General features: G+C 35.6%; 1 protein-coding gene across 1 annotated transcript; it reads left to right on the top strand.

Annotated features, from left to right (window-relative positions):
- Window positions 1–61,255: 61,255 nt before the first annotated feature.
- Window positions 61,256–186,479, top strand: grn (GATA binding protein grain). Its single transcript, XM_023173061.2, has 7 exons — window positions 61,256–61,416; window positions 63,873–64,264; window positions 96,485–97,042; window positions 113,165–113,310; window positions 167,532–167,666; window positions 184,408–184,791; window positions 185,471–186,479. Exons 2-7 carry the CDS (start codon window positions 64,051–64,053, stop codon window positions 185,495–185,497), a joined length of 1,464 nt encoding a protein of 487 aa, XP_023028829.1. The 5' UTR covers window positions 61,256–61,416; window positions 63,873–64,050; the 3' UTR covers window positions 185,498–186,479.
- The last annotated feature ends 101,879 nt before the right edge of the window (window positions 186,480–288,358 follow it).

Here is a 288,358-nt window from a genome sequence, read left to right as displayed (position 1 = left end):
ATTTTGTATTGTTCTATAAATGAGTAACTGTTGAACAATGAAGCTATTATTATTATTATGAAGGAAACTGATATGTCAATGTTGTTAGTTGATTTCTGAACATTTTGATCTCTGATGGAAGTCTGTTACAATTTTGCCACTATCCTGACGGGTAGCCGAGTACGTTTTATTTCAAAGTAGCTTTAAAAAAATATACGCTTATTCTTCAGGGATACGTCTCTTAGAGTGAGATTCATTGACAATGGTCCTAGTCTTGATTCATTCAACTCAATGTTCACCGTTTGCTTTCAGAATGTGTTCTGATCCTGTCAAGTGTCCGGATGTAGACTCGATTATCATTCTTCTGCACTTTCAAAGTTTCATCTATACAACTTTCACCACAAGAACAAGGTATCACATAAATGCATTTTTTTGGTAATTGTTCAAATTATGGAAGATGAAAATACCCAAAGACGACTTTCGCTCAATAGCCCTATTCACTTAAGGTATCCTCTAAATAGTCTGAACAGAAAATGTCCAGTTAAGTAGTTCTGTAACTATTTCAATCCGATCCAAGCTATATCCTATCGACCCTATCCTATCTTATCGACCCATTTACTTATATGGTCCAATATCATATGCTTCAAAACCGACTAAGAATATTTTTCCCATTTTCATAAATTATATAGTGTTAGTCTGGTGTGAAATTACATACCACACAGTTAGTTAATAGCGAGGGTATGCATACCTAAAGTGGGTTGCACAGAACCACACTTCAAATCGGTAAGACAAAGTGGCCCAACATCTTTCCTACTGAAAAAACCTGATAGGCTACCAGAGGAACACATGAGGAGGGTCGCTTTATATCCATTTCACATGAACGATCACCAGTATATCTATCTACTTCCATTACATTTCCATCTAGAGAAATCCACCTGATTCCTCAACAATGAAAATTTGGCGATGGTCATATTTATCGATATCGAAGGAGTTGTATCTATACGATCAGCCTTGGACGTAAAAGGCATAGAATCGACCAAACAGACTAAATCTATGTCATGGTCGTAAACAGAACAGAAATTATGACTACAAGATGCTCTCAAGGCTGAGTACTGTTCCCCCTTCTGTGGTTATTATTGATGGATACTTTGCTCGATGACCTTGATGGAAAATGAGTATAGTTGCATGTTGTTTCTTCATCGCAGCAAATACTACTTTTCCTCAATGGTGAGGTTCTAAGATGAAGACAGAGTCACCAGGGGCTTCTTACAGGGTGGAATTCTGTTCCCCTTCTGCGGTACTTATTGATGGATACTCTGCTTGATGACCTTGATGGAAAATGAATATATTTGCATGTTGTTTCTTCATCGCAGCAAGTACAACTTTTCCTCAATGGTGAGGTTCTAACTTTTGTAACGAAGGTTAAATATTTGAGTATCTACATGAAAAACTCATCTGGAACGCTCACTTGAAAGAGCTGCCACTACGGAAAGTCTTGGGGTCTGAGCCAGAAACAAATTGATTGGCAGATCAATGATCAGATACGGAGTAATTGTCTGGTGACCGATAGCTTTACGGAACGGCTCTGGGAATCCTCTCTGGGGTACAGAGACAGGCTTGCATAGCGGCATTAGCAGCACACCGTCAGCGGCCATGGAAAACCTTCTATGTATATCCACATCTTCCTGGAAAGAGATACTAGATGAACAGCATAAAGAATTGTGCATGTCGCCAATTGCAGAAAACAGGTTTATGCGAAAGAGGGAAGCAGACTACTTGCTGACGCTGTAGTTATCAACATGTAAATTAGGCATCAAGATCCAATAAAAACTAACACAATAACCAATACTGTAATTCATTTGATGACACCCATCTTCACCAAGGTTATGGCTTGTCCCGATGTACATAAAAGGCTCTAGCTCAGTTGCAAGATTCAGATAAAATCCCATCCTGATGCTGCTAACTTGGTGAGCAAAACGCATACATAGAAAGTGCCTTAGTTCTGGTTTTGGAAAAGTTTTCAATTCATCCTTGTTTGTTTTTATCGATGACACTTTTACATACATATAACATACCGATAATTAAAACCACATCCAACGAAATGTCGCGGAATTCTTTCTCCGCCAATAGATGAAACAAAGTAAAGCCGAACAAGTTTCGATCCAGGCGTTTTTTCGCGACGACAAAAACCGTCCGTCGATGACGTCGCTAATGCAACCGCAATTAAAAGTAGATCATCTGAATTGCAACGATGGGAACGAGAGACATAAAGGTAAGAACACAAAGGGGAAAGAAGATAATAAATAACTGGAATGGGACAGGATGAGGCGCGTGTCTTATTCACTGGCGGCAATAAAATTATCAACGCTTCGCCTCTGGAATACGAATAGCTCATCGCTAATATAGCGCGTACGAGAGGTGGTGGAACTGGAACGCTTCTACAAGGGGGTATTCATCCTGTCAAATTAGATACAAAATAGGATTGAAGGTATATACATTCGCACCCAGCTCAAAATTGGTAGGATTGTTCAAAACACTATCATGAACGAAATCTAAAAAATCCTCATCGATCCGATACCTGGAAAAAAATTACACAGAGGTCACAAAAAGACGACCAGTTTTATCGTAAAATTAGTTCAGATAAAATTTGTTGATTAAGTAATCATCTATCTGATTTTTTTTATTGAGAGCCACCGTTTCTGAAATATATTGATTAAAAAAGTTGAAAGAGTTATTTGTTATCGTCATAATATGTACACATTTCAATGCTACCTTCAAGGTAGTAGTTCAAGCAAACGATATACTGCCAGCTACCTACTAACAGCTCCCCTTTAATAATATATTTGGGGAGCTAACTAATATATAGAAATATGGAATATTGTTGGGGATGAAGTCAAAATTACTGGGCTGTTGTTTAAAGGATACTCTTTGTTATATGGTCGAGTGAATGGTTTTTTGACAGACTCAGCACTGCGCCCAAGCCAAACACTATCTGTTGCTTTGGGAACCTGGAGGAATTAGTTCAAATTTCAAGATGTAATTTTAAATATTGCTGAGATTGTTGAGCTCAGTTTTTTTGTTCATGTTATTGGTATTCCTTTTGATAAAGAACACTTCTGTGTGACGTTAAGCATCAAGATAAAATTCTCGATGTTTGTCCAATATATGTCTTGTCACATGTATGACAAGGAATTTCATATACTACATTTGACTTTTCTGAAGTTTTCAACGGAGTTTCAATTCTGGAAAAAAGACTATTAGCTGTGGTAACAATGCATTGGGCAAATTTAATATGTTCAATCTTGAAAACTACCATATTTTCAGTCTTTAACCTAAACTCCTTAACGTTACGTTACAATCGCTTCAAAAACACTTCACTAACTTTTTTCGAAAGCTTCTGATAATTTCTCTTCCATATTCTCTGTTTCACTATCACTGTCTCATTTAAATCAATAATGAATTTATTTCCACCATTAATATGGAGAAGTCCAATCTCCATATAGTCTTTTTCAACTAAAATTACTTTTTAGTTCCTTTTCTGCCAGTCTTCTTCGGTAATATTGGATACTTCTTCAATTAGCTCTATTACCTTCTTATCAAATTTTGGAAAATTATTTTTTCGCCTGATGCTTTGTTTCAATTTTTCCCAAATCAACTTGATGGGATTGAAAACACAAAAGTAGGGGGGAAGTCTCAGTATGGTGTGTCCATACTTTTCAGCAATACTCTCGAGGGCATATACTTTCTCAAATGTTTCTGTCTGTAAAACTTCAAGTAGTTGGTGTTTGGTATAGTAATCTTCAAAATACAAAATGTTATCCATTAAAAAACTTTGTTTCATCTTTCCTCGAATTTTTATTCGGTACTTTGATGAGCTGTCGCGAATGATAGGAAGCATTATCAAGAACTATTTCACTACTTGCACAATGATTAGTCGCGATCCTTCATTTGCAGGCATGTTAGGTGTACACATTCTCGAACCAACAGTCCACCCTCTCGTAACTGTCATGAGTGTCATACCAAGTTTCGTCCAAATAGAAAATTTGCCGTTGTTCTTGTCTTTATTTAGTTATTCGTTCTAAGTATTTGTTACGCAATGCTGAAAATCGCGAAAAACCCATTTTGATGACCCGTGACCCTGGGGAAATTTTTTCCAGGTATCTGGTTTTTAGATTTCCTTCATGATGGTGTTCTGAATAATCTAACAAACGTTGAGATGGGTGCAAACTTTTGTGCTCTCGGATGTCTGAATTCACCAAAAAATGTGGTACCGAAGTGCAGATGGACCACATATTCTTTTCTATTGTTTGTTTCTTTTCTTCAAATTTCTATGTAAATCTCAAAATTTTGGGTTGGAAGTCAAAATTTCGAGTTTAAAGTCCACTGTGGTAGATAGGATCCATCTATGAGATGAAGGGAGAAATCAATCTTGGCGTATCAAAGATTAATGAGGCTCCTCAAGGCGGTCAGCTATAAAGCCAAGCTTCAACATCGATCGCCGAGACGAGATTCTTCTTTGACTTTCACTGCAGCTTTCGCTGCCAGACAACTAGTCTCCGAAAAATACTGCAGCTTCATTGCTTTTCTCGCCCATCTTCTCTATGACACCCATTCCAACAATCGTGTGCCGTGTACTAGGTTGTATAGCTCTCTTGCTGAATGTATGTGATTCAATGCCTTCGGAAACAGTGGTCAGTATATAATTCAGTGTTCGGTAATTGCTGGGTAAGTTGACAGCAATAATTATGCAGTGCTTCGGTTTTGTTGTTATGGAAACGCCGACAATGGGCTACTTGGATATTGCACGCGAATCTACGGCATAGCGTTGTCAACATGGAGAACGTGTCATATCAATCTGACAGGTAACAATTCATGACTGACTTGGGTTATCGTCATAACAGTGAGAAATTATTTCTCACTGTAATGCCGGATATTTCTCACTGCGTGAGAAATCTTTCGTTTTGAACGTATGAAAGCGATGAGAGAAGTGGCACATCGTATAGCATCCGTAGAAAAAGGTATTTTCTTTATTCTATATTCAACTTCATGCCTTTCACCAACAATCTAATCACGTAAAACAGCTTAAACTGTGAGCATATGCTCGAGACTACTGTACAACATAAGAAATAAAAAAAATTGCTAATTGAATGTAAGTAGTCCGCGAAATTTGAATATTCACCTCATTTTTTGAATATTCTACATGAGTAACAGTAATATTTTTGAAGTATTGAAAAAAGTAGCTAGAATGAAAACAGAATTGGCTATTTGACATTCATAGAATTATTGTAAAATGTTCATCCCTCATGATTCCGATATATCTAATTGAGGAATTGTCAAGATAAACTGACGTATTCCTCAGCGATAGACATTTTCCTGCCGGTGAATACCGTCAACGAGAAAATAGGATTTCTATGGCGCTTTTCCTCCGAACTTTCCGCCGAAATAATTATTTCGTCAGTTCGTCTCGATTGGCCGGGGATCGGTCCGCATTCTCTTCTGACAGCCAATTAATGTTGTAAAAGAAGTTAATTTTTTCCTTCTCGCTCAACCCTCATCTTCATTGACGTTTTAAAAACTCGTTATTGAAACGTCAATTAATCTAAGATTCGATGTGACAATCCGACCGCGTGATGGATATTCAGAGTAGATCGTAATTCTGTTTTGTTTCTGCCGGACGTTCGATCTGATAGTTTATTTAAATCTCCTGATAGATTGTTATAATCTTCGGATTGCGGACTACTGAGGATTATTGCTCGTGGAATGTTTGATAGGCATTATGAGTCTGACACGATTCCTCAGGACTGTACTTGAAATTATGCTGGACAGTAAGGATTTCTTTATTTGTCTTTTAGTCTACATACGTTCATACAAAACATAGTATGGGTCATATCAAAGGTCAGCAAACAAAGACCAAGGCACCAGAAGAAGCTATTGTATAGCTTTTACAGTCATATAATAGCTATTGTATAACTTCTTCAGCTAAACAATAGCTATTGGACAGCTTCTTCAGCTAGACAATATATATTGCACAGCTTCTTCAGCTATACAATAGCAATTGTAGAGCTGAATAGCTATAAAATAGCTATTGTGTAACTTCTCCAGTTATACGATAGCTTTTTTAGGTGTGTATTTATTTACACGCCAATTTGTATAGCTTCTTCAATTTCACGATAGATATTGTACAGGGTTTTCAGCTATACAATAACTATTGCTATACAATAACTATTATATAGCGTTTTCAGCTTTACAATCACTATTGTACAGCTTCTTCTGCTCTACAATAGCTATTGTACAACTCCTTCAGCTGTAAATACCTATTGTATAATTGCTTCAGTTATACAATAGCTAATTTATAGCTTCTTAAGCAACACGATCGCTATTGAACAGCTTCTTCAGCTATGAATTAGCTATTTAACAGCGTATCCAACTATACAACATATATTGCACAGCTCCTTCAGCTATACAATAGCAAAGGTATATCTTCTTCAGTTATACGATAGCTGATTTAGGTGTGTATTTACTCGCACGCCAATTTGTATAGCTTCTTCAGATATACAATTGTTATTGTACATGTTTTTTAGCTATACAATAACTATCGTACAGCTTCTTCTGCTCTCCACAATAGTTATTGCTAATAACATTAGCTATTCAACAACTTCAGCTAAACAATATATATTGCACAGCTAGCTATACAATAGTAATTGTAGAGCTGAACAGCTATACAATAACTACTGTATAGCTTCCCTAGTTATACAATAGCTTCTCTAGGTGTTTATTTACTTACACGCCAATTTGTATAGCTTCTTCAACTATACAAACAATAACTTTTGTATAGCGTCTTCAGCTCTACACTAACTATTGTACAGCTTATTCTGCTCTACAATAGCTATTGTACAACTCTTTCCGCTATAAATATCAATTGTATAAATGCTTCAGTTATTCGATAGCTATACATTAGCTATTTAACAGCTCCTTCAGCTATACAATAGCTGTTGTATAGCTCCTTCAGTTATGCACTAGCTATTGCATATCTTTTCCAGCAAGACAGTTCTTATTATGAAAACGGTGTCGAGCTTATTGAACGTCGTTGAAAAAAGTGTATTATGTTAAAAAATAAATGAATTTTCGAGTTTTTTTTGTTGTGTCTGGTACTGGGATTAAAATAACAGACATTTACAATTGAGGACTTTTGTTATTGGGCTTGTAACTGAATTTTTCTTTCCGAAAAATAATGTTTCAAAAAACAAAATCAATGAATATGACATTTACTTAACTAATGATTGATTTATGAATCTTGTTTTGATTTCTACTACTATACGAAATTGATAAGCTTTAAACTGAAGCATAATTTCATCTATGAAGTCCTGTATCTGAAAGATTGACGAGACAAATGTGAAAAATGGCCCAGATTGGTTTCTCCTCAAAAAAATATAGCAGCTTCACCGATTTTGACATTCATGCTTTATTCCAGGAGGGTGGCAGGCGAATTTTTATGAGCCATATTTTTCAATGCTTCTGTCAAGCAAAACCAAATAAAGTGCTTTGTCCGAATTGCTTGCAAAAATTCAACGTTCTTATCATGTCTGCACAGATCATTACCTGAATAAGTTATGGATGTAACCATAAACCAAAGTCCCCGAAATAGACATACTCGACAGAAAATGTAACAATTACTCTTCAAGAGCCCACAACAAATGGTGCAAATACTCGAAAATAAAGACCATAAATACTCCAAATAAAGACTAAACCAATATGCCACAAAGAAGTAGTCACAATGCTCGACAATGGATGCAAGTAAGCTAACACTGTACCCATAAAAGACGAAATTCCACCGAAGCCAGCCTACATTTCACAGTTCGACTGTATTATGATCGCACAATACTAATCCCGAGTTTTGACAGCAGCACAATATCCATAATTATGTGTTTGCTAAGAAATATCCACAAACAATGGCGAATCTACCTGCCGCCTGGCGCCTGGGGTGTTTCTTTTTATACCCTCGAGAAGTGACCAACAAATGAAAACATTATCACAAATGGTGCAAATAACAAAAATAATATTTGTTCCATCATTATGATCTCTAGAGGTGCTTCAAATTATAGGTTAGGGGTCGATTCGTAAATGGATAATTGCTTATTCAACGTCGTGATTGTGATAAAAGGGGATTCTGATCGGTTCCGTCATCGTGTGTAATGAAATGAACATTTCTATCAAAGGGTGGTTTGGTTTTCCTAGACTTTTATAACGGTGGTTGAATTCCAGTAGCTAGTTAGAGGTATAACTGTAATTTTAGGTACTTCAGTGGCAAAAGTATTTTTTTCCCGTTTGAAGTTTTTCTTTACTAAACTCTGTCCATCCAACAAACAAAGCAACTCAAACAACGAGAGAGGGGTGATCAAAGAATAGAATAGTTTGTAGCAAGTCAAAACAAAAAATTTAAATATATCCTCATACATACAAATAATATACAAATATCACAATGCGTTTATAACAGAACAATGTTCACAATAACAAATACAATCAAACATCAAATAACTAATGTTAAAAATGAGAACAATCGTTACTCGAACTCACACGAATTATATATGTTACTTATATTCATGTGTGGAATAAAAACAGTGATTCAAAAAAATGACTTCAGTTTCTGCTTGAAACAGTAAAAACCGTTTGCAATGTCCCCCAGTTAATAATAATAATAAAATCAAACTAATATCTTATTTCCATCATACATTCCTTCTCTCTCCTACTAATGCAAATGAAATTGAGGATTATATTGAGAAAACCAACAAGAAAGTAGTTGAAGGTATTGATTTTTGAAATTTCAGGAAGACCGTTGAGATATTTAGAGAACATATAAAAGAGACACCACCACACTTAATCAATGAATTTATAATCCAAAAAAAAAATCATTAGAAGCATGGTTGGAGTCAAGCCTTATATATCTTGTAAATCAATTTTTCCAAAGATAGGTATTATCATACTGTATTCACTATATATATATATATATATATATATATATATATATATATATATATATATATATATATATATATATATATATATATATATATTTTAATAATAAATTCTACAAAAAGGATTTGAAGCTTTATATCTTCTATTAATTATCTGCTAGCGCTTTCGACAGTTGGTAGTACTGTCATCATCTGGCACTCCTCAAACTGCTGTTGAGGAGTGCAGACATCTGCACTATATCTTCTATTAATTATCTGCGAGCGCTTTCGACAGTTGGTAGTACTATCATCATCTGGCACTCCTCAAACTGCTGTTGAGGAGTGCAGTTTGAGGAGTGCCAGATGATGACAGTACTACCAACTGTCGTATTGAATTTTGCAATTGGATGCTGGAAATGATTAGAAAAAATTGTGACTTTCTGAAAACCCTCTCGTTATTGTCGAAACTAACCATCAAGAACAGTTTTGTCTTAACGTGTGGCTCGGAGTTATTGGGGATGATTTAATTGGGCCTAATTTTCAACCTCCTTGATTGAATGGTGAGGCATACGTTCAGTTTTTAAGAGAAGTGCATTCAGTACTGCTGGAGGTACTTCCTTAGGGCGTCAGAAGAGATATGTTTTTTATGCATGATGGGGCTCCCGCCCATTTTAGTCAAGGAGCACGTCAGCATTTAACTGAAACATTTGCAAATCAGTGGGTAGGTCGAGAAGGACCACAGAACTGGCTCGCTCTATCCCCGGATCTCAATCCTCTCGATTTCTCTATTTGGGGCTATTCACCACACTTGGTTTATCGTACTCCTCTTCGCGATTTAGAAGACTTAAGAAACCGCATCATCGATGCGTGCAGGGTAATCAGAGATACTCCAGGAATATTTAGGCGAATATGTAGCTCAAGGTAGACATATTGAACATTTACTATGACTTCTACATGTTGTGTGTTCTGTTATTAATAAATTAGTTTTGTTCATTACCCTTTAATCTTTTAATGCAGGTACTAACTACAAAATAACAAAAAATCCAGTTCGCATTTATGACGATGTATCTCTGTAGTTGTTCGTAAAATAATTTTTGGCTGCGAACTAGTTTATTTTGGGCAAAAAACCCAGGAGACATTTTTTGTTTAGAATGAAACAGGCTATCGGAAATAAATTTTTGAATGGTAAACAAATAATAAGACAAAAATTTTAGGGGTTGTGTTTTCCACCCCTTACAACCATGGGGTAAACCAAATAAACTACTGGCTAAGTGTCTTTTTGGTAGTACAAAACGTCAAGTTAATTTCAATATTGTAACTTTTTCAGTGCTTGTGAAAAAAATGGTTATACAAATTTTATGTATATGAAGTTTCTTTGTATGAAAGATCCTATCTGTTTTTCGATGAGGAATCACCTTTTAAATGTTTTACACTTATTCAGTTACACCCTGTATAGGTCATTTATATATAGAATGAAGAAAATTGGCCCCAGTACAGAACCTTGGGGTACACTATGTTTGACATGGTGATCACAAGCCTTCTACTGCATCTTGATTAATATTAATACAAAAATTGTGATTATGAACATTCACTGAAATCAAATTGAAGAAAATCCTTCATTGTCCGTTGATGAAATTGTGAGAAAAGTAGGAAACATTGCTGGAGTGTCTATGCTGGAGTTATGAGAGAATAGGTACGAAAGCTTTCTATTTCGGCTCCAAAACCGGATCCCTAACGAAAGAAAATTATTGATAAAGGAGACATTTTGATTTAAACGCTATTATAAGGGAAGTACGACATTTTTTTCGAAACGAAATGCCAACAATAGATTCAGTTCTAAAAGTTGTAAACGATGATCCTGATCTACCAAATTTGAACAAGTAATTTTTCGTGGAGATCATCACAAATTTTTGTTGTCTATTTTTGGTCACACACTTTACATACTCTGTAATCCTTCTCTATCATGTGTCTATGTATCTATTGACCTCATCAATAGCCGGAAGAGCTTTCTGAAAATTATATATCGTAACCGCAATGTTCTAGATAAACAAAATCAATGAAATAACACTAAGCGAATACAATAGTTATTTTTGTATTATGTGCGTGAATTTACATCGTCTGAAATATATTAAAAACAAATACCTCCAATACATCTTGACGTGGTTTTTTGTCCCTATAAGTTATCTACTTGCATTTCTTCAGTATTTAATTGAAAGGTATTTTTTAACCGTCCGCAAACCCCAATGAGATATAAATTTCCAGAAAGAAAGCATTCTCCTTTTGATGTAAATTAAGTGCCCTTCAACAAATTATTTTGTTCTATTCATAATAGTATGACAAAAGCGTTTATCTCCGCAACACTTGTTCTTTCGTTCTTCTAACAATAGAAACTCTTGACAAAAAACTCCAGAGCCCGTCTCATCTTCTTCTACAGATATTCTCCTGCAGTATAACTATAATCCCTCGGGTGTTCATGACTGCACAACATAATGAGACACTTCGAAAGATGATTTTCGTAGATAATGACGTCTCACATCGAATCTGTGTAAATAAAACCCATTTAGTTAACGTTAGAGTTCAGATGTATCTAAGACCACGATGGGAATTGCATATTTCATTAGGTTTTGCGATGTTATCGTCACTGATTCCTTGTTGAATGCTCTTTCCATGATTTTATCGATTGAGATGATGTTCTTAGCTTGTAAGGAAGTTTTGGATGAAAAAGTTTACTTTCGAAGAAGGTACTTATCTTTTTATTTGTCAAATTTAAAAATGAACCATTAGTTTATTGAAACCTCTTTACAATACTAAAATTGGAGAGTGTACCAAGTCAAAACAACATTTTTTTTCTGATTGATTCGACCGTTACTTGATGAAGATCCAAAGAATAAAAAAACAACAATTTTATCATACTGTTTATCCATTTTAAAAATTGCCATATTTCGGAAATAGAAGAGATATTAATAAATGCGGAGTCCCAAAAAACCTGTTAGCCAACTGCCTTCTTACGAAAGAAGAAGTCAAAACTAGTTCCAGCTGAGAACTAACGAGGTCTAACTTTTCAACATACGATTGCTAGCACAGGTCGGATGATATGCTGGGAACACCGATCTTCTCAGAGTTAAGTGGAAATTGACCTTGTTAAAAAGCAGTGGTTTAATTTGATTGAGTCTATTCAACGAAACTATATCGAATTTAATAGAATTCAACTTCATAAAAGATAGTTTGAGCAGTCTGAGAAGTCATGAAGTCCCATGAAGTGATCAGGGATAATTTAAAATATGGTTTATCACATTCCACAAGTTTTTTAAAATTAACAAAATGAACAGACTTTCATTTATATATTTTATCGTTTCACTATTATCTCTACAGTCCGCATAAAGGGGCACAACGATATAGACTGCACAGAATATACAGTGCTTTTCAGATAAAAGTATCCACCTTTAATAACTTTTGTAATACTCGTATTTAGGAAAAATCCAAAAACACGTAAATTCATGTTGGAAGGGGCAAGCATTATGGCTTATTTAAACTTACTGGAAAAGCCACCCCCTCACCCCTAGCATCACCCCTTTCTTTTTAAATTACTTCTCATATTTTTTATGTAAAATTTGGATACTCCTCTTTGAGCTGATTTCAAAAATGTATAATACTTGTAGGTTAAAGTGGTTAGTTTATGAGATAAACAATTTTTCTTTTAATAGCACAAATTTTACTTATTTTTTACTTTCACCTTATTTGCCTGTACTACCTGTTGTACAACAGTTCAAACTCTTTAATCTGTTTAACTGTGCTATTTATTCTACTTCAAAAATCCAAACAACAAAAAACTCTACTTTTTATTAAAGTTTGACATTGTCAACTAGAATTTGTAGTCACTATTGATAATGTACTTTGATAGATTATTTATTTTGTTTCGCTGAAATGGTTTACTCTTTGCAAGAAAGAATTGAAATTGTAGGTTTATACTACCAAAATAATAATTGTGCAAGAGCTGCTGCTAGAATATTTAACGAATTACATGACGGAAGACATGCAACTCATAAGTATGTAATTCAACTGATGGATAAATTTACCACAACAGGGTCTGTTTGCAATAAAGTGCATAAGCGAGAGGGACTCGTAAATAACGAAGCAATCCAAGTGGCAATTTTAGGGCAAGTCAGCTTAGAGGCTCAACAACCCCAATCGTTGTCAACAATAAGTAGAGCGATCGGTGTTTCATCTTCTACAGTTTTCCGAGTTCTACATAAATTCAAGTACCACCCATACAAAGTTAAGTTGGTGCACAAGTTGAATGAAGATGATTTTGATCGTCGTCTAGAGTTTTGCGAATCAATGACGCAATTTATCAATAACAATCCACAATTGTTAAACAATATTTGCTTTTCTGATGAATGCTCATTTTCATTAAATGGCTTAGTAAATAGGCATAATTGTAGATATTGGGCTGAAAGTGATCCACATATTATGCGTGAATTCCATACACAACATCCCCAAAAGTTAAACGTTTGGTGTGGTATCCTAGGTGACCACATTGTCGGACCTTTCTTCATCAACGGAAATTTAAATGGTGAATCATATCTTGAGTTACTCAGGGAAGGGGTTGACCCTCGTATTACAACAATAATAGAAAATGATGATAACCTTTCCGAAAATTTACTGGTATTTCAACAAGACGGAGCTCCCCCACACTATGCTATGCCTGTCCGACAATTTTTAAACGAAACATTCCCCGCTCGTTGGATAGGTAGAAGAGGGCAGATGATGGAGTGGCCACCTAGGTCACCGGATTTAACACCCCTAGACTTCTTTTTCTGGAGGTATTTAAAAACAAAAGTTTATGCTACCCAACCAGAATCTCTGGATGATTTACGAGAGAGGATAGAAAATGAATGTCGACAATTAAATCCAGCCGTATTAGGCAATGTCAGAGAGGCATTTCAAAATAGATTATACCATTGTATGGAAGTGAATGGTACTCATGTTGAACACTTATTGTAACTTCATAATAAATAGCACAGTTAAAAAGATTAAAGAGTTTGAACTGTTGTACAACCCATTTTATTACAGGCAAATAAGGTGAAAGTAAAAAATAAGTGAAATTTGTTCTATTAAAAGAAAAATTGTTTATCTCATAAACTAACCACTTTAACCTACAAGTATTATACATTTTTGAAATCAGCTCAAATTTTACATAAAAAATATGAGAAGTAATTAAAAAAAAGGGATGATGCTAGGGGTGAGGGGGTGGCTTTTCCAGTAAGTTTAAATAAGCCATAATGCTTGCCCCTTCCAACATAAATTGACGTGTTTTTGGATTTTTCCTAAATACCAGTATTACAAAAGTTATTAAAGGTGGATACTTTTATCTGAAAAGCACTGTATAATTTTACAATTCATTTGATACAATATTGAATTCTCTCTTCAAGGATATAACACAAGTATACATTTCTATTCAAAATAGCGATGTAGGAGCCATTTCCTCTCAATTCAATATGGCAGGACTAGGTTATGTTAGGTTAGGTCCAAAGTGAGTGGGCAACCCGCAAGACTTTATTGTGACTCACACCTATTTACACTCGACTGAATAAACCCAGCTTCTTAACGAAGCCGATTAGTTTGTATGGCGAATGGTCTTCTAGGTCAGATGGGTACGACTCTAAAAATCTGATTCGGTGCCCAGCGGGGCAGGCACAAAGTATATGCTCTGCTGTTTCATCATTTTCAAAACAGAGGCGACTGTCTTCCGACAGTCCGAGTCTCTGCATATGATGATCCAAATGACAGTAACCTGTAAGAAGGCCTGTTAGACATCGTAGTTCATCCCTGCTGTAGTCCAACAACTGTTTGGTATCAAGCTTCGAAGGGTGAATAAATGCCTTGGAGTGAGCCAATCCTGGAAGATTTTCCCAGATGTCCATAAATCTTCTTGCCATCAATGTGGTCCATCTTTGTTTGGCATATCCTGAAGCTATGCCAATGACAGGTTCTGGTCCGATGAAGCTGCTTGTAGCACCTCCCTTTGCAAAGGAGTCGGCAATATGGCCAGGAATCCAGACCAGAGACAATCTGTTAAGTCTTCCTATCGAAGAAAGTCATTTTTGGCAATTTGCTACCAATTTAGACGTTGCTCGGTAGGAGCCAAGAGCTGCTAACATCGCTTGACTGTCGGAGAATATTTTTATTTGCTTGTGTATGAGGTTGGAGTCTTCCAATCTCCCCGCACACAATTCAGTAACGTAAATTTCCGCTTGAAATACAGTCGCATAGTTCCCTAGGCAGGTTGATTTATCTGTCCTAGGTCTGCGACTGAAAACACCTGCACCAGAACCGGAAGGTGTTTTTGATCCACCTTTGAACCAACAACTATCTTCTCCTAATATTTCCTTCTTCCGGAGGATCCAGTCTTCTCTACTCGGGAACAGTACTTTATAAGGCAGTTCGTAGTTGACAGTTGGAGGTCATTTCTAGAATGCTGGAAAATAGCAGGACTATGACGTCATTTGTAAAAATATTGTCAAACATTTTTGCGAACTGGAATTTTCCACCAATTCAAGTACATTTTTGTTTGAAATGCCATTCTGTACTTCTTTCTGTGGTGTTTGAATCGGATTCATATATGCCTGAAGTTCCAGTTCTATCTTCAACCCGTAAATATGAATAAATAAAATAATGAAGTTGTTAAAGTGGGCACTGTTGGATTATGGAAATAAGAATGAGTAGCAGACCACGTATATACAACAAACAACCAACCAGACAAAATTAGGGATATGGTTAACAGCTTCAAGAGCCTAGGCCATATTTACTGCCTGTGACCCTGTGACAGTTGTGACAAGACACCGGATAGATGAGAAGATCACTGTCCTCTTTCAAGCTCTCAGTTAATTCCCAACTCGTATTGGGTTCAACAACAATCGGACAGTTCAGTGACGGTCTAAAAATCCATAAAGAAGTATCGAGTTGAACTCAATTAGTTTCGACATCCTCGAAAAGTTTTCTCAATACTCTCAATCCAAACAACGCATTAAACATAATCTCGGCTTCGGTAGGAGCATCCTAGATCTCTCTCACAGAGGGCGCTGCGGTCTATCCGTCCGCAGCTGGCGCGCCTGTAGCAAACGACGCGCGGTGACGCCGCGTCGAGATAAAATCTCGGCCGCCCTTATGCATTCACCGAGATTTGAAAGAGATCTCCGATAACATTCTGGGCCCGTGTTTTGGCATGACAGTCCGCACGATAACGAGCCGGAGCCCTACAATGACACACAGGGCATACCCTGCTACAGAGGGCCCAAAAGGGCTCTTCATCCTTCCCATTCATCCGACCGATGGATATGTTTGATGCGACAAAGCGCTCCGTTCAATCTATTTACACGAATGACATAAGAAGAAGTTGTTTAGGCAAATGAATTTCGACAGGGAAGGGTGCGAAGGGGTGTACTAAGCGTAAAGGGGATGGGAGAAGTCCTTGAAGTTACTGAGATTTCTTTTGTCACTTCACGATTAGAGAATAATTCAGTAATGAACTTTGAAAACTAAAAAGGCATGCCTTCAGTGTCAGATAGATGAAGAGTAACTTAACTTGTGGTTCTTTCTCAAAACTTTATATTGGGCAAACGGGTAGAACATTTTCCCAAAGTTCAGAAGAACATTTGCCTGTATGATATAAGTGGATTATTTTTAACTTGACAAGTTCCTGGATGGTAATTTCAACCCAATTGTGAATGGGCCAGCCCCATATCTACTTAAGTGTAGCTACATTTGGCTTCAACAACAACGTTCGTTACCAACTGGCCGGATAGCCTTAGTTGCTGAGGTCATTGAATCGAAAAGAAGAAGAAGAAGAGGAAATTCACAAGCTTTCATTTAAGAGTGCTGCTATCTTCATGTTGAGATCGGAAACCTTTCAGACCACTTTCGTAGTGTTATCATGATAAGTTACGTCTTTAATAATGTTAACTAATTGATATGTATTATTTACACTGAAACGCAGCTTGAAATTAGAATAGGTTTGAATTTATTTCATAAAGATTTCTGAGATTTTTACGGATACAGTCATTATACTATCACGAATGGCACTTGGAACAGTTCATTTTCATCTGAATAGAATATCACATAATACATGTCCGTTAGGAGTTATTACATTTAGTACATATATCGTTCATTTGCGAATACAAAAACCTAACAATCATTGTGTTCCTTCGATCAATAAGAATACAAACTAAGCAAAGGATGCTTGTGTTTTGCACTTCTTAATGATCATCCAGAAAATATGCCCAGAGTTTATACAGTTTATGAATCAGACGAGTCAGACGAGTGATCAGTAAATATTGATTTCAGATAAAAAGCAAAGAGGTACAGGAATTTTCATGAGGTAAGTATTTGATAGTAATTTAAAATTATAGGTATCTCAGTTCAACATTATTTTCAGAATTTCATCAATTTCATTTGACTCTATGAGTTCTTTTACTTTAGTTTTGAAATATTTCTCCCTTCTCAATTCTTTCACATATAAAGGTGTGAATTATATAATTTAGGGCCAATGAAGGAAACAAATCTTTGTAAGTGACTTTTCTTGAAAATCGGCAAGTCAATAGATTTGTTTTCTATGAATAGGGTAACATAATGTTTAAGCGGATTAACAATGGGCTTTGTTTTACGATAGGTATATATTAGGCAATAATATGCAAATAAGTTTTTGAAGTTTAGTTGCTTGGATTCCTTATACAAACTTTTTGTAATATACAATCTGTCCTTTTTGAAGAGTATTCTTCGCAAACAATTTTGAGTAGTTTGCATTTTTTTTTGTGTTGCGGTAAAGACCTCCCCATATTACTATGCAATATCTTAAAATTGACTCAGCTGATGAGTTATAAATTATGGAAAGGTTCTTCCTGCTGAGAATATCACGTAGCAAATAAAACGTATGTATTAGTTGCATGTTGCATACATATAATGCATGTTCATCCCACCTTAGGTGTTGATCCACTATCACACCAAGATACTTTAGTTTATTAATTTTTTCAATCTGTGGACAACCTCTGAGGCATATTTCATCGCAAGAATTACTATGTACTGAAATATATCTTTCTGTAGGTTGGTCTTCACTAGTTAGAGAGAAGGTAATAAAATAACCTTTCTGAAAATTTACTGTTAATAGGCTGTGATTCAACCAACTGTGGATATGAGAGAGACTTGATTTAGTACATTCATATACCTGTTTCCATGTATCATTTATGAAAACAATAGCAGTATCATCTGCATATGATACTATGTGGCCATGAAAGTTATTTAGATCAGCAATGTCGTTAATATACACGAATAACAATATTGGACCCAGCACTGAACCCTGTGGAACACCTATTGTGATTTTCAGTGAATCACTGAGACACTCTTCAATTTTTACTTGCTGTGTCCTGTTTTGTAAATAATGTTTTAATAGATTCAGTGCTGTGCCACGTATGCCAACTTTTTTGAGACGTTCAAGTGAAATATTGTGCGACACAGTGTCGAAAGCTTCGGCCAAGTCAAGAAATACTGCAAGACATTTTCTTGACTTATCCAAGCCTTCGACAATATTTTTAGTTAGATCCATAATTGCATCTTCTGTAGTCATATTTTTCTGAAATCCATACTGTTTCTCTGTGATACACTTATGCTTGGTAAAAAATTTCATCAGACGATGTTTCAAACACTTTTCGAATATTTTTGCAAAGTTGTTTATAACTGAGATGGGTCTATAATTGCTAGGGGTTTTGTAATCACCAGATTTATGAATGGGTGTGATAATTGCATTCTTCCACTGGGAAGGTATTATAGGTACCTGTTTCGAAAGACAAATTTATTAAATGTTTCAAGGGGGCAGTAATACTAGAGTGTACTGATTTTATTAATGTCGTGGATATTTCATATTCTCCAGCGGCACACTCATTTTTCAATGTTGAGATGGTTTCAATTAGGTCATTATCTGACACTTGGTCTAGAAATATCGATTCATTCAGAGTTTTATCCGAAGTTATGAAATTTCTATGTGGATCCTTTCTATTTTTTTGTCTAATCTTTTCTGCTAAGTTATGCCCTATATTTATGAAGTATGTGTTGAAGATATTTGATTTTTCTGTGTTATCTGTAATCTCCTTTCCATTTGTTCCTAGTATGTTTATCGTTCCTAATTCCTTTTTCGACGAAGTTGAATTGGATGCACAATTGATCACTTCCCAAACTTTTTAATAGTTATTTCCTGCTTCTTTTAGTTGGTTTTTATAAAAATCATTTCATGTTTGTCTTATTACATTATTCAACATATTTCTATAGTTTTTGAATTCTATTTTGAGTTGTCCAGAGAAATCTTTTTTTATTTTATTTTTCAAATAATCCCGGTGTTTTATTGATTGTATTAGACCTACTGAAATCCACGGTTTTATTTCCTTTTGATTATTTTTGACCTTCAACTGTTTAGTACATGAAGTTGAGTGTTCTTTAAATGTCATCATGAAGTTACTATAGCTTTCTTGTACACTATCTATATCTACTACCCCTTTCCAGGTTTCCTGTTTGAGCAATGATTCAAATTTCTTATAATCAATTTTTTTGAAATATTTAGTTTTCTCCATGTTTAGTTTTTCATTAGTGATAAGTGATAAGTAGCATAGTGGTCGATTAAATGTGTCTCTATCACTATGGGTATTAAGTTTATGGATTTGGTGATAGTGTTTTTTTTTTACGAACAAATATATGATCTAAATTACTTTGAGTTTCCTTTAGTAACTCTTGTGGCTGCGTTCATACAGCGTGACTCACGGTCGATGGTAGGTTAGACGTTTCTGGAAAACGCAAAGCATGATTTTTCTGAAAATTTCATCTCTCACATTTCCTCACCTGTTCTATCGATCTAAAATATTTTCAGCATTGCGGCGTTGCCACTTCCATCAAAAAGTCCTAGCAACTTTATTTTTTTAAATGGAATACCCCGTATATTAATACATTTTTGGAATCGCTCTGGTATTTCAACACTTTTTTGTTAATAATGTCCTATACCTATCTCTATCTGTTTTCGAGATGAAAATAAATTGTGCTAAATATGGTCCAAAACTTTTATAAGTAATTTACAAAGAGTTATCGACGGTGTTTCGAATCATCTTCCAAAATGAATGCAAATATCGATTATTCAAACGAAGTTCTTATGAAATAATTTCTTATACACATGAACAAAGTGATCAAATCATTGTCAGAACGTATGAAAAATTCAACCAAATGTATCCTGAATTAACACCAATGAACGAGAGGAAGTTTGTAAGGTTACAAAATAATTTCCCTAACTATGGCTCAAAGTTTCCAGGGAACAACTGTACCAAAAATCAGTCATTTCTAGGTAAAAAGTAAGATTTTGTGGGCTAAAACATGTGAAAGAACAGACAATAACAGAATAGGATGATTCAAAATAACAAAATTGTAAACAAAATATCACATTTTCACAATAAATGCTGAAAATGTTGTCCATTACATTCTGAATACTTTAAAATGTTTTTTTGTACGCGACTTGTGGTTGCTTTTTCAATTTCCTGGGGATCCAAATCTTCAATAATCCGCACTATTCGCCGTCGCACTTCTTCTTTGGTAGGAACTAGAGTACTGTATACCCTTTCTTTTGAAACACCCGATAAAAAAAGTCAAGTGGCGTAAGATCGGGTGATCTCGGTGGCCAATCCTATGGCCCTAAACGCCTAAACCAAAGAGCGTCGAAGAGTTCGTCAAGTTTCCTGGAAACTTCTTGAGTGGAATGAGCTGGCGCTCCGTCCAGTTGAAACCACGAATTCCTATATTCCTCTAAGTGCATATTTTCAAGAAAATCGGTTACAGTCGTCCTTAATATTTGGAGATATCTCTCTGCATTCAGTGTGTCTTCATAAATAAAAAAGGTAATTTTATTGTTCTTCAGAATACAGAAAACATTCAGGTCAATTTTTTTTTGAAAACCCATTTCTTTTGTAATATGAGGATTATGATCAGCCCAAAAATGTTTATTCCTTCTATTGAAAATACCATCCCTCGTAAATTTTGATTCGTCGCTCCAAATTATTTTTGACAAAAATTCCCGATATTCCTGTGTATGAATCAAAAGGGATTCACAAAAATGCATTCTACGTTCGAAGTCTTCTGCTTTTAGAGCTTGAACTTTGGTAAATTTATACGGATGCAATCCGTGATTTTTCAAAATTCGTTGTACTGAAGCATGTGATACACCTAATTTTTTTTCTGCACTGCGAATGGAAGCTTCTGGATATGCATAAAAATATGCCAAAACTTTAACAGTATTGTCCTCATTTGAAGTAACATGTTGGTAATGTTGAAGGCGCTTTTAACATGGAGCCATAGTTAAGGAAATTATTTTGTAATCTTACAAACTTCCTCTCGTTCATTGGTGTTAATTCAGGATACATTTGGTTGAATTTTCTACAAGTTCTGGCAATGATTTGATCACACTGTCCGTGTATAATAAATAATTTCATAAGAACTTCGTTTGAATAATCGATATTTGCATTCATTTTGGAAGATGATTCGAAACACCGTCGATAACTCTTTGTGAATTACTTATAAAAGTAATCGAACTGCCATAAGCTTGATAATTCCACTACTACCTAAATCCAAATTCTAAAAAAAAATAATGTTTCTAGAAGAAGCGACTTTATTGAGAAAACTTGACGATTAAGGTATAGGGACATGATATATCATCTTGAAGCATTTTTCACCATTTTCAATTTACCGAGTAATATACAGGGGTTTCATTTGAAAAAATGAACTTTTGACTACTTTTATGCACAATGCACGTCCTGTATAATATGGAGTCGATTTCTTGATGTTATTTGAATATTTTGAGTTTGTTCAAACTATCATCAAAGTATCAACTTTTCATGAATTGAGAGTACTGATGTACTTAATTTTAATTAAGGCAATGTTTGGGATCATATTTAGCACAATTTATTTTTTATCTCGAAAACATTTAGAGATAGGTATAGGACATTATCAACAAAAAAATATTAAAATACTAGAGCAATTCCAAAAATGTATTAATATACGGGGTGTTCTATTTAAAAAAATAAAGTTGCTAGGACTTTTTGATGGAAGTGGCAACGCCGCAATGCTGAAAATATTTTAGATCGATAGAACAGGTAAAGAAATGTGAGAGGTGAAATTTTCAGAAAAATCATGCTTTGCGTTATCCAGAAACGTCTAACCTACCATCGACCGTGAGTCACGCTGTATAAGGAAAAAAGCCATGTTTATTGAACATGTTCAGGTAGTTAATTACTTCAATGGAATTTCTTGCAAATAAGTTAATATTTATGTCCCCTAGAAAAATTTCAATATTACATTTTTGTAGGTTGGTGAAATACGTATTGATGTCTATAGTATAGTTTTCAGCATTTATTGAAGGAGGACGATAGGACGCAGTGAATCCAATTTAGATTCTTCAATTTCAAACGAGAATCTCAGGAGATTAGTTTCTGTCAATGAAATGATTTCTACAGTAGCACTGCGGCTCTAATCGGGAAATTGGTTTTATGTAATTTCACGAGAGGATAAAGTTTTGACGGTTGTGTACAAAGACAAAAAAACTTTGAGCTTTTCACCTCTGTGAAATAAATATTTTATTCATACCAGGTACACTCATCCTGCGCGTTATTTCCCGAATTGCCTGTTGAAAACGAGCTCAACGTCATGGCCCTTTGCCGAGCCCATAATAAACATTATGCAGGCCCTTTGTACCAACAAATTTGTGGCATTGTAAGCCGAGCAGAGTTGACATGAAAGAACACTACAGTACGTTTAGTATGCGCGTATGGAATGCCGGCTGCACACTCAGTTCTTATCAGAACATCGGCACTACCTTATCTCTCAGATACATCTCTTTATGCCTCAGATAGAAGGTCTGTGGATGGAGATGTCAAACACACGGATTTCGGTTTCGAGAGAGTATGAGATCCGAGATTTCATCTCTAGAATCGCTCGAGATGTTTGGAAACAGTTGCTGATTTTATAGGTATGGCGAGATGGTATCTGAGCGATTGTGTGGCAAGTTTTTTGCAAAGCTATGACCTTGTGCCAGCTGTTCATTAGTGGGGCAGAAATAGTATCTAGTTACCTGAGAAAGGACCCAGTTTATGTGGAAAATTTTCTCACTTTTAGTATCAGTTTCGACATTGCTAGCTCTTCAACTATTTGCAACGAATCAGGATTTCAACAAGAAAGTTTCATTGAAATTATATTCTATTTCATCAGTTCGGACTTCCATTGTTTAATATGATATAAATTGATTTGAAAACCCTGAAAAATTTGAAAAAATTAAAAGATCAACCGATAATAACAATGTTATTATCTGTGACTGATATTTAAGTGGTTGGCAAAAATAGCACTATTCATCTTTCTGAAGTTACGAAATTTCTTGGAACTTATACAGATAGTAGAATGAGTTGGGAAAATAATATTGATGCCATAAGCAAAAAAGTGAACACTATGCTATACTGCAATTAAAAAATATGTTCAATACCAATCAACTCATCAATGTATATTATGTTCTAATCTACTGCAACATATCATATAACATCAACATCTGGGAATGCTCCAGTAACTCAAACAGAATATTTGTTTCCCAAAACAGAATTATTCGACTCATTTTCAATCTAAAACCAGATGAATCGTGTCGACCATATTTTCAAAAATATAAAATTTCAACAGTTCCATGTATTTATGTTTTCAAATGTATAATGTTATTTATGCAACATGTTGGGATGTATCAAACAGTTTCTCATTGCCATGGTTACCCAACTATAGTCCGTTCATAATTTGTTGATAGCTCACTGCAAGTTTGACCCTCATTAGAGAACTGAAATACAGAGAGGACAGCTAATATGATATAATAACAAAAACCAAACTAAAACTGGCAGTTTAAGATGTTTTCGACTAACCCACCTTGTATCTGAAGAAATACAATACAGCTATAAAACTTTTAATCCGATTATGTAGGTATTTTGAGTGGAAATGAGTGACCAGTGTCGTAGAGTATATGATTAAAACATTAGTTACTTTAAATAAATAAATATATTAATATTCTTAAACTGTAGGTACTGTAAACTGTATTTTTATTTTAAAAAAATTTCTTTATTTTATTCAAAAATAATAAGTTACTTGCAATTTGTAAAAGATACATTTATTTAATTAATACCTATTTTTAAATGATATAAACTACGATTACTTACAAAACTATTCAAATTCAAAATAAACAGGATCATCTTCGGAATCCGAGTCGTCTTGCAGGTTAATAATTAGCGGTTGTGTCTCTACAGTCGCATCAATTATATTGTCAAGATCCCACATTTTTTGTTCTTCTTCTATTGCATGCATGTCTTACTGCATCTCGCCAATTTTGTTCTGTAATATGTTGTAAAGACTCATATAACAATTCACGTACAGCCTGTATTTTATATGACGTATTTTTTCTAGCCACATAGCTCTTCATTTGTGCCCAAATGAGTTCAATTGGATTTAATTCGCAGTGGTAGGGTGGAAGTCTAAGGACTGTGATGTTTCGTCTTTCCGCCATTTTGTCAACTACGTATTTCTTGAACTTAGATTTGTGTTGCCGGGCAATTTTTAAAAGTTCTGCTTTAACCATTCCATTTTCGTAAGGCAGGGACTTATTCCGCAGCCAGTCAATGATATCCTGTTTCTTCCACGCAGTTGTTGGAAGTCTTTCAACTAGTCATGAATGATAAGGTGCATTATCTAATACTATAATTGAGTTTGGTGGTATATGTTCAATCATCTGCTCAAAATACTCTTCGAAAACATCAGCTGTCATCTCCTCGTGATAGTCTTTTGTGCTTTTGGATTCAAATTCCAACAAACCATGCTTAGTAAATCCTTTTTCACTGCCAATGTGAGAAACTATTAATCTACTGCCTTTACCGGAGGGTGGGGAAATACCAGTAGACCAACCTTCCATAAAGGCTTGCCTGGAGCTTGATATATTTTTATCTGTCCAAATTTTTGTGAGAGTATGACCTGCGTTTACCCACGTTTCGTCCTGATAGTAAATTGGCCTTCCTTCAGTCCGAAATTTTCGTATAGATCTTAGATACTTTCTTCTCCAACATATTATCTCTTCCCGGTCAATCAAAAGTGATTTTCGGTCTGATTTCTCCCACCGGAAATTTAATTCTTTTAAAACTTGCCACAATTTGGTTCGTCCGACATGAGGCAAATCCGGGTCGTCTCTAACTTCTTGTAAAATTTTGTTTAAGTTGGGTATTTCTTTTTTGTAAAAAAATTCGTTAATTTTCCTTCGAATACCATTTTTGGCAAATTCATCAATTTCAATAGGTTTTCTCCCCCTCTTTAAGTATTCGTTTGTATTTGGGTTAGCTATACCTTTTTTTTTTCTTTCTGATCGGAACCTATATATTGTTGACTCCCCTACGCCCGTCATGTTGGCACAACTCTTGATTATGTTCTGAACAGTGTTTGTGGGATTCTGAGAAACCAGAGCATCGTGAACGTTCAAAACAATAGTCTTCTCTCTTGGTGAATAGACAGACTTACTGACTGTACGCAACAGTACCGGTGTAAAACTTGATGATGTTGATGATGATGACGAAGCCATCGCAAGCAATCAAACAAAACAAGCAGGAACGAAAGGTACGTATATGTTTGTAGGAATATGAAAAAAAGTTACTCACGCACTGCACAAAATTCGCAAAATAAATATTAGAGACGTTAATTACTGCCGTAAACGCCGAAACACCAACGAGCCGTAAATTAAATGCGATTAAAAATGTACTAAACCAAAAATTATTTTCGTTCGTAACAACTTCACCCTTTCAAGGCAAGTTTCGAATATAAACTGAAGCTTTATATTTAATGAATAAACACCTCAGGAACCTCCGCCTATGATTTCACGAGTTTTACGACCGTTTTATGACTTGGGCCCTCATTTTGTGCTATCGACAAATTATGAACGGACTATAGAAACGGAGACCTCATCAGAATTCTTGCACACAGCTCATCATTCTATGAAAAAAGCCCCTCATATAGAGGTATAAAGTTTTTCCATCATCTTCCCGCAATCCTGAGAGAGCAACGGAATGAAAATTTCTTCAAATCAAAATTGAAAGTGTATTTGCAAGACAAATGTTACTACAGTATCAAAGAATTTCTTGATGCAAAATGAAAATGTGTTTGCTCATATGTACGAATATCAATGTTATATATGTTGTCATGTATATGTGAACAAATCTATTAAACTGTGATATTTTAATATTGTTGATTGTAAATTTGTCTATTAGCATACGGTTTATTTATTTGTGACGTATCCTATATCATGCTGTATGTGATCTGTAAGGATCGAATAAAGATTATTATTATTATTAAACAAAAAACTGAAATTACAAAGAAATAACACACAAGCAACAACCAAACAAATAAAATTGAAATATTAATGAAAGCAGTAATAATTTTTTCTCGATTTTCAAGGAAACAAGTTCAATAATGGTGATCTATTCAAATCCAGTTGGTCATTCATTAGAATGTTTGAATTTTTAAGTTTATTGATTTCCATTGCTTCAAAATGATTCAGTTTCAAACTTTTATTTTCTATGTGCAAAATTTCGAACTCTTCATTAAAGATGTGATTTTCTTCTAGAAGATGATTTGAATATGTTGAATTTTTCTTATTCACATAGCTCGTATGATGGTCCTGGATTCGATTCCTAAATGTTCTGCCGGTTTGACCAATATATACCTAAGTGTTAGGCATCACACGTTAAAAGGTAAGACCTCGTCAGTCCTTAGCTTGCACAAGTTTCCCAACTTCTGAGAGTTGTCGTTCATATGGGGGCGACAGCTGATTAACGGAAAAACAGAGTTTAAACAGATTTTTTAAACAGGGCACGTTCAATTTATATACTTCTGATTTCTCGAATTTGGATGTTTTGTCTTTATTATTTTTAACAAACTTTCACAAAGTGTTACTTGTTTTATATGCAATTTTAATATCTAGTTTCCTCAAAAATGAAGCCACTTTTTTCGTTTGTTGTCCAAAATACGTTGAAGCTCTATAATTTTGATTATCTACCTTAGCAATAGAAAAAACGTTTCGAATCGCTTTTGCGTAGACTTTGTTGGCAAGTATTTTGATTATTAATTCGGCTTTAACCCCATTGTTTACCACAATTTGCTTGATGATATTAAGTTCTTCGTCGAAATTACCTATTGAAAGAGTTACATTGACTAATCTGTGAATCATGCTATAATAAGCTGCTACTTTGTGTTGACAAGGGTGGGTAGAATCGTAATGTATAGTAATATCCGTATAGGACGGTTTCTGATAAATCGAAAAATCATGTTTGTTGTTCATTCTACTAATTGTTAAGTCCAATGCTATGTTATTGAAAAAATTTTATTATTTGTAAACGCTGTGTCCAATTGATTATTAATTCACCTATCATCTGTCCCGACAACGTAAAATCTTGGTTGATACCAGTGACTTTCTTGAAGCAAAAACTTTTTGTTACATTTTTGTTGGAAAAACTACCTTATACTTCAGTTTTATGGATGAAACATAACTTTTGTGCGATTTCTTTTCTATATTTCGATTGAAAATCATTTGGAATTTCAGCACACTGAAAGCACCAGTAGAAGGCCAAGCAACAACGCGCTTTCTCGTCAAAAAATATTAAAAATGGGAAGGTCTACGTGTTGGCATAGGGGCGGGCATAGTCGCAGTCGACACATCAACCAGATCCGTAATATTTTCGTTACACAGAGGCACGCTTCACATTATCATCATCAGATTAGATGAGGTCGACGATAAACCTGTACAGGTAAAAGTCCCGGTCAACCAAAATCTGCCAAAATACGACAATCCATCCTCGAAACACAATGCAAAGCCAACTATTGTTGTCTAACAATTGTCTTACTTATCGTCGACATCATCGACATGGTTTTCTTTTATTGATCAAGGTATTACATTTTATATTCCACTTTCTGCATTGAATTTCGTCGAGGACAGTTTTCGGATATTGGTTACTTTTGTGGTCGATTTTAACGACAAAAGACCTTTGTTGGTGATTGCTGAGAAACAGAAACGTTCTTGGAAAGTTTTGAAAGAAATTACTGAAGCTGTAGCTAGCTCGAGTATAATTATTTATGCAACTAGAATGAACATAACGATGAAAATATTTTTCATGCGATTCAGTGAGTGGGAAAACAGGGATTCAAATAACAGGGTGATAATTGAAAATACTTCTGAATACTACTTATTCACATATATCAACAATCGATCACTTCACAAACACGTCACTAACTTTCTTCGAAAGCTTCTGATAATTCCTCTTCCATATTCTCTGTTTCACTATCACTATCTTCATTTAAATCAATAATGAATTTATTTCCGCCATTAATATGTTTAATCTCCAAATAGTCTTTTTTAACTAAAATTCCTTTTCAATCCGTTTCTGCCAGTCTTCTTCGGCATTATTAAATACTTCTTCTTCAATTAGCTTTATTACCTCTTTATCAAATTTTGTAAAATTATTTTTACGCCTGATGCTTTTTTTCAATTTTTCTCAAATCAACTCGATGGGATTGAAAACAAAAAAAAAATAGGGGGGAAGTCTCAGTGTGGTGTGTCAACACTTTTCAAATGTTTTTGTCTGTAAAACTTCAGATAGCTAGTTTTTGATATAGTAATCTTCAAAATAAAAATTGTTATCTATTAAAAAACTTTGTATTTCATCTTTCCTCGAATTTTCATTCGGTACTTTGATGAGCTGTCGCGAATGATACGAAACGTTGTCAAGAACTATTACACTATTCACGTCCAAATTTGGGATCAGTGTGCTTCCAAACCATTCCTCAAAAATATTAGCTCCCATGTTCTTATGATAGTCAACTTTGCAAGTCAAGTTTTTTTCCATATAATTTCAAAGAAATCGGAACCCATCCTTTACTTCCTTCGCAATGCACAATGATTGGTGGCGATTCTTTGTTTGCAGGCATATTAGGCGTACACATTCTCGAACCATCAGTCCACCCTTTCGTAACTGTGTCGTGAGTGTCATACCAAGTTTCGTCCAAATAGAAAATTTGCCGTTGTTCTTGTCTATATTGAGTTATTTGTTCTGAGTATTTGTTACGCAATTCCACTATTCTTCTGCTTTCCATAACTGATTGACGTCTGTTTATTATTTTAAATCTAAATACTAGTTTCTTTATCCAAACCTGAAGAGTTTTGTCACTGCAGTTCATGTTATGGCCGGAAGTATTCAGTTTTTTTCTATTCGTCACAGTAACATGATTTTAAATTTTATTTTATGACCCTTCAGCCAATCATAAAACTCTGTTAGTGAAAATTATCCAATACGAACCGTCAATTCTGCTCCCACGTGGACTATTTCGCAGCTGGTTCATTTCTATGTATTGGTTTTTTTGCTTTTTGAGGGTGCCGCCAACTTCAAATGTTCACAATATCGTTTACATCGACAATACTTGTGTTTACTTGTATACGGTGGTTCTATGTTGTAGATGTGTAGTAAGAACTGATTTTTCAATATTCCAATATTCCAAACAGAACTATTTTTTCAATACTGTTTCTCCATGCCCTTAAAATTCCGTTGGGTGAATTTATATTTACTATTAGCATTGCACCCGTGCGGAGCCGGGGTGGCGCGCTAGTTCAGTATAAACGAAAATAGAAGTCGGGGTTGCAAAATCTGAACTACCGGTTTCAATTCATAATAATAATAATGCAGTATCTACTTTACTTTTGATCAGTATTTCAATGCGCTGATTGTTATACCATTAAAATGATTTTGTGGAGAATAGATATACAGGGTATCCCTGGACTTCCTCTTTTCCTCTCGGGAATGTATAGATGGGGTCAAAATATCACCAGTACTTCATATAACTTTTTTTCCTAAAAGTCTTCGTAACCAAGTTACAGGCCCTCGAAGTTACAAAATGAAAAATGTTTTTCTTTGATAACTTTTCAAGTGAATATTCAAAATCATCCAAATTTTGGTAATTGACTAAATAAATGAATTCCGTCGATGAGCTTTCATGCAGGAGTCAGTTGTTTTGCTACAAAGTCAGGAACGGACTACCCCCGATGGTCCACACCCCAAAACTTTGAAATGACAGATATTTTTCAATATTTTTCAACAAAATAAGGTTACTTGGACAATTTTATGAATAAAAGTACTCGTGTGGAAAGTCGATCGGAGCAACGAGTCTTGATAAAAATGTAGTTCTACTCGAAGACATCAAACCCGCTCGTCCACCATTATTTGAAATGAATAATTATCAAAGCAGAAATAATAATGATAACGTTAATTCAACAACATTTATAACAGGAATAATACAAAGTATGCTAAAATGAAGTCGTAAACAAAAAGTACAGTACCTATATGGAAGTTTAAGTCACAATTGTGATAGCAGATATTTTTTTAAAAGAAATATCAAGTTCTGTAGATTCGTGGTGTTTTTCAACTAACAAGCTACTCTACTATGAAATATCGAATTCATTCCATATTTTGTATGTACATAATACGTGTGGAATAATCACGTTTCGTGTTGATCAGTTATCTGAATCTCATGAAACTCAACATTCGAATGTTTCAAATTCTTCTTCACAGCTAAACTGTTGAGGAGTTTCACTGATAATTATAATTTTATGGGAGAAATTCTTTAACACGAATCTAAATTTAGCTGAAAAAACGCACATCGGAAAAAATATTTACTATACTAATAAAAAGCAAACGAATGAACTACAAAAACGGCTGCACATGATCAGGTGAAAAATATCCAGGAATAATATTTCTTTCACAGATGTTGACAAAAAAACCTTTTAGAAAGTTTTGATAAAAAATGAGAAACTGGAATGCGATTTTGTTTTGTTGAGTGGTGCGTTGTCATATGACTATCATTGTATTGTCAATATTCTATAGGATATTTTGAATTTTTTTGATATGGCCGAACAGTTTACATTCAATGAATATGCAGATATGCATGTATTTTATGGACGAGCTCGTCGTCTGTATTCCGAGCATTTTCCCAATCGAACGGTACCGTCAAGAGAAACATTCGAGCGTGTCGATCGCAGCTTGAGGGAGACAGGTATGTAATAATTGATAATTAATTTGAGCACGTTGTTTAATTTCGATATTATTGTAGGTACAGTTTTGCCAAAACGAGGTGGTGAGGGCGCTCCTAGGACTGTACGTACCGTTGTATTGGAGGAAAATATTTTGGAAGCCGTCGCTGATGATCCTTCAATGAGCATCAGAAATCTATCAGAACAGTTCCATACATCCAAGTCCACTATTCATAGAATAATTAGGGAACAACTGCTCCACCCATTTCACATCCAGAAGGTACATGCCATGACACCTCAAGATTTTCCAGCAGTAGAGATGGAGTTATCAACTCTCATAATCTCCATATATGGGCCGAAGAAAATCCCCATGGGGATTTTAGTTTGATTGTGCGTGACCATCTGAACCATATTTTCCACAATAGATGGATTGGTAGAGGTGGGCCATATTCATGGCCATCGCGGTCTCCGGATTTAAATCCATTGGATTTCTTTCTGTGGGGGCATCTAAAAAGCCTTGTTTACGCTACACCTATTCACACAAGAGATGCATTGTTGAATAGAATAACATTACATTGTGAAGCCATACGAAACGACCCTGGAATGCTATTTCAAGTACAGAGAGGGTGTCTTCGCAGACTAAGAAAATGTATAGAGAGAGAAGGTGGTCATATCGAGCAGTTTCTGTAGCGGATTTTTCATTTCTGTTTGCTCTTGAGGCTCTTGAGTTTCGTTAGTTAAACGTGTTTGCATTATAAAAATTCGTTATGAACATTTTACCTATCAATTCCATTTTCCTTAAAAACTAATATTTTCGAATAATGGTAGACATCTCAGGATGAATGTTGTTGAATTAACGTTATCATTACTATTTCTGCTTTGATAATTATTCATTTCAAATAATGGTGGACGAGCGGGTTTGATGTCGTCAAGTGAAACTACATTTTTATCAAGACTCGTTGCTCCGATCGACTTTCCACACGAGTACTTTTATAATTATTCATTTCAAATAATGGTGGACGAGCGGGTTTGATGTCGTCGAGTGAAACTACATTTTTATCAAGACTCGTTGCTCCGATCGACTTTCCACACGAGTACTTTTATTCATATAATTGTCCAAGTAACCTTAATTTGTTGAAAAATATTGAAAAATATCTGTCATTTCAAAGTTTTGGGGTGTGGACTATCGGAGGTAGTCCGTTCCTGACTTTGTAGCAAAACAACTGACTCCTGCATGAAAGCTCATCGAAGGAATTCACTTGTTTAGTCAATTACCAAAATTTGGATGATTTTGAATATTCACTTGAAAAGTTATCAAAGAAATACATTTTTCATTTTGTAACTTCGAGGGCCCGTTACTTGGTAACGAAGGATTTTAGGAAAAAAAGTTATATGAAGTACTGGTGAAATTTTGACCCCATCTATACATTCCCGAGAGGAAAAGAGGAAGTCCAGGGACACCCTGTATATTGTCGAATTTTCACATCTGTGTTTTTTTGACATTTGTGAATTAATGAAAATGTTTGGCTTGCATGATGTTTTCATTAACCTTGTATATGAAAAGTTTTTTTATTGGTTAATGTTTTTTAATTAAAAAAGAAACTAGTGTAGGGAGATTTTTCGTAGTAATCTTCAAATAATGATATATTTATACAGTTTGTTTTGTAAAATTCGAACACATCAATCACTAGCCAAAAATAATAGCCACTTAAAAATTCAGCGTCGAAACTGGAGAACATTAAGGATATTTATAAGTGCTCAATTCCCGAAACTTCGTCCTCGAGGAAATTATTCCAGTTAAAAAGTTTGCGGCAGTTAATAATGGAATTTCCTTTAAGGGTCCGCTAATATTCGCGAGAAAAGTTTTTAGGTAAGTGTTCAAGTTTGAAATTAATTTTTATAATGAGCATCCCTGATTTCTGCGGCCTGGCAAGCTAGTCTCACGAGGGTAGCGGCAATTTATCAAGGAAAGTCTCATGAAAATGATTCCAGATATCGGAATTTGAATCTAGTGAATAATTCGTTTCCAGAGATGAATACTGAAAGTGAATGGATGACTGGAAAAAATACACACGAAAATAAATTATCATCGATAAGAACATACGTAGGGCTGAAGGGTAGCAGAGTATTTTATTTCATATTCGATAGTTCAAACTGTCGATTATCTATCAAATTCAACTATCGATTATTTATAATTGTCAGTTCAAACTAGCAATTGGCCATAATTGACTAATGAAAGTGTCGATTATTTATTTTTAACAGTACAAACTGTCGAGCAGTTATAATCGATAATTGGTGTCGATTATCTATAATTGAAAATTAGTGAAGATTATCTATAATCTACAGTTGATTAGCTATAACTGACAGTTCAACTGTCGATTAGCTATGATAGACAGTTCAAAGCCTCGGTTATCTATAATTAACTATCGAATAATTATATCTTACAGTTGAAACTGTTGTTAGCTATGATCAACAGTTCAAAGTGTCGATTATCTATGATCTATTGTCGATTAGCTATTACTGACAGTTCAAACTGTTGATTAGCTATGATAGATAGTTCGAAGTGTCTATTATCTATGATGTCTAATAGACACTTCAAGCTGTCGATTGGTCATAATCGACAGTTCGAAGTATTCATTATCTGTAATCGACAGTTCAAACTGTTGGTCATCCATGATCGACAAGTGTCAATTATATATAATAAATAGTTCAAACTGTCGATCAGTTAAAGTGGATAATTAGAGTCGATTATCTATAATTTACAGTCAATTAGCTATAACTGGCAGTTCAAACCGTCGATTAGCTATGATAGACATTTCAAAGTTTCAAAATGTCGAATATCTATAATGGTTAATAGACACTTCAAACTGTCGATCAGTTGTAATCGATAATTGGTTTCGATTATCTATTATTGATAATTAGTGAAGATTATCTATAACCCACAGTTGACTAGCTATAGCTATAGCTATGATTAGCTGTGATAGATAGTTCGAAGCCTCGGTTGTGTATAATTTACTGTCGAATAACTATATCTAACAGTTCAAACTGTTGATTAGCTATGATCAACAATTCAAAGTGTCGATTATCTATGATCCATTGTCGATTAGACACTTCAAACTGTCGATCAGTTGTAATCGATAATTGGTTTCGATTATCTATTATTGATAATTAGTGAAGATTATCTATAACCCACAGTTGACTAGCTATAGCTATGATTAGCTGTGATAGATAGTTCGAAGCCTCGGTTGTGTATAATTTACTGTCGAATAACTATATCTAACAGTTCAAACTGTTGATTAGCTATGATCAACAGTTCAAAGTGTCGATTATCTATGATCCATTGTCGATTAGCTATTACTGACAGTCCAAACTGTCGAATAGCTATGATAGATAAGTGTCTATTATCTATGATGTCTAATAGACACTTCAAGCTGTCGATTGGTCATAATCGACAGTTTGAAGTATTGATTATCTGTAATCGATAGTTCAAACTGTCTGTCATCCATGATCGGCAATTGAAAGTGTCAATTATATATAATAGATAGTTCAAACTGTCGATCAGTTAAAGTGGATATTTAGAGTCGATTATCTATAATCTACAGTCAATTAGCTATAACTGGCAGTTCAAACTGTCGATTAGCTATGATAGACATTTCAAAGTTTCAGTTAGAGACACTTCAAACTGTCGATGGGTCATAATCGATAATTCAAAGTATTGATTATCTATTAGTCATGATCGATTATCGATTGTACATGTACATTCGATTAGGTATAACTCGATTCTTTATGATGGATAGTCGAATATAGATAATCAACACTTTAATCTGTCGATTACGGTAATCGGCAGTTTTAACTGTCGATAATAAAATAAAAATGCTATGTTGCCATTCAGAGCCTTCTTAGGAATGAGGGAATTTCATTAATTATCAATTCTTGCTAAAATAATTCACTAACTGATACTTCAGGCACTAACTGGTACAATTTGTTGTAAAATTTTCACATAAGTGTTTTACAAAAACCGTAACACGTATTTCGCTTCACAATAGCTTCAGTTCAAACTATCGTTTAACCATAACCTACAGATCATAGTTTTAATCATCTCAATCGAATATAAAAACTGTCGATATTCAAAACTATCGTTTAGCTTCAATCGAAAGTTTAAAGTGTCGATTATCTATAATGCATAATCGACACTTCAAACTATATACCTATAATTTATAATCGACAGTTGTCGACAATTCGAATGATATATTATCTATAACTGATAGTTTAAACTATCGATCAGTTATAATCGATAAATCACTAATTATTCATTATATACAACCTATTAGTTATAACTGACAGTTTAAAATCGAGTATCTATAATCGACAGTCGAATATAGATATAGATAATTGGCAGTAGATTGTCGCCAATGAACAGCGATTCTAATGCACATAATCTTGTTTTTCCATCTAGTTTCCTTCTCTCGTCAGATGAATGTTATGAAGTTTTGCCTTTTTATTTGAGTCAACTTTTCCTTTCCCTTGCTTTCCAAAGTCAAGAGATAGTTCACTACTGAATTTATATTCTGGTAACAAGAGTTTTAGGATTTATGTCCACTTTAGGTAAGGTTCAATAGTTCATACTTGTATTTTGGGAATTGAAATCCTCAATCCACCCATACCCTTTATCAACAAGATGGTACTGGGATTTGATTTTTGCCGAGGTCATTTTCTAATACATTATATTAGTTTGGCATATTTTTATGAGATAAATATCGTTAAATTCGAAGATAATATCAATTTGAATAGACACCACCCCACCATCTTATAAGCAATAATTATCCATTCTGGTAAAATAACTGTATAGTTCAACTGACTCTCCCTAGATTCTTCTGTATGAAAGAGAGGACAATTTCGAGGAAACGACTCTCTCATCAATGTTCACTGTGATTTTTCGGTGCAAATGCACTATATGGAAACTGATTACATGACTGTATCGTTCCTTGAAAAACTGAAAAACTATGGACAGCATTGGAAATAATGTTTCAAAAGCAAAGAATTGGACTACTTGTTGCAGTCTGTTTACAAAGTGTTCAATATGGTTGAAAATTGACGATGATCCACAAAATATTCTGATAAAAGTAAAACTGAAACCTCCGGTGCAGAACAAATCCAAAAACAAGCACCAGAGGATATGAAGAAAACTTTCTGAAGAGAAATGCGTGTTTTGGATACAAAATATTCATTTTGAAAGCCTTGTTCATTTCTAAAGAATCAAGCATATACCAATATATATATTTACCAGAATCTTCTTTGCTGCGCCTATCAACAAGGTAAAAATCATTACCCTTTAGAGTGAATGCAAAACATCCAAGTCCGGTATCCTCTTCCAGCTATCCATCAGACCGATATCGAGCCCTGTCTGATCCCTTGAGTGACTCCGCATAAATCATCCTGCAATAATAAATTAGATTGATTCGCTCGATCCTAATTAATTAATAATTAATTAATGATATGTTAGGTGGTCGATTAGATAATGCAGTTATTACTAACGTATGCTAATTCCTTGTAAATCATTCGATACGATTTTATCTGCGCTATGAATAGTAATTGTTTGTCCTATTGCCATTAACCTCATGTATGAACGGCTGTATTAGTCATAGCGACATGTAAAAAGATCAGCGGGTATTGTTATCTTCGTATATTGCTGCTAAGCAGAGGTGAAGGAAAACTTATTGGAAAGTACCTACTTCATAAGTGTTGGAAGATTTGGGTTTGAAATGTGTATGAGATGAACTTTTTGAAAGAATTCTTTCTGTGGAGCAGTCAGTTTTATTTTTGCTGATAATCTGATGATGAGGAGCAAATTGAAAAGTTCATTTCGGAAAGTTACTACTGACAGAAGCCAAAAAAAAATATAGGGACATATTCCCAATCGAAGCGTTTTTAACGAACACTGACCAACAAATAACAAGAATGCGACTAATATTATAATAGCTGTACATAAGAGTTTGAAGCATCCTGACTGCGACTTCAACATAAAACATTTTCCATCACGTAGAAATTTTGAGTTACTTATAGTCATTTTTATTTTATACAAAAAATTTCACATATTATAGAGAAATATAGGATTAAAACAAGAAAAAAAAACAATACATTTTGAGAATAACACTGTATTTACAATACACATGAAAACACATTCAAATGAAGTTTTTTGTGCATAACCTTTTTGCAAATATAGATTTTCGTTTATATGTTTCATCGTTTTCCTCATAAAGAACAATAATCCTCCATCATTGCTGCATCCAATCTGCCTTGGTAGCGTTGGTCCATTGTCAGTATGCCTTGGTGGAACCTTTTCCCTTGTTCGTCACTGACAGCACCCAAATTTTCTGAGAAAAAATTCAAAAGGAGGTGCAAGAAATGAATTTTGAGAGGCATGCGACATTCCATCATGCAGTAGTTCTCAACTAGTTCTTCTACAAGTGTTTCGTAATTTTATACTTTCTTGTTCCCTTAAAACCCAAAAAAAATATTTTGAAAAAACTCCACGCAGCTAACTAAACATTACTTAATTTTTGATCAAACTTCCATGAGCTTTGCATCACTTAATTTCGGAAAAACGTGTTTAAGATATTCAAAAGCATCACCTTCTTTGTCTAATGCTTTTACAAATTTTTCCATTTACCCCAGTTTATTGTGTAATGGAGGTAACAAAACGTTTTTTGGATTAACAAGAGGTATTTTCTTCACGTTAGTTTGACCTGAAATATATTTATTTCTCGGCCATTCTCTTACTTGATAATGGCTCTGTGTTGCCCTACTGTTCCAAAGGCAAAGAAAACAGCAAAACTTCGTAAATCCACCCTGAAGACCTAGTAATAGTCCTATGACTTTTAGGTCATCTCATATTTGCCACTTATACGTATTATAACTTATTCAATTTAGAATAAGTGATATACTTTCGTGTGTTTCCTGCATGACAACTGCATGTGCAAGAGGAATAGTGGGTCTTTTGTTACCATTATGGAGCAGAACGGCCTTCAAACTTGTTTTAGACGAATCTATAAATAAACGCCATTCATCCGGGTTATGTATATATATATATATATATATATATATATATATATATATATATATATATATATATAAATCCTTTATTTAGTCAAAGACTAATAAATTATACATATAAGTGAATAACAATTTTAAAGAAATCGATACAATCTAAAAATTATAGTATTTTTTTTTGTAACTTTTACAATGTCATTAAGCTGTAATATACTTATATTAAAAATAATTAATTACTAATTTACATCTCACCTCAAATATATTGTAAAAAAAATGTTACTACAATATAATTCCATCCGTTAATAGGTGCTTCTTGAGTTTGACTTTAAATATACTCAGACTTTCAGAATTTTTTACATAAACCGGAATATTGTTGTACATGGTTACACCTTTAACAAAAATAGAGTTTTGGCTATATGTTCTGCTAACCAGAGAAACACGAAGATTACCTCTACATCTAGTATCGTGCTGATGAACATCCTGATTGAGAACTAAGATATTCTGCAAGTATTCAGGTGCTATACCTCTTTTAATTTTATGAATGAATATAAGGGAGTGATATAATAGATAAGTCTTAACCGGTAACCAATGAAGAGTATCGAGCATAGAATTTATTGACGTGTCACGTGCACAACAAAGAATAATTCGCATAGCTCGATTTTGCAATTTTTGCAAACGGCTTAGCACATTTTGATTTACCAGATAAAGCACTGTTGCACAGTAGTTGAAATGAGGAAGAATTAGTGTATTATAAATTATAAGTTTACTCCACTGAGTGAGATGCGGAGAACATCTCCTCAAATAATAAATTTTCATGGCAATTGTTCTTATAACATTTTTTGCATGGTCATTAAAATACAGTTGACGATCAACCAAAACCCCTAAATATTTAAATGTCTCAACCATTTCTATCTGGACACCATCGATTGAAAGTTTTGGCTCTGTTTTCATTACTTCCCTATACATTTTATCTCTACTGATTAACATCCATTTTGTTTTGTTTGTATTTATTTTCAATAAGTTTCCACAGCAATAATTTTGAATGGCTTCTAAACTTTCGTTGATTGCATTGAAGCATGTTGAATGATTATTCCCAGTGTAATAAATAACAGCGTCGTCAGCAAAGAGGTGTATACAACATTCTTTCACCACCTCAACCATATCATTTATATAAACTAGAAACAATAAAGGACCCAGAACACTACCTTGAGGTACTCCTATATTATTATCGAGTGTGCCAGATGTAACATGGTTAAGTCTTAATTTTTGCTTCCGGTTATTCAAATAGTCTGCAATCCATTGTAATGCTGCATCTACAATTCCAACTGACTCCAATTTCTTCAATAATCTGGTTCTGTCAATAGTTTCGAAAGCCCTTTGCAAATCCAGAAAAACGGTCACTGTTATTTGATTTTTTTCTAAAGTGTTCTTCCAATCGTGGAGCACACATTGCAGAGCAGTTTCACAACTGTGTTTATTACGAAACCCTGACTGAACACATGTAAGGGCCTTATTACCTTCCAAGTGATCCACAATTTGATTGCAGACCGCTTTTTCTAGTACTTTTCCTATAATTGGTATCATATTTATTGGTCTCAATTCACAAGCTTTATTCGTATTTGGGACTTTAGGAATTGGGATAATTGTTGCAATTTTCATTTCATCAGGCACTTTATGAGTTTCGAAAGAATAATTTATCATATTCAAAAGTGGTTTAGAGATGGTTGAGAAGCATTCTTTCAACAATTTTGTAGATATTTCATCTGTACTATTTTTATTTGTCATTGAAAATATTATTTCCTTGAGATTCACAATGGTAATCATCTTGAAATATCTCAATTTATGTGAAACAGGACTAACTATAAGAGGAATTTCGTCTTGAGGTATATTAATTGAATCAGTGATATCGTTAATACTTTTGACATAGTACTCATTAAGACTATTTGACATTTTGATATTATCATTTTCAATAATAACATCATCGAATTCAATACTTGCATATGTGCTAGAAACACTATTCTTTGGTATATATTTCTTCAAAGTCTGCCACATTTTAGTAGGATTACCGATATTACTATTTATTTTATTTTCTAAATATTTCTTTTTTTCTTGTCTTATAACCTTCACAGCAGTGTTTCGTTTTTGTCGGTAGGTTTCCCAGTTCTCTGCTATACGATTATTGACATATATCCGATAGCTTTCATCTCTCTCTGCAGTCGCATTTTTGACTATAATATTCCACCATTCTTGATAGTGAGGTAATATTTTTATCTGCCTCACAGGGGCAACTGTATCAACAGCTTCTAAAATTGTGGTAACCAAATACTTATATTTACGATTAATATCATAGGTTCTATAATCCCATTCTATACTCTCTAGTCTTTCATTGATTGCATGATAATCCAAAGTCCTACCTCTACTCTCGATTAATTTTACTTCATTTTTTGAAACAACTTCATCGAGATTTACTATTATATTTCTGTGGTTACCAAATCCAAATGCAAATGCAAGTGCAAATCCAAATTGTTCCGTCACACCATTTGGATTTACACAAACACACATTTTATCCAGCATAGTAAAAAACGAGGATAGCTCACGGTTACGGTTCCTAAATATTGTAACTTTGGTTTTGGGGGCTAGTAAATTCCATTGTTGTAATCTAGACCCTAATAGTTCAGCATTCTCTTTGGAGAAGTGGAGGTCCCGAACTAGATCATTTAATTCAGGTTGTTCGATTAAATGGGGTGTTCTTCCTTTACTCTTGGGAAAATAAGGACCGTCTTTTTCCGGCACATCATGAGAATCTGCCTGGTCATCATACATTTCCAAATCTTCCTCCCAAGTTGCCGGAGGTGTTGGAACTGGTAAACCTTCTTCATGAAGAACCGGTGTTCTTGCAGAAGGAATATCCGAATATACAATTTTATGTTTGGTCTTTCTTGAAAAACCAGACACGTTTGTCATGCAAAAGTAACAGCCGTTGTAAAGATTTGTAGTTTCTCGCCAAATGATTGAAACTGCAAAAGGCATAGAAGAGCGTCTGCCATTTAACCAGTTATGTAGAATATCATGAAATTTCAACAGCTTCCTTTTGATAATAAGTACTAACTGAAAAAGCGGTGAATGCAATGAGATTAGCGCCATTTATGTGTTAGACCCGAACATTTCCAGCCCATGTAGTATTTGACTGCAAGCTCAGTCACTTCACTTGCTCCTCCTATAAGTTGTACAAAAATTTCTCCGGTGGTTCTCGAACCCATTAAAAAGTGATTTCCCCTTCACGCGTCTAAAGAAAAAGCGAACAGCCCCGTTAACGATATTCTCTCGGATATTTTGATGCCCTCGACAGCATCCTATTGATTTCCACTGAACGCTAAGCTGAAGGGGTGCTATTGTATCTGTTGATTGGCGATACGACACGATTCCAGACAGAGGTGACGATGAAATGCTGACCTGCACGCTTCGAATTCAACGACTGTTCTGTTCGGAACCCCCGCGAAATGTTTTATTTCTCTCATTTCGAGAAGAAAAATGCTAAAAGATTATTCGAGGCAGAATATTGAGGAAGTTTAGTAGCTTCACAGCCACATTATAATAATAATATTGATTTACCTTGATCACAGGGTAGCAGCAGGGGAGTAGTTGCAAAAGTGAACACTTTTTCAACTCAATCGAATTAATAGGGTGGTCCCAGAAGTACCCGGCCTGACCTAGAGAGGCCGGTTTGAAAAATATCACGGAAAGTGTTAGGAATCACACGTTAAAAGGTGAGACCTTGTTAGTCCTTAGCTCGAAAAAGTTTATCAGCTTCTGACAGTTGTTGTTCGTATGGGGGGGACAGCTGATTAACGAAAAAACAGATTTTAAACAGATTTTTTTCACTGAAGCATATGTTTCAAGTTTGAAGATGCTGCGTTGTTTATTACTTGTTTGGCAGCCATATTCACAGGTAGTAGTTGAAAGGAGGCATTTGATAAATCAGAAAAGGGGCTGAAAGATATCCAAATATGGCTTGATCACAACCTTCTGAGTCTGAATGTGAAAAAAACTATAATAATTAGATTCACCCTATTGCAGAACGATCAACCTGGAAATAACATAATCCATATTTTTGTTCAATAGTTCACTTGATAGAAATTTCAAATTGAAAAACAGTGCACTTTGTTTCAGCTCTCTAAGTACCGTAGCTTTCCCGTAATTAATTATTAATAATCGAATGTGGTAGGCCTGTGACGTCACGGGCCTATTCCCGCTTCTTGTTCGATTGACCAATAGGAACAATAGAAATAATGAAAATGGACAATAACATTTGCCTTGATAACTTATATAGTACAAGTTATGTCTAAATATGAGTCTAAATAGAATTTAACGAGCTGTATTTTCAAATGGTTTTCGAATGCTCATGAACCCTAATAAAATAAATCAATTATGCATTCATGCCACCCACCAAAATAAGAAATTCAACGTTACTGGTATATTAGCCATATTGTCATCCAGTCAGCCAGCACCCTCTGTAGTGTATGTGACAATGTGCTCTTTTTAATGTCAATGGTTTCCACACATAACTTTGCATTTTTGTTAAAATAATTCCAAAATGAATGTTTAGCCCAGTTTTAGTTGAAAAATTTGCAATACTTTGGTAAGGAAACGAAGAATGAAAAACTGAAACGGTGGATGGTATATTTAGTAGGTCCCTTTTATTCATATGACATTCATTTCAAACTTTGTCTTTTATTGAAGGATGAAAAGTTTTGATTTCATTTTTATTTTAGCTCGGCCAACTGAAGAAAACCATAGATCTCTTAGAGTTTCGTTTTTTGGTGGTAGTAATCGTAAAATTCAATTCAAAAATAACCTGAAAAAATGTATTTGGAATGTAAACTAATGACACGGAATATGCAGCAAAATAGGCACTCGCCGAGACCTACCTTCTACAAAAAAAACAGTTCTTCAATTAGATAATTTTAACAGTTGTATTCATACCGAGTTGACAACAATAACAACAAAAATGGCGTCTGTCAAATTGGATCATCAGATCTGTGGTTGGATATTAAAAACCAATACACCTGGCAACTCCGCTCTAGATACGATCAATTTTATTGGTCAACAGATACGCGGCCAATTTAAATTCTTGCGTTTTGAATTGTTTTTTTTTTCTGCAAATATAAAGAGATCTTGGGACCGACTAGGCTTGATAAGTATAAAATATCCCTAACTCGATCAATAAGCAAACCAGTATCATTTTCCATATCATGAAACAAGCCCATCGTGGTGTTATAGAAAAAACGAAAATGATAAAGTATCTGGGAGTTATTGTGGATCGGCATATGAGATGGGATGATCACATAAACTAGATTGTAAAACGGCTAAGACTTTTATCTAAAAAATTATATGAATTGAGAAATATTCTGGAGTACAAAAATTTCATTACCCTATACCAGTATCTAGCAGAATCTGTAATAAGATATTGTTTTGCTGCCTGGGGTGGTACTTTTAACAATTCCCTCAATATCCTCCAAATATCTCAAAATACAAAATATTATTCAAAAAACCTTAACTGTACTCTACCGAATGTCTGTATAAGGAAAGGCAATTACGAGGGAACTCTATATCCACCAATGTTTGACTTAGGTGTACACAAACAAATTTACACTTCCATCAACAAACAAAGAAAAACCAACAAGATTCGTGACTAGTTCATCCACAAACATACCAGCGTTTAATAAAAGTCACATACAGAGATGTATTTTGTATCATGGTCCAAAATTATTCAATCTTCTGATGTCAGTTAGCATAAGAAACGATTCCCATCTCAATACATTCAAAAAATCAATCAAAACATTCATTATATGACACGTTTTTGGAAATTCTGATTTCTTCTCTAGTGAGTTTGGTAACATTTCTACCTATTTCTTACATTCCCAAAGGAAATATATAAAGTAATTTCAAACTGAGTAGGGTTACCCTATACTCAGGAAACAAATTGAATATACCCTACTAGGATATATTTAATTTGTTCCCAATAAATAAAAACTTTTCTGAAGTAATTACAGAAAGTAAAGACATTTCGGAATTCAACAAACATTTACATGTTGAAATCAGAAAGTGGCTGTCATATGTAGGTGCTTTTTATACCTACTGGTGCCTATTTTGGTATTTTTTGTCGAAACTATAAGTACCTCTCTCGTTCAATTAAAAATGAATTCGGTCTAAGGGAAAATCAAATTTTATTAAGAGAAAATGCACTTATTTGAAACAAGATAACAGTTATGTTCAAAACAAGAGATTGGTGAATTTGAATCAACGTGGAGGATTTTCTAGTTCAAATTAATATACACTTGCAGAGCTCGGCAAATGTAATAATGCATGTGTGAAAAATTATGAAGCATTGATACTATTTTCGCCAAATGAGGGCTAAATTAAGAGTTGCAGTCAAAGTTTACCACTTTCTCTTCGGTACTAGGTATGCAACGCAGTACTTACTGATATAGCGGAGTTTCATTCTCAAGTAACCCAAACACCTCAATTGTATCCAATCATAATACTCACCCATGAAAATAACTGTGTAAGATTTCAGTCTTGTAACATCTGTTCCATTATGGTAGATACAAAATAATCGGAAAATAATTGCACTACCTACAGACACATAAAACACTTCCTCCTTAAAATCACAACACACCAACGTCACTTTCCAACACATACTGGCGCGTACGCGAACACTGTTCTACATTATTAGTTTCTCATAATACTAAATTCAAATTCTTTTCAATAACATCTTTTTTCAAATAAAACATTTTTTTTTAACTGAAATGAATGAAATACTTCTTTGAAAGAAATCCTGTTCATGTTCATTCTATAAAAAATTCCTGTTATGTTCAGTCGATCATAATATAGTTTTTTCACTACTAACCTGAGAAATTGCTATTATTTACTCCATTCCCCTAACGAGAAGTAATATTTCTCACCCTTGGTAGATAATGATAATAAATGAGAAAACAATAAATAATGAGAACAATTCTATAATTTTAAAGATATTCACAGAAACTTTTGTTAACTTAATTATCAACCAGAAGTAGGAAATTGAACATTGGAAATACGCTAGAAAATTATTTGAAATTATAATTAATTGTACAATTGTAACAAATCATGTGTACTCCAGCATTTCCTGTATTAATGGAACTAACACTTGGACCAGGTAAATTCACTTCTGTTTTACAAACAGTCCTCGTATTTTGAACGCATTCATTACCTTTTTCCACTAAATTATCTTCAACATGGAAGTTTTCTAAGACAGCATCTTAACTTGCAGAAGAAGTTATATTTGAAGCTTCATTTGGTAAATTACATTTTTGCACTAATTCGGGGATTTTCTTCTTATCAGCTATTAATTTCCCAATATATCCTTCAGCCACTGCAGCCGACTTCCACCCACCGTGCCGTTTCAGGCTTAGTAACTCTCCTCCGTTTTCTGCGAGAAGTGTTGCCGAGCTACGTCTTAGAGAATGACCAGTATAACACTCAGGATTTTCTAATTTGAGATAATTAGCCACGACGTATGGTACTTTACTAATAGTATTGTGCCCAATATTTTGTTTAATATATTTACCTTTACGGTATAAAATGAATAGTTTTGTAATGTCAGTTGGCCTATTAGCTAAGTATTTTTTAATAACATTAACCCATTGTAGCTCAACAACAATAAACTTCCTTGATGTTCTGTTCTTTGAATTAAGAATCTTTATTATGATAATCGCAAAAATTTAAATCGTCTAGGAGCATATTGCATAATTCATCTGTTCTACAGGCACCGGCAACACCAATTACCATAACAGCCTAAATATCATTCCATAAAAAAATTAAACACAATCTAATAATAAAAAAGTATACCTTTTTTGATAAATATTCGTCATCAGGAGCTTCAGCTATAAATTTGTCAATTTCTTCCTTATGATGCACTGTTTGGAACCTTTGGTGTAATAATGAATATTACTGGAGTTTTTTTCCTACACCAAATCGTTATTTTTAACACCTCGACACGTGTTTCGATCACCAAGTGATTATCTTCAAAGAGGAAGATTAAAACTGTTTAAAACTGTTTTAATCTTCCTCTTTGAAGATGATCACTTGGTGATCGAAACACGTGTCGAGGTGTTAAAAATAACACCTCGATTTAGTGTTGGGAAAAACCTCCAGTAATATTTATTTCTTTCTTTGTAAATACTTTTGATTTCTTAGGTTTTAGCATGGAATAATTTGCCTACAATGTCGATACCTTTTTGCCTTCAGATTTCTCTTTGAAATACGCTAATAAAACATTTTCTGTTACTTCAGTAACTTTCCTTTCTTCACATCATGTTTTCAGTTGGTTACATGCATTCATGTACAGTCTCTTTCATTTTTCTGGCAATAAATCACTACTTGTACCACCACTCTAACTTCAGGCGGGGTACACATCATCTCTAAATCATCGTCACCCATTTTTCAATTAATTATATTGACGTTTTACTTATATAGATCTCTTAACTTCTTCAAAATTACATCTAAATTTGAATTAAAACCGCATTTGGCAAACTGACAGCAATAATAATCATTGTACAGTGTTTGGTTGTCATGGAAACGCCGGCAAACGTTTTCATGGCCTAAGTAGATGTTGCGCGCTTATCATCAACACCGCGTATTCAACATGGAAACTGTACCGTTTCAATTTGACATGCAACAATTCATAGCTGCCTTGGTTAGAAATTTTTTTTCTAACTATAATGCAGAATTGAGAAATTCTAAGTTCTGAACATACAGAAGCGATGAGAGAAGTGGAAAATTAAAATATATAAAAAATGCAATGAGATATTTCCTAGATTCATATAAAAAATTGACACATACAAAATTTTTACATAAATAAAGCCAGTCCGTTTAGAAACACGCTCGACTCTACTTGATATTTCGATATATTCAACAAATTGTTAGAAAATTACTAAGGCTAAAATTAAAATTGTTAATATATCAATGTTAGTAGTGAAAAAATTCGGCGCTACGCGCCTCAGGATATAAAAATGCTCGGTAAATAATAGCTCACTTCTCACCCTAGGTATATAATATACTATTTGTATATAGATTCACAAAACTCTTGTTATAAACGAATGGAGTTATTTGAAGGCATACAGTTTTGAATTCAAACAAACAATATCTTTTCAAATCAAGTTAATATTGCTCTACATTTGAAACAGTTTATTTTTTTCTTTAAATAGGCGGTAGATTTTGAGATGATTATATTTTCTTGATTCAAAATAGTTCATCTTCACAATAAACTAATCAAATGAATGATGTCGTTGAAAGGCCAAGAAATTTGATTTCTTCGTTAAAAAAATTGTGTTTCTCTTGTGTAACATGGCGTTGTTTGCATGAAGTAATAATTTCTCCAATAGAGATAAAAATTTCAAAGCCACCTACGATCTTCTTTGAAAGAAATGCTTTTTACTGTGCAGCGCTTCAAATCCAAAGTGAATCGCTACTTTCGCACAGGCACCGCTCTTAGATCGCCTTGAGGATTTTCCTGTAGTGCTTGTGTTTTGCCCTCAAAAAAAAAACCAACCGTTTCCGGCTGCAGGTCATTAAGGAATCCATTTTCTGGCATTCACCAAAAAATAAAAATATCGCTGCAAATAAATCAAAAACACATTTACACAGAGAGAATTTATTGCAGTCGAAGAGAGCCAAAGTTGTCGCAGTGGCTTGGGAGAGCACAATAGAAACAGGGAGTCTGGCATTCTTCGGAAAAGTTCAGCTATTTTCCACGGAGGGCAATTTATTTTTCCAACCCCGGCCGGTCTTATCTAAACAGCGGCGAAAATAATATCTCGCTGATAAAACTCCGCTGTGGTGGCATCGGTACACTCGGGAGTCGAAATTGCTCAGATAATTCATGTGTGCTCCAGGAATTTATGGGACAAATAAAAAAATGCACGCTGGTATGTATGGTAATGAGGAAATTAACTGGGAGTCGATCAGGATTAGAGACCCTAAGCGGGATTTTATATTCAATACATTATCAGATCTGTTGGGACTGGCGCTTGTTTATTGATACAGTCGTTGAATAAATTTTTTCGAGATCAATTGCCCTACACCAAACTGATATTTTTGCACTCGACGCGCGTTTCGCCAACAAAGTTAGCATCCTCAGGAGAAGAAAATTGATACCTGGTCTAGTCTGGTTAGTCCTTATGTACTAAAATTTGTTACCTGTGGTTGTATACCTGAAGTCCAATATGGAATTTCTCGGTAATTAACTACCTGCAAGTTCTTAGTAATTATTCTCTTCCTAACAGAAGATTAAAAAACGGGCTAAACGGGATGGGTCCCTTATCGCCATTCATGCTGTTTTTACATTTTGCTATTTCTAGACTCTTACATGCATCGAGTAGCCTGGTGTCATGCACATGCTCAATCAGTTTCAGATTGTTTTTACCAATTCTGTGGTCCTTGTCTAAAGCATGTTGGGCGTCACTGGATTTTTCTATCCTTCCGTATTTCATGTGTGCACAATGCTCCTTGAAGCGGGTTTTGATCGCTCGTCGGCTCTGGCCGATGTATTTGCTGTTGCAATCTTGACAACGGATTTCGTAAATCCCCGACCTTTCTGTGTTTTCTAGTCTATCTTTTGGATTACCAAGAAGCTGTTGCAATTTATGAGAAGTTTTATATGCAACTTTCATATTTACTTTATCGAATATTTGTTGAAGCCCTCTCGTGTATTGTGAGCCCCTAAACTTCCCTAAACTTGGATTTTCTAATTATCTTGTCAACTATATCTGGGTTAAAACCGTTTGCTTCAGCTACATACCGAATCATTCTCTTTTCATTGTCGTACTTATCTTTCTTTAAAGGAAAAGTTATTAACCTGTGTACTAGAAATTGCAGTGCTGCCATTTTGTGTTATGGACAATGATTCGAGTCATGGGGAATGTATCTGAAAGTGCCCGTGTCTTTCCTGTAAATGTCAAATTCTATTTCGTTCTGTTCGTTCCTTATGACCAATACATCTAAAAACGGCAAGTTTTGTTCTTTTTCTACTTCATATGTGAATTTTATACTCTCACACCTGTTGTTTAGTGCTGAAACGACATTCTCGATTCTGGTTATCCTTGTATCCACTACAGCGAATATGTCATCAACATACCTAATCCAGACCCTAGGGAAGTAACTGAGTTCTTTCCCAGCTTCCGTCTCAGACCTACCCATGAATAGGTTCGCTATAAATGGAGACAATGGGTTACCCATAGCCGTTCCTTCACGCTGTTCATAATATGAGCCATTATATTGAAAACAATTTTGATCCATGCAAAGCTTGGTGTGTTGAATGTATTCTTCAACAGCTTCATTAGCTAAGTTGTTCGATTTCAGAAGATCCCTCAAACACTATAGAGCTCGTGATATTGGTATCGTTCGATGTGAGTTCCTTATTTCCAAGTTCAAGTTCCAGCTTTCTCAATAAACAAAACTGAAATTAGTTCAATCATTGATTTATCCAGATATTGAGTATTGCTGCTCAGTGTATTACAACTTCTTGTCAGACTATAATAAACACAAACTTCAACGCATACAAAATGCTTGTATGAGATTTGTGTGCTGCATAAACTACCGTGATCATGTAACTCCATATTTATTGAAATTAGATCAATTGAATATTTGGTTTAGAATTCGTTATCTCATTTCTGTATTCTTATATAAACTATTGGAAAGCAAAACTCCTAATTACTTGTTCAGATTAATTAGTAAGGGATCTGATAATCATTCTACCAATTTAAGAAAGGATACACTTACCATTCCATATCATGTTACCACCAAATTTGAGGGATGTTTTTCTTACTTTGGACCGAAGTATCTAAATAATTTATTACCGTATATTCATTTATCTACATACCAATTCAAAAAAACTTTGAAAATTCATTTATTAGATGTTCAAATATGTTTGTAATCTTTTATATTATCTCAATAATAGTTTTTTTATGTTATTTTTGTGTCTTTTGTAACTGTTACTTATAGTCTTACTGTATGCTTTTTTTTCTTAATTATGGGACGGGTGGAAGATAGCCTCCGGCTAACCCTTTTCCCTTTGTGTATAAAACTTGTTTTTGCACAATAAACGTTATTATTATTATAAAAAAAAATAAATTTTAAAATTAATTCTTTTGTATTGATTTTTGCCTAATATCAACTGTTTGAACTGTCCTTCTCCTTCAAATCCCAATCCAGTGGATTTTTATGCAGCTCTAACGTTTCCATCTTTGTTCTTAAATAATAATTTCATTGTACTATGGTTGTAGAGAATCTGTCATGGAGCCACAGCAATGCTTGGCCGGGTCTGCTATTATAATATATAGAAGAGTATCGATATGAAGTTTCACCTACTCGGAATACTGTCATTCTCAATGGTATACTTCGAAGTATACCATAGTATAATAGTAAAAAATGAATAAAGATTATGTAGGGACTTTTCCTACAACTGCTTAGTATAAAAACATGTAAATTCTTTATTGTCAAGCAGTCATTGAAAGTCGAACACAGTAATCGAACACTCGAAAATCGAGTAGTCGAATTCTCGAAATGTGCGTTGGCTAACCTGAACTTCCGGGTCGACACCTGAGGAGAAATCCAGAGACAGGAGTTCCTTTTTCTGATCCCGACTGTGGAGTGAGTAACATCGAATCCATTCACTGAGGGCTAGGCCTGCAAACACGTGGTCTCCGTTCTGCAAACCACGTGGTCCCTCAAATTCTTCTTGCTATTTTGCTGTAGTGTTTTGTAGTGGTGTTGTGTTAATAAATATTATCGTTGAACACGTGTAAATAATAATTTACCTATCACCGTCCCGACAATTATAAAAATAAAAACGAGAGAAAAGAGAAGGAGAGGTAATAAGAAAAGAGAAAGAAGGTTGGGATTCCCCAACATGCATAACTTGAAGAGAATTCTGAGTCGTTTGAAATCTTCCAAAAAGTTTAATTTCTCCCAAGTAAGAAAACAGTCCTGAACAGTCCACAAATTTTGAAGTGACAATTTTACAAAATTCCCAACTTTTCGCTGTTTTTCCGACTTGGAAAAGTTGGGAAATTTCGGGCCGTGAAGATAGAAAAAATAATAGTAGAAAACAATAAGCACAATATTATTTAAGTGTTGTTTCCTTTCATTTGTATTGAATATTCCTAGACATGGTGGATATGGTGGAAGAACCAAGGACCTTGGTTCAAAGTACAACTAATTCCCATTATTATTTTTATAATCACCAAAATTTATTTTTGTTTGTGCATACCCATAAGCATTCAGCCAATCTTTGGAAAGCTAAGTAAGAAAATTAATATATTATAACCAACTCCTCGGCCTTCATTTCTTCTAAAGTTGGGAAATTTTGCTGGTGGAGTTGGGAAAATTTGGATTCCCTCCCCCCCTGGTTTTTCTTTCCGCTACGGCCCTGCTACCACCTCATCAGCACCTTTTAGAATGTCATCACAAAAACTCTTAAGACAACCATAGATATGCTGAAAAAGGAAGATGAAAAAACTGCAACAACTTTTTATCAGACGACTGAGGTAGTAGATACATGGTTGCTCCTGCGAAGATGTCACACTTCATTATTTTTCCATTTTTTTTGAGATTGTGAAAAAAAATGATGCGTACTTGTAGGTAGATGATTTAATACCATCCTCATCCCACGTAAATTCAAACGGATGATAAATAACATCTCGAATCTCTAGCGAATATCAATTTACTTTTCACATAATTCTCCATCCAACTTTAGCCGTAAAACCTTCATCTTATCGTCACGGGAATTTAAGGAGTAGTTAAAAACATTTAAAGTTTCTGGACTGCCGCTCCCCCGACTGTACCGAACGTAATATACACCGCCCCCGGAGTGTGTTTTAAAAGTTGCCGCTATAAATTGTCCTGGAGCGATTCCCTGATCTCGCTCTTATCAGTCCCAAAGCCTCTCCTTGAGTTTCTCCTCCCCCTTTCTTCCCGTCCCTCCGAAGTCTTCGTCCGCCTTTCTGCTCGACATCAAAACTTTAATGTTGTCTACATCCCTATGGCCAAGTTGAACAATGAGGGATGCATCCAGTTAGAGAGTATTATCGCCGAGTTGTAAGAGGAAAGGGGTCGTTTTAATACTTTCGGCAAATTTGTTCTGTTCTGTCTGTAGACGATTCTCGATTAACATAAACGGAGGTACTTTCTCTGTAGCAAGAAATTACTTTATTTCACAAAATGTAATCTCATTCAGATATGTAGGAATGAGCAGTTCAAAAAATAATAGTTTTCAGAGGCGTGTATACATTTGTAACAAATCATCTGTAATGTAACCGCGAAGAGGTTACGTTACGGTTAGTGAAGCTGAAATATTCTTGCATTTTACGTGCATTCAACATGCTTGTGTTTACGTTACAGGTCAGTTGTTACAAATGATTAGGCAACTTCAAAGTTGTGTATCCATTTGTAACAACCAATCTGTAACGTAACCGCAAACAGGTTACGTTATGGTGAGTAAAGCTGAAGTATTGTTGCATTTAACACCATTTTCTTCACACATAACGTAACATGTTCGTGGTTACGTTACGAATCAGTTGTTGCAAATGATTACGAACCTTCGAAGGAATGTATACATTTAAAACAACTCGTCTGTAATGTAACCGCGTACAGGTTACGTAACAGTTAGTAACATATTACCACGTTTTGTTTAGCCATAAAGTAAAATGATCGTGGTTCCGTTACGAATCAATTGTCACAAATGATAAGGCGCCTTCAAAGGCGTGTATCTACTTGCAACAACTCATCTGTGAAGTAACCGCTAACAGGTTACATTAAGGTTTGTACAGCTGAAATACCGTTGCATTTTACCCCGTTATCTTCGGCCATAAGGTAACATGTCTGTGGTTACGTTACGGATCAGTTGTTACAAAGGATTACACACCTTCACATGCATGTATCCACCCGTAGCAACTCATTTGTAACGTAACCGCGAACATGTTACGTTACGGTGAGTAGAACAGGAGTACTGTTATATTTTACTACGTTTTTTCAGCCGTAACATAACTCGTCCTTGGTTATGTTACGGATCAGTTCTTATAAATGATTGGGCACCTTGGGACCAAATCAAAAAATGAAGCTAACTAGTACTAGGTGGATTTTTTAATGTAGTGCGCCTTTTTTCGTTTGAATTACTTATGTAATCAATCTATTTTCTATAGTTTCAGTTGCATCTGGATCCAGTTTCATCAAAAATACTACAATTCAATTACAAATAACCATCGTCTCCTTTAGAAACCGGTTCTTTTCAAAAATTAACTTTAAGTTTATTCAAACTCAGAAATTCATTTCACTACACTTCAAGTTACACCTTGTATTTTTGTTCATTTACATGGGTTTATTTCGCGACAAGATTTAATATCTCAAAAACCATGATTGTGTTTTTATTTTCACTATTAATTCATATTTATTTGTTAGTTATCGCTGAATAAGCTTTTTCGTCTGTTCATTGAGGGTTGTGGAGAATGGTATGACTGTAAAGATAAATATTGTCTATACAACAGTAGGTTTTCTTGTCCAATTACAAAAAAAAGTACTCTCTACATGTGTTTTAGAATCTAGTATATTTTTCTTGTCGTTTATTAGATCAATTAACATTTTAGTTAGTTTTCCCGTCTACACACACTGGCTAATGCAATAATCGTTGCTACGTGAAGAGAAAGCAAATTAATTTGATACTTTCATAACCTACAATTGTAATATTTTGTTAAAATTACCTTCAGCATTAGATATGTTTCATTATTTGTTTCCCCAACGAATTTGTTGGCCTGCTCGCTGTTGAAGATGATTTCTTCTCTCTCCAACCAACATTCTTCATTTCAAGAAATGCGATAACCTTTGGAGAAGTGGGTAAGTTGAAATTTTTCTTCTCTAAATTAGTATTTTTCAACATACAGTAGGCACATACCCATCAAGGCAGAAGATTTGACAGTTTCAGATGATTGCGAAAAATAAGCCAAAATTACATCCTCTGCAATTCTTTATAGTCATCCATTCCGAGAACAAATCAAGAATTAACTTATCAAATCTCAATTTCAATGTGGTTCTCGACAAATGTTTCTTGATACTTACATAATACCTATATCGTAAAGTGCATTCCACATCATGTGAAATGCAAGTCTTTCGAAGTGCGATGTGAATATTGTAACGAATCTGAAGCCGTCCCTGACCGATATGCCGGCCAGCGAACAAACACATGACATCACCGCAAAAGGAATTCAGTCGGCAACCGCCGGTAAAACTCTAGTCGAGTGTCGAACTGACTATAGATTTCGAGAGAGAACCGTTACACTATTTAGGCCCGGCTTCTCGACCCAAGAGGGCAGTTGAGTTCACATAGTTAGAGCGGTTAAACAAGGAATTCAAATAGTGGAAATACATTAATAGTTAGTTGCTAAGTGTAGTAATTAAATTACTTTGTGATTAGTGGAATATTGTTTGAAATAAATTTGTTCAAGACAGTTAATTCTTCAAATTGTTACAATATTAACGACTATTATATTTGTTTATATAATACAACATTCAAACTTGCAAATACATCACTTGATTATTGTTAATTACCAGATGCACTCACTTCAACAACAATTTTGTAAATACATTTTCAGACTTCCATTCACTTATAATATTTTTGATGAGTTCATTTGAAAATATAACAAACTGGTGTTTCAACTTCCATTCACCAAAGAGCGGAAGAAAATGATTCAGCATTTATCAAAGTAAGCTTTTCAAAGATGAAACCCCTGGCTCGCTAAAAGTCTAATGGACTGCAAGACCGAAAACTTGAAATGCACTGCCCGATTTTTTTATTTAATAACATATAATTTGGCTTTTGAAATGTTACAAGAGTGTTGCCCGTGGCTTCTGCTCCATATATTGTTTGGAATTTGGGAGGGATCCATTGTTCTATAATTATAACCTTCTGCAAGAAGCAATAAACATGGTGACTTTTTTGTTTCCTTTATCAAAATGTATCGGGTCTCACAAGAAGTCTACTTCATCGACAAACTATTGAACAGAAACGAAATTAGATGTTTCTCGAGTGTACATACAAAGAGGTATTTCCCGACTCTTTCTCTCTGACGTAACGAAAATATTCTTTCACCACAATAATTGATCAGTATTGAACTATAATTATTGTGTGTTCATGAATTTGTTCAATATATCATTTGAATTAACAAAGTTGATACAGACATGTAGTGAAAATGAATATTATAGTCCGTTCATAATTTGTCGATAGCACAAAATGAGGGCCCAAGTCATAAAACGGTCGTAAAACTCGTAAAATCATAGGCGGAGGTTCCTGAGGTGTTTATTCATTAAATATAAAGCTTCAGTTTATATTCGAAACTTGCCTTGAAAGGGTGAAGTTGTTACGAACGAAAATAATTTTTCGTTTAGTACATTTTTTAATCGCATTTAATTTACGGCTCGTTGGTGTTTCGGCGTCTACGGCAGTAATTAACGTCTCTAATATTTATTTTGCGAATTTTGTGCAGTGCGTGAGTAACTTTTTTTCATATTCCTACAAACATATACGTACCTTTCGTTCTTGCTTGTTTTGTTTGATTGCTTGCGATGGCTTCGTCATCATCATCAACATCATCAAGTTTTACAACGGTAGGTACTGTTGCGTACAGTCAGTAAGTCTGTCTATTCACCAAGAGAGAAGACTATTGTTTTGAACGTTCACGATGCTCTGGTTTCTCAGAATCCCACAAACACTGTTCAGAACATAATCAAGAGTTGTGCCAACATGACGGGCGTAGGGGAGTCAACAATATATAGGTTCCTATCAGAAAGAAAAAAAAAGGTATAGCTAACCCAAATACAAACGAATACTTAAAGAGGGGGAGAAAACCTATTGAAATTGATGAATTTGCCAAAAATGGTATTCGAAGGAAAATTCACGATTTTTTTTACAAAAAAGAAATACCCAACTTAAACAAAATTTTACAAGAAGTTAGAGACGACCCGGATTTGCCTCATGTCGGACGAACCAAATTGTGGCAAGTTTTAAAAGAATTAAATTTCCGGTGGGAGAAATCAGACCGAAAATCACTTTTGATTGACCGGGAAGAGATAATATGTTGGAGAAGAAAGTATCTAAGATCTATACGAAAATTTCGGGCTGAAGGAAGGCCAATTTACCATCAGGACGAAACGTGGGTAAACGCAGGTCATAGGTACTCTCACAAAAATTTGGACAGATAAAAATATATCAAGCTCCAGGCAAGCCTTTATGGAAGGTTGGTCTACTGGTATTTCCCCACCCTCTGGTAAAGGCAGTAGATTAATAGTTTCTCACATTGGCAGTGAAAAAGGATTTGCTAAGCATGGTTTGTTGGAATTTGAATCCAAAAGCACAAAAGACTATCATGAGAAGATGACAGCTGATGTTTTCGAAGAGTATTTTGAGCAGATGATTGAACATATACCACCAAACTCAATTATAGTATTAGATAATGCACCTTATCATTCACGACTATTTGAAAGACTTCCAACGACTGCGTGGAAGAAACAGGATATCATTGACTGGCTGTGGAATAAGTCCCTGCCTTACGAAGATGGAATGGTTAAAGCAGAACTTTTAAAAATTGCCCGGCAACACAAATCTAAGTTCAAGAAATACGTAGTTGACAAAATGGCGGAAAGACGAAACATCACAGTCCTTAGACTTCCACCCTACCACTGCGAATTAAATCCAATTGAACTCATTTGGGCACAAATGAAAAGCTATGTGGCTAGAAAAAATACGTCATATAAAATACAAGCTGTACGTGAATTGTTATATGAGTCTGTAGAGACACAACCGCTAATTATTAACCTGCAAGACGACTCGGATTCCGAAGATGATCCTGTTTATTTTGAATTTGAATAGTTTTGTAAGTAATCGTAGTTTATATCATTTAAAAATAGGTATTAATTAAATAAATGTATCTTTTACAAATTGCAAGTAACTTATTATTTTTGAATAAAATAAAGAAATTTTTTAAAAATAAAAATACAGTTTACAGTACCTACAGTTTAAGAATATTAATATATTTATTTATTTAAAGTAACTAATGTTTTAATCATATACTCTACGACACTGGTCACTCATTTCCACTCAAAATACCTACATAATCGGATTAAAAGTTTAATAGCTGTATTGTATTTCTTCAGATACAAGGTGGGTTAGTTGAAAACATCTTAAACTGCCAGTTTTAGTTTGGTTTTTGTTATTATATCATATTAGCTGTCCTCTCTGTATTTCAGTTCATTTTTTCAAATCCAACAAGCTCAACGAGTTCGAAATATCGATTGTTTAGAAAATATACTTATGAAGATTGTCTGTAGTAGGTATAACAACTGCAATTTTGTAATTAGCTTTCGTTGATACCTAATAGACAAGTCCTTTTTTATTACGTACCTCAGAAATGGTATTTTTCAACTTAAATAGACTCTCAGTTGCTTCGAAGAAACTGATCCTTACTAAAAAAATGTTATTCGTTTGAAAATAAAATAAATAAGTTCGAAATATGAGAACGGGAAATTGGCGTACATAATTGAGTTGGTTGAAAAGTAAAGAAATGTAGTATTCAATTCAAAGATTCAATGTTGTTCTGTGATCCAATTTAGAAAATATTTTTTATAGTTGTAGGTATACAGTGAGTAACAAAAATATGGAACACTCGCATTGATAGGTGTTTAATATCTAGGTGTTTTTTAATGAAAACCAATGATAGTTTTTCTCTCGAATTTCGATAAAAATTCTTGATGAATTCAATGAAAAGCGCTTTTTAATAGATCACATACCTGTACAGAGTGTACTGATTGAACCAGGCATTGAAAATATCTCAGATATTGTCTGAGATATTTTCAATTCTTGTAGAACATGACGATGACGATAATCTAATAGTGCTTCAATTAGGTAGGTATATACCTCGTCATCACCCGGAGAATAATATGAATTGATAATAAAGCCCTTTGAGTCTTAATCAGTGTTGTTGTTTGTGACTTATACTTAGTGCCTGGATTATAATGGCTGTTCAATTCAGTTTACTCTGCAGTAAAGCGAATTATTAAATGTGCTTTTTCTGTTAACAAGAAGATTATTATTTCTCATAGGTATATATGACATTATCATGTAGGTATACTAAAATCTTTCCTATCTTACAGCTGATTTTCTAGTGGAACTCTATTTGCAAATAACAGGTGTTTCATATAAAAATATATGTTTCCGAAAAATAGCGAAAATGTGTATTAAACAGCATGTGGAAATTTAGACCATTTAGTTGAGGAGTTTGTAGAACTTCAAATCATAACATTCCACGAAGATTCATCGGATCTATCTGATGATAACACAGGATAATCGTTGATCATCTTCTTGAATAAGCATATTATCATGTAAATGTTTTGAATTGAAATATTATAACGATAATAATTGTTTATGAATAAATGAACATAGTTATTATTACTTTTAACGAATATTTTTGAATACATACCCAAACACACGCCGCTGTAGGTGGTACAATGACTTGGAAGCGTATATAAAATTTTTTGTTTGCGATAAAAAAAAGGTGAACCTCGCAAAGAATTATAAATCCGCCTATATACCAGTTGTGGCGAATCATAACTAATTAAAAAAATTTTAATTGAGTAGGTATCTATTTACTGTTGGCTTTTTGCATTTATAGTAGACTGATATTTTGGAAGTTCTGAGTAGAATAGACAAATGCATTCATGTGACTGATTACATTTCATAAATAAAACGATTAGATATTTAATTGGAAGAAATCAATTTATTGAATTTAAAACAAATATCTCATGTTGAAATAAATATTACTCGGACAACGAAAATGTATTTCAAATAAATTGAGTTATTATGGCATAAGAGGCACTGCTCTCGATTTGGTAGGGTCTTAAATATCTTCAAAATAGGTATCAGTACGCCGACGTCAACGATATCAAGTCAGATTCAAAGTCAGTTTGTTATGGCGTTTCTCAGGGTTCTGTCCTCGGCCCGTTATTATTCATCATTCATAAATATGAATAACTTATATAGCTTCATTTCACCAAAAAAAAATCTGTTTTGTTGGCCGACGACACAACCCTCATATGCTCAGACAAATCACATACCAGTTTACCTCAAATGATGGACAGAAATTAAAACTTAGCAACTTGGTTCACAGCAAATAAACTGAAACTGAACGATAAAATATCCCAGAATATTGTGATATCCTCAAACACCATTATTACTCTAACTCTAGGAGACTGTTAAGTTTCTAGGTGTTCCTATTGATGCTAGACTTAGTTGGTTCAGCCATATTGAAGCAACTACTCGTTGCTTCAATATGGCAAAAAGATCCGCATGTTTATTGAATAATACAAGACATAGGTTAGCAGTTAGTCAAAAAAACTCTCTAAATTTGAATTTATACAACTGTCTCCATCCCTCAGTTAAATCTTTGGAATTCAGAAATTTCAAACATATTTAATATCAAGAGATATCTTCTCAACCACTGTTTCTACACAATCGAAGAATATGCTGCTGTAGCTGGTCAATTCATAGTACCGGAAAAATGATTCATATTGTAAAGCTGTGATAAAGCCTGTTCTTATATTTGTTGACCTTTTTATATTGATATATTTATTTTATTACTATTCATTTGACACTGATCATTTTAAGGAATTTTGATATGCCAGTTCTATTTAGGTATTTCTAAACTTTATACTTTGATCTAGAAACTTTGTTGCTCATTTTAAATGTCTGACATAGTAACCATAGTACCTATATAGTATATATGACTTGCCATAAATATAACTTTGTATATAAAGTGGTCAAGTAAATTACTCTACTCTATATATAAATTACTCTGCATCAAAATAGGTATGTATCAAATTCAAATAATCCTCTTGTTTCGTTTGTTCTGAGCACACTATATATTTGGCGAATGATCTAGTTTTCATACCTTGAACATTAGTATTTGTATATTATTCACCTTATTATGTTTTTTAAAGTATCTTTTTTAGTGGGAGAACTGACCTACATTCAGCAGTAAGAATAGGTAATAGACTGTTTACAGAGAGTGGCATAAATGCCCACCGTTCATTATTAAATACTATCAAGTTGGTTCCAAATGTTTCAATTCACATAAAATACAATGAAAAAATGTCGCATACCTGTCATAAGGTAATGAACACAAATAATCTAAATTCACAATCTGTAACTCAACATCAGTATCTAATAATCTATTACCTACTGCAGTTTATTATCCTCCATAGATCTAGTATAGGCTCACGGCATTTCATGAATATTCATACGACAACCTAACATTCCCGATGCAAAATTCCACTCTGTATACACATATAATGTATTCGGCGAATCAGTAGAATTAGCAGCAGCTCTCAATATTTTACAGACAAGTGATATAAAACAAAAGAATTACAAGACGGGATCAGCTTGAATCCGATGCAAAAAGAAGAAAGAATTGAAGAGAGAACCAATGCCAGACATGAGCATGAAAAAGGGGCAGACAATCGTTAAAGAGGCGTGGCCATTTGATTTGTGGTCGCCATTTTGTCAAATAGTAGTGTTTTGTTAGAAGCTTTATCGTATTGGAGGATCTCCCACCTCTCTGATAGCTCTCCGTGGATACTATTCCAATATATTATTGAACATCACTGAGAAGCTATTATAGCAAACAATGATATTCGATATCTATTGCGTAACGTAAAAAAACATCTGAGATTATACTTGCAACGCAGCCGTGCTGGTTTCAACTTTCGGGAGAGGAAAGATCCATAAGGAAACCGGCATCTTTCACAAGAGTGAAACATTTGTGTAGCTACAGCTTCCAAGTCGTGAAACATTCGGATGACTGAATTTTAATATACACTAAACAATACAAAATTAAAACGTCTTTCTCGTTTATCGACCCGCCTCAACTTGTAGGCCCCGCCTCCGCGTCAACTGTCCGCCAATCGCGTGTGGGATTTCGCGGAATGCACCGAACTTTACCGAATTTCGTTGCCAAGGGAGACCGATGAAAGCAGCTATCCCAACATTTAGTGTGCTCGTGTTGTTTGTCGTGTTAGTATCGATATCTACTGTGTAGTATTTTGTTTTGATAATGAGGCCGATTTGATATCAGTGATGTGCATTTAGATTATTTTAACTGTGATTAGTGAATTAGTTCCGAATGATCTCTTTAGGATATCTCATTTGATCTTGTGAGTTGTTTTTTTTTTATTCTTCCTGCTTGTGTCGACTACTTTTTTCCACAATATCGGATTTTTTATTAATATGGCAACATAATCATTCAAAACTTCTCAATATAACCTTTCAAAATATTTAGGAACCCTTTATTTATATACCTAAGTACCTATTAACTATCTTGGGATGATTATATACCCTCCCTTATTCACCAGAGCAAAACTTTCATTATAAGAATTTATTCGCAGGTGTAAAATCAGTAAATTATTTGAATCAAGGTAAATTTTATGGAGTTTATAGAATCGAATAGAGATGCATTCTGCGCCCAAAATACCACCTCAGTTGAAAAATAAAAATTATAATAACATCCCTTGTTGTATTTATGAAAATTTAAAAAAATCCTTATGCTTCATTTGATAAAACTGACAATGAAAAAACCAGATTAACTTAAAATCAACAAGACTATTTTGCATGCAAATTAATGAAGTATAATTCTGTAAATTTTAATTGAAATTAATGGTTATATATATGATGACAAACTGGTTTAGCTCGATATGCAAAAAACTATAGTATTCCAGTTTTTGTTCGTTATTATAAGTAGGTATATCCTAGACACTTATAAAGAAACATCGGTCGTGAAATCATTAAAATTTATATATTCTAATATCGATGATGTAATTTAACGATTCATTGAACTAAGAATATTTCAATGTATAATTTATTGCTGTAAACATTTCCTTTTCTATAAATATGTTCATAGGAATTTATATTCTTTTGTTTTACATGACAGGTTGATGGTATTTTTATTGATAATTTCTACGGAATTATTGTTGAATAATTCAACTGGCATCTGATGGTATACTCTGAATTGGAACACATTTTATAACATTTCTAACAGCTGAATTGCCAATTTAAATAAATACCTATATGAAAATATTCAAAAAAAAATCATAAACAGTCTGCAAAGGAAATGGAGTGAAAAAAATGTCACCTCAATTGCTTGGATAGAACTTGAATTGAGATTTTCCTGATATGCTCAACATATCTTCAATTTATTCAAATTCATATAGTATCTAATATTTTCTTTCGTAAATAGGTTCTGTCTTTTATAAATATTCATCGAATTTTTTGGTCTTCATCATTTTCATTGTAAATTTAAAAAATAATTTTAATTTCGACTTTGACTGAAACTGAAAAAATGGATCTTATAGCAGTGCAATATATATTTTCAAAATCAAGTGAGTGCATAGGATGCATGCAAATTTTATTTCTTAGTAGGTAGATACTAATACTATTCTCTAATAAATTTATTGTTGAATGATAGATACTCCAACATTCCCAAAATATGTTTAAATTAACATATTGTTGTTCAAATAGGCATAAAAAAATAACATTTTATAATTTTCAGAATCTTTTTGTAAACAGATATCGAATAGAAGGTAGGTACGTACTCCTTTAAAAAAAATATATTCCAATCATATCTAACATATTTGAACAAATCATACATTCGAAAAAGCCGAATCCCACATTGAAAAATAATTTAGTGTAATTTTCGTTTCAAAGTTCAACTTTATTTGAAAAACATGTCATTACGTATATTACAAGGTATTACATGATAATGTAATACCTACCTGATAATACCTGATTACATGATAATGTGATTCTTTGTTCTTTTTGCCCGTTGAGTTTGTTTTCCAAAACGAAAATCTCTTCAAAATATGTTCTTGGTAGATATTTAGAAGTTAAGAATGTCTCCATAATTGCATCAAATTCATTTTTAATTATTTGCAAACTATTTCTATATCGATATGAATTATTCCATGTATTGAACATATGTATCATTGATATATTTCAGATGAAAATCTACTCTTCACCTTCGGAGAAATGATATAATTCCATGATCACATCATAATCTATTTTTATCAAACTCAGAATTCATATCAAAGTACATATCAGTGAAAAAATCCATAAACAGATCCATCGGTATGTTGAGTTTATCGAGAATTTCAATTTATGAGCTGGTTTGAAAATGCTTTCAATTCAAAAAAAGTCATTTGCTTAGCAAAATTCCGATGATTATGGAATTCCACACATTTGTACTGATTAAACTTGGTGCACTCCTATTTATTATCGTTGAACAAGAATATGAAATAATCATAATATATCATGTTCACTATATTCAATAAAATCATCTGACACCCCATTGATTCCAGTATTTTCATCAAAATCGCCTATAGTTTATTTCGAATGTTTATTAAACAAAAACAAGATTAAAAATTTCATTCACTTCTATAATCGATCCGATAAACCTCAAAAGTATTCGATATCGTACGTCAAATATTTACTCTCCACTTAAAATTATTAAATTAAAAGAGAAATTGATAAAATCACTGCAAAAATTTGATAACATTCAAATTTCTAGATAACAAAAAACTCGCAACAACCGTTGATAACAAAGACTTTTTATTTTCAGATCGTCCTCGACCATAAATCTAGCGGCCGTCGACCGTCGCATCGAAACAAATGCTCGCTACACCTGCCTACTATGATCAGAGAAACAATTGGTGATTAGCAGTGTACCGCAATTGCAAGCCCTTTGGGATTTTCGACATTTTTTTCGTGTGTGTAGTGTGAAACGAACTCAGTAACCCATGATTATGGAGATGACGAACGAATCGGTGGTGGGACGTTGGTATGAGTCCCCCAGAACCGGGACGACCGGGAGTCCCGGACAGGGGTTGGACGGAGGAAATTCGGACATTAACGTTGCCGAACATATGGGCACTTTCTTCCTGGACCATACAGGCAGCCAACGGGCAGCGAGGTACTACCACCAGACGATGCATTCGCCTTACGGAAGCCACAGTAAGTTAAAAAAAATTATACTGACAGGGAAGGGAGCTCGAGATATTTAGGATTCATTAGACAGTGTTAGTTTTTTCTATGAGTTTTTTCAAGAGAAAAAAAGGCAACAACAAAATATGCCGAAATTTTGCTAGAAGTGAAATAAAATCAAGAGAAAAAATCCCGATACAAACACTTTTGTTGTTTGTTTTTGGGAAAAATAAGGAAAATGAATCAAATTCAAACTATTTGAAACTGTCAGTCGAAAAACAAACCGTTTTATATAATTAAGAGAAAAGACACGAACATTAGTGAAAGCAATAATAGCACCTGAACGAAAAAATATACTTAAGCGACCATTCGAAATAGGAGGCTGCTCTAACTGCGTATCATGCTTACATACAATCTCGCGTTAGATATGGAATTATTTTCTGGACAAATTCTACAGATGCCCACAGAATTTTGGTAATCTAAAAAAGATGCTTGAGGAGCATACTGAGTATGAAACAAAGCGAGAGCTGCAAAAATGTATTTCAAAAGTTGAATGTGCTCACCTTTGTGGGACTGCATATATATGAAGCAGTACTATTTGTTAGGGGAAAAAATGAACTTTTCAAAACACTAGTACATGACTACAATACTAGATTCAAACAACATTTAACTACAGATTTAAAAAATATACTTATATTCAAAGAAATGTGGAATTTACAGTTATAAACATTTTCAATCATTTGTCTGATAATCTAAAAAAATGCCAATTAATGAAATGAAGCATCAACTTAAGCAGTTAATAATACAAAAGACTTACTATAAATTAGAAGAATACTTTGAAGACAGTCCTATATAATTGTACAACTTATAAAATGTTATGCTCCATAGGTAAAAACATCCTTTCAACATGTAATTTTAGTTTATAAGCTATTATATTTCTCCCTACGGGTTTTCTCTTCCACTCTTTTATTTCATTTTAAAACTTATTTTTATTATTGACGTGTTCTACACCCGTTTGGGTATTATGTATTGTACACATGAACGAATAAAGAATATCTATCTATCTACCATTCTCCACTTTAAAAATGGCAATGAATTGAACATGGAAAAATACCGTCCTTGATGGCGAATTCATTAGAGGAAAGTTTTGAAAAATACTGGAAATTCAACAAATATTAGTTATATCTAAAAATTAGTTCGGATTTAAAAAGATTGATTTGCTGAAATAACACCAGAAATCAGTTGAACGCCGAACAATATTATTTACAACCGGCACTCTGTTTCAAGTATGGAGAGAAAGATTTGTATTCGAGGTATTCCACTTATTAATTTTTTCATAACTTGAGTAAAAAATAAATATTACTGGAGTTTTTTCCCAACACCAAATCGTTATTTTCAACACCTCGACACATGTTTCGATCACCAAGTGATCGTCTTCAAAGAGGAAGATTAAAAACTGATCTTCCTTGTTATTTTCAACACCTCGACACGTGTTTCGATCACCAAGTGATCATCTTCAAAGAGGAAGATCAGTTTTTAATCTTCCTTTTTGAAGATGATCACTTGGTGATCGAAACACGTGTCGAGGTGTTAAAAATAACGACTTGGTGTTGGGAAAGAACTCCAGTAATATTCATTACTACACCAAAGGTTCCAAACAGTGCATCATAAGTACTTGAGTAAAAGACAACAATGTGTGTGAAAAAAAAAAGAAAATACTAGGGTCTTCAGAAATTCTAAATATGGAGTAGTTACTTCAAGGCACAGTTTTAAACCCGATACTCTTTAACTTATATATGCCACTTCATTTACAAAGAGACACTACAGTTTAATAAACACTACACGTATTATTTTTCGAATAATAACTTGATGGATTTCAAATTCGAAGTTGAAATGCATCTATACAAGATATATTCATAAATATGGTTCAACATACTTATGACATCTCATTTAGAAAAGCCCCATTTCTATTCACCTACTGGTAATAAATTTGAGAGACCAATTTTCAAACCTCGTCGGTTTTTAAAGACGGTTCCAATATCACTATATAAACACTATAGAGCATTATTACATATTGGATAGTCATATGAAGTGGGATAAGAAAATAATGTTTGTCTTTAGAAAATAATATCTACTCTGCCAATAAATAAAATATTTAGATTACTCGGGATAATCATCTTGAAACAGTCTATCATATTTTTGTGTCAAATAACCTAACATATGGCATGATAGAATGGAGTTGGATCTGCGAATATCCCTTCAAGAAATATATAGAAGTGCTACAAAAGTATTTCCTGAAAACAAGAACCAAAAACTCAACCATTGAGTCTTTGGAAGAAACACAAAATATCGAATATCATATCATTACCTATTTGGGGCAGTCGGTAGCCAAGCGGTTCGGCGTGGGTGCTTTGTTCACTCACTCGAATTGACTGCCGTGTTGGTCGGTGGTTCAAGCCCTAGTCTGAACGATCGATCTTCACTTGCTACCGTCCAACCCGTGTTAGGAATCACACGTTAAAAGGTAAGCCCTCGTTAATCCTTAGCTCGCACAAGTTTCGACTTCTGAGGGTTGTCGTTCGTAGGGGTGACACAGCTGGTTAACGGAAAAACATATTTTAAACATATTTAAACATATTTTGGAACCCAAAATATATAATATATTGCCAACCGAAATCCATTAACCCAAATGCACTGAAAATCATAGACTCAAAACAAATGTTATTAATAATAAATAAAACAATCAAATTGTAAGAATGGTGATAAAATATTTTATACTGAGTCACTTATGAGGTTTTCTTTGTTAGTATTCATCTAAGTCTTTAGATGATGACTGGCTTATTCCGATTCAACATTACATGTAGTAAGATTCTGTTTTTTTTTGTAATTGACGGTTTCCACACTTTGCTAATTTTAATACGTTGATTCGACTACTATTTCAGTAGTTATTCGGTATGTATGCCGCTTCTTTGCATTTCCTTTTGAATCAGAGTGTTCCTTTGGTGAATGGTCTCAGCATTATCATATGAACATTATCATATTTTGCATATGAACAATTTTGAAAAACCTGCCGGGTAATTGTACTTAAAAGTTGCAAATGTGATAACAGCTGTATTTGTATGTAGGTACAATTTTTGTAGTCACAGCTTCTGTTGGAATAATTTGAACGAGCCTAATGTTACCCCATCCTGTGTGATGTTTTTTGGCACTAACTTAATAAAAATATTATTAAAAAACTTCAACCCGCATGAAAATGTGTCACTTTGAATGGAGAACTTGTAATGTTCTCCATTCAAAGTTTGTTAACTGTTATGAATCATTAAGGGTCAAAATAGTTAGTGTTGGTCCAATCATTGTTCATTTTGTATGAAAAAAGACGGAGAAGAAATCTAAAAAATTTGAGGTTTATCCAATCGATTAGAAAGTGGATGAAATTTTTAATTTTGTTCTCTTTAATGATCATTTGAAATGTACAATAGGCGTTAATTAATCCATGCACAGGCACCGCTCTCAGAGCGCCTTAAGGATGTTTCTGTAGAGCTTGTGTTTTGTCCTTAAAAAAAGGCAATCACATGAATTGAACGTGTAGGTAGATTCTGCTATATACCTTCAGTATTGGTTAAATTTGACATTTTCAACCGATTTTTAAACTGGAATTAGATGAAAAGTAGTATGACACATCTCTTCATGATTACCAGATTCCACAATTATACTTTAGTCGTATTATAAGGATGAGAGACTTCAATTTTTTTAATAAAACCATAAGATATGTCCTGTAAATCATGGAATACATGTTGAGTTGAGTTTGAAAGCACTAAAAAATAGCAAATATATATTTTTCTATTGCAAGGTACCTTTCCACTTAATTGAATCAGAGAGGGGCCTAGCCAACAGTAACATATGATTAAAATGAAAAGCAATTATGACAAAAAAAAATAAATGACCTCCATTCTCGGTGAATTGTTTTGCTTATTGAAGATGACTTTCTCTAAACAGTTTGTATATCGATTGAAAGTTACGAATAAGCAATTATTTCAAATATCTCATCAAAATAATTATAGCCTGTTAAAGGTCTTCATTATCGACGGAAAAGCTGCAATAGAATAACTTTTAAAAGTATTAGATATGAAATACGAACAGCAAGAAGCATTATACCTCTGTATAATCAATCAATTATATGTTCTTTCAACACAGCATTGAAATAAAAAAATGTGGGTACAAAATACTAATTTAACATCACTGATCGATCAATAAATTTGAATTATTTTCCTGGTTTCGGAAACACAAGCTCTCTTGATATAATATCCAACTGGTCATGTGCATTTAATTTAGTTTATTATCGAATTTTCCTGTCATTATTCCTGGCTATTGATTACATAACTCCGACTTTGGACTTTATGCATGCCGAGCATTCCTTTGGGTTTCCTAGAAACTATCCAACTACGGTAGGCGATAAATTTGTTGTTATGTGGGTATAAAATACATGTTAAATAATATATTAAAAGTCATAAAGCTGCATAATTAATTGAATAGAAAGAAACACTTTCTGAATTCGAATAGGAAATGCTATGCTTATAGTTGAGGCGTATTATTGAAAAACGTAGTGAATTATCCTCCTAAATGAGTTTGACATAACGGTGTGACAGTGCGACAGAAGGCAGTGCGATCGATCATATGCAGGAACAATTGATACAGTTAAAGTTCACCTTTTCAGAAAGGAATAATCTATTCTCTTTCCTACCGACTGCGCCATGTTATGGTAGTGACTTAATAAAAACGACACTTGGCATAAACGGGTTTATTGTGCTTTTTCCAAATTTGTAATGAGGTGTGCTTGCGTATTACTCATGACAACAGAAAACTAACTTCACAGGAAATAGTTTGAATATTTTTTCAGAACGAAATTAGGTGAAACATCCCTCTACATAATTTCGAAAAAACTTACTTCAAATTCTACACTAATAATAATTAAAAGAGGAATGTCGATTAGATTAGATAGAGACACTCTTGGTAGATACGTTTCTGCTCAATTTGCAGTGGCGAAAAAATAAATGAATGAATGAATTATTGACAGCTATTTTTTATTCGTTTTGGAAGACCTATTGACGCCATTATGTGAGAAATATAATTGAAACTAAGACATATTTTTCTTTCTTCTCTAGCGTGGATCTCTTTCTGCATTAGTCTATGTTTAGGAAGAATAAAATTAGAATTCTGCCTATATATGAAAGTACTCGTGGTTATTTTTATGAATAATGATTTTCATATTGTCATACGCGAAAATGACATAAACATAAATGTAAAACCAACAGATACTTATAGTAAGAGTCTGCATAGTTCAACAATGGTCATAGTGCACTTCCTTGTGGAACACTTACAGCCATATCATAATAAAAATCAACTGCTTACCGTTTAAAACAAACTTTTTATTCTCTGTTACATGATATCTTTCATTAGGTAGTACCTATATAGCACTTTAGTATTTCTGACATCTGCACAAAGTTGAAGTCCAAATAAATTTTGTCTACTGGTTGCATAAATACAACATATACAAATTTTGACGAGAAATGTTCATGTCAATTTTCCACAGTATAATGGAAGTATAATGAAACGAGTTTCAAAATTGGTCTATCCTCAAGATATAACGCTACGTTTCTAGCCCTGAAAATGTATTTCTCCACCTGAGCAAGCAATGAAAATGATATATTAAAAGTGAAAAATTGATTTTACGCAAGCAATTTGGATTCATTTCAAATCAAGAATATGAAACTATTCTTTGAAAGTAAGAAATGTTCGATTGAAGCAACTGGTATTGTTAAAGAGAGAAAACCAACATATTGTCATGTACAATTCAGTTTTTTATATCAAGAATATCATTTTTTCTGATCGAAAGTGAATGAATCCAATTCTCACTGTGAGTAATTCATAATTTCAGATCAAGAAAATTATGTTATATAATAGAGTAAATTGATTTTAAACTCAAAACCGTGATTATGTCATAGTGAATATATTAATTTCTCAAAATGAAAAAAATTGATTTTTTTTTAAATGAACAAATCATCTCTTTCGTTATATACAAACAAATCATTTTCTTGAGTCAATGCAGTCATGCTTGATCGAAGATTTTTTTTGTGTGTGATGAGGGAGCTTTTGCACTGAAAAATACTTGTTCACACTGTCAAAATATTTACTCTGATCCAGAATTATTCAGTTTGAATACGAAATGTGATCCATGCAAAATCCCCACTCCTCGCTTAATCATTAATAATGGAAGGTACGCCACTGTGGGTGTCACGTACGTCCATGGTCTGATTCCACGAATATTTGTCTGTGATATCCCGCCCGCACTCAGCCTGAATTTAAATCAAATGGACAACGATGACCCGCAGAGGCCCGTCAAATTTTGTACCTCGTCACTCGTTTTTTTTCTCTTCTATTTTTTTATACTCGTGTGAAAGTTGAAAAATTCGTAAAATGTCACTTCTCGGATTCATGTACCGGTTGAAAACGAAGGAATGCAACCCGACCACGGGTTGAATCGTTAGAATTAAGAATATATTTTATTAGCAGCGGTGGGATGAAATTGGGAAGGTGTTATTTTCTGATTTTGGTTTGATAATTACGTTAAATTTATTTCATTACTGACGTATTAGTGTTCGAATATCGAAAATTAGAGAACGAAACCTGGTAGGTGATTTGTCAAACAGTTTTGAAAAGGGATTCCGCAAGGTTGTATGCTTGGCCTGAGTATTCTAATGTAGCTGTTCACTTTATTCATAGTTAAAACTATTTTATTCATTATTATTATTTTCGAATCACAGGAGAGCAACCAAAATCCAAGCTTCTATTTGCTAATTGAAATTGAGCAAAATCAGTCGGATATTCACACATAATATAATACCAGGCATGCCGATGAAATTTGAATGAATTATTTTCATTTGAGTGGACCTCAAAAGAAGTTGATGATACGCTAAGCAGATAATAGAAAATCTTAGTTTGTCCAACTTCAATAAAACCTCTGAAAAAATATTTTTTTGTGACTTTTACATTTACGAATTTACTATTATTGTTTGTTATTTTTAACTATTGGAAATATCGAAAAATATTCAATCAATTCTTGATATTTAAGATAAATATTCGTGGAAATATTAAAGGAAAATATTTTTACTTTTCACATATAAAAAGATGAAACTTTGAACGTCTTTCGATTTTTTCCCTGTTGAATATTTGATGTTTTTTCCAAATGACCCATTGAAGTACATTGAAAAATATTTCCATAGTTTCCGACGCTTTTTCATTTATTTTAATTCGAACTGATGTCTAAGAAGAAATTTCAACTTAAGCGGCCGTGTATTTCTCTAGAAATACACCGTTCAGAAAGATGTTTCGATCGTTGCCACATCGCTTTCAATAACATCTACCGCAGTAGTAGAAGAAACGTCAGTCATAAAAACTTGCAGACCAAGGCCCGGAGAATAGCTTTGACACATTCACAAAAGTTGTTTATGATGCAAATATTATGACAAAGACGTTACAGTTTCTATGTAACTTCATTTTCCTTTGTCACTTTATTACCATTCAGTTTTCTCAATGTCGAGAGTAAAAAGTTGGTTTTCGGATGCCGAAAGGAAAAATACATTTTTCAAAGCAAATAACAGATAATTTGTGAATATTTTCAAATTCTTTTATCAAAATTAAAAGGACAATATCTTATAGTGATCACAACTCTTATTCTTGTGAACAAATTGATAATACAGGGCTTTTCATGATGAGCGCTAATTAGCCGTTTCTGGCAAACTATTCAACGGATCAACCTGAAAATTCCACAGTATGCATAAGTCAATATGACCTACACGCCTAAAATATTTTAGACGAAGCGGCGTTGTCGCTTCTACTATAAAGTAGCGGCTTCTTCGATTTTTCAAATGGAACACCCCGTATATAATATCATATTATGATTCATTATCACTTTGTCACCAAATCCATATACTATTTACCTATACCTATCTATTACCGTTTAGAAGATATAAATTAATTTCGATATTTTTTTACCAAACATGAACTTTTATAAATGCTGATAATCTTGAACTCTCTTGCACTAAAACGATCAAATTTGAAATGGAGTGGAGTGATACTATGAGGATCTTCAGTCCGAGTCATATTTTCATTTGCCTCATACAGGGTCTTCAAAAAATGCGAATTTAAAGAACATCGATTTTTGAAGAATGAAAAAGGAAGGAATCACGATTTTTCGTTATTTCTTAGAGGACTCAAATTTTCAAGTCAGATTCACAAAATTATCAACATTATGATGAGAAATGAGCTAACAAGACCTTCGCTTTCTCATTTGTCCATCCAATTTACGTCCTGATTAGATTCAAGGACAGGAGCTCATCTTACATGCGGTACCTACTCAACTAGGTACCGAATCCTCAAAAAAAACCTCTCTTGTGATCTTAGGGTAGGCATTAAATCGGGTTCACCGTACTCAGGCACTTCAAATTAATACCGAGGTACCCCAGATGTAATATTAAAAGCTAATAACGTAGATTATCGAATTAATAAAAAAAGAATCGCCATGTAAGTGGGACCCTAATAAGTAGCTTCGATCCAATCGATGACTATAATTTGCTTTTATCTGCGTCCACATATGTCTAGATAACCCAGCTATTAACTCAGATTATCCATCCATATTGTTATTTTAGTGTGGATATATGTTAATTCAACATGGTTTATATCTCAAGGAGGTCGACTGGTGATTAAGATGTTATTTGGACAATATGGAGGTGTTTATTGCAGTGTTCAGATGCTATCACTTTCATTGCTGAAATAGGCCTAAATTTTCAAAGACTAATGAAGTTACATTTTAACAATATTTTCCTCAATGTATGAATACTCTGACCTCTTGCTGAATAAAAATCAATAACGCTACGTCTACTTTTCTCTCCTTTTTATATTCGTATTTGTATTCAAGTATATTGTTCTGTAATTGTAGATATTTCTCGGGAAAATTAACGTGTATCATCATTATTAACACCATTTCGGTACTGAATAATGATTTATTACAGACTCATACAAACTGAAGTATTCAAAATACAAATAGTTCATCTACTTTTTATTTTAGATATCACCTTGATACTCTGAATTGGTCATACCACATCGAAGAATAAGGCTCGAAACTTTCCATATATCTATTTCTACTCGGGCAATTGAAGAATTTTGTCAACTTGAACACTCTTTTTCATCAGCATATTATGCTTTTTTTCATTCACATGTTAGCTACTGAACTTTACTTTGGGGAAATTAGCCCAATGTTGAGAAAATATTCTTAGTACAAAAGCTAGCTATTAGAATAATGTCAAATGCCGATTTCAGAAATACCTGCTGACTCCTTTTCAAAAAACTAAACATAATGGGTACCCTCTTTCTTTATCTGTCACTTTAATTGTGGCCATATTATGTGGCCATATTATTTTTTTTTAATTTGAATAACCATATTATTTACATCATGTTTGTATCTCTCGTATACACGTGCATCACCACTGGTGATAGTTGTTTTTTTTAATTTACTTGTAATCTATTTGAAATGTTTGTTGGTTTTTCATGTTTGTAAAGCTCTAACATTATTGTTTTAACTTGCTATAAATGTAATTTTTTTCACATAACGTGGCTAAGTAAACTGTCTCTCTATCTGTTCAAGAAAAAAACAGAGAAAATGATTTAATATAATTTTCAGAGCATTTTAAGTGCTGAATAAGAAACCCGAGGATCAATATCAGCCACATTGAGCTATTGATGGAGTGTTCAAATTTAACAGTGTTGTCCAACAAGACAACATAAAATCCTAAATATGGAAAACTGGTAGGACATTCGATTTATTATTATCTTTGATCTGATCCAATCGCTTGTAGAAAACATCAGGAGATGAGACATTGGCATGTTTTTATATAACAATTGAGTGAAGTTTCTTATTTTTTAGCGGGGAAGAATCACTACCCAGTTCAAGTTTCCTTGAGGATGTTTTAACAAACTGAAACCGAAATCAGTCGTAACAAATAAAAAACTGGGTAGATATCCTATATTCAATATGGATTTCTAGTAAATGTATAGGTCATCAATCGAACAAGTTGGCAAGTTGGTTAACAAATACTTATAAGAGAAGAATCCATTGTTTCTCGGATATTCTATACACGTAACTTATTTTGGAGGACTGAGTGGTGGGGTTATTGGGGATTTCAGATTTTCAATGTTTTCAGTGCAAAAAAAATACCAACTTCCGAACAATGATGAAAATAAATATAAAAACAATTACTAACAGAAATGTCACTACCATGGACAGTCAAGCGGCGTTAGAAGCTGTTGGCTCCTACCAAGCAACATCTAAATTGGTGGCAAATTGCCAAGAACGATTCTCCTCAATAGAAAGACTTAACAAATTGTCTCCGGTCTGGATTCCTGGCCATACTGGCCAGCTGCAGATTCTCTTGCAAAGGAGGGTGCAGCAAGTGGCTTCATTGGACCAGAACCTGTCATTGGCATTGCTTTAGGCTTTGCCAAACAAAGATTGAACACCTGGATGGCAAAAAGATTTATGGACTTCTGACATAATCTTCCAGGATCGGCTCACTCCAAAGCGTTTATTCACCCTTCAAAGGTTGATACCAAACAGTTGTTGGACTACAGTAGGGATGAACTACGATGTCCAACAGGCCTTCTTGCAGGTCACTGTCATTTGAATCATCATATTCAGAGACTCGGCTGTCGGAAGACAGTTTGTGTCGCCTCTGTTTGGAAAATGATGAAACAGCAGAGCACATACTTTGTGCCTGCCCCGCTGGGGACAGAATCTGGTTTTTAGAGTTAGGCAGAGCCGTACTCTTACGATGTGACCTGAAAGACCACTCACCATACAAACTAATCGATTTCGATAAGAAGCTAGGTTTATTTGGTCGAGTGTGAATAGGTGTGAGCCACAATAAAACCTTGCGGGTTGCGGTGGATGGTCGAATAGACCCACTCATTCTTGACCTAACCTAACCAACTACCATCGGAGCAATTTATCTAGATAGATACATCATGAAGTTGGCCATTCCGGTTCGGTAAATAATCAAAACGATGCGATGTTTATATTAAATAAGAACGAATTGAATAATAACACATATTATTGAGTAATGAAACATTTATCCGCGGAAGAAAAACAGTAGCCGCGCAGTTTTCCAATTATAAATTATTCATATAATTTAAAAAAAAATCATTACACTGGCACAGTCTGCAATTTCAGGCTCATTATTACATGTGAGTAGATATTAAACCAAGATATTTTTTTAATGAATGGTTGTAGATCCCGACTATAATTAAAAGCGAGTTTCTAAAAAGGAAAACACGATGAGTTTCCTCACATACTTGAAAATTACCCAGTTACTCTACAACAAAGTAATTTCAGCAGAGCTTAGGATAAATGTGCAGAAGGTAATTTTTAGAGATACAAGAAATGTTCACTTTGGACATACCTTGAGAACAACAAGGGATTACTTTCCAAACTCTTGACTTTTTTGAAAATGCACAGTATTGAAGTTTGGGAATCACACGTTAAAAGGAAAGACCTCGTTAGTCCTTAGCTCGCACAAATTTCGACTTCTGAGAGTTGTCGTTCGTAGGGGTGCGATAGCTGGTTAACGGAAAAACATATTTCAAACAGACATATATTTATGTTTTTCATTTGTGAAGTTTGTGAATACAAGTAACTTTCTGGGGTGAACATTTCGATTTGCCCTGTATTATACTCCAGCAGATTATGGTGGTGGTATGAATAAAACACTTCAGAAGAGTTGAGAGATTGACACGGAATACTAGAATACCTAAGATACCTAAGATGAATAGAACGAAAATTATAGAAAACTAAGGACAATGATAACTAACATGACGTTTTTTTGACGAATTGAAACTAGTCTCAAAGAATGATCCTTGAGGATAATGGAGCAAAGTATTCTAATATCTGCCTTCAAGTATTCATTGTAATGTTAAAATAAAAATGTTTGAATCAAACGATGGAACTTGCGTTATCAAATTACAAATAATATTTGGAATATCAAAGACAAAAAATCGCAAACGATGAAAAATGTATGTCTGAATCAATCACTTGAGTTGCAGATTAGATAAACTTGTTTTTTCACTTCATAACATCGTGGACACACTGTTGAGATTACGTGTATTTGTTCTTTCAAGATAAAAAAAATATCGGGTCACGTATAGATATTTCAAAAAATTTTCCTGTACCTTCTCACTACTATATGGAATTTATTTTTCGTCTGTAGTAAAATTTGTTATTGTCAGTATGAAGAGTTACGATTATATTTCATGATAATACCTACTTCGAGACCTACTTCTGTCCAATACAGGGGATATATCGATAAAGGCGCCCCGTTTATTTCAATACGGATAGTCGCAAATTTTGTCAAAAAATTCACTTTTAACCAATTTGAGACGGGGTTACATAATATATTTTGAAGAATATTCGACACACATTTGACTGATTCCAGATGGCGTTTATATTAGGAAGGGTTAGTTGGGTATCAGGATCGATATTTTATGATCATAGATATAACCATACGCGTTTGTTTTATTTCTTTTTGTAGTAGTGTTTTTGTCTAGAGAATGATATTATTTCAGTGGTTTTACTTTTTATTTGTCTCATTTTTAAAAATAGTTATATTTTCAACACGAAGAAACTCCTTTTTGAGCCCTGAAGAAGAAATTATTCAAATTCGAAGTTGGCAAGAAAATATGTTTTTTAAGAAAAATTGAAAGCGTTACCAAAGTAACGCTTCAATCAAACGCAGCATGGGTTTTTCTTCTGTTTGCGCCCATTAAACCTCATTAATTCAATAATATGATGATTTTGAGATATTTCTTAATGACAAATTGATTTTCCATGAACACATTCACATTAATAGATATTCTTCATCATGACTTTTGTCAAAACATGTCTATTGTTTTGATATCCGATTAAAAATCTGTTTGCTGTGTACTGGTTATTATTTTATTTGGTTGGCTCAGTCAGTTGTTCGGCACATAACAATATATTCTGTTAACGATATAAAAATTAATTCAACTATCTATCCTTTACAAATGATGAACATCGTGAGTATGGACTGTTTTCAACCGTGTTGTGAAAAATCTGTTAGTGCTAAATCAGGAGATCTCGGAGCCCAAAGCTGCTCCAAATATATATCAGAGAAGCATTTCTATTAGTAATATTCAGTTGAAACCATCACTATTTGGAACGAAGTATCTCCTACTGAGATATTACCACCTGAATCCATTCATTTTGTTTTCACTTTACCCGTTATGAAAGCACCAAAACAAATAACCGATGCAAACAATATCGCATCTGACAATAAAACTGTTTTGGATCCGAGGAAAAAGTAACAATTTCAAATTGAGTGACACTTGTATAAGTCGACCTGAAATACGATCCGTTTTGTTTTCAACGTATAAAGTTGGTAAGCTGATAGCGCTATATTTCAGCCGACGCGATCATAAAAATGTCCTGTGGATGCGAGTTTAGCCCTTGTGGCCAGGAGCGTCGCATAAATTCGAATCAGGTACCATCACTGTACCCACTGTAAACGACAACAACTCTCATATACCTTTAAATAATTGGAATAAACATAAAATGTCGTTAGATCGTTAGTAATGGCAGCCGTGAGTATGTTTGTTTATCGGCAGGTACACTGAAAAAAATATAATTGGCTTTTTTCAAGGACCGAAAAAAATTACTTGACTTACAACTTGTTCGGGTTCAAATTTCGCCAACAAATAAAGATAATTTTTCAGATCGCGACTATAAGGAGTTATTTTTTAAAATATTCGAAAAAAACTAGAATTGCCGTATAATGAGAAACAAACTTTTTGTGCTGTTTTATGTTGATCATTGCGTAGCCCATGCTCAGTTTTTATTTTCGATGTAAAGATCATGTTTTATCATCAATTTCATTGGACACAGTATCCACAAATTGTCGTTTCTCTTCACTGGAACATCACCAGGGTCAAGTCATACTATTACACGTGAGAGGTGTCTCGAAACAGTAGAGACAGACTAATATTACTTTATTTAGAACTAGAAAACATACATTACTCAACTTCAAATATTTGGAGGTAGATGTTTTTGTAAAAAGAAACGTGAAAATCAATTATTACTACAAATTCGATCATTTATCAAGACACATGTATTCGACGTTTCTTCTTAAAAAAAGGTCTTCAGGGTTGAGTCGAGTTAAGATTTTAAGGCACAAATTCACACGTATGATATACTATGTACTGGACATTGAATTTGACCTTTATAACTGGCTTTTTTTTTCCTGTAAAAATTATTTATCGTGTAGTACATGTATACTATAAGCAAAAGTAGAATTTTTAAAATTCTTTTCGAATACTTATAACAAAAAAGTAAATTCAGAAATATAATTTTACTTTTCAGTGAATTTGTGTTCTGTATATGTTTATTGTAGAAAAAAACTAACAGGACTATCAGCTAGTTTATAAGTCGCGTTTTGTCACGTTCCAAACGAATATAAATTCGTTTGTATAGTGTAATGTTAAAATGAGAAAAATAGAAAAATGGAAAAAAGAAAAAAAAGAAAAGAAAAAATTTAAAACAATAAAAAAGAAAGGAAATAAAAAATTATAAAAAAGGAAAACAAATATGGAAAAACGAATGAAATAGTAAAAGAAAATGAAAAACAACTTATCTGGACTAACCAAATACTAACCTTCAGAAATAACGAAGAGTGCATTTTGCATCTTGAAAATATAAAAATATTCTAGAAATTTCACATATTAAAAAAGACTGGCAAATTGTTTTATTCAATAATTCATATAATGCAATAATTTTTAGTTTTTAAGTAGTCGTGTTCTGTGACGTTCCGAACGAATGTGAATCCGTTCGTATAGTGTAATGTAAATATGGTAAAAACAGAAAAAAATAAAAAAAAATAAAGAAAAAAAATAAAGAAAAAAGAAAAGAAAAGAAAGAGAAAAAAACCAACAGAAAAGTGTATATATGTAAACTCTCAGATAATCAAACAAAAAAAATATAAAAATTATGAAATCCAGTATTGAAAAATGAATAAAATAGTTAGAGAAAAAAACCTTATCAGAACTAACCAAATACTAACCTTTAGAAATAAGAAAGAAAGCATTTTGCGTCTTGAAAATAATGCAGAAATTTTCCATGTTAAAATAGACTGTCAAATTGGTTATTCCAACGCCATTTGAACATATCACACAGACACAAACAAAGGCATTGGTATTCACATCTAATACAAATTTTCAAGAAATATTTGAAGCTATTATATGCGTTCGTCTTCTAGAAACAAAAAGGGTATTGAATCTACTTTTATGAGACATTTCTGACGAAAAATTATATGATCTAACTCTAATAATATTTCTGGAAGCGAAACGTGATGTATAATTTACAAAAAATTACATACAACCTGAAATATTTCTTCAATAATTCATATAATGCAATAATTTTTAGTTTTGTAATTCGCGTTCTGTCACGTTCCAAACGATTGTACATCCGTTCGTATAATGTAATGTAGAGATGAGAAAAATAGAAAAAAGGAAAAAAAAATGGAGGAAAAAATAAAAAGAATTGAAAAAAACAAGAGAAAAAAAATGTGTTTTATATGTAAATTCTTAGATAACTCATTACAAAAAATTGTATAAAAAAGAAAACAAATATTGTAAAACGAATAGAATAGTAAGAGAAATAGAAAAAAAAACTCATCAGGACTAACCAAATACTAACCTTTAGAAATAAGGGAGAGTTCATAATGCATCTTTAAAATATTGTAGAAATTTTACATGTTGAAAGAAACTGGCAAATTGGTTATACCAACGCCATTTGAACATACACAAATGCATTGGTATTCACATCTGATAAAAATTTTCAAGGAATACTTGAAGTTATTGTATGCGTTCGTCTTCTATAAACAAGAAGGATATTGATATCTACTTTTATGAGACATTTCTGACGAAAATTGTATGGTCTAACCCTGATGATGTTTTTGGAAGCAAAACGTGTTGTATAATTTTTTGAAAATTACATACGACCTGAAAGTTTTCTTCAATAATTCATATAATGCAATAATTTTTTAGTTTTTCATCGACTTTTCAGATATTTTAAGTATCCAAAATCTGAAAAATAGAAAAAATTCAAGGTGAAGATAGGTACCAAAAAAATGCGATAAATAAATTTTGGTTTTCTTCACAAATATAACTTTGATAATTTTGTAATTATTGAAAAATACTCTTCAGTAATATGCTTATTATCCGATTTAATGAATGATTTGTTTCAGTATACACAATATATTTCTATTTCTATTATGAATTCACAAATGAATATAATTTTTTCTTCTGTTATGATGAAATAGAAACTGTTCCCAAAATTCTGTAATATTAAAATCAAAATTCAAAATTTTAATATTTGTAGGTGATCTTCTGAGAGAATTTTCATATAAAATAAATGATTATTGACATACATAAAATGAGGAATGTTCAATTCCTCATTTCAATGTAAAAATAACATAATTTCAATTCAAACTCACCGCCATTTTTCTCAGTGTACCACCGTAAACGACAACATATACCTTAAAATAATTGGAATAAAAATAAACTGTCTGTTTTTAGTAATGGCAGCCGGGAGTATGTTTGTTTATTGGAAGGTATTTTTTCTGCTCGTTTTCTCGGGGATCCTCGAAATGGCCGCTATAATTGAGCAATAAAAACGAACATTCAAATCATCAAGCCAACCATGTTCTTTGTCCGGATAAACCGAAACTTACGTGTGACGAGTTGTTTGCTTTGTTATTTTGAATGAACGCCCACATACTGAATAGTTCTCTTGAGAAATCTGCTGAAATTGTTTTGTTTCAGAGAACTCCATATTCATATTTTTTTTACTTTATTTCCAACTGACGTACTTTGAAAAAAAATCGTTTATACCCAGCTAAAAAGCATTCATAATATTTTTTAGCTATAAATTTCGTATTTTTATTTTCACAAAATAGTATGTTTCAAAGGAGAAGTTTTCGTATACGATCAATCAAGTGATTGGATCAGGATCATGATTCTCTGCTCTACAATAATCAAGCTGTTACAGTTATTTGCATATCCAGTTTAACTTGTTGGTTGTATTTTGGTAATTGTAATCAGAAATATTACCAAAAATGCCACCAAGAGTGAGATTGCGAAGAAATCATAATGGTTGATCAGAAATGAGCTTCTTTCGTTTATATTTCATATATGCCCGTGGTTTCTTTCTCAAATAATGACTTTCTTTCAATTAATAGTGATAAATAATAGATGGGGTTGAAGACAATATAGATTTTTGGTGAACACCAGCGTTGACAGTAAAGGTATCCGAAAGGGGACCATCGAAGGCTACTTGAAAAGATCTTTGATGAAGCTGAAGATCTACCAACGAAGACAATCCAACCCAAAGCTATTTGGATTAATATAAGTGTTTATGCATAATATATGTCTGTCAACCATGTGATTCAATCCAGCACTTATTGTGTAGTTATATTCAAATTTCAGATGCAGTATTGGCATTAACCAGATGGAATTTTATTCACGACGGTATCCAGGCCGGATAAACTAGATATTAGAGAAAGAGGGCGACACGGTCAAATGCACCTTGAAGAAAGCAACGATCTATAGAAAGAGACAAATAGGAGCTTAGTTCTGATGTTTCAAACACTAGACATCGTTGACGTTTTTGGGAAAGAACAAGTTGATAACTTGGTCAAAGAAATGATGGATGTCAAAGGAAAAGACAAGGCTATCTGCATTTGATGAAACAGAGTCATATGATGAAATCAATATCAAAATTTTTCCCTTTCCAGAGTTATTTTCCTCCACGACGGTATCCAGGCCGGAGAAACTAGATATTAGAGAAAGAGGCGACACGGTCAAATGCACCTCAAAAAAACAATGGTGTATGAAAAGAGAGAAATGGGAGCTGAGTTCTGATGTTTCAAACACTAGACATCGTTGACGTTTTTGGGAAAGAACAAATTGATAACCTGGTAGAAGAAATGTTGGACGTCAAAGGAAAAGATGAGGCTATCAAGTATTCTAGGCATTTGATGAAACCGAGTCATATGATGAAATCAATTTAAATTTTCCGTTTCTAGAGTTATTTTCCTATCCCACAAAAAAGGAGATATTTTTGTGCTTGTATTCCTCCCGTTTGAGACAAAACGTTCCACAATATTTTGCAATATGCAATCTAAATGTGACTTATTGAGTTTCATCAAAAGTTTGGCAACACTTTGTTTTACTGGTCACTGTTGTATTGCTTTGTATTCAGCGTCACGAACGCGGACTACAGTATATAGAAAAAATCGTCGAACGCCCCCTACCAACAGATTCACGAATCAACGAACTTCAGCATCCGAACAGGCAGAGTATCATTAACTTCTAAACAAACAAATATGCGCCCCAAAATCCAAAAATAATTACAGCACCGAGCTCGGATACCATTGGCCCAGCGCTAATTATGGTTTCGGCTATTTATTTAGCAAGCCGTGCATTTTGTTTTCGATTGTTTCGACATGCGCGCGAGGTTACGCGATCTGATCAGATTTTATCGGGACTTCCTTCCTGTTTTCGAAGCTTTTGTGCTCGCGTATTACTGAAAATCTGTTATTATAAGAGCATTATTGGCAATAAAGAAACTATCATAACTGGGACGTGATTTGCATTGTTTATATTATAGTCGTGAATGAATAATTTGTTGGGCAATCGCTCCAAATAAGTAGTGATAGATATTTGCATCTGTGGGAAAGCAAAAACGAAAGATATACTTTCGAAAATATAGATTGAGCGTCATAAATTCATGAAGAGTTTTTTCACAGATATATCCATACAACAACAATTGAAATAAATTATTGTTAGGTCATTAGAAAACAAAGGCGAACGAACGTATTTGGTACGTGTTGTTAAAATTCTTTGGTCCATATAATTTTGGATTTTGAATAGCATTTACGAGTGAAAGTATTAGAAACTGAAAATACTTTCTTTTTGGAGCAAACACGGCAATTACTAGATACAAATACCTAAGTATAAATATAATAATTCTTTCCAGACGCCTCATTTTCCAATAACGGCGTTGGCGCCGCTTTCACCACATATAAATTATAATATTAATAATAATACGAGGTGACCACAACTCTGTCACCGAGTTGGAACCCGTTCAGCAAAAAGCTCAGAAAAAAGCCGCAGTGATCACCTTACTTCTGTGGAAACACAAGGATAAGCCAATGCATGGGGTCTTCTTCAATAACATTGGAGACCTTGGCTTATCAAAGCGCCTGACGTTCGCTTTTCTCAGGTCGAGTGGGCTGAAGTCGGAAACTGAGGGGTTCATCATGGCTTGCCATGATGGTGTCTTCAACACCTTAGTCTACCGCAGTCGCGTGATGGGTATAGAGGTTCCTGACACAAGGTGCAGGGCCTGCCGCGAGGCGCCCGAGACCCTAATGTACTTGCTATCAGCATGTCCAGCATATGCGGTCTCGGCCTATATCCATCGACATAACGCGGCATAACAAAATTACAAAATATACTTATGATTAATTAATTTTTTATCGATCCAGTGATGCCTGGAGTTTGTTTTAACCATTTTTTAATTCTAGATTTGAAGAAAGTAAGAGAGTTCATATCTTTGATAGGGGCGGGTATAACATTATATAACCTAGGATAAAGATAGGTACAGCTGAGTTGTCCAATAGTTTTCGGTACTTCAATCGAATGTATTCTATAACGTGTATGATGTAAGTGTTCAACAGTTTTAGCATCTTTGAGATTTTTTCGTTGGTAGGTTATACCAGTAACGTTAGAGCAAATATTTGTAGTATGTCCATCAGTTCGGCTTCAGTGTATAGATCGTCGCTTGGGTAAGTATAGGGTCTATTTGAAGGGATCTTAGTAATCCACCTGTGGAGTGGAGTTCTTAAGGTAATAATTAGTGACCCCTCCCATGCGTCAATACCATATAACAGATGTGTTTTTACTAATGCATGATAGGCAATTTCAAGATGTTTCAGGCCAAGGATTTTTTTAGGTATTTAAATTTATATACCATATATCTCAGTTTTTTGTCAGATTATTTATATGCGTGTCCACTTCAAGTTACTGTCAAGCGTAATACCTAAATATTTAACTGTGTTGGTTGATTTGAGTTGTACTATATCATCTGATATTCGAACATCTATGGATGAATAGTTGGGTAGATTTGATTCGTAGCTTGTGAAAGGTGTGTACACGGTTTTCTTTAGATTTACAGTGAGTAGTTTACTACTGAAATATTCCATGATTACGGGGAATGAAGATGTCACTTGTTCTTTCAAGATCTCCCAATTCTTTTCTTTGAAGAAGAACATAGTATCATCAGCAAAATAGGTTATCTCAGCAGGAATAGGTAGGTTGAATAAATAATTGATATAAATAATGGACAAAATTGGACCGGGCACTGTTCCCTGGGGGACCCCATGTCTTATAGTTTAGTTAGTGCTTATTTCATCATTAATACTTACGCATTGTTTTCGGTTTTTAAGATAGCTTTTCATCAATCGAAGTGTAATCCCTCTGAATCCGATATTCTCCAGGGTTTCTAGTAAATTTGGATAACTGACAGTATTAAACGATTTTGCGAGATCAACGAATAGACAAATGGTGGGCTCCTTCGAATCTAAAGCGTTGTACAGTTTTTTAATTAAATCCGCTATAGCTTCCTGAGTTGATCTCCCATTCATAAACCCATATTGCATCTCGGAAATCAAGCTGTTTCGTTTGGTATAGTCTACTATTCGTGCTTTAATAATTTTCTCGAAGATTTTAGAGATATTTGAGAGAATCGTTATGGGCCTGCAAAATTTAAACAACTATCGCCAACCCGTATGTATACTGCAGAATCGACAGCAATTCTTGAAGCGTTACATTACATTGCTCTTCATAACATTCCTCAATGTCTGATAATAACAGCAGAAACCTCAACTCCAGTCGAGCCATCCGGTTGTGAGGGGCAATGAAAAGGGCAATGAGAGTGCAATGAGAAGGCCGATAGTTTAGCCAAGGATGCCAGAGAACTTCAAGACTGCAAAATCACCCACCCCAACTGGAGTTGTGGATTTTGTAAAGTTCTGATAAACAGCTTCAGCTGTTCATCTACTGACCAAAAAGATCTAGACCCATTGGGATTGGAAATCAGTTTATCCCTAACTATCTGATTGTGAAGTTCTTTGCTTTCATTTATTCTAAGTTTGTGGTTGTTGCGAGCATTAACAAACTTAGTTCGGTTCTCGGCTCTGGGATTTTTGCGCCACTACGGGTAGGCAAAATTTTTGAAGGCGACAGCTTACTAGCAAATTTTGTTGAACCAAGGTTCAACCGTTAGAAGTTCATTTCATTGAAAAATAAATATATGAATCCATGGATGATAGAATAACTTCCGTGACACACGAGTTGATGGATCATTGGAGCTGTAACAAACATCTAGACAGGGGAAATTTCGGAAATGATCTTGAAGATCCTCTCACTCAGCAGATTTGTAATGTCATTCACTCAATACTGAAGTGACTGTGTAAATTTCTGGATTGGTTGTTAGGTATAGATCCAAAAGACTAGCATATTCTCCATCTCGGTAAGGAATCCTGTTTGGCTCATTTATAATCTCAGTAAGTCCGCTGCTTATTGCCTCAGCTTGGCGACCTTGTTCTTCGTTGATATTTGAAAATTTGAGCTATTCGATATTGTGGACAGGAAATTTCGGCAACAGGATTGAAGACTAGTTGAAATTGATCATGGATCCGAAAACGGCAATTGTTTGTATGTTTTATTCTTCATGTAGGAAATTTATGTAAGAAATTTGATGGAATCTGGATATGGAAAGCAGTTAACGTCGAGGCCAATCGAAGAACAATTAGATAATTGCAACACGACAATATTCAACTTCTGCTGTATCATGGACTCAACGCCAGATTGTATGATTGAAAATTCCAGTATTTGTTTACTCAATTCCTGGAAATAATACGAATGGAACAACCATGCAAAACTCTGTTTCTGAGCAAAAATTTTCATTATTGTGATCTTTATTTTTTAGTCTGGACTCTGTTCCGCAAAAATAATTGCAAAACAAATAAAGCACTGCATATAAATGTCAATTCAAAAAATGGACAAGAACTTGAATCAAGGGCGTATAGCATATCGTCCATTATCCAAACAACAGCGAATTAACTCGTCAAAGCCCCGGTTGAATCAGAAGTACCGGCAGATTCTGAAAGCAACACAATGACGCAAAACAATCGATGATTATTGTAGGAGATTTTGTCTCGGAGCCTTTTTGTCCCCCATGTCAGTGAATAATTTTCACACGCAGGAAGCTCATTTTACAGAGAGCCAGTATGCTGCTGGGTACCCTTTTTCTGGCTGCCATCTGCGGAAGTCCGTTAGAATCCCGGCTAATCTCTACGATATCTGCGATCGGATCGGGAGATAATCCTTGCCGCGGCAGCCATTGTGGTCGCCATTCAATATGGCCGCCGCAGCCAGGTGAGGGGTTAAACGACGCGCCGCCACCCTGCATGTGTCAAGTTCTATGTTTGGCAAATAGGAAGAGGGTAAGCGAAAACGCAGATGTGAATCGCGGAGGGAAAGAAGGACGCTCCCAGGGAACGGATATCATGCGGGTAGGAATTTTCAATGGGCTCGCCAGATTGGCACTCTGACTTGATTGGAAAGATGACTCTGGCGATTTTTAGTTTCGATAGGGTCCGCTACATATGTGCGATTTTATTTAGTAGCTCCAGGTTTGAGGGATGGGAAAATTTGTCGGTAATTTTATAAACAGTTTGTTCCACTTTCCATGAAACCATATATCTGTTGTTTATACAATTACAATCGATTGTGATTAAGAGTTAGTTTAGGTTAGGTTCGGTAACTATATAATTTGGTCGAAGAAAATAATAATCGAATTGAATAGAACTAGTCGATACTTGATGAAAATCCATATTAAAATTACTAATCAATACAGTTAATTGTATGATTTTCACTATAAAAGGGTTTTACAAAAACCGCGACACGTGTTTCGCTATACAATAGCTTCTTCAAGCATATGCTTGTTTATGCATAAAAATACATAGCATAAATATGCCATACAATAGCTTCTTCAAGCATATGCTTGTTTATGCATAAATATATATAGCATACATATGCTATACATTAGCTTCTTCAAGCATATGCTTGTTTATGCATATGCTTTTTTATGCTTATGCTTGTTTATGCTTGAAGAAGCTATTGTATAGCGAAACACGTGTCGCGGTTTTTGTAAAACCCTTTTATAGTGAAAATCATACAATAAACTGTATTGATTAGTTTAATAATCGAATTATATTTCACATTGAGATTCAGCATTCCCGAAAAACCTCCATGGACCTGGACCTTACCTAACCTAACCATATAACGATCACCAATTTCCTCAATTTTTACAAATTCACCAAACGTTCGCTATTTATGGCTGCCAAATAAATAATAAATAACTCAGCATCTTCAAACTTGAAACATATGTTTTATATATTATGTACTTTATAATACTGTGATATTTGAATTTCACTTGTTCGGACTTCCATTGTCTAATATATAAAATGATTTGAAATCCCTGAAACAACTAAAAAAGAAAAATTAAAAATAAATAGCTATAAATAACATATTAAACAAAAAAACCTGAAATGAAATAATAGTGAAATAAAATACAAGTAAAAATAAAACAATTGAACAAAAAATAAAAATAAAGAAATACAACATGAAAATAAAGATAAAAATAAAAAAGTTAAGAGATTTTAAGGCAAGTTAGTTCACGACGTTTCGATTGTTAGTATCCACAATCGTCTTCGGGTGATGTCTGGACTGATTCCTCCGAGAGATTACTATTTATGGGTTGTTCGAGTACTTTTACTTATCCCTGCTTTCCATTTTTTCCGCTTCACTGGTTCAGTGGGAGATGACCGTTTGGCGGGAGTTGGCCATTTTTCCCTTGATGATGGGTTTCCATATGTTGCGTATTTCTACGCTGGCTTGGCTCAATATGTTGTTGGACAACATGTATGCGGCTTCCTTGAGTTTTCTCCTAAACCAATGTTCCTCTCTCTGTAAGATCTCAGCTTAGGATCACTCGATGTTGTGGACCCATCAACAAAACATTTTATTTCACTATTATTTCATGTCAGATTTTTTTGCTTAATATAATTGTTATTAATTGTTATTTACAGCTATTTATTTTTAATTTTTTTTTAGTTGTTTCAGGGATTTCAAATCATTTTATATATTAGACAATGGAAGTCCGAACTAGTGAAATTCATCATGAAACATTGTCAATCACCTTCAAACACACCGTGATATTTTTCAAACAACCACCGCCATCTCTAGGCCAGAAGAACATTTTTATTTGTGAAAAATACTTTGATTTTACGCAGTAACTCATCGGGGTAAACTAAAAAGTTTGCCCTTTCTACACTTGAATAAAGTTCTCCATTATAATTTTTATATTTTTCAGATTGTGGAAGGTAAAAAATACCCAAAAAAGTCGATGAAAAACTGATTTTCCTCCACAAAAAATGACTTTCGTTTAATAAAGTGAATAGGTTATGGATTTTTATCAAGTCTCACCCAATTCCATTACATATTGTTTGAATAATTCAGAGAATTGTCATGAGAATACGAATTCATTGCTGAAAAAAATAATTTTTTTGTTAACAAAATTTATGCTTCAATCAAAATGGTTTAGTGCGATTGTAATGAATTGTCTATCGTAATGCCCAAAAAGTGTTCAACATTCCGCCTGGCACAAATTCATTAATTACTGTATCCAGCGTATCGAAACCAGATACAGACCAAGTGCATCTTTTCTTCCGCGCTATGATAGAGCCGATAGATGGATTCATGACTGTGGAAATTCTTCTTCATTGATTTGCTGCAATCTAAGTCGAATGAAAACGATTGTTCATATTTTTTAACCAATATATTCCTGGCAAAGGTCCCAAAGCAGAAGCAGAGCGGTACATCGAGTCCTACAATAATTTGAGAGTCACTGTAAAATTGAAAAATAACCAATTGCCAGTCGTTGCAGACGCTTCTGGATCGTTTCCAGAACGTCCGCTCTTAATTGAATTCCCATGTAGACATTCGGTCGGAAAAGTAGTGATTTATGACTTTTTCAAATGAATAACAATTTCCATAATCGCTGGCAAAAAGTTCGCTTTGGGCGTCGCGGCCGATCTAGAACGGTCTGCAATTTAATTTGAATATAACCATAGCATTATTCCTCGAAGAGAGACCTATGCAAGAGCAACATGTGCTTCAAATCATACAGCACGCCGGTCGAAAACAGCAAAGCTCTTTCTTGTTTATGTTAACCACGCCGACGTGAAGTGCATTTTGCAGAATTGGCGTGCAATATAATATAGCGTGATGTATACTTTGACGAAATAAATAGTAATACTGAAGCCGCCACCGCTACGCAGGGGCGGATCCAAAGATTTTCTTATCCTCTTTACTATGCATCGATTCGTAGTTTTTTTTTCTCATGCTATCCGCTGCTGGAGAAACTCAACAGACTAGTATCACTTTGAAAAAATGTGAATTCTGACTGTATTTAATATTTATAGACTGCGTTGCTCATTACATGTATACCAAAATATGAAATTTGCTTCTCACCTTGTGGGCAGGTGAATCTATACCTGACAAGACAGTATAATGAATTGTTTGTTCCTAGATTTTTATCGTCTCAAGTAAAAAAACAGCTCCAAAATAACCAGTATTATAAATGTCACTTACTTAACACTTATTCATCTCTGTTTCTCCGAACTGGTAAGTCCTAGGAAGCTAAAATTTCTTATAAAGGTGATTTTCAGGTCTGGAGCGCCCCCGTGGGGTTAAAAGGGGCGCATTTACATGTGAATATATGAATCAAAGAGGTTTTGTATGAAAGTATATAATTAAAAAATTATTGCACATAGAAGTGGAGTCTATGAGCTCGACTGCTCTGATTGTTCTGCATCTTACATTGGTAGAACCTGTAGACCTCTCTTCACTGGCATTAATGAACATTAAAAAAAACCTGAAAAATTTTCATTTGGCCACCACATTAAATTTCACAATCATAACTTTAGCCCCAATAAAAATTCCAACTTGTTTGAAGAGCTAGAGATTTCCAAAGAACTGTTTGAATACTCAAGTAAACTTAAACAGAGATTTCCTTTCCTTTTATAAAAGAAATCATATAAGTAAAATATTACAAATGTGCTATATCCTCGTTTTTGATACTTTCTGTTGCCTGACAAGTAAGTAATCATAAACAGTTTCCTAAATTTCGTAAACTCAAAAATTATTTTTAAAATTCTAATTTTCACAAAACTTTCTTTTCAATTAGATCACTTACTTTCAGGTAAGCACTCCGCTATATTTTTGGAGGCTGAAATTTTGTATGTAGTTTTGTTTTATATCGTAGATGTACAATATAAAAAAGGACTTTGTGGCAAAATTGCCACATTTTTTATTCATTTTTTAATTAGCATTTTATATATCTATATGTACCTATACCTTTGTATATGCAAATATTAATTTTTATTCAAGCTTTGATTCCATACTTTTATTCATAAGTGACGTACTGCTTTTTGTAAATAATCATTGACCTACCATATATACGCTATGTATCACAAATGGAGAATAAATATTATTATTATTATTATTATTTAAATAGGGGCGCCAGCGGCGGGAAAAATGGCGCGTCCATAAAAGAAAATAATATTTTATTTACTGTTTTTTATGCCCTTAAATTTCCGATGAGTTTATATTCAGTGTCAACATTGCACCCGTGCGGAGCCGGGACGGGTTGCTAGTACTATATAACCACATCCCATTTGAGTTTGAACATAAAACCACTATTGAACATTATTATTTAAAAAAAAATACTTATTTTTGAAACAAAAAACCCTTTTTATTCAATAGAAGAAATTTTCTATAATAATTCATTGTGTACGGTAAAATCTACAAGTTTGAATAAATTAGACAAAAGTTTTCTATTCTGAGGAACTAGAACAATCTCTTCGCGAATCAAAAATATCAGTAGTTGCTTTTGAAATATTCGTCAAGAACTAGAATATTCGGATTTTATTTTTCGACACTATACCGCCGCCATTTTGAATGTTGTAAAAAAAGGTCAGAAAAATTTTCGATACTGTTTCATATTTGTTATAATCTAATATGAACCAATTTGCAATGCGACGTTTCTTCCGTTATATTTCATCATCAACTTTTTGTGGCCACTGTAAAAACAAATTCAGTTTTGTATTACAGTACAGGTGGTCTGTATTTTTTTAATGATAGCTTCTTTTCGGAATTGATTTCCACTATTCATTTCTTTCACAAGCACTACAGGAAAATTCTTGAGGCGCTCTGAGAGCGGTGTCTGAGCGAAAGTAACGATTCACTACCCATTCAGAAATTGTAATAGTTCATAGTTTGAAGAATATTTTCGATTCATTTATAATCTTTTTAGATTCATAGTATTATATTCCTACTGTTCATCAATTTTCATTCGCTGGATAGGTAAAAAATTGGAAGCAGTTACGAATAGTTTGTTTGAAGCTGCTGTCTTCTAGCCAAAGACAGCAGGAGCCTCGCAAGGAAGAGAAGCCGTCACAACCAGTGCTTGCACTTCCCTGCATCAGAGGATTATCGGAGAGGATAAGAAGAATTGGTTCCAAGTACAACATCAGAACCTGCTTCAGATCCGGTAACACTATCCGTAGCAGCCTCACGAAAACCAGGCCACCAAACGCGGACTGCGATTCCAAGAATTGCATTTACCGGATACCCTGTGAGTGCGGAAAATCCTATATTGGTGAAACTAAGAGGCCATTGAATGCTCGCATTGCCGAGCACAAGAAACACACACAGCGAGGAGAAACCAGCAAATCAAGAATAGCAGATCATGTTTGGACCCATCAACACAACATCGAGTGGTCCCAAGCTGAGATCTTGCACAGAGAGGAACATTGGTTCAGGAGGAAATTCAAGGAAGCCCATCAACACAACATCGAGTGGTCCCAAGCTGAGATCTTGCACAGAGAGGAACATTGGTTTAGGAGAAAATTCAAGGAAGCCGCATACATGTTGTCCAATAACGTATTCAGCCAAGCCAGCGTAGAAATACGCAACATATGGAAACCCATCATCAAGCGAAAAATGGCCAACTACCGCCAAAACGCTCATCTCCCACGGAACCAGTGAAGCGGAAAATAGAAAGCGGGGATAAGTGAAAGTACTCGAACGACCTATAAATAGTCATCTCTCGGAGGAATCAGTCCAGTCATCACCCGAAGACGATTGTAGATACTAACAATCGAAACGTCGTGAACTAACGTGACTTGGAATCGCTCCACTTTTTATTTGTATTTTCTTTTTATTTTCTTTCTATTTTTACTTGTATTTTATTTCACTATTATTTCATTTCAGGTTTATTTTGGGTAATATAATTCTTATTTTCAGCTATTCATTTTTAATTCTTCTTTTTTAGTTGTTTTAGGGATTTCAAATCATTTTATATAGTAGACAATGGAAGTCCGAACTAGTGAAATTTAGTTAAGAATAGTACTCAAGTACTTTGAGTACCTGAGTACTTTTGCTCTGGTGTGGCAGAACTCTCGACAGTTTTAGTCATATCCTGATGATGCAAACTTAGTTGACACTTATGTAACGCACGTCTAAACACAGTACTTTTGTTCTGGCGCGAAAAATATATTTTCAATAGATCAATTCTATCTATCATATCCTACACGATGTCAGAATTTCCTTCATTTTTGTTGTGAACAAAATTACAGTGTTTTTTGCGTCCTGTTTAAATTCGTTCCTCGATTCGCCTCTGCTACTGCAGCGATTTTGTTACGGCCATTTTGCAAATAGAGTTGTGTGCATGTTTGTTCGGCTGAAAAAAACCTCGAATACCTACTCGTTCTCATGAAAATTATTACTACAGCCTTTGCGAAATTATCTGTTCGACTCGATCGTTGGTAGACGCCTCGTAATCACGAAGAACGATTTTGGATTCACGGATTCGGCGGTGACGAGATATCTATAATGTTTCCTTAAAGTGACTGTGACTTCGATTCGTGACGATATAAGAGTATTTTGTAAGGTTTCAAGTAAATTATAAGGCTGAATGGTATGTTTTGAACAGAGCAATAGTTTTTTTGTCCGTTGTGAATATTACCGATTGTACTACATGAGATGAAAAGTTTCGGGACAAAGATCGCACTTTTCTTATTACATTCACTGCTTTTTCAGTTAGTACCAACCTTCAAAAGGGAGCTGTTGAAATTTCATGATGTTCTACTCATTAGTTTGGAAATTCTATTTGACTGCAGTCTATCCCAACTGATTGACGCTTCCACAAGGTATGGAACAAACTTAACCCTTTCACTAATGGACATAATTACTAACGATCCCAACTTATTCTGTAAAAACTTGGGTGTACCTCTTCTATGAGTATTTTTTCATAAGTCTCTAGCCTGACCTGATGTGTTCAAGGCTATTGATACAAATTTTGCTGAAACTCACTGAAAATGTTATTGCTACTTGAGATCAAGTCAATTAGTTGATACTGAATTTTCATAGAGTTTAGTATTGTCTGTGATTTGTCAATTTTACTATCCTTAGGACAGGGAACACTAAATATAAGTTACTAGAACTTTTCTTATGTGAGCCAGGTTTCCACCAGTCCACAAATATGAAGAGAAGAAACATTACGCTTTTTAATGTTGATGTGGTCAAAGACCAGAATAGAATTTCAAGGGCAAAATTGATGAGCAATTCATTAAAACAGAACACTGTGAGTTTTGAATCTAATTCAACTTCACCGCCAGGTATGACCAATATATAGTATTCATAACAGATTCACCCTCAACATGTTTTTATTATTTCGCCGAAACTTGTGCATCAATTCGATTATTTTGTTGAAATCTTCAGTGGGTACTTTTATAATCGAATGAATAATCAATCTGTATTAAAATAAATCCGCACACACCTATCTACAGCCCATAGAATGACTATGTATATTTGTTGGCGTAAAAGCGAAAAAAATCGTCTTCGGAAACATGTTAATGTAATGGGTTTATTATACAATATCGATTTGGACCTTATTGATCTGCATTTTCAACGAACACGCCGGACAATGTGCGCAACACGGCAAGTCGTTATATGCTATGTTTACATTCGTAATCAAGAATATTGCTTCATTTCAGATACTATAGAAGTTGTTTTAATTTTTCTTGTTTTGGCTTTCTACTAGTTATTAAGAAAAACTATAATGAAAACTCCTCACAAATATGTATAGAAGTTTCTTTTACATACAAACTGGAAGAAGATACCCTTTTCAAACAACTACTTTCACATAAACATTGAATTATGCGAAAAGAAAAAGTCATATCGATGTGGGATGATCATTATCACATGTGTAATAAAAAAACTCCAAACAATAACTTAAATTAAAATCAATTTAAAAATCTTAAAAGATTACTGGATTATTATCATTCAAAGACATTATATCATGCCTTGGTCGAAAGCCATTTATGTAACGGGGTCTCAAATCGAAAGAAATTATTCATAAAACGTTCTAATATAATCGAAAAACTATAGATATCCATCTGAAACTCTTTTCAGTGATATCAATGTTCTCGACTTGACCGTTGGATTACCTGAAAGTCAGCAGATCATTCAATAAAAGATCTGGAACACGTATCAACTCATTGTAATGATACCCGTCAAAAAAAACATTTACCTTTCATGTCAATATTTTTTTGACCAAGTTTTTTCCCTATATTGCACCAAAATCCTATTAGATTTTTTTCAAAAAACACCTAGAAGTTCAACTAGTGACATCAAGGAAAACATCAATAAATTTATGAAATGTAATCTGGTTTGTACAGGTTATTGCACTGTTATGTATTCCCCGTGGCTTTGCCAATAATTGACTACACTTAACAATAATCTAACTTAACTTTATTTTACTTTCAAATACAACAAACACTTCAACTATCATTCGAATGTCTATCGCCTCACTAGATCGCTCCGCGTAACGCACTGTAACTTCCCCTTGACTGTGTCGATGGTCGAGTTCATGTCGCTTATGTTCGGCAATCGAAGGCGCTGGAAAATTCCTCGGGATTCCATCGAAGCCGGTAGCATTATTATCGCCACATCTCGTACGGCAGCGAACATCGAACATCCGCGCGCTCCTAGTTACGTCACAATTGGTTTATGGCTGCCAGTGGCGGCTGGCGTCATTTTCTTTAGGGCACGACTTACAAGTGTTATGTACTCGTATATATCCAATTATGTATGTGTGCGTCTAGGTATGTAAGCAAATGTGTGAAGTGTATAAATGTTTTTAAAAAATCAGGAAATTGTTCAAACTTTTGTCAAATTGTTCATTTCTTATTTATATTTTTTTGTATTTCTATTTTTGTTTTAACACTTCGAAACAGGTTTTAAGTTACTTTTCGATTATCAGTTCATTCGCTTATAATTTTTTCAAGGACAAAACACATGCACTGCAGGAAAATCATTAAGGCGCTCTGAGAGCGGTGCCTGTGCGAAATAAGCGATTCACGTTGGATTTGAATCGCTAGAGATAAAATTCATTTGAAGAAACGTTCTCAGGAATTTTATTTCACATTAATACAGTTCTCCATATACAAGAGTTCTCAAACAGTGAAATTCAAGGTGTACTGAGTTGAACCTCAAAACGATGAGCAGCCACAGTCTGTCATTTATCATTTGTACTTGTATTGTCGTTATTTTTAATCATGAGTGAATGGCATACTTATTATTATCATTATTATCAATAAATACTTCCATATTAAAATAGAATCACATGAAAATCACTTGAATGTGTATTCTAGTTAGTCGTTATGGAATTGAAACGGATATCATTCATAGGAACGCTACACAACGCAATGTATGAAAGACTACTGATATACGTTTTTACATACATGAAGAAGTACCACCAAGTTTCGAGACGGAACACTTGTCATATCTCCTTATCAACAACGAAAACACTGGAAAGGAATAAATGCCAGCATAATATCAATCGTCTTTGAATCAATTCTAACAAATGTCTTTTTGTTTCAGCGTCGAGGATGTCATCCGGACAAGTCTGCAGGCCGCACTTCCACGCCCCTCTTCACCCCTGGCTCTCCGATGGGGCGAAGCCTCTCACCCACTCGAGCCCGTGGGTCCCGTTCGGCGGGGGCGACCCTGACAAGTCGCAGTCGCCCAGTTCGGCGCCCGCGCAAGCGCACAACATCTTCTCGTTCCCCCCGACGCCTCCCAAGGACAGCACGCCCGATTCCGTGGCCCCCTCGGCTGGGGCGGAGTACCAGAGCGCTGTGGCGGCGGCGATGGGAGCCTTCATGCACGAGAACCCCCAGAGCTGTGCCCTCGACATCAAGCCTAGCGGGGTGGGGGGATCGTCGAGTTCGAGCAACAAGCAGCGAGAAGGTAGTGAATATGAAGGGGGCTCCTCGGGCATGTTTAATGGTAACTTTGATGGCGCGTACGGGTCTACGTATGCCCACGGTATTCACGGGGCGGCATATTCGCCGCAGAACAAGCAGCATCTGGGCGGCATAGGCGGGCAGGGCGCCCAGTCGCCCAACAAGCCGCGAAACAAATCGAGAACGAGCGCCGGTAAGAGAAATGATAAGGTGCTTGGGCGGTGAAGGGTTTCTTTTCGACTAATGAGTTCACGAAGAAAGGTATACATGTATTTGTTTCGAAATCCCATTATCCAGTTAACGACAATTCATTTGAGTCAACTAAAGTTATTAATTGTGAATCAGTCAACTAAAATATAACTGAGTCAATGACTCAGTTATATTTGAGCTTCAATCAGCTTAAATCGAATTCATTCGAATTGAAATGAGATCAATTGCGACATCTCAATTATAGTGGGGGAGTGCGTAATGTTAACACGAGTCACCTCATATATAAATGAGTTGACTCGCTCAAATCAGATTTATGTGAGTCGTCTGAGATCCATTCGAGTCAGACGAAGTTTTCTATACATTACAACAGATCCAATTGTTTTTGTGTTGTAATCAAATGACGGAATGTGGCTGATGTTCAAATGAGTCATGGGAGTTAATAATGAGTGAATTTATTTCAATATGAAGCCTAAATCTAATTTATATGAGTCATCTTAAAATAATTTGAATCTAATGAGATGAGTCACTGAAGCATATCTATCGATAGGTTCAGTTGTACAAAGTACCAACCAAAATATGGAAGAAGGTCGTAATATTTACATGAGTCAAGTGAAATATAAATGAGCCGATGAAACAAATTCTACACTTCAGTGGAATGTATATGAGGCATCTAATATTTATTCGAATCGAATGATATTATCTGAGTCACTGAAACATATATTTCGATATTAGGTTCAATTGTACAAAATATCAACCAAAATATAGAAGAAGGCCTTAATATTTAGATGAGTCAACTGAAATATAACTGAGTCGATGAATTTGAATTCAATACTTCAATCTCATTAAAGTTGAAATAGATCGTCTGCTAAATGTGCCTTATGTTCACATTAGACCACTTAGATATAACTGAATTTATGAATTTCAATTTGAAGCTCAAATCTAGTTTATATGAGTCGTCCAATATCCATTTGAGTTAGACGAGCTTTTTTATACATTACAACAGTTTGAATTGCTTTTGTGTTGTAATCAAAAGACAGAGAGTGGGAAATAATCAAATGAGTCATGGGCGATATAAACCAGTAATTTTATTTCAATATGAAGCCTAAATCTAATTTATGTGAGTCATCTTATATTTATCTGAATGGAATGGGATAAACTGATTCACTAAAACATATATATCCATACCTACAAGGTTCAGTTGTACAAAGTGCGAACCAAAATATGGAAGAAGGTCGTCGTAATATTTAGATGAGTCAAGTGAAATATAAATGAGCCCATAAAACAAATTTTACACTTCAATTAAATTGAATCATTCTGAAAATCTATAAAAACTTTCCTTTGTTTTATCAATAAGGTCGGCTTCAATAATCATTTGATAGATACGAGTATATCTTTAATTCTATTCTGTTTAATGTGTTATATTTAACGAAATGAGATTTATCTCAATAAATTTATTATTCTGCAACAAATCAAAATAAATGAATTTGTCTGGATTCCGGAACAACTATATGTGTAGCAGAATAAATTTGTTGTGCGAAACTTTCCACATGGTGATGATTACTCTAACAAAAATTGATCAAAATGAATGGAGAGACATTTTAGTAACGTCCGATATTCAACAAATGGTTTTGATTTTTTTTTAATTCGAAATTACTTTTCTCTAATAGGTTTGTTGACAATTAAAATTTCAAGTTTATGTGACCAAAAAATATTATTATATGTAACTTCAGAACTTTTTTTATAAGGAATCAAAATCATCAATATCATCACTAAGTGGTATGATTTCTTCAAATATTTGTCTGCCCTTTCATTATCTGACATGGCGCTGTCTTTATTTGTGAAGCAGTGCGATGTTAGACGAGATATAATCTAATAACATGACTAACTGAGATAAAGAATGTCAACATTGAATAAAATCTCTATTTTCGAAATATTTGTGTACAGCTAAATCTGATCGAAATTGATCCTCATAAAAATAATGATCCAGGCTGTATAAATGGAACACTAATTTTTAATTTGAAATAACATTAATACGTTCAAGCGACTGTGTTAACTATACACATATATTTACCAATAAAACCATCCGAGAGCCGTAAAAGAAACTTTTTCAGTAATTCCATTGAAATGTTGACATTCTTTTCCAACTTAACGTTTTAACGACTGGTTTTGCAGATTCACAACCGATTTTTATTGTTTCACTCCTTTACGTTTTATTTCTGCCTTCGAATTTGGTTTTGTTGCTTTCGTTTACTTCTGACTTGTTTTTCATTATTTTCCCTGAGTATGTCAGTGTAAAATGAATAATTCATTACCTACTTAGAATGATAACTTAACAACTTAATTGAGAATAATTAGCCGTGATAAATCACGTTGAGTTTTTTGAAAAATGAATGTATAGCGATTATCGATCACTGGTAATTTAATAACTTCAATTTATCAGTCAAGATTCTTTATCTCCGATTCAGTTTATCGATTACTTAATGAAAAAAAGTCCAGATAAGATATGTGAATTCCTGTTTTGAATGGTGTAAGACAGCGGCATCTTATGTTAGATTAAGGGGAAAGGTGGGGAAATTAACTCTTCATCAACTAGCGTACATGGGTACCTATATACATATTTCAAATTGATTATGACAATACAAAAGGCCGAAATTTTTTGAAATGTAGGTATTTTACGAAAATTCCTTTGTCCATGTGATTTGATGTGATTCGTATCTACGAATTTGATTAATTATATGTATTATACAGTACATTTCTTTAATGTCCCCCCCCCTATTTATTTTTTCAACGGGTCAACTCAAAAAATTGAAATTTGGGATAATGAAGAAATGCACTGTATGTAAATTCCTTTGATATAACCAAATAATAGATAATAAGTACCTGTCAAGATTGAAGATTTCTACTATACAGAACTGTCGCTGATTTTATACCATTACCAACATAATTTCGCATTTGAAACTGAATACATTCATCTAAATAGGGAGGTTGGTCCCAGAAGTATGAGGCCCAACAAAGAAAACACATAAAATTTGGAAAAAATATATTTTTTTCAACAATCTTCTTGCAGCTCTAGACACTTTCCAACAGCGATGTTCAGTAAGTTAGATACTGTGTTGCTCCTCAAAATAACTATTAATTGTCGACATCATTTCTTTATCTTTGGAAAATCTATGACAAGTGAACAATTTTTTCAAGTTTGCGAACTGAAAATGATCCGAAGGAAGGGGATAAATACATAAGGTAGTAATTCAAACTTGAATTGGTTGATTTTGGTCATATTAGTAACGGATTTGTGGGCTGGCGCATTGTCTTGATGAAACAACACTTTTTTCTTAGCCAAATGCAGCGGTTTTTGTTTGATTTCTTCATTCAAACGTTGCAAAACATTCGCTATTGATGGCTGCCACACAAATACTGAACAACGCAGTGTCTTCAAACTTGAAACAAATGCTTTATACATTGTGTACTTTGTAATACAATATCTTTCGAACAGCTACCGCCATCTCTAGGTTAGACCTGGTACTTCTGGGACCACCCTTCGTCATTACTGTCTGTTCTGGGCAAGAATCAAGCCATTAGTGACACCATTTTATCAACCATTAATTTTTATAAAACTATGTGACACTAAAAGGTATTTTACACTGACACATTTTACATTTTTATCTACCTATTTAGTTTTATTTCCATTTAAATTTGATTTTTCGCGATGCAAAATATGTTTTTCGCAAGCTTTTTCGTCACACAGTCAATTTTTGGTGTGCAAATTCACGCACACGTTTTTAGTGGAGCTACAAGATAGGATGTTTTTCACATTTTCATATGTGTTGCACAAACCGTGTAAGTACACAAAAATATATTAATTGGTTCGAACATTTTCAAATAGAAACCACCTTCTCCGTGATTTATGTTACTGAAGTAGACATTTTTATACTGTTTCCTTATAGTGAACAGAACAAACATTACCTGTTGTAAAATATCTGTTGAAATCTGTTTTTGCAGCCTACAAACAACAAGCCTCAGAAGGATTTACGATGTCTTACCTTGTAACGTGCGATTCGCTTACGTGCGTTTTGCACGATTATTCGTGTCATTTTTCATTTGAAGTTTGTTATTTCAAATATTACAACAACATTGAATGTTCAAAATAAATACTATATTTTCAACTACTGTATCGCAAAAGTGAAAGCAGCATCTATCTATATTAGAAGAATCATTGTGTTCATTTTTCATTGTCATCCGCGTAGTGTCATTTTGACTTCTTACAAAGAAATCTACACCAGAAGATTATTGTATGAGCCTCAGTAACGAACCTTCGGGCACTCCAGAAAAACGTTGTGGTCAATAGTATGAGCCCCAGTAATGAACCTTTGGGCACTCCAGAAAACACGTTGTGTTCGATCAAATATAACAGCCTGCGGCTACAGTCAAATACTTGTGATACATTTAGTGAACGTTTGTTTCTGTCAGACCGACCATATTAGCAATAATTTCACCAACAAAGCACTAGCGTGGTGTTGCGCATCAGTATCCGCCATTTTATTGTTGGGATGCGTGAAGCAAGCTAATTAAAAAATTGCATGAAAGAAACCAAAAGTGACTACGTAATGAGGATAGACTTCTTTTGTTTCTCGGCCTTCGCGATGCGTGGGAATCGGCGTCTATCACGCCACCCCCAGTCCTAATTAGCAATATCCTAGCCGATCGGCTATTGTTTGCGTATTGCCCGCATACTTTGACGTTGTCGAGCATTTCTACATGCTCATATTGCTAATTCGAGTGCGATAGTGGTACGTCTTGATGGAAGAAGATCGTTTATGTTCAGTCTTGCTGCCGCATAAATATTAATTAGGTATTATCGTGGATGAGATTGTTTCGTCGTGTTGTAGGCAACATCTATATCGTAATTTCGATGTATATTCATGAAGGGGGAATTGAATCATATGGGGGAAAAAGTGATGTATAGTTGAGCTTATTCTCATTCAATCATTATTATTATCAATATGTATGCAGTGGTTTGATTAACTCTTTAAAATGAATCCAATAGACTTCACATTTAACAGATTTCATACCCACAGGACTAATTCTCAGGATATTATATATTTTGCCATAGTTTTCAGGATTCTCAATTTAGATCTTCCTGTAAAAATAGGAATCGAAAGTTTACGAACCCTACTATTTTACGTGCCATTTCTTCGACTTGAAATATTTATGACATTTTGAACTACCTATTTCTTGTGACGACTTCTTAAATTAATTTCAAGTAACACCTCAGCCTTTCAAAAACTATCCTTAGAACAAAAAATGATGAAACCTTTTAACCTTGAATATTACTGGAGTTCCAATCACCTAGTGAGCATCTTCAAGAGGGAGATTGAACTACATTTAACTACAGTTCAATCTTCCTTTTGAAGATTATCATTTGGTGATTGAAACACTACATTATGAAACATCTTGTAGATGATCTTTGGATGATTGAAACATTACATTAAACTATAGTTCAATCTTCCTTTCGAAGATGAGCATTTGGTGATTGAAACACTACATTAAATTACAGTTCAATCTTCCTCTTAAATATTATCATTTAGCGATTGAAACACTACATTATGAAACATTACACTGAATTACAGTTCAATCTTCCTCTTGTAGATGATCATTTAGTGATTAAAACACTACATCAAACTTCAGTTCAATCTTCCTCTTGAATATGATCATTTGGTGATTGAAACACTACATTAAACCACAGTTCAATCGTCCTTTTAAAAATTATCATTTGGTGATTGAATCACTACATTATGAAACATCTTGTAGATGATCATTTGATGATTGAAACATTACATTAAACTACAGTTCAACCTTCCTTTCGAAGACGAGCATTTGGTGATTGAAACACTACATTAAACTACAGTTCAATCTTCCTCTTGTAGATGATCATTGGTGATTGAAACACTACATCAAACTACAGTTCAATCTTCCTCTTGAAGATGATCATTTGGTGATTGAAACACTACATTAAATTACAGTTCAATCTTTCTTTTGAAGATGATGACTTGGTGATTGAAACTCGTGTCGAGGTTTTAAAAATAATAGTTTGGTGTTAGGATTGAACTCCAGTAATATTCATTAGTACATCAAAAGTTCCAAACAGTGCATAACAAGTACACTTTGAACCTTGTCCATCAAAGTGCTATTAGGAATAGATCATTTTTCAGTAACCGAAATACAAAATGCCAAGTTAGGTCTCTTCATTTATCCAACCCCATTATCGTCATTCTATATTCTTCATACTGAAGGTAGGCAATATACAAAAAATTAATTGTATACATTTTCATTTGAAAGAACGAAGTGCTTCTGCAATGAACATTCTGAGGTCGTCTTCCCAAGTGGATATAATCTGCAGCGATTTGAATCTACCACATTCGCATAGGCATCGCTCTCAGAATGTGGTGTGGACTTTTTACAGGACTTATACATCACTATAAACCAGCTTATGAAAATAACTCATGTTATTATCATGATCAAATACTTATACCACACTTTGTATGTTGAGTGGGTTACATGAAAGCTGGAAATAAATGGCTCCAGAATTATACCCTGAAGTAGTCAGCTGTTATTTTCTGAAGTCCAGTCATCACTGTTTCTACTTTCCAATGAGCTGTTGGTGAAGAAATCCAGCTCGTCAAAGTATATGTTTCAGCAAAATATCGTATTAGAAAAATAGGTAATGCTGAGAAATAATTCCTCATAATTTGTAATCGGTTTAACACTTTAGGTAAAAGTTCGGAAATGTTCTCCATGTGGTTCATCACAATTCATTTACTCATGAGTATACAGGACGTTTTTCTTAGCTGACCCTATGACAAAGGGTAGAAAACTATAAAATCAGATTTTTTTGCAATAGAAAAATATTGAATTCAAATAATGCCAATTGAAAATTTCAATTTAATTTAGAATCAATTGAAAGTCATACATGTGATCAAATCTGTTTTTTGTCAATTTATAAATTATTTGCAGATCAAATTCTACATATTTTGAGTCACGTGAGAAAATACCTTTTCGTACCCTGCAATTCTTAAAACGGCTCGTCCGACTATTCTTCAATTGTACCATCAAATTGCTTCAGCAAACCAATTATTTTCGAAAACCGTAATATGTTTATATAAGGATTCAGAAGATTATCCTAGCATGAATATATTGTCGAAAAAATTGGTTTCGAAACGCTTCACTAGTTCGAGAAATAGTTTAAAATTAGTTCAACCAGGTGCTGCGTAGATCCGAATGATAAATTCCAAAACGCAACATTGTCCCCTTAATCGGCTTACGGTTCCATTGAAAAATAAGAGAAAAATAAACCGAACCAAAATTGCATACAGGGATTTGAGAATTCTGAGGTAAAGTGGTTACTTTATACTTTTAAGTGCTCCCTTGACGTTATTTTTGTGCCATTTACCAAATATAATGGCTTTCATAGGCGTTTTTAACTATCGAAATAGGGCTTGAGGTGGAATTATTTTTATATGATGAACTGAACATCCGCTTCCTGAACATGTCAGCTCAGTTGGAGAAACGTGCACTCAAAATATTTAACACAACCCTCCGCCCCCCCCCCCCGTCTGTCTGTCTGTCTGAACATGATAAACTAAAAAACTACCGAACGGACCTTTATACGGTTTTCATCAATTCAAAAAATGAATTCAGAGGTAAAATTCAATAATTTTTCTTATAAATTGGTTGAAATATGAGGATGTTATCTACTCGTGCGAAGCCGCGGAGTTTTCATCGAAAACGCTTCCTAATTCCTTCGAGATACAACACAATGATTCAGTACATATCGTTCTCTTTGAGTCGGCAAAAACCTCCGCAATGGCATTTGTCTTTCTTTCAAGGATAACTCATTATACCCATTTTAAGCGGGTCGATGCGACACGCGTGATGAAGAAAGATTGTCATTGCGTCAGTGTTATTTCACGTAGCGAGTCACTTTGAAGTTTGGCGTTACATTTTTGTTCAATGTTGTCTTCAGGTAGATAGGTACTTATTTTGAAATTAAAAATGATAGTTGTTTGACTGAACTTCATCAAAGGTCATCATTATTAGTTAGAAGCTGGTCATACAGTATGTCAAAAAATGTAGTGTAAATAAAATGAAATGGAGTTTATTAAAAAAACTGATAGAACGGATCTTTCAAAATATGAAATAACAGATTTGGAAGTTTTCTAATAAAAGTCGAAAACCTCCAAAACGATATGAGTTCAAAGTATGAAACGCGTTAATCGAAATATGAAGATGTAGAAATTCTACTCCAAAATCGGATATGTCCTCAAACGAATTTCAATGGTTTGTTCAGTCTGACCAACATACTTGCTGTCACAATCGTCATAGCTGAAGTAATAAGTCACAAACTATTCTGCTTCCATCATCTTACCTTTAGGATGGCTTGACAATTATTGAAAAGTATACACTTGATTGTGAAAGCTACTTCGGTTTTTGGAAAATTCGATACAGCCCAGTAGTGTATCTTGAGTCATTTGGAACAACAATGAACTTTGACTTGTTGTTTTTTTCAAAAGTCGAGGATTTACGAAGAGATGCTTGAAGAATACTCACTATTTTCAGCTTAGTTGATATTATATATTTTCATGCCGAAGGAGAACAAAGGCCTATGTGGGGAAGAATGTAATTCCAACATTTTTTTGGCTATGTTCGGGTAGTTTTATCAGGCACATCAAATTATAGACCCTTCCGGCAAGCCTTTCAATAAAGAATATAAAAATGATAGCTTCTCGTGGTTTTCAATTTCATATATATATATTCGGGGACCTATTTTCAAGACTGGTGGTGTACGAATATGTTTTTTATGTGTTTTCTTGTAATGGGCGTACTTGTCACTCCGACAAAATATTAAAAATTTGTAAGTCTAACCTGATATTGAAAAAATATGGGTGGTGCGACAGATTTGTGATGAGTGGAAAATTGTTGTTTTCTATCTTTGAAGCCAAGATATGTTTTTACTCTAAAACCACAAAAGAACAATACAGCGCATTTGTTAAAATAGATTTTTACATATCCAGAGCTGATAAAAATTAGGTACGTAATTCACCTTTATTTGGTGATGGTAAATGAAATATGATGCTGGATTTCTAGATTAGGTAACGTGAACGTAACGCGAACGCAAGTGAAAACATAAATTAGCAGATGAACATGATAAAAGTCTCTACGAACGTATCTTACGAGCACGGAACTCTCATTTTTGACAAATGACAGTTAAGAATTCTATGTCACTTTATGACTTTGAGGTTAGCTTACCTAGTTTTTCAATCACTGCTTTTCAAATAACATTTCCGGTATTTAAACAATTCATTTATTAATATCAACATTTATAAAACTGAAATATTCTTGAAAATTTCGTTGTTTTGGTTAAGGTGCGTGATATATGAAATGAAAATTTCAAATTTTGCCCTACTGCTTGCGTAAAGGTGCGTCTTACGTTGCATTACTCAATCTATAAATCCAGCTTTATACTCTCATCTCACTGAACGAAATCAATAGAAAAACAAACTCATCGACTAGTACCAACCTCAAAGTTTTTAAATAACCCCAACGCCATAACGTACTCGTCTGATAGAAAAAATATGTCGCGATTAATGAAAGCGTTCGGGTTTGCGGTTCGAATATGCTTGAAAGCTAGACCAATGTTCTGTGAAATTGATCGGTTTCGGGCATTTACTTGCGGTTAGGGCGGCAAGGCGAAGGAATCGGTGAAATCGATTGTTTGCGTTTCAGTTTAGCCGGTTAATCTGTTGGGAAGAACGGAAGTTTAAACTGAACTTATGCCGGGAGAATAGATACAAACATACACACGAAATTCGAACGACGGGAGAGTAAATAGGGCGTATCGAATCGAATGTAGTTTGTTTGAGGGTCTAGTGAAAGTCTGAACTGTATTTATCACGAGACAATTTTTGTAGAGGGAGTCTCTGTTGCTTGATTTTTTTTTGGGTTTTTAACATTTCACGAGCTGGGAAAATGAATAAATCTAGATCTCAGAATTCGCCTACGTGTAATAAAAAATCACTCCGAAAAGTTGAAGACACTCGGAAGGGTATAATTATTCAGAAACCTGCCTAGCTAACTAATCTCTCATCTGTTTCCGACCTTGACAATACAAAAAAAACTACAGCGATCTCAACTCGAACTATTCAATTCAGGAAAGGCGTTGAAGCCTGATAGAACTACAAACGTTTCAGTACATCCATCCAATTTGTTCTTCAGGAGAATCTCCGATTCGTGTTTCGGTATGTCCTATAATGACGCAATTAGAACAGTTTTTATCGATTCACTGAATAGAAACCTCAAGGCTCAATACTGGGCCCGCTATTCTTCTTGGTGTACATCAATATTTTGTCAAATGTCAAAAAAACTGAACATTTTACAGTGTATGCCGATGGAACCACCATAATGCGACATTTCGAATTTACAGTCCTTGAACAAATTAATTCATAATGATGTCAACGTAGTTAGAAAATGGTTTAACTCAAATAAGCTTTCCTTCCAATGTCTCAAAGACCAACGTTGTCGCTTTCAGGAGGTAGATTCAAAATATTTCATTGGGAGAAGAGTCAATTGAGAGCAAACGTCATAAAAAATTCCTGGGGTTACAAATTGATTGCCGACGGAATTTCGGTAATTACATTGAGGCTCTCAAAAGCAAACTAGCATCACGAGACAATTATTACAATCAATTGTTACATCCAATGAACTCGGACTGTCCAACGCAAAGCTGGTTTATCATTCATTAATCGAATCTGCGTTATGACATTGCCTTCTGGGGGGTTAGTAACAACTACATACCAGCCATTTTAATCCAACAGAAACGTGCAATACGGTATATGTGTTAAGCAAAAATCGAGATTCTTCTCGACCATTATTTATTAAGCGTAAAAGTCTGACAATTACGCATTTTGGAAACTGCATGCCTGAAAGAAAACACATTAACGGCTTCGAAGCCATCCAAACGAAATATAGGAGTCGGCAGGCAGAAAATATAGTTGTGAAATACAGGGTGTTCTTTAAACACATGCTAATATTTAAGGAGGTAATTCTTAGACCCATTTTAAGAAAAAAACTTCCTATGGAGGTATGTCCTAAACGCCTTAACTTTTGAGATACAGGTTGGCAAAGTTTTCAAAAATAATCAGTTTTTTAATAATTACTGAGATAATTTTGTAGACATCTTTGGCATATTTGGTACATATGTTCCATGCCTCAAGGCGCATTTTCTGATGTACACAAATTTGTATTTTTTCAAACAGTGGCATCCCTACGGGTTTCGCATTGAATATTTTTGGGGAAAAAGCACTACGCCAATACTTTCTTTTCAAAATAAAATCATTTTTAAAATCCTCATTTATTTTTGAGAAAATTTGATCTTCTGGTATTTCTTTGTCCGACGCATGATTTTCACTCAAAAAAATAAAAATCGACAGAAATCAAATTAAGAAATTAGATCAATTCTAAAACGAATGAGAATCTGAAAATTGCTTCATAACGCATTACCAATTCCCTAATAATATTTGAAAACATAATCTGCAAAAAAATAAATTTTTCACAAAAACGAGTTTTATTTTATTTTGTGACAGTAAGTCTAAACGAATAGCACAAATTTGTTGATTAGTAATAATACCAAAACTGATTATAAAAATTGTTGGAAGTGGCCACCTGCACTTAGTATGCATGCTACCGCCCTTCTACGCATAGAATTACGCACCCGTTCAAATATTCCCGGCGTATTTCGTATAGTTTCACACGAGGCAACTATTCGCTCTATTAAATCTTCTAAAGTATTAACGGGAGTTTTATAAACAAGAGTTTTAAGGTGACCCCATAAAAAAAAACCTAATCTGTTGAGATCGGGGATCTTGCTGGCCATTGCTGAGGTCCTCCAAGTTTCCCTTCCAGTTTCCCCAAGTCGACGATGAATATTTGAAAAGGTTCGGCTATCTGGTAAGGCACGATTAGGATATCTTTCCTGATAAATGCGCCTGGCTTCTGTTGCATTACCATCGGCAAGGCCATATACGTAATGCATTTGCGCCGTTTCCGCATTAGTATAATTTACCATATTTACTGATATTCAGAAAAACAGCGGACTACCAAAATAACTTCAATAACACTTCTAAATCAATCAAAACGCGCTTTGACAGTTTTTAACACCAACACCTTACTTTAAACCAACATCAATATTAGCTACTGACGTTTGTACATACCTAGAATTCGTTTTTTATTGCTATGGTGGGTACGCTGTTTTTTCTGCTTTTAATCTTTAAAAGAAATCACATATCGACAAACTCCATATTTCCAAGAGGTGCAGTAAATAAATTCTGCTACACGTCATTTATTCCAGGATAACTAAATTTATGTTTTCAAAAATTAGGCGGTGCTGCGTTATGACGTAATTTTAATTGAGAACAGTGCATCTGACAACAAACAAATACCTTTTAGATCCTCAATTATTTTGCAACAAATCTGATCTCTTAGTTTGCTTTCAGTCGATGCACGATACCGCATCAGATTTTTAAGGAATTTATCCTTAAGTAAAGCGATTTTTAATTTTTTGAGCGAAAACCATGCGTCGGACAAAGAAAACCCAGCAAATCAAATGTGCTCAAAAATGTATGGAGATTTTAAAAATGATTTTTAATTCGAGATAAAGCAGTGGCGTAGTATTTTTTTCGCCAAAAATATACATTTCAAAACTCGTATGTACGCCACTGACAGAGAAAATTAAGAAAATTGTACATCAGAAAATGCGCCTTGAGGCATGGAACATATGTACTGATTATTTTTGACAACTTTGCCACCCTGCATCTCAAAAGTTAAGGCGTTTAGGACATACGTCCATAGGACGTTTTTTCCTTAAAATGGGTCTAAGAATTACCTCCTTAAATATTAGCATGTGTTTAAGGAACACCCTGTATATAGAAATCTACCACTGGAGATATGGAAAATTAAAAGCGTTGAAAACTCTACACAGAGACTATACGACTGCGTTGGTGACTTTTTTAACGAAACATTTGAAATTGAATTCAGTTGCAATACTAAAGTCTCCTTGTGTTACTGTAATTACCCTGGGCTGATGTAGCATTTGATATGAGGTACCTTTTTTCGGAATTATTTTTGTTTTGTTGTATGTGTCGTTTAAAATTATTTAGGTTTATCTTCTGACTGATATGTGTTTTGATATATCTCTATTTTTTAAACTACTGACATAGGAAACGCTTTGTCAATAAGAAGTTTCGATCTTCAGACAATAAAGAATATTTCTCTCTCTCTCACTATTACCAATTGGTCAGTCTACGTGAGGGGGGAATGGGAATTACAAACATTCTAAAACAATCGATAAAACCTTTTAAACGACATCTTTTGACGTTCTCACCGATCCATAATTTCTCAGGTGACTTTCGAAACGTCTAGAATTTTCTCAGAATACCGCTGACACACGAAGCGCCCGATAGTGAATGTTAAATGCATGTCAATTTTTTCGAAGTTCTCTCCTACATTTTCAGTCACCCGATGCATGATTGTGCTTGAACGAACAATCGAAAGTCTGGTCTCTCTTTATCTCTCGGATTAACGTCACATTTGACTTTATTCCGAAACGATTTAGCATAATTAAGCGCCATTAATAAAATTAATTGGTATTAACGGGCGTCAAGCACTAGGACCACACACGATTGTCAGTTCTAGTTCTGGATTTATTGTGACAAAGTGATTTAGAGATAATGCAGGAAGCGAGGTTCGCTTGTACTCAACTTGGACAGGAATGAAAACATTGAAAATTAACATTTACATGAGGTACTCGCTCTTTTGTAATCGGTAGCGAACAATTCAGGCGATTCTTGTAAACACCGCTTCGAAATGCGTTGGAATTACATGTTACATTACTGAAACATTCAAGAGTACACTTCAATTTTCATGTTATAATTGAATATATGAACTTTTGTTAAAGGGTGTAACTTTTACGGTCGACAATAACTGTGCCAAAGCTGTTTTTCGGGTTCGTTGACCGTGATCTGCAAGTTTTCATGCTCGGTGTTTCATCTACAACTGCGGTAGACAGTATGAAAGGCGATCAGGCAGACCTGCAGATGATGGCCAGCAAATCCGGAAAATGTAACTGTCACATAGATATAACTTAAGTACGAATTCTCAGCTCAGCAGCAAAGTCCTGAAACAGAATTGGCGAGTCCCCTTTACTTAGAATGAGAGTGGAAAGCTTAGAAAGCTAGAAAGCTCTTCCTACATTTGAGAAGCCTTCAAGTCCATCATCCATTCATTACGTATAATACTTGCTTTCATACAGTTCTCACATTGTAAGGGTGTAAATACACATAACTGAAAATTGAATCTGAACTATCCAATTCTTTACCACCATACTAGACTTAAAAACAAATCATGTATGACTGCTTTGAGCGTCTTTTGGAAATATCAGGACGAAATAGAACGCAAATAAAATTTTATCCACTGCCTTTTACAAATCTCTGTGAGAAAACTAGTTTCACGAATTCAAAATTGAACAACTTACAAACACCAAAAAGATGATAAACATATGTTACATATTCAGCTGTAAATATCAAATGTTTATCGTTTGATATTATCATTTGTTGAATACATAAGCGCCCTTATCAGTAGAAACTTGTACCTACCCTTTATTCATAATATTTTTTCGTGCTGTTCCTAATCTGTATAAATTAATTTCCATGTGAACTGAATAAACAATTTATCTATCATCATCATTTTTCAAGCTGTATGAGTGCCATACTAATTTTTTCCCGTATTATCAACTTTTTCTGAAGATGTCGACTTTTTTAGAGATCTCGATAAAAACAAAAGGTCCCAAAGAAGGTATAAAAAACAGAGTTGTTGAATTTATTTATCATCATTGTATCAGATTAATATCTCTAACAGACACGTTTCAATCTTTGCAAATCCCGATTCGATTGAATTCAGTCTAAATGAATACGATAATACTTGTTGGTGTCAATAAAAATTGTATTATCTCATATATTTCATCTGGAACTCAAAAAAAGATGAGTTGGAAAAACTTGCCTGATAAAATAAAACAGTTAAATTCTTCAAAGAAACAAGATGAAAAAATACTATATTTATGATACTTATGAAAGTAGTTTTCTATTTGTCAGATAACACCTATATTATAAAGGGAATCAATTCCTGATACCTCACCATGCGGATGCGTCCTTTCATCAATAAACTAGAGTGTTCTTAGAATGTGACGAAAGATTAGTGTATAGAAATGAAATGCTTAGGTATAGGGTATAATATTATTATTGTCTTTGCATAATTTCGTTTAATAATAGCAATGATATGACAGGATACCCCTGAATCATATTATGAAACCGCTGGTTTCAACAAAAGCTTCCTCATATGTCACTGTGCCATTACGATATAGCATTTTAATCACAAAATACTAATTTCCTTGTGAGTCTTCCGCATTTTTCAAAAATATCTACAATCAGTGTCGTTGCTTTTCGAGTTTGAAAGCCGTGGATTTTTGGAATTTCTTCCTGACGAAACGTCAGAAATTCCAAAAATCCACGGCTTTCAAACTCGAAAAGCAACGACACTGAAAACCTCAGCCGTGAAAGTCTGAACCATTTCGTCAATATCTACAATGCCACAGAAACTACAGGAAGATAAACTTCGTCTACATCTATACATTAAAAATATGAAGCTCGAAAATATTAAAAGAAAGTATCGTGAAAGAAAGTGTTTATTTTGAACCCCTGAAATGTTTCCACCTGAATACTAGTCGATTACACCTCCTGTTTATAGAATCCGAGCCTACCAATGAAAACGTTAAAATCTTTTTTTTTTATATTTGGTCACCAATTTTCCCCACTAACGATCAATCATGAATATTCCATAACTTGATTTCATTCCTGTCCGCATAAATGACAAATTGATTCTATATGAGCACGCTAATCACTGCATGTTCGATGTTTTGTGAAGCTTGCAGGAAAATAACAATCGATAGTCGATTCTCAGCCACAGACCGACCTAACATATGTTTCTATCTTTGTTTCCTCAGAGGGAAGAGAGTGTGTCAATTGTGGAGCTACCAGCACACCATTGTGGAGAAGAGATGGCACTGGGCACTACCTCTGTAACGCTTGTGGACTCTACTACAAAATGAATGGACAGAACAGACCTCTAATCAAACCAAAAAGAAGACTGGTAAGTCATATTATTTATGTCACTCTCCGAAATGTATGTATTCAGCCATTTGCTTGCCAAGGATCTATGGATATCCAAAGACCTGCTTATGCAAGTGTCTTTGACAGTTCTAGGTTGACGTCTTCAGAAGATAAAGTACTTCATCGCCAATTCGGTTGGTAAAACGGGCGTCTAGAAGTTTTAAAGGAACCTTAATGATGTTTGACTGACCAAGGATCTCTGGTGGTTCCAAGGATATTCGTCTTTTCAAGTATCACTTCGTTGTCTAATGTTCTTTGATTGCTTAAAATGTTTTGTCATCCAAAAATATTTGTCTGCCCAGAATCTCGGGGTACCAAGGATCTTTCGTTTTCAAAGGTTTTTTGGTTCTCCAGTGATCTTTGGCTAATGGGTCTTCAGTTATCCAAGCAACTTTAGGTACTCCAGGCTATCCGCCTTCTTCAGGTAGAAATAACTTCAGAATACCTAAGAATATTTGGTTGTTCAGAAATGCACGACTGTTCATAGATCTTCTGGTGTCTAGGCATCTTAAGCTGCTCTTGAATCTTCAGCCGCCAAAAGTTTTCGAACTACTGAAGATCTCCAGTTCGAGCTATCCAAAATCAGTAGTTACTCATGATGTTTAACTGGTTGGTTGTCTTATACGAAATCTTTTGTTTACAAAGATATTTGTCTCTTCAAGGATCACTTGATTGTCTTATGTTCTTAGGTTGCTCAAAATCTTCCGTCATCCAAAAATATTTGTTTGCTCCACAATCTCTGGGCACCAACAATCTTTGGTTTTCAAGGGTTTTTCGGCTCTTTAGTGATCTTTGGCTGAAGGGACTTCAGTTGTCCAAGTAACTTTAGCTACTCAAAGTACTCTGCCTTCTTCAGGCAGAAATAACTTTGGAATACCTAAGAATATCTGGCTATTCAGAAATTTAATGTATAGATCTCCAGGTACCCAGGCATCTCAAGCTGCTCTTGAATCTTAGCTGCCAAGAGTCTTTCGATCTGCTGAAGTTCCAGCTGTCCAAAGATCTGTAATTACTCTTGAATCATTGTTTTTTCAATGATTTTCGGCTGATCAAAGTTCTGTGAGTGAAAAAATCTCTGTCAAGCTCTGTTTTCTCTGGTGTTTACTACCTTTGTCTAGAAAATTTCTTTGAGAAAGAATCCTATACCTTCTCAGTGATATTTAAATTTTTTCTACCACCTCCCGATTTAAGAAGGAAATCAAAGGAAAACGCAACATTAATCAATAAACTCATTAAGAAAATTATAATGATATTGACAACTTTTTACTATTATTTTTTGTTACCAACCTGTTTTTTGGCACTACAAATAACGTATCGATAAATACTGGAATAAAAGAATCAATCAAAGGAAAATCCATCGAAAATAGACTGTTCACCTTGGCGACTGTACAATTATTATATCGAATCGCTAATTAGATTCGTATATAACAATGAATTAAGCATGGATAATGATGAATGTACGCCCCGAATTGTTGAAAAAATATTCAGGAATTACTTTTCACGAACAAGCTATCACTTCTTGTCATTGTTTCGAAATTAAAAACCATTTCTCATGGTCTAAGATACAATCAGCACGGTCAAATATTAAACCGCCATTTCAAAGTGGGCCACTAACAGTGTCAATGATATTTAATATGAAAAATTGACATGTTAGGCTGTGGAAAGAGAAAAAATAGTCCAGTTGAGTTGGGAACTTAAGTGCAACTGGTTTTGAATCGATACAAATTTTTATACTAACGCTTCCTTTTGACAGTTTCATCGATGAAAAGCATTTTTTTCTGTCAAGGATAGATATAACTTGAAAAATGTTTCGTGAGAGTTTTATTGGAAAAGTTACTTAAGATGACCGAAGTTGAAAATTTTGGGCGCTAAAGGTAGAGAGAATGAGTGAGGGGGAGATAGAGAGTGAGAGAATGAGACTATTTTATATAATCTCAGTTTGTTTCCATCGAAGAATAACGAGTTTCTCGGTATACTACTATCCGCAGAAATAATCGAGGAATAGTAGATTTGATTTTGGAGAGAACTATGGAAAAGTAAAATATTTCATTGTTTCGCGTTTATGAGATTAGATAATAACTTGAATAACATAGATTCTCCATAGATTCTCCTTATTAAATAATATTCAAAAGGAATTTTCTGTGTAGTGTATAGATTCAGCTTCCTTTAAGATCATTTAGGTTTCTGAAGTAATCCTTCTTTATCCTCAAAGCCCAAAAAATTTTTGTCATACCGATTGAACTGAACTGAACAAGTAAACATCAACAAAACTTGAAGACGCAGGATGTGAAGTGTATTCCAGATCACTAAGCCTAAGGATTGAGTGGGGAATGGGAGGAAATACCAGCGTGGTTCAAACAGAACTGGCTGGTATCTCAATCGCCACAAAAGAAATAACCAGGAAAGGAATTTCTGGCGAAAACATAACAATCTAAACTGATAGTAAATAAGCCCTAGTAGCCTTGAACAGACAACGCGTTACCTTTGGGCTAGTACTAGAGTGTCACTAAGATTTAGCCAAAGCCTCGGTAGATAAGAACATTATCCTGAGGTGGGTTGAAGGGCAAAACAGGAGTAAAGGTAATCGCATTGCCGACTCTTTAGCCAAAAAAGCGGCTGGGCTAAAAATTTTATATGTCTCCCAGCGACCTCTCCACCTTCCTGGAAAGGACAAGATGGACGATGACCAAGGAGGACAACTCCTCGGGAGGATGTACAATGGGTCACATGTGGCTTAAGTGGTGTGGGCCTACACTCACCCTCCATACTTTACAGATACAGATCAACAAAACCTCTGGTCCTTCTGTTTAATAATCTCTGTAATACAGAGAGGTTTTCCTTTCTGTTGGAAAACATAACCCCCTATCCAGAAAGAGCAGGAAAAGTCCAGTTGCTATACAATACTATCAGTAATATCGTGGATAAAATTGTAAATCGATATTCGAAACATCTTGATAATATCTTGAGCGATCATCCAGACTGCTATTTTTGTGATAATTGTTTATTGTACTCTGATGATGAGAGAGCTATTTTAGTTGTTATCTCTACAGCTTTCTTTTCTCAAAAACAGTTTCCCATAAGTAGTACGATGGTTTATTCTAAGATTCCACCCCTTTCCTAATATACATTAACGTACTATCTGAAAACACCAGCTACAAGTATCCTCCAAGAAACAATTTTCAAATCGTTCGCGGCTCAAACTACATTCACCGGACTAAAACGAAAAATCGAGTCACCGCTTCCGAGAAAACCACTCACGTCGCACAAAACCGTTTATTCAGTGTCGCTAACTCAGCTAACAAATGGGATGGATCCCGCCCGGTAATCGTCCAGAACTCATTAGCCTATGAAGGGAGCCATTGAGCGCGATGCCTACTCGCAGAGTTAATTTTAAAAACGTATTTCGAGCAAGCAGATCCGGCGATAACGCGGACCAGCCACTGCTCTCCGCGTGAAGCTCGCCTCACCATTGTGACTAAAATATGACGATTACCATCGCAGATAGAGATAACGCCTTCCACAATGCCACCGAGAAAAATAACAATGCATTATGGAAAAGAATGCGCTGCCGTCGTCCGGACACAATTCAATTTACTTTAATGAAAAAGTCTACGGCCGTCTGAAATATTAAGCAAGCCATTCCGTCTGACAAAACTTTCCTTAATTGAAGACCGGAGGGGTGTAGTAAGTATACTTCTATCTGGTAAGTAATGGGTCTGCAAATACGGCAATTCTTTGCCACTCTGAAATTACATATGAATTTTCCCAAAACGGAATCTCGTCACTTGAGAATAAGCTGTGCTGCTCCTCCTTTTATTATGGATTGAATTTTACTGGAACGCATTTTGACAACCACAGACGTTTTGTCAGCTATGTACGATTTCGGTCACAGTCTTTGGTACTTGTTAGACATCTGACTTGACCAGTTCTTCTAAGTCTTCGAAAACCACTGCACCAATTCTAACAATTCTGTTTCCTGTACTGGTTTGTATAGGTCCCTCCTTAGATGTTAATCATATTCTTCCGTATAAATTGCTCCCTTGTTTGAAACAGTGCCTCGCATTCGTATAAAGTCTATCTCTCTATTACATTGCAAGTGGCAATACCCTGCCCTATTATGGATCTTCCGAATGGACAATGTATGTAAGTAGCTCTGTTTTTATTCGGAGCCATTCCCTGCTCTGCCGTTCAGTAGTTCACTCAGAAAATTCCTCTATGAATCTGTCTCCTTGTGTGTTTTTGGGTGTATTTTTTCTGTACTCTTTATGTTTCTTATTGACCCCAGTCCGCATCTGCTCTTATTTTGGTATACCTACACTTGGTTCATAGCCAATATATGGAGCTGATGAACCGTGTCTGGCAAAGCAAATCTGAATCTGTCTGACAGGTTTCTCAGTTATTTAATTCAATATTGCAGCATGACTGTCGCTGAGAAATTTGTAGTGGTTACAAACCACCACCAAGATGGATGTAGAGGTTAGAGCAAGTGACACAGAGACAAGGTTCAAGTCCTATATTTTCTTAGAAATCGCCCTTGTCATTATTCAAGAAGATATCTCTCCTACAGGGACTTATGTCCCTGCAAATGAGTCATAATTCATTTGGAATCCGGTAGCATACTCGTTGGAGAATTGAGGTTAGAGTTACCGTACTGATCCAACATATACCAAAACTGGAAAAAGAAGATTATGCAAGTCAAAACTGAGGATTAACGGGAATCACTTTATAGTAGGATGCTTTTAGCACTAGTAAATCTAAGCCCCCAACATAAGAGATATAAATTTGACGGATGTTAACCTTCTGAAGACACTAAATGTGTCTTACGTTCCAGGTTTTCCATCAAGGGGAATCGAGGAGTGGTAAATAAGGTGAACGTGGAGGCTGTTCAATGCTGCCTTTTCCAAACTAGCGCTCTGGAAAAAGTTGGTGTAAATACTAATGGAGAAATAATGCGCATTTTAGAGTAACACTGGCTTGTTGAAACAGGATCCACTGAGAGAACAGGCAGCATTGAATGTCCTCATCGGTCATCAGATCACACAGGAACTCGAATGTTGATGGCAAAGGACTCCTCATACGAGTCGATTTGAGATAGCGGGAGAGCTGAGAATACTATTATTGCAAGGAGCTGCAAGATCACTAAAATTAAAGTCCAATATTGAAATTTGTACTTTGAAACCCAATATATCACCGTACTTTTGGCATGTGCTACTAGGGAAACTATAAGTGAAGATGACTGCTGCATTTGAACATTGTGTTGGCTGTTTTGTGAATTCCATCTTCCAGCAATTAATTTTCTGTAGTCGTCTTACAATAATCTGTATTATTCAGATGGTTAGGTGTGTAACTATATAGTTAAGACAATGAACGGACTACACATGCATTGTCAATCCGATAAGAATCGACAAACTGAACCTATCAATGAGGAATTGTTTTTATTGCAGTTACGATTTTGGGCTAAAACTCTGACAGAGCCAATTTGGGATTCAAATTCTTCATAATTACGATATAAAATCTACTTGCCCACAGTTCATCAGTTGTGAAACCAATTATTTATGTAGTATGAAAGTAATTGAACCATAGAAACTTTTCAATAAAAACATGGAAACGATTTGAATAGTCAAAGGATAGTAATACGTCATCAAAGAGTCTTAAAATAAGAAATTGCCAACGACTACCCCTTTGTATAGCTATCTCTCTTTCTTCGACAAGAGCTGTCGCTGAGTGAGTGATGCTTTCATTTTATATGTTATATATGCTTTATAAAATTATGTATTTTATCGCGTTTTTTATGCATCATGCGTATACGTAAATGAAAGATATTTGAACTTGTTACCGAATACAAGTTTCTTTCTTCAACTGAATCTCAGCTATTCACAGTTTAAGGAATATATATTCCAATTCTTGTCCACTAACCCGTTTCTTCGTTTCGTTTCAACTCTTCGTCAACCAATTCGTCAATCAATTTAATAAATAATAAATATATGAACTACCGCTGCAGAACAAATTAGAATTAGGAGCGACTTTCGATTTGGTGCCACCCCATTGATTCCGATGAAAGTCACGTAAGTCACAGCTCGATTGACGGGCTCCCCGCCCAAACATGATTAATGTGGGGGTGTTTTCATCCCTTCGCGTAACATAAATTCCGGACAGGTGTCGTCCGTTATGCAAATACCCTCTGCAGTGTCTTATTATCGGGTTAAATATTCAAATCTTAAGTAGCACCTTTCACTGAAGAGTTATTGATGATGCGGGCCTCGGGGGGCTACCAGAAATTCGCTCAATAGTCTGGTTCATTTCGCAACTTTTGAGGTCGCCTTCTAGTCCAGTCATTTTAGTGGCTTCTTCTCGAAATTTGAGATACCTAGCTATGAACTTGTATTTTGATATCGCAAAAGTTGTTTCGAGTTGTAGGGAGTACGCAACTATTAAAATCTAGGGCCAAAGGTCACAAAAAGGAATGTTTTGCATATTTTTTACAAATATCTCGTTTCCTATGACTTTTTTGTTATTTGTATTCATTATCGATATTGTAGAGGATTGAATACCCTACAACTTGTGTTTCAAGAATGTTTTCATACGTTGAATCGTTTTTGAGATACACGCTATATGAGTTTATTAATGATTGAATAATACATAGTAATTATCAATTTTAATTTTTTATCAACTATTACATTATATTCAATATTTTTTATCATCAATTTAATATTTATCTATTCAATAAAACTTATAACCGATTCCTAAAATTGATAAATAATTAAGGGACAAATATAAATTACAGTTTATACGAGTTTATAGCTGGGTATCACAAATGCCGAGATACTTATATCTAATTTTGACTAAGATGACTGAAAGATTCACTGAAAATGTGACTGAGATGACATTTGATTCGCAAATTCACCCAGAGTAATTTATATTTTGAGCCAAGTTCTACGAATATTTTAAAAAACCATTTGAGATACTCCTCAGAATCTACAAAAATATCCTTGAAGAACAGAACCAAATTGTTCATAACTTTGGACTGTTTTTGTAACCTAGCTCAACTAGTAAATTGTTATGTGTGAAATTCACGGATCGAATAAAAGCTCAACAACAATTTTCCGTGGAGGCGGACTCAAAAGTTATGAAATGGTACTTATTGACCACACTATATCGAAGATGCGGTCCTCGGGGGCTACCAGAAATTCGCGTAAATCTGCTGAACGTCGATGACCGATTTCGATTTATCTTCCGTCGATAATTTAACTCTAAATACGTTTCGAGAAGAAGAAGAAGAAGGCGTTCGACACCTCGAAACGACTGTTATTACCTGCTGCTACACTTTACTGAAATTAACTATTTTCCATGAGCCCATACATAACTTTTGCATGACGGCCAAGGCAAGGGCATTATAGAAAATAGCCGGTAAATCGTTCGGCTGTCTCGTGAATTACGCTGATGCGGTTTTTTGAATCATACAGGGTGTTACTGAATGGTGACCTTAAAACCTTAAATTCTTTAAACGGGAGTATCACTCAACACCCCCAACAGGGCATGTAGGGTTTTGATTTTTAATATGGCTTTCTTCTTGACGAAGAATTCTTTTTGAATCTGCCAAATCAAGTCCTATATTAATTGAGTCGTTGTTCCCATATTAATAACAATCCAAGACAGTAAAACTTGTCCCTAACTTGAGGCAATATGGCAGAGGATATTGCACTTCAAGTATGTTTGAAAATGGCAAGACACGATTTCATTTGGGAGATTTCTTCTAGGGCCTTACCAATTCCTAGCATTTTTCTGTGGGTGCTCAGTATCCACTTTCCTGTTGTTTTTTCTCAAAGTTTACTTGTAGAATTATAAAATAAGTAGACACTATTCCATTTGGAGATTTCCTCTAAAGCTATATCGGTTACAAATTTTTCAACCAACTTGCTGAAGAAACTACCATTTTTCCTTAGGTTGCTCAAATCAACTTGCCTTTTATACACTCTTCAAAGCTGTTTTGTAGAATCATAAAATGGCAAGAAATTATTCTATTTGGAGATTCCTTCTAGAGCTATATAAGTAACAATTTTTTGACACAACTTGGTGAAGAACCTATTATTTTTCTTGTGGTTTCTTAGTATCCACTCTTTTTCTATATACTCAAAAAGCTGTCTTGTAGAATTATGAAATGGCACGACGTTAATCACTTTGGAGATTCCTTTTTGAGCTATACCAGAAACAATTTTTCACACAACTTGGTGAAGATCCTAGGATTTTTCTTGTGGTTTGTTAGTATCCACCCTCCTTCTATATACTCTCAAAGCTGTCTTGTAGAATTCTAAAATGGCAAGACATTATTCACTTTGGAGATTCCTTTTTGAGCCATAGTATCCGTAACATACTAGTACATACTAGTTACAATTTTTCACACAACTTGGTGAATAACTTAGCATTTTTCTTGTGGTATCTTGCTATCCACTCTACTGCTATACAGTGCTAGTCAAAAGTCCCCTCCCCCCCTCGTATCTTTGGAACGGGTATACTTATAATAATGAAATTTGGAGGGTGGAAATAAACGGATGTAGGCTTCTTAACTGGTCATAACAGGTGACGCAATAGTCATAAATGACGTCACAAGGCCACTGTAACCAAAAATTTTAAATGGGACCTTATGGCAAGTGACAGCTCGTTTGAAAGGTATTGAAAATACCTATTCAGTCATACCAATTTTGTTTGGGTTTCGGCTGATTTTGATTGATAAATTGAAGAAATACGAAAATTATTGTTTCCCATTTGATTAATAAAGATTTTAAAGTACGCCTCTGGTTCATTGTCAAAAAGGTTGACGTGTTTGAATTATCTACTTGTCAAAAGTGTTTATACCTTGAAAATTTACCTAAGCTATTGTTTAACGAGACGTTTAAGTGTTTACATAGGCAAAATGGTACGTACTGTAGCCGACAAAGTAGCAGCTATCTTAATAATTGGTGAATGTAGAAACAATTTTCATGCAGCGGAACGACTGTTTAATGAGAGGTACCCCGATCGCCCTATATCGAGGGTTTATTTGAGGGAGCTTCTTCGGAAGTTTGAAGCATCAGGTAGTGTTCAAGATGCCAAACGATCTGGTCGACCAACAATTAGTGATGAGAAAAAAATTGACATACTTGGAGAAATGGTAGTGAACCCTACTTCTTCCACAGCCCAAGTTGCGTCTATCTGTGAAGTCAGTCAAAGGACAGTACATAGGGTGTTGGCTAAAAACAAATTTCATCCATACAAATTAAAAATGGTGCACCAACTTTCAGATCGAAGACTAGAATTCTGTGAAACTATGTCCGATAAAATGAACTAACAACCAGGCTACATACAGACAATTTGTTTTAGTGACGAAAGTACTTTCTTTCTCAATGGAAATGTTAACACTCAAAATGTGAGGTATTGGAGTGACACAAATCCTCACATCTTTCGTGAAAAACATACTCAATTTCCAGAAAAAGTAAATGTTTGGGCAGGTATTTTGGGAAACCACATAGTTGGGCCTCTTTTTCTCAATGCTAACTTAACCGGTGAATTGTATCTGGAGATGTTACAAACTGATATTGAGGCGTTAATTCTTGAAATTCTAGAAGATAATCCAGATGAATTCGACAACTTGGAAATAACGTTTCAACAAGATGGTGCTCCTGCACACTATTACGGTGCAGTAAGACGTTACCTAGATGAAGAATATCGTGGTAGATGGATTGGACGACGAGGTTCAATCGAATGGCCAGCTCGGTCACTGGACCTTACACCATTAAATTTTTTTCTATGGGGGTACTTGAAATCTAAGGTTTACGCTACAGCACCTGACAGTATTGCCATTCTGAAACAACGAATTGTTGAAGAATGTAGGGCAATTTCCGCTGACACACTGGGACGAGTACGACAAGAGTTTAGCAATAGGATGCATTACTGCCAGGAAGTAGATGGAGCACATTTTGAACACTTATTATAAGAACTGGTTCTTAAATCTTTATTAATTAAATGCGAAACTATAATTTTCGTATTTCTTCAATTTATCAATCAAAATCAGCCGAAACCCAAACAAAATTGTTATGACTGAATAGGTATTTTCAATACCTTTCAAACGAGCTGTCACTTGCCATAGGGTCCCATTTAAAATTTTTGGTCACAGTGGCCTTGTGACGTCATTTATGACTATTGCGTCACCTGTTATGACCAGTTAAGAAGCCTACATCCGTTTATTTCCACACTCCAAATGTCATTATTATAAGTATACCCGTTCAAAAGATACGAGGGGGGGAGGGGACTTTTGACTAGCACTGTATATTCCCACAGCTGTCTTGTAGAACTATAAACAATATTTCATTTGGAAATCTCTTCTAGGGTCATACCAGAACCAATTTTTTCACACAACTTGGTGAAGAACTTAGCATCTTTCCTTGGGTTGCTCAGTATCCACTTCCCTTTCATACAGTGTCACAGCTGTCTTGTAGAATCATGAAATGGCAGAACACTATTCCATTTGGAGATCTCTTCTAGGGCCATACCAGTAACAATTTTTTCACACAACTTGTTGAAGAACCTAGCATCTTTCCTTGAGTTGCTCAGTATAAACTTTCCTTTTATACACTGTCAAAGCTGTCTTGTAGAATTATAAAACAGTAACAATTTTTCACACAAATTGGTGAAGAACTAAGCATTTTTTGTGGTTTCTCAGTATCCACTCTCTATATATTCTTAAAGCTGTATTGTAGAATTATAAAATGGCAAGACACTATTTCATTTGGAGATCTCTTCTGGAGCAATACCAGCAACAATTTTTTTCACACAACTAAGTGAAGAACATAGCATTTCTCCTGTAGTTTCTTAGCATTCACTTTTTTTTGTATAATCTGAAAGCAGTCTTGTAGATACCAAGAAGCCTCCAGTTTACTTCATTAACATCATCATTTATAATGCAATGTGCTCACTGTACAACTCTTTCCAAACATAAGCGGATAAATTTCAATAAAATCGTCACCAATTCTACTGTATCGTTATTAATGGCCAGCGATAATTCATTTCCCATGTTTCGAATGGCGTCCCAAACAAGAATAAGGCACTCAGTTGGTGTTCAAGACCACCACATGTGACAATTTATTATAATTTTATGAAGCTGCAACTGCACACGACTACTTATATGAAGTTATTAATGTTTGATGTTATTATTTTCCATATACTCGTCTTCTTTGTTGGATCGCCCCACCTATCGTTCGATTATTTTATTTTTCAGGTAACCTCACAAAATATGCAAATCGACCTGGTACATTGCAACGGGTACATTCTGATAATACACGATATTTGTCACCTTATGATATTCTTTATTTTTCCTGACGTTGGGTCTGCTAAGGTGTCCCGTGATTTATGTTACAGTTCAAGTCGGGGCCGGCGGAATTTTAGTTGAAAATATGTTAAAACTGAAACGATTGATGGTGGGCTTGTTTTGGTTGTTGTTGGAATGTGGTAGTCTTGCCGCGTAACATTGAACCCGTCGTCACTTTTGCTTTTTTACATATGGACTGGTTATATTTTTGATATGATTAACATGCAAAATGTACCTCTGTCAACATTGCATTAGAAAATCATGTATTTTCTGGCTTCCTACTTTTATATATAGAAAGAGAGGGTCATCCAAAGGGACAGATACAATTATATTTATGTCTTCATTGCACGACTGGGGATACAAACAGAATAAATATAAATAATATCCTCATTTTACATATGAAAGATAGCGAGTAAACAATATATAAACACTATTAACGAATATGATAAAAAATGAAATAAATAATATACGAAGAACCTATAATTGAGTACAAATAAAAATAGACTTCATGTAGTTTTTGAATCTAAGGAAAGGTAACCTCAGTCTTTCAGTATAATATGCAATAACTATCTATTTAAGGATCTGACATTTCTGCATAAAGGAGACTTTTTATCTGAATTGTTTTTTCTTAATGGAGTAGCATGGTTTCTGCAGGATGTATTCAATGAAGTTTTTGTTATCAGCTTTGGACAATCGATACGATCATTAAATATTTTGTACAACATTAACATATCTGAAATTCTCCTATCTGTAAAAGATAGCATGGAATATTTTTAATAACTGTACAATAATTTTCATTGACTATAGATCATAAAAGTGATGCTGAATAAATCACCAAGATTCAACAGTAAACGAATTTTATAAAGAATCAGAAATATTCGATGTAAGACAACTGATGATGCATCAATATAAAGAAAAGGTAAAACTCAACGGACCCAACCATACATGTACTACAAGACACAAAAACAAATACATAGTACCATTCGCATTTAAAACAATAGGACAGTGATCTCATCAATTTTTGGGCCCAAAGGTGTTCAATTCCTTACCAGAAGATATACAAAATTGTGAATCCACCAAGCACATGAAAAAAGCACTCGAAAAATGTTTTACTAGGCTTCATCGTAAAAATATTGGAAGAATATTTGACCAAAGTAATTTAGTACGAATGTCATGTCATTATACATCCCAATTCCTTTTTATCCCCTAATTTTAATATGTATATATTCATTTTCTACGTGATCTATTCTAATGATTTTTATCTTATACACAATTTCAGTGGCTTTGTCATCGCAAAAATGTAAATACTTACCTTCTGCGTTTTTTTATACATCACAGTAAACTTATATTTCCATGTAACACAAATATTATTTTGTAAATGTTAAATATTTCATATGTACTTATTTTACAATCCTTTTTCCATTTTAGTGTTCCAATGAGAAGAAAGTGTTAAATAAAAAAAAAATGTGTTTCGCCACGTACAAACAGCTTTTGCTATTTCTGGGGCTTATTGATGTTTATTTGCTGAATGTATACTATAAATAATATGTGTATATGTGAGTAGATATTCATATTTGGAGTTATTTTATCTACTTATATCACCTCAAACATATACACTATTTTGTACATTTTTTGTTAGTGAATAAACATGATTATAATTATCATAATCAACTGTTTTACGGGCTACTTGTTTGACGAATTCATAAATTTAGCCGTTTTTGTGTTAATGAAACCCAATAAACGATTACACAAATTAACGGTTTTCTCTGTGTGAGAATAGAACACCATTTTGGAATCAATTATTAAATAGCATACTCCAGTGACAGTTTCAATTGTATAATACAGATACAATCTGTGGGAAAAATGTTGCTTCCAAATAACTTGTTTTCATTCAGTTTGTTCTCCAAACATTTATAATGGAATTGAAACAAATATTCACATGAACGTTAGACAACTTTATGAAAGTGACCTGCTCTCACTAAGAAATTCAACAACAAGAAATTATTATTATTACATCAAAATTCCCTCGCCGTGTCTGTCCCCAAAAACTAGTATCTCTAAAAAAATGTACCCTCTCAATTTAAACAAGACTCACGGATGGAATTGGTAAGAATGTCTTCACGTACAAACTGAATACGAAACAATTATTTTTTTATATTTCGATGTTCACATGGAAGTAGTTTTTTGTAATTCAATGTTCATGTGAAAGTAATTGTTTCCAGTTTGACTTTTCTAACATTCTACGAATCTTTATGAAAATTTATTTCAAACCTAATTGCTTTTTTTCTTTCTTCATCATCAAAATGGTTTGGGAATTCCATATTTTATGTTTAACCCTGAAATCCACAAATGAACATGGGAAACAGTGAAATAGTGAATTATATGCCTTATCAATGGTTGAAAAATGTTTCTCATCCCAATATTCTATCAAGATCAAAACGGACAAGCACTAGTCGATGCTTGTAATCCAGATATGATCTGCTACTTACCTCGTACCAGAAGAATAGAATGACATACCATTTCTACGCTATTGTCAATTATCAACCCACAATAGATCATTAATTGTCTTCAGCAGAGATAAGAATTTGGAAAGTTGGGTGTGGCCAGGTCAAAATTGGACTTTAGTAAAATTGATACCTACATAACATAGATGTATCGACAAGCGATTTATCAAGTCCGACTTCCGAGTTTATCTTTTAGTTTTCATTAACATGCCAATAACGTATTGTTCCTATTCTCACAGATAAACTTCAGAGATTAGTAGAACCAGAACGCTGGTAGATTGTTTTCGTACCGAATCTATGAGTTTTGTCGTTTCACGTATCGCCTGTCAGCGTGCATGATTCATAGCCCAGACCTCTCAAGACTAATGCCACATTTCCAAATCGAATGATGGTAATTCGATTTTATGACGTCGACAAAAGGCTCTTTAGCAGAATAGAGAATGAGGATTATCTTGAGTATGGTAGGCGTACCATTAATATAATCTGGTAGTCCGATTGTGTATATATAGTGTGGGTAAGGACATTAAAAATAGAAAACACGTTTTATTACTAGTACTTGCGATAGAATTGCCATTGGGAACATTCGAAGAATGCGCTTCCAAACATCTGGATTTCAATTTACTGCTGTCCTCATAAGTCGAACAATCTCGTTTTGAACTAATTCATCTGTCGTAGTAGCTCTTTACGTTTATAGAGCTTGTTTTTTATCGTGGGCAATTTTTTCCTTGTCCAATGATTAATTCATGTGTTAGGTAATTTATTGTTCTCGAATCAACAACTTTGATTTCTTCTTGCTACATGGAGAGGCTTATGGCATTGCAACAAACTAGAATAGTTTATGTGGAACATCTTGCAATTACTTTGTTTGTTGTGACATATCTTCATTCACATAAATATCTGTCAACTGTTAGGGTTATCAAAACTTGCTTGATCTATTCACAACAATAAGTCACATTCGGTTTTTGTAATTCTCCACACTTCTGTTGATATCTTATGTAAAGTTTACCATCGAATATGATCAGCAGACATTCGACACTGGGACATATCTAAACCATCTTGGTTCATTCGTTTCTTCAAACTTGTTGGATTGTATTTTTGAAAGAACATTGCTTTTCGGCCATCAGGGAATATCGCGACAATTTTTAGAACACCTCTTATGAGATTAGGCCATCTTGAAGTGAAATAAAATCATGTAAGTTAGCTCGTACTCACTTCAAGAGGAAGGTCATGAATACGGGAAAGAAGAGGGCCAAAAGTAGATCCTTGGAAATTCTACCAACTCAGAAACATACTAAATAAACATTTATTACTAATGACATACGGTGCATTAGCTGAATCAGTTATAAGGTACTGTATTATTGTTTGGGGTGGGTTGAATAAAACACACTTACATAATCTTCAAGTGATACAAAATACATTGCTCAAAATAGTATTGAAGAAAGATAGAAGACATCCAACTGATAGCTTATATAAGGAGGCTAGTTTATTCAATATCAGAAAATTATACACCTATCACTGTGTACTATGGACGTTGAACTCGCCTCTCACATATCTGACACACATACACATTTATTATAGACAAGAATATGTTTGTGAATTGAATAAATTGATTGATTGATTGATTGATATGATATAGTCAAATAAACTGTCTATCTATCTATCTATCTATCTATCTATCTATAATAGCAGTAAACGTATTCGGGGAGTACAACTCTATGTTTATTCAAATATTTTAAGTACCATATGAGAATATGAATACATGGCACAACAATTAAATGATGAATTCGATCTGAGGGTATCTCCAAATCAAAAAAGGAAACGAAAAAAAAACCATTTCAACCACCTGTCGCTTTGTTTTTCGTACATAAACCAGTACTACCGTCGCGTCGCGTACAGTTGTTTTTTCTTGCCTTGCGGCCAACCCGATGTGAAATTACGGTCCACGGTCATCCAAACGACTTTTGTTTCATTAGAACAATGCGTTTTTAATAAATCAGCCTAAAATATTCGAAAGAGAGCTATAATCTGAGAGAATTAAAGACAATGGCACAGATCCAGGTGTTTGGCAGTGAAAACCCTGCAGCATCTCGAGAAGAATGATTAATTACAATACTACCGTATGATATCTCCGAGATCTCTCGGTCCATACACATACACGTACTCTTAAGTAAACCGAGAGTCGAAAGATGAGCTGATATTCAGAAAATTACAACTTGAGAATTGATCTTCTCGAGTTGATAAAACGATGTTAAGGGAAGAGCGTTGAAGAAAATCCAGTGTGTGGTCAATGAACATGATTATATTGAAGAGAGCTATGAAAGTACTGCTGTAGAAACAAACAGATTAGGAATGTAAATGCGGAGGGTGGAATTTTCGAAAATAGTTTGCATCTGAGGTGATAAATAGTCCAAGTACGTTCAGTTTTGGTGCTGAATCGGTCTTATCTGAAATTGTCTGATATATTCCTATCACAACTAACTTCTTTTCCAGAATTCATGTAATTTAAACAAATACGTATATTACATACAAAAATTTAAGACTACAAAACAACATTTAATAACAGACAAGTTACATAAGTTAGTAAAAAGTGATTTATGAATATTTTATAAACTTGCAAACTTTTAGACTGTTTGGAGAGCATTTTCATTTATTGATAGTTCTAAAAGGAATAATTAGAACATGAACAACCTAGAACTGTGGTATAGTATTTCCAATACCAATTGGAACAGCACAGAGAAGGAATTCCCGCCTCGACATAGGTGTCGTCATATTATTTTTCAGTGGTAGTTTTTCAGTTACTTATTCTTACAATCATAGCAATTGTTATCTTATCTCAACTAAATTTTTTTCCATCATGAAAAACTTCGAAATTTAAGGTAGTTGATTTTCGAGTCGAAAACTCTAAAATACAATGAAAACACAAATAATCGCACAGAATTCACGTCAAACATATATTTACAAAATAATAGAAGCCAACAAAATTGCTAGAAAAATCAAAATTCTTTTTCGCTATATTCGGATGAGGTGGAATCATCATCGGGTTGAATAACGATCGGATTTATGGAACTTTGCACATAATATTTGTTCTCTTCTTTTATAACGTGGGCCACACAGTTCTTCCACATATCACTATTACCTACTTCATTCACCCACTTCGTTCACTACCTGCAAATTCATTTGCCCGCTTTTTAATCTATTGTTGACAAATTGATTTGCAGGTTGTGGTTCCACTAGATAATTACCGAAAAATCAATTAGGATAATCATCATTTAACAAACAAAGTCCACATCGGACCAAAAAACTTTAGGTATATAAACAGCTAACCCTTGTCTTTAGATTTAGTATCAATTTGCTTCTCCTGAAGATGCTAACCTTGTTAGCGAAACGCGCGTCGAGTGCAAAAATACCAGTTTGGTGTTAGGGAGATTGATCTCTAGAAAAAGTTTGCAAAAATCGGTTTGCAAAACCACTCACTACCTCACCTAACACGGCACTGATAAAGAAATATTGTGAAACGGACAAAAAATTAGTATTCAGCCAGTCCAGCTAGCCGAGCCTTTATTCCTCAACTACATTTGATAAGCACATTTACTAACTATCTGGACGACTAGGGGCCACATGCAAGAAATGTTTATGACTGTACTCTTATTTTTATTGCCGTTCCAATTGAGAATGGATATACTATAAAACCCCTTTATTTTCAGTATACTCTAAAACCGATTAGGTAATTTACAAATGAATATATTTTGAAAATATGATAGTCATTAAAATTTTTGATTCATTTCATTTACAGACTGTAACAGAATTAATTTGAATGTTATGTACTGAATGATTGTTTTGTATATCCAGAAGTATTTATGGCTGCCATCATTATTCATTGTTAAAATAACATAATCTGTAATTAAAATCTGTTACGATGTTACGGTTACTACCTTCTCAGTATTATGTAACGTTGAATAAAGTCAATGTAAGGTATTAGATAACAATAAAGCGTAACAGCTGTTGATTTTTGTTGAAAATATATCTCCAACAACTACTGGAAAACTATTTTAAGTGTTCTAAATTCCAGACTCAAGGAATTTCACAGAATAGAACGTATTCCGTACTTTATATATAGGGAGAAACAGGCATATCTCGAAAAATTCAATTTTTTCCAGTCTTGGGTTAGAATTAGTTGTACAATGGTAATCTAATAAAAGCATTCAAAGCAATCCATCATCAATTATTTATTGATTAATTAATACTAACTCTAAATTATTATTTCGTAATTATATCCGTACAATCAACAGAACCTTATTATAAAAACTGCACCATAGTCCAAATCGAAATGAGGGAAGTTTCTTGTTTGGTCGATGTATTTATTACGAGGACCTTTCCACGGTTAATGTGCATCATATCGTTATTATTTTGGTAAAACGGCCATAAATTTTAATTGAAGGCTATTAAGCCGAAAACAAGAGACGAACGGGATAATTTACAAGGTACTTGGATTAAATTTTTTTGCTTCTTTTTTTGTTTTCGTTTTCTCTGCCGAGATACTTTTCATACTTTAATGGGCTTGAGAAGCTCGCATATTTCGTACAGATGAGATTGAAAGTGAAACATGTGGTACCGCGACAAATTGAGCTGGTTCTTTGGAGCAGTCATTCAACTTATCGGTGAACTGAACTAATTGATAATATCACGAATAGATAAAATTATCATGAAGCAAATACCGAAAACCTGATCAAACTAAGATGAATACATCAAAAAAACTACAGAAAATAAAGGCAAGAACGATAAAAAATAATGAGCACATTTGAAGCAGTTTACAAAAAACGAAAAAAGAAGTGATCGATAACCATAACCTAATGGAACTTCAAGAAATAGCGATGACATCTCTTTCAACACCATCTGAGAGATCGACAGAAAACTCAATCCACGATCATTGAAGATAAACGAGGCTCCCCGGGGAGGTCTGTTGCAGAGCCAAGCTTCGACAAAGACAGCCCAAAAGGATTTGTGCTCTCTGCAGCTGCAAGCAAACAGTAGAAACCAAACAAAACATTCGTTATAAAACACCAGACATGATGATACTTCTGGTGGGTCGAAACAGTGTTCTTTGGTTTTGGATCACAAATGCTTCACGAGTGGTTCAAAAAATCCCTTTACCAAGAACATAAAAAAGAGAAAGTGTCTAAATAGTTTGTGTTCCCCAGCCACCCAAAGATACATAGAGGCAGATTTATTTCCCTGAGGAATTTCGGTGATCAATACAAACAAGCCGTGAAAAAATGACGATCAAGATTTTTCTGCAGTAACATCGAATTATGAATAAAAAGAAATAGAAAATATTGAAAAACAAATAGTTGAAGGTGAAAAACTGATAAAGGGGAAGCACACAAGAGATGAAAAGAGGCAAAATATTCAGAGAAAGTGAAGTGGTTTTCTATTCTCATAGACAAACAACCAAAATAACTAATTTTAACGTCATCTGACATTGAACGCGATTATACTAAGCCGTTGTACACGAAATGTTGCACACATTTTCAGCTTTGTTCTCGTGCAGCAACGAACAATCAGAACGAAAAAAGAATTCCAGCACAAGGTTATGATATTCATAAGATGCAACTACCTATATGAAAGCGGAATAACGAAACCGTCATAAGTTGCCTCATTTGTACTAATTAAACAATTATAATTTGCATGGAGGAAATCTGTCGACATCAGATACATTTCCTAAAGCATTCATGGCGTTTTAATATATGAGGAGATTCATCAGTTGTTAATTTTTTGAATATTTCTTTTTTTTTCACATCTAGTAAGGTTAATGGACTGACACCTATCAGAAAACAACTACTTCCCTGGCTAATACCACGAAGGGCGTCGAATTATATCTGACAGGTGTCAGTGCTGGGTTTTTACATAAGTAATTCTTTTATATGCTGTTGGCAAATAGAGCTGCCGAAATCGATTTTCAATTATTGGAACACACTTGCAGGATAGATTCTGTTACATTGTTCTTCAACAATGTGTATATGTGTGTATATTTCAACTTGATATAGGCGCTGTTGCCAATATGTGAATTTTAAAAATTACCTAATTCCTCAATTTGGGTTATTACAGCAAATGCAAGTTTGAACAAAATAAAGATGAGTTTAATTCATGAGTTTTTCAAATTCACTTCGAAAAGTATTAAAATTGATGTTTCAAATGTTGGGTTTTAATTTTTAAAGGGATTTGTTTCTAATTCACATATTGGCAACAGCGCCTATATCAAGTTGAAATAATTTATATGTACCAAGATATTCTACTTTAAAAAAAGAAAATTATCTTTATAAATCAGCAATTAAGGCAAAATATAAATTATAGTTCAATACCACCTCCACAAGCTACATAAACAACAGTTGTTTTGTTATTTATTTATATAGAGGAAGATAGGTTAGGTGCACAAAATGTCATATGTCACAGAATGTCTCGAAACTCGGAACATAAGTAAACAGAATAGCACGCCTCTGAAATATGTCATCTTTGTTTGTCTCATACAGGTAACAGATTCTTTGTCCTTTATTAGCTATAACCGATGTTGCCAAATGGTGAAATAGAAACGAATCCTTTCAAATATTGTATGCATTATTTCATTCCTCTTTTTTAAGTATTCAAATAATTTTTTAAAGAAAAAGATTGAAATGATAAGTTTTAAATGCGTTGTTTTAGAGCTCTTTTATGAAAACTACTTGATTTTCGTCAGGAGGAACATACCCCATTCCAGCGACAAGACATATTGGTGTCCATTTTAACCCCTCACAAAGTTATGCCTTTGCTGTCATTAGCAAAGCTATATGTTGGATTATATAAAAAAAAATTACCAATTACCAGAACAATGAGAACATTTTGAAAATTTGCTCGAATTAATTTTCAAATGGCATTCAATTATATAATTATAATAATATTGATAAAAAAAATTTTCAAAATTAAAGTCTCTGAACGTTTGGTCGTATATTTGATGTGTTGAAAGTCTGTTTTGCGACTTTTGAAGAAAACCAATAAGGATTTCAGCAGTAACTCCGGCGCCCTGAATACTCCCTTTTGAATCCATCTTGCAACATTTTTTCATGCAGGGGTCAACGGTCATCTTTCGTATAGCTAAGAATCGATCGTTAGCACCTCCAACAACAACATTATACCCACCATAATCAAGTCCTAATTGAAAGTACCATCAATTTCCAAATAGTTGAACCTGTCCATGGCCTTCCGAGATCGACTTTCGAAACGCCAAACATTCAATTAGAGTTGAGCATTTAAAAAATGTGCGCCACAATACGTATAATTGCAATGAATAGTAGAAATTTCGAGGTTCCAGTTATGATTTTCCATTACGCCGTTCGACTTTGATTATTAATATTATTGACAATGATCGATGTTCGGTCGGAAAGCATTACATGTCAGGGCACAGCGACGTGAGAGCGAGGTTTAGTAGACCGCGGAAGAAATTCCAATTGGTAGTGAGACTGAAGACCGAATTGGTGAGGTTATGTCGGATATCAACGGTTTTTCCATAATCTTCTAAACTATTTCACCAGGAGTTTTTCTTTCGGTTCTTTGAATGTATTCCTATAGTCCGTTCGTCGAATAGATAATAATAATAACAATAATTCAAGATATACTAACCTAACCTAACAAATGGCAGAATATCCAGAGCCACAGTCTGATCGGTGAATTGATTGCATATCACAAATTTCCAAAATATCTCATTGACTTTCATTTTGAACATTTTTCCTATCAATATTATTATTATATATTTGAATGCCATTTAAAAACTCATCCGAGCAAATTTTTTAAATATTCTTCTTATTCTGTTATATTCTGGTAATTTTCTCTTAGAGATCAGATCATTCACTGTTTGACATAAACTTGCGAGTTGACATACTCTTGTGAAAAAAAACAATGGGAGTCAAGTCTGGTCATTCTAATGGACCACTTCTACTACTTGAACATATGACTATGTTCACTTTACCAATTCTTTAAGAGGGGTAATTAAATTGAGTGAATTTTCAAATTCGCCTTGATTACGGGTCACAATTTTTCCAATCTGCCTGTCGATAAAATTTTGTAAACTTTTTGAGTACCATTTAGGTTTTTTTAGAAATGTAAGTTTGACTTCCTCAGCAATTTGTAAACTAGATATCTAAGGTAGTTGGAGTATCTATGCTGAGATAGATTGTTGTCTTTCAGCTACATTTTCAGTTCTTTGCAAATTTTCAATCACTTTTTGTTCTTAGAAATTTCTTTCTAATCCAATTTCTATGTTTCTGCAGAAAGTTGGGATCAATAGAAAAGTTTTCGAATCTTCGTTTTCCGAAGACTTTTCTATATACCGTCAACTTCCTCCTCAATTTTTGTTACTGAATAATAATTGCTATGAGAATTTTTTTGTGTTGGTCTATAGGATTATATACCAAAAAATTACAAGAGTTGGAAATTTCTTCAATGTAACTGAGAGCAACAAGACCCCTCTCCAAGGCCTTCCTAGTAAATTCGAAAAGTAGATTCTAATATACATTGAAACATACTCTCCGTGTTTCAATATTCAAATGGACTAGTTCGTAGCGGCATTATTTTTCTGCATTGTTTTTTTTGGCCTTTGAGATGCCGATAGCTACGTATTCACAATAAATATTACTTCGACTATACCTACTTGACACTTAATTTGACGATTATATTCCTTTATTTCATGGATTGCCCTTTCAGTATTTTTATTTGCTGACAAACAGTAGGAATAATCATTCAGGCTTCATAAAAATTAGTTACTAATACTTCAGAAAAATATTGGTCTCTACTGTTCTTAAGACATCTCTGACAAGAATTATATAACCTGATTTTGATAATGCTTTCCTGAACAGAAACCTCGATGAATGCATGAATTGTTTGAGAAAACTAGATGTCCGTATGAAAAAAATCGGCACTATCAGTTTTTAACAAATATTTCAAAAATGTTCATTGGTAACAGCGGTGTTAGAAATATTTTCCACCCAAATGGAAAACTTTTGTCCAAGTATCATAATTTCCATGATATAACAGTGGGATCAGCTGAAAACCGGTTGATAAGCAGATCGGTAGCTATTTCACTATAATTTCCTTCTTCGTCACTAACAGTCATAGCAGTAGTAATAGAAATAGTACTTCGAACATAGGAATATCCACTTATAAATATTGATAAATACTACTATCACTGAAATTCATAACGTTCAACACATGTTCTCCATCATCTGATTGAATTTGGTGTCAGGAGTGTAACATTTATTACCTACATTAGTAAAACAATGTATGTTAGTATCAAATTATTTAGAAACCTCTTTATTGAATAGCGTTAATGAATCCACTTACTCCCGAAAGACCACTAAAACGCTTCCTGATCGATGACTCTCCATTCATTAATAAAACAGCCTATCCCGTACGCCATATTGTAGCTAGGCCTATGGCGGCTCTGTCATCGTGAAAAGTCGATATTACGGTTGCTATGCCAAGGGTGCGAAGACCAACCCCTTAGGGCTATATCGCGCATGTTCACGCACAATACATGGAGTACACATGCAAACAATCGCGTAACAAAAACAACATATAACGGCTCTTGCGATTTGGGAATGTGACAGACTGAATGGAACCGTTCGTCCTTTTTCGCCGTTTCATAAGAACGATTATCGCAACAGTATATCCTTAGAGTTAAACGCTTTCCAAACTTTTACCTGGGAAGGAGGGTAGTTTTTGCCTTGGGGTTGAAGACATTAGCTGTTGCTTAAGTGCTTGAAACCGATGCAATTTCCCTTTTTGACACGTTTTTATATTGTCAGCTTCTCGACTTGGGTAGGTGCAAAGAATTTTGCCAGGGGCTTCAAGGAATATCAATTCAAAAAGCGTTATCTAATTGTTTGAAACGAACTACACAGTTCAATGATTGATGAAATAGTGGGTTATTAATATACACCTCGATTTTGAACGGTCGATAAAAAATCGATCAAACTACTGGGAATTATTGATACATATATCGATTTTGGACGGTCGATAAAAATCGATCGAGCTACTGGGAATTCAAAATTAAATACCTGGTAGTTCAAGAATCTTTCAAATCTTAACTAGTCGTGGAGACTAGTTTACGTTGATTTTGACGCGAAACAAACAAAATTGTCGTCTCTGCATCAAGACCTGTTTACCCAACACTAATCACATTGTGATATATAGCAATAATGTTTGTATCGTGATTCTGAGCTGCTCATATTTATTTGAATCAAGGAACAGTGATACACGATAAAAAATTCATTCAAATCAATCGAAATTCAAAAATTGATATAAAAAAAGCAACAAAAATACATACATATTTACGACTATCGAGATAAACAAAGGTCGGTAGTCGAGCGGTTCGACGTCGGTGCTTAGTTCACTCAGTCAATCGGCCGATGTGTGAGTCGATGGTTCAAGCCCCAGGCTGAACGCTTGATTTTCACTTGCTGTCGTCCAACCCGTGTTAGGAATCACAAGGTGAAAGGTAATACCTCGTTAGTTCTTAGCTCGCATAAGTTTCGACTTCTGAGGGTTGGCGTTCGAAAGGGTGCGATAGCTGGTTAACGGAAAAAACATATTTTTTTTTTCCTAAATCAACACTTGGGAGAGTATCACTTATTATGAATACTCTTTTATCGATGAAGCATGCTTCATACAGGCACAGTTTTAATCAAGTACAATAGGAGGCATAACTTTGTGAACTTAATGGAAGGTGAATATTTTAGAATTACTAGAATTGAATGCAGGCAATAACATGTAATTTCCAAGTTCTAGTTTATGGTACTATAACTATTCTACTCACTAGAATTCAAATCAGACATATCACAGACATTTCCATTCAAATTAATTATAATCTCTTTCAAATCACTTCATTTAGTCCTTTACACAGATTCAATTCCTCGTTTTATTTCATGAATTCGCAACACGATTTTCATCCACGAGCAAAGAAATTTTCAAACAATTTGTTTGCCATTTTGAGGTTAAAATCGTTGATTTACTGAGCAGCAGTTTCTCAGAGAAACCTAGCGGATTCAAATCCGGATGTTGAGGTGGCAGTTTGAAAACCCCATGTCCACTGTCATGTATTTTAACGTATATTTCAAATTTTGGTCAATTCAGTTTGACAAATGTACTTTGAACATTACATCGGCAAAAAAGAACACTGTATTCTACAAGCCATTACTTCATTATTTCTTATCTACTGCCGAAGGTAGAGCACTTTGAGCACTTTTAGTTTTCTACATTATGGTCAGGTGATTTGTCTGCTAGGAGAACTCTCATTTTTGATGGAAGATCAGGGATAAGCTTCTCCTGAATTATTTTTTCAAAATTATGATGACTCATCCCACTGTGATGATCACCAGTTCTTATTTGAGATTTGATTTGTATAATAAAACATGCGTTTGGAACAAAACCAATTTTACCAATGGCTTTGGTAATGGTTGGTTTTCGTAAATCTAAATTTGTGTTATCACTGCAAGTTTTTCGTGGGTATGTGTTGAATGAATTAATAGTTTAGCCATGTGAATGATTGGTCGACTTTCTTCAGGATATCTTTTTGAAAATGCTTCCTTTTCTGCTGAATATAAGGTTTGTCTGACAAATCTTTTCGGTTCGTTTCAATTTTTTCCACGAAAACCCTATTTTAGAGAAGCGGGAGAAATTCGCCCTCAAGTTAAAATTGGCTAAGCTTTACTCATTTATTTCTTGGTGAATCCTGATAGCGTCCTGAAGAAATAATTTATATTTTCAGACGAATCGATCCTCAAGCAGTACGACATAATTGCCGCATGGTAGTTGATCACTTTCTCTGCAAGGGACGACTGCTACATTTTTTATTAAAGTCACATAGCAACCACATTAGTCTTGAAATTATTCAGCACATTTTCAACTCCAATAGGGACTAATGAACGTCGAACATTACCGAGAATGAATCGTTGTATTTAAAAGCAACACAGTATGGATAACAGTTCGATCGAACTTATGTCGACTGTCCAAAATCGATGTGGGTATCTATAACCATATTTTCAGAAGTAATAAATCCATGTTCGACAACGTTACAGAAAGTAATAGACATTTGTTTGAGAAGTTCGTAACCAGTTGCGCCTGCATTTCAATATCGAAAGCCTACGGTTGAGAACGAGAAACACCTTACGACTATTTATCACCTGACAAGGGCGTTACAGGATAAACGACGTACCTGCAAAATATGTAGTTATGAATTAAACTGCCTCGACTATTGCCATTATTTAATACTTGTGAGGTTATCTTACGCTCGTCGCGATTGCTCCTGGACAAGGTTGGTATGCATGCAGCGCAGGACTGTATGGGAAATTTTCGGAGGTCTCTTTGAGGAATATCTGTATGAGATAATATCAAAAGTATGAGAAATTCTCACTCACTTGCTGGCTGTTATGAAAAAAGTACAACTATCGACCTTTGATCTTTTCATCATAGAAAATTACCTCCAATTTCTGGTTTGAACAAGTGTTGTTTTCCATAAAAAATCTTTCTATATAAGTTTATCAAATGACGATTCGAAAAGAAAAAGTTGAATCTGCAGTATCATTATGTATTGGGTATTTTTTCCAGGTAACTTTATGTCTTAGTTATTTGTTTCAAGTATAAGCGACTATGTTTATTTTTGTATTTGAAAATGAGCTAGTATCATCAAGTCGATTTCTAATAACAATTCCAACGTGTCAATATTTATTACCCACTTCTATATTGTATATTTATATTCAACGATCGGGCAAATCAATTTATGTATCAATCTTGTAATCAATTATCAGTGTATTAAGTTCGCGATTAATATTGATCATAATCAATAAGCCTATGTCAATTTCTTGCTCAAGTAATGTAAGACATTGGCAATCTGAACATATAATATTTTCAATTATAATACAATAAATATTTCAACTGAAACAGTTATGATAATTGCAAATGCAAATGAAAGTCTTTCTTAATTGAAAAATAGTTATAAAAGGCAGGAAAATGAATAACAACGCTGCTTAGCTAAGACACAGACAAAAAAACAAAAGGTAATAGGAGTCAGAAAATTCAGAACAGGTTGAAAGATTCTATAATAAGGAATTCATTTTAAAGAGGACTCTTTAACGCTTGTCGAGTTTTTGGGAAATTTCACTACCGCCTTCAGGACAACTGAAATATGTTTATAATAATACAGTATGATGATATGCTGATGGATTATAAAATGATTACTAGCGTGAGATTGGAATCAAAGCGAACAAAAAAATTACATGTGTCGTTACATCAAAGAGGAAAATTTTGATTATACAGTAAGTGATTATGATTATCAATGTTGATCAATTCCAGAAAAACTCATTTTGGGGTGTTCTTCGCCGTGTTCGAAATGATAAAAAATCATTATTAGGGTGATGGTCAACTTCGTTTACCAGTTCAGATTCTTTCAACTTCTTTCCTGTTAAAAGTCATGTCTAGAAAAGAGACATTATTATTCGCTTTTCTTTCCTTAAAAAAATGGACTTTAGACAAGAGACCTACACTAAAAAATGCCAATCTTGGACATGAATATATTCATCTATATTTTCCCAAACAATTTTAGTATATTTTGGTATAACATATAATATTATATAATATAATATAATATAATATAATATAATATAATATAATATAATATAATATAATATAATATAATATAATATAATAATATAATATAATATAATATAATATAATATAATATAATATAATATAATATAATATAATATAATATATTATAATACAATATAATATTCCGCTTTCCACTTCGATGGGTTTTTTGGGGGTTGAAATAGATACCAATATGTCTTGGCACAGTCATGTCGCTGGAATTTCAAAGGTTGCTACTCAAAATCTTGGAAATCTGTACACACCTCAGCAACTTTTGATGATTTATAAAGCTCAGATTAGACCATCTTTCGAGTATTGTTCTCATGTCTGGAGCTCCGTTCCTAAGCATACCCTGAAGCTACTGGATTTCATTTAGAAAAGAGCCATCCGCCTGATTGAAGACGAAAATGAAACAAATATACCCGACGGACAGTGGCTGTTTATCGTTTCGAGGTTTGAGGACTCTTTCGTTTGTAGACCTGCGTTTATGTGGAATAAACTTGCTTTAAACGTTTTTTCAAATTTATTTAATATCCAGTGATTCAAATTCACAGGCACGGTTCTTAGAGCATCTTAAAATTTTTCCTGTAGTGCTTGTGTTTTATCTTTGGAGAAATCTACAAAATGTCAACTATATTTTTATTTTTGAGTCAATTTTCGTTCTCACCGGTGCCCATTGGAAATCCTTTACTAGCCGGACCTGGGTGACTTACGATCGTCTAAGTATACGTACTGTCAAAAGACGCTTATAAACTTGGACGGACAAGGAAATAAAATGTACATGATGTGTTTGACATGTCAGAAGAGTTGAGCTATTTTATCTCCCAGATGCCTCGTCGGAAGGCCGCGGTGCCCAAGGCATTGCCTGTGTGTGTTTACGGCACCCGGCAATATTAAAACCTACCGGAGATGTATCCAGTGACGTAGATTTCTCGAAAGTGGATATTCTAATTGTGCGAAATGCACAATGGAATGAAAACCATGAGGATTTGTTTTCGAAACAACTTTCCATTCATGGACTCGTTGAAACTACGAAAAACATAAAAAAATAAATTGGGTGACTATCAAATTATTGGTCCTTTAAAAGGACTTTTCGAGAAACCTGGCCACCACTGATGTAACAATAGTGAATTAGTTTAGGACTTGCGGTACATTAAATCATTGAACAGGTTAACATAACAATATGGCGCGGTATGATTATCTAAGTTAGTATTTATTGTCATTCAATACTGATATAAGTAAGTTTACTTGAGTGGAAAACTATCAAATAAATATATCAAATTCAACTCGATGTGAGAAAATATTTAAGTTCTCGCTTTTCATTTCAACTTTAAATTTTCACATCTCCGCACACACAGTATGGCAGTCCTATAAATTATTCCGGAAAGCGACCTTTTGGCATATTTTGTTTTCCTTTTCTTATCAATGCATTCAATGTGCTTGCTTCTTTCATTCGATGTGCTGCACATCAGGATCTGACTGTTATTAATGGAGGTATCACTAAGTGCCTTTTTGGCATGTCACTATCTTTGATTGTTCTTCATCAAGAATTCATCATCCCTTTCCGTTTCAATTGATGTGCTGCACGTGACAATGCGACTATTAGTAGCGAAGATACGGCTTAGTGCCCTTCTGACTTGTCACTTCATCTTTATTTTCTCTTTGTTAATAAATTCTGCATTTTTTGATGTGCTGCACATGATGATGTGACTATTATAAGTGAAGATGTGGCTTAGTGCTCTTTTGGCTCGTCACCATCTTTGATTTTTCTTTACTCCACACTAACGTCATTGCCTTCTCCTTCATACATATTGTATCGACACGAGTTTATTTAAAAAATGTTTGTCAATTTTGTGAATTTATCAAGGTACAAGCATCCCTAAATAGTACAAAGTTCATAAATAGTATGTGACACCATGAGTCACTATTATAAATGATGAATAATAAAGGCAGCATAATGAACCTTGGATTATCCCCAAGGAAACGAAACAACGAAACAGCGACATCTCCTGGTCGAAAAAGCCCTGAATCAGAGGCGCTCCTGGACTAGGAGCGCCTCTGATTCAGCTTCAAAAATCGTTTCATTGCCAAACGAAATTTCTGTACACCCCTCGTATTCTCCCACCGCAGTACGCTTCTGCGGACAATAGGCACTCGAGTGCCTTCGGCCGTTTAATATATGTTAATATATGTGCTCTACATATTAACTTTGTCGGTGAGGCCCTCGAACTCCTCCACATCTGACACCAGCAAGGATAAACCGCTCTACCATGAGAAATATCGAGTCTGATTTCTTCACAAAAAGGTTTTCTTCCACGCTTTGTGAAATACGGAGCTAATTATTCGAGTACGCAAGAACGGATTAATTGCCTTGAATATGTTGCGAGCGGATGAAAAACATTTCCTTGGAAAAAACTTTGGGCATTCGTAATGTGAAAGATTGATTGAGTGGTACAAAACGTAGATTGCAAAATTGGATTTTATATTAGACAGTATGCAGCATGACAGATTTTTCAGATGTTGTTTCATACTATTTTATTCTAGATTTGTATGAGAGAAAGATGTCAATTCAAACTGTTACTGAAAGGATGTCAAAACAGTTTCAATTGAAAAAATGGCATTTCAACAGTCTACTTCAGAACCTAAAAATGAGTTGAATTGGAGCACAATAAATTATAACAACCCTGCTCATAACAAAAACGAAACTATGCCTGAGATCATTATTAATATTAAATAAGTGTACTTCTGCCAACGTAACATAAGTCGAGTAATTCCGTCAGCATAAAAATTGTGTGTTGGGGATTCGATGAAGGCAACGAAAGCCGTTTTTACCTGATCGGTTGGCGAGAGGTCTGGGGAATATGATGGCTGAGGCAGAACAATTCGTTCAATTCGTGAAATGTGCGGACGGGCGTTGTTGTGGAGCAGAATCGGACTTCATCTGTTGACCAGTATCGGCTAGTACCTAACCGTTATTTTAACACCTCGACACGTGTTTCGATAACCAAGTGATGATTTTCAAAAGGAAGATTAAAACTTTTTTATGAAGATGATCACTTGGTGATCGGAACACGTGTCGAGATGTTAAAATAACGGAAGTTTCAATCTTCCTTTTGAAAATCATCACTTGGTTATCGAAACACGTGTCGAAGTGTTGAAATAACGGTTTGGTGTTGGAATAAAATTCCAGTAATATTCATTACTACACCAAATTTCACTTGGTGATCTAAACACGTGTCGATGTGTTAAAATAACGGAAGTTTCAATCTCCCATTTGAAGATGATCAATTGGTTATCGAAACACATGCCGAGGTGATAAAATAACGGAAGTTTCAATCTTTCTCTTGAAGATGATCACTTGGTTATCGAAACACGTGTCGAGATGCTAAAATAACGGAAGTTTCAATCTTCCTTTTGAAGATCATCACTTGGTTATCGAAACACTTGTCGAAGTGTTAAAATAACGGTTTGGTGTTGGAATAAAATTCCAGTAATATTCATTACTACACCAAATTTCACTTGGTGATCTAAACATGTGTCGATGTGTTAAAATAACGGATGTTTCAATCTCCCATTTGAAGATGATCAATTGGTTATCGAAACACGTGTCGAGGTGTTAAAATAACGGTTTTATGTTGGGATAAAATTTCAGTAATATTCACTACTACACCAAAGGTTTCAAACAGTGCATTACAAATACATAATAATTCAAAGCAGAGACTCACGATATACACAATGAAAATAACAAAACTGTTTGTTAATTTTCGAAAATTTCCCCCATCAACTCGCAGGTAAATGGGCACGCGCAGCGTTCAAGTACCAATTTCGAAGTGATTCGACAATGTTTTCATTTTCCTTTGTTGAAGAGTGCTCGAAGTGGCAAACACTTGTCCGTCAAACTAACAAAGCATTAATAAATACTTGAGAGGGTTTTGTAGACGTAATGAGTGGCTTTGAAAATGTTGTGGCGCCTCGAATCCAAACCTTAAAAACTCTTTCAAAAGCCCAGACTGGATGACTACGGCTCGTGAGGGATTATGATACAATGGCTGGTATTGTTGTGTACAGAGAAAGTAAAAACAGTAGCTAGGATGTTGGAGAAGTTGAAAGAATTGGCTAATTGCGTCTAGCCAGGGGTTTAGAGGGTTTAACGAATAATGTCGACTTAATGTGAGTGTCAGACCACAAAATTTTAAAGTTACTTTGGAGCATGTTGCCGATAATTGAAAATACCTGTTGGAAGAATCCACATTAAGCGAATAATGATGTAGTTCTGATTTGATTTATCATAATCATAATCATTCTTTACAAAATTTCTCATGGCTATGTCCATAAAAGGTTGCAGAACTCAATCAGATTATTTCCTTCAATCCGATAAGAGAATGATGAGATTGAAGGATACGATATCGAAACAATGAAATCTTATTGTTGAAAAATACGAAATTGGTCATTTTCGTGCTGTTTTCATATATTAGAACATTCCAAAAGAGTACTTCGGCAATGGAAAATGTACATGCAACATCCACTCAATGTGTATTTCGAGAATTGTTTTGTGATTGCGAAAGAATAATCATGTGCTTGTAATTTTATCAAAGAATAAGAACAATTAAAAACAATTATATTCATTCATATTGCGACTACTTTGACAGGAAGCCTTCAAGCGACTTGGCACATTTGATTCAAGAATCATATAAGAAATTTGCCACGGATCGTGGCTGCTCATTGTTTTCAGTTTCAACTCAGTATACCTCGAACTTCACTGTTTTAGAACTCTTATTTCTAACATAACATTCTATAATAATAATAATAATAATAATAATAATGATGATAGTGTATCTTATCAGTTCGGACTTCCATTGTCTAATATAATATAAATTGACTTGACAACCCTGAAAAAAATTAAAAACATTAACCGAAAATAACAATTTTATTAAACAAAAAACAAAAACTGAAATTACAAAAAAATAATATACAAGCAACAACCAAACAAATACAAATTTAAATATTAATAAAAGCTGAAAAAATTAAAAATATTATTAACAAATAATGAAAAACTGAAAATTAAAAGGTTTCAAACCAAGTTATGTCACGACGTTTCGATTGTTAGTATCCACAATCGTCTTCGGGTGATAACTGGACTTATTCCTCCGAGATCGACTATTTATAGGTCATTCGAGTGCTTTCACCTATCCCCTCTTTCCTCTTTCCGCTTCATTGGTTTTAGCGGGAGATGACCGTTTGGCGGGAGTTGGTCGTTTTTCGCTTGATTAGAGGTTTCCATATGTTACGTATCTCTACGCTAGCTTGACTGAATGCGTTGTTGGACAAAATATACGCGGCTTCTTTGAATTTTCTCCTAAACCAGGATGATTTTAGCTTGAGCTCACTTTATGTTATGTTGATGAGTCCAAACATGCTCTGCTATTCCGGATTTGCTGGTTTCTCCTCGCTGTTTCTTGTGCTCAGCAATGCGAACTTTCAATGGCCTCTTAGTTTCACCGATGTATGATTCTCCGCACTCGCAGGGTATCCGGTAAATGCAGTTCTTGGAATCGCAGTCCGCGTTTGGTGGCCTAGTTTTTGTGAGGCTGCTACGTATAGTGTTCCCAGATCTGAAGCAAGTCCTGATGTTATACTTGGACCCAATCCGTCTTATCCTTTCCAATAATCCTCTGATATGGGAAAGTACAAGTACTGGTTGTGGCGGCTTCTCTTCCTTGTCGAGTTCTTGCTGTCTTCTAGCTAAGGCGTGTTCTACCATCGCTCTGGTGTAACCATTCCGTTGAAGGTCATTGGGCATTTGTGTATTTTGGATTCCAAGCCAATAGTATGCTTGAACTCCTTTACAATACCAATGACCTTTATTGTCATAGTAAATCAAATATTAGAAGAAGATCACTAGTGAGACATCTGTTAGGAAATCACCGACAACATATTTTCCAAACCCGACATCCTGCCAACAAAAAAATACATATTGTCAGAACAAGACTAGGATGGGGTTTAGCAACTCGGGCAGACAAAAGATCATAATAGCCGTTTTGCGCAACAATAGCTGCAATAAAAATAATTAATGAAATATTGCAGGCTATTGTTTTCGGATTTGGTGAAAACATTTTGCTGTAACAACTACGGGTATTCGTGTCGGTGACTTGCTATTATGGCGATATTATGCAAAAGAGTAATTATCATAAACAACGATAGTCTAGAAGCTGACTTTGAAATTATTGGAAGTTTACTCAGTCCGTTATTCTATGTGCTACGACGGGAGAGATCACCAAACCGAAGGGCATGCTTACAAACTGGAAATTGGAAGGAAATCAATTCAATCAACAATTACAACCGAATTATTGCTAATATTGACTCTTGTCTCTACCTTTCTATAATAACAAATACATACAGACTAATATTTACTGTTCAAAAATGAAAATGAAACTACGTGAATCTGTGGTTTTTGCTTCAGTTAACAAAATAACCACTGTATATACTCTAGGCTAAGGAAAACCAACATAATAGAGCGGCAATGTCTTTAAAGTTTTAATCAAACCTGCTACAAGCGATGTGATCTAGTTTCCTGGTTGAAACTGTTATTAAACTTTATTAGAGTATATAATTACACTATGGAAATATTTTCCTCGAAGATTTATTACCATACAGGGGTTTATTCTTGCGAATGAAGATTTGGTGAAAATAGACATTCCTTAAAAAGCTCTAAAGAATAAAGGCAGTAGTTTGTGAACTTGAAAAATAGTATATTCCACAATTTCGTATACTTATTTGGTGTTACTGAAGGGTCTCTCAATAGATACTTCTGGACTTGGACAATTGTTAATGGCCATCTTGTTGAAGCTATATCTGCCAAATCAGTTGTCATTTATTCAGTCTATTTTTACCAAATTACCATAGTAAATAATAAAATTGTTTTATTAAAATGGGTGTTCTTTTCGGGCAACGTACCGCGCGTTCGCCCATTTTACGGTCGCCATAATCGTGGTAGATGAATTTGGGTCCGTTGGTTCAGTAATCGATCAACCAACACCAGTACATCGAACAAACGCAGGATCTGCCCAAAACCTCGCCGCTGTCTATAAGAGTGTGCAGAAAAATCCGAGGCAGTCGATTTCGCATCGCTCATAAGAGCTCGGCATGTCGCAGACCACAACTTGGTGCATTTTGCGTCGTGACTTGGGCTTTCACCCGTACAAAACTCAACTTACCCAGGAACTGAAGGTAAACAAAATGAAATATGATTTGAAAGTAAAATACATTCCTGGGAAATGCATGTATATTGCCGATACGTTGTCAAGGGCTCATTTAAAGGATCCAGTAACGGATGATCCTGAACTTCAAAATGTTGTACATTCTATTGCCAAAAATTTAGAAAATATAGAAGAGAGAAAACTGGATTTTCTTCAGTAGCAAGTGTTGTGTTGCGTAGCCACTCTTGTGTTTAATATTGTTGTAAATCATGCCCGAAAGAAAATACCGCCAGCCGCCACTGGTAGCCATAAACCAATGGTGATGTATCTAAGAGCACGCGAATGTACGATGATTCCACGCCACTCTAGAAGCAGCGAGAATAATGCTACCGATTTCGATAGAATTTCGGGGAAATTTTCTAACGCATTCGATTACGATATATAAACACTAGCCGCGAGTTTATCGAGACAGTCAAGCGGAAGTTACAATGCCGTACGCGAAGTGATCTAGTAGGGCGATAGAAATTCAAAGTATAGTTGAAGTTTTTCTTGAAGTGTTTGTTGTATTTGAAGTGAAATAAAGTTAAGTTTGATTATTCAGTGTAGTCGATTATTGGTCAACTTACGGGGAAAACGTAACAATATTTCGAACATTCCCATCTATCCAAGTCCACCAACAAAACGTTTATTGATAATGGCAGTGAACTAATATAAGAATTCTTCAATGCGAGCGCACGTTTATAATGCGAGGTGTCAAAACGATACATCTCTGGATCTCAAACGAATCTTTTTTCATTCTTTTCGAGCTCGGTTTCCTTGGTAAGAGCTGTGCGTGTGTGAACTTATCGGCTTAATAGCCATAATCGGGATAACCACCGACAAGAGTTCTTCGAAAGTGGTTCCCGATTCTCGCGAGACATCTGCGAGAGAGGAAGTAGTTAAAATTTAATTCCGACACAAGCGGACAGGTGAAATCCAACCCCCCTTTCGGGGGTCACAAACCCTCTCTCACCTGCCTCTCGAATCGTAAATCATACTCGAAATGGATGGGCGTTAAGTTATTAACTCAGTATATAAAATATAGTATCGGTCCGCATTCAGTTTCCATGGGATGGTGTTGCACGTTTTTGAGAAGTCGCTTTGTTTTGATTGTGATCCGTTTTAATTTTAGTCTATAATTACAGAGCGCGCAGCGTGGAAAGTGGGACTTTTTATTATATGAAATCGCCCCGAGTTTATACGACGTATGGACATAAATAAATAGTAAAAAAATGGACCTATTTATTACAGGTTACACACCAACTCTCTCGGTCGATGTTATGGGAAAATTTTTCGATGAGAATTTAATTTATTAAAACGAGATTTATGCCAAACGTGTTCTCTTAATGGAATGAATATCGGCAGTTCGGTTTTATCGTTCCTTTTTCGAATTAACTCGGAAATTAAATGCCCCGCTCAATCGATATTCGTGTTTTACCGTACTCCCCGTAATTATCGGTAAACGCAATTAAAAATTTTTGTTTCGGCAGACTCACCTGGCTTCGGGAGGAGAACTTAACTAGATTTGAATGGATGGGCAATGCTGCAACTAATCACCTTATATTTTGCAAAGCATGTGCTCCAAAAGTGTCGTCAACGCAAGTTTCATTTTCTACATCTAACAATTTCGGTGTGGAAAAGGTTTTTCAATAGGTCAAGTTGATAAACGTAGGTACTGACGGAGATAGGTGAAAAGATTTGTTTTTCCGTAAACCAGCTCTACGAACGACAACTCACAGAAGTCGAAACTTGTGGGATAATGACGTTAATGCATGAATACTTTATTTTGACGTGAAATTGACAGATGAAACTTTCAAGATGGCGACTAGGCGCCACCTGGGAAAAAATTAAATGGAAAGGGGTGTCTTATGGTACATCATTTTGAGTTCCTCACTTTACAACCCTAGAATATGAAGACAATATCTTTACCTACTATAGAATGGCGTAACATTTAATAATTTCCTGAAGACAAACTATGGCCATATGGCAATTACAACAACCTGATAAGGTTTGTTAAGTTTTATAAAAACGTCAAAAAATGTCAGTACGACAATGAACATCATTGTTCAGTTACAATATTCTCATTTAGTTTTCGGTTTTACTAGTAGAAAGGTACCACGTCAACAATCTCTAAATGGAACTTGTATCCAAATTCACAACTATCGGTAGTGTACATAACAAAAAGCCCCCAGGTCATCCATCCATTCCGGGAGAACAGCAAGTGCAAATAATTGGTGAGATGGTAGTAAATCCTGAACAGTCCACTTATTCCGTCGCGAATGTTTGTGAGGTGTCTTCTTCTACTGTGTGGGGACTTTTGAAGAGGAATAGGTATCATCCATACAAAATTAAAATGGTACACCAATTAACTGAAGATGACCCTGATCGAAGAACAGAATTATGCGAAATCATGATGGAAACCATTGCAAGATATCCTACCTAACTCCACAATATTTGTTTTAGTGACGAATGTACGAAAGGCAATGTTCACAGACAAAATTGCCGTTATTGGAGTGACACCAACCCTCACGTTTTCCGGGAAAATATACACAATATCCAGAAAAATTCACGTTTAGGCAGGAATATTGGGAATATGGGAAACCATATGTATTGATCAAAATTCAACAGGGAACTGTATTTGAATATGTTGGAAACTACTGTTGACCCTCTCATCACTGAAATCGTCGAAGCGAATCCTAATGAATTCGATATGGATATTGTATTTCAACAAGATGGAGCACCACCACCTTACTCCAGTAAAAAACTATTTGGATACTACTTTTCCCGGTCGTTGGATTAGCTGTCGAGATCCTACAGAATGGCCAGCCCGCTCGCCAGATTTGACACCTTTGGACTTTTTTTATGGGGCTATTTGAAGCAAAAGGTGTGCGAATTTGAACCTGCTTCAATATTGAATACACGGCAGAGAATAATAAATATTTGTAGAGATATTGACGTTACCGTGTTCGAAAATGTTCGGCGTGAAATATCGGATAGGCTGTTCATATGTCTAGAAGTTCAATGCAACCATTTCGAGCATCTTCTGAACTGTCGTCAAGTTTATTACCTCATATTATGTAGTTAAATGTCAATGTATTCAGGCAATTATTTAAATCTGCGCCATTTTGTATTAGTTGTGAAGCATTTGCCAGGAGTTTCAAAAAAATATGTCACTAGACCCCTCTTTCTATCTAGTTTTTCCAGGTTTCGAAAGTTTCATCTGTTAATTTCACTTCAAAATAAATTATTCATACATTATTTTCATTATCCCAAATTTCAATTTTTTGAGTTGGCCCGTTAAAAAAATATAAGGGGGGAGGGGGAAATTAAAGAAATGCACAGTATAATCAGTTTGATTTAAGTTGTGAAACAAAGTCAGTTTATTTTCTTACAATAATAGTCATTTCATATGCCTCATTAATATTTCTTTCACACATTCACAACTTGTCAACAATGAAGACCGAAAGAATATAATATATTGTTTTTAGAAACACAGAAATAAAAATATTGCTAGATGCTGCAGTTCGGATTATGGCAAGAAGTTCAAGTATGTTAAATTTGCGTTTTTGTGGTGCATCGGAAATTAAATCTCGATGTTCCAAATCGTATTTCATTAAAATTTTCCCAATTTCATTCGTTGAAATTACCTCAATAACAATACCTCTCCCGACGGTCCTACACAGTACGTTTTAATAAATGCCTGTCGAAAAACAACTATTATCCTGACTTTTATCACGATGGACATTGAATTATGTTCGACAGACGTTCATGAAGTTTCCACACTGAGGAAATAATTCAATGTCCATCGCGGTGTTAGCCGGGAAAGTAGTTATTTTTCAGCAGGCATTTATCGGATTTTGAATTATAAAAATGTAATATATGGTCTCGTGAGTAACTTTGATACAAATCAAAGTACTCAAAAGTTGCAAACCGCATCAGTTACCTATTTCATATTAAAACATCAACCTCGGAATTCAAGCGACCAGTGTCGGAGATTGTAAATTGGAGCTGAAGAACAACTGAATACTCTGGAGGAGAGAAAGTGGATTTTTACTCTACATTTATCATTCTGTATGTATTGAAAACTTCAATAAAGTTCCTTCTTGACTAAAATTGGAATTATTGGATCGAGTTGACCAATTGATCAACTGTGATTTGGTTGAAAGGTGTGGGTTTGCCAAATTAGCCAACTAAGGAATCATCAGAAATCAGGAATCATACAAAAATAGAGTTTTCCATCGTTTTCCTTCAAATATCGATTAGTTTCATCAACATTTCGGTATCAAAGAATTATAAGCGCCGAATTGAAGAACAGCAATTCGAAGAAATTGACCTGTTCATTCCAATTCAAGTCTTACACGAAATATTTTCGAATTCAGTCCCGGTCACATGTTCAAACCATGAGAAAAAAATAAAAACATCCCGAAATTATGAATTATTGAACACACCAAACGAAAACAAAACATTCGATTCATTAGTTCGACAAACTGAAATGACATATCTTGTCTTATAAGAGTTGCGAATATATTGAGAAAACCAGATAATCCAATTATAACGACATACATTTGGCGAAGACTTTTCTGAATTTGAACGGAATTGACGTTTATGTCGGTGATTTCATTAATTCATGAAGAATGTAATGTAAAGTATACTCGTGGGCACAGTGACGTTAACAAAATTTTAAATCTGATGATTGTATCTTCGACATACCAGTGAGTACAAAAAATTAAAACAATGGGATGATTTATGCCTGATACAATCAAGACTGCTTGGTTAACCAAAATCCAAATTATGGGCTTACAATTTTGGATGAAATTTGGGTCTGGTAAACTCAAGATTATTAATGAAGTTTTCGTCAATTCAACATATTTTCCAAATCGTTCATAATTTTCCAGACTCGTTAAACAGCTTTGATAATATTTTCCAATGAATTTACTCAGAAATATGTTAAATTGTGAACTTTTCAATGTTTCCCGAACATGTGAAAGATTGAAAGGTTTACTTGTTCGCAGATGACTACTCAATTTTGATATCTGGCCCTAACAGAGGTGAACTAATAGCTCCGAAAAACGTATTGAATCAATTAGACCAGTGGTGTCAGAAGAACAATTAACTAATAAACTACTCGAAGACTGTTGCTATTCAATTCCACAAATCGACTACGGGAAGAACCACCGGTGAAAACCTGTATATAAACAGTTCATCAATGACATTTCAAAGTATCCTCAAATTTTTGGGTACAATCATCGACGAAAACCTCAAATGGAACAAATACATTGAGTCACTATGTTCCACCTTGAATAAGCACTTTTTTGCGTTGCGAAATTTGAAGAAATGTTTAAATGAAGAAGGTCTCATGAGCGTTTACTATGAATTGGTACATTCTTCTATTAGTCATAATATTATAGTTTATGGTCCCACCACTGGCGGCAGCAGAGTCTTCAAAGCACAGAAAAGAATCATACGATTGATATTCTACTTGGGTTTTTGAGAATCTTGCAGAGATGTTTTCCAATAAAAGAGAATATTGACATTCACGAGTATCTATTTGTATAAATTATTAATATTTGCCTACATTCCTAAAAACGATTTTATTCAAAATGTTGATGTCCACCACTACCCAACCCGTCAAAAAAAACAATTCAGATTGGAAATAGTCAACAACGTGACTTATAAAATATACCCAAAATATGTTGCGGCAAACTTTTTTGGCATGCTACATAATGACTTGAAGAATCGGCCAAACCTGTTCAGATTCAAAACAAAATTGAAATGCTATCTGTTATCTAGGGCATTTTATAGTATTTTAGAATTCATTTCGTACTGTCAGTGAACAGTGTACTATGTACAATGTAAATTGTTGTATGGTCAATAAATGTCTGTCTATCTATCTATCTATTTCATTATTGAAACTTGTCAAAGCTGAATAGAAAAACATTTTGTATGAAGTTAGCGATAGGCTAGAAATTGAGAATAAAGTAGACATATTCTGTACTGAATTACCAATTATTGCACAGGCTCTATTGAAATTAATCAATACTATATCTATTTTTCCACCCTTTATGTATAAATTTAGAATCGGATAGAGTTCTTCTATTTTCAAAACAATACATTCTGAAATGTGCCCTATTTCTTTGCATGTTTTACCGTGAATTAAATATTGACGAAATATTTGCATTGTACCTACACTGTTCAATACTATAGGTTCAACTAGAAAGAATATTCACACTTAAAGCAGAAATCCGCTAAATAATCAATTATCGATCACTACTCTCAAATCTCCAATTTCAACTATCTTCTTTCGATTTAGGTGTGAATATTTCAGATTCATGACTTCTGAGTATCGAGCAATTAGGATTTAGATCATGAATCCTGAGAATCCCGAACTCATTGTTATGTTCGTCGTATCCTAGATTGTACCGTACATTACCGTACTCTACATTGTACTATTCATTGTTATGTACATCATACAGTAAATTTTGTAGAGGTAATATGGTTCACGGCATTGACATTACGTATGAAAGTAATGGAGCTACATTTTCAATGATATAAGAATAGTCCATGGTTTTCAAAAAGGATAAATAAATCTCTCAAGATCTTCTCAGACTTCAGCGCAAGGAAATATTTTGAATACTCTCCTGTCGTCATCGTAAAGCTGAATTCGACTTTATAGGAAGCATATTTCAATATCATAAATATTGATTATGAATTAGAACGGGCCCAAGTGGGATCCGTGTGGGACTCCAGATGTAGATATAAAAATTTCAGATTTATAACCCGAAACTGAGCCTCGAACAATTAGGATAAAGATCTGGAATCCCGAGATTGTCGAATTCGGCCGTCGTATCGAACTCATTGTTATGTTCGTCGTTGTCGTACCGTTTCAGGGTGGTGCTCGGTCGTACCGGAGGTGCAGACGACCATGGTGGCACTCGACAGTGGAGTGGAGATATTCGGGTTTTTGTCTGGCCTCTGAATTATTCGTGTCCAGTGTGTTCGGAAGAATGTAAACTCCCAGAATCGCGAGCTAGTTAAAATATACTGTCAGCGGACGGCGTTATTCTTATATTTACTAACTTGGTCGCACTTTTAACATTTTTGGCCGGTTTTCGATCTGTATTTAGTTGGCGACTGAAGAATGCTATTTGAATTCGTTAACCAACCTGATTTCTGGCAAATATTTCAGTCTCAAACTATTTCAAACGCTGACAATGAAAATCCTCATTTATATATATCTATGTTTGGTTGACAAGTAAATACGGTTGTACATAATCACCTCCAAGAGCTTCGTAAAGTTACTGAGAAGTGAAATTGTCCTATAGTAACTAATAACATTACGATCCTGGGTCTTATGTATTGGAAAAACTTGAGATATTTTCTGAGTTTCTAGAAAAACTACCGTCTTAAGATCTCAATTCTCGTGGTAAAAAGGGTCCACTTCCACAGTCGCTGCTGAGAAAAAACTGCTTAGAAACTCATAAAACTCATCTTCCCCATTGGCCAGCGCAAAACGTGACGGATCGCAAACAAGCTAAGTGTATACCACATTTCCGCAATAAAAACTCAACGGTAAGTACACGTAGGTACATCTACGAGAAGAGAGAAAAAGTTAACAACATACTATAGCCGGGTCAGCTTGGTCTACGACTATAATTTCGTATGGAATCATCCGAAGAAACGAGATCGGAGCAACTAACACAGCAACTAGTCTCGTGAAAGCAATCGGGGGCCGTATGGCTTGGATGTGGACTATTTTTATACCTGCGGTGTGTTGATACCTACAATATCATCTTCGATCGATCGTGATAACGCTGCCATCTTGTTAACTTGTTAACGAAACAACTAATGAGTTTACTTATAATGGACCGTACTCGCGTGTTGCAAGTCATACTTGGACTTGTTCCCAATAACCATTGGCGGAACTTGAATAGAATCGACTTACAATTCTGCTTAGAAAAGGAAATTATCTTTTGGTTGCTTTGCCATAAATGTCATATCTTGTAAACTCGGATTTTCAGAAGAAATAATTGCATATTATTCACTTATGGAGGGTCATCTCCAGTATGGAAGAAATAATTGCATATTATTCACTTATGGAGGGTCATCTTCAGTATGGAATTCCTTTCTGGGACTCAGGCAGTCAGATCCTGATGCAGAGTATATTCGTTATCCAGAAAAGAGGTTTGAATATGCATGACTCGTGTAAGCCACGTTTCTACAGAAATAAAATATCAACACGAACGTAAAGAAAAGTTTGAAAGCCATACAGAAAGGTATACGCCTAGCGACTTGTAGACAAATATATAGCCATCTAAAAAAAATATTAAATCAATTAATGAATTTTAAAAAATCAGTAAAGAACCTTGTTTTGGGAAAGTGCCTCTACAGTTTGGAAGAGTATTTTACATACAAATTCTAGTCTTTCGGTATACCACGATGTTTATTACGATTCATATCAAGTAATTTTAAAATTGTGTTGTTTCATTGATAAACATATTTCTACATTTATTCTTATCTTTGATGTTTTTTTCGTCTGTTTTTTTTGTCTGTTATTTTTATTCTTCACTGTATTTTTGTAAATACTATAAAGTCTTTGAAAAAAACAACATTTCATGTATTCATAAACATGACGCCTTTTGCCGGCAAAATGTATTACATTTTAGAAAATAAAGATCTAATTTGACGATCCATTTCATGATATAGAAAAAACAAAACTTCTTTTGTATGTTCTGTTGCAAGAAAACTGAAGAAACTTTTATTTTTGTTGTAATAAAAAAACAACCAAATCAAAAATGATATTCTTATAAAAGGTGGGGTGACAGGGGTGGGGTGACTATATCTGCCATTGTTGATAGACCTGAAGATTGAGTCTACCTTGAGTGATATACATTTTTTGATAGTGTCGTTTTCTGGTACTGTTAACATTGCTAGAAAAATCTCACTTGGATTTATCATATTCATATAGTAGAACAAGTTTGGTGAATATTATTTTCAATACTCTTATTCAATACATTATATCCAGTTAGAACAGGTCTCTTTGTTGTTCATCGTTTACACAATCACATCAACATTTGGCTTCTCATTGTTTTCTATATGAACTAGAAATACGATGACTTTCCAAACTTTTTTGTTCAGTATTCTTACAGAAAGGTATACTGCGCCCGAGCTCTTGATGAATACATAAGTGACAAGAAGACTCGTCTGACCCAAGAATCGCAAGAAACGAAAAAGCTGATGAGTATGTATTGATTCGAGACATTGTTGATTCACTATGTACCCTGTACCAACTGTGGTAAAACCAAAATCATTGGAACCAGATCAGGGTCAACACAAATCATACTGGGAAAATATACCTAGGACCATGCTGGGAAAACTTTCATCGCATCTGGAAAAGGAACAATTTCAGCAGAGCAGAAATCAGTTGAAAATAATCACAAAATATTTTTCACTGGATACTATAGTGACGGACGGAGATTTTAGCTGTAGACAAATGGACAGATACAGCTCAGTATTATGCAAATATGATACCAAAATATGAGCAACCAAAATTAAATTCGATCCAGAAAGATGAATCCAACAAAAGATCCTAAAAGTTTCTCTTCAATATTATCGTTAGTTTTTCTAACAATATTAACGTTGGTAATTCAAAAAAGCCAATAATATACTCGATTTCGTATTTTCATTCGAATAATCAATAAATTCGTGCTCTATAATTATCATTGTTCATTATAAATATTTACAAATTTTTTGCAGGATACGCAAAACAAGACTTAAGTCAGAATTTAGGTGCAGTCACAAGTAATTCAAACTATTTTTCTCCATTGTGTAAATGAAACTACTGACTTTACTTTCTAAAGCTCAATCATGCTCAAGAAACGATAAATTGGCAGTCCCTGAGTAAAGAAATTCCTTTCTGCAAGACTAACAATTGACCTTGTGAATTTAGCTCGGTACCGTCTATGAGAATCCATCCAACTCCATGCTTCTATGCGGGCATACATCTCCGACCCCAATTATAACTACACCACCACTTTTGTTTACATTAAATCGTTTGGGAACCACAGGCAAACACCACGAACTCGACATATGATCTGTTTCGTGACTTTTCAATCCATACATTATATTTGCAACATCATCTCCGAAACCATAAATTCAAAACGAAATTATTTTCTAAATAGAACACGACCAATCTCTATCAGTTGAGTGACGGGAAACATTGATTAGCGACAGATTTTATTTGCATAATCTATCAACATGTGTACATAGTTGATGAATATCATTTCTTGCGCGACAAAACGAAAGCGACTCGCTGGAAATACCAGATACTTTTCTGAAAACGATAATGCAAGTTTCCAATATATTCATCACACTTTCCAATTTATGCAGCACAGTGTCACTATTTTTCGGATTTGAAGGGCGTGGCGAAAGTGGCTAGCTTCTTCAAAGGTTTACACATCCTGGGTTAATAGTAATCAGATCCTGTCGTTTCGCTGGCCACTCGCGACATAGCCTTCAAACCCGAAAAATAGAGACATTGTCTTATTCACCACACTTTCTAACATAAAACCTACATTTCCTAGTGTTCACCACAATTTCTCCACTCAATCCTTAAACTTTCCAAAATGTTTGGTGTGTGTTCATTTTGAATTCTTTCAACATTTACATTCTTCATCAGGATTACTGGAACTTTAGTCATAATTTTCAACAGTCCTCAGTTTCTTTCAGTTTTTGTTATTTTTCGCGTCTCAGGGGTCTCGTTTACAGATAATATGTATCTGTTATGATATATTAATACTAATATTTCTAGTATGGAGGGTGTTCTTATCAAAGTACTAGCAAAAGTAATGAAGAAAATGCCGTCGCTAGACAAAGTGGTGAACACTATTTTATCATAGAATCAAGTCTAAATTCTCCATTCTCGTTTCAAAGGACATATAAAGCAAAACGTTCAACACTTTCTCTTTTGAAAGTTTCTCACGGGGACGTAAATAGAATTATCGAGAAACCCAAAAAGTCTTGATGAAATAGGACAAAAATTGAGTAACAAGGAACAAGCTCAATAGTCATGTGGACACTCATCGGTAACATTCGATTCATTCTGGGATTTATCATTACTAATACCACAAATCATTAATGAACTGAAACTTGTATAATATTTGTATTACTCTACAAAAGTAGGGGTTTTCCTGCAGCTGAAAAAGCAAATGCGCCACTGGAATCAAGTCGCCTCGGAGCACCAATTAATTTTTGTTGTTTCATCTGTTTAAAAAAATCTGTTTTTCCGTTAATCAGCTGCCGCCCCCATACGAACGACAACTCTCAGAAGTTGAGAAACTTGTGCGAGCTAAGGACTAACGAGGTCTTACCTTTTAACGTGTGATTCCTAACACGGTTGCAGAATCATTCCAGCTTCAACCAGATAAATTCTCTCGAGAAAAATATCTGGTCGAAGCGGGAATCGAACACACGACCTTCCGATCGTGAGTCGGACGCACTACCACCGTGGCCAATTCCATAATTTCATAATTTGTATTACTCTTTTACGTAAAGTAATTTTATGTACAATATGTGTGAGTGTTGTTCGTTTTAGGTACCTTCTGGATTTCCTATAACCTCATATAACCAGTTATCATTCTATTCATACTTCTTGATATCAAGCTAGATTGTTGGTAACCCTCCCTAACAGTTTTTCCGCAAAGATACAATTAACAACCTGCAAGCTCAAGCAGCATCAGTTGAAAGGAGCTACTGCAACCAATAACTTCGGTTTCCTCTTGAACAAGGAAACGACAACCGTATCCTTTTAATTTGATCCTTAAGCGGACAGAATCCTCTAATGCATATCTGCATGTAGATCTGTCTCTTCGAAGAGAGGAGAGAGAATCGTAGGTACCTGTCGCTGGGTCTTCTCGCTGATGCCAACCGTAAAGCAGCCGTGTAGGACAAGCCATAACAACTGTCCGGCCTGATTGACACGTGAGGCATTGATTGACGCACGGCTGATCGATGCGATTGATTTCCATCAGTGTAGATCACGTCGATAGTCGATGCCTTTTTGGGATGCGGGCATCGATTGTTTTCTGCTTTTATTCCGCGAATCGGGCAAAATTCAACGTATGTATCGTTCCCGATGCTCGTGTTTTATTCATATTGGGGGAAATATCTGGGGACGGGAATCGACGCAGAAGACATCAATAAAATATTTTATTCTAGTTGACTTTTGAGAGGCTTTATAAATCGGTAAGGCATATTATAATATACGGAAAAAAAAAGTTGATTCTTTAAGTCAGTGCTTTGCTCATTTTATTACGTATGAGTTTTGAAAATCAACATTAAACAACTTATTTTATCAAAAACGAAAAATAATTCAGTCAATATTTTTGTGAGTTACAATTATACATCATTATAATTCTTTTCTTGGCTGTCTCTCATTGAAATCGATCAGATTATTTTTCCAAATTTGTCCAAACAAAAAACATGTATTTCTTTGTTTTTTACTCAAAGTGGCCAGTTTTGACCAATGTGGGCTATTTTTCATGTGCACAACCAACTCTAACAAGTTGGAAACTACAATTTACAATTTTAGTTTATATAACAGTATCAGATAATCATTCATGTAAATTTTTTGTTATGCATTAAATATTTTTGACATTAACGCATAAAGCAAATCTTTTATTTTTTCATCAATGTTTTTAAACTTCAATCATTGATCATTCACGAATGAATATTGGCAAATAATATTTCATTTGGTCATCCATTCAAATAGAAACCAACCTGAAAGTTGATTGGTATTCAGTGAGTTTTCAAATTTTTATTTTCAAATGATTATGGGTTTTGATTATTTTTTCAAACAACTGTGTATGTCCTATACAAACAGATATGTATGCGTGTCTGTCCATGATCAGCAAGATGATAATCCAGTCATTTGAAAGTTAATCTAAACCATATCTACAAACTGAAAAAAGTACAGAGCAAAATAAACAGTGGATTTAGTTTCAACCATCACAGTTTGTTGCATTAAATATTCAATACCAGGCAGTATTGCTTTGATTTTTCATAAATCTGATTAGAGGTACTAAAATATTCTGTCCTCAACAAGAACAACGTTAATTAGATAAAAAGCCACTAATATTGGTAAGACTTCTGTACCAATTTGGAAAAATGGCTACAAAATAACCATGAAACATTTGAAAATATTTTTTTGCCTTTTGAGTTACCGACCGATTGTTAATATTTCCTAGATTCCAAGATAGACCAGACTAACCAATCCACCAGATATGAATCACAGTTGAACACTGCCCATATCTTGTCATTGAACCATCCTACTTTTCCAAGCATTCCATTCAGCAAACGGATTGATTACCTCTGTCGTTCGGCGATACATTTGACACTTACTGGTAGCTCTTGGACTCGTTTACTGCCTACGACATAATTGGCTAACGAGTACTTGTCAAACATTTTCCCACTTAGCACGCGTTATTTACGGCCAGGAATCAAAAGCGTGTAATAACAGTTTGCTCGCATATGATATTAGCGTTGAAATATATCAATACGATCAGCTACCTGAGGATACTGTAGTGCTCTGGCGAAATTAGACAAAAAATCGAATGTGATTTTTTCATACTCGTGCTATAAGTAATGGCACACATAACTTTCTGAAATTGGGGAGAATCAGTCGATTTTTTTCATTGTAGGCTCGATAAAGATAATTGATTTTGCTTTAACACGTTTGATACACGTAAGGACTAATGTATCATAAAATAACTCTATCAATTCATACAATAACGATACTTTGATGGTGAAGAAAACATATCACATTCATCTTTTCCAACTCTAAATATGAATATAAGTTTTTATGGATATTTTTGGGGATTTTCACCTTCTACAACTTGAAAATAATCAAAATTTGGTGGCTCACCTTTGAATAAATGTTTAATAACGAGATCATCATTTATCGAAATATCAGCATTATCAAAAATTGGCTCAATACTTTGGTACTGTGGAATCAAAATGGATGCCTTGAGGATAAATATAAAATGATATGTGGCTTTCCACCAGAGACTATGATTCTTTCCACTATTGAAAAAAAACACTGAGCTGACACTTTTTCATGAGACTTTCAATTGGTACCCATATTCCAACAACACATCTCAATCATGGATAAGAAAGGAATAATGTTAAAAATCAAGAATAACCTGAAAACTATTAAAATGAGCTGCTTTGTCGACATGAATCCAAATCGCTGCTTTGCTAGAGTCAAAATCGATGAATGTTGCTGGTTGTTACACCAGAAAGAAGAAGAAATCCATAAGAACGTTTGGAAAACTCGGAAAATGAAAAATATCTGAAATAGCTTGACAAAATACCAATAGACAGTGAACACCTTTTCCGCATACGTATTTGGGTCTTTGCTGTTTTTTAAGCAAGACAAACATATTTTCCAAGAGTAACATGACAATGAATGAAACATGGATTCACCACTACAAGGATGCATCTAACCAAAAGGACCAAATACGCAATAAAACGTCCCCAAAGGAAAAAGAAATAGGTCCGTTTTCAACAAGACAAATGCATCACCGGTATTCCTTCTGAATACAGAGAATTATCCAGATTTGGTTCTTTGGAGATGTAACGTATGCTCAATGTGAAAAAATGTTCAATGGAATATAATACGTCCTCAAAGGAATGGTAATCGCCAGAACTTGTCTAGTTGTATCACCCGAGAAGTAGACTAGGTCATATTAAAGACGAATTGTGCCATAAAATTTGGATTGAGAATAGGAACACGTACTACATGAATCAAACCTTTGTGTTATTTCCCTACTTCTTTCACCATTCGACTAATTTTCCTAGAGTATAAACATTAGCGCTAAAATATATCAATACGACTGGCTACCTGAGCATATTATTACTCATTTTGAGACGATGTATCATTTTTTCATTTGGTCGCTGAGAGGGAAAGACTCGAAGTCGAACGGTTCTGACTCTCCCGAGCAATAAATAAATCCGGCGTAAATATATTACAGACCAGAATGGAACTTTTAAATCAATATCTGTATGGGATACTGCAGTTAATGCTGCTGTCGAAACGAACTATACTTTATTGTTGAAGGTTTTGTTTACGAGTTGCACAGAGCTGAAATATTGGAAATTGAAATTAACAAGGACGTTCTGAAACGTTTTGGAATTTACTTCGAATGTATGGAAGAAATGAGAGAACTGACAGTGGTACTGATTACAAAAGTGTCCCAAATACTTCTTGTTGATCCTCTGGACAACTAGCGATAGCAATTTATTCAATAAAAACACAGTGAATTTTCTTTCTGTACCGTGTCGACCGAACTAGAAAAAAATGAAGCTGTGAAATAACTAAAACATCCTTAATGAAGAAATATTGCGCCTGTTAATGAACAGTACAAACTTGCGATTAAAAGAACAGTTCATTCATTTTATTTTAAAGAAGAAATACCGACCCTTGGCAAAATAATGGAAGCTTCAAAGTATGTATTCAATGACAGGCAGAAAGAAATAAGAGAATTGAATTTCAGCTGCGAAAAACAAAACAAAAAATCGCTGAATTTTACTAGTTGGGACTTTCATTGTCTGATATGATTTGAAATCTCTGTAAGAAACAAATAAAATTGAAAAATCAAAATGAATAGCTGAAAATAACGAATATATTGAGCAATAAAAGGTGAAATGAAATTACGAGAAAAATAAAATAAAAATATGCAACAAAATTAAAACCTTGAACAATTAAAAATGAGCTAAGAATTCAAAATGATACCAAACGAAGTTTCGATTATTAGTATCCAAAATCGCGTTCTTGTGATAACTGGAATATTCCTCCGAGAGATGACTATTTGTAGATCATTCGAACGCTTTCATTTATCCCCTCTTTCCTCTTCACGCTTCACCGGTTCAGCAGGAGTTGATCATTGACATATATGCAGCTTCTTTGAACTTCTTCTCAAACAAGTGTTTCACCTTGTGGACGATCTCAGCTTGGGACCACTTGTTATATTGGTGAGTCCAAACATGCTCTGCTATTCCAGATTTGCTGGTTTATCCTCGCTGTGTGTTTTTCTTGTGATTGGCAATGTGGGCTCGATGGCCTCTTAGTTTCATCGATATATGATTTGACTCACTGACAGGGTATCCGGTGAATGCAATTCTTGGAATCGCAGTCCGCTTTTGATGGCCTTTTTTTCGTGAGGCTGCTATGGATGGTGTTTCCGGATCTGAAGCAGGTTCTGATGTTGGACCCACTTCTTCTTATCCTTTCCGGCAATTCTCTGATGTGATGGAAGGGCCAGCACTGGCTTCTTTTCCTTGTGAGCCAAAATCTGTTCCGCCATCACTTCGGAGTAACCATTCCACTGAAGATCTTTTATGATGATGCCTAGTTCCTTCTCGAGACGTTCGTAATACAGAGTCCCAGAGCACGATCGGCTAGAGTCTTCATAATTCCTTTCGATGATGGTTAGAATCGTGATTCAGATGTGTGGGTTTTCGATATATAGATAGGTCCCACTAAGTGTCGCTCCTCTTTACCAATACGTCGAAGAATGGCAATTCGTTGTGGGTTTCCTTCTCCATTGTGAAGGTGACGGAAGGTTTTATGCTGTTACTATGCCTTAGAAAAGGTGTCTAGTTCTGTATTTCCATGGTTGCATACTATGAGGATTTCGGCAGGTCCTCATCTGCCAATGGGATGTGGCAAATGTAGCACAAAAAGTATTACAAGTACACGTTAAGAATTTTTAGAAAGCTGGTCTACCGGATTGAAGTCGGCTTCTGGAAAAGGAAAGCGACTGATTATAACCCGCATTGGAAGTGTTGATGGTTTTGTTCTGGCTGGTCTACCGGATTGAAGTCGGCTTCTGGAAAAGGAAAGCGACTGATTATAACCCGCATTGGAAGTGTTGAATGGTTTTGTTCTGGCTGGTTGATTGATGTTTGAGTATTTTGGCGATCACCATGAAGACTCAAACGGCGATGTGTTTGAAGAACATTTTGAGCAAATATCAGTCCACATTCCACCTAACTCTGTGGTAGATGTGATGCATCAATTGTGATAATTGTGTATCCACAGATTTCCAACCTAACTCTTTCCAATTTCCATCGGTCCATTCAAAGGAATTTCTGACTCAGATGACATTTCATGAGAGACCACTTGTTTCGACTGAAGAGCCAAATTGAATGCCTTTAGCGGCCTTTTAGACAATGCGTAGTTCGAAGGACAAATGTAAAAGTACCTTGCACCGAGGGAACCACTAAAAAATGGCGGCTTCAGAGCCCTAGAGCGGTACTCGAACTCGCTTCATCGAACACGCTAAAAATCGTGGAGAAGAATAGGAAGAAGCGCTGAATTCAATGGGTGAATCACTTGCCGCTACTCGTGAATAAAAATGCACTATACCAGAATGAAATAGCTGTTTCGATTGTGTCAAAAAGCTTTTACGGCGACAAAAGCCTTTTTTTGGAATGTCTGTCGAAGTATACGTGTGTCCATTCACCATCATCATCCTAGTTAAGTGGTTTATTGTCATTTTCGATGCGCATCTACCTGATTTCTCTCTTCCAAATCTCTCGTTCTCTCTCTGTCTTCTCTTCTCGGCATTGTGCGTCATGTTTCGAGTATCAATCAGACTTAATGTCAAATTTGTTTTTATTTGATCACTCTCGCTGTGCTCTTAGCGGAATCTACTCTCGAACTTGACAGATTTCACTAGGAGATTACAAGCGGAATGAAACGCACCGTGGAACAAGTGTCAGTTATTATAATTCCTCTTTGATATTCAAATTGTAACGGCAATGTGTCTTACGGTTCGAATTTTTCGTTGGGGAAAAAAGAGGTTCAAGAATAGATTCAAGCCCGATTGAAGAAAGTTGTTCCTGTTTCATTGTTGATTATACCTTCGACAAAATGAATCATAAACTGTTGACCCATAAACTGGAAAACTTTTTGATGAATAGTCAATGAATGTATCAAGATGGAGACATAGAACTCCAGAACCTTTCCTTTCCAAAAGTTAATCTATGAAAACAAGTTAATGGATAGAATGCATGAATGTTTTGAGCTCCCCCACCCCAAAAGACTGCAATGATAATTTGAAAAATACTGAAATAGATATCTTCCACCTGATGCAAAACTTCCTTCCGACAGAAAACTTCATTATTTATTTTCTCAATGACTCGTCAGCCCCATTATGATTTATGACAAGCGAAGATAGTCATTATCTTCCGCAATAAACCAGATTCAATTATTTCCTCTAGCAGATACATAATCTAGATATCGCTGTATTTGCCTTCGTAATAGACAGGTAAGTACACAATTTCCCGCTACAGAGAAACAAAGTTGCCCACAGCGCTGAGTACTTTCCTTCTTTCGCTTGACAAGCATACATTAAAAAGATTCAAAGCGTGACCTGAGGGGGCATTTCGAGAACCATCGAGATGTTGTTCGATACTGAAACGGAAATTCTCCAACTCTTATGTCTCGAATACTAGTGAAACTTGTGGTCCAATAACTTTCATCGGTGTCTTCATAATCTAGAAAACCACAAGGAGCCACCCGAAATTTCATTGCCAGCAGTTCCTTGTAACCACAAACAATCCCACCCGTACGACACTCAAATCTATTTATCTTCTAATCAATCACGGTCGCCCGTGATTGGGGAGCGATCCGGCCCGAAGGACCGAAGTTGCACGCCACCATTTCGCCAACGTCGCCCTTTCTGCCGCAAGAAAAGCGAGCGAATGCCAACCGTACGGCAGAAGAATCTCTTATCGCGCCAAGATCGCTATCCAATTAAATCTGACAATAGGTTTACGTTGGTGACACAAGTAGTGAAGTACACTCCGTTTGAAATATACAATCTTCTAGTTCTTGCTCGATTTCGGTTGTCGACAGTGGTGTAGATAGGGAGTTGGGTGATTTGTGTTTTAGATGTTGTTTGAGAGATGTACAATGGAATATTCATTGGGAGATGATTCGAGTCTTCTGGCTGTGAATGCCATTCAACAATGGAAAACATACTTACAGTATTTGTTTGATCTTCTACACCATTTATTTTTGGGAGATTTGAAAGGCTGAAATGAGTCATTTGCCACAGCTGTTATAACTCTCCAATCAATTTTTGACGCTTGCTGCCCTCAAAGATGTGAGGTCAATGGCACCCGAAAGTCAATCTGCCAGAAAAGTGGGTTTTTATACCAGCCACTGTCAACAACTCAATTTTTTTGAAAACGTTGAATTTTTCACTAAAGGTTTCCTTCATTGATCAGCGATGTTTTCGAAGTGGCCAGCAGTATTTCCTGATTTGAGCCTCCTTGACTTTTTCAATCTTCATGACATAATCTTCCATTTTATCCATGAAAATCAACGAACAGTTCGCTCTATAATATTTGTTAGCAACAATCCACTTATTCAGTTCTATTTCTATTGCAGAGTTTACAAAGTGCGGCGCGCCGGGCGGGTACGAGTTGCGCCAACTGCAAGACGACGACGACGACCCTCTGGAGGCGCAACCAAAACGGGGAGCCCGTCTGCAACGCTTGCGGACTCTACTATAAACTACACAATGTAAGTATATATTTCACTCCGTATTCCCTGTTTCAATACCTGCTGTACCGTATTATGGTGATGTTCTCACACATATAACATTCGTGCTTTTTTTACGACTCCATACAATGAGAACACGGCATATAAAGTAGGCGAGTCGAGGGGAATGTAATGATACTGTATACCATACTGAATGGATGGAAAAAAATCGTTGTTTCAAAACATCTATACTTCGTGTGGAATGTAACAGATCGAAGCACTAGTTCATTTTTCAACCATAAATAAAATAAGACTGTCAGTTGTATTCATGTGTATCGTATTTTCAAAGTATCAATCTTTGTTTGCTCAAAAATGTTGTTGAGTCATATGGCGTGATGGCGAGCGAACGCGCAGGTATAGACTCTCTCAACTGAATTGCTATTGGATTACGATAAGTCGTTTGCTGTTCAGTGTCGTAACAGTGTCGTAACAGCAGAGCACATACTTTGTGCCTGCCCCGCTGGTTACCGAATCAGGTTTTTAGAGTTCGACAGAGCCGTACCCTTACCATCTGACCTGCAAAACCATTCACCATACAAACTAATCGGCTTCGTTAAGAATCTGGGTTTATTTGGTCGAGTGTGAATAGGTATGAGCCACAATAAACCCTTGCGGGTTGCGCTGGAGGATCGAATAGACCCATTCTCTTTGGACCTTACCTAACGTAACCTAACAACGTTGATTTTAATTGGGATTGTTCCATCCGATAAATGTTTAGCATCATATCATTGCAAATCAGAACTTCTCTGTGATGATCAATTTTATCTAAATCAACATACTCTTCGAAATACGAGGTTGAACTGAAACATTTTTAGTCTAGCATAGAAGCAAACAAAATTTGAAAACCAAAGTTTTTTATTGATTAAAAAACGATCTCTCGATTTACCTCGTTTGTAGTTTGAAATCCCGCTTTTAATCGCATATGAATGATGTCGATTTTCAAGCAAATCTGCTTACATGTCAACCCATTCAAATACAGATACTTGATGATGTTTCGGAGGGTGAAACTTTACACTGATACTTCTCAAAACTGAAAACTTTGTGGTAGAATAAATTCAAGAGAAGCACCTTTCCCAAATTATTCTTCATTGCTATGGTAACAAAATTTGTTGCTCGATTTCATACCAGTTATTACTTTCAAATACACCTCTCATTTTTCTTTTCAAACTCATTAACAAAGGTGACTCGGTGTTTTTTCCGGTTCTGTTTCGATCTCAATCGCATTCTGAACTCCTTTCTCCAGGATAATTCCTCTATAAAAGAACGAAATGATCCGGAAAAACAATCCCCGACTTTTGCGAATGATCACGGAAGTGGCAATTGCCGGACAATCTTCCGGATCCCCGACAGAAGCGGTGCAACGTCAGCAACTCGGATCCTTTGCAATCTAGATCGGACATGAAAGCAATCGCATTCGGATCAAGAGAAATTTTAATACGGTTTAATTACAGCTACCATCACGAGTCGTTCCTTAGGAATTGTCAATCTCCCACTGCCAGCAATCTTGGTCACGATTTCGCTACTTGGGGCATGTTTTTTCTCTTTGAAAGAAATCTCCCCGTTAATATAATCAAGTTATAGCATTTATGAAGTCTGAAGTCGATTGTTATGGTTCTGTATCGTATTAGTCGTTGCATACTCGAGTTGGTTTTCAAATTCCCCGCTCTGAATGATGGATGGCTGGGAATATAGTTAATTCAGTACACATTGTTTGAATTACTGATTACTATGCTAGATGATTTCTTGATAAGAAACTTTGTAGTCGGTAGCGTACAAAAGGTATCGGTTATAATTTCGAATGCTACTATCTGCATGATTTCTAGTGTGCGGAAATTTCAAATAGTGCGAATTTATTCGTGTGTAGCATTTTAGATGCTCTTGTTGCCAACATGTTCCTTACTTCTGGGGCTCATTTCAAATACGACCCGATTTATTTCCTTATTTTGTTTAGTACGTGTTTGAATAAAAAGTTTTTCATAATTCGCTAGCCATTTTTCAATCTGAAAAAACATATGTGGCCTTTTTGATTTGATGACAGATCTTATAGAGACATCAATCTTTTTTGTAAACTCCTAGATACGTAACTACTTGAATGATTTCAATATATTACCTACATATTATATACTTCTCAGTTCTCACACTTCCATGCATCGTTACGCCGAACAAATTTGTCATGATATGCACTCTCTGATAACTGAATAAAGAAAATATTGTCTCTCTGTAAACCCATCTGAATTTTGTGTCATGCTCTTCGGTAGGCCAAATGCAAAGAATCGTTGCAGCGAATTGATTGACATTTCCATCGATGGGGTTCAATTACCAAAAAGTGACGTTACGAAAAAATTTAGGCCTTTATCACGATAATTATCTGTTTTTTACTACACATGTTTCTCAGATTCTTAGGAAGGGTTATATGAATCTAAATTTACTATACTCGAGTAAAACTCATTTTAACCAAAAAAATTAAATTTTACTCTGCGACGTACTGGTACTTACTCAGTCCATGTACTATCCACTGTTTATGGACCAGGACTCTTGAAATCTGACAGGCTGAGATTGCAGAATTCGTGCATAATGCACAGTGTCACAAATCAATGAAAACGATGGCAAAATTGCATGAAATGAGCTCCTGCATATACCACATTCGCCACATTTGGTTTCCAGCGACTACTGGCTGTTTACAGACCTCAAAAAACTGCTCGCCGGTTGTAAATTTTGCGCCTCATTGCTGAAACTGAGGTCTATTTTGGAATGATTGTGTGTGGTTCTTACGTTGATGAATAAAGCTAATTTTGTATGAAAAAACGCGTTTTCTCTCTCAGGCCCGGAACTTTTCAGCCATGTGTTTACATTATTATAAGAATACTTGTTTTTTCATAACAAAACGAAAGTGAAAATGATGTCGTCGAACGCATCGGGGGCAATCTAGGTTAGCCGTTATAAAAATACAATTTCGAGTTGTCCAACTGCGAAAAACAAACCCTGAACGGCCGTTCGCTTCTTCTGACGGTCATCGAGTTATAGACCGACAATCCGGTAAAGTACGTGACACTGTGCCTGTCGGCGACAATAGAAAGAAGCGCGCCTCTTCAGAAGAATAGCGAAGGTCCACTGACCGCACAACTTAATACACGGAATATGTTATTAGTGGTCTCATGTCGCAATAAATGGCATTTTGTGTAGGGCCTAATTGGACTATTTGCCGCTTTCTTTTAATTCGCTCCCGGCTGGGAATGCGTCTGGAGGTGTCCCAACACATCGTCGGAATCCCTGGGCCTTAATTAAACTGGATGTGGACTCGTTACAAGTGTCGACAGTCGTTAGCGTCAGCGTCTCATTAAAAGGTTTGTTTTTTCGAGAATGGATATCGATATGTCTGTGGCCGATCCTCTTGGGGCTAGTCGTCCATTAGCGGAATGGTCCGATTTGTCGTCAATGACAGAATTTCTTCATTTCGATGGTCGTTTCATTGGAAATCTAACCATGAACACTACTTAGAGTTTGCTGGATGTTGTGTAATCCAAAGATAGCCTGACTTGTGAGCAAAGTGGTTATAATTTTAGAGAGTGAAATGGACTGCAATTATATTATTGTCTTCTTCTTTCACCTCTTCCACACGTCATCATTTCACAATCGGCTGATTTCCTTCACGAGTGAGAAGAGAGCGAAAATGATAAATACTGATTCCCAGCATTAATTTTTTTTGGATAGTGAAAGAGACAGTCTTTTTGGATGTACCATTCAGCACAGGGACGGAGAGAGAAGCGGAAATCATAGTGTAACGAATTTGAAGCCGTCCCTGACCCATACGCCAGCCGATTCATCGAATAAATACATGACTTACCGCGAAAGAATGCAGTCTGAAACCGCCGGGAAAATTCTAAGCGAGAACCGAACAGAATACAGAATTCTATAATGGAACTTTACCGATATATAAGGCCGACTCTCGTTTAGAAAGGGTAGTTCACTTCAGAAAGTGAATTGAGCGATTCACCAGTTGCTAAGATGACCATCGTTTTGATTTCGGAATGAAGTGATGGATCTATGTTTCATCTATTGTCACATAATGATGCAAAAATCGGTTAATTGTTGTTTCCGCCGTTGCTTCGTTTAAACGGTATTTTTTTCCATCAAGAAGCAGTGTAAGATTGACACATCAAATTGTTTTTGACTTTTAGCACAATACCTCACAAACTTATGGGTAGAATATCATGAAATTTCAACGGCTTTATCTTGAAAGTAAGTACTAAGTGAAAAAGCGATGAATGCAATGAGATTAGTGCCATCTATGTGTTAGACCCGAAACGTTCCAGTCCATGTTAACAGTCACGGAACAAATATTTCATAATAGTTTAGTGCTTAGTATACTCGTAAGCACAATTAAAGCAACACTTGTACTTTGGTGTAGTAATGCACAATACTGGAGTTTTTTCCAACATCAAACCGTTATTTTAACCTCTCGACACGTGTTTCGATCACCACGTGTCTTCTTCAAGAGGAAGAGCAAACTGATCTGATTTACTTATTCAGTGCCACTATTTTTCGAGCTCGAAGGCAGTGGATTTTTCGAATTTCTTCCTAGGATATCTTCTCTGGTTCTCGATGGGTGAATTGTATATTACACTCTAAACGAGTGTACTATACAACACACTATACAGTGTGTTTACTGCGTATTGTTCGACTCGTACTAGCTTGCCAATCATAGAGGGGTGCGAACTGACCAAGCAAGTGACCCATTTTAATCTTAACTGCTTTTGGACCGCATTGTATATCAGAAAATTGATACTCAAACATGTAGGCATTCCATTCAGGTGAACCATTACGTTGTGCCACTGTCACCAACATAAACCTCATTGAAAATGTTTGTGATTTTGAATTTTTAGTCCGTTTCGTGTTGGATTTTTTACTGACAAATGGCAAGCGGCAAGTGCAAGTGGCTGGATTCTTCAGATGTCTCTTATCGCTTCTAAGGATGTATACCAACCTTGGATACAAGGTTGGTATACTGAAGATGCCAATCTTTTGCGCTAGCGATAGGCCAGAAAAAATTACAACTGAGATGACAGTTTCAAAAGATATTTGCAAAAGTGATATTGAGATCCCGTCTCAGATGTCTGTGTTGAATCGCTTCCTTGGAAGCGATAACATTGACCTTTGAAGATACTGGCCAGTTAGTTTGGCGAAACGTCAGAAAAAAATTCCAACAGACGACAGCTTAAAAACTTCAGAACAGTTTCAGAAAATACCGCAGATGTCTAAATTTCTTCACAAACCCAAGTTACCACCCGGTTCTTTGATAATAACTAGATCCCCGTTTCAGTCACTCCTGCAGAGATTCACCCAAAGTGCACTTTAGCCGCTCGAAACGTCATATCGAAGACATTCCTGCGGTGAAATGGTAGTGCGATTGTGGATCATAATGACATGTTCCGGCGACTATCGAGTATGTTGAGTGCCCGGAGCCGGTCTCGGGCCAGTATATCATACGCGGTCTCCACGCCCACTTTAAACAACGTCGTTACCCAACAACAATAACAATTTGTTACGGGAATAGCTCGAGCCGTAATAAGCCGAACAGATCGGGTCAGATCTCTCGGAGACGATAACATCGGACGCTTTACTGCGAGAGAGAGCAGCGCGTCCTGCTGAAACTGAAGACTCAGCAGATGCACTTGTGATAGACCGGGATTCGGGCCGATCGGCGAGAATGCTGTTCGATGGTATCTCCTCCAAGTTTCAACGAAAATTCTGGTGGGTGCTCTTTTGAGGCTAATAAGCTGAAGTCCAGTTTAGATTTCGCTCCAATCATAGCACATCTACACCTCTACATATCCATCTGCCATGGATTAGACGAAAAAATGTGGGTTTTCTTTCTTGGTTGAAGTAAAGTGTCTGAATCACTTGATAGTAGAACTCTGTGCAAAAAGCTTCCACCTTGCTCAACTTGTTCATTAGTTTTATCGATAATAAAACACAAATTGTTTCACTGGAAGCAGTAAGATCAAGTGCACTGCTGTTACGAATGGCTTTATTAGTGAGCCGATTTATCATCAGGTCGATGATATGCAATTACATTACTTTTCCTCAAGTAACTTGAAGCCCAATTTTGCAAAGTATGTTCATGTTATTCGTGTCTAAGGCTCAGTCTGATTTCCTTTCGCGTAATTTTCACGTCAGTATCGGTAGCAAAATTATCATGCTTCTTTCGAACGGTTATATAAGGGAGGAGTCGTTCCTCCTCATTGACAGTATATTACTCTCGGCGAAGAGAAACAAACAATGTTACACTACACAAAAAATTTACATACACTGCACAGTATAGCCAAGATCTCTTATTTGAAAGTAAAAGCCAAAAACACAGCATTCATTGATAGATGACGTTTTTGTAAGGATATTTGTCGTGGCTTTTTCTTTAGGCTTGTCTTTTAAGGACAGTCGAGTGCAATACATGCGTGATACAGCCGAGCACCACTAATGAAACCTATAGAAAGTGAAAGAGCGCGGTCTAGAAAGCTACAGAGAAAGACATAGGACGAATTTTGTTTGGTATTCATGTCGAAAGTTGGCTTTAAACCCGCCTTTGGGAGCCGTATTCAAAGTGTATGTCCTCATGTTCATATAGAATTCTAGAATTCTGTGGTTCCTGTATAAATAAAATTATCGCTAGGAGACATACCATTACCTTGTCGTCCTCGAGATCTGGTATCAATTAAAGCAGCTCGATTTTTCATACGATTCAAACTTTATTAAAGAGAGAATGATGATATTTGATTTTTGGGAAAGAAAGGTTTCAGCTTTCTACTTCTTCCTTTGGAAGATTCCTGCATATTTTTATAGAGATGATGATTTAGGGCCTACTATTTTGGAATAATAGTATTATCTAAAGGGGTACATTTGCAATGAGAGATTAGTTTTCGGAAAAAAATGCTTTCTACTTTGGAAGCTTCCGACAGTTTTTGTATAAAGATAGAGAATTTGAAAGCCAAAAAGTTTTTTTCAGTTCATTGTACGTCATGAGGATTATCACTACCCTGATTTTCAATGACAATAGTATCAAATAGAGAACAGAAAAAAATTATACTTTTCAGGAAAGATATGCATAGTTTGTTGTACATTTTTTTCGATACTAAAATAATAATGGTTCTCCTTCAACTAGTACAGCGTCAAATCCAGCTTTAGATACAACTTGTATATCAAAATTTTTTAATGTGATGGCTTTTTTGCCAATTAATTATAAAGCGATCAAAAAACACAAATATTTTATCAATATACCTTGGGGAACCACTATCTTTCCAAAAAAACCATGAGAATTTCAGACGGAAACCTTTCAAATGACAGTTTTCAAAATGTCATTGTTCCACATCCCTATTGGCTAAAGAAAACTGATACTTTAACAAATAATAGGTGTATCGCAAAAACATAAAAGCGCCCCGTTACCACCCTCCGATGAATTTAGACGCTCAAATACAAGCAAACAACTCGCATTATACAATAATTGCCTACAATCAGTACATTTGATCTCGATGCTCTTAGTCGACCAAGAACGTTACACAAAGGAGAACAATTACTACCCTTATTGAAGTAGTTGAGTTCGTAATAGTTCTTTGTCGAGGAGCTTTAGTGTCATGTACTTGATGCGAGAGGTTATAGCGCAGTCGTCAGGGACGGACTTGCCCCAGAGCATTGGGGAAATTTTGGATAGTGCAGCCTATTTTCCGAATTTTCCAAAAAAAAATTGTGTCTACACACGTATTTGGATGTGTAGATTACGAATCCGAAAGAAAAAATCGAAGCTCTCCCCTATTTCCAGTTAACTCCTTCTAAATTCCGAAAATTTCAACTTTCTAGCCCTCTTTGTGCATGATATAAACCACATCATTCTCACACCTCCCTTCTTTGACACTATTCAGTTCAATAAACAACATTTTTCCTATGAAAAACTTTGATAATTCAAAAACTCCTTTTCCATTTTTTTATAAAACTAACGGTTTTATGATTTTTCCTACGTTAGCTCAATTCCTTTTTTTTTCGTTTTCACGCGAAAGAAAAATTTGTGACAGCCTATAGATTTTTTGGAAAGTTTTCATTGAAATTTGGTATTTTTTCTCCTATCTCGGAGGTTACCCATTTTTAAACAAGTATGAAGAAGAAAGAACCAAAGAGATTATTTTATAAGCAACAATTATCCCACAAAATAACTTTTTCATCAAAATTACATTGTTTCATATCTATACTACCTTTTTCAACAAATATATTTTTGTAGTCCTGGCTCGGGATTAAAAATTGAAGCAGATGAAAAATAAATGCTGAATATTGCCCCGCTCCTTATCTGTATATCAATCCAAACTTAAAAAAATGAAAACAGCTCCACTTAGCCTGATTCGTCCCTGTCCAAATCCAGGTTTCTAGCCTGTCATTAAGGCGACTGACGAACCGGGATGACAACATGTCTTCAATTGCTCCTGAAATGATACTTTATCCCAACAATAGAAAGCGAATTCCGGGGTGTTTGTTGCAGGATGTAATGCCTAGGAATTGCTTACTTTTGATCTATCGATACTGTTAAGATTGAGCCGCCCCAATACAATAGAACACAGTAGTAATGGAAGTAACCACTTGATGGAAGAATATCCGGAAGAAACAAAGTTTGGTCATTGTTTGATCTGCTTTATTGTAATATAAAGTTGATTTACAGGATTAAAAGTAATGCAGAAGGGTTAATGATAATAAAACTAATGGAATAGTAAAACAAATTTATTGATAGGAAGAAACTTTGTTGACATTTTTGCTTTTTTACTTGTTGAAATTAGCTCATATACAAATAATAATTAATTTTTTAAAACTGCAAAAATTGATTTTGCATTGTTTGGAATCATTAATTATTTGACCTCTGGAGAAGAAAGGCAAATTTTATAAAAAAAATGTACTTATCTTGCAATTTTGAATGCAGACTGGTCGCCTGTTGACTTCATTCTTGCGGTTGAGGTTTTTCACTTACGTTCCGTTTTTCAAAAATACGTCTCACAAGTATCCTACAAGGTACAAAGTGGTTCTGGAAAGTCGGCAGTGAAAAGTTTTTGTACTTCCAGTTCTAAAATGAGGCACACAAAAATGTATAAAAGATAACACCTCCAAAGCATCCACATTGCTCTGCAGTAATTTATATAGAAAAACTATTCCAACAAATTTCTTGCGTAACTCAGTATTAAATGTCATGGTGAGAAATTCTTATAGAATACATCGATCAGGATAATAGTGATCAGGATAATTAATAATCGTTTCATAAACCAAGAGTTTTCCAAATGTTCTGTTTGAGAATCCAAAGACTCAGCTGAAGTACCAAGTTACAGATCAAGTACTGCCTATATTATATAACTTGGGAAAGCATTTGGTACAATTATCTAGTAAGAGCCAAATCCTAGTTACCTTGACAGTATATTGAATACAGAGGTCACCTCTAACTCTCTCTCCCACCCCAAGAAACCCCAAGGATCTAATCTTGGTCCCCTTTTTTCCCCCATATCCATTATTGGTATATCTTTTGAACTGCGTTTTGCTATTGCTATTGTATGAAGTCTGTTCTAGAAGTTGTTTCAATATCAGTATTTCGAGATATGTCGTGATCTGAGATTTGAAAATTACATTCATACCTTCAATGAACACTCCAACAAAGTTGATATGGCCATAATAAAACTATTTTCCCCAGTAGAGACAGGTTGAAGTATTATATGATATATTCATTATATGCAACGCTCATTGGGTTACCAATTCACCGGAATGCACTTCACAGATAGACTGTGTGCAAAAATATTTTTAAAGTACACAAACAAAACCGCAAATCTCGTATTATATATTTCTTCGATTTTCTCTAACTTCAGTATATCAAATCTTGAACCATCATTCTTCATATTTGTCTATATTGGGTGTACTTGTTTGGAATAATTGTATTAGTTTTGGAAAAATTCGTGGGTCTAGAATAGACGACTGACTTTTTCTACCAGTCATCTCCTGATGATGCTAACCCGGATAACGAAATGCACGTTCAGAGACAGTACTTTGTTCTGGCGTGGGAAACGTGTTATCAATAGATGGAGTTACGGTTCGTTCGAAAACCAGTACGACGTTTGCGACTTTCCGAAACGTCGTTTTTTTTCGCATGAATACTTCCGATTGTTCTGCTAAACCACTAGTCATTCTTTCGATAAGGAGAAATGTTTGTCTTCTCGAAGAATGCTAATGTAGTTATTTACGACATTTCCACGCAGTACGTGCATACTTTATTATTATTAATAATACATCTGAACGTTTAACAATGAAAAGCATAAAAGCCGCATATGCGTTAGTAGCAATAAAGCGGACGTGAACAATATACCAATGATCTGAAACGATTTTTAGAAATGATGTATCATTCATTTTATTACCGAGGATGGCTACAGTCACCTGTTTGATATGAAATGAGAAATAAGTAAAGAAATATACCTACAGTGTGACCCGTTTATAATGAAAGCACCCCTATAAAATATATTTTCTATTATCAATTGGAATCTTTTTTCATCAGGTAGGCATTCAAAAAATCTTCTAGGAACTCCAAATCTGGTGGATGAATCCTTCTACAGTGTTTTTTTTTAATTTGACCACGTCGTATTCAAAAAAGTTATGAGGGAGGAAAACCTTAAGAAAATGCCACTTTTAAAACAAAATCATCCCACCAGTTGAATTTTAGAAACCCCACAAAAATTCTCCACCGGATTTACGAGGTTTTTGTTCATTTCTTAATAATTTTATGGGTTCAAAGGGTTCAAAGAAATAGCAGGAAACTGAGTACTTTCGATTTCAGGGCCTGAAGAACTTTGATTTGAAACATGGACAGCTTTAATGTATTAGGGTTTCGTTAAGATTTATCGGTAACATAATGCTTTCCAGGGGTCATTTGCCATCGATAAAATTTTATACATCACCTTGTATTACAATCATCATTGCAGTGTGGAAGTATACCCGTAATTATATAATTACTAGGTACATTGAGTTGTTTTCTTTTTCAAAGATGAGTTTTTGCTGACTTCCGAAACAATTATCCTTCATATTATGAAACAATCATGTCCCACAAATTTCAAAAACAATTTGGTATTGACACAAATTAATATTTCGTGATATGTCATTCATGACTTGACCCAAAATTCATTCGTGACTATGTGATCTTACTAACCAGGAAACCAATGATTCACTGCAAACATATCATCTGGTTGTTTGAAATACCTTGGTGCTGCTCACTTATGAAAGTCTTACCTAACAATATTGATTTCTTGGATCCCAATGAGAAACCGATCAATAGTTTTTTTTACAGATGGTCAACAGTCAAGAAGTATCACTATCGAGAAAAAAAATGTCAATCTGATTTTGTCATGAGAAGTTACTTCTCATGAACACGACCCAAAATGAGGTCAAGAATGATACGACATTATATTTACTGTGAAACAAAGTGCAGAAAACTGAATATCGCAAATGAATCCATAGTTATTCTAACAATGTTCCTTCTAACAACATTTCAAACTTAAATAGATTCATTTAAAAAAAAATGTCACGACAATGTTGTAGTGATTCAAACCTTGACCCAAACCCGTCAGAATGTTCAGAACCCTATGAAGATATCACCAGTGCCAACCCAATAGCAGTGAAAGTATCTCGGCAATCCATCACAAGAAGACACTATTAAAACGTCCCAATACGAGCTCATTATACAAACAGTATCCGGATGTAGCTCGCTGGGCTCATTTCGAGAGACAAGATAAATATGGACCCAGCACACGGGAACCACACCCGCATAAATCATAAAAACCATTAAATAATACGTGATCGGTTGGTAGCTCAAGGTAGTTGACAGATACTACGGTTATCTAACGTAATCCCGGCAGGTGACCTGCTACCATGTTAATATTGGGCCCACCGTTCGACAATTCCATGTATATTTCAAGTTTTATCTCTGCAATTAGTCATGGATACTATTATTTTTGGAGGTTCATTGGCCAGATCGCCGGAGATGACGAAAAATCGTTATCTTGTCGTTTAGAATGATAGAAAATATATGTCAATGTAGTTTTACAGATATTTAAAGCTTTTTTGTTGGAACTTAGCCTGAAACCAAGTAGAGCAACTGCATATTTCAAACATGTCTGTAAAACTTGCTGAAATGACCAAGAAGGTTTTTTACTGATTTTCAAATTGAATGTTATCGGACCAATTAGATTGCAATAACATCTTTGCAATGTTCATGATGATAATTTTATAATTTTCACGCGTTTTGTTACATGGTGGCTCCATCAGTTACTGGTACATCAAAATATTCTACAATGTCCTTTATATAACAGAAGGTAATGATAAAACTCATTAGATGAATGATTGATTCTGGCAAAACAGATAGATTCTGAAGAATCAGTTAATACAATACTACTTTTAGTAACATCGGGGCTAGATGTTTCCCAGTGAACTGTCCACCTTCCTGGACAGGATAGGATGTACGATGACCTAGGAGGACAACTCCTCGGAGGATGTACAATGGGTCACATGTGGGCTTTCACTCACCCTCCATACACTACAGATACAGATACTACTTTTAGGAAGACAGTTGATTTGTAGATGTGTCAATTATTGTCATTTTCAATAATAACGTATGGATAACTTCTTGTTCGTCATTTGAAAGAAAATATAAATTTTTGCGTTCATTGATTTCCAGAGATTCCAGCAAGTTTAATTTCAGTTGTTTTGCTTTTTGTATGTAATGTCGTAGTCAGTCCATGCTGAAATCGTAGTGACAAATTCAGTTCTAAACTTTTTTTATGTTAGGAGATTCTTATTGTGAAATTTCTTGAAGTCCTTCCTACATACACTTTTGGGTATGGTTCGCATATTAGTCTATAGACACCTGATCTGTTTTCCTTGTCTATCTGTGACTTGTTGTTCTTTATATGTCTACCCAAGGAGTTACCACTGTTAAATGCCATGTCAATGTTCTCCTTTAATAGTTCTCCTTTCATGTTATCTAATGATTTTCTTGCATATGTGGGTGTTTTGTAAGTGAAACTGTAGTTTTCAACATCGAGATATACTTGGGTGATGATCTGTTCAAAATGTTTTTTTTATGAGACAAATTGCAGTAAACAACAACTTCAACCCGTACATGACTCATTATATCTTTGACAAAGTTCTATAATCATTGTCAGGGATAGTTTTATTGATTTTCTTCAAGTTACGAGCCATATTATTATTAACCTCTGCATGGATTCCAAATTGTTTATACAGTCCGTTTTTTAGCTGACCCCACTATTGCTATCTCGGAAACGGCAAGACCTACAACGTCGGTTAAATTGGACAGAATTTCTCTATTTTGGGGAACTAGAATAATTTTTTTTAGATCGAGAATATCAGTGGTTGTTTTTAAAATATTCGCCAAAATCTAGAATTGTCTAATTTCGTTTTTTGGCTCAATCGCCTCTATTTCGAATAATATCAAAAAAGGCTGAAGATCTTTCAGTACTGTTTCATAATTATTATAACATAACGAATCTACGGTGCGACGTTTCATTCATTACATTCCATCATCATCTCTTCACATACGCATTTGCAGTTGTTCAAACTGGAATAAGATTGAGCAAACTGACCGTCTATTCAGTTTCGATAATATGTCACTGCGACAATTGAACCGAATTATCTAATTGTTCTATTCATCTGAATTTTGTGATAAGACGTTACGTCATATTTCACGTAATGTTATGATTCTCGAGCGAAGAAGTTGAACAAATGAAAACAGAAGAAAATGTCAAATCAAAGTAGGCGGCGTTCTTTCAATTGTTTCAAGACTGTGCCCCTCGTCATTATTCGCAAATGCATCGCCTACGGCGATTTTCGACCGAGATACGAATCTTTCTTGCGAAACTATAGCAATTGTACGAATCGGAATACCTCGGACCTTGCAGGAAAGCCAATATTGTAATTAGAAACGGACAGGATATTATTTTGTAACTAATAACTAGCGACTATTAGTTAAATAATTACCGGCTTCTCTGGGGCATGATTAATAATACCTCGCCTTCTGAAAATGTTTCTACAGTTTGTTAAAACTGACATAGTAAACCCACACCGCGATATACACTTGAAGCAACAGAAGATTGTGCATCTTCGAAATATGTGGAGAAACCGATGGAAACGAAACAAAGTGTTTTATTCATGAAATTCACTCCATGTTACGATTTTTGGTGAATTTCATAAGGTTCGACAGAAGCAGAGCCATTCCCGATTTGAGAATGAAATTTATAATTATTATTTAGTCAGGGTTTTATGGAAAAGTAAAGTTGTGCTACTGCTCTTACATATTGTTGATATCATCAAAACCACAGACCAAGGACAATATACGATTCTTGCCTCGCTGGATTCCAGATGAGCATTTGGTACCGTTGACCAATACAAGGGCTAAATTGAATTAGATTTGACCCTCTGCATTAGCTATGAGTTAACTTTCAAATTTTCTCAAAAATCGATATCAGAAGCTGGTTATTGATAACAACGTATCAGACTACCTAGCTTCTAAATTAAAAGTACCACAAGAACCAATTCTGGACCTTATACTGATTGTTCTTGATTTTAACAATTCTCTCTGGTCTCTTCAATAATGTAATACTCTAATATATAGATGATACTCCACTTTATTTTGGTGTTTCTTCAAGGAACGTTAATCATGCGTGTGATACATTTAGGAAAACTTTACACATTTGTGAAATCACTGTTTGTTTATAAAACCCGCAAAATCGAATGCTATTTTTTTGTAATCTCCTAATTATGTTAACGTTGATTGTTTTTCATCAATTGATAAGTTGTGGAAGTAACTACTTGTGTATGCTTACACACAAGAAAGTCTTTAACTTCACAGTGAAACATAAATCAAAAGATCGTAATACGTCGTTAATTGCCGAATGTGGACTATATAAAACTATGCGTTTTATCGTTGGGCGATCGTAGCCAAGCGGTTCGACGTGGGTGCTTTGTTCACTCACTCGAATTGACTGCCGTGTTGATCGGTGGTTCAAGCCCTAGTCTGAACGATCGATTTTCACTTGCTATCGTCCAACCCGTGTTAGGAATCACACTTTAAAATGTAAGACCTCGTTAATCCTTAGCTCACACAAGTTTCGACTTCTGAGGGTTGTCGTTCGTAGGGGTGCGACAGCTGGTTAATTAAAAGGACGGATCGTGTATTGTTGCATGTGTAATCTTTCAAGGCCTCAACTGTACAAGTTGACGGAGACACAAGTGTGTTTCGAGGTAATTTAGTTCATAGATCGTAGGATCTGATTGTCGAAATATCGTGTCTGATGCTTCTATACGGAGGACATTCCATACGATGAAACATGCCGTTGTGACGGAATTAGATACGCGACGGTACTGAAGAAGGAGAGAATGTTTACGATTTTGATTAAAAGTCAAATGAAAAAGAGTCTAATAAAGTATATGAATTGAGTATGTATAATTTCAGTTTATGATTTCCAAAAGAATTTTGGAATATTCATAGATCAACAGATATAAGGACAACAAACAGAAGCAACAACAACAATTTTGTTATTCCTTCATTTCCTCCGAAATTCATTGTCCAAAATTTCTTTCGTGGAGAGCAACGATGTTAGATACTCACTTTTAAGGTGAACACGTTTAGTTTGGTTTCTACTTGCGACCAACAAATTATCAACGAATCAATTGGGTTCAGATCAGGTGACGTCCTGTCACTACATGATACAGCCAAATAACACACCGTGACTATTCTGAAAAGAGCATTTTCAAAAAAGGAAGTTTTGCATATGGTTCTGGGTATTCGATGACCTTGCACATATTTTCAACAAAAAAAAATGTTCCACTCCTGCTAACTATCCGTCATCAGCTTTTAACAGTAGCACACTTGATTCTCAGAGCTCCTAGTACCGGTCATCGGTCACAGTTTGATTTATACTAATTGGAAATATTCTCAGCCTCGAGTCCGATCCAACGTTTAATTGACCGATTTCGTAACCACTAATTTGTTTCTCGTCTTCTCTCTTATCCTCGTTAAACGAAAACAAAGAAAAACTAATAGGCCTAATCAAAGGTGCACCGAAGAAAAAACGTGTTAGTCTATAATAAATCACTGGAAGTTTCGGTAGCCAACGTTTTACTTACAAAACGCCATTAGTTGAAATTAGATTCTGGATTTATTGTTTTCGTCATTAGAAAAAGAGTCGGTGAATGATATTTAGGTAAATCATCGGGCGGTTATGACTACCGCCTAGCTTGAGATTAATATTGATAGTATAAATTGAGATACAGAATGAATAGTTTGGAGTCCTGAAAAACGAGGTCACTCCGAGAAGATCGAAAATGTATCAGGCAGTTGGAAAAATAATAGATGTACATTATTATCATTATTTACATGCTGGGCGGGTGCCCAAAAAGTCCACGACATTCTAAAGTTGATGAATTGAATGTCCGGATTTTTGAACTGAAATTTGAAACATTCATTTCGACAGATGTAACCAGGATAGTATCTGATACTTAACTAATTTCATCCAAATGATGTTGCTTTGAAGACTTTAGGCTCTTGGACTAATGAATATTGACATAATTTTCATCACAATGATAAAATGCAACGACCACGGCAACAAAATGTATCTACCCCAACTAACCTACCCTTTCTCTCTTGTTGCAGGTAAACCGACCACTCACCATGAAGAAAGAAGGCATACAAACGAGAAACAGAAAACTCTCTTCAAAGAGTAAGAAGAAGAAGAACGGCGCATCCTGCCTCTCGCTGGGCGGTATGATGGGCGGCATGATGGGCGACATGAAGCCTTTAGACGCCAGCAAGGGCGGCTTTGGCGCTGCAGGTTTCGGCGCCGGCATGGGTGGTGGACATCCTCATCTCAACGCCGCCTTACACCCCCATCACGCCATGAGCCACTGGTACCAACATCAGCATACGCAAGGATTCGTTTCCGGTCCTCCTCCCCCCGCCCCACCCCCGACAGCGTCGTATCATCATCACATGAGCTCGCTGAGTGCCGCCGGTTTGGGATTGACGTCAAACGGGATGGTGAGTTCATTGTCTCATTTAAATCGGTTCATTTCATTTTTTGTTTTTTTCGATGCGAATGATTAGATTAGGGGACAAAGAACGATAAAAGTTTATCAATTATAGTATCACATAAAATTATTTTCAAGTGTTTGTTTCCTTTCGAGTACAATTTTCCAGTCTCCGATTATCCTTAACTCAAATTCTACGCCGTGATACTAATTTAGTTGACGACAAAATAGTTTGGTTATACAGTAGTTATACAGTAACCTGTATATACATTAAGAGATAATGGTAGACGAAGCTGTTGAAGACATCATCCTGGTGAACCGCTCAATTTCCGATTTATGTCCAAGCGAAGGTACTTTGATAAGCTGGGGCTTCAATGGTGTTGAAGAAGGCTTATCCTTGTAAAGGGATAAAGTGGCAATGGGCAACTGAAATCTGTGAAATCTGAATGGATTCCATCTCGGTGACACTACGTTCAATGTCGAACACCAAAACAATGTCCTGTGGGGAAATACTCCAGTTTCTGTTGTCTCACGGTCACATTAACACTATGTTTATTATTATCATAAACAAAGAAACTGAACTAGGACTGGTGTCGGCACCAAGTCCTAATTGTTTCAAATTTTATTGTTCTTTTTTAAATCATTATTCAAACAACGAATGTGCTAATAAAATTTTTCTTTTGTTACAGACCGGCTGGAGATCCGAGTATACGTGATAAGTAAGTGAAGAAGCCTGTCAAGGAATTTATTTATGAACAACTCTGTAGATATAATGTTTAAGGTATAAATAAAATTAAACGTGATCATCAAAAGCTGGTTTGAGCGTCCCTGTATTCACTGTATATTTTGTATAAAATAAGTTCAGCGATTGTATGACCAGTGAGTTTATGTATAAATTAAGTACAAAAATAGAACGTTTGTAATGTAAATAGATGTTAGTTTGTTTAAAATGATTTTAATACAAGTGTCGATTTGTAAATATATGAATATATTAAAGACAATGTGCAATCTTCACGATAAATATAAAGTATTTATATGGGATATATATGTATATGGGAGTGAAGAGGAAAATCGATATTCTCTTTGCGAGGTAGTTCTGTCAGTATTTTCGATAAAACACTTAATTAAAAGTGAGTTTTCCACTTTAGGAACATCATGAGAGCAGTTATCAAAATCCAGACAGATCTTCCTGAAAGAACTTATCATAGACTGCAAATATTGTAAATACATGACATTGTGAATTGTATAAAGGCCGACCAATAATCATTCTCTGAGATTTTAAATTATTTGCCTAGGATATATTTATTATCAAAACATAGATATTAATCAAATGCGTGCTCAGTATTTATGTATATCTGTGTATAATGTTTAGAACAATATAACTGAGGAAAATTTTTAAACGGCGGGGATAAATGATTTCATTCATAGTACAAATTCGTTTTTAAGTTCGTCTATTACTATACACAAATAAAGTTGAATACTGAGCACTTGATCGCCATGTTTATATTTTACAGTATTCTGTTGAATTGTCCTTATTTATTGTTACTCTTCATGAACGTGTATTTCTGAATCGTTATCGATTCATAAACAAAATGCAATTCAATATAGTAATAATTGATAAACATTTCAAAAATGTAAATATATAAATTGATGTATGTATATGCTCTTCGTGTGATAAATAAAAATATTTAAACTTAATGCCTGTGTTTGAGTGATCAATCGTAAATAACCTCAAAACCATTTTTATTTTCGTCGAAATCAATTATAAATTAATATTTTCTCCATAGTTCCACCAAAAACTGTATTACTCATTCCACCCATTCCAATTATATTGAAGACATTCTGATTGCGTTGATTCCTTCTTGGATCCCGAAATTATAGTGAATATAATTCAGACAGAGCATCTTTCCAACTATTGTTAACACTGTGGAACAAAATACGATGAATTTCGTTTCTCACACTCTGAAGGATTTTAGATTCAAAATACATTTTTGAAATATTCTCACAAACCAACTTCGTACAGTGGGTTTTTTAATATTGTCATTGCCATAGGCCTATTTAGTTTTCCGGCTGCTTCGGCAGTACTTCCGTTCAATTTGAATTCGTAGAGAAAATTGTCGGAAAATCGCTCAACGACATAAGCTGAAAAGTGTTGAAATTTTTGGGAAAAAATTAACAGCGGCAGTGTATATAGTACAAAATTCTCTGTCGATCAGTATCAACTGTAACAAAATAGAATAAATATTTATGGCGATATGGAGTTACAAAAACACATGACACTGAAATGGACAAAACATTTGAAACAACCAGTGGTTGTTTACATTATAACATTACATTAAAATGTAATATGTGCCACACCACTGTGCTGATATAAATATCAGCTCGTTTGTACAACTATTGCTTATTCCAAGTCAAAAAAGTGGTTCCGTTTCAGAATGGAAATATTCTCCCAAATTTATTGCACATTTATTGCTCATTGCAAAATCTGAGAGTAATATGATTTCAGTGAGCAAAACAATAAAGTTAATACACAACAAAACCATGTAGCATCGGCTCGAATCAAGGTAAACACACTTCCGTTCATTTTCCCCAGTAAGTTGGCTGAATAATATCTTCAAATTTAAATATTAATTGTTCAACGGAAGTGGTGTTGTTTTTCAACAGAATTAACAGTTCATATATGAATTTAAATAAATCTTCGAACAGGAAATTACAAGGAATTTGTGTATGATTGTCTTTTGTTCGGTATTCATGAGGGGTCCAGCAACAACCAAGAAAAACTCATAATATTTTCTACATCACTGATGAGTTATATCAGATATTATTCATGATCTGTTGAATTTTTGGAAGATTTGGAAAAAGGCAGAAACAGGAAATACTCTCCATAAAGTAATGGCTTATACTTTCGAAAGTATGAGTGCAAATATTGTTAGTTACTTTTCTTGTAGTATCCTGATAAAATGAAATCAGAAATGGATTACTTTCTAATGTCTAAAAAAGAAATAGGCATAATTTCAACTGTAGGCCAATGATGAATATCCAACATTGATTTCAAATCATATAATTTTTTATGATGTTTGAAATAAAAAATGAGATCCTTTCACATTTCCGGCGTTCAAGACAAGATCTCAAGATTAGAGTCTACGGAGTTCCAAGAGAAAATCTTGATATTTAAAACTTTTTTCTTCTTCCTCTTTGCAGACGATTTGTCTCACCTGGAGCTAAAAGCTCCACGACGAATATTCTTCCACATGGAGAACTAGAAGTTTCACTTGCATGGTGGTGGGGAATGAATAGTTCCAATAAATTCGTCACCCAATATGGTGTCACTAATAATGTAGTTTTGTGAATATTTAGAGCCGTCAAAATCAAATTAGTTGTCCACAAGGTTTCACTCTAGGGGAACTACTGCTTTTTCTATGAATGAATGAGATTAGTAAACTTTTGTGTCTATCTGCTATATATTACAGGAAAAGGTCAATTTGACTTCGAATTTTTTCCTGTTCAATTGTGAAATGATGAAATTGAAGCCCTTTCCGTTGTCAAGATTGATTGAATCGAATATTTGTTGTTGATTATCATCGTTGGCGAATATGATCACTTTTTTGGAAAAAGAGAATACCAAAAATAAATGAAATATATGAAAAGCAGCAGCCCCAGAATAAAACTTTGGGGAACTCCAGTAGTAGAGGCCCTCCACGTACAATTTTTCAAAACGTAAGTTAGTCTTTTCGGAATTGAGAATTTGATGATATTTACTGAGATAGAAAATATTTCAACGTATACCTTAAATGTGTAATATTTAATGACGGCTCCATCTCAAATTTGATACTAATATTGCAAAAAAATTGAGAGAAGCTGATATAAAAACTTGAGTAAAATTATGCCTCATTAATCAGGTTGGCGTCATCAAAAAATTACAACAACTTAGTTGGTTTGATTCTGTTTGAAAAAACTGATTTCGTGACCGTGTAAATTTGATATCCTAATTTTTGTTGTACAGTTGTACTGATCTCCAAAAAGAAAGGAATAATTTGATTCTATTTTGAATAATTCATTATTGCACAGAACGATAAACTGTCTGAAACTAAAAATCACATCTATAATTAGCAGCGGGTGATATTGATGCAAGTTAAATCGTAAAATGTATAGAATTCATTTACTGTATTTGTTTAGATTAGCCCATAATGATGATACTTTTGGGTCAGAATTACCTGAATTACTGTGTATTTTTACCGATTCACAATATGAATATCTACGCATTGGCTTTGAACGTACACGTTATTACTGAATAGATAAAATCTACATACTCTGATAATTTACTTCCTAAAACAAATGATGATCAGTGTTCGCTCAATTTTAGATGATTTATAACAATAATTCCAAACTGTTTACTGTATAATAAGAATAATACACGGGAAATGTTCGATTTCTTAAAAAAATCCATAACGGAGTTCCTTTCATATTCACATTCGATTTGCTAAAAAAATATAACTGGGAATTCTTTTATGAAAACTATTACCTCATTAGTAGAGGAACCATCTTTACGATTTTAAAACTCATTGAAGATTAACATCAAAGCACACATTTGAACATTTCAACAACATTGAAATACGTTCAAAATGAAAACTCAGCCACCAAACGAGTATTTTGCATTTCTTCGCGTTAATAACTGGGTACGAGCATAATTATTTATTTTCGTTTTGTAAATTAAATTATGCAAATGGGATAATAACGTGAATAATTGAGGATAACGCTGATAAACAAATGAGCGAATAAAGTTGGTACCTATTTATGCTTTGAGGAGATGTGCACCTGTACGAATTATCAGCTCGTTAAATTTTATTTAAAATCGCTCGGAATAATGACGACATTCGAATTAACGAACACTAGCTCGTTACAGAGAAAGTTTGGTAATCATTATTCGGGAGCGATAATTACACCGCGAGGTTTAGAAGCTAAGTACAGGTAGTTATTTGAGCAAGCAGAAGGAAACACCATTTTAGAAAGTAATACAAATAAGTGAAATTACCGAAACTGCAACAAGTCGAAGAGTAAGGACACCGGGGTTGGTTGTGACAGGGTTAGTTGTTACTGACGCAAATACTTTCGTAGAAGTAATGGCGACACCGCATAGTCAGTGGTGAAATAAACAAAGTCTCATCATACGACTTCAGTATAATTCATATTACCGTGCGAGCAAGTGGTCGTCTACTGTACGCAATATTGTGTTTTCAGCAGTGCAAAGTAAAAATTGTTGCCTCCAGTAAAAGATTACTACAAGTGGCATTTCAAGCCTATTTCTTCACGTTTCTGTAGAAAAGCAATCATGTAGGTATGTGGATTCTTGTTTCTTTCGTATTTTTCAAATTCCAATATCCTCTTGGCAAGAAGAAGGCAAAAAAACAAAGATGTCGTCGTCTTGGGGTTGGTTGTGACATTCAACTTGGGGTAAGTTGTGACTGTCACAGCCAGCCCAGCATGTGTTCCGTATTTATTTCAGTATTTGAAAAGTAATGCTTATATGATTTCCAGAAATATAATGAGGACGTATAAACGAAAAACAGATAGGGGAAAGACGCCTTTGGACGTTTTTGAGCAAGCATCAGTTGAAGTGGGATACAAACGAAATCGAGAGGTTCTGCCAGATAGTATGGAGAACGATTTAGCAGATTATATTATTCAACAATCCAAGTTATATTTTGGGCTATCGATGAAAGAAGTGAGGCGTTTAGCATATGAGTTATCAGTTAAAAACAATACAGAGGTTTGTGAGAATTGGATCAAAAATCAAATGGCGTCTTCCGACTGGCTCACCGTATTTTTGAAACGGCATACGGCTTTATCTCTCAGGGCTCCTGAGGCGACAAACCTCAGCAGGGCAGCAACTTCCAATAGAAATAACGTCAATGCCTTTTTTTCGCTTCTAGAAGAAGTTTTGGATCGTTACAAATTTGAACCACAGGATACTTACAATGTTGATGAGATGGGCATAACTACCGTTCAAAAGCCGGAACGAGTAATAGCTAGAAAAGGTGTTATGTTACGTCTGCGGAGACAGGAACCTTGGTCACGTTTTGTTTCGCCCTAAGCGCCAGCGGAAATTCAGTTCCACCGATGTTACTTTTTCCTCGAAAAAATTATAGAGACCATTTCGTGAACAATGGCTCACCTGGTTGTACCGGAGCAGCAAATCCATCGGGGTGGTGACCGAGTTTTATATATTTTTGCAGCATTTCGTTAAGCACGCACGATCCTCAAGAGAAAAACCAGTCTTACTCATCCTAGACAACCACGAGTCTCATCTCTCCTTCAACGGCATCAGTTTTTGCAAAGAAAATGGTATAGTCATTTCTTTACCTCCCCACTGTTCGCATAAAATGCAACCATTAGACCGATCAGTGTATGGACCGCTGAAGAAGTTCATCAACAGCGCGATTGATTCTTGGACGACAAATCATCCAGGAAAGACGATGACGATCTACGACATCCCTAGCATTGCTAGAGAAGCATTACCTTCATCTGCGAATGAAATGAGTGGGTTGTGCCGAGCACAAGAAACACACACAGCGAGGGACATTGGTTTAGGAGAAAATTCAAGGAAACCGCATACATGTTGTCCAACCACGTATTCAGCCAAGTCAGCGTAGAAATACGCAACGTATGGAAACCCAAGCGAAAAATGGGCAACTCCAGCCAAACGGTCATCTCCCACCGAACCAGTGAAGCGAAAAATGGAAAGCGGGGATAAGTGAAAGTACTCGATAAATAGTCATCTCTCCGAGGAATCAGTCCAGTCATCACCCGAAAACGATTGTAGATACTAACAATCGAAACGTCGTGAACTAAAGTGACTTGGAATCTCTCCACTTTTTATTTTTATTTTATTTTCTTTTTTTATTTCTTTATTTTTATTTATTCAATTGTTCTAATTGTTCAAGTACGGATCTCTGTGGCACACCATGATCAGTACGAGCCCGTAGCGAAGTAGTTCCATTGACAGATACCAGTTGTTGACGGTTGGTTAAATAGACTTTACGAGATTCAGTATTGTTGAAACAAGTGAACAAAGCAGCGAAGATGAAAAATAATACAAAACATGTTTTACTAATGTAGATAAGAAAAAACTCATCGACTGTATATGGGCTAATTTCAAAAAGGAGTTGTTTTATTTTATGTTTAAATACTTGTTCCTTGTTTATAATTTTGAAAAACTTCGGAAGTGCATTATATAATCTCAGACCCAAAATCTCAAACGTGTTCAGACGTAAAGACAAACGTGTTTTGGGTATGTGAAAATGAGTTTTGATGCCGATATTTTATTCATGGAAAGATTGGTTTTGTTTGAAAAATTCTTTATTTTTATAGATGTACAACAAAACTTCCAGAATGTAGAGAGTAGATAGAGGTAAAATTTTTAATTTTCTAAGTAATGTTCTACACGATGATGTTCGTGATGCGTTCGCAATGGTTCTGATAATTCTTTTTGCGTTACAAAAACATTGTGTGCAGGTGGAGAATTTCCCCAAACAATAATCCCATAGTTAATTCTCAATTTTATCTGTCCGTGGTAATATAAAAGTAGGTAAAGATTGTTCTGTAGTGAAATTAATTGTTTTCTTCGTTTCTTCGAAATACTCTTCCATTTTTACTTTTTGTGCAAAGGTGGAGAAGTAAATACTAAAAAGCTTTCTTTTTCAAACAATAATCTCTCCCAAACATATATCCCATTCAATTTAAGTAACTGACCTACTTCGAATTTTTGAACAAATTAAGCCTTATTTTGATCAACAAAAAATCTAGTATTCATCACCCAAAATTATGTATTTTATTGTCCTTGTCAGCTTGAGTTACACACATTCAAACTATTGCCACTTTTAGAAGAATATAAATGTAAAGAAAGAAAGAAAATAAGCTTCTAGATATTCACATAATCGTGAAATAATCGTGCTCTTAAATATTACTGGAGTTTTTTCCCAACACCAAACCGTTCTTTCTACACTTCGACACGTGTTCCGATCACCAAGTGATCATCTTCACAATAAATTACTTTTTCTATTACCTCCCTCAGTTTGGACTATGCCTTTCAAACTTTCGTGATGTCATCCTCATCGGAAATTAGTCAAACCTCTTTCTTGATGATGATAGTTTGTAGATTTTCTTCTCAACAAATATTTTTGCAATTACACCCATTTTCAGCAGTAGGCCGTATTCATTTCGATCGAAAGAAAGCCGCATACACATCATATGTGTACATATGTTTCAATAACACTCCTAACCGCAGGCACTTCAAAAAACCGGATTCGAGTTACAGAAAAAATCAGAGACAACAATGGACATTGACGAGGACAACGAATAGAGATCGACGCCTGGCTCATTGTGAAACTATATTTAGAAAATGTTCGTCCTTGCCCGTGAACTATTGATATTCAAGGCATGCCAATCTTATAAAATGAAATAGTCATAAATTAGTCGTTTGTCATTGCTTGATTAATATGGGAGATTTATTGTCGGGTTTCGTAGGAAAGCGGAAACTGTCGAAAGTCTGATTGATACGGGCATGGAACTCAAAGGCGGCACATTCCGGCGGCGAAAGGATCTCTGTGGGGTGACTCACGAGAAATTTTTTGTGTACTTCTGAAACATTTTCGGTGAAGTCCTCATTATTATCCATCATAATCATATCATTACGAATAATGAATCTGTATGTCATTATTTTAAAATTGAAGCTTCCAATCCATGTTTTACTCATCTAATCTGCCATTGTACTGTTTTGAATTGAGCATGATATTTTTACCGATCTCGGAAAAGGTATATTTTCAGGTGAAATAAATTATTGATTTTTGGGAGAGGAAGGTTCTTTTTTTAAAGGACAAAACACAAGCACTACAGGAAAATCCTTGGGGCGCTCTGAGAGCGGTGCTTCTGTGAAAGTAGCGATTCACCTTGGATTTGAATCGCTGAGGATTGAATTTATTTGGATACATGTTCTTAGGAAGTTTATTCCACATAAACGCAGTTGTCCAAATGAAAGGGTTCTTGAACAGTGGAGTTCGAGATGTACTGGGTTGAACCTCAAAACGATGGACAGTCACAATCCATAGCGTATTTCTAATATGTACCGCTTGTAACGTTTATTTATTTATTTAATGAAATATTTTAACAGATATACCTCTACACAGTTTGCAGCAGTCCATTGGATATGTCCTAGGATTAATTTAATTTTAACAAGTGTTTAAGACCGATTCAAAATGTGTTTTCATTTATAAATTTCAGGGTTGAAAAGTCATAATACAAAATGTCAAATTTTTCTTCTCATATTCCAAGGCAGATGACATAATCGCTCAGAGATAAACCCAGTAAACCAGAAAAGATAGTCTTGCGCTTAATCACTGATCAGCTTGCTGTTGACATTCGTGACTGGAATGGGTGGCAACACCTTTTCAACCTTTGAACGAAAGCTGAAGTAATGTCAAAAATCAATAATTTAATGTTATATTCTTGCCTTTCTGTTTCTGGCGTTCATCAGAGAACAACGTATCGATTATTTATAAAACTTTTTCTGCAAATAATCACATCTTCATAGTTTCGACCAATGTTTGAGGTAGATATACTTAATATGCATTTTGGAAATTGATATCAAGAAATATTGAGAAATTTATTTGAATTTGATTTTTTGTTGACATATATTGAATCATAGGTCATTTTTTTCAACAACCCTTTTTCTTTTTTTTTGTGCTATAGTTCTGCCAGATAAATAGATTTATTGATGAATAAGTAACTTCAGATGGAGAAATTTAGATAAATGAATTAACATAAATAAATTTGTTAAAGAAAATTTACTGAAGTGAATAAATTTACTGGAGATAGTAAAAGTAATTGAGTCTGAAAATTCCTTGGGTAGGAATTTGCGAATCAGATAATTATTAGGGAGACAACTCAACTTGATGAACAAATTTATCGTCTGGATAAATTTATATTTGTTTGAAGATCGCCTGAAGGGGCATATTTTTGTGGTAACACATTTACTGGCTGAATTAAGCACAGGATAGGTGGATAGACTACTGGATTGCCAAAACTGTGGAGAGGACGAGTCAATTCTATTCTACTGTAGCTGAGTCAACCTTGGGTCATTGTGGAATCTATAACAACTGTATTAACGGGATTACTGTAAGATTAAATGCATTTAACTGAAGGTAAGGTACTGTAACTAGTTATTCTTTTGTGATCAAGGAACCAGCGTTTATATTATTGCACAACGTTGCTAATTCAGTTAATTAAATTTTTGAAAATATTTATTGCTGTTATTCATTATTTGGAGATATAGTTTATCTACAGAGACTGGTATCAAAAAGGATTATCAGTAACTGTTATCTGCTGTAGATGGTGCCCTAGTAAGATCTCTATATCTTATTCTTTTCGATACCACACATTTGAACTTCCAAAAGGCCAAATAGCTTTTGTCCTAAAGATCCACGCCTTGAATTATATTGCTACAGTGTTTCATAAAAGTACGAGTATTCAGTAAAATTCCTGTCATGTCACAGTTAGTATTTTAATTAGAGACAGTGAGAAGATCATTGTTCCCAGTTGAATGATCAGGAAATAGTATTCTAAGAAAAAAAAATAGTTGTGAAGATTCGCATTATCAAGTTTTTAAGAATAATCATGTTCTTCAGCTGTGAGGCCAGATTTGAAGGCAACAAGTCTGTGGAATCTATTTTGCACTGCTTTAATATTATTTAAATGTACTTTATAATAAGGAAACCAGACTGGTGATGCATACTCCAAAGCAGAGCTCATATAAGTTAGGTTGAAATTCTGGTGGCATCCACTGTTAGATCCTTGCAATTTCAGAAGGAAAAACCAAGAAGTTCAGGAGCTTCTTTGATAGTCGTGTTGATGTGGCTGGTGAATGGAAGATTATACCCAAATATCTTGTTTCATCGAGCCTATTTGGATTGACTTCGTCAAGAACATAGTTGAGGAGGATTTTGTTATTTATTCTAGCAAATGATATACGGAAGCATAACCGTTGATTCAACGACATCCCATTGTTTTCAGACCAAACTTATGGATAACTGATATTGTATCTCATGGCAAACTTCAATACGTTCGATAGGCAAACATAGCTCCAGGTCATCAGCAAACACCAAACATTTACAGTAATCGATTGAATTGCTAACATCGTTATTTATATGGTGAACAGCAAGGGTCCCGAATGAGAGTCCTGAGGCATTCCACAAAGTACCAAGATTCGTTCTGATTCAAAGTTTTCAATTGCGACTATCTGTGACCTATTTTCGAGATAATCGCTTATCCAGTGAGTAATAAAACTAGAAAAACCTAACAAGAGCAACTTCTGTACCAATATATTATGGTTAAGACGAACAAACGCTTCACTGAAATCAGCAATCAGTAGGTCTATTTTCGAAATGTTTGCTATAATAGAAGGTTGGTAACTGTAGGTAACTGCATAATGCCAAGTAAATATGGGTGTCAGTAACAATTTAAAAATTTTGAGAATCACGGAGAGCATACTTATTGGTCTATATGTTTGAATGTTTTCTTTTGTGACAGTTTCAAAAATAGGTTAGCTGGTTTTACAAATTTCAGGAAATTGCTCTGTTCTCAACGACAAGTTGAATAAAAGTTGAAGTGGTAAGCTTAAAGTAAATATAAATCTACATGTTTTCAGCTTATCTTCTAGTTACGTAGTCAGTTACATCGTCAGAATATTTCATGTAAAAAATAATCATTGAGATTGAGAGAATTGGGCAGTTCAATTAAGGTTCATTTTGAATGTAGAATCGCCGAAGTTGTCATAAAAACTAGTTGAAACATTTTCAACATTGACAAACATTGTAAGCTTACAACAAACAAAATAATTCGACTCCACAATTCAAAACACGCCTGTAAATAAAGAAGAGTTCCTTTAACGCCAAATTGAATAAGTTCGCTGGAAAATCTTTCTTTGATGACACTGAGCATTACAGATAATATAACTAATAAATCAATCAGTAGATTGGTTATCATAATTTCCTATGATCATCAAGGAAAACATAAAAACGCTAATGGTCGAACATTACAAAAACATTTGTCATTCAAATTCGAGTAATATAATTACCCATGTCATTTATGCATAAGTTATTTATCACTGATACTGTTACTCACATGAGCCTCCAGATCAATTATTTTTCTATCAAGTATGATACGAATCATTTTCATCGCAATTATTGGATGATTACAAAAATTGAATTGGAAATATCGATCCGACATGTAAAATTGTAACGGGGAGAACTTTTCGATCCACTGGCACGGTTTTTTAGAATAATTTTTTTTAGTTCATTTTAGTTACTCAACATTTGAATTGTATTATTGCTTTTTTTCCTTCAGTCGGACTGGATTGTGGTTGAGAATATAATAGTTACAGATCCCAAACTTGCCAGATCTAAGACACAATGTTTTAATTCTATCAAAATGATTGTTGGCAAAATTCCTTGCAAAATTCTGACTTCTTCTGATAAAGCACGAATCAACGGTGAAGATGAAGACTTAAAAAAGGTACTCCTAGAAAAGGTATCAAATGAATTTTGAAGGTGTCATGAAAATGATGTATTTGACTAGATTTTTTTTTACATCTTTCAATTTGCGGCCCAACGTTGAACATTTTGCAAAATCATTTATCGCACAGGAAACGAACCCTTGAAATTGGCAGTGAACTTAGTTCTTCAAATGAAGTCGCAGCTGGTGTTCCACTAGGCACAGTACTGGGGCCGATTTCATTTTCAGTTTACATAAATAATATTGGATGTATAAAATCTGTTGATAATCTTATTTCATATGCAGACGACAAGGCAATCATTTTTTCTGGCAAAACATGGCAACAAGTATATGAAACACCAGCTAATGCCTTGAAGGACATCCAGAAATGGCTGAACTACAATCTTCTCAGTTTAAATCTGAATAAAGCCAAATTCGTTTGTTTCACGCTTCTCAAAAACGATCAACCAATTGATAATGCCCTAAAAATACATTCCTCCGAATATCTACAAAGGAAACAATATGATTGCCCTTCGATAAAAAAATTCAAAATTAAAATATATTGGTGTAGTGGGACGGTAGCCTGATTGGTTGACGTGGGTGGTTTGCTTCACTCACTCAATCCACCGCTGTGGTTTGTTCTATCTTTCAGGTCCCCATTTTCGGATACCTTCCTGTGTATGATTTGAAGTGCTTTTCCGATAGGAACGTTGGTGTAGAGGCTTTCCACGTCGAAAATGATCAGTTGATCCTGCTCTCTGACTTCGATTTCCCCTAGTAGTTCAACGAAATGCCTTAAATTTTTCACAAAAGATGATATTTTACCTTGCAATGGTTTAATTATTGGTAGTAAAAATCTGGACCAGAGTGGCTGAATCTCTAGAGCTAATGATCGGTCTGAGCGGAATATCCTTTTTGTGGATTTTGAGTAGTACATACAAGTGAGGGGGCTTACTGTGGTGCGGTGTTAGCGATGATCTTTTTTTTTCCGAAAAATAGACATGGTGTTTTTTCAAAGTCTAGTGCAACTTCCTTTCAATTGACGCAGTAGGGTATCTTACGATCTTCGTGTATTTTCCTTTCTGAAGCATCTCTTCGATCGTATGTTCATAGACATCAGTATATATCACAACACTAGCATTTCCCTAATCTGCAGGTAAGATCTTGATGGTGTATTTCGTCAGTTCGGACTTCCATTGTCTAATATAATATAAATTCTGTTTTTTTGTTTGATAAAATTGTTATTTTTGGTTAACCTTTTTAATTTTTTTCAGGGATTTCAAATCAATTTATATTATATTAGACAATGGAAGTCCAAACTGATGAAATTCACCACGAAACATTGTCAGCCAACTTCAAACAAATAAAAATCATTTGTTTTAATTATCTATTGGAAATCCTGAATTATTTCAAAGGGAAGCACATAAAAAGCGCCCCGAGTGCTTAGGAGAACCCTTGGGATGACAAAGGATAACTGTTAAAATAATATATGTATATCTAAGTATCTTGCTATATCAAATTGATAATAATAAAATTCAATTGAAAATTGAAAAAATGAAATGAACTGGTCCAGAAGGCCCTGCAATTTGAAAAGTGCAAGGTCCGTCGCAGGAAACATTTCAATTATCTTTTAATCGTCCTTCTGATTCTCACATTCTTAATACAGGATTTTTTCTTGTCAAGTAAAACCGCACAACATGCAGCGTTGTGACAGTCACATCGATAATGGCATTCATGAAAGGCAGTCTCACCTTCAACTTCACACGAATACGTTGATTTTCATTAAAATTTCTTCGAAAAACCGCAACACTTCATTATCGACGAGGTCGAGGAGTCTAAATATGCCCGGTGCGTCCGTCAGTCCATCCGAAGACAGGTGAACCATCGACATCACATGTCGAATAACTTAAATATTAAATTAACTACCTTCCAAACCGAATTTCGATAAATAAAGACGCATCGAGGAGTGAATAAGTTTTTAATGCCCGCCGCTATTGTCGATACACTTGGGCATGAAATTCATAATTGGGATATCTAATTTGGATCATTCTTATTTCTCAATTAAGATAGTTGCCGAATCATCGCTGACAGTGAAAGAAGACATTTGATCGCTGTTTGAGTTTGTTGTGCCTTTTGTATATAGTGTCAAACACGGCTGCAGAAATTTTGAAATATAATGAAACTGCATATAATACTCAAAGTAATTTAGATCAATTTTTCTCTATAGACTCCCGTTAACTTGTATACGTTTCCTATCACATGAAACAGTTACGGATTTATTTGTTTTAGAGAATAAAAGAAAAATACTCCTCTGTGTACTACTGAATTTTCCTGGCCGTCTTTAAAATATCTCATCTAGTGAATCAGAGCATTTAAAACTTTTGGGTTTTAAAGAAAGACGAACAATTCATATAGTGTTGAGACAGTATTATTATCCAATATTTGCAGAGAATCTGTATCTCTGGACATCACACATAATTGTTTTCGAAAAAACTATTAATTTCTGAGAAGAAGTTGCCCTGGTTCTTCATCTCCAGCATGCACAGTCATCATTTGACAATTGAAAATTTTATACCTTTTCTGATTCAACCACTACTTTCAACATCCGTTTTTCAGTTGGGGATTTTGCGACCAATATCTTTTCTAGTGATAACAAAGTTTGTCACGGTTTACGAATATCAATCAAGCAATCAAAATATGCTTTAATATCAAAGAATAACATCTTGTTGACAAAGCCTGTATATATGCATGTAAATGTAATAAAATTAATAACATTTGATAAATGTATAAAAATAGTCACAACCATATAAAATTGAATTAAATAAAAACAATCAGTCACTTATATGAAATTCAAAATATAACAAACAATAGAAAGTGTATAGTATACCGGGTGTCCCACATTTTATGTGACAGGCAATATCTGGTTTGTTGAAGGAGATACACAAAAATGTTTCATACAAAAGTTTTAGGAGTTCATGAGAGCTATATTTTGATATAATTTTTAAATATACAGGGTGTTTGGTGTAGGTGCTACAGACCAAAATTCCATTTTTTAAAATAGAACGCCCTGTATATCATTGCATATTCAGATGCTACGTTAATTCTGATATCATTTCATGTTTGGTTTTTGAAATTCGGTTACGGCGTTGTTGAGTTATTGCACTTTTCCTTAAATATACAGTTTCAAAAAAACTTATTTACTCGTACACGAATCCAGTCTATATCTTTTATTAAATTGAACTAGACTACTACTGAATACAAACCATTATTCTCACCTCTACGATACGATATCGATATCAGTTGAATATAATATTGAAATTCTTGAAAATGTGACTAACTTGAGGGTGAATTGCTTTATATTGCACAATTTCAACAAGTAGCTTATGCTTGTTGATGCCATAGTAACAAATGTTGTTGAATTGTATCTACTTGTCAGTTCGATTCAGTGATTCTTTGCAAAACAGTAACTGTGTTCTTTGTGCGAAAACTCCAGTATGCCTTTCGCGTTAAGTCCAAGTGATTGCATTGATATGTTATTAATTTTTGGGGAATGTCAGAAAAACTGCCGTCAAGCACAACGTCTATACCAAGAACGTTTTCCAGACAGACCCATTCCGTCACGAATGACTTTTTCGAGAGTTGTAGAAAAATTGCGAACTGGGTCATTTCCTTCTACTATACAGCATCGTCATCATACGAGATCCGTTAGAACTGAAGATTTAGAGATCAATGTGTTGGCTTATATTATTATTCATCCACATGTTTCTATCCGTACTCTTGCAGAAGAAGTCAGTGTGAGTAAATCTAATGTACAGAGAATTCTGAAAGAAAATAAATACCACCCATTCAAAATTCAGTTGGTACAAGGTTTGAAACCCACGGACTTTGAACGACGACTTGAATTCATTGCTTGTATTCAGGTAATATTACATGAAAGTCCTAACATATTCAGTCAAATTTTGTGGAGCGATGAATCGCGATTCCACAATAATGGAGTTGTGAATCGACATAACAGTCACTATTGGTCTCAAGAAAATCCCCACTGGGTCCGCGAAAGTAATTTTCAAACTACTTGGGGTATTAATGTATGGTGTGGATTGTTCAATGGCCGCATCATAGGACCTTATTTTTTCAATGAAAATCTCAATGGATTGCGATATTCACATTTTCTAGAAAATGATTTGATCCAGTTGATGGAAGATATTCCCATAGCAGAACGACAAGGAATTTGGTGGCAACAAGATGGTGCTCCTCCTCACAATTCACAGGTTGTTACTGAATATCTGGATAGAACGTACCCAAATAGATGGATTGGTAATAAGGGTCCAATTCGGTGGCCGGCTCGTTCCCCAGATTTATCACCGCTTGATTTTTTCCTATGGGGTTATTTAAAAGATATTGTTTTCACTACCCCCCCTTTGAATGTGGATGATCTGAAAATGAAAATTCGACTAGCGTGCAGTGATATTACGCCTGATATTATAAGAGCGACTTGTACGAGAGAAGTGATTCGACGTTTCGAAGCCTGTATAATATCTAATGGGCATCACTTTGAACAATTTTTATGACTAATTTCTAGGTACCTACCATTCTTATGAAATGATTCATCAAGTTATATTATTTACATTGTTATTAATTAAAGATTTGTTTTCGAATACACCTCTTTCAATTTCGCAATTGTTTCATATTCAAAATGATTCCTGAGTGAATTCCACAACTCAAAATTGAAACCATTACTTCGAACACCCAAAATTTTGACTAATTTTCATGTGATCTGATGTAGAGAGAATAATTGTATGAGATATTTTAAAAAATAATAGTAGTTCTCAAGACTTTACATTTTAAGCAATAACTCAACAACGCCGTAACCGAATTTCAAAAACCAAACATGAAATGATATCAGAATTTAACGTAGCATCTGAATATGTAATGATATACAGGGTGTTCTATTTTAAAAAATGGAATTTTGGTCTGTAGCACCTACACCAAACACCCTGTATATTTAAAAATTATATCAAAATATAGCTCTAATGAACTCCTAAAACTTTTGTATGAAATATTTTTGTGTATCTCCTTCAACAAACCAGATATTGCCTGTCACATAAAATGTGGGACACCCGGTATAGAAAGTGTATATAAGTATATAGAAAGTGTATAGTTTTGGTCTACTTACCTTTCTATTCTATTCAAAGGTGATTGTTCATTTTTCAGCCGTCATATATAAGTGAATCCTTAACGAGAGTGGTAGATGGTAGTTTGAGATGGCTACTTTGACAGGTGGGGTATATATTCCCTGTAATGAAGTTTTGTTTGTGTTTATTTATGAAACACACTGTTTCAAGTATAAATATAGACACCACCGTTAATATGTTGTGTTGCTTGAAATGAAATCTAAACGAATCGCGAAATTTCAGTTTACAGAAGTATCTCAGGGCTCTTTTTCTGTTAGACAAAAGCATTTTGAAGAACAATATCACTGTATTTGCGGTTGGGTATCCTAGTTCGTTTGCAGCAATTTTCACAGCATAACAACCAGAGGACAATTTTTTATTTAAGTTTTTGACATGTTCATTGAATTTGAGACCGTTGTCGATGTATGGTCCTAAAAATATAGAAAAAAGACTGTTTTCAATAATCTGGTGGGTTGAAGAAATATCAGCAACTGCACATTAGAAGAACACTATCTTAGTTTTCAATATGTTGGAGAATAAGTTCGAGTCGCACCACTCTTTAACCTTTATCATATCTTAATTAATGATATAATGAAGATCATCTTGCTTTTCATTTTGCCGTAGTATGGTGGTATCATCAGCGAACAGGGTGACATTTCCTGTAATGTCAAGCGTCGTATGTAAAAACAAAATTGGACCCAAGACTGATCCTTGCGAAACACCACATTGTATATTACCTAAACTTGAGATTGATTTTGTCTTAACTACTTGTATGTAGCCAGATAAATATGTCGTGAACCATTAATGTGCTTTATTTCGAAATACGCCTTAGCTTCTCAGAATAAAAGTGATCACAGAAGTTACGAGATTGGCCAATCCACCACATTTCAAAATTTGCTCTGTTAAACTTCCTTTCATGTTTATAACGACGAAAACACTGGATGTGTTGTTTAAACTAAGGCCAAGCATATGGGATCCAGACTGAATATTTCGTATCTTCAAGGTTCATTCTTCCAGTAAAGTTTTAGAAGATGATTCAATGTTCACATTTTTTTGAGGCGTTAGATACATATCTGTTTTCTGATGAACAGTTTTTGAACGAAGACTATCTCGGAACTACTAAATATAACAATAATAAACGTAATTGAGGTTCTTTCAGTATCACATTTTTTTCAGAATCATCTGGGAGTGGCGATATATTTTCATTATGTACGTTTTCTTTAAACACTCAGTACATCCAACATCGCACATCCGCCGGTCAGCATTTTATACTCATAACCCAGTCAATTACGATAAGCCGATTTTCAATTCATGGTCTTGCCGGAAAGAATCTCTTACTTTTCGCAAACAGTTCGATGGAGCGGAAAAGGAGGGTTCTCTCTTTCATGGTTGCTCCGGCACTTAGCCACCGGACATCACACCTCGCTGATTTCACTTATTTCAGGATTTGGGAATAGATCGATTCAGGGGATTTCGGGAAAGCTGATAATTTATCACCAGTTTGCCAAATAAATAATTCCGGAAATATCACATGTAGAGTTTCGAGCCCAAATTGGTCATTGACCATATTTCTAGAATCGAGTTTTTACTTTTGTAGTCCTATTTTTTTTAAATCTTCAGCGCCATTGTTTTTATAACATCTATGAGTTTCTTGAAACTCATTTCACAGATTTATTGTTAAATTGTTCATTATTATTGATATCAATTAAATTCTTTTCATTCAATTTTCCTTACATGCGTGTATGGACACGCCTGAAGAAGTTATTGTATAGTGAAACATGTGTTGCGGTTTTGTAAACTGTTTGGTGAAAAAACTCCCAATAAGGTGTTACTCGAATGAATTATATCTTTCTATCTAGACAGTTTGGTCTCCAGGAGTTCATTGATAAACTTCATCTGTATAAATATGTTTGGAAATACGTATAATTTACAAACGTTTGATCTTGATATACTTCAGTAATAATACGAATGGAGAAATTCATGCATTCATGCATCTTGAAAGGTCCTCGAATTGTTATTTTAGATTTCTTCTCAGAGAAATTCAATGACTAACAGATCCATTATTTGAAAAATCTATAAGCACGTCAGATTATGAATAATCACTATATCGTTATCGAAGAAACTCCACAAACCAAAAAACTTAAATTACACCCCACGTCCGACCGCAACCCGACAATTTTATAATTCGGCAGACCGCACATTATCCTTAATTAGTCGGTATGACCAAATATGCGCGATTGTGGATTGTTTTTTCGGACAGGTGAATCCAAGAAGGCATCGGCAGCTGCCGGCACGCGTCTCGTATACTCACAAAACACCTGATCGTAATTAGTGCGGAGTACAGTTCACCTGTCTCGGTCTTGTATGACATCTAACTTTCAGCCCCATAAGACAACCAAACGTTGTTCTATTAATGCACCCAGGACGGATATTATGAAGGCTGTAAATTTGTTTCTGAAGATTTTACTATACCACCTCGACAAGTACGAAAGGATAATGGACTGCTTCCTTCCTTATATCAAGTATATTTGATTTTTCTACACCGGAATACATTAAAAAGAATATGAATGTCGAGGTGATGCACTGTTGGGAATCTTTGGTGTAGTAATGAATATTACTGGAGTTTTTTCCCACCACCAAACCGTTAGTTCAACACCTCGAAGATCAAACTGATCTTCATCTTGATCTTCCACTTGAAGATGATCACTTGGTGATCGAAACACGTGTCGAGGTGTTAAAATAACGGCTTGGTGTTGGGAAAAAACTCCGGGAATATGAATGTCGAAGTCATCAGTTTCCAGAATTTACTTTTTGCCCAACTACAAACAAGAGTGGAACTAGGAGTCACACCATTGACTTTAGATTGGTATGCTGATGAGTTGGAGCTGGATGAAGAAGTTGGTGAGGAACACAGGGCCGAGATTGACTCTCACAAATCCATTCTGCCATATTTCAAGGAGCAAGACTCGCTACCGAGACGAATGTTTGAGAATGCTCCAAAAAAGTATTCTGTGGCTCAAGAATATTTATTCCTATTAGGAACCCAAGCATAACTGAAAGCTTTTAAGTTATATACTTGTGAGTCTCAGCTATTTTAGACTTTAAAATTTTCTAATTCGATTCCAGGTCACATTAGTTTCATTCGATGAGGAAGCTGATATTCTCTGGAAGCAGGTAACTAGTTTCTCTTACCTTGAGTATTTCTGTGGACCTTTCAATAGTCACATCCAAAAATTATTTTGAGAATGTAAACTTGGTTGAATTATATTTCACTGCAATGTTGGATAAGGATCATTATTTGGTAAGATGACTTCTGAGGAGGAGAGGAAAATCTTCATAGACTGTTCCTTCCACCGAACGGCGATCAGGAGAGTCTCGTGCCTGATTTTTACCAAGTAAATACCTCTTCTCTTCCTCACCACTTCTTTTCGCTTTACTACAGTATGGGAGGTGCTGTCTTATTGACATGTATCCATTCTATAAGGTTCGATCTTCATTATCTATAATGAATCGAATTGCTCGATACGTGATATTTCAGCTCACTTCATTGACAATGAGTTCCTTCATTGAAGTACCTCTGTAGGCTCCATCAATTCCCACCGAATATCTTCCCACCTGACACAGTATAACAACGTATGTTTTCGTCATCCTAGAAGCCACAATATGGACATTTATCGGATTCCACTTCCCCACGGACATATAGGTACTTTCTGAAACACCCGTGTCCTGATAACGCCTGCGTGAGATAGTAATCCACCTCTCCGTATGTCCTATCTTGTATCTTTGGTATACACTGATATGTCCACCTTCCATAACTGTCTTCATTTCATTTGGCTTGCCATCTAGTTGCTAGACTTTCCTTGGTTATGCTTTTAGTTGTTCCCAGGTACTTATCCCGCCTACCTTTTATGAGAAGATCAATGGGAGAAACTCCAGCTATCACCTTCGCTGCTTCTGCTGATACAGTTCTGAAAGCACAGCAAATTCTTAAGGTCAATTTCCTTTGCAGACTTGAATGTTTCGACAGTAGTTTGTTATTATCCACAATTGTATACCAAGCAGGTGCTGCACATAAAATCTGAGAATGGACCACATTCAGAAGTACCATTCTTTTGGTGGAACGGACTCCGTCTATATTCGCAAGGATACCTAAAAAAGCTGTTACCGTTTTTTCTACTTCAGAAATAACTTTGGTCATATGCACGACGAAAAGAAGTTCTCTATCAAGCCATATGCCTAGGTATTAAATACTCTTTTGTGGGGTAACTGCGACGTCTTGGACTTCAAAAGTGACAGGATTCAGTTTCTCTTTCAACAACCTCTGTCTTATCTGGAGCCAGCTCTAGCTCTTCATACGCTAGCCAGTTCAATATACACTGAAGAGTAACATTTCCTGTATTGACCAGATTTTCTTCACCTTTGGCAACCACGATAGGTAGGTAGGTAGGTCTAAATTGAGTGAATCTATTCGACCCTCCACCGCAACCCGCAAGGGTTTATTGTGGCTTAAACCTATTAACACTCGACCAAATACACCCAGCTTCTTAACGAAGCCGATTAGTTTGTATAGTGAGTGGTGTTTCAGGGCAGATGGTGACCAAACTCAAAGAACCTGATTCGGTCCCCAGCGGGGCAGGCACAAAGTATATGCTCTGCTGTTCCATCATTTTCCAGACAGAGGCGACACACACTGTCTTCCGACAGTCCAAGTTTCTACATATGATGATTCAAATGACAGTGACCTGTAAGAAGGCCTGTTAGACATCGTAGTTCATCCCTAATGTAGTCCAACAATTGTTTGGAATCAAACTTTGAATGGTAAATAAACGCCTTGGAGTGAGCCAATCTTGGAAGATTCTGCCAGAAGTCCATAAATCTTCTTGACATCCAGGTGTTCAGTGTTTGTTTGGCAAAGCCCAAAGCGATGCCAATGACAGGTTCTAGTCCAATGAAGCCACTTGCAGCACCCTCCTTTGCAAGAGAGTCCGCAGCTTCATTGCCTTCCAAGCCAGTATGGTCAGGAATCCAAACCAGACACAATCTGTACAGTCCTATCGAGGAGAGTAGTTTTTGGCAGTTTGACTGTCCGAAAATATTTTTATTGAGTTGTGAGTGAGGTTGGATTTATCCAATCTCTCTACACACAATTCAATAGCGTAAATTTCCTAGGCAGGTAGATATCTCTGTCCTGGGTCTGCGACTGAAAACACCTGCACCAGAACCGGAAGGTGTTTTTGATCCATCTGTGAACCAACAACTATTTGCTTTCCTTCTCCCGGAGGATCCAGTCCTCTCTACTCGGGAATAGTACTTCATAAGGCAGTTCGTAGTTGACAGTTGGAGGCAGAGGTCATCTATGACCTCCAATGTGACGTCCAATGTCAACCAACAGTCTATTGCACTCTGCATTGAATTGATTTCTGCAATTGGCAATGTGCACAAGTTTGTATGCAGTCCATCTAGCCTCTCTTTCCAGAAAAATGTGGAGAGAATACACGATAACAACGATGTCATCTGCGAAGTCTATTACCGTAACTCCTGTTGGTTGTTCATCATAAAGCACATTCCATAGTGTTGAACCCAATACTGACCCACTGTTCATTGTCCTTTTTCCACTGGTCCAGTAAATGATCAACCAACACCCGTACGTCGATGAAAGGAGGCAACATTTGCCAAAAACATCGTCGTTGTCAATGAGATTGAGCACGAAAATTCAAGGCAGTCGCTTTCAAGCGGTGATACTCATTTCTGGATCAATGAGTACGTGAACGAACGAAATCATTGAATTTGGGACGACACTAATCCAAATGAGATCCAAGAGTATCCAATGAATCCTGAAAAAGTCACTGTTGTATGTAGATTTTGAGCTGGCGATTTCTGTTATTTCAGTTACAGAAGAGATAAAAAAGTTTCAGAACTTTCTTATTTAGTTGTTCTAGAAACGTGAACGAGTTCAAGGCGTGTTTTGAAGATAGTCTTGAGTGAAATTAACATAAACCTGTTTGGCGGCAGCGATGCAATAAACAGACTTGGATAATTTTTTGAGTAAAGATGAATACAAAAACAGTTGATAACGATGACAGAGCACCATTTGAGAATACAGTAGAAACACTAAAAACTATGATTCTAGAACGAGGAATGAAACGAAAAACGAAACTGAATCAATGAACTGATGAATTTATCCGCCCCATCGAACTTCACCTTCAGGAATTCCAAACATGACAGTCAATGGAATAGCTAATAAGCTCAAGAGAGGACATCCATCCCGTGATGGACGTGCTTTGTGGGTACACATCAGCCGGGTCGCACTCCCTGACAGCCATGAAATTACAATGTTCTTTTCAAAATCGATTGGGCAACGTTACACGGTGTATTATAACGCCGCTAATCAAACCATAATCAAACCATCGGCCGGCTCCACGGGCAACCCGACTTTCGGGCCTCTAAGTAAATTGATACAATGATGGAGCGTTTAATGTCGCCCCGTTACTTTTTGTGTGTCATGGGAATTCGTTACAGATTTCGGATCGGCTCGATGGTAGAAGGTAGGTAGCTGCTAGTATGAGTTTGAATTGATAGAATGGTTGATTTTGCTAGAGCAGGTGCAATTTATTATTTTTCATTCAGCTAGCTTTCATAGACAACTACTTATTGTCCATGTACAGGTTGATTCCGAATATATCTTAGAAACTTTCACAAAAATCCACCTTATTGAAATGTTATGTCGACTTTAAAGTTTTGTCCGTTACAATGTCATATGTTTATGTAGTTACATATCTCAATGAATATTTACTCTACTATGTAGTGGCATATACTGATCGATAGAGAATTTTGTATTCTACACATAGATGCTGTTAATTTTTTGCCTCTTCTCAGCTTATGACTATGATTTCGTTAAGCGATTTTTGACTAATTTTTTTCTACGGGCTGAAATTGAACCGAAGCGTTGCCAAAACAACTCTAAAAATCAGCCAGGCATTTGGTAATAACAGTGTTCAGTGTCACTATTTTCATAGTAACACTATTTTCATGGCAGGTTGTTCATCTTTCACTGCCTGAATCACTGTGCATGCTGTTTTTAGCGAGTGCATTGGCCTGGGATGTGGGGGTTGAGCAAACCGGCCATCGGATGCCTGCTTCCACGTAGCCCCGCTGGGTACAGGAATGACAAAATCACTTGTGGTTCTGTTATTCCCTAACTGAATGGCATCTCAGCGATCGCTTAATCCTAAGGTGTGTGTATCCATGCCGAGACGATGAATGACACTGAGCCTATCAGCTGTCTCTACGGAACCTTCGAGCTACCGGGCGCCCTCTTGTCGTAGCATCGCCTCTAGGAGAGGGCAGACAGCACAGTCCTCGGCCGTCTGCATGTCACCATCGATAGCGAGGCTAGAGCGACGCGTTACGTCACAGCTTTCACTGTATCGAGAGAGGTGAGGGCACACCGATGAATACGCATTACTCAGCCACAGGTCGTGGAGTGAACATCTTGCTCTCTTACCGTTGAACGGTTGCTGCTGTGACGTCACACCACTACTAACTTGGTGGGCTCACACCGATGGAACATTCATTACTTGAAGGATCTTCGTAATTGACTTTCTTTCCCTAGCTACTCCTGGGACTTTTATGGACAGAGTCAACTTGAAAATTCTTCCTGAAGCTGAGTCTACAGAGGAGATGGATGTCAAGCTTACGACTCCAACTGACCTCCCTATAAATTTAGATCGGGAGCGAGTCTATAGAGGAGATGGATGTCGAGCTTACGACTCCAGCTTTGTTGATATTGAGCTTTTTCAAAATTTGCCTGACTAGACGCTGTGTATTTGAATAGTGTGTGGTGGTGCCTTTTCCAGAAAATTGACTGTGGAGTGGGACGCAAATTGTTCAGCTAGTAGATTTGATGGTTTGAAACTTATTGGAGAGGTCGGAAAGCTCGAAAAGTTGGTGTCCCACGATTTGAATAATCGACAACAATTGTCATGTTTCGAGGTCTGTTATTTTTTCATGTTGCGCAACAGAAACGATTCTTTTTCGGATCGAATCGTCACGTGTGATGAAAAGTGGATTCTCTATGTTAACAAATGTTCAGGACAGTGTCTGATGAGCCACCAGACACCTCCCAAAGACAAAAACCCACCAAAAAAACTGTGGGTACTGTATGGTGATCAGTGGCTGGTGTGATTCACTATAACTTTCTGGGCCAAACCATCCCAGCAGAGTCCTATTGTGAGGAAACTGACGAAATGTACCGAAAAATGCGTCTGCAGCAGCCGACACTGGTCAACAGAAGAGGTAGGATCCTGCACAGTGGCTGATTCAAATGGCGCCTATTTCGATGAGTATTCACTAAGATATTTCAGTTTAAAAGCTACAAAACTTTTGAAACAACTTTATACTAAAACAAAAACATGAATGGGAAAACTGATGATACTCTTGAATCGTTATAAATTTCACTGTAAGTGGTATCATCTTCACTTGACAGTGCATAGAGGTTCTAGACATTCTGCTGCCTAACTAGTAAACATTCCAGATGAAAATCGATGATAACTTTTGATTGGCCGTTGAATCTATCTATTGAAAAATATCTCTTCGACTGTATTAGTAAAATTGGGAGAAACTTATGTATTGATACAAATTTTGTGCATTTCCTTTTTCCTTCGCACTTTGAACACCTTGGTTCTTATCTTGCGAAGAAATCCAAGCATGTTGCTAATTTCACTTGACCAGTTTTTCGTAGCATCGTGAGAGACAACTTCCATCGAAGGTTATCAATGAGTGCCCACAGTATGTTTAATTCAATGTAGATTTCACCTGACCACCGCAACGCAACTGTCAATAAACTTATTGTTGGCAGAATGGTTAAGGATTTCGCGGCCGAGGTTATCAGTGTCACTATTTTCATTCGTACTGAAAGCATGTTCGGCGACAGCCGACTTGTCCGTTTTGGCCTAGCCTGTAGTTTCTTTCATGCTCCTTTATTTAGCTTTGTTCCTATGGATCTTTTGGTGGTTTCAATACAAGTGCACGGTATGCGATATACCCCTGCTGCTGATAGTGGGTCTCTTTCGTCTTTATCCGACCTGAGACTTTGTTGTATCTCCTGGGTGGGATTGAAAACCTTTTTAACACACACCTCTTATGAAACATCAATTATTTCCCAAATCTAAGGATATTTTCATATCTTTCACATGAAAATGTCGTCAAAAGTATAGAGAATCAATTTAGTTCCTGACAAAACAACCGCTAGAAATATCAACAATTCGCAATTACTTTCAATATTCCACGTTGGTGTCGAGGTTAAGGACAATGCCTGCAACGCCGACGACCTGGGTTCAATTTTAATACCGATAACCTTTTTTTTTGCTGAATTTCCCTCAGCTGCCGATGACTACGTGACTGGAATGTGACAAGGGGGTCTGAGGGGTGAGGCGTAGTCCCAAGGAGGCCCACGCTCTTTGAATCTCTCCGATACTCATTATATCCTTCTCTGCATCGATAACGTCACACGTTTCTCTCTCCCGCTCCCACTCCAAAACACACCTACCTCGAGTTGGGCGTTCCACAAGGTTTCGATCGGATGTCATGGAAATTGCAAAAAATTTAGCGCCATAACAAAATACATAGGATTTTGCGCCGGAACCGGTGTTGTTCATTTGCTCCCAAGAATTTTCTAATTCTGTCTGTGACCCTGGGGACATATAGTAGATAAGCACATGCAATCACCTGCACCTCTTCTCCGTTTTGAACAGCGGAACTCTTCAGTTTTATAACTTGAAAATGTTTTAGTTCTTCCTTTAGATACTCTGGTTCACATATTTTTTGAGCCCGCTCAGTCACAATAGTGATGAACCCTCTCTTTTGACCAGAATTGTGATTTTATAGTGCGTGCAAGTACCTATTCGTGATTTGTGTGAGTTTTGGTGCACTTTCTGGGTTAGTCTGGCACCACATCGTTCCATTAGTATATCTAGAAATTTATTCATTTATTTATAGTTCTACAGGTTACACCAAACTACAGAACAGGGATATAAGTCAAATCACAATACAATACAATTACAAGTTGTAAGATAAAAACAATACATATAGAATCAGCTGAAGTAAAAAGAACTATTCTCAGAGATGTAGCAGTAAAATATGAAGAGCTAACAACTTGCAGAATTGCATTTGACACACATGTTATGCAGAGGTGAACGTTCCAGAATATTCGTACGTGGTGTTGGCAGATGAAAAGGATCAACCACTCCTGAGATTGGTCTAGGTACATTGAAATTAAGTTTTTGCAGAATATGTGGGTCAATAATTAAATTATCAATCAGTTAAAAAAATTGTGGAGTGACAATCACGACGGCAACTCAAGCTATTCGTAGCGTGTCTAGCTAACAATGCATCATGGGAAAATCCAATTAGTGGATAGATATTGTCTGATCAATAGGAGAGAAGTTTTAGGAAACGACGTTTTACTGATTCAACTTTTTCTGTATACAGCTGATGAGATGGATTCCAGATTATGGATGCATATTCTAATTTTGATCTGAGGAAAGCATAGTACAATGTTTTCGATGTGGATGGATCCGAGAATGTGCAATAAATCCATACATTCTGTTTGCAGGAATGCTATCCGCTGGTCCTATTCAGCCTCCATGGTAAACTTGTTGCTGAGGTGTTGAGCATTTGAGGGGTATTGAAAAAGGTTCAAAGCGTCCCTTCCTCAATGACTCGAACGCTCATAAAATCTTCAGTTAGCGATACAAAAATAAAGTGCTGTGGCAAATCATAACGAAATCACAAAATTTTGTTTGAGCAGTATGTCAGAGTTTTGCATTTATAAAGAGCATTCATTACGTTTCACTATCAGGAGACAGGGTATAGCTGCCTTTACTCTATAACTGCATCGTATAATACTAGCAACGGTGATTTTAAGGTTCCCGTTGGAAAAAACCGATAGGACTTAGAGATTCCACGAATCTCCAATCAAACCGAATTTCCAGCAATTTATGCAAAACATCCTATTCGAGAGAGACCAGGAACTCGATAACATCTGCGAGGGTAATGCTCGATTTCCTGGTGCAGATGATGCAGCGGTCGACGGGTCTACGGCGGGCCATATACCGTGGACATGCATGGCGCACTTCGACGAGTTGTTACCGATCTCGGAATCGTGATCGAAATTCGTGACGTCGATATACAAATATTAAATGTTTTCTACTTTGTTCTGCTCAGTTGAATTGTATGCTTATAATTTTATAGGTAATTTAGTGTTGATATTTATTGTTGGTACCAGATCGATCTGCTGATTCATGAACTGAAACGGCAGTGATTTATGCTCTTCGGAGAAGTATACGAAGTCCTGCGGTATATGCATATCGCATTCCGTTCAAAGATATATTCCCGGGGAGGTATTTGTGTTATGAATTGTCTTTGTCTTCTCTCCGACCTTTGGGGCGTTTCATAAATCATCCAGGTGAGGGGATCATTAGGACAGGTCATAGGTAAGATCATGTTCAGTGAGTTGAACTTAACTGGCACAATCAAATTTCAAGATGGCGGAAGAACTGAAGGCCAGCTCCCATGCGCTTTTTGATGGTTTAAAATGTTTGGAAAGATCGAAAAGCTCGATTCGATCCATTTTTGGATCGGAACCTCACGTGTGATGAAAAGTGGATCTTCTACGATAATAAAAGACCTTCGAGACAGTGGTTGGACACCGATGAGCCACTTTCCAAAGGCGAAATTCCACCAAAAAAGTCTATGGTTACTTTATGGTGACCAGCGGCTAACGTGATTCTAAAACTATCACAGTAGAGTCATATTGTGAGAAAATCAACGAAATATATCGAAAATTGTCCATCCGTATGTTTTACATATCACCATCCGATAATCCAAAGAATTGAGCGCCAAAAATTTGCTTCACCTACCATACTCTCCAAACCTCTTGGCACTACCATCTTTTCAAGCACTCAATAGTGCTTGAACCATCACCAATCAGGACAAAGCAAAAACGGCCTTCTTGGACTCCATAGAATCTGGAGTACTCAATTGTTAAGCTGACGAAATCAATCGACTTGTGGTACGTTGGCAGAAGTGTACCCTTTCAAATAGCGCTATTTCCATTGAATTGAATAAGTATACAATAAAATTATCATAACATCAAAATAACAACTTCATTCACAATGTAAACATCAAATAATAATTATTATCCCTTCTTGCCTTTATCAAAGACTCGCATGTTCTAAATGAGGTCTGCAATCGTTTCCTGGGGTTATCACATTTCTCATCATCACCTTGAGTGGCAAGACTTGTTTTAAATAAAATGAGATCTAATTCGCATCCCTAGTGCATGCCCATTTGGAATCATGGAGGAGCGTTTTTGAGTCCAAACTATGTCTTTTGTTCCAAAACGATTTGAAAATCCATCTACGATTTGTGCAGTATCATTATCTTGCATTGTCATATATTAATGGAAACAGTTTTTTAATGCTAATATTAGATGTATGACTATCTCTTGAAGGCATGAGAAGTCCTATACGAGCCTCCTATGAAATTCCTCTCCAAATAATTACGTTCGCTCAAAGTGCTTTATACAATGTTCACCAGTTTTTCTCCAATCTCTTTGATGATAGTTTTCAAGTGAACGATATAGTGCAACCTACCTTCCAACTTCTTCTGAATACTAATCAATAATGAATTTATTTCCATCATCAATATGGAAGTGTCCAATCTCCATATAGTCTTTCCCAACTAAAATTACTTTTTCAATCCTTTTCTGTCAGTCTTCTTAGGTAAAATTAGATACTTTTTCTTTAATAGGCTTTACTACCTTCTTATCAAATTTTGTTTGCAGGCATGTTGGGCGTACATATGCTCGAATCATCAGTCCACCTTTTCCATAACTGCTTGATGTTTGTTTATTATTTTAAATCTAAATCCTAGTCTCCTCATCCAATTCTGAAGATTTTTTTCACGACGGCTCACGTTATGGCCGTAAGTATTCAATTTCCTCCTTATGATTTCAGTTGTAGAAATTTCATTGGTTTATTAACAGTCGTATATTGTTTTTTTTTCAATAATTTCATTAGATGAACACCTGAAGGTTTTGGTAATCGCGTCTTGCGTTCATAAGGTTTGTTTTTGACTATTTCACGTACAGTTGAGAAATCTGATCTTGCTTGTAATAGTTGGTTTCACTCGAAACCAAATTGAAATGTAGATTCTTATATACATTGAAACATACTCTCTGTGTTTTAATATTCAAATGCATCCGAATCTTATTCACTGGTATCTCTTTTTTGCATTGTTCAGCATCGCTATTGGAATCACTACACTGGAAAAAGTCTGCTATGTTATCATACTCGTTATTACTATTAGTACTTATTCAAGCACGCCACATTTTGAACAGATAAAAATTTTGGGTAATTATAACTGCCCCGATATCGAATTTCAACACTTAAATCGCCAGTTCCTGAACTGAACATTGATGGCACGACGGCGATAACCACCCCCGCATTCCCCGATTTCCATTCGTCACCGTAACATGACTTCAAATTTAATTTTATGACTCTTCAGCTAATCATAAAACTCGGTTAGTAAAAATTATCCAATACGAACCGCCAATACTACATTCTACGTGGAATAGTTCGAAGCCGGTTCATTTCTTTGTAATGGTTTTTTTGACCTTTGAGAGTGCCACCAACTTTAAGTGTGCACAATATTATTTACTTCGACTATGACCAGCAGATGGATAGTATCGCCACTCATCAGAAAATGAAAATATTTTGGTCCTGATGCTGATCTATCAGCTGATAGATTTGCTTCTTCCAATCTTCAACAAACTGTTTTATCACATACGCGATAGAATGAGTATTTCTCTCGATGACGAATGTGTTTCGATAGCATAAAACGATTGTGTTTAATGAATCGATCATCTATATGCTACCGACCTGTTTCTTTTAACAGCTGCATGTGTTTTAGTTTTTGATAGTTCAAGCTACAGCTTCACTCAAGAGGATATATCTTCTGAACCAATCGATATAGAGACTTCATTCAGCAACCAAATCGTGAAAAAACAGATTGATTGAAAATATTTGATTTCTCCTGAGTGATGGTATAATGCAGGGAAAATTTTGAAAACACCAAATAAAACATCTGGTATTTGAGAAAGAAGCTACACCACCGAATTTCACTTGTGCAATATGAAACCATCTCTATAACTATAGTTGAAGCTTCATCCGGAGTGCTAATTATAAAAAGTCTGACCCTGTGAAAATGGCAGGTAATATATCCATATTCTAGTCCAAATATTGAATGGAAACCGATTGTTTTTTCGAACTGAATAAGGATTTGCGATTCTCAAAGTGTGCGAGTAATGAAAAACTTGTGATGTTTGAATCAATCTAGATGATCCGTTGCTTGGATAGAATTCAGAAGCTTTGACAAGTAGTATAACCAGCAGTTCAACATTGGCTATAATATTGGTCACATGTAGCCTAAGTTTTTTGGGCTAACACTCACCCTCCCTACTCTACAGACACAGATGCAGAAGCAGTACAGCCTAGTTGAAGTCTGTACTTTTTTCTAGTTCCAAACATTGATACAAGTATCTGAGGAGTTCAATTTGCTGACTCAGCTAAGTGATTGTGTCAAGACATGAAGATTTTGACACCCGAAAGAATGAAGACTGCGGAATTGTGGGTCACTGTCATATCGAACTGAAATATCCTTCAGCTCTTTATTAAGATATACACACTTCTTGTCTGTGAAAATGTGTGCTGGCAGTTGATGTTAGGACTTCTACTCGTAGATGGAAAAGAGTGAACAGTTTGCTTCTGCTGAGAAAAATATTAGTTGTTCGGTTGGATGTTTCTGGGGTCACCATCTTGAAAGATGTCCCGTGTGCTATTTTTTTTAACCCTCCAACACCGACTCTCACGTTCGAATATATACACGAACAGTTACACCCATTTGGAAGCTTGGAGGAACAAAGCAGAATTTCTCGTTTTCTAACACCAGAGTCCTTAAACATTATATCCTGCCTCATATGCTTCTCCACTCCATTCAGCAGACGTCAATCCCGCGAGACTATTTTTCTTCCAGCCATTTGAAATACATACAGAAGCCACGATAGAAGTACCCAACGAAACAAAAGACGGCGTATTCATTATTCAACCATAATAAGTTCCACGCAAGTCGCAGATAAACAAATGAGCCAGTCCATCTCGTTACGGGCTCCACGCAGCATCACGAATCAAGCTGGCGGAGCGTCGATCGAAGATAACCAACCGAAGAACGAAGAATCGCGCCATGCGAGAGAGAGAAAGCCTCGAGTTCTCTTTAACAATGTACAGAGGTGTCAAACTCGGCTTCCCGACTCAGCTTTTAATTACCGACCTGACATCTAGCGCCGAACCCCCCAATTAAAATACTCTCGAACAATAAACATATTTATTGGCCGGGGGGTAGCCGGTGGGTACTGTGGTCAGTGGTAACCCGTCGAAAGGGAACCATGTGGTTTATATTAATGAAATGAACCAATAGAAAAGTATCATTAGACATTCTATCCTACTAAAATAGTACATGTGAATGAACCGTGATAGAAATCACACGTTGGAAGGTAAGACCTCTTCAGTCCTTAGCTCGCACAAGTTTCGACTATTGAGGGTTGTCGTTCGTAGGGGAGCAATAGCTGGTGAAAGGAAAAACAGATTTTAACAGACAGCCAAAACAGAATAACTTGGATTCGTATAGACGTGCGCCAGGTTGATCTTCAACCAAACTCTACTACAAATCAAATACGAATTTTTTTTAAAAGTTGAGCCTAAATTCTTCATCTGCGCCTGCGCCGGTAAGAAAATCAAACTCTACTTGACTACACCATTATATTGGTAATCCGAAGAATCAGTCCTAAATTGATCATGAGAATGAGATTTCATGGGTTTTTAACTGTTATTTTCAGTTATACGTGGTGAAAGAAAGATAACTTTTTTAAGGACAAAACCAGCAACTTCAGGGTATGGGGCAGAGACCCATACATGAGAACAATACTCCAAAGAAGGTCTGATCTGAAATTGAACCCAGGTTTGTGTTTAATAATCCCTACAAAATACAAATTGAGTAGATCATAGAGTCAGATGATACAAAAGCAATACGGATTTATACAGACGACTCAAAAACCAGAGAAAGCTCAGGGTGTGGAGTGTACTCCAGATCAATAAGCCTAAGAATCAAGTGGGAATGGGAGGAAATACCAGAGTGGTCCAAACAGAACTGGCTGGTATCTCAATCGCCACTAAAGAAATAACCCAGAAAGGAATTTCTGGCAAAAACATAACAATCTACACTGACAGCAGACAAGCCATATTAGCCTTGAACAGACAACGTATAACCTCAGGGCTAGTACTACAGTGTCACTAAGACTCAGCCAAAGCCTCGGTAGATAATAACATTACCCTGAGGTGGGTTAAAGGGCACGACAGGAGTAAAGGTAATCGCATTGCCGACTCTTTCGCCAAGAAAGCGGCTGGACTAAGAATTTTAGGACCCAGTGGCACCTCCGGCCTGATGACTTCGACAATTGCGGATTGAGCACCCATGCTCAATCATTGAAGAGATGGGATGGAATCAAAGGATATGATCTTGCCAGGATCACCTTGAGCGACTCTGGGAAGCTGGCGCCGAAGAAATATCTGGCGATGACCAGGAAAAATCTACGCCTAATAGTAGGATTTCTGACTGGACACTGTCAAGGAAACACCTCCATACTATGGGGCTAGTGGACACACTTCTATGCAGGACGTGTGAACAGGAAAATGAGACTGTCAGGCATGTCCTGTGCGAGTGCCTGGAGTTATCGTCAATAAGAGAATGTGTGTTCGGCGAGTCTACACCTACACCTGCCGATATAAAGGAGATGTCTCCCAGTGATCTGTCCACCTTCCTGGAAAGGACAGGATGGACGATGACCTAGGAGGACAACTCCTCGGAAGGATGTACAATGGGTCACATGTGGCCTAAGTGCTGTGGTCTTACAGTCACCCTCCCTACTCTACAGATACGGGTCTGATCTGAGCTTTATAAAGCATCAAAATGTGGTATGTGTACAGTTTTCTGGTTCGGAACAGTGTTCCGAACCAGACATATTGGTGTCCATTTTAACCCCCAACAAACTTATCGAAGCAGAAAGCGGAATTATCTGACCTGACATTATTACATCCAGTTCGGAGATATTTTTCTTCTTGGAGAAAACCGATGCCTGGGTTTTGGTGGCATTGAATTGTACCTGGATACTTTCACCCCAATTCGAAATCATTTCTAGATCCTCATTAAGATATGCAACCTTCTGCTGCCTGTGAAGATGTGCCTCCGTAGCTGATGTCCTGGAATCCAAATGGAATGACGAGACAAGTGTGCTGTCGTCAGCAAAGCAATATATAGGATTCTTGTTTTTTTCCAATAAATCGTTGGGTTGGAGACAATATGGATCCCTGGAAACACCAGCGTTGATGGTGAAAGTATTCCAGAGATATTCATCGACGGCCACTTGGATCGACGGTCACTACATAGGACTCCAGAGAAAAATACAAATCCATTCGGCTAGATCCTACCGCCCCCTCGTTTGAGAACAAATTACATTCCGGATATCCATAAAATCGGAACATTACCATCCGAATCTGCCCTTAATATACTTGACCTCTCGCCGGGGGCGATCGAGTGAAAAAGTGACCGTCGGTAAATTTTTATTTTATGTAGCGGAATGAATCGAAGTGCGCCAAGCGGGGATGAAACAAAAGCCGAACGACGCCTCTAGTGAGAAGTGAAATCCGACAGGGTGTATCTTCTGGGAGATATATCAAAGGACGAACTCGGGGCGGAATTGATTCGGCCGCGGGATTGGATTTTGATTTATAGGATTCGACGAAAGGTGGAGGATATTGGGAAAGAATACGTTAGGCGATAACAAAAAATAATGAAATATCGAAAGAGGTGGCTAGGCGCGGGTGATGTCCGGGAGAATAATGGACTTCGTACCTTGCAGAGAAGGCTGTTGATTAGAAGTTGGCGCTTGAATTGTGATAGATAACTCCAGCATTTCTGTTCGGGTCTGATGTCAAAGGCTGGTGTATATTTTGGGTTGCTATATTTCTCTTATACCTGCTCAGTCAATATTCAATCCGCGCTACGAATGTTATAAGTTTGGACTATCATTGCTTATCAGTGGGAGTCAGTACGGACAGATTTGAAATCTATGTCCACTAATATATTCTGTCAAATTTGGGACGATGTCAATCGACATGAGATCCAAGAGCGTCCAATGCATCCCGGTCCATATTTCTTTGAGAACGACGTTAACCAGGCCATCACTATCAACGGCAAGCACGATAGGTCGAAGATCATCAACTTTTTTTGACCTGAAATGGGTGATGTGGACACCAACAATATGTGGCGCATGGTCATTTCACGTGGAGGTGATGTGAACCGGCCTCCGAGACAATGCGATTTCATTGTGTTAGACTTTTTCTTGTGGGGTTTCTTAAGTCGAAGGTGTATGCGAATAATCTTCTGGTGAATGAATGAATTGTGTGTATTTTCTATAATGTTATCCAATTTGGTACTGAAGAGCCTTAGGGCAAGTGTCTTACGCCGAAACATCGATGTATACCAGTGAGGATGACAGTGTTCCATACAGTGCAATTTGTTATCATTCATTTAAAGTAGAACTCATGTAAATGATATCTGATTTTTATTCCACAACGAATGTTTGAAATACAAACTGAGTAAAGAAAAGTATCTTCTGTATAATTCACTGTTCATATAAAAGTATTTGTTTCGAGAGAATTTGTTTCTTTCGTGTAATTCAATGTATATATGAAAGAAGCTGTATCAGGGGGACTTTCCTTTAGTTTGTGTCTGAAAGTTTGCATGATCTACACATCTATGTATAGAGTTACTTATTTTCAAATTGATTACTTCCTTCCTTTCTTCAGAAGATTCCCTCATCTTTTTTTTCTATCAAGATGGAGTAGTAGAAAGCCAAATACTTTCTTTCTCATAATTTCATTTCACCAGAAGATTATTCGCAGACACCTTCGACTTAAGAAACGCCACAAGTAGTAGGAAGCCAAAAACTTTCTTTCCCAAAAATTAATCACTCCTAGAAAAATATAACCCCTTCAATTCGAAATTATGAGGAAATGAAAGGGATACATTTGTTATAAGATTTCAGTTGTCAGGAAAAAAAGTTGTTGCCTTTCTACACTCTATTAGGAATGTCTAGAGTACAAACTGAATGGGCAAAATCGATTTTCATATAATTCAATACCCATATGAAAGTTTGTTGTCTCGAAGAGACTTTTCCTTCTCATGTAATTCAATGTTCATGTGGAAGTCGTTGTTTTATAAGGGTGTTTTCTTTCAGTTTGTATTTGAAAATGAATAATCATATGTAGATATGCATTATCTACATATGTTCATGAAAAAGAGTTTTTATTGCTGTCATTTTCTTTCTTCCTTTCTTCAAGAGTATCCATATTTTTTTTAATAATAGTGTTGAGACTGGTGATAGGTGAATTATTATTTAGACGAACACCGCGATCATCAATAACATAATTTATTACCAACAAAACACAACGACAAACAAAACACGAAAAACAAAATTACAGAGTAATCTCGAGGAACTAACGCTAAGTCTTTTCTCGATCAGCGACGAGACTCCAGAGAGGGTTTAGTTCTAGGTGGAAACCGTAGAATAAGAAATAGTTCCCGGCCGAGTCGCCAGAACAGAATGAATCCTCGGCTAAAAATTTTTTTTCGAACTAACTTTCGAAAAATCATCACTAACAATGGTCGGGGTCATAAATATAGTCAAGAAGGGTCAACCACCTGGGGCCAAATTCCTTGTCTCAATCCATAAGAGTTTTAACGATGAGTACCTACTCGAAACATCCCAAGTGGTGTCGTTCTGAATATTCATCTGTTTTTCGGCATTAAACTTTCGTTTGGAGAGAAGATAGCATTTCATTGATATGCGATGAGAAAATACGAAAATTAAAGTGAAAGAATTAATATAAAAACCCAAGCAGATGTATATTTTGGACGACTGCTCGATAATAGAGTTATGAAGAGTTAATTTCCTAACAAAAGTTTATAATACAAAATAAAAATCAATAAAAAAATTGATTGTTTCTAAGGTAGGTTAGTTTAGGTACAGTGAGTGGGTCTATTCGATCTTCTACCGCAACCCGCAAAGGTTTATTGTGGCTCACACCTATTCACACCCGACCAAATAAATCCAGTTTCTTAACCGATTAGTTTGTATGGTGAGTGGTCTTTCAGGTCAGATGGTGAGAGTACGGCTGTGCCGGTCACCAGAAGGGCAGGCATAAGGTATATTATCTGCTGTTTCTTCTTTAATGAGGTAGTCAGATAGTCAAAGTGCAAGATTCCCACCTTGATACCCGCGACAACCTTCCCATATGAAGGTTTTTGCACGTCAGCTACACCTGACGATGCCTTAGATTCAACCATGCAGAGCTTTTCCGCTTCTGGTTTTGGTGAATCATCACTTGAGCGCAAACGTTTGCTAACCTGCTCATGGGGGTGTGTTCCCCCACCTGAGACAGATTATGCGTACGCCGCTCAAGAATTTGGTGCAAGGCGGTTTCATAAGGTACTCCGCTCTCGAGGAGACGACTCAGTCGTTTCCTGGCTGCATCATCAACCCTTTTTTTTTAGTTTCAGTTGGATCAACAGTTGGAGAATTGGGAAACTCTCGTTCCCGATCCAAATTCACAGGGAGGTCAGTTGGAGGCGTAAGCTCGACAATTGTCTGAAACTGTTTGAAAGCTATTCACTCAATAGAGAACAGTCAGTAAGAATCGAATGGATACAAAGCGAGCCGAGAAAAGTAGAATGTGGTGTGCCCCAAGGTACAATCTTAGGACCAACTTTATTCAATCTCTACATAAACGACCTATTCAAACTCAATACAGCTGGTACAATAATTGGATATGCAGATGATACAGCCATTTTTTATGAGGAAAAGACCTGGAATAACCTCAAAAATGTAGTTGAAATGGATTTTAAAGCTATAAAAGAATGGTTCGACTATAAATTACTCACTGTTAATATGGAGAAAACCAATTTCTCACCCTTTAGTTGCAATTCAAACAATTCCTGCCCTTTTGACAATCTCCTTATCAAAAACCAAACATCAAACTTTACAATTCAAGCAGTTAGCGAAGTGAAATATTTAGGTGTTTATTTGGATAGGTACCTGAAATGGGATACTCATATTAAGTATGTCATCAAGAAACTTCAGACAATCCTATTCAGATTCAGATTTCTGAGGAAATACCTCCCCATCAAAGACTCGCTCCTGATCTAAATTTACAGGGAGGTCAGTTGGAGTGGTAAGCTCGACATCCATCTCCTCTGTAGACTCCGCGTCAGAAAGAATGTTTAAGTTCACTCTGTCCATAAAAGTCCCACGAGTAGCTAAGGAAAGGTCAATCACGGCAGAGCCCCGCATTACCGTGACAAGGCGATGCTACGGCGAGAGGGCGCCTGGTATCTAGAGACAGCTGATAGGCTCAGTTTCATTCATCCTCTCGGGACGGATACACACACCTTAGGATTAAGCCATCGTTGGGATTCCATTCAATTAGGGAATAACAGAACCACAAGTGATTCTGTCATTCCCGTATCCAGCGGAGCTACGTGGAAGCAGGCATCCGTTGACCGGTTTGCTCAACCCCCACATCCCAAGCCAATGAACTTGCTAAAAACAGCATGCACAGTGATTGGCAGTGAAAGATGAACAAGGACATCCAACCCGCCTTTCTGAAGTAAGTAGTTGTAGGAAAAACCCTACAATGGAGAAGTGGCAAGCCAGAAAGTTTTTCCTGAAAAATTTATCACCCTTAAATAATTCTTTTTCAATTTAAAGTTAAAGCTATATTCATTGAGGAACTTGTTTGTTTTGACGCACGATTGTTTTATCGTGAATATAAATGCTCAAAGCACACAAGAATTGCAATAACTCTCGTGAAAAGATAGGATAAGAAAAATAACTAGCTAGATATTTTTTTAATAATAATAATAATAATAATCTTCATTAATCCCAAGAAACAAGAATGTTTATAACAGGGATCACATTTCAAATAATGATTGAATAAATTATTTCAGTATTAAATATCAGTTACATATACAGCACATAAATACATAAATACAAACATAAATATACATATATCCATACATATCTACATATACACACACATACATATATGAATATATACATTTTTGAATTATAATGGTAATTAAAAACAAAAAAATGTAATATGGAGATCAGAATTTCAGTTAGAGGAAGAAAGCAGAAACTTTTTCAATTCCGATTTGATTTTTGTATTTTGATTCATTTTTAGTTTCTCTGGAAGATTATTATATATTTTAACTCCTGAATGAAATATTGATTCCTCCCCAAATTTTGAACGATATAATTCAACTAGTAGTTTGTTCGCTTGTCTTGTATTATAGTCATGGATAGTATTTATTTGATTGAATATGTACTGTAGATAAGACAACTGTACTGTTACAAGGTTTGAAACGTAATGAATTTTATACGAATACAATATTCCACATCGGTAGGTATTTTAGAGAAGGGGTTTCAGATTGGCCTTTGGAGGGATAAACGAAGGTTTAATTAACATAGGTAGGAGAGATCATAATAGCGGGTAATTCCCAAGATAAGGGATACAAGGAATAATTAAGGAATTAAAAAGGTACGGGTTGCTTGAGAAAAGATATTTGGGAATATTGAATTTTATGAGAAAGACCCATAAATTTGAGACCAACTGGAAAACCCCGATTATGAATGATGAAAAATTAAATAACTTAAACAAGATTAGTTAACAATACATAAAATAAAAATAATGCCATAAAACATTCTGTTTTGTTGTACAAATTTTAGAGCTGGCAAATCTAGGCTAAATACTGAAAAATTAAGATTCACTTAAAAAACATAATAATTTCGATAGAGAGATTTTGAGACCGAACAATGTCATTTCATTTTTTCTTATACAATATTATCCTTGTTTCCATTTTTTTATGATAATTTTTCTCAGAAACGTAAAGCTATTCAATATCCAACAGTAACTTCATCCTGAATAATACATGCGCGAAACGTTTTTGAAACAAAAATACTACATTTACCGTGACTGATCCAATTCTTCGAGAAAACTCAACTTAGCTTTCTAATAAGAATTGAGAATAATAATTTCGTAAAGAGGTGTATCCGCTCCTCTTGGGCGGATTAGATCCGAAATCGAAATTTGATTTATCGCATTCATCTAGCAACCTTCCTCGTAAAAAGTGCTACCCATTAATCCGGCCCGAAGTAATATTTAAACAGGAAAAATTGGACCCGCTTATAATAATATCCAATTTCTTTTCGTTCACACGCCTCCGCTCTAACATTTTTACGAGGAAAATTAAGAGTTTTCTTTAATGCCGTCGGCGTCATTTCAATAGGCCTGCCTGCGTTTAGGGCCTGTAAAAGCAATTTAAATTCATAAGCACACACAGGTTATGTTTACTTTCATCTCGGTGCTCTTTGCCTGCAATAAATTGCGTATTTACGGAAAATATCATTGAAGATTTATGGAGACTTTTCCTATCTTATGCCACCGAGTAATATGCTTCTTTCAGTTATCTTAAATGAGAAGTTCTCATGGAGGGAATGAAGTGGTGAATAAATCCTTTCTTCCCCAAAGTAGTGACAAGAATACCCAAGAGAAAGTGTGTCTCTTATCTTCACAAAAATGAATAGAGTCTACTGTTGACTTCTCTCGAGACAAGGCATTCTCTAGTCACATCTCGACTTGTTTTGGACGTCGTAACCAGTAAGAATAGCATTTATTGGTTATGTATTCATTGTTATTCTCTGGTTTGGTCTGCTGTTGACAACTCTCGAGAGAAGGCATTCTCTAGTCTCATCTTGACTTGTTTCGGACGTCTTTGGAATCAAAATTTGCCGTTACCTGTAAGAACAGCAGTTATCAATTATGAATCTATTGGCATTCTCTAGTATAGTCTTGCCTCGACTTTACTTGATGAGAGAAGGCATTCTGTAGTCTCATCATGATCTGCTTTGAACGTCTTTGGTGTCAATAACTGCGGTAGCCGGTGAGAATAGCAGTCATGATTATGTATTCATTGATATTCTCTTGTTTGGTCCACTGTTGACTTCCCTCGAAAGAAGACATTCTCTAGTCTCATCTTGACTTGTTTCGGACGTCTTTGGAATGAAAATTTGCCGTTACCAGTAAGAATAGCAGTTATTGATTATGAACCTATTGGCATTTGCTAGTATAGTCTTGTCTCGACTTCACTTGATGAGAGAAGACATTCTCTAGTATCATCAAAATCTGCTTCGAACATCTTTCGTGTCAATAACTGCGGTAACCGGTGAGAATAGCAGTTATTGATTATGTATTCAGTGGTGGTCTATGTTGATAACTTTCGAAGGAAGACATTCGATAGTCTCATCTTGACTTGGTTCGGACGTCTTTGAAATAAAATTTGCCGTTATCGGTAAGAATAGCAGTTATTGATTATGAATCTATTGGCATTCTCTAGTTTACTCTTGCCTTCACTTTCCTTGATGAGGGAAGGCATTCTCTAATCTCATCATGACCTGCTTGGAACGTAGTTGGTGTCAATATTTGCGATAACCGGTAAGAATATCAGTTATTGGTTATGTATTCATTGGTATCCTCTAGTTTGGTCTATTGACTTCTATCGAGACAAGGCATTCTCTAGTCTCATCTTGACTTGCTTCGGACGTCTTTGGAGTTGAAATTTGCTCCTACCAGTAAGAATAGCAGTTATTGATTATGAATCTATTGGCATTCTCTAGTTTAGTCTTGTCTCGACTTAAATTGATGAGAGAAGGCATTCTCTAGTCTCATCATGATCTGCTTCGAACGTATTTGGTATCATAATTTGCTGTAACTAGTAAGATACATGAATACAGTAAATACATGACTAATAGTTATCGGTTATACTCGTATATTTATTGGCATTCTATTGTTTCGTCTTGTCTCGACTTCTTTTAATGAGAGAAGGCATTCTTTAATGCTGTATATGGATGTGCAATTTTTCTGTCAACATGTCCACATTTTCAATTCTATTTTCACCTACAATTTCAATAATATAAACGAAACAATAACGCAAAAATAAATGACAACGTCTCAACTAGGGAATCACGGAATTTTTTTATTTTTGGGTTTTATCTGTAAGAACTGTTCTGTGACTGTTATGTTCTGCGCATTGATTCTGCGTTAATTCGGAACGGTTCTCTAGTAGCTTCAAATGCAGAACCAAAACAAACCTAATGAGATAGAAGGCATTGATATTTTGATGGTTTCGCTACAACCTAGAACGGGCAGCGACGGTTCCGAATTCGAATTCCCCAAAAATCAATCTACAACTGATTTTTCAATACAAAAACCGATATCCGAATATTAACGCGCGGACAAGTGCTCTTTATGTGTCATAATTAACCACTGCAGCCAACATATGTCGGAAAAAACGTCTAACGGATACGAATATGCTAATGAGTGTATAAATTAATATGTTGCTCGCATGCATATGCATTCGGCAGACGCCCAGACCGATTTGTTGGCTTCGAACAATGCCATCCACGTCGAGAATTTGATTGTGCGGATGCGTCCACATAATTTTTCTTTCTCTCGCGCTGGTTAGTCAAGTCTAAAGATCGTTAGATAATGCTGAAATTAACACTAGCAACCAGAAGTGACTCCGCGAGTCCGTCTCGGTCGCGCGCGCGCGTGCGAGAGAGACAGACGACGCGAAATCGAACGTTGCCGGGAGTTTTTCAGTGCCCACCGTATTTTTTATGTATGTACGGCGTCCCGGTTTGCTGGTTGCTATAGTTACCGGCCTGTGAACGCAAATAACAGTGCATTGTTTCGGAACTGAATGCTGTTTGTTATTGGCCGGATTCGAAATACGAAATGCTTGCTCCATGCCGCTAGTTTTGCTTTTTTCAGGCGTTTTTTGTCTTGTCGAGAGAGCTAGAAAGTCGAGGATTACACACTTTCTGAATGGGCATTGTTCTAACGCTTGGAATAATTTCACACATATCTGAATATCTGAACTATGGCTTTGATGCCAGTTTTTCCATCCTTCCACTGAAGCTGAACATTTAATACAGTTGGCTTCAAGTTTTTCAATAACAAATCCATGCTTTCCGATATCTCTAGTAGTAACTAGTCTGAAGAACAAGTTCTGTGTTGAAATTCTTCAGAATAGAAGGAACTTCTGGTGTACAAGCTTTTCTTTGGGTTTTTAGCCGTGGTCTGCAGATTTGTAATCCTGACGTTTCGTTTGCTACTGCGGTAGACATGAAAGAAGCGATGTGCTAATGGTCACAGAGCTGTAACTTCAATGCTGGTATTTCACTCTGGTTTTATATTATTTTTGGTTTATCTTTCTTGGATTACCTGACCTTGTTTGTGTAGCCAGATTTCATTAACAGTCATTGCCTCTTCTGTTTTATTGAAATTGTCCCTGTGTTTTTTTAATTTCTATTTCCTCTTAATATAGATTAGATCAGATTGTCGGGGAGCTGGCCTCTGGTCTGATTCACTGCGACATTTTCAGATCTATTGTGATGATCCTTGATTGGTTCCTGCTGAAAGAACTTGAGAGGATACTGGACGGACATATCAGAAGGGTAGCATTATATGCTGGTTATTCAGCATTATATGCTGAATAACCACCAGTATGCTTATCAAACCGGCAAATCGACAGATTTAGCATTAAACAACCTCGTTGAGAAAATCTCCCAATCCCTTGACAACAAGCAGATTGCGGTTGCTGTATTTCTTGATATTGAAGAAGCATTTGACAATGCACTACCTAAATCTATAGGATTGTATATGGCTAGGAAGGGTATAGAATCGACCATAACGGGCTGGATCTATGCCTTGCTAGTGAACAGAACTGCAATTACGACTCTTCAAGGCGAGGCCATCAGGTTCAGGATCACCAGGGGCTGTCCTCAAGGTGGGGTACTATCTACCCTGCTGTGGTCGCTCCTGATAATCTGCATGATGCAGGGTAGCTTGTAATATCCTCCAAAGCACGTTGGACGTTGTTCACAGTTGGTGCCTGAGGGAGCAGATGTCTGTCAACCCCAGCAAAACTGTGTTGATCCTCTTCACCAAGAGAAGAAAATTGGACGATCTAACGCCAATTTCCCTCAATGGTGAGATCATTCTATTTGGAACGGAGATGAAATATTTTGGCATTGTCCTTGATAACAAAACTCACCTGGAACGCTCACTTGGAGGAAGTTTTACACAAAGCCAGACTGTCTCTATGGATATTCGAAGGATTTATGGTAAAACTTGGGGATCATGTCCCAAACAAATCTATTGGATTTATGTGATGATTGTCAGACCAATAATCACTTATGGTGCAGTTGCTTGGTGCCCGAAGGATTTACAGCAAACGGTCCAAGCGAAGCTCTCTGGCTTACAGAGACAGGCTTGTCTGTCTATCACTAGTGCCATCAGTACCAGACCGTCAGCGGGCATGGAGATCCTTCTAGATCTACCTCCTCTCTACATTTTTCTGAAGAGAGAGGCTAGATGGACTGCATACAAACCGTCAGCGCCTACGGAGATCCTTCTAGATCTACCTCCTCTCCATTTCTGGAGAGAGGCTAGATGGACTGCATACATACTTGTGCACAGTGCTAATTGCACAAATCAAATAAATGGAGAGTGCATCAGACTGTTAGTTGACACTGGAAGTGACAACATTCTCGAAATGACCTCTGACTTTATGCCTCCAACTGTCAACTACGAACTGCCTTATAAAGTACTATTCCCGAGTAGAGAGGACTGGATCCTCCAGGAGAAGGAAATATTAAGAGCAGATAGTTGTAGGTTCACAGATGGATCAAAAACACCTTTCGGTTCTGGTGCAGGTGTTTTTAGTTGCAGACCCAGGGCAGAGATATCTACCTGCCTAGGAACTTATGCGATTGTATTTGAAGCGGAAATGATCGCTATTGAATTGTGTGCGGCAAAATTGGATAAATCCAACCACACACACAAGTCAATAAAAATATTCTCGGACAGTCAAGCGGCGTTGGAAGCTCTTGGATCCTACCGAGCAACGTCTAAATTGGTAGTAAATTGCCAAAAACGACTCTCCTCGATAGGAAGACTCAACAGATTGTCTCTTATCTGGATTCCTGGCCATACTGGCCTGGAAGGTAATGAAGCTGCTGACTTTCTTGCAGAGGAGGGTGCTGCAAGCAGCTTCATCAGACCAGAACCTGTCCTTGGTATCGCTTTGGGCTTTGACAAACAAACATTGAACACCTGGATGGCAAGAAGATTTATGGACTTCTGGCAGAATCTTCCAACATTGGCTCACTTCAAGGCGTTTATTCACTCTTCGAAGCTTGATACTAAACAGTTGTTGGACTACAGTAGGGATGAACTACGATATCTAACAGGCCATCTTACTGGTCACTGTCATTAGAATCATCATATGTAGAGACTTGGACTGTTGGAAGACAGTGTGTGTCGCTTCTGTTTGGAAAATGATGAAACAGCAGAGCATATACAGGACCAAATCAGGTTCTTAGAGTTCAGCAGATTTGTACTCTTACCATCTGACCTGAAAGACCACTCAGCATACAAACTTACTTTACACCTAACCTAACCTAACCTTGGTTGGTAGGGCTCATTGTCTAGCTCGATATCTTTGATGAGACTCCATAGCCTTGACACTTCATATAGCTGGCAGCCTCTGGTTACTCTTCCCCGCATCTTGCGTGTCTTAGCCTTGCTATCTCATCTCATTCATAGCAGTGCAGTGCAGTTTCTTCCTCTTCTTGACAGAACCTGTATTGGGTTTCTTCTGTCAGACCCATGTTGCTCATATGCTTCCTGAGTCATCTATGCCCCGTTAGTAGACCCACCACTACCCTTACAACCTTACGGTAGTGGTTTAGCAGGTCTTCCGTTAATCTGGGCGATGGTTTCTTTATAAACTCTTTCACCTGCCTCATTTCTGGGAACTCATTGCACCAATCTATCGATTCGGCTTGTATCCATGAGTTTATGGATGTCTTTATAAATGCTTTCGCTACTTCGCAGAAAGCTTCTGGGCCGATCATAGCCTTAACGGGCTAGAACATTAGCTTCCTCATTGCACCTTGATCAGCCTAGCTAGGATTACTTTGACGTTCTCTCTCCTGGTTCGTATGGCCCGCTCGAACTCTCCTTCGCTGTACCATTTCTCTTCGAAGGCTGCCTATCAACCAACGTTTTAAATACATCTCTCTTCTTTTTGGCTGGTGGTTAGAGTTTTTGTTCCTGTACACTCTGTGGCCCAATGTACCATCTTCACGTCTGCTTACAAGAATATTCAAGAAGACTAGAAGACTAGGGTTTCTCATTCACTTGCTCTTAAGGCCATTGTTCAAAATTTTCCATGAGAAAGTTTGCCCCCGCCGGACTTAATGGACTGCCCATTGCGGTACCATTCGTTTGTTTTTAAAAAACATCATCCCAGTGGATGGTGAAGGATCTTCAACAAATACAGAATCTGGTAAAACATATTTTATTCACACAACAGCAAATTCATTGATTTGAATAAAACTACAGAAAAAGTATGGCTGGTTTGTATGATTGGCCGTTTTTAAATATTGATGTGCCAAGCCAAGTCTAGAAACCTCGGCAAAATTCTCTTGTTTTTCTTTTGTACATACAACAAAAAGCTCAACCACAGTTTTGCACACCAAAGATACTCCACTTACTTGGTGGTGGTGTGAAAACTCCAATATCTATCATTTCATCTTTCTAACTAGAATATTTTTCACAAAAATGCTATCACCAATTGAAATTCAAGCTTCAAACGACATGTCATCAGGAGTAGACTTAAACAAAATCCAGTAGATGGCTAATTCTCATTTCCAAATGATACTTACTTGATCAGAGAGAGAAAGTACTTTTGACATATAACATGGATTGAACTGACTTGGAATCTTGGATACATTTGTGTGACTCAGCTCTCAATTATTGAAACTTCTTAGCTATATGGGAGAGTAGGTGCTGCTCTTGAGCCTCCCAGCAAAGCTCCACCTCAAAGAAAAACCCCCTTATTATGGAATCTCGTATTGGACGAACTGTTACGTGTCCTGATCTATAAAGTAGTGGGTTATGCAACAACGAAAAAGCTGATGACTATTCTGGATTCTGAAATAGTTGCTGGAGAAAATCTATGTTAGGAAACCAGATCAGCAAATTAAACAATGAAAAACTTAAGAGTTCTAGCAAGATTTATATCGAGACTGGTATGTGAAAACCTCAACAAACTGGCGACCAGATTGCCTCTATATTGAGTAACTGAATACTTAGTGATTACAAGCAACGAAAAAGCTGACAACAACTCTGGACCCTGAAACAGTTGAGGGCAAAAATCTATGTTAGGGAACCAGATCTGGAAATGGAACAGTAAGAAATATAAAGAGAATGGTCAGTCAAAACCTAAATCCTTGGCCCTGAAAGGGTTCTGGCAAAAATCAATGCTTGGGATCTAGATCAGGAACAATGAGAAACTTGAAGAGTACTGGGTAGATTGAAATCGAGACTGGTCTGAGATAACCTCAACAAATTAGCAGGCCAGATTGCCTCTATACGTATAGCTATGTCCAAAAGAATATAACATACATCCATCAGAGAACTTTTACAAACAAGAACAGGGAAGATGGTTAGAATGGAAACGTTCGAGTGGTCTATAGATTTGACTTCCTCAGATGTTTTCTATGGCATCCCATAAATGGTTATTAGGAAAAACTCTTCATTACAAAATTGTTTTCCATTAATGCATCAAGAAGGACCTTCCAATAAAACTTTCCATCCGTGGATGGTGGAGGAAAGTTTCGTCTAGGGACAATTTCAAGTATTTCTTGAAAGCTGTCTTTATTGTTTCAGCAAAAGAACTTTTTTCAGTCAAGTCGATGAAATTACACATTTCTAAACTAGGAAGTTTCACAGAACTCATACCACCATTGTAATAAAACCTATTTCAACAATTCGCTCAATGAATGGTAAGCGCATAAAGATTATAACAATTATAACTGATTCACTTACCCGATCCTTAGACACAGTAATGCGCCAGCTTGAAAACAAATACTACAAAAGAATGCCAATGATTATATTTTATCTCTTTCGTCTATAATTACTTGGTTAATTAACACGGACGAATCATAACAATTAAGACATTAGTTATCTGCCACATCATGTCGGTATCATTCGAATAGATTTACTTCACATCTGATTTCTTTGTTTGCATTCAGATAGCATACGATTTCTTGGTTTCTGAGTGCCAAAACAACTTGTTTCGAGGTTAATGAACCTTTTTTACCAGTCTAGTTGAATTGGTGATCGGGTCATTAGTGTCAGTGAGAGATACCTATCAAAATTACACACGAGCATGTGATTACAAGCTGAGAACACTCAGAAATTTTCGGTTTGCTGTGTTTTATGGTTGGGAATGAACTGAATAGAATTATCAAATGGAAAATATTCAATGTGTATGATTATGTTTCAATTAAAATATTTGCCCTCTTTTTATTGTATATCCACGACTCGTTGGAAAAGAACAAGAATTCAGTATAAAGCTTTGCTGATGACAGCACACTTGCCTTCTCATTCCGGTCAGATTCTACAACATCGGCTGCGGATGCACATCTTCTCCGGCAGCAGGAGGTCGCATGTCTTAATGAGGATCTGGACGTGACACACTAGATCAGAGAGTGATAACGCCCCCTTGTGAGCGCTGATGCTTATAGGGGGGCAGTACAGGACACAGAGAAAATTGGGGGGCGTTGAAGCGGTTTAGGGGGGTGATGGCTAATTTGAAAATGTTTTTTTTGCTTTTAACACAAACTTTATCGCTCCTTTACGCTTAACGCGCGTTTTCCCGTGTAACGCCATCTAGGGGACTAGACAGTAACTATTTCCTGTCCTGTCCAAACTGTACAATAGATGGCGGTAAGCTTCAATGCGAAGCGACAAATTTCTAGTCTCCATTCTCGAAAGTACTAGGCCCGCTCGCTGCCTCATATAAAAGCGCGCACTGTTCAGCGAATATCATTCGACGATATTATGAAAACAAGTGAATTTAGTTAGCGACTAGCTACGTAAAGTGCTGTACGTGCGGTGGTGAATACTGTGAGTGGTTTTTCCATTATTTTATTTTAACAAGCTATATAGTATGCTCTTTGGTATAGGTCCGTCATCGTTATTCATAATATTATTGTGTTTACTTATTTCTACACTCTCATAGGCATCTAGTTGTCTGTTGTTGTTAACTTGTCTAACTAATCTCAATGAACTGAAGTCTATGGAATGGTTTTGTTGCAAAATATGATGGGCGACTGCTGATTTTTAAGGTCTTCTATATTTTAAGTGTGCTATGTGTTCCTTATATCTTACTTTAATATATCTTTTCGTCTGTCCATAATATTTTGCATCGCAGTCCTTACATTCAATTTCGTAAATTCCAGACTTTTCCGAATTCTCGACTTTGTCTTTTGGACTTCCCAAAAGGCTCTGTAGTGTATGACTTGTTTTAAAAACTACCTTCATACCTAGTTCCTTGAAAATCTTTCCCCAGTTCCTCGTATATTGGTGGTATGGAACTGAGATGTATTTATCTTGGTTTTTTCCTTCCTGAAAGTCGAGATTTCGTTCATTCTCAACCTTAACTTCTTCTTCCTTATTATGTCATCTACAATATCCCTCGAGAAACCGTTAGTGGCTGCTATTTCCTGTATTGTACGTCTCTCTTTTGTGAACCTATTATGTGTTAGAGGGAAAGTCAAAAGACGATGCACTAAAAAAGTTTTCGAACGAGTCAACCTGTGTTTCCATCAACTCAATTACAAATACAAGGATTCTTGGACGTGTACCACACAGAAGACATCAGATAATATTGACTGGGGCTACCGATCTATAAATACGTAACCTTCCGCATATCTTCATAACCTAATAGCAGTTATTCAATGCAATAGCGAAACAAAGAAAAAATAATTACACCTGTCCGAAGGTAGGTATACATATATATCGTTATGGAAACACCTAAATAACCCTTATTAATAAAGAAACCCAAATGATTTACTTTGTGTACATAATTAGTTATTATATTGCGCTATATACTTAAATACAATTCCGTTCTAGATTAAACGGCGATTAAAACGAGTCATTGCTTGAATAAAATGTTATCAAACACTCAGGATCTGTCAAAGGCGTAGAACGGAAAGGTTAGCCATCAGAAGAATGCGTAAAAATATTTTTATTGATTGTTATATTCAAATTATGAATATAACACGGAAAGGTGGATTATTGAAACATATCGATACCAAATTTTCAAATAATCACTACTTAATAAAATTATAGATTATAGTTCTACACTCTGTATGTCTGTCTGTCTGGACGCGATAAAGACAAGAAATCGAACGGATTTTAATACGGTTTCAACCGAAGGCCTGATGACAGTCCTGATCAGCTCCCCCTTTGAAAAAATTATGATAATAATAATAATAAATGATTTATTGCTGCTGCAGTTAACTATCCTGCCTTTTGGGGTGGGTTATTGCGTGTTGAACTACTTTATAAACAAAATCTACGTATTTTCGATCAGATTCTGATCTGGCGAGTTAGGTGGCCAACCTAGTCGAGTAATTTGTCCTTGTTCCAGTACCTCTTAAACCCTGAACTAAGCTCAGAGTGTTGATATGGTAGGTACTCAATGGGCAGCCCTATTCATTGAAAAAAGGTTTCGAATACTCCCACAGTATTTAAGACTTCTGGAATGTTCAACAATGACCAGGGATGTTCCAGGATGCTCTAGACCGTTCTCCACTATTCCCAAACTATTCCAAATAGAACGGGCTGAAGTCGGAAACTGAGGGGTGGTGTCTTCATTACCTTAATCTACCGCAGTCGCGTGATGGGTATAGAGATTCCTGACACAAAGTGTAGGGCCTGCCGCGAGGTATCCGAGACCCTAATGCACTAATGCTATATTATCATCTACGGCACTCTTACGGTATTGATGAGACACCAGTGTTGCCCTACGCTCCTGGGAATATTGAATCCGTTATGGGAAACGAGAAGTGCCGAATTTATTGGAACTATTCGTTCCCCACCCTCAGGCTCATACAAGCTAATAAGTCTGATGTAGTCCCGCTCGACCACCAGAGCAAGACGATATTTGTTGTGGAGTTTTCAGCTCCTGGCGAGACGAATATTATCAGAAAAGAGAAGGAAAAACGGATGAAATATCAAGGTTTTCTCTTCTAACTCCGCAGACTCTATCCAGACCACTCTATCAAGATGATTGTTCTGATTTTTGGAGTCTTTGGTGAAATGATGCCCCTCTACTCTCGAATAATAAAGGTCATACTGGTTTGCCGCACTACGGCAGAAATCTTAGCCGCACAGATGCAGAAGGCTGTCATTCTTAGCTCACTGCGTTTGCTCAGGACACATGATTCTCGGACCCAATGATCACTTACCCCACGGTGTGGGGAGTGGTCATTGGTTTATAATGCTGGCGCGCCCTCCCGAATGTATCGGGGTTTCGGGGGATAGGGCCTGACCAGCGCATATTACGGTGAAAATAATAATAATAATAATAGGAACCTTCATTTAGAGTAAAATAAAAATTAATGAAACTAAGAGGCAACATAATTGATCTAAATAAATAAAATATAGGTTAAAAACGATTAGAGAATATAATAATATAGAAAATGTGATAATATATGAAAAATGCAATGCAAAAAATTGAAAATCTGAAATAGGCACAGACAAGGTCAAGATGTATGAATTTTGTTTGTCAAATTGAGTATGGCATCTACACTGAAGGTTTTTTTCCTAAATCCAATTCGAATTTATTTATAAATGAGTCAATTTTTTTTTCAATTTTCGCTGAATTAAATCAGAGGTGAGGCCATTATGTTACATATCCATGATTTCAACAGTTCACGATTATATTGGATAATCAAGAAGTATAGCAGAATTTAGGAATAGTTGCCTGAAACTAAAATCAAAAGTCAACTATGAACAGTTTTTTCTCTACCCTCTCTAATCTCTTCTGCAGGTATCCCGAATGTTGCGTCACTGACATCTGGTAGTTTATAGAGCAGCGATCTTTCCTCGAAAATTATAAATTATATAAAAATATTCCGTAATAATCGTTCCGTGTTTTTCCTCGATATTCGTGCGCCTCGGGGTTGTAACGTTAAACGGGGCAGCATTATGGGGCACGCGAATTACCGATCGAGAGCGCAAACAAATGCTTGTTCACGCGAAACAACTGCCACTTAGAACAACTGACGTACTTAACCAGGAAAATCGGGTTAGAACGAATTAACACGTTCCTTTCCGAAAATCACTAACGAACGTTCCTGGCTCAAGAAAGTAGAGATTGTCCAGTAAAGGTTGAAGACACATTACTTCTATTTTATTTTTAAGTGAAGAGTTCAGCGTGTGCAAACAATGTTCCGGATATTCTGAAAGATATTTTTTGGATTCGGATTTGCTGAATTGATCACTTGATGCCGATCACTTCATATGACTTTTTCACACAAATAGTTACCTAACTGAATGAAACTTGGATTGTTCCGGTGCCTCCGGGTTTATTAGCCGTGGTCTGCAGGTTTTATACCTGACGTTTCGTCTGCTACTGCGGCATTCATTATCAAAGGCAATGCGGCATCGATCAAAGTGAGTTACCGCAAGAGCATCGTAGCAAGATACTTCGTAGTCCGTACTTTGCATAAAACAAAATGTTTTCAGGTCAATAGGTATTAATACAGAGATGTGGAGGAGGAATTAGGATCACTTTCCACAGATTTGGATAGATCGTGTAGAAGATGTTTGTTGTTGTAGATGATGTTTTGTGTGGGCACAATACTAAGTTTACATATAAAATGAGAAGAAAGGGAGCAACTATTTTTAAATGTCTGTCGATGGAAAATGCCTAAAAGGTTTCGAAAATCAATGGGAATAGGAAAAACCTGATAAATTTCTATAATATCATTGAATGACTGTTAATAGTGAAAATTATCATGTATGCAGCTATAATAGCTGCATACATGGTGATAATGATATGAGTTTTGAAAGTAAAGTTTCATTTTGTGAGTGAAAAAGTTTGCGAAACGAGCGTAGCGAGTTGAGCAATTTCACGAACAAAATAAAACTTTCTTTTAACACAGATATCATGAAAACAAATTTTGACATGTCTTGTCAGTTAACTATTGTCACATTTAAAGTTATTGCTATCACATTAAAAGTTCTTGCTGGTGTTCAATGTCTGGTATAATAAAGAGCAAAAGTGAGGAATTGTGTATTCCTGACGATATTGCTGAGGCTGCAAAAAGAGCGTCAATTGAATTGTTACAAAAAAAAAAATTGGCACAGCAGTACGACATCGTATATTCTAATTTTCTTAGCTAGTGTAGACTTAAAAACGTCGAAGGTAATTTCAGAGGAACCGTCTTCTTAGCATATCTAGAAGAGAAACCAAAAATATGGAACTCGTCAACTTTGTGTAGCAAGTTTTCAATGATAAAGCGAATATTTCAAGGTGATAGCATTCTTAAAGCGGAAAAATGAAAGTTATAGGGCAAAATATCAAAAACTCTTACGTTTGAACAAGTCCAGTGGTTTATAAATGAGGCGCTGGATGAAAAATATTTGATAATGAAAGTTACTACTATTTTCGGAATATATGGAGCCTGCTGGCGTGAAGAGCTGTGCCATTAATTAATAGAAGACATTAAATTAATGGATAAATCATTGATTGTTCAATTTCCTAATACAAAAACGAAAATAGGTCTTTCTTTTTGCATTGTTGAAAAAAACATTGACTATTTTAATAAATACGTTGCATTACGCCCTTCTGTTATCAATCATCAACGTTTTTTTTTTCTAAAATACTCAAATTATAAATGCAGTGCTAACCTAGTTGGTACAAACACGTTTGGGAAAATACCCTCTACCATTGCTGAGTTTCTGAACCTCCCGGAACCAAAGGAATATAGAGGTCACTGTTTCAGCAGGTCTTCTACTTCTTTGCTAGCAGAATCAGAAGCATATATAACGGATATTAGGAAGCACGGAGATTGGAAGTCTACAACAGTAGCTGAGGGTTACATCGATCAATATATTTCTTATAAAAAGACTATTGCTAAAAAAATAATCCCAACAGCTAGCTTCAGCTTTATAGCATCGTCCTCTTCACTTCAAGAATTAAATGTTAATGCCCATGAACTTGTCAACTCAGATAGTTCAAATATATTACAAGCCTCTTCAACATCGCAAAGTATTATTATCAGCAATTGTTCTAATTGTATGTTTTATACTAATGTTCATAAATAATAATGTAATTAATGTATATAATACATTTGTTAAACAATTTATTTGTATCTATATCTATCATTCATAATAAATAATTATGTTTTGCTTATTGCTATTTGGTCGAAAAAAAAAACTTTTAACACCAGTGTTAAAAATATTGTCAACACGCTCCTTTATTAAATTTTGATTTTTGATTCTGTCTCCGTATTTTTTCAAACGAACGAAACTCGGTGAGATTTTGATCTAATAACTTGAACATAGTTTGATGTGGTTGTCGTCTTTCAGGATACAAGTTCAAATACATTGGCGATGTCCTAACACTGTTTCTATCGTATTTGTAAAAAATTCGTATGATATCTCTTCTTTCTTCATCCGTGAAAGCCATGTTTCGCCAAAAATTCAATGACTTATACAATAACAAAATGTCATAGACTATAATAAATTGAAAGTCAAGTTTGGAAACATCAAAGTCAAAGCCTATTATGATAATATCTCCAATTTTTTTAAAAAGAATGATAAACTTTCATACATGGTTGAAAAGGTGAAATCTGGTTCTAATCAAAACAGTAAGAACCCCATGTAGCGCCCATAAGAAAAAATAAAGTTGATGATGATGACAGGAAGCAAAAAATATCGTTCTAGAGATTTTCCCTTTTTCCGGATATCTCCGGATATATTCAGAATTTCAGAACTTTCTCAATGACATATTGTTAGTCAGATAAATGCGCAACTTTACCCCAATTTAACCATCTTCGTATCTCTCATAGTTCCCGAAATCCCAATGGTGAGTATCGAATTTGAAACACCCTGTATAGTAATAGGCTGATAAGACACAAAAACTGAAAATTTGGAAAAAATTAACAGCATCAATATATTGAGTACAAAATACTTTATCAATCAGTATATTCATTGAAGTACGATTCATTGAAGTAAATATTCATTGAGATATGGAGTTACAAAACACATGACATTCAAAACTGACCAAACTTTCGAAAAAACTTTTGGAAATTTCATAAATTATTGTGGTTTATTATCGTTCTTCATTCTTCTTATACAAGACAACAAAGACCCCAATGCAGTACTCAAACATTCTGTATATTGTCGACCTGCTGACACTGTATATTCTTATTATAATGATGAGAGTGTGTGCTTTGATTTATGACATCCTGAGCTCTTCCTATAAGGTAATAATTACAAACTGATTACCGTACCCGCAATTGTAGCCATGGGTAATATAAATAATAATTACACGCCTGAGGTGCAATAATGGTTTTCCATGTTGGATTAATGGCAGCATTAGTGACAAAACAGCGGAGTTTGATTTGAATGGCGTTGTTTTGGCTCAACGTGTATCATTTTGTTAAATTCCTTCATATTGCCTCGCACTCTCGAGATCTCACTGTATGGACCTGAACAAGCAAAAACAAGTCGATGTTGTTTATTTAGACTTTCAACAAGCCTTCGATCAAATAGACCATTACGTTCTTCTCAGCAAATTGACAAAATTGGGACTCTCTAACCAACTGCTTACTCTAATTGAATCATATCTAGTTAACAGAAAACAATTCGTCGAATATGCATCTTTCGAATCGGCTCAGTACGTAGTTACATCTGGGGTATGACAAGGTTCTAATCTTGGACCTCTTTTATTTTAAATGTTTATTAATGATTTGGCAACCTCTCTGAATATTCCTAGACTGCTATTTGCAGACGACCTAAAACTATATTATAAAATCGACGACATTACAGACTGCCAATATGAATTAGATGTAATATGTTATCAAACTTTGGTGTAGTAATAATCGTCTACAACTGGACGTATCTAAATGTAAAATAATATCATTTACAACAAAAAAGCGAACTTCAATGTACAATTATTCAATCAACAATACTACAATCAACCGCGTACACGAGATAAAAGATCTTGGTATAACATACGACAGTAAATTAACATTTACAACACACATAAGGAATATGATTGCTGATGCAAATAGGATGCTTGGATTCATTAACAGAAATGGCAAAAAATTTCAAAAGTATTGCCACCTTAAAACTGCTATATTTTGCGTATGCCAGATCTATGTTAGAGTAAGGCTTTGTGTTATGGAATCCAGTTCCAAAAAACATCAATTGAGAGCGTGCAAAGGAAGTTCCAAAAATACTCACGTCTAAAAGTTGATGGACAATACCCCACGAGAGGCATCGATCATAACATTTTGTTGACACGATTTGATATGACATCTTTGGAAAATAGGAGAGTTATCCTTGGTATAAAATTCCTGCATAAATTACTCAACAACAATATTGACAGTACAGTACGGTTCTTTTACCCGAGATCAATTTTTTAGTACAGAGAAGAGGAGGTCGACACAATCTGAAATTCGATTGCGAAGCATCACGCACAAATGTTATGCTACGATCACTATCGAATTTTATGTGCAGTAGCTTCAATAAAATCTGTAAACCCTGCGATATTCATCCCGACTCTCTGAACGCCTTGGTATCATGTATCCACAATCACTTTTAATAATACTATAAATGACATTTGTGTCAGTACTGCTACATTGCATGATTTGTAACTTTTTGTGTTATATTTCATATATACTTTGTTTTAGCATTTACTTTTATACATTTCTATATTCCATTAGTTTTAATATTCATTTCATATATACTCTGTAATAATTGAATTTCCTGTAACTGGGTACTCCTGTGGAAATGAGTCACTGAGAGCTGAATCTGGCGAATACGGTGGACACCTTTTTTTTCTTCGCCACATGAGGTCGTTTCTTTGCAATTTCGGGCTTCAACCGCTCCAATAACACTATTAGTCCGGTCAATTTAGACATTCGAAGCTACCTAAATTCCAACCAAGCTGAAAATCAGTAAGACTGTTCAAAATATGATTTTAAAAAATTTGAAAGTTACCTATCTTTCCCCTGTTTGGAAAAAAATTTATTCAAGATCAAAGGTCAAAAAAATGAGTTTTTTGCGACTTTCAGCCAAACGGTGAGTTTTATCATAAAAATACTTCACATAAAAATTGTAGATCAATAAATTATCTTTATTAATATTCCTACGAGCCACCGTTTTTGAGATATAAGGATTCAAAAAATTGTAAAAGTTGTAAACGTCATAATATGCATGAATACATGTATGAGGGAGTTTTTCACATTCCTAATATAAGATTCAATTCCATTCTCTGTACTATTTATTTGTCTCCTAGAATCTAGTTTCATGTCGTTACATTTCACGGCGTAGAGTTTTCAGCATAAAAATCCTGTTTGAATGCTTTAACTCTCTTTTGAGAAATTCATTTGAAAATATAACTTCCACAGAGACGTATTTCACCTTGACTTTTCCATTCCTCATTTTGCGAAATCTATAAAACAATCAGACAAGGACGAGCAATAAAAATACCAGAGGCACGTCATACTAGATCCCTTGTTTCACTTTCGTTAGTTTCGGTGTTGTAATAAAAATGTCACCCTGTCAATGTTTGCTAGTTTAGTGTCCTACCCCCTGAGGTTCACGGACATTACCAAGATACTTATGGGATCCCCGTAATTACATAACAAAACCTTAAGCAAACGCAGAGACAAAACACAACAGGTATCCAGACGAATGTCATTTGCGGAAAGAATCGGAATGATCACCCACAGAAAATAAAAAGTCTAAACTAACGACGTCTCGTTAGGAAAGAATTACGAGCTTCGTCATCAACTGAAACGTTTTCTATTTCAGAATATGCACAGAATTGACTTCAGATATGTTGGTTGAATTTTTTGAAATCTGATAACGTTTCACGAAAACTGAAATTGATATGAAATCACGTTGATCGTTTTTAAAAAATACGGACGCAATTTCTTCATGAAATAACACAAAAATTTTAACAACAACTACAGATATCTTTGAAAAAAATTGTCATTCAAGTATAGGAAAAGACTACACTTTGCTTTAGTAGAAAGTCACTCACGTTACAGCATAGTAGGTTGGGGTGAGGCCCTACGAACACACATCAAACCATTCCTGAAGTTGATTTTTGAAAGACACCCTTTAATCGTTTAATGCAGGTACTAACTGTTTAAAAATCTGTCTGTTCAAAATCTGTTTTTCCGTTAATCAGCTGTCGCTCCCATACGAACGACAACTCTCAGAAGTTGAGAAACTTGTCCGAGCTAAGGACTAGCGAGGTCTTACCTTTTAACGTGTGATTCCTAACACGGTTGCAGAATCATTCCAGCTTCCACCAGATAAATTCTCTCGAGAAAAATATCTGGTCACGGTCTACCGATCGTGAATCAGGCGCACTACCACCTTGGCTAATTCCACACAAAATAACAATAAATCCAGTTCGCATTTATGACGATGTTTCTCTGTAGTTGTTCGTAAAATAACTTTTGCTGCAAACTGGTTCATTTTGGGCAAAAAACCCACGAGACATTTTATGTATAGAATGAAACAGTTTATCGGAAATACATTTTTAAATGATAAACAAATAATAAGACGAAAAGTTACATTGGAAATAAATTTTAGGGGTTGCGTTTCCCACCCCTTACAACCACGGGGTAAACCAAATAAATCACTGGCTAAGTGTCTTTTTGGTAGTATGAAAAGTCAGGTTAATTTCAATATTGTAACTTTTTTAGTGCTTGTGAAAAAAAATGTATGTACCCCCTGTAACCCCAATAAAGTTTCTTTATATGGAAGATCCTATCTTTTTTTCAATGAGGAATCACCTCCTTGAATGTTTTACACTTATTCAGTTACACCCTGTATATCTTATACTGATATTGTACTATGCTGACTTATTCTATATTATGCTAGACATGATCTAAAGAACTAATAAATTATTATTTTTGATCGTGATCGAGTCCGTGTCCGTATCATTTGTCTTTGTCCGTGTCGTATCTCCGTGTCGTGTCTATCTTGTGTATGTGTTTAGACTTAGTAGTAATCTATACTTCGCAAGGACGGATGTCGCATAAAAAATGCTATTTCTCATTTATATGAATCCTATAAATGAAACATTCTTCTCAAACTCACGGGACACGTGGCCGTGTCCTTGTTGTTTGTCCATGCCGTGTACATAACGTGCCCGTTTCAAGACTTCATATTAATCTGTGCTACACAAATATAAGTGTATCAAAAATTCATTTTTGTAACACATATAAATCCTACAAGTACAACTTTCTTTCCAAATTCACTAGTGAGTTTGTACATCATTCACTGATATCAAATTAATCTTATTTTCAGTTCAGTTCCTCGATCCAAAACCGGGAATCTAAAAAAACCGTCCTTTGTTGGTCGCGACCGTGTTTGTGACCGCGTCCATGTGGTGTCTGTGTCATGTGTCCGTGTTGGGTCCCTGTCGTGTATGTGTTGAGACTTAATAATAATCTGTACTTCGCAAGGAAAAATGTTATATTGAGAATTTCCACTTATAATTCATATTAATCCTGCAAGTACAATATTATTTTGAAATTTATTGGGAAATTTCTACATAATTCACAGCAAACCATTTTTTTCACGAGAATAATCTTACTTTTCAAAAAATGTCTCCACAATTTCCATCATGATAATCTTGGGCACGATTCAAAACACTGGATTAAAGAACTGCCCTACATTGTTTGTATTGTTTCGTACCGTTTCCTTGTTGTTTGTGTGTCGTGTCCGTAGCGTGTCCGTGTTTAGACTTCTATACCACAGAAAGGAAAGAGTTATACGTATGAATCCTACAAGTATAACATTCTTTTCTAATTCACTGGTAAAATACTCATCAGATTAATCTTATTTCTCGAATAATCCTCCAACGACCTTTTAGTCTACTTCGTTTTCCATCATAATCATTTGGGACGCGATCCAAAATCCTGGAATAGAATCCATCCTTCATTGTTTGTGTCGTGTCGTGCCGTTTCCTTGTTGTTTGTCCGTGTTCTGATCATATCCGTGTCGTATCCGTAGCGTGTCCGTGTCGTATCCGTAGCGCGTCCGTGTGCAGAAAAGAGGTGTAATGCGTATGAATCCTACAAGTACAACATTTTTTTCTAATTCACTGATAAAGTACATCATTCACGATCAAGAGTTTAACTCATCAGATTAATCTTATTTCTCGAATAATCCTCCAATGACCCTTTAGTCTAGTTCGCTTTCCATTATAATCATTTCGGACACAATCCAAAATCCCGGAGTATAATCCGTCCTTCATTGTTTGTGTCGTTTCGTGTCGTGCCGTTTCTTTGTTGTTTGTCCGTGTTCTGGTCATGTCCGTGTCGTATCCGTAGCGTGTCCGTGTGTAGAGAAGAGATGTAATACGTATGAAATCGACAAGTAGAATTTTTTTTTCTAATTTACTGATGAAGTACATCATTCACAGTCAAGGGTTTAACTCATCAGATTAATCTTATTTCTCGAATAATCCTCCAACGACCTCTTAGTCTAGTTCGTTTTCCATCATAATTATTTGGAACACGATCCAAAATCCTGGAATAGAATCCGTCCTTCATTGTTTGTGTCGTGTCGTTTTCTTGTTGTTTTTCCGTGTTCGAATCATGTCCGTGTCGTATCCGTATCGTGTCCGTGTCGTATCCGTAGCGTGTCCGTGTCGTATCCGTAGCGTGTCCGTGTGTAGAAAAGAGGTGTAATAAGTATGAATCCTACAAGTAGAACATTTTTTTTCTAATTCACTGATAAAGTACATCATTCACGGTCAAGAGTTTAATTCATCAGATTAATCTTATTTATCGAATTATCCTCCAACGACCTTTTAGTCTAGTTCGTTTTCCATTATAATCATTTCGGACACGATCCGAAATCCCGGAATAAAAACCGTCCTCCATTGTTCGTGTGTGCTTTGTGCGAATTTAATTTTGTTTGTAAAAATGTACGTCGCGTATTTTTCGAACTTCGCAAAATCACTCGGGCAACTATAAATGCGTGTTCTGTCCGCGATAACCGTTCTTTGTGACTATGACAAAAGCGCATCTACAAATTGCATTGCGATTCAACCAATCAGAAAGCCATTGTCTCGACCCGATGTTTTTTGTTCAACGTAAATTAATAAAGTCGCAAAAATGATTTTTGTTTAACCTCCGAAATGGCGCCCGGTCGACCCGAACGAAAATTCAAAATGTTATCTAATTGTATTCGAACACATGTGTGGTTTTGTGATCGCCGTTGTACGGCGATGATATTTCAAAAATCGCTCGACGAGTTTCATCCGTTCATAAAATAATGTATTTTATCGGCGCTTTGTTCAAATATTATATTCATCGGACTCGAACATTTCTATCGTATCGTCGTTTACCGAATGAGCTCGTCATTCGGGCTGATAAATTCAATTATTCGCTGTAATTGGTTCAACGAGGAATACTTTTGAATTGGATGAGCTTCAACTACATTTGTGGAAAACTTAAAGTAAAGAAAAGTACTGGGAAAACCTATATAAATAAAGTTCCCAGGGTAATGATTGTTTCATTTTCTTGGATAATGGCTAGTGTTATCATCGTAATTTTATACAGGGTGGGCCATCGAAAACTTGACATGGATATTTTCGGTACTAATCTTGCAAATCCAAAAAAAAAAAAGTCAGACAGGTCGATTTTATTGGGAGGGGAACAGTTTTTTCCCCATTTACATCGTCAACCCCGGAGCAGAGGGGCGAACAACCCTTGGAATTTTAATAGGGATCTGGAGGCGAGTCTCACATCGTTGAAAGATCTTGGAATTCTCTAAACAACGGTGTACATTTTTTTTTAATTTGGACCAACCATATTAAATTTAGAGTTGAAGTTACTTACTCTATTCTAATGGTAGCATATGCTCAAAATGGGCACCTCAAGCTTCCATGCATTCTGCTGGAAACGTGCTCGAACAGTGTGGAGCATTTTTGAAGTGATTTGGCGACATTCATTTGTGATTCGTTGCAGTAAATCTTCGAATAATGCAGGAGGAGTACAGTAAATCCTGCCTTTCAAATGACCCCACAGAAAGAAATCTAACGGCGAAAGGTCTGGTGATCGTGGTAGCCTTTCTATAGTACCCCGCCTCCCAATCCAGTTATCTGGAAAAGTCTGATCAAAAAGGACTCACCAGAAAAAATAAAAAAGTCAGCTTCACACCTAACAAACCTCGAACCTGTCGATTGAATTCATTTTACTTAGAAGAATAAAGCACCTGAGGAGGATGGGATAACGGCCGAAACTGTACAACTTATATCATATCACATCTGCAGACTGTTGAAGCACACTTTTCGAACCTCTCACTAAAGACGTATTTATCCAAAAGTATTTAAAACGGCAATTGTGAAGCCTCTTTTTAAAAAAGGATCCAAACGAAAAGTTTCAAACTATAAACCAATTTCACTAATCTCGAATCCATTGAAAATCCATGAGAATTTTTTGAAACAAAGATTCACAATATTTCTGAAAAAATATAAAATAATGTCGGAAAAGCAGTTTAAGTTCAAGAAGAACCGGTCGACAGAAGATACTGTATAAGTCCCACTGAAGACAATGAACAACCTACTTTATGCATCCTGATTCATCCTAAAAAGGCATCCGATACTGTCTGCCACGAATTGCTCCAGAATACTTTGGAGAATACAGGTTTCAGAGGTATTACCATAAACAATATACCAAATAAGTCCTACGTAAGTTCTACAAAAGAATACTTGAGTTTGGTGTTCCACAAGCCACCGTCGTTGGACCTATGCTCTTCAATATATATTTGAAAGACTTATTCACATTAATGTACAGCTTATCATTCTTTTGAGGACTCATCCTAATTCTCAGCTTAGAAGCTACCTAACCAGCTATATTTATGTAAGCAATGTAAATATCGACAAAAGCTCCTATGAGCTGTTTGAGTCAGTATTAGTCCGCCTTGGCGAATTTCCACGTCGTTATGTTTCTTCAAAAACTTTTGCGCATCTAGCAGTTTATCCCCACATATAACTGGGACCACTCTACTATTGACTGATAGGAAAGAAAAACAGATTGTATGGGAAATTGAAGGAGTACCTACAGATAGTCAGTGCAGAAAGTGTATGTATTTTGGTGTTTTACTGAATAAAAATATGAGTTGAGGAGTTTGGGAGCCGTCATCCGAAGAAAATTATGGAAAGCTAACCAGAGTCCGGGGTCATTTGATTATACTTTATTGTCCAAAGAAAGAATCTTGTTGGCAAAGCTAGTAAATAAATATACAAAATACATAAATGTTCTATGAATATGAAAATATCAATAAAATATAATGTAAACTGAAGTATCAAAAACACCGTAGAAAAAAACCACAAACAGTGGTTTAAACACACTCAGTCAAACTGTAATAGGGTCTACTACTCAAAATTTCTTTAATTATTTTTCCGTATTGATTGGTATCAACCGGGCAAAACCTCATTGTAATCAGCCTTCCTCTGGTAATGCGAGACTCTGCCAGACGTGGCTAACTCTTCCCTTGGTACTCGTGTGAACACACAAGAATGGAACAAACACAAAAACAGACACAACTAAAACAAAAACCAATCCTAAGGCTGAACAGAATCTATGGCGGTGGCTGGAGATGAACAAAAATGTCCATCCCAACCTACCACTCGAAATGAGGCTGGACATAGCAGATCACCTCGTGATGCAATACAAAGGCCAAAGGCCTCCTCCCTCACTTCACCTCCAACAGCAAGGGCACTTCCAGCGGCGGGCGCCAAGAGCTTCGCTTTGAATAAAGGCAAGGAACCGGTTGCCCCTGCAGGAATGCGCCCTCACTTGAGTACCTCCACTGAGGGAACCCCAAGAAAGTTAAAGAAGCCACGCAACGACAGTAATGTCACCTGCACCTTCCAAAACCTTCGCAAAGACCGCCGTGAGGTTGCCATCATAGATGAGACTATCCCGTCGGATAAGGTTACCGCAGAACGGGAAAGTTTCAACAAAAATCAACTGCTGGAGGAGCTGGACAAGATCATCTTCTCCGCTTCCAGCAGCAACAGCAAACCGCCCACGTTCAAGTCGAGGACTTACTCCGGTGAAATAATCAGAGGGATCTGCGATGACGAGGTGAGCTAGAGTGGCTGAAGAAAGCCATAATAAGAGAGTGTGTATTCGGCGAGTCTTGGCCTACACCTGCCGATATAAAGGAGATGTCTCCTAGTGACCTGTCCATCTTCCTGGAAAGAACAGGATGGACAATGAACTATCCCTCCCTACTATACCGATACAGATGTATCTCTACAAACTACAGCAGGAGCGATACATTCATTGATTGGAGGCGCACTTGAGATACATTTTTCACTATAAATGAATGAAAATTAAGATGTAGGTTATAACCGGTTTAAATATAAGTTCTTTTATTCATTGTGAGGACTCCTTCAGGAATATGTTTATCGGTCACGGTTTTGTAATGGGCAAGAGTCTAGGACAGGCTTAGGCCCCATAATTGATCATCTTCTGCGTCCCTGGCTGGATCCCCACTGGCTTCAGACTTATTTCAATTTGAGTGCTTTCTCCAGGAAATTTCGTCCTTTAGATCTATGTAAAACGTACTCAAAATCATATTTAATTTTACTAGTAATATAATGATGATAATTGATATAATTACTGTCAGACCCATGTCATACCGTGTAAAACAGTTTTCACAAAGAGCAACTCTTACAAGTTTTCACTCTTAGAGGAAGCAAAGATCATAGTTTTTAATGTGCGATTTTAAACAAGAAGTCAAACGTTATGTACCGATTTTCTACCTAAATGATAAACAAATCTGCAATTGTCACAATCAGCTCTTTTCCCAGTATAGATTATCACTAAAAATCTGATACAAATTTATCGAAACAAGCGTGCAAAGCCGAAAACCGCAGATTGTTTTTCTGCGCACTGATGGACATCGATAAAACAAATTCTATACTATAAAGCCTGCTGAGAACGCATGTTTTAAACGTACATATTGTCACGGCATACTACATGGGAACCGCTAATGAGTTTTATTGCACTACCAACCGCGATATTCTTTTATTAACAACAAAATTTTCGCATGAATTCTGCCCGTGCAGACGTTATGAGGTCATTGTTTAAATTAGGTGCTAAAATCACGCTATTCTCCGCACTGGATGTGTTCAGCGTGCCAAGTGAGAAATGGCATACTATTTTAATAAAGTGATTTTAGAGGAACTTAATCTAAAAATTGAAATAATTCACATTGTTCTGAAACATTTCAAACCTACAAATTATAAGTACATGAAACTATCTGACTGCCTGAGATTTCTTAAGTCCTCAAAGATTCTTTGAAGACTTATGAAATCGGACAAGGATATGAGGGAGCTTCTTCGATGAAAGGAAGTTTTAAAGGTGTGCAGGCAGTAATTCGTGAGTCACATCCAGAAGCCATTGCAGCTCACATTAATTGAATTTAGCTCTGACTCATTCTTGCCAAGTTCAGCCTATTCGGAATACTATTGGAATTATCAAATCCGTTGGAAATTTCATCAAGTCCTCGGCAAAACGAACCAAGTGCTTGAGAATATTGAAAAAAACGTCCCCGAAACACAATGGAAAAACCTTACGGCAATGTGCGAGACCCATTGGATTGAAAATCATGATGGGTTGTTAAGATTCAAGGAAATCTATAAAGCTATCGTTGATACACTAGATGACTTAAGCACTGACATGGATTGTGAAACATCGTCAAAGGCTAATTTTTTTATGAGAGTCATTTCAAGTGATTTTGTTATAAGTTGCTTAGGAATGTTGTTCCCATACACACTGACACTATGCAAAATACTTCAATCTCCCATTTGCGGTTTGGCAGCAGCTTTACAACATGTCGATTTATTCATGAAGACTATTTATGCTCTGTACTGTAAACGAAGAGATTAAAATTCCGCGAATAACGTCACGCCAAGAGCATAGGGCAAACTACAACACAAAATATCCTGAAACTTATTTTAGAATCACTATAATGATTCCACTTTTGGATGACTTCATTGATCAGCTTCAGTCGAGATTCCAAAATCATAAAGCCACATTATCATCTCTCAACTTTTTAATTCCTTCTGTGTGTTGCAAAGAACAAATCAATAATAAATATGAAGAATATTTCTTTGAGTTCTATAAAAAATATTTAGAATGGGACTTTGTGAATGCTGAATTAGACATGTGGCGGATAAAATGGCTGAAAGAATCTGAACTAGATCGACCAACATGTGCTATAGAAGCTCTCAGAGATCGCAACCAGTCCTTATTTCCAAACATTCACAAACTTTTAAAGATCTTGGCGACACTGCCTGTTTCCACATGTATTCCAGAGAGGACCTTCTCTTCCCAGAAATGACTCAAAACTCTTTTAAGAAACTCCACAAGCCAGGAACGACCAAATGGTTTGGCGTTAATGTCAATCCACCGTAGAATTGACATCGACACCGAGGAGGTAATTGATTTGTTCGCTGCAAAGAAAGCTAGAAAACTAAATTTGATTTTGTAAAAAATGTTAATATTTCTGTAATGGTTTTCTAATAAATATATATGATCATGTAACAGCATTTTCTTTCTATCGTTTATTTTTATATTCCATGTTTTCCTACTGTTCCACCAAACCAAACCCCCCCTCCGGAATTATTTTCTGGTTACGGCCTTGTCAAAGAAGAAACCTATGTGAAAGGGTCCAGCAATGCATTTGTAGTTCAGCATAGTACCACCCCTCTTTTTATTGTATATCAATGAAAAAACCAAGAATCCAATATATTGTTTTGCTGAAGACAGCACACTTGTCTCGTCATTCCATTTGGATTCCAGGACATCGGCTACGGAGGCACATCTTCACCGGCAGCAGGAGGTTGCATGTCTTAATGAGGATCTAGGAGTGATTTCGAATTGTATATCCTAAATATATACCCCTTTCAATTTGAAATTTTTTTTGTTATAAAATCTGGGAAATCCCAAAAACTGAAATCCAAGTGAGCGAAATTGCAGGCACCATCTAGTATATAATATAATCTAAGAAATGGTAGGATATAAATTAAAATCCATTATCTACTCGTAGTTCAAAAATGAATTGGCCAGAAACAGATACCAGAACATTGGTTCAACTCTTCTTCTAACATGTAACGGTGCATAATCAACGTAATATTAACTAATTCTCAAGACTTTAGCCCAATTGTTGCAAAGCTGTGATTAAAATAATAATAAAAGTACATCGAGAACTTAACAATTGACGTGAGATTTTCACATGAGGTGAATATGAAATTCGAATTTGAGGAGGTGGAACTGCTGCCTCACATTTATAGAAGTAAGCTCAAAATAAATTTCATCAGTTCGAACTTCCATTGTCTAATATTATGTAAAATGATTTGAAATCCCTGAAAGAACCAATGAAAAAGAAAAATTGAAAAGAGAATAGCTGAAAATAACAATTATATTAAACAAAAAACCTTTGAATGAAATTACAGTGAAATAAAATACAAGTACAACAAAAGTTGAACAAAAAATTAAAAATTAAGAGATTCCAAGCTGAATTACTTCACAACGTTTCGATTGTTAGTATCCACAATCAACTTCGGGTGATGACTGGACTAATTCCTCCGAGAGATTCCTTATCTCCGCTTTCCTCTTTCCGCTTCACCGGTTTAGCGAGAGATGACAGTTTGGTGGGAGTTGGCCATTTTTTGTTTGGTTATGGGTTTCCATATATTGCGTATCTCTTCGCTAGGTTGGCTGAATACATTGCTGGACAACATGTATGCGGCTTCTTTGAATTTCCTCCTGAACCAATGTTCCTCCCTCTATATGATCTCAGCTTAGGACCACTCGATGTTATGTTGATGGTACAAACATGCTCTGCTATTCCCGATTTGCTGGTTTCCTCTCGCTGTGTACGTTTCTTGTGCTCGGCAATGCGAACTTTCAATTGCCTCTTAGTTTCACCAATAAAGGATTTCCGCACTCACAAGGTATCCGGAAAATGCAATTCTTGGAATCGCAGTCCGCGTTTGGTGGCCTGGTTTTCATGAGACTGCTACGGATAGTGTTTCCAGATCTGAAGCAGTTCCTGATGTTATACTTGGACCCAATTCTTCTTATCTTTTTCGATAATCCTCTGATGTAGAGAAGTGCAAGCACTAGTTGTTATGGTTTATCTTCTTTGCGAGGCTCTTGCTGTCTTTAACCCAAAAACTGTTCCACCATCGCTTTGGAGTAGCCATTCCTTTGAAGACCATTTTTGATGATGTCTAGTTGCTTCTCGAGACCTTCCTTCATATTACAGAGCACGAAAGCTCGGTCTAATAGAGTTTCGATGATTCCTCTTTCAGTCGATTGATGGTAGTTGGATTCGTGGTTCAGATACTGTCCCGTGTGAGTGGGTTTTCGGTATACAAATGTTTCCCACTCAGTGTCGGTCCTCTTCACCAATACGTCTAAGAATGGCAATTCGTTGTGGACCTCCTTTTCCATTGTGAATGTGATGGAGGTCTTACGGTGTTGATGTGTTTCAGGAAAGCGTCTAGTTCAGTATTCCCATGGTTCCATATTATGAAGGTGTCGTCAACGTATCTCAACCAGACTCGGGGTGTCTTGTGGGCTCCTTCAATGGCCAGAGGAAACATATGTATAACGAAAACCCACTCACACGGGACAGTATCTGAACCACGAATCCAACCATCATCAATGGACCAAAACAGAAATTATTAAGACTCTATTAGACCGAGCTTTCGTGCTCTGTAATACAAAAGAAGGTCTGGAGAACGAACTAGACATCATCAAAAATGGTTTTCAACGGAATAGTTACTCCAAAGCGATTATTGAAAAGGATAAGAAGAATTGGGTCCAAGTACAATATCAGAACCTGCTTCAGATCCGGAAACACCCTCCGTAGCAGCCTAACGGAAACCAGGCCACCAAACGTGAACTGCGATTCCAAGAATTGCATTTACCGGATACCCTGTGAGTGTTGAAAATTCTATATTAGTGAAACTAAGAGGCCATTGAATGTTCGCATTGCCGAGCACAAGAAAAACACACAGCTAGGGGAAACCAGCAAATCAGGAATAGCAGAGCATGTTTGGAACCATCAACATAACATCGAGGGGTCCCAAGCTGAGAACATACACAGGGAGGAACATTGGTTCAGGAGGAAATTCAAAGAAGTTGCATACATGTTGTCCAACAATGTATTCAGCCAAGCTAGCGTAGAGATACGCAACATATGGAAACACATAGTCAAGCGAAACTGTCATCTCTCGATAAACCGGTGAATCTAAAAAAGGAAAGCGGAGATGAGTGAAAGTATCCGAATGACCAGTCCAGTCCTCACTCGAAGACTATTGTGGATACTAACAATCGAAACGTCGTGAATTAGCTTGGCTTAGAATCTCTTGATTTTTCATTTTTTGTTCAGTTGTTCTATTTTTTGCTTAATAAATTGTTATTTTCAGCAATTCTTTAAAAAAAAATGTATTGGTTCTTTCAGGAATTTCAGATCATTTTATATTATATTAGACAATGGAAGACCGAACTAATAATAACTCAAAATAAGCTACATCAAATATTTCGCTGGAGAATCCAAACGTTATTGTATCTGCACTCCCAACAAGAGAAATATCATATGCTCACATCTGTGTGAAGCTGAAATATTTAATTTCTTTCGAATTAGTCTCTCAACATTATCATAATAGCAATCAAAATTAGAGAGGCATAAAAAACGCGAGATGTGCGGAGTTACGCAATGGAACAACAGTAATTTGTTGATTTGTTTTCTCTTGTGTATGACACGCCGATATTTCTATCACGGTCCACTGGTTGGAGACCAGAGAACTTATTATTAGCAGAAGTTCATGAATAGTTATAGAATTTAGTTCCGGATCGTAGTCACAAAATAAATTGAATTTTCTTGCAGCTATATCCAATTCATTTAACTTTTCAAACGGTAAGACATGTATTTTGTTTGATACAGATGATGATGAAAAATGTATAATTGTAGTAATGTTTGGGAGAACTGAAAAAACATACAATTCAACTCCAAATATAAAAGGTTGTATAAAAAATTCCTAAATTTTGATGGATGATGATGAATTTGTCAATTTTAAACAGATGTACGTGGTCTGCTGAGAAAATGAGGTGAATTTCATTTTCTTTTTGCATAGGTTTCTTCATACAAAACAGAAAAGTTGCAGGGGAAAAAATCTGATGAATACGGTGGCTGATGCCTGATTGTGGTGTTGTTTTTCACCAAAAAATGAATTGTTTTTCCGTAATACCGGACGTTTTCTTCGTATTACTTCTCGCAAGCGGCGCATAACTTCAAGATAATACTTCTCATTGACTGTGCGACCTTGTGGCAAAAACTGCAGATAATGTTTGCCTTTGATATTTCGGGATTAGAGAACAAGAATAAATATTAATAATCAAAAATCACTTTATTGCTTTTCAAAATATTCCCCATGAAGATCTATACACTTTAGCATGCGTTTGAACCAATTGTCGAAACACTTTTGCTACTCTGATTGAGGTATCTCCCAAACATGCATTCTGAAGGAAGCAACCGTTTCTTCAGGTGTCGAAAAACGTTGACCTCTCAGTTTGTTTTTTACGTGCGAGAATAAAAAGAAGTCATTTGGTGCCATGTCAGGACTATACGGTGGATGACTCATCAACTCGATGTTTTGGGTGCTCAAAAATGCAGTTGTTTGAGCCGATGTGTGAGAGCTCGCATTGTCGTGGTGGAGAGTGATCCGTCTTCGGCGATTGGTTTTCCTGATTTCTTGGAAGACAACTGGCAAACAAATGGTTGTGTACCATTCAGAATTGACTGTACTGCATTGTATTAGTGGTACGGTTGCGACATGTCCAGTTTTTCCGAAAAAACAGGCCACCATTTGCTTGGAAGTGCTTCGAGCGCGAACAACTTTTGTTGGATTTGGCTCGTCATGAAACACTCATACAGTCGACTGCCGTTTACTTTCGGGCTCATACGCGTAAATCCACGATTCATCACTTGTCACGATGTCATAGACGTGTTTCGAAGCACCGCGATCGTATTTTTTGAGCATTTCCTTAGACCAATCAACATGAGCTTTCTTTTGAGCGATTGACAAATTGTGTGGGATCCAACGCGAAGAATTTTTTTTGACAGTCAAATGTTTATGCAATATTAAATGTATGTTGGTCCCACTAATGTCTAAGGTTGTCTCAATCTCGTGATAGGTCACATGACGCTCTTGCAATATCAGTTCGCGCACAGCATCAATGGCTTTCGGAACAACAACTGATTTTGGACGACCTTCACGAAATTCGTCTTGAAGTGAACTACGTCCACGATTGAATTCATCATACCAATCATACCATCATACTCAAATCGACCGCCGTGTTGGTCGCTGGTTCGAGCCCCAGGCTTAACGATCGATTTTCACTTGCTATCGTCCAACCTGTGTTAGAAATCACACGTCAAAAGGCAAGACCTTCTGAGGGTTGTCGTTCGTAAGGGTGCGACATCTAGTTGACGAAAAAACAGATTTTCAATAGATTTTTAAACAGATATGCAATGATACTTCAATATGAATACGAGGTATATTCAGAAAATTTTTGTTTTTTTTCCAAAACATATTTACTCATTCGTCTACATCAATGTTGTCGTCTTCAATATAGTTCCCATTTGATATTATGTACTTGTGATTCTTTCAATCCTCGAAATAATTCTTCTTGAACCCCATCTTTCGGATAGCAATCAGCTCTTTCAGCGATGCGCAGTTGATGTCATTTATGATTGTTAAACGACGGTTCTCCTTATTTTAAGAAATAGAAATAGTCACTCGGAGCTATGTCTGGCAAATATGAAGGCTGGGGCATTGTAACAGTATTGTTTTTGGCCGAAAGTTCACGAACAAGTAATGAAGTGTGAAATGTTTTTCCACAAATCGGGGCTTTTTTTGAGGATTGCTTCAAGCATGTCATCAGAGACTTCTTTGATTGTGATCAGCGATGGTTCATAACCATTTCTTTCCCACATTTTCATCGGCTGTTTTTGGAAACACTCATTTCACTTGTTAACTCTTGTTATATTGCGTTATATTATTTGAAGAAAAGCAGGATGTCTAGTATTTTGGAATAATTAAAGTATGACGGTTTAGTTCCTTGAATCATTCTGAGAATTGAAAGTTGTATATCTTTCATAAATATGATTTGGCTTTTTGTAAATGATAATCTTATGTGTAATGACGAGTAAATGGAGCTGCCAGGTAATCAACCTGACTCCTCGAACTTGGGGGATATATGGTCGGATTTTCTCACACCATAAGAAAGATGAATGCAATTGTTTTTTTTCAAGCGACTCACATCAAACTGTATCAAAGCAGGCCCGTAGATTATATCGCAACATTCTAATCTAGACAATATGAGGGTTTCGCAAAGTTTCAACTTCAATTTGGAAGTCATAATCTCTATTTTGATAGAGTTGACGTAAGATACTGTACGAGCTACGACAAAGTGAATTTATTTGTTTGTGAAATATCAGATCAGCATCTAGCCACAAACCCAAGTTCTTGCTTTATGTAATTATTTGTAGTAAGTCTAGTCCAAGTTTGATTTCAATTCTTCCTTCAATTTCCCACCTTTTGTGTTTCGGACCAAAAAGTATCAGCTGAGATTTTTTAGAATTCAATTTCAGGTTATAGGCTATAGATAGATTCAGTAACTTTCGTAGATCACTGTTAATTTTTTCCATTGCGTCATGCGACGTCGAAATAAGAATGTCATCCTCCTCGACAAGCAAGCGCAACTCCAAAACAGAAGAGAAATCCGCCTCGTCCTGAAACATCTCAATTTCCTAAATTTGATCCGAGCGAAAGCACTTGTTTCGGAATGCCATTATGAAACATCGCTTGTTTCCCGCCATTGTTTCAATGCCTTTGTTTCTGGATCGGCTCAAAACTACGTTTCGCCATGACACGTTTAAAACAAAAGATATCGCGTGTTGGAAATAAATATGGCGCCGTAAATTAAGCTTGCGTGAGCGCGCTTTACAACACGGCGCTCTGCTGCGACATACGTCATACAGACCAATGCGACTATTCAAACAATACTCTAGTGGACAATTTTACGAGGCCTACTAAGGCGACCAAGGTTACCAACGACCATGGGGGTGTTGAATACTATTGATTTTGTTTGTTCTGATGAGTTTAATAAAATTTTTAAACTCAATCTGGATTCTTAGTAGTATCCGTACATATAACAAGCAAAAAACGATTATAAGATTTATATGATGCCAATTTTTACCTTCGCTTTCTGGTATAATTCCTGTTGTTCTTTGAAAGACCGATCTTTCTTTGTTTCTTTTCCACTTGTATTTGTAATTAACGTTACTGCAGTTTCGTTCTATAAAGTCATTTCTCAAACGAATGCAATAAACGGGAAAAATTTATGTTAGCCCTTGTATATCTATACACTAAAGTGTTGAGATATACACTTAGGTGTATAGATATATACATATTCCAAAAATATTTGCCAGACATAGCTCTGAATGACTTTTTTTATTCCTCAAAGCCAAGAGAACATTGAAGGGCCGTCGTTTTATAATCATAAATGACATCAAATGCGCATCGCTGAAAGAGCGGAATGCTATACGAATGATGGGGTTCAAGAAGTATTATTTCGAGGATTGAAAGAAGCACAAGTACAAAATATCTAACGGGAACTATATTGAAGACGACTACATTGATGTAGAAGAATAAGTAAATATTTCTGCAAAAACATAAAAATTTTCTGAATATACCTCGTATTCATATTGAAGTTTTATTGAATATAATTCAATATATGTCCGTGTATCAAGATATACAAGTGTATATCTATTCACCAAGGTGTATAGATATACAAGGTTCTTAACCTTAACCTAAATATTATTTACCTGTGACAATGTAGGTACGCTAATTTGAAAACCGGTGAGTAAACTAGATATATTTGGTGGAAGAACAATTGAATGATGACTTGTCATCATGCAAATTGAACTTCGCCTTTTGCCTTCATATTACAGTCAATATGTACCTCATTAATTCGCTTGAAAAAAGTATTTCAAGAAAATAAAGACGATATTATTATTATTATTTTTACCGTAGTATGGGCTGGTCAGGCCCTTTCCCTCGAAGCCCTGATACATTTGGGAGGGCGCGCCAGCATTATCAACCAACGACCACCCCCCACATCGTGGGGTAAGTAATCATTGGGTCCGAGAATCATATGCCCTGAGCAAGCGCAGTGAGCCAAGAATGGCAGCCTTCTGCATCTGTCTGGCTAAGATTTTTGCCTTAGTACGGCAAGCCGGTATGATTTTAAGATTCGAGAGTAGAGAGGGCATATTCCACCAAGGACTCCAATAATCAGAACAACTACATTGATAGAGTCTGCGGAGTTCGAAGAGAAAATCTCGATATTTCATCCGTTTTTCCTTTTCTTTTCGGAACACATTCGTCTCGCCAGGAGCACTTCTTGTCCCCCACAACGGATTCAATATCTCCCGGAGCGTAGGGCAGCACTGGTGTCGTAGATGGTTATATAGCACTTCTTGGGGACGCGTTATGTCGATGGATAGGCCAAGACCGCATATGCCCGATACGCTGATAGCAAGTGCATTAGGGTCTAGGACGCCTCTGTATCTTGTGTCAGGAACCTCTATGCCCATCAGGCGACTGCGGCAGATTGTGTTGAAGACACCATCCTGGCAAGCCATGATGAACCCTTCAGTGTCCGACTTCAGCCCACTCGACCTGAGGAAAGCGAAAGTCAGGCGCTTTGATAAAGCAAGGTCTTCATTGTTATTAAAGAAGACCCATGCATTGGCTTATTCTTGTGTTTCCGCAGAAGTGAGGTGATCTCTGCTGCCTCTATATGAGCTTTCTGCTGAACGAGTTCCAACTCGGTGGCAGAGTTGTAATCACTGCGTTTAGTGTCGAAAACTAAACCGAGTTCATCAGCTGCTCGGGCAGCTGCCCGAAAGAGAAATGCTCCAATTGCTGATCTCTCATGGTCGCGGACCATACAAAGAAGTGGATCCGAACTTCTGATGACTTTACAGGCTACATCCAGTACCATTCTGTCTGTATTATTATTATTATTCAGCAGGTTATATCCGCAATGCTTATGCTTATGAATTTCCAAGAATTCCAAATAATTGAGTGTTCAACTCTTGCTTGTATAGTGCAAAATTTCCATATCGTTCGGAAACTTGTGGTTGCATTCCAAGGAGTGGTTTGAAAACGTAGATTAGTCTGAAGGACCTTTCATGTTCAGCATACCGTTTTGAGAAATTTCGACCACGTTGTCCTACATAAACACTACTACGTTCCGGAGACTTGGGCTAATAAACTCCAGATTTCTCCATCTTGTCCACTTTATCTTCGGCATTAGAAAAAATTTTAGATATTCAGGCATGTAGCCTAAATGCCACTTCCACATTCTGAAAACTTCCGAAACTATCTCTGTTATGTTGGAGTTATAAATGTCTTAATTTCTGATTGTTTGATCCGGAGGTATATCAACCTGTACTTACATCTGAGACTTTGTGTTCTCACTGAGTTCGGGATTGTGTTTGCGATGAAACAATTATTATGTCCTATCTGAATAATTATTTTTATTTCCCTATCCAGAGTGTTAGCAGATAAAGTTAACGAGAATGCTCTGTGTAAAGTAATAATATCTACAAATTAATTCTGCTCGTTCAGTTATACAGAGTGTCAATTTGAAAACTTCCCATTCTCAATATCTTCCTTCCAGAAAATAATATGAAGATTCGCAAAAACAGGTCGATTTTATAGTCAAGGGGGACACTTTCAAGGAATATTTGTAGACCTCGTGGTTTAACCCCCAAGGAGGGGTAAATGTTACCCTTAGAATTTTAAATGGGAAGGGGTATCAAGTGGCATACCATTTTGATTGGAGTTCAATTCTAATTTCAATGATACCCTGACGTTTTATTTTTTGATGAGCAGTTTTCGAAAAATAGTGTTCTAAACTAACACATGTAATTGGAATTTGCCTGTTCTGAAATGCAGTATTTGTTAGTTATTGTCCTTTTACAAAATAGAATTTAATTTGCGGGAAAGACATTTCAAACATAAAATATACTCACGCTTATCTTATAAATTGTTCGAAATATCGTCCATTTCGCTCTAAACAGTAATGGAGTCTGTTTTCGAACTCCTCTCTAACATTACGGAAAACTTCACTAGGAGTTGACTTGCATGGTGCTGTAATTCGTCTTTTAAGTTCTTCAACACCTGAAGGTTATGTTTTATTTAAAACGGATTTGAAATGCCCCCAGAGGAAGAAATCTACGGGCGTTGAATCAGCTGATCTCGGAGGTCAATTAACTGCTCCCCTTCTGCCAATCCATCTATCCGGAAACCTCTCGTTTAACCACTGTCGTACGGGAAGAAAATAATGAGGTGTATCACCGTCCTGCTGGAAATGTACCAGATCCTCCTGCTAAATTTCATCACCTTCTGCATCCATTTGAGTTTCTAGCTGGTGAGTTTTAAGAGGATCGTGATCGTGATCGTGAGGCATTTCACAGAACAGATTGCCAGTCAATTTTTTTCCAGAAATAATGGACCAATATAGTCATTACCAAGAATACCAGCCCAAACATTGACTTTTCGTGGATGTTGTGTATGCCCTTCACAAAAAATATGTGGGTTTTCGTCACTTTAATAGCGACAATTTTGTCTATTAACATTGCCATTCAGAAAAAATGAACACTCATCGATGAAACAGATGTTTAGGAGAATATCAGGGATGGTATTGACTGTATCAGACATGGTTTCACAAAACTCTATTCTTCTATCATAATCATCCTCGTTGAGCTCTTGAAGAATCTGTATTTTATAAGGATGAAATGTATGCATTTTCAATGCTTTTCTCAAAGTCTCGCGTGATATTCCCGTCTGTTTTGATACTGATCGTAAAAAGCTCGTGGTCCTGCAGCAAATGTTCCCAAAACTTCAATTTGAGCTGCTTCATCTAGTACTCTGGGGTTATTTAATTTTTTACTTGTCACTGAAGCAGTTTCGTAAAACTTATTCACCAAATCAAGCACATACCGGTGACTTACATTCAATTTCGTTAAAAAGATATGCCGCCTTTCGTGCTTTCCAACTTCTTCATAAACTAAAATATTTTCAATTCTGTCTTGAAGAATGTAAACCATTTTCACACTTTCATACACTTATTAAAGAAATCACTAAACATTCCAACAGGTACAACTAAATGCACAATACTACCACATCAAATTTGAGAACCAATTTGTTGACTAAAAATTGAAACTTTTTGCAGCATAAGTAGCAAAAAAGGACGGCTATCTGTACATTTTCTGAGATGAAAATCAAAAATTCAGCATTTACTAAACACAACTCTACTACCATCTACGTTTTACTATTAGACTACTTTTTGATGTAAATTAATTGGAGCTAATGGCTAATGTTACCCTTAATAAAGGGTAGGAAAGGTACCACCTAATATTCTTACCAGTTCTGATCAAACTATGCATCTCAGTATAGGCGTACTAATAATTTCTCCTGTTAGTTTAGAAAGCGATTTTTTGAAAAATGCCCATCAAAAAATAATTAGTCAAGGTACCATTGGAAGCAGAATTGAACGCCAATCAAAATGACCCCCACTTGACCCCCCCTTTCCTATTTAAAATTCTAAATATAACATCTACCCCTCCTAGTCGTAGTCCTTAAAAGTGTCTCCTTTGACTATAAAATTGACCTGATTGTGTGACTCCCCATATTGTTTACTGGAAGGAAGGTGTTAACGGTGGAGAGTTTTCAAATTGACACCATTTATATCGTGTTTTATGGTGATATGTTGATAATATACATATATTTCTCGCATATTATATCAATTTTTTCAAAATTTCAGGTTCTGGAACCGAATTCCATTTCTATGAAATCGCAAGGCTCCAAAACTCCAATTTAAAAGCAATATTGTGTCTTCTATGATACAGAGCAGCGAATGGGGAGAATCCATTTTATATCAAGATTGGAGAAACGGCGAACAATTTACAACGCTTCAGCCAAAATTTATTGCCGCATCGCCGAAAGTCCAAAGCCATCCGAGTTTCAAGCTTCGCCTTCTGTCTCTCTCCAACCCGTATCGAACACCAAAGCCGTACGTCGTAGTACACACCAGAACGTTCAATCTCTCCGATATGAAATTTCGATAAGACGAAAAGAATTTAAAATTTTGAATTGATATTTAAAACAAATTTTATACGTTCACGAAATTTGTAATTCTAAATTTTTATTGTCCCGATCTGCGATATTATTGATTCGGACCGCCCGTCCGTATATTTCGGTCGAGCTTTTTGCATCGCCATTTTTTTTTCTTCTTCTTCCACATGTAAACTACGCTGGCAGGACTTGTGTTTTAATAGGATATCCTGATAAATCTAAGGTATGCTGCTGTGTTGTCAGCTTTAAAATATGCAGTACTGAACGAGGATTTATTAGGCGGCAGATGCCATACAGTGTAGCGGATAGAACAATAATTTCTTCACACTTTCAGCGCGGTTGTTGAGCTGGAAACTCGTTTCGGTTGGGGTCTTACGAATGAAATGCTCGAACGTTCAAAGGGTCTGAAAATATGAAAATAGTTATTTACGTAACAGGTCCAGAAAACACTGTTTTTTGGACGAGTACACAAAATTCTGCTAGTCCAAAAAATTGTTTTCGGACATAATATCATTAGTAGCAGTCAGTTTGGATTTCAGAGTTTGAAAAACACGGAAGATGCTATATTTCATCTACTGGAAAACATGTATCTCAATTTAAATAATCGTGAAATAGCAGCGGCAGTTTTTTGCGATCTTTCAAAAGTTTTCGATTGTATGAATCATGAAATTCTGCTGCAAAAACTAGGAGTGTGTGGCTTTAGAGATATTTTTGAGATGGTTCAGGTTATACCTGTCAGAACGTACTCAACATATCCCATCCCTAGAAAGTTAGTTGTGTGTTCCACAAGGATCGGTCCTAGGCCCAATTCTATTCTTGTTATATATTAACGACCTAGCCCGCATTAATCTAGCTGCAGAAATAACCCAATTCGCAGATGACACTACATTATTTTGGCATAGCAAGAAAGAATTGGAACTAACTGTATGATTTGATCAGCGAAGATATTATTGAAATAAAAGACTGGTGTGATGCAAATCTCTTGTCAATTAATATCTCAAAAAATAGCATCATCACCCTCAAGTGCTCCACACTGGATTTTACCTTTGTACTCAATTAATAGAAAACAAAATGTCAGCAAAATTTCTGGGATCACAAGCTGTTGAAATTTGGATTTTGAAGGTCACATAAATAATCTATGTAAAAAAATTCATCATGATGCTTTGCAGTCAGAGTATCAGCAAATGAACTGGCACTATTGTGGCAAAAAATGTATACTTTGCTCTCATTGACTTTCATCTGCGATACGGAATCTTTTTTTGAGGAACGTGTTGCCAATATATGTTTTATAGGTGTTTGTACTACAAAAAACAGGAGTTAGAAATATGTGTAGAGTTGGATTCAGGGATTCCTCTTGACCTTTATTCAGAAGGCATAAAATCTTGACCTTGCCGTCCATACTTATACTGGAAATGGTATGTCTGATACAAAAAAATATAGGACGGAAATTTTGATTTCACCTCGACGAAATACCGGAAATAAGCTCAATATAAGTTTACCGATTCCAATATCATCAAAAATTGAGATTTAGGTCTTTCATATATTATGGAAAAAAATGTTTGACCATTTGCCAGTTGAGATGGAAGGCATAACATGTTCCACTAAATTTAGAAAGTCCGTAAAAAAAAGCTTCTGATTTCAAGGGCTTATAATTCTTTAGATGAGTTCAATTCAGACAGAAATTTAAATTCTATAAACGAATAATTAACAACTTCTGAGAGTTGTCGATCGTATGGGGGCGACAGCTAATTAACGGAAAAACAGATTTTAAACAGATTTTTTAAACAGATTTCAGTACTGGTATATGAATATGGAACTTTTCAACTGTTAGTTTGATGTTTACATTTGGCTCTGAACTGTACAGGGTGTAATATAAGTACGTTAAAATTTTCAAGTGACGTATTCCTGAAACAATTATAAGAGAAAAAGTCTATATGAACTTGTGTCCGAAAATGCTTCGATTCGGAGATACGGGGTGTTGAAATTGAATTTTTTTGTTCTCTTTTTGAAACTAACTCTTGCAAAAAATAAGTTATTTGCTCAAAATTCGGTACCCGGGATTTTTTTGACGTGGGAAATCATAATTTCGTATTAATTTTCATGTAACATTTACTTGTTTTTATTGGGGCTAGCATAAAATAGTGATTTTAGGTGTCTCCAGAAGGAAAAATCGACGGGATTGAGGTCCAGTGACCTCGGGGGCCAATGCTCAGTGCATCCTCTTCCTATTCATCGTTGGGGAAATGCTACGTCTGAAAAATTTCTTGCTATCACACTGAAATGAGCAGGAGCTCCATCGTGCATGAACCAAGAGTTATTTCGGAGACAAGCTTCCCCAACTTATGGAAACATCTTCCATAAGTTGGGGAAGCTTGTGTTCCAAAAATTGTAGGTTAGCATCTCCATTCAAACGTAAGGGAAGAAAATAGGGCCCGTTTATATAATCCCCAATTATGCCTACCCATACATTAAAGGAGTATCTGTCTTGGAAATGAGTCTGCGTTATCGCATGTGGGTTATCTTCCGCCCAGATGTGGTTGTTATGGAAGTGCATGATACCATTTCTTGAAAAATTAGCCTCATCTGTGAAGAGGATTTTCGATAAAATTTACGGATGTTGTTCGACTTTTCTTTGAAGCCATTGAGCAAATTGGATACATGGTAAGAAATGACGTAGCGTAAATGCCTGGACACGCTAAATATGATGAGGATATATTTGCTGTTCTTTTAAAATTCTGTAAACTGTCATGTGACTCACATTTAAAGTTTGACTAATTTTTCTTGTACTTGTCTCTGGATGTTCACTAATTTCTTCGAGAACCGCCGCCTCCAATTCAACAGTTCTTGTAGTCCGTGGCAGTCCTACTGCAGAATTTGTTTCAAAGCTTCTAGATTCGGAATGTCGCCGGAAAAGATTCGCAAATGTCAGCCAAGCCGTATGCAAAAGCCATATCAGCCATTTCAGCATTCGTGAAGTCGGGCATAGTACCAAAAAATCACTGTATAAGCTCCGAACTGTGAATTTGTCAATTTTATTAGTTGAAAATGTGACAGCGAACTTCTATTTTTATAAACAAACGTTCATAGCCTACTCGATTTAATTCCCTTAATTTGCAAGCGGAGACAAAAATTATTGAAATCAAATTTGGCTATAAAGTAATATGCATCGATATAGAAAATTGGAAATATCTCGAAAACGATCACCTCCAGCGTTGTTGAGAAGGTGTACCTTGTTTACTTGTGTGAGAATTGGGTTTTTTCATGAAAAATGCAAAAAGTTCACTGTCAAAAAAGTTAGGGCAGTTTGAAATAAATAATGACAGTGTACGCAGCGCCCTCTGGATGTTACATGAAAATTAATACGAAATTATGATTTGTCACGTCAAAAAAACCCCGGGTTTTTCAACACCTCGTATCTCCGAAAGGAAGCATTTTCGGACACAAGTTCATATAGACTTTTTTTCTTAAAATTGTCTCAGCAATACGTCACTTGAATACTTTAACGTACTTATGTTAAACCCTGTATAGTTGAAAATGTTCCCGAAGTAGATACTCAGTTTCATTTTTTATGCATTCACATTTATATTTTTATGCTTTATAGTTTTCATATCCTTATATCTACCTTTATGTAATGCATGAGAATATTCATTATTATTTATTTCAATATGTAGCACATACATTTATACATTTTTATTTTCTGATTAACTTTTCACCTCAAAATTCTGAAATCACCAAATGTTCAAGTAGTACTTTCAATTTGTATAACTTATATTCTTTAAAATAGTAACACTTTGATAATAAGGTACATTTTGACTGATATCAACGCGTACACTTTTTTTCGGCGACAGTGTAGAAAAACAAATCAATGAGACACATTTCTATCTATGAAGCTGGCGCAAATATGAAACGAAATAACATTTATATTTCTTGATGCACCTTTTATATCCATTTAAATATTACAGGGAGAGCCCCCGAAAATCTATAAAAATAAACTACTTGATTGTCAAACTGAAAGAAAACCGCGTAAGAGAAGTCCGTCGGTGGTCAGCGATGTCCAAGGTGGTACCGCGTTTCTCGGAGCAGGTGATCAGAACGGCCGAATGAGGCATCTGTTTCCTTCCGGCTCTCCTATCTCGCGCGCCACATCTCAGATGTATATCTGCGACGGGGACGGTAATTAGGCCTGAGGCCGCGAGAGGACCGTTATACCATTTCCACTTACTGACGCATCCAAATACCCAACGACAGACTTTTCATGTAAAGCCATTTTTTACTATTTCAATTAAACTACTGTCTATCTGCCAGCAATCGGTCATTTATAACCACAACATGTGTTTCGCTGTACAACAGCTTCCTCAGGCGTGTTCATATACTGACTGAATTCTCCACATAATGAGTGGTCTGATAATTTTCCGATCTCAACATGAAGAAAAAAGCTAGTGAATTTCGTTGTTTGTGTGTTGATGTGATTGATTTTCAATTTTTTCTCAAAATTCTGTAGACTGCACGATTCATATTCATTCGGCAATTGGTTATAGAGCCTGGCGGCATTGTGAGAAAAACTGCGAGTATAATTGGAACTGCGATGCTTTGGAATTACTAAGATATTTTTATGTCGCGTCCGAGAGTTGAGTATGCTTGAAAACAACTTCAATCTCTCACAAAGAAAAGCTGGTTTTCGTGTCAGAAGAGTTTTGTGGGTAACTGTGAGGAGGTATAGTTTTCTCATATTCTGCATTGCAAACCAAACTGATCCATTCATTTTAGGGCTAATGTGGTCAAATTTGCGACATCCGTATATAGTAATAATAATAATTTTCATTTATAAATAGCGAAAAAAAATACAGACCTTCTATTGATACAAAATAAAATGATTCTGAAAAACATAGTAATATGAGGCTTAGAATAAACAGAAAATCCACCGAAGCTGGTATTATCAGCTTGTGTGTGATGACATATTATTATTGTGTGATGTTGACGAATCAAATGAAATACAGTCAAATTAATGGAAAAGAAAACAAGGGTGAAAATAAGATTACAGGTTAGCCAGAAGAATGTTTTTTCAACTAGCTTGAGAGTTTTAGATATAGTTTAATTATAAAAAGAGCAGTAGACCAAAGTTGGAACAAAAATGGCTTAAGAAAAGTGTAAACAATATATTTTTTCCCAATGAAATAATAACTAAATAGTAATACCAAAAATTCCATAAAAATAAAATTACTATTCAGGTTATCATAACGATAAGAATGAGAGTATTCAACAAAATATACGAATTTTAACTATAATTTGTTGTGAAGTAAGGATAATTAGTACAAAAGAATCGTGGCAAACGTTATATTTACGTCATAAATTAATCATGAAATATGGAGCAAGAGCGATCATCAAAATCAGGAAAGTATAACTTGTGTTGATGTGATGATGGCATGCCTCAGATTTACACAGAAAAATCTGACAGAACGAGTGTGTGAAAGAGATTATTTTAAATGGCCTCGACTTTAATACCAATCATAGTATTTTTTTCCTATATCGGCTAATCGATGTGTTGAATTTCTAGATCTTGGAATCAGCCATAACTTCAGCTTCTTTTCGAACAGAGATAATGAGTTGTTTCAATTCATTCGGTAGATCGTTATATATCTTTGGCCCAAAACACATGCTAGATCTCTGGTTTATAGTTTTACTCACATGTGGAACTAAAATGATAAATTTTTTTGACCTTATGAAGTAGAAATAATCTAGAAATATTTTGCTCCGGTTTTTTTTCTGGACAACAGCAAGTGTCAAATGAAATATTTGTTTTACGCCAAGCTTGTAAAGGTCATCTGATGGGTAGTAATTAGTTTTCTGAATATTATTCTTAAAATCCATTTTTGAATTATTTTAACATTCTTTATAATGTTATTATATGCCTCTCCCCAAGCTATTTATTATGCCATATCTCAGTTGGGATTCCACTAATGCGCAATACAGCATTAAGAGATGTTTTTCTTCAAGAATGTTAAATATTTGAATTTAGACAATAGGCTTCTAATTTTTTGCACTAGCTTCCTAATATGTGAGTTCCATTTTAAATGATTTTCTATCATTACACCGACTCTACTCTATTTGTTTTCACCTCGGATTTCAAGGGGTTGAAGACTGAGTAAGTTTTTGTTATTCACTGAAAAGGCTAAATATTTTGTTTTAGAAAAATTTATAGTCAATAGTTTGAAGTTAAGCCCATCAATGATTGTTTCAAAGTCATTTTGTGCTTTAGTCATGAGCGAGTTCCAGTTTTCGGCTTCATAAAAAACTGCTGTGTCGTCTGCATAGCTTATAATTGTCCTATCAGTGTGGATATTAAACAGGCTATTAAGATATACTGTGGAAAGAATTGGACCAAGTATGGTGCCTTGAGGTACCCCAAACTCCATTACTTCGTATTTACTTAAAGCGTTATCTACTTTGACACACTGCTTTCTCTCACTCAAGTAACTTTTTATGAGAGTTAAACACGTTCCACGAATACCTAAATCTTCTAGAGCGTTCAGGAGTTTATTATGACTGACAGTATCGAACGCCTTGGCTTGATCAACGAATATGCACAGATACGGTTTACTACTATCAAAAGATTTATAAACTTGTGTAGTTAATTCCTTTATCGCATCCTGTCTTGACCTGGTCTCTCTAAATCCAAACTGTCTAGATGAGAGGATATTATATTTCTCGAATAAATCCTTCTCTTCAAAATATACTCTAGAATTTTAGTTATACCAGTGATTAGAGAAATCGGTCTATAATTTATACATTTAAATTTTTCTCCTTTTTTAAAAATGGGTTTAATAACTTCGTCTTTAAAGATTTAGGCCAATATCCTGTCGTTAGTATTTTATTGATGAGCAGTGTTAGTGACTCTTCAATTTATTCTTTAATATGCTGCAGAACTTCTACTGATATTTCATCTATTCCTGGTGCTTTGTGTTTTTTTAAGTTGTTAATTATTTCTTCAACTTCATCTATATTTGCTTCTGTTAAATATATTGAGCTTTGGTTAACAGTTCTGAGCTCTTTATAATTCCGAGGAGTTTCTATTTTGAGCACTAGGTCCTATGAGTGCCTTATGCAAGCATTTTGTATTCTCTGCAGACGAAAGAAATCGCATAGACGTAAAGAATGTCCATAAACCCTGTCACAATATGGGTGCTTTGAAAAAATGAGACTTTCGCATAATTTCAGCTTCATCTTTGTGGAAAGGTCACGATTTGGGTACAATTGTCTGATGGAATGATACCTTACATGTCCCGAAAATCTCAGCTCACCGTCTAGATAGATAGATAGATAGAATATTTATTTGACAACTTTACACTTCAATGTTTGTTGCAAGTCAATTAGAATATACATAGAAAAAAAAAACTAGTCACAAGTTGAAAATATTGAATCATAAATTGTGAATAAAATGAAAGATAATTTCGTACATTACAATAATTAGTCTAAAATTTTTGAAATTGCTAAAAAACAAATATTATGTATGAACATGAGCTTCACATATCAGATGAAATAAAATCAAATCTAAATCGGCATAATTGAAGTACTTAAATAATCCTGAGTACTATAAAAACAGTTTTCCAGGAGAATAGTTCTGACTCTGTTTTTGAAGGAGCTTTGTTCGAGCATTTTGGACGAATTAGGAAGATGATTGTAGAGATTGATATTCAATGAATTTTTAATAGACCTTGTGAGTTTGTATCGAGGCATTATGAACAGATCTGCATTTCTTGTAGCATGATGATGAATATCCTGATGCTGCGAATATATTGATTTATTTTTATGGATTTCAAGTAATTGACTATATATGAATACCGATGGTAGTGGTAGTATACCTATTTTTTTGAAAAGCGGCTTACAGTGATCTCTATAATAGGCATTCATCAATATTCTGACTGCTTTTTTCTGAAGTCTGAAGATTTTAATGGAATGCCATATCTCATATGTGAGTGGAACAAAGCAAAATAGGAACTTCTCAGGGCGTCAAGAGACAAAACTCTATTTAGCTGTCGAAAAGCGAATATACTCTTCCACAGCTTCTTACTCAGTTCATCAATGTGTGCATACCATGATAAATTCCGGTTAAGAGTGAGTCCTAGAGGTTTGGCAGTTTCATCGCCATTTTCAGTGGTTTCAGTATTTGAGGTCGTGAACAAGAACTTCTGGGTCTTGCTTTCGTTTAATTTCAACTGATTTGTTTTGAACCACAGAGACGCCTGTCTCAGAGTATCATCAGTAATTGATGGTAATTCAATTATGTTTTTCTGAGAAGTTATAAGAGTTGTGTCATCTGCGAAAAGAACACATTTACCTGGTGACAGAAAATGACTGAAGTCATTGAAATATATCAAGAATAGCAATGGTCCCAGAACGGATCCCTGCGGTACACCATTCTTGATAGTCCCTTTTTTGTAGTGAATAACATACTGAAAACTAATTCTTCGCTCTAACTTTTATATACCCTACGTAATCAATACCCGCTCGGGTACATACTCAATCACAATTACCTAGAGCATACATTACTTCTACATCAATAAAAAGGTGTCTACAAATACTAGGATAACATCGATTTCTGAGAAAACAAGTTCAGCAATGGTGATCTATTCAAATCCAGTTAGTCATTAAGAAAAATGTTTGAATTTTTAGGCTTAATAAATTCCAATGTTTCCAAATGATTAAGCTTTGAACCTTCATTTTGTATAACTGCAATATAACTCCATTCCATCTGAAATTTATTATCAAGTAATATGCTATTTTATAGCAAATAGCATTTATATTGGCGCATTCGCCATATTCCGTTATTGATAGCGACTCCACCATGTTGTCATTTGTGGAAAATCCAATATTTTTAAATAGTTCACCCGACACAATTTTTACTAATGACTTCAATTTGATTTCGTTTGATATTCACTATGGTGAAATAACCAAGAAAGCAGCAGAATAACCTGGCTGCTAAATGTCGAGTAGTTTTTCTAGGTTTTCTGGGTAATACATTACTGAATCTAATTCAACAGACAATCTACTATAATTTAATCTAACTGAAAAAAACAAGAAGTGAAAAAATCCAATTGAAAAAGATAAAAAAAAATTAAGATGGGTTATTTTTCGTTCTCAAAACTTGAAAAGAAAATTGTCGAAAAACGACTAAAATAAAAATAGAACTATTCTGTTCTAGAAAAGTCAAAAGGAATAATTATATATCCATATTTCCACTGAGCATTATCGAACTGCTTATTCAATCCAGATAAAAAAAAATTGTCAGGTTTAATTATTCAATTAGAATGTGCTACATTTCGGAGTTTGTAAAAAACAACTGTTCAAAGTGACGACACCCAACAGTAATTCAAGCCTCTGCTCCCCTCACCAAACAATTCCGGGTCCGTTGAAAAATGCCCGGAGTGTTTCTTATTGTTTCGCAGAAAGCTATGATGCGATCCCTCAACAATTTTTCGTTTTCAGTGGGGCTAGCATAAACTAGTGATTTTAAGTGCCCCAAAAGAAAGAATCGATGGGATTGAGGTCCGGTGACCTCGGGGGCCAATGCTCAGTGCCTCCTCTTCCTATCCATCGTTGGGATATGCTAGGTCTAAAAAATTTCTTGCTATCGCACTAAAATGAGCAGGAGCTCCATCGTGCATAAACCAAGAGTGATTTCGGAGACTAATGGGAACATCTTCCATAAGTTGGGGAAGCTCGTGTTCCAAAAAATGTAGGTAAGCATCTCCATTCAAACCCACACATTAAAAGATAATCTGTCTTGAAAATAACTTTGCGTTATCGCATGTGGGTTATCTTCCGCCCAGATGTGGTTGTTATAGAAGTGCATGATACCATTTCTTGAAAAATTAGCCTTATCTGTGAAGACGATTTTCGATCAAATTCGCGGATGTTGTTCGACTTTTCTTTGAACCCATTGAGCAAATTCGATACGTGGTTGGGAATCATGTAGCGTAAGTGCCTGGACACGCTGAATATGATAAGGATATAATTGCTGTTCCTTTAAAATTGTGTAAACTGTCATGTGACTCACATTTAAAGTTTGACTAATTTTCTTGTACTTGTCTCTGGATGTTCACTAATTTCTTCGAGATGGGCCTCCTACAATTCTACAGTTCTTGTAATCCGTGGCCGTCCTACTGCAGAATTTCTTTCAAAGCTTCCAGATTCGGAAAGTCGCCGGAAAATATTCGCAAATGTCGCTGCACAAGGAGTCACGCGTTGGGGATACCTTTCCTGATAGATGCGTCTGGCAAAAAACATATCAGCCATTTCAGCATTCGTAAAGTCGGGCAAACTTTCCTAGCCTACTCGATTTAATTAGCTTAATTTGCAAGCGGAGAGTGACAAAAATTATTGAAATCAAATTTGGCTATAAAGTAATATGCATCGATATAGAAAATTGGAAATATCTCGAAAACGACCACCTCCAGCGTTGTTGAAGAGGAACCTTTTTTACTTGGAAAAGGTGTGAGAAGTAGGTTTTCTCATGGAAAGTACCAAAAGTTTACTGTCAAAAAAGTTAGGGCAATTTGAAATAAATAATGACAGCGTACGCAGCGCCCTCTAGATGTTACATGAAAATTAATACGAAATTATGATTTCCCACGTCAAAAAAACCCCGGGTACCGAATGTTGTGCAAATAACTTATTTTTTGCAAGAGTTATTTTCAAAAAGCGAACAAAAAAATTCAATTTCAACACCCCGTGTCTCCGAAACGAAGCATTGTCGGACACAAGTTTATATAGACTTTTTTTCTTAAAATTGTCTCAGCAATACGTCACTTGAATATTTTAACGTACTTATGTTACACCCTGTATAGCCCGCGAATTTCAAGCATTTACCTTATTTTTTTAACATACCTCCTAAGTGAATCTAAGAAAAAAAAAATGTTTTTATAAAATAAGAACATTTCGCACAAACTTTTATTTGATATGAATCGTGTAATGTAATGATTTGATGGGTCTGATTTTACTCAAATCTCATTTTCTTCCTTTTAGATCCTGGTTAATTAAAGTTTTCCTCAAAGAATGTTGGTATTTTTTTACCTCAATCAAAGTAGAGATTGATATAGTATTTACAATACCAATTGGAACAGTAAAAAATAATATGCCGACATAGGCGTCGGCATATTACTTTTCAGTGGTAGTTTTTCAGTTACTTACTTATTCTTACAATCATAGCAATTGATCACCCCATGAAAAACTGAACTGAATTTTTCCACCATGGGTAATTATGAAAAACTTCGAAATTCAAGGTAGTTGATTTCCGAGTCGAAAACTCTAAAATACACTGAAAACACAAATAATCACACCGAATTATCGTCAAACATATATTTACAAAATAATAGAGGCCAACAAAATTGCTAAAAATCAAAATTTTTCTTCGCTATATTCGGATGAGATTGAATCATCATCGGGTTGAATAACGATCGGATTTATGGAACTTTGCACGTAATATTTGTTCTCTTCTTTTATAACGTGGGCCACACAGTTCTTCCACACATCACTATTACCTACTTCATTCACCACTCGCCTTATATTGTCAAGCACTACAGCATTCAATGTCGGTGACTGATTACATTTCCGCATGCTTTCTTTCATTGTGGCCCAAACCATTTCAATTGGATTGAACACACAATAGTATGGAGGCAAACGTAAGAGAATATGACCACGTGTTTCACACATCGAATGAACAATATCCTCTTTATTGAAATTACGTTGTTTTATGGTCGCTAGTAATATCTTTTTCATTGGAATCTTTTCGGGTATTTCCATGTCATGATTTCGCATGAAATCAACAATATCTGCTTTTTTGTGTTATTGTTTGGTATTGTAGTCAATAACCGAGAATGATAAGAAGCGTTTTCCATAACAATAACCGAGTTTGGAGGAATATTTGGGAGAAGCTGCTCACTGAACCAGATTTCGAATAAAGCCGCAGTCATATCATCGTGGTAATCAGCAGACGAATCTTTTATATTTTTGGCCGACAGAAGCAAAGCGTTAGGTACGAAACCATTTTCATTCCCGGCATGCAAAATTATAACACGTTTTCCCCTTGAAGAAGGTGTGTTCAAAGCACAGTACTTGGTTTCGTCTGCCCAGCCATATTTGTCAAACCAAGTTTCGTCAAGGTAGATTATATGTCTGCTGGATTCTCGGTAGCTTTTCATTCGCCTCAAATATTCTTGTCGGAGTTGAACAATGCATGTCGATTCCATTATAACCTTCTGTTTGTTCAATTTTTTATATTTGAAACTACAAGACAATAAGACACCTCGTAGAGTTTCTAAAGATTTGTTATTGTAATCGGGATGGTCGAGTAATTTATACCAAATCATTTCCAAGATTGGTACTTAAATTTTTTGGTGTATACCATAAATTGTTCGCCAAATCACATCTTTTGTAGCACCATCAACCTTTGCAAATTTTTTATTCCTTTGTTTTCGTTTCATTGCATGGTCAATGACATCCCCTATTTTAATGACTCGAAGAACTGTCGAACGAGATAGTTTGGTTGACTCGCATATTCTATTCACAATAGCATTCTGTGAAGTGTGACAGTTTTTTTTCTTCAAGCATTCATGAATATTTGAAATTACTCGCCGAACTTGAATGTTATCATTTGTTACAAAAGGTCTCCAGAAAGTCATATCTATTGTTGACAAATTAATTTGTATATTTGGGTATATAAACAGTTAACACTTGTCTTTAGATTCAGTATCAATTTGCTTCTCCTGAAGATGCTAACCTTCTTAGCGAAACGCGCGTCGAGTGCAAAAATATCAGTTTGGTGTTAGGGTAATTGATCTCTAGAAAAAGTATTCAAAAATTGGTTTGCAAAACCACTCACTACCTCACCCCACGAACACACGGCACTGATAAAGAAATATTGTGAAACGACAAAAAAATTATTACTCAGCCAGTCCAGCTAGCCGAGCTATTACCCCTCAATTACATTTGATAGCACGTTTACTAATTATCTGGGCGACTAGGGGCCACAGGCAAGAAATTTTTCTGACTGTACTCTTATTTTCATTGCCGTTCCAATTGGGAATGGATAGACTATACCAAAGTTGAATTTCTAATAAACCCATCAATGAAAAAAATCATATATGACACGGTCTCTTCCGGCCGCACTGTATAACCGAGCTACAGCTACCAAAAGCAACCCATCGCAAGCGAATCCATCCGCGTTGGCGTCGCAAGAAGAAGAAGCACCAGCGGCCGATGCGGGACTCCTCCCAACCCAGCATGGATGCTGGACTCGGTGGGACCAATCGGTCGTACCGGAGTACCGGAGCATCCGCCCGCCGCAGGTTGGTACCGAAGAGACTGGCTTGATTCATCGATGCTCTCCGATGGTTCTGTGTTTATGCGCGAGAGGAGGCAATCACTAATGTTGCATGCGTCGCACTCCAGCGGAAGTCGATGAAAGCCGAGGGATTTCTGTTGCGAATACGCGTCCGCTGAGGATAACGTATCTGATTTATCGACTGATGACGGCTGGAGATTGTCGCCGACCGAAACGTTGGGGAAGTTTTTCGAGTCCCAAGGGAATTCAATATGTCACGGTTGTATGGCGATCCTTAGAAAATTTCATTGAAGGTAGTAACACCAAAATTTCATCGATGAATTTCCATTTAATGGGGAAATAGTACTAACGAAAATAGGATATTTATAATTGGAGGGGTTATATTTTTAGGAGCGATTAATTTTTGGGAAAGAAAGTTTTTGGCTTTCTACTACTCCATCTTGATACAAAAAAAAGGATGAGGGAATCTTCCAAAGAAAGGAAGGAAATAATCAATTTTGAAATAAGTAACATGGAAGTGTAAATCATGCAAAAAAGTAAATTTCAGGCACAAACTGAAAGAAAGTCCTCCTGAAACAGCTACTTTCATATAAACATTGAATTATACGAAAGAAAAAAATTCTTTCGAAAAAAATTCTTCTATATGAACACTGAATTATACAGAAGATACTTTTCTCTACTCAGTTTGTATTTCAAACATTCGTTGTGGAATAAAAATCAGATATCATTCACATGAGTTCTACTTTAAATGAATGGTAACAAATTGCACTTACATGGAACCCTGTCATCCTCACTGGTATACATCGATGTTTCGCCTTAAGACACTTGCCCTAAGGCTCTTCAGTACCAAATTGGATAACATTATAGAAAATACACACACTTCATTCATTCTTTCTTTGGAAGATTCCCTCATCCTTTTTTATATATCAAGATGGATGGTAGTAGAAAGCCAAAAACTTTCTTTCACAAAGGATATTTATGTTACAAAAAAGGCTCTAAGCTGGTTTCTTACACTCCTATAGACCTCATTTCCTTTCGATGACAATAATGACAGTACCTTCTATAGGTATATCTGTATCTAGTTCTAATAGATATTCATAAAAATATATCAATATTAAACAGAAATTGTGATTTCCACGATCATGAGACTATAGAGGATGTGATTTGTTGAGGGCCAGTAGATTCAGACTGAAAAAGTCAAGCAGAAACTCTATCGATGTCAGCTTATACAATATACTTCCTCCCCATGTCAAAAAGTTAAATCAATACTTGTTCAAAAGTATCTGAAATATCTATTGATTTCAAATTGTGTTAATTCTACTGACGAGTATATAGCTGTCATATCCAGAGAAACACAAATAAACGGCGAAACAGTGTAACATTCATTCGTGGGGAATAATTTATGTGTGTATACGTGACTTTATTTGTATACATCTGAAAGATCAATAAATTATCTTACCGTAAAAAAACAATTGTTATTCAGCAATACCTGGGACCACTGCTGTTTATAATTTACCTGAATGATGTAAATTATATACAAGGTTATGATTTTTTGAATTTATTTGCAGATGACACGTCACTTGCATGCTATGGACATGACGCTATAGAAACAGTGGAGCGCATGAATCAATTATTGAAAAAAATTAAAAATATTTGAACGAAAATAAACTAAAAATTAATACGAATGAAACGAAATCAATCATAATTAGTAACAAACATAAACTGAAATCAATTGACTATGAAAAGCTTCAACTCGAAGTGGAGGGGGACAAAATATTTGTGAAAAGATATCAAAAAACTATTTTTTCCCCAGGATTTCATCGGAAGTTTCCATGTTTTCAAAAATAATAATATACAGCCTCATTTTGATTATTGTTCCACTCTCCTTTATCTTTTAGACAAAAACAATATACAGAAGTTACAGACTCTGCAGAATCGAGGTATAAGAATCATCTTAAAATGTAATAGTTACAATCCAATTCAAAGCATGCTGAGTGCTTTGCACTCAGCATGATATTTATTTATTTATTTATAAAATAACCAGAAATTTATTACCAAAATATTTTGATTCCTTCATTACGTACAATAATCAAATTCATGACAACAACAAAAGATCCACCAATCAATTCCACATTTCCAAGACAAGAACAAAGCAATCTATGAAATCGTTGTTTTTCAGAGGATTGAATGATTTCAACCAATTACCATGCCACATTAAAGATTATGTTACTTTATATTCATTCAAGGCTTAGTTGAAAATATATATTACATGACGTACTCTATGAATTTGCGGAATTTTTTTAATTTTTATGTTTCACATCATCGAATTGTTTTTTGGTTCGAGCTTTTATGTGTTCTGTATACATTGTGTTACATTGTGATATGTTGAATATTTCATTACCCACCCATTCGAATAATTGTTTTTATGCCCTAGTATAATTGTAATATGGAACTAACTATTCTGAATACTCCTGATTTGTTCTGTGTTATACGACAATATTCTCAGGAACACATTTCTATTTCTAGCTTTATAGCTTCTTATATTCATATATTATTTGAACGTATTTTATTGTTAGAAGAATTTTTATACTATTTTTATATTTTTGGACTTGTATTTATTTAGGATTTCCTATTTTCAAATAAATAAAAATAAAAAATAAATACCGTGAAACCAACCAACGTGATAAAATCTCAAGTCCTTAGAAATAGTGGTTATCTATTGCTGGTTGGTTGACTGGTATAGCTCAAAAATAATAAAGTTTGAGTTTGTACAGTTTCTTTGTTGTATGTTTTCTGGACACAATTTTGATTGCTTATAAATTGCTTACTTCTTGTGATCTCCGACTCAAACTGAACCTTTTCAACTTTTCCAGTCTTGAATCGGCTTCTGGACTTATCTGAAGCGTATCATGGCATACACCACAATATACTGTTGTTCAAATTGAAGAAATAGGGGATTGAAGGTCCTGAACTGTTTTCTGTCATTCCTCCGATTACTGAAAACAAAAAGTTATTTTAAAAAAAATTCCCAATACTGTAGTGTCTCATCTTATACTCGTATATTAATAATCTTGTTCCAAATATAGACGAAGAAAAATTCAGTTTCACAAGCTATGGACAAAAATGACAATTATTTATCAAGGCAAAAAAATTATAGTTGAAAATTATAGAAATGTTCAAAGTAGATGATCTACAAATGAAATTAGAAGTTGTTGAAGATTAATGATTAACGATTAATTGTTCAAATTGCTTGTACGGTATTATTCATAATAATATGCATGGGCATTTACTATAAAAAAATGTTTTTTTCTGATTGATTCGGCCGTTTCTTGATGAAGATCCATAGTAATTTCATAAACTACACTGTTAAAAATTGAAATAATTTTCCGGAACATATTAGGGAATATTTCACAATTAAAACTCTGTGCTAGGGTAATAACCTGATATATAACGTAAAAATGAAAAGTTGTGTACTTATTTTACTTTGTGATATATAAAACTCAACATTCAAATTAACATATAGGTAAAAGTGAAATATGTCCATTGTGATATGACAATATATGTGAAAATACATTGTTATGATACAATAAATATGTGAAATTACATTGGAATATTACAGTGGAGAGTGTGATAATATATTGTAAAAATACAGGGAAAAGGGAAATATACAGTATGAATTTTGTATTATGTGAAAACACATCAATAATAACGTAAATATTACATGAGTTTTGCAAAATTGCATTACCTATCACAGAATTTTGAATTACTTTTGAGGAAATGTATTTGAAATATTATTTAAAATCACATTACATATGCAGAATTATTCCAATTCATATTTCACTGTTTCATTAATATTTGTGGAAAAACACATAAGTTCTCATGTTATTCTCCATTATATCAATGGTTTTTGTTCTACATAATTTATAATGGACTGTCTTCGTTATAACCACTATTGTATTTTCACATGGCATTACGTTGGCCAAAAATGACCAATGTTATGTGAATTTACACAAAAACTTTTAACAGTATAAGACTCACTGTTGAAGAAGCTACTGTGTTAGCGAAACATGTCGGTCAGTAGCCAGGCGGTTCGACGTGGGTGCTTTGTTCACTCACTCGAATTGACTGCCGTGTTGGTCGGTGGTTCAAGCCCTGGTCTGAACGATCAATTTTCACTTGCTATCGTGTAATCCGTGTTAGGAATCACACGTTTAAAGGTAAGACCTCGTTAATCCTTAGCTCGCACAAGTTTCGACTTCTGAGGGTTATCGTTCGTAGGGGTGCGACCGCTGGTTAACGGAAAGACAGATTATAAACAGATTTTTTTAGGTATAAACGTATTCTGCGTGACTGGCGATTTTCTGCTATCGAAAGGAACAAATTTGCATCAAATTTTGTGTAAAAAATGGAATGCTGTGCCCAAAATCACTTGAAATGTTGAGAGTGGCATACGGTGATTGTACTCTGACTTTTGCATCACGATAATGCACCTGTCCACTCTTTATTGCTAGTTCGTAATTTTTGGCCAAAAACAGCATCGTAATCATGGAAGAAACGCAGGCACGAGTGTCATTTTTGAGGGAGCAACTTTGAAGGGGATAGAATAGAAATTAAGGAAAAAAAAATTTTTTTGACAGAAGAGAAAACTAACCTTGTTTTTTCAACAGACCTCAGAGCATGGTAATGTATTGAATATTTTCATGTCTAAGTTAGGAGCATTCAAAGAAATATTGTATTCACAAAATAGCACATAATGTATGTATGTATGTTTGTTTGTAACTCTCCTTTTCATTTCATATCGGGATCGTATTTGACAGAATTATCGACATTATTGCTTGATCTATTCGCGAGCAAATGGCACTGTAGGTAACCTCCTTGATATAATTCGAACTCACTTTACATGCATTTCCTTCATTTGAAAAAAGTATTTTTTCAATAACATTATTAACACGCTTTATATTAACTTCACCTGTATGTATGTTCGTTTTTTGTAACTTTTCTTTCCCGTTTGACATTATTGAATTATTGAATTATCGACATTATTGCTTGATCTATTCGCGGGCAGATGGCGCTGTACGCAACCTCCTTGATATAATTCAAACTCACTTTACATGTATTCCTTCATTTGAAAAAATATTTTTTTATCAACGTGGGTGCTTTTTGCCATATTTTTTGTATATCAAGCACCCGTCGTTTTTCTCACTATAATACTAGTATTTTTCGTTCATTATTGTTTTAAGCTTATTTAAAAAAATATTTTTAACTTTTTAGTTCGATGTTCTTTAAAATCGTGTTTTTTAGTTTTTCAAACTGTATTTATTTTGTCTCGTGTATCTGAAGTGAATATTTTTCACTTGTTTGAATTCACTTTTTCAAATATATGTGAACACACTTCTAAAATTGAAAGAGATGGCAGAGTTAACACACCTAGTTTCTTTTATTGTGCTTCTGCATGAATTGAGTACATAGTTGCTGATTTTTACTCAAGTTTTTCATAATATCAATGCCAACAAAAGCCTTCGGAGAGAACCCTGCGGAAGACCTGACTTCAAAATGAAAATAACCCAATAGCCACCATTACCTTTGACAATGATTCTCATACTTCACGGTTAGTGAGTCCCAACTATAAGTCTTATTTATCTAATTACCACTACGGTTTCCGTTCCCGAAATCCAGCGTGTCTAATTCACCGAAAATAACCTCGATTTCGTTTCTTACACCATATTGAAAATTCGTTGGGTTCACCCATTAGAAATACACCGTGTTCCGTGATAGCTCGGCCATGATAAAATCTTAATTATGAGTAAAACGCGTTATCTAGCAGGCTGCAATCGCGATGCGTGCTTGTCCGTCGCACATTTCACTTGTTTTCGAACCACCCTAATGATAGCGATAGAAAGAGACAAGTATCGAATTGTGGAAAATTTAATTTGGCTTATAAATAATTACGATGTCATCGTTTTCAATGGAAGAAGGCTTCTATTGGGGTGATTCGAGATTAGGTGGTGTTGTTTTGAAGTAGGTGTCTTGGAATGCATCGTAGGATGATTGGAATTTTTTGTATGTCGGGGTGAAATGGATATTTAATTTTGTGCTGGAAAAAAAATGATGATATAATTCAAAGGGATTATTAAAATCCTTCAATCACAATAATATCCAGGCATATACCGATGATACTCACACATACCTCAATTTTTCGAAAGGAAACCTCAATTATTCAGAAAATTCACCCGATACCTTATGATTTTGAAGTTACATTCAATAAAAGTACCACTTATAACCTCAAACTGTATTTGACGCAGTGAAAAATATTAGTTTGGCCACCAAAAACCCAATATGACTCTATACTTCATACTTAAGAATATAATTCAACGTCTGTTGTTAATTGCCAGATTGACAGGGCTGATAAATAATGCAATTGACAAAAAAATTCCTCTATATGTGTCTTCATCGATCTGGCAAAAGCATTTGACATCGTTAACCTTTCAAAACTACTGACAGTGCTCTCAAATATTGGTATTAGAGGAGTTGCTCATAAAATATTTGAGAGGTTTTTATGTACCTAACAAGAAACAATGCGTCAATATCAATGAAGCAGTTATCAAATGATCACATTTGGAGTGCCTCAAGGTACTGTTTTGGGGCCAACTCTCTTCAAACTTTGTATCAAAATGATCTTTTCGAACACGTGTGGGGGAGTTGTGCGTTTCGGGGATAGGACGACACTGCCGTTTTCTACGAATAAACTGACTGGACCACTCTCAAAAATAACATTGAGGTTGACTTTTGAAATATAATAAATTTCTTCAACGATAGAATACTAACAATCAGTTATAAAAAAACTCACTTTTTGCCGTTTACATCCTAGTCTACAAATTATCCACCATATGAAGAACTGGAAATATAACATGACGACGGAAACCTTCTGAAAATAGAGTGCGTCGATAAGCTTAAATACTTAGGCATATACAGGGTGTCCCTGGACTTCCTCTTTTCCTCTCGGGAATGTATAGATGGGGTCAAAATATCACCAGTACTTCATATAACTTTTTTTCCTAAAATCCTTCGTTACCAAGTAACGGTCCCTCGAAGTTACAAAATGAAAAATGTTTTTCTTTGATAACTTTTCAAGTGAATATTCAAAATCATCCAAATTTTGGTAATTGACTAAACAAATGAATTCCTTCGATGAGGAAATAGAACTGGAACCCTTCTGAAAATAGAGTGCGTCGATAAGCTTAAATACTTAGGCATATATATAGATCCTCATTTGATTTGGGAAGATCAAATAAATTATGTGATTAAAAAGTTGCGATTGATGGTCTATGAATTCAAAAAAATATCTAACATCATTTATAAAAAATACCTAAAAATACTGTACCATGCTTTGGTCGAAAGCCAACTTTCCTATGGAGTCATTGCATGTAGTAATTGCCTCGATAATGTACAGAAAATTTAAAAGTGCATTCTTGAAATAATATTTAAAAAATCGCGGGTATATCCATCCTCTAGCCTGTATCAATAATAAATGTAAGTCAGATATTTGTTTTTGTGTTCCTCTTGAGGCATCATAGACATACCTCTTCGTTGGTACCTATTTAGCACAATTACAACACAAGGCATAAACCCAACGCTGTGATACCCAGTACTAAAAAAACGAAATAACAGGAATGTTACACTTTTTTGGCACCAAAACTTTTTAATGAGAAACCGTCCGAACTCAAAAAAAATCTGTTTTTCGGTTAACCAGCTGTCGCACCCCTACGAACGACAACCCTTAGAAGTCGAAACTTGTGCGAGCTAAGGATTAACGAGGTCTTACCTTTTAACGTGTGATTCCTAAAACGGGTTGGACGACAGCAAGTGAAGATCGATCGTTCAGACTAGTACTTGAACCACCGACCAACACGGCAGTCAATTCGAGTGAGTGAACAAATCACCCACGCCGAACCGCTTGGCTACCGACCGACCATCAACTCATACGAAATTTTCAAGAAAAAGTTCAGAACTTGACTGTTCACTATTCCGTTAGAAACACTAGAATGCTTTAAAGCTACAAGCATAGTATGTTATAGACTTGCATGAGATGTTGCTCATAATATAATCTGCAGATGTAATAATTCTAATGTGATTTTCCCTTAATCCTGATATAAAATTTAATATTTTAGAAATATGAGTTGACTAGAGCTTTTACAATCGTATTTCACTTTGAATTGTTTAGTCTTTGGTTTGAATTTTTATCTTCTAGTAATAATAATTTTTCGATTTAAATATTTTCATATTTAAACAAAATTGTTAGATGATAATAAAGAGAAATCCGTTGGAAATCTCATTTAAATAGTATCCTGACAGCAACAAACTGTATACCTCCAGTGATTTTTTGCGTAATTCTTGTATTGACAGTAAATTTAAATATACAATCCAGACGGTATAGAGTTTTTGCGAGCGATTCATTGACGAATTACGCCTGTATGAAAAATTGAAAGAGGTCGTCAATATGGAAAATTGTAAAGACTCCATTTTTCAATGTATATTTATGTGATATAAACAATTATTCTACAGTGAAATCTAATAAATGAAGCCTTCTATTTCGGATTTATCAGTTTTCTGTCACTCGGTGTATCGAAAAAGTTTAGAAAAAATGCCCAAAACCACAAGTTCTGAATTATAGCAACATACCAGAAACTTTCTAACAATATTTCATGGCCACGAGCGATCGATTATTCAACGAACAACTTAATCAACAATAAATGTCCATCTGTTCTTCAAAACCGAGCCCAATTATTTCTCAACTTTGATATATCGATCAAGAAACCCTAAAGCCAGTATTCCACTCAACAATGATTTTTATTGATGAGACATTTTTGTACATTAGTTATTATTATTATATAGAGGTTAGAGCAGTGAATAGTTGTGTCCTATTATTGGTAGAAAATCTAATATGTATACCTACTGCAAGTTTCAAAGTTCGCACATTTTCTACGTTGTTGTTTTTATAATGTAGCACTAGCTTACTGCCAAGTCATTTGAATTATAATTATATAATGTGTTCTAAACTAATGTTCAGTGTATCCACATTGAACAAACATCACTAGAGTAATAGTTTTCTGTTGTTTTTCAGATTTCTTATATATAATAATTCATCAAAATAAGGGCTAGTGAGCCATTATGTTCTTGAGGCCAGAAAAACAGCAACAAGATTTCTGCTAAATATTCCAATGAAAATAAACTTGGATGAAGATAGTCGAATAAATAAAAGAGAGAAATACTTATTGACTCATTTATTACTATTTATAATAATGAATGAGAAATATTTTCAGGTGAAATTAACTTGCCTATTCATATAGAACTTCCAAAGGCCCAACAAATAAAGAAAAAATATGCTACCACAATTTATATAATGGAAAAAGGATAGTATATCCTTTTACTATATCAAGCAAAAAAAGTTTTTGGCTTTCTACTACTCCATCTGATACATCATATATTAAGCACTTATTATATTACCTTTTTTCTATTTTCTTGTTCCTTGAAGATCCTGGTTACATTTTAGTGCGTTCAGATTCAGTTTTTCTGATTTTCAGTCAAATATTCTGGAATAGGAATATAGGCTTTCGCGGTTGGCGTCAATGTTTTGCTTGGTTTCCGACTTAGTCTGCTTTGGTTACAATCTTCAAACGTTTCAACTGCAACTGCGGCAGTCATCTTCAGTGGCATGGCCGAAATACAAAACAGAAACGTATCTTCCTTCACATATTCTCAGAGCTCTCTTCACTAGGGTGTTAAGAATATGTGAAGAAAGGTACGCCGACGAAATAAAACAACCTAGGTTAGCTTAGGTTAGGTCCAAAAGGGTCCATTAGACCCTCCATCGCAACTTTATTGTGGCTACCTATTCACACTCGACCAAACAAACCCAGCTTCTTAACGAAGCCGATTAGTTTTTATGGTGAGTGGTCTTTCAGTTCAGATGGTAAGAGTACGGCTCTGTCGCACTCTAAAAATCTGATTCGGTCCCCAGCGGGGCAGGCACAAAGTATATGCTCTGCTGTTTAATCATTTTCCAAACAGAGGCGACTCACACTGTCTTCCTACAAATGACCGTGACCTATAAGAAGGCTTGTTAGACATCGTAGTTCATCTTTACTGTAGTTCAACAACTGTAGTTTGGTATCAAGCTTCGTAGGGTTAATAAACGTTTCGAAGTGAACCAATCCTAAGAGATGATGCCAGAAGTCCATAAATCTTCCTGTCATTCAGACAAAGCCTAAAGCGATACCAATGACAGGTTCTGGTCCGATGAAACTGCTTGCAGCACCCTCCTTTGCAAGGGTTTCAGCACCCTCATTGCCTTCCAGGCCAGTATGGCCAGGAATCCAGACCAGAGGCAATCTGTTTAGTCTTCCTATCGAGGAGAGTCGATTTAGACAATTTGCAACCAATTTATACGTTGCTCGGTAAGAGCCAAGAGCTTCTAAAACCGCTTGACTGTCCAAGAATATTTTTATTGACTTGTGTATGAGGTTGGATTTTTCCAATCTCTCCGCACACAATTCACTAGCGTAAATTTTCGCTTGAAATACAGTCGCGTAGGTTCCCTATGCAGGTTGAATAAAACAACTAACAACTTTGTTACAAGCGAACGGCAACGACAGAAAAGACATATTCCGCGCTACGCCCCCAAGGAAGGAGAACACCAGTGAAGAGCTGCCCCAAGGCACTATCTATCTGTCATACATAGAAGGTATTACCAACCGAACCGGGGAAATTCTAAAAAAGGAGGAAATCAACACCGTCTTCAAACCAACGAAGAATATATCGGAGTATCTGAGATCAGCGAAAGACAGGCAAAATCATTTTCGAAA

This window comes from Leptinotarsa decemlineata, unplaced genomic scaffold (assembly GCF_025532065.1).
Source record: "Leptinotarsa decemlineata unplaced genomic scaffold, Ldec_3_MD MMD2_tig00001064_RagTag_RagTag, whole genome shotgun sequence".
Lineage (NCBI taxonomy): Eukaryota > Metazoa > Arthropoda > Insecta > Coleoptera > Chrysomelidae > Leptinotarsa > Leptinotarsa decemlineata.
The sequence above is the reverse complement of the archived record's forward strand: the minus strand, read 5'-3'. Positions and strand labels throughout refer to the sequence as shown.

Excerpts from the sequence above, each read along its gene's own strand:
- grn (XM_023173061.2), top strand. The coding sequence starts at position 64,051 with ATGATTATGGAGATGACGAACGAATCGGTGGTGGGACGTTGGTATGAG. Across the intron at positions 97,043-113,164 it reads CAAATCGAGAACGAGCGCCG|AGGGAAGAGAGTGTGTCAAT; the intron begins GTAAGAGAAATG and ends TTGTTTCCTCAG. Across the intron at positions 167,667-184,407 it reads TCTACTATAAACTACACAAT|GTAAACCGACCACTCACCAT; the intron begins GTAAGTATATAT and ends CTCTTGTTGCAG.